This window comes from Poecilia reticulata, chromosome 4, assembly GCF_904066995.2.
Source record: "Poecilia reticulata chromosome 4, P_reticulata-male-v2, whole genome shotgun sequence".
In the NCBI taxonomy this organism is placed as follows: Eukaryota; Metazoa; Chordata; class Actinopteri; order Cyprinodontiformes; family Poeciliidae; genus Poecilia; species Poecilia reticulata.
In genome coordinates this window covers 22,917,738-23,155,699 of record NC_088833.1, presented here as the reverse complement: position 1 = coordinate 23,155,699, position 237,962 = coordinate 22,917,738, and the positions used below count along the sequence as shown (strand labels likewise).

General features: G+C 40.0%; 6 protein-coding genes and 2 long non-coding RNA genes across 11 annotated transcripts; 4 read left to right on the top strand and 4 right to left on the bottom strand.

The window, feature by feature from the left end:
* Positions 1 to 5,399: 5,399 nt before the first annotated feature.
* On the bottom strand, positions 5,400 to 163,905 carry ncanb (neurocan b). Its single transcript, XM_008407242.3, has 16 exons — positions 163,508 to 163,905; positions 124,742 to 124,824; positions 107,502 to 107,731; positions 107,219 to 107,387; positions 98,257 to 98,431; positions 96,565 to 96,692; positions 92,830 to 93,123; positions 90,411 to 91,280; positions 81,588 to 82,742; positions 59,793 to 59,909; positions 38,386 to 38,499; positions 22,480 to 22,638; positions 20,768 to 20,850; positions 19,582 to 19,726; positions 12,644 to 12,826; positions 5,400 to 11,208 (listed from the first exon to the last, which is right to left on the bottom strand). Exons 2-16 carry the CDS (start codon positions 124,812 to 124,814, stop codon positions 11,072 to 11,074), a joined length of 4,032 nt encoding a protein of 1,343 aa, XP_008405464.2. The 5' UTR covers positions 124,815 to 124,824; positions 163,508 to 163,905; the 3' UTR covers positions 5,400 to 11,071.
* A 16,489-nt stretch (positions 163,906 to 180,394) lies between these two features.
* Positions 180,395 to 188,694, bottom strand: LOC145551483 (uncharacterized). The gene is made up of 3 exons (XR_014087333.1): positions 182,906 to 188,694; positions 182,685 to 182,782; positions 180,395 to 180,806 (listed from the first exon to the last, which is right to left on the bottom strand). It is a non-coding gene; the product is annotated as an uncharacterized LOC145551483 (long non-coding RNA).
* A 1,273-nt stretch (positions 188,695 to 189,967) lies between these two features.
* LOC103463706 (uncharacterized) lies at positions 189,968 to 191,661 on the top strand. Its single transcript, XR_014087126.1, has 3 exons — positions 189,968 to 190,487; positions 190,962 to 191,076; positions 191,171 to 191,661. It is a non-coding gene; the product is annotated as an uncharacterized LOC103463706 (long non-coding RNA).
* Positions 191,662 to 196,907: 5,246 nt separating this feature from the next.
* nr2c2ap (nuclear receptor 2C2-associated protein) lies at positions 196,908 to 200,712 on the top strand. The gene is made up of 4 exons (XM_081606486.1): positions 196,908 to 197,742; positions 197,824 to 197,914; positions 199,112 to 199,217; positions 199,328 to 200,712. Exons 1-4 carry the CDS (start codon positions 197,705 to 197,707, stop codon positions 199,417 to 199,419), a joined length of 327 nt encoding a protein of 108 aa, XP_081462612.1. The 5' UTR covers positions 196,908 to 197,704; the 3' UTR covers positions 199,420 to 200,712.
* rfxank (regulatory factor X-associated ankyrin-containing protein) lies at positions 200,564 to 203,842 on the bottom strand. 2 transcript variants are annotated; one of them, XM_081606485.1, is made up of 9 exons: positions 203,704 to 203,842; positions 203,503 to 203,607; positions 203,251 to 203,349; positions 202,312 to 202,377; positions 202,134 to 202,234; positions 201,919 to 202,059; positions 201,739 to 201,805; positions 201,558 to 201,638; positions 200,564 to 200,905 (listed from the first exon to the last, which is right to left on the bottom strand). In XM_081606485.1, exons 2-9 carry the CDS (start codon positions 203,603 to 203,605, stop codon positions 200,856 to 200,858), a joined length of 708 nt encoding a protein of 235 aa, XP_081462611.1. In that variant the 5' UTR covers positions 203,606 to 203,607; positions 203,704 to 203,842; the 3' UTR covers positions 200,564 to 200,855. The 2 variants fall into 2 exon arrangements, with proteins under 2 accessions (XP_081462611.1, XP_008405462.1); XM_008407240.3 differs by having other exon boundaries at positions 201,919 to 202,044.
* A 130-nt stretch (positions 203,843 to 203,972) lies between these two features.
* borcs8 (BLOC-1 related complex subunit 8) lies at positions 203,973 to 210,058 on the top strand. Of its 2 annotated transcripts, XM_008407237.3 has the most exons (6): positions 203,973 to 204,110; positions 204,318 to 204,430; positions 205,488 to 205,552; positions 205,644 to 205,751; positions 207,509 to 207,600; positions 209,385 to 210,058. In XM_008407237.3, exons 1-5 carry the CDS (start codon positions 204,074 to 204,076, stop codon positions 207,576 to 207,578), a joined length of 393 nt encoding a protein of 130 aa, XP_008405459.1. In that variant the 5' UTR covers positions 203,973 to 204,073; the 3' UTR covers positions 207,579 to 207,600; positions 209,385 to 210,058. The 2 variants fall into 2 exon arrangements, with proteins under 2 accessions (XP_008405459.1, XP_008405460.1); XM_008407238.3 differs by lacking the exon at positions 207,509 to 207,600.
* On the bottom strand, positions 207,641 to 212,897 carry tmem221 (transmembrane protein 221). The gene is made up of 3 exons (XM_081606484.1): positions 212,306 to 212,897; positions 209,867 to 209,952; positions 207,641 to 209,221 (listed from the first exon to the last, which is right to left on the bottom strand). Exons 1-3 carry the CDS (start codon positions 212,608 to 212,610, stop codon positions 208,680 to 208,682), a joined length of 933 nt encoding a protein of 310 aa, XP_081462610.1. The 5' UTR covers positions 212,611 to 212,897; the 3' UTR covers positions 207,641 to 208,679.
* Positions 212,438 to 237,644, top strand: mef2b (myocyte enhancer factor 2b). Of its 2 annotated transcripts, none has more exons than XM_081606483.1 (9): positions 212,438 to 212,564; positions 226,209 to 226,278; positions 228,107 to 228,310; positions 228,757 to 228,885; positions 229,033 to 229,216; positions 230,021 to 230,169; positions 230,387 to 230,501; positions 232,415 to 232,511; positions 234,285 to 237,644. In XM_081606483.1, the coding sequence occupies exons 2-9, from the start codon at positions 226,225 to 226,227 to the stop codon at positions 234,595 to 234,597; spliced, it is 1,245 nt and encodes a 414-aa protein (XP_081462609.1). In that variant the 5' UTR covers positions 212,438 to 212,564; positions 226,209 to 226,224; the 3' UTR covers positions 234,598 to 237,644. The 2 variants fall into 2 exon arrangements, with proteins under 2 accessions (XP_081462609.1, XP_008405458.2); XM_008407236.3 differs by lacking the exon at positions 212,438 to 212,564 and adding an exon at positions 213,558 to 220,914.
* Positions 237,645 to 237,962: the final 318 nt, after the last annotated feature.

Here is a 237,962-nt window from a genome sequence, read left to right as displayed (position 1 = left end):
AGTACAAACAAGTAGAAAAACACAAGTGCTTGTTGTGTTTGTCTTCAAAAAGTGATTTGCCTTTTATGAAATAAAACTTGCCTATTGTGGATGTGGAGAAGGTGATTCCACAAGGCATTTTTGCGTTGGGATGATTTAAAGGTGACCCCGTCCTTGTAGCTGTTTGAACCTCTTGACCCCGACTCTGCTGCTGACTTTCACGACCAGGTTTTTGGACCTTCAGCGTGCGCCGGAGTGGTTTACAGCCGAGTGTAGAGCTAAGCAAAGGGAACCAGATTTTGTACAAGCAGAAAACAATGGATGGAGGGAGGGTAGGATGTTGGGAACCCATTGGGAATCACTCTTATTACTCAAACTTGGATGATGTTTTGTAATTTGCCTGACCCCATGATTTACTTACAGACTGCGCACTTTAGATGACAAAAGCTACCAACTCGACATCATTCACATCCGAATCACATAATAATAAGATCGCATTAGGATGCCGGATTGTTGAGACCGAGCGCACGAGTAAACCAAACGCCATTAGCTCATCGTGGGACACAGCTAAAGAAATGACTCTGCCCCCTAAACAATCTCCATTAACGTCTTATGCATTCTGTGTGTAGTTCAGCCGCAGTGAGCTGCTGCTGATGGATATTAAGCATGGGAAGAAGTGGGTTTGTGTGACAGGCAATTAGCCAATTTGTGAGAGGTTTCTCTGGTGTCAGGGGTGCATGAAGCGGGCGTTCGTGTTGAGTTAATTGAAAGTGGTAACCGTCCTAATGGAGTGTGCCGGGCTAAATAATGGGAAGAGTTTTGACCTGATATCCATGGATAAGGAGTGTAGCTTACTTTCATCATAATACGGGCCATCTATTGTTCCTGTGGGTGTACTGTCTTTAGCAGCAAGCTTGTCACGCAGACATTTAGATCAAAAGTGGATTTGGTTTTATTTCCCTGGAAAATGAAGAGGCCAATAAAGAGTTTTAGCGCAGTAAGGGAAATTTATAGCCCAGCGTCTAAAAAGGAAGCAGAGACCCACCGGAGAAGAGGAGGTGTAGAGGAGAGATAGCGCGGACGAAGAGAAAGATTTGTTTGGAAAATATGAGGCAGAACGATAAAAAAAAAAATGGGGGGGAAGGCAAAGAAGTCTCTGAAATTCAGAACCGAGGCAGCCGCAAGAAGACCTGGATATCTAACCACTGCCAGGCCCTAGAAATTGGTTGGTCAGCAAGCTATTGTGGCCCTGTTTAGAAAAGATGAAACTGAATAAATTCAGAAGTGCACAAACCACCAAACTTTAACATCTTCTAGTCACAAGAAACAGTTACATCTTACCACTTGACCTCTGTTCACTTTTCTCTTTCAGGAAACGTGGAGCTGCCTGAGGCCTACGTTTGAGATTAGTTTGTGCTATTTAGACGTGGAAACACTTTGACTCATTCAATTTAAAACAGACCATTAGAACAATGACAAAATATCAGAAAATAATTAATTGATCGATTGATAGATAAATGGATAGACAGGTGGACAGACAGACAGTCTTAACATAGCGAAATGCTTTCATTTATCTTTGTCAAAACACAGATATCTTGTTGATTTCATGCCTCCACATCTCCATCTTTAAATATGCATGTTTATGCTGCTACCTTTACCAATTATGGATGATGAGAGGCACCATGCTGGCTGGGCGTCACTGAAACACAAACTGTGAAATGTAAAATGAATTGGGAATGTTTGAGCTTACTTAAAACCTCAGTGCCTGAGTTGGAACGGTTTCCCATCAACATTTTTTTTAAACAACTTGTATTTGGCATAATATTAAAATCCTCATAATAATCTACTTTTCTGCTTCTAATTATGTAAACTATGTGCTCCGTAGTTTAACATAGTCAGAATCAGAATCAATTTTGTTGGCCAAGTTTGCACAAAAAAACTAAGCATTTGACTTTGGGTACTTAACTTACTGATAATACCTGATTACAAACTTCATTTCATCTGTTCGTCTCATTGTCAATATGCTTCAAAGCCATTTACAGGATCTCAATTATGCTATTTTACTCTGAATTTTAAAATCACCCCTTTGTTTTTTTTTCTTCACTTTTGTGAAATTGCATAATTAATCCTTTTTCTTGGCACCTAAGTCTGCAGTTCTTTTTTTTTTCCACATAAGATAAAAACACATTTATCGGTAATGAATGCACCAACTGTGGCACAGAAAAGAAGCACAATTTACACTAATCACTTCCAGCAGGTTATTTGTTTACTTTTTAATGTTATTTAAAAGTAGTTTTGAGAATTATTGCTGGTGTGATTTTGATAAAGACAGCTTTGTTACTTTTAGTTTTACAGTGCTGAGCTCTACTGTACATCTGTCTGACATTACTTTTACTGCAAATTAAAACACCGTACTGGATGCTTGCCACCAAAAAGTTGCTGCGACGACAATTTCTTTATAACTTGTTAATCTCAAGTCAAAAGACAGACACAAAAAGTGGTCGTTTCTGCCCAAAAAGGAAATAATAGACGTCACACAACTACACGTACAAACAGGACGTGGAGTAAATGAAGTCAGCTACTCATGACAGGCTTGCAAAAACCAACTCAACCAAGCCAAACCTGCAGATCATCAGATGGGGTCGTAAAACGAAACACTGAGCAGTGCACACACAGCTGGGAGAGCAGGATGCTGGACCGGCGGTGTGTGAACGACCTGGCTGAGTGTGAGGCTTTTTTCCGGCTTCGCTCTTTGTCTGATTCCTGCACACAAAGGCACATCACTGTGTAAAAAAAAAAAAAACAAGCCTGTAATGAGATGATGCTCCACCATCTGCAGCGTGGCATCGTAAAGATGGGTGCAAACACAGATTCATGGGTGGAGTTTCAATTCAACAACCTGACTGCAATAAAGATTAGGAAGATAAACGGAAGTAGGAAGCAGATTGTCTTTTAGGATCTGGATATGCAGATTTGTGCAAGTCTATGGGTGTTTTTCCTTCCTTCCTTTCTTTCTTTCTTTCTCTTTCTTTCTTTCTTTCTTTCTCTTTTTTGAGTGCAGCCTTCAAGAGATTAAAAACAGAACTTATTGAGGTGTCGGCAGAGAGTTAGTGACTGTCAGGCGCTAAAGCCAAATGTTGATTATGGTAATCTTCCTGAACTTTGGCAGCGCCATCAGGCAATAATGTAGGATAATACCAGCGAACCACATTGATTCGCCACGCCTGCCAGATGAGCCCGATATTGATCCAAGAACAAGGTTATGAAAAGCAGTCTTTCCAGCTCTCTAAATTCATCTACTTATCCCCGACTTGCACAACAAGAAGCACAGCACGTTTTTTTTTGTATTGCATTGAGTATTGTGAGAACATTCAGCTGGAAAGAGCGATGCTCTGCAGGGGTTTCTGTTGCATGCTGCTCCTAAATGTGATTACAATGCCTCACATGTATGAATACTTCTCATTTCCCACGTTTTGTAATATTACAACCACACGCAGTATAGTTTGTTTGGATTTTATTCAACAGATCAACTCTCAACAATGTAAGACATCTTTCGTATTTGTTTTCTGCATTATGTTAACATGTACAGGCCTGCCTCTGTCAGTTTTGATCTTTTTTTATGTTTGAAGAAAGATATATTTTTGAAACTTTTTAGAAACGATAAATGCTAATATCATTTAAATATATATTTTTTATTTGGACAGGAGCCACGAACCTTAAACTTGATCTTTTTTTCTTTTCTTTTTTTTGGAATTTGCATGACTAGAAGAAAAATCTGTCACTGAGGTAACAAAGTTGGATTCAGTCCAGGGATCCAAAGTCTGTCAATTGCAGCCCTGTCTATCATATAAAAACACCAATAAAAAATAAAAAATTAAAATGTGAAAGTTGTAGCTATATTGTGACAAAATGTGGAAACATTCAAAGTGTAGGCATCATTTTTGCAGCATTACGTGACAAAATCAAATTGGAAAACCTTTTGGTTCTGCAGAGGTAGGTCTGGACTGCATCTCGGTCCTGAACGTGAGTGCTTGTGACGCCTTTCGCAGCTGCAGAGCAGCAGAGGAGAGAGCTGAAGGTCATTTCGAAAAGGGAGAGATCGAGAGAAAATTCCCGTCAAGCAAACGCTAATGAGCGTTGTGCACAGAAACTCGCCATGCCGGGCTGAAATCGCCGCTCAGCCGGCCAGAACCGAGGGGGGAGGGCATTAAAGAGATGAAATAATAAGTGTGATTGATTGTCTGATCCAAACAGAACCCAGTACGGGCGGCGTCTTCAGGTGTTTTCGGAATAATAATGGAATGAGTCAGTCATCTATTAAAGGGCAATGGGTGGAGCGCTGGAACAAAGCAGCGGGGAGAGACAGGAGACACGGCTGTGTGTGAGTGTTTCTCAGGAAACGTTGCTGTGAGGTGATGAAACCATCCATTCACAAGTGAAGGCTCTGTGGCGGACCTTCAGGTTGAGCTGAAGGTTACATAGCTGAACAGTAGATGTATTCACAGACTGTTTGCTGCCAAAATAAACCCCCCCCTCCCAATCCACCCCTCCTATCACCATGTCTTTTATCCCTCCCACTTGTCTGTCTCTGCTGCTCTTCCATCCTACGCGGCTTCTCTTGCGCTGCTGAGGGATTTGCCCTTGGCAAACCCGCTTTGTTTGCTTCAGCCAGAAATTGTTGGAATGTCAAGAAAAGAAGAAGAAGAAAAAAAGAAAAACAGGAGCAAAACTGCATTATTTTTCTTCATACAATATTCTTGGCACAGGAGAGAATGGCTTGGCTCTTCACCCAGATTTGGAAATGGATCTCCTCTGCACATAAGAGTTCGTAAAATGGGTTTTGGAATAAAAAGACTGAAAGTATGTCAGATAAAAATCAATGCCAACACGGAGAGAGAGAAGGCGAAGAGGTCAGCAATATTGTTGTTGCGCCGCTGTATAAGTTAGAAAGCCGCGCTATGGGCTTTGAGAGTTTAATGTTGAAAATTGCTTTAAAAAAAGTCAAACATCCTTCAGAACGACTGTTTTGTTCTTTTAGGATCAGTTCACAAATTCATTTTAAAGGGATTGTTTAGAGCAACAATAATTGTGGCGCTGAAAGACTAAATGTGGTGCAAAGTGATTTAGAGGTCTCTAGACTATAAGAAGCACTCTACAGGCAATTTACCATTTAATTATTCTGCAACCAAAGAACAATTGAAAAAAAAAGTTCACAGTTAAAAAATGTAAGTTGCATTGATTGCAGTTCATTTAGTATAAAACTCTGCTCCAGCAAAAGAAAAAAAAGGAATTTGACTTACTTCTAATATTAATATTTTATTCTTTCTCATTTTTCTGCTTTGTATGAGAAGCGGTTTTGGCCACATAATGGCTTTGGAATAACTTCACAAACTCAAAAACAATGAATCCAGGCAAACAGGTGATGGATCCAAACAAGGGTTTCCTTTAATGACCATTTGTCTTGTAAAGAATATAATACAATAACAGTACTAGAATTAAGAACATATACACTGATAAATATCAATAAATACTGCTGAGCCACATTCACACAGCTTCAGTCTTTTATGTATTGCATTAAGTGTTTCACCGTAGAAACCTGCAAGCCGGGAACAGAGCCGTCAATGAAGTTAGTCTGTGTCGTAAATGCCCAGCTTCGCTTCGGGTTCTCCTGCAGTGCCAGTTGTTGACCGAAGCGCCTCTGTGAATCTATTGCAGCAGTTTCACAACAACAGCAGCAGTGTGTGTGTGTGTGTGTGTGTGAGTGTGTGTGTAGGAAAGAGAATAGAAAAAAAAAATCAGGTGGAGCTGGGATTCGGGGGGCGAGCTTTCACCGGCTGTGTGAATGCAGCCCAGAGAGGCTAAGCAACAAACAAACACACCCAGAGTATAAATGGATCGTAAGGAAAGGAGGAGAGTAACGCGTGAGGAGATATGTAACGGAGGAAAGAGAGGGAAACATCTGTCACCGGCTCCTGCGCTGCGTTAGTCTCAGTCATTCTCACTCAGCTGCAGGGACACGTTTCCTTTCATCCATCCGTCCCGCTTTTTCCTGACAATGATAAATCGTCTCAACTCAGTTTCGGCGGCGTGACGCCGCACAGGCGCGGCTAGGGGAAAGGCCCCGAGAATGAAACGGGAGCGGAAGAGAGTTCGGGAATGAAAACGACCAAAAAAAAAAACGGTGAACGCGCAGAGGAGAACTGTGTCCGTTTTCCTGTCATTTAGAAAACACTCAGCAGTCAGTCGATGCGATTGCGCCGTCGATGCCATTGACGGACTTAATAAGAGCACAAGACAGACTGTCTAATCATGAAATCAATAGTCTGTCTGTGCGCGACGGTAGCCGCTGGAGGAGGACGGCAGCCGCTGCATCGCCGTTATCGTGCTGTCGTTACCGACTCTTGTTTTTACTGCATCACGCGCCTGCTTCAAGCTGCTTCAAGCTGCTTCTTGACAAACAGACAAGGTGGAGGATGTCAGCCCATCTTCCGACTGAAACCGCTGCATCTTTGCTCGATTGATTCAGATGGACCTTTTGTTGAAAATCCCTCCATATTTAGCCACATTTCAAAGAGCTAAATATTGAAAAAAAATAAAAAATAAAATAAAAAATCCGAGCTGATTCTTTGAGATTTCAGGCATGAAGACGCCCTGAACGTTTCACACCTCTCTTCGACTCAACGAGCAAGAAACAGACCCACACCGGGTCCCTCAAAGGAGTCGCTCCCGCCTCTAACCTGAGAGACAGCTGGCCGAAACATCTTAACAAGCTCCCTGTTGTGGTTATGATTTGCAATGATAAGGCTTTGTGGCCGGCCGTGTGTTTGTCTGCCCTCAGGCCTCCGACTGTAGCGCCCGGAGAGGCGAGCCGAGTGGGAGTGAGGAAGATTAAAAGCAGGATTTTGAAAGGAACCAAACGCTGTGTTTGAAGTCAGATTAACTGGTGTGTGTGTGTGTGTGCGTGTGAGCTCATTTAACATGTTTGAGGTGAAACTTTTTGTTTTGTATTCCTGTGAGAAAAGGTTGACGGCTGGATTTAAAAGAGGGCATCTCTGCGTGAGGATAGCACCGTCTGTTTCAGCGTCACATAAAGATCCGCTTTAGTCGGTTTTGGTTTCTCCAACGTGCTCGGCCTCGTGGATTTTAGGCTCAAAGCTCGACTCGGTTTCTTACAACTTTATCACATTATTATTATTTTTTTTCTTTAGGTCTCGTCACGCGGCCGAACCTTTACCCTGCTGTAATTACCCTGTCTCTCAGCATCAAGTCTGCAGCGAGAGGGTCTTCTGTCTGCCCTTTTATTCACCCACCCATGGTCAATCTATTTTACAGGAGCAACGGGAGGTCGGGGGGGGGAGAGAGAAAACAGCCTGACATCTGCAGAGCGACAGGGGTTTGATGGCTGTGACAGCCACCATGTACCCTCCTCTGACTGTCCATCAGCATTACCCTTCCCCTGTCATGGCAGCTCCGTGGTTGGGCTGATAATGCAGCTCATTAATTAGGCATGCAGGAGATTAATTGAACCGATGCAAAGGTGTAAGATTACTGTTGTTGTCCTTAGCCAAGGTGAGAGGAGGCAAACAAAGGCAAAGATATCATCTGCAAATAGCAGGCTTCGCCTTAACGCTGCTCATAACATGGAGCACGTAGAGAAATCATCCGGTGGCCGCCGACTGGTGAACAGGAGTTTGGAAACCGAAAAATCTCGTCTCATTCTGACTGAGGAGCGTGCCGCGCTGAAACGCTCGGGACGCGTCTGAGCAAAGACGACTGAAAGCGAGTTTTAGGTTATTTAACGTGGTTAAAATGATGCAGAAGTGTAAGAAGATGTTAGAGATATATATATTTTTTTCCAAAGACACGTTGAGACAAGTCCGTGGTAGGTCCAGGCTGCAAGAAAGCGAGCGAGAGCAAGACATTCAGCAGAAAGTAGGCAAGCTGTTTTCATCCTTTTGAGTTTCCCACTCCTGTCTCTGCAGAATGACAAAGTTAAACTGCAAATATACCTTCAGACACAGGTGTATGTTTGCAATGATAGCCATTCTAGCTGCCCTTTCTGCTAATATAAAAGATACAAAAGACAAAACACCGCATTACATGGCCTAGTGGTAGAGCACAGGCTCCGTACGCTGAGGCTGCAGTGATCAGTGCAGCTTAGCTTTACCATTTACTGCTTGTCTTCCGCTTCTCTCTGTACAAAAAACCTTAAATCGGCTTAAATCAGGATCTGTAAGTACAAGTTTTACAAAAACCACCGATTAAAAAAAAAAAAAATAAATTAAATTAAATCTGGCACAAAATTCTGATCCATGCAACCTCAGGTAGGAGCTACAGTACTAAAAACGTTAAAGTTTTGTTAAAAATAAAATGGTTAAAAACAAAGAAAAAGAGGATGAGCAAAGATGGATGAATCCTTCAAAAGCACATAGGTACTAAAAGAGTAAGAAAAACGGATCCAGCAAAAGATAAAAGAAACATCCAAGCTAGACATGCCGGAATGAGGGTCATAATCCCACAAGCACAAACCTCGAGGGTCGGCTTTAAAAAGAAGAGCAACGATTTATCTGGACGGTAAAGCTGAGAGAAGACAGAGCAAAGCGTTCGTCTTCTTGTTTTTTTTTTCAGTCCACCTCAATCTCCTCTTTAGAGCGCGACGCGCCACGGCCATCTTCAGGTGGGAGTTTCTGTCTGACCCAGAAACAGCAAGCCTTAACCTCGCCGACCCTTTCCGTCATCAGCCATCGTTCTTCTGTATCGTGAAAAACACATGAACGTCGAGATGCTACACACAACGATACAGCTTCTCATTCACTGTGATAATGTTTAACAACAGTCGGTGCAGCTCTGACAAACGGCTTCACATCAGTCAGTATAAGTCTGAGTCTGTTCAACTCAATCGACTGTCGAGGCGGATCATTTTACTGACAAATAGATAAAAACTAATATTACTAAGCAACCTAATGTGATGTATAACTTGTCTGATAAAAAATGTGTTGGATCTATCTTCACTTTTTAAAAAAAATAATTTTAATTGCTAGAGCAACACTAAATACATGTTAGTAGGAAAGTCAACACAAGAAACAGAAATCCACCATATGTGTTAGCCATAAAAAAGAAGTTATATCATAATGTGTTTCAAGATTGATTATAAAGAAAGAGAAGAAAAAAACCAAAAAACTAATGGGGATTGAATGCATTTACTCTGATGAAACATGAGATGGTTTCTGACACAAAACACTCAGGAAAATCTGATAAGTTGGTTATATCAAAAACAGCTGATTGGGCAAATCATCTGTTTCCTTTATATATATTTAAAAAATGCACAAACATTTCCTGTACAGTGGAGGTATAAAGTACTTTTTCTCCAATTAGAGTTGAATATGTCTAAATTTCTATTTATTCATGTATTTGTACAATAGAGCTGACTTACGAAAGTAAAACGTGATCATGTGGAACGGCTGCGACGGTGGTGGAACTTGTGATAAACAAACCAATAATTCAAAAGCGTCACAGTGTTTCTGCTTTACTTTGCAGCAACCAAACCCAGATAATGAAGATTCTGTTTAGCTGGGGTAAAAAAAATAAAAAAATCACTTCCGTCTTAACAATTATTTCCTCTGAACAACATCTGCAGGGTTTCCAGCAGATTTGTCATTATGGAGAGCTTGAACAAGAGTTGGTTTATCATTTTTCTCTGAACATCCAAACTGATTTTTCCGTCGTCTGAGTGCAACTGTTAAATCGCTGAAGCTCGTTTAGGTGGTCTGGACAAGACAAACGGATGAGCAGACGGATGAATTTGAGAAAATCCACTGGACATTTCAACTTCAAACATATTTTTATACTAAATCCATATTACAATGATACTCCTGGCGCGACGCACGTCTGTAAGCTTTTCACCGGACCTCAGTGCTTCTGTGGTGGGATTTTAGTCACTTAAAATGTTTAAGTTCGGCAGATAAAATCTTAGTGACTCAAGATATCTTTGCATGGAGCCTTGAAAAGCCGTCTTAAATCTTAGGACCCTCGCCGTTCTACCTCCCCTTCGTTATGACGCCAGAAAACAAATGTGGAAGTTTTGAGCTGAGTTGAGACAATCGGTATCAAATGTGCAGGTTAACCCTGGGAGCGACGGGGAGTGGGGTGGGGAGAGGAGGTGTCGGCACACCTTCAACCGTTCCGAGATGGCTCAGATGATTTATTTAGGTGAGCCAGAAATCGGGGCCACTATCCATTTTTCCTCTGGGCTTTCATCATCTGATCTAAAGCAACTGTCTCACACCGACAAGAAAAATACAACGCTAACAATCAAATAACTCAATTACAACCGCCTCTGGTTCAAAAATCAGCGAAACCTGTGTCGGAACGACGCAGCGGCAGCGGCGCTGCGAGTCCGCAACAGTGTCTTACAAAGGGGCAAACCGAAAAGCAGCAGAATCAGGAGATAAACACAGAGCATTTGTAAAAAATAACTGTTCGATAGACAAAAGGCTCAAGTCAATATCACGACGTCTCCCATTGACTCGTCTGACTTTGATACGGCATTTCCAGTGATGTCACCCCTATTTACAGTTCATACTAAAACCACTTCTCGCCAAAGAAAGTCCATACTCAAACTAAAAATGTTTTTTTTTCTTCCTCTTTTCGTTCTCAAAAAAACAATAAAAAAAAAAAACAGGTCAAGGGCTGAGCTCAAAGAAAGGGAGAGTAGCTGGATCATGTGAGAGGGTAGAGGACAAGACAAAAGAGCTGGAGCCCAAAATGAAACAAAGAAGAAGAAGAAGAAGAAGAAGAAGGGATGTCAATGTGGTTGTTAGAGTCCTGGCAACACCTGGCAGCACTTTGGCAGGCATCAGAGAGGACTAATAAGCAGGTTGCCTCTGTGCACCAGGGGGTGAGGAGGTGGGTGGGGGAGTGAGGGCAGAACAGAAAAAACAGGGGCGCGGGGAGTTTATGGGCTGAGAGTTTGAAGTGGTATTTGGGGAAATGAGGACAACGAGGGAGACAGGGGAGCTGCAGGTTGCAGCAGAGAAGAAAAAAAGAAAAAGAAGAAGGGAGCCAATCTTTTTTTCTTGTGTTTTTTTTTGGTTCAGAAGCGGGCGTGGTTGTGGCCTTGGTTGAGCTCCCCTCCGTGGTGCCCCCCCTCTCTGTGGCCATGCCGCTTGTGCTTCCTGCGCTCCCTCCTCGCCTTGTGGTGGTGGCGTCGGTAACGATGGGCCCGCCGAGCTGGCGAAACGAGAGAGAGAGAGAGAGAGAGAGAGAGAGAGAGACAGTGTGATTTATTAAAGTAGAGTTCTAGAGTTAAAAAAACCCACAAAAAAAACCCTGGAAGACAGACATGCATCCCAGGGGGAACATCACAGGCTTTCAGATGGATTGTCGAAAAGTCTGTGACAATCCATCTGATTGTCACAGGCAGGTGGAACCAGGCAGGACGCAAGGGAGAGGGGATCAAAGAGCAGCAAGGTCAGAACGTCCCATTCTCCGTGCAGAGTGTCTGAAACGCCGAGGGGTTTTCTGTTTAATCTCACTGCGTGGACCGGGCGCCTTTAAGCAAGGGGCGTGCCGAGATAGCCACCCACTCCCATCCTCTGTGAGAGCTCGTCCCGGGGCGGCGGTGTCAAATCATATCGGTCCGACGTGTCATCTGCGATGAACGCTTACAAATTTTCTAACTCACGGCGCGTCAAAACAGCCCGCTTCCACAGATTAGGAGTCAGAAGGAGCAACGGCGTCTTTATCAGTTTGAGCAGAAGCTACATTATTTCAGTATTTCATCATTACTGTCACTCTCTGAGCAACGCGAGCCTCGGCTTGTGGAATATTAAAGTGAATCTTGCTCCTTGCGTGTCCTCTTGACTTTCTGCTTCCTGTGTAATCTGAGAGTCAAATCTGATCAGAACAAAATTAACTCTGCAAACGCTAAACAAGGGGAAGGTGTGCGACGGAGGGAGGACACTTTAAATCCAGAGTCAGCCCTCGGGGCCGGAGTCCAGCTTGGCTCAGTTCTCATCCAGGTTGCAGTTGCCACCTCCTCTGCCTGCAAACGAGCTACCATTTGACCGAGGTGTGTTGGACCAGGGGAAGACATGTAACATGCAGGACACCGGGTCAAACATGTATTTCTAAAAATCTATTTGTCTGTCGCATAAAATCCCATGAAAATACATTGAACACAGTGACTGGAACATAACAGAATGTGAAAGAGTTTAAGATCGATGAACGAGTACCTGACTATTTTATTCCTGTGTTTTTTGCATCACGAACATTCAAAATACAGTGAAAAAGGCTGAACATTTTCCCTTTAAGCACACATCTATTCCATTGCATTGAGTCTGAACCTGTTGTAAAACATGTTTTTAAAGGGGACAAAAAAAAACAACAACCTTGAGCATAACGCACTTCAAAGGATACCCAATCACTTCTGAGCAAACCCAGGGGAATTAATTCAGGCCACAGCCACGGTAATGTTTTTTACTTGCAATTATTAATAATGAGAGCAGGGCTGGAGAGCCACAACGCTCACAGCGACAGCCGAGCCTCAGGGCTGCTAATGTAGGTTCGATGTTTGGGACCCGTGGCGGGGAAAGTGCCAAAAATAAGACAAACCAAAGCACGGCTTTAAGTAACGTCTGCGAGCACCGTGGTGCGTAAAACTCACATCTTATGCAGATGATTTTGGGCCGGTCCCACTTGCCGTTGGCGCGACACTTGGCAGTGGGAACATGGCGCTGCAGGAAGCCGTCGCCGCACTGGTAGCGCACTATGGAGTGGATGTCGTAGTGGGAACGCTTCCGGCCAATTAGAAAGGCATTGTCCACGCTGGGAGGGGCGCCGCAGAGCACTGGGGAGACACAAGGGGGCACAAAGAGGGCAAGTTCAGAGCAGAGGAAAACAAGGACGAAAGAAGGCAGCTGGGCCTGAACTGAGCCGAGCACGAAGGTCCTGGATTAATCAGTTTCAAAAACATCGAGCCGGGCTTAAACGACGCAGCTGATTTATGCCAGCATGGGGTACGTGCTCACAGACGCCTCCAAAAGACCATGAGCCAATGCTGATGCGGACAAATGGTCAACAACATATAAGCGTGGATTTTTTATTATGTTTTTGCAGCATTTAAAGCTCAGAAAGATTAGAAGTGAAAAAGTCACTTCACAAACACATTTGAGAAAAAAAACAACTGATAACTATAAACCAAAACAGGTCATATAGCAAGATATTATGCAGATAAATCGTATTGCAAAAACTAACATTTACCTTGCTAACCCCCCTCCCCCCAATATTATTGGAATCTAGTAGTAGTAAAATTCACTAAAATTATTGGTGTGCTGCAATCTTTAAACTTTTGAGTGTCATTTATTGGAAAATGCTCTATTAGCCCATTTGAATATTTATGTAAACAGTACCTTATAGTGCTAATGTTATAACTACCTTATAGGTGTAAAAGCTAAAATCAATGAGCTGAATAACTTGGCTACCAAACATTGTTAAGATGTTGATGTGCAGCAGCTGTAATGCTTTAAACACCCATTACATTTTTGATGAGTCAGCACTTTCTGTCATTTAGAGCAGTAGAAAAACAAGAGAACAAATTTTAACACCTTTAAGATATACAATAATAATCATAATAAAATGCACTTTTATGACAAAGCAATAATTTGAAAGAAATAAACGAATAATGAATAAATAAAAAGATAATGCTTTAATGCATACGTGCCTTATCTAAAACTTAGATGTCACTTCTTTTGCAAAAACAAAATAGAAAAACATCCTGTCTTACTTCCTCTGCTTTAGTTTGGTTATACCACCCTCTTCATTACAGAAGTAGTCTTTAAATTGCGAGGATTATATGGTATGATTATATCATCATCCCTACAAAATCCGAAATTTAAAGGACACATACAGACACATGTTCAGACTTTGGCTCTCGGTTTTCTTAGAGCATTACCGCACTGAAAACATCCTAATCTGGTTTTCATTTCTGCAGGACAGCAAAGTCAGTGTAAGACTGAGTGTGAGTGGGCGCCTGTCAAGGTAAAAAAAATGCAATTTTGACATATGAGGAGAGGAGCGAGGATAAGGAAAATGTTTACAGAAGCTGCAGGGGATATGACTGACACGCTGTGCAGAGACTGACGGGATGGGAGAGCCACAGGGAAGCACTCCAGCGGTCTCCTGCAGTGACGCTGGATGGGCTGAGGCTGTCTGGTTATAGGAGTCACAGAGCTGGCACTCAGCTGTCACCTGCTTCACATTTAATGTGGAATAATCTCTGTTACATATGTGCATCTATTCTGCACTTAAAAAGCTAACCGCTCACAGTTAGGTCTCATCTAAATATTAGTGATGGACATTCGTGACTAATCACAAGGGTACCGTTTTATTTCATAGTAATCCCAAACTGCATGTATTTTTTTAGGCAGAATTGTACTAAAAATCATCCTCATCATCCTCATCATCAACAACACAACTTTATGTAGCGCTGTAACACCAGCTGCACCTGAGACAAAGTGCTGAACATCACTAATAGATAAATAATATAAAGAACATTAAAAACGTGCATTTAGGCAGACAAAATCTATACGAAAACATTTTTTTTTACTAAAAAGTATTGTTAAATCGACTTCTTTTATTCAACAAATGAGAAAAATCAAACATTAAGAACTAATTGTTTTTAACAAAATCGCGTCATCAAAGCTGTTGGTACCTTTGCTGTTAATACTCTGCACAACCAATCCTCAATAGGACAGCATTCGGTTTTCACCAATAACTTTTGTTCAGACTTTTTGGTCCACTTTTGTGTTTGCTTGTTCATACTTTTTGAATCATTAACCTATCGAAGTTTATCAATTAGGCTAATAGGTACTCATGCACATTTTTAGTTTTTTTTTTCTTTTGGTGGAGTTCACCAGATTGTTTTTTTCCCATTAAAAATGTCCTACTATGTAAAAAGTTAATGATGGGTCCGCGTGATTCTTCACGAGATTCGTCGCTGGTCGATCAGCCGCTGACTCATCTAACCAGTATCAGTGAAGCTGAAGAAACGCTACATGTTAACGTTTGTGATGGCGGTATAAATATCACCTTTTTTTTTTTTTTTTTTCCTGGGATCACTCATAACCAACCAATGGCTGTTTTGGAGATTTAAAAAAACTCAATACGTCACCACTGTTTACCTCACCTAGCATCCTGATCACTGGCAAGACAAACACAATACATGTCGTCCACCTCTGTGATCAGCGGTGACGAGAAATGTCCTGAGTCATGTCATATTTACAGTCCAGAGAAACAGAGGGCTACTAATTAGTCGTAAATGAATAAATGAAAGTATGAATGAAAACGCTTGACTTTCATTTCAAATGGATTATCAGAGCAGACGCCGCCAGTGATTCTGCTCAAAACAATTCCTTCCAGAAGACGGGATTTTCCTCCAGTGAAGAAATGTACTCAAATTAAACGTCCCGTTTTATACATTTTTCATGCGCGACTTTGCTGCCGCAATAAAAGATTCATGCATTTTCAGGCGTTCTTCACGTTACGTAACCATTAAATGCGGCATGGTGCCGATAAACGTGGCTCTCACTTCAAATACTGTCTGACAGTCAAACTACCACCGATTTGAACTCTATTTGTGCGTCACAGGAATAACCAAATATGCAATCATAGTATCTTTGTAAGTTTTGGCAATGTGACTGATTCAACAGCCTCTAAAAGGCAAAGCGATATCATTAATTCAGTCGGAAATCCTAATGCCACATTTACAGCTTAATGGGTTGTGAAAGAAGAAGGGAGGGGAAAACCTGACTCTTTCTGACACAGGAAAATCACTGAGTCAACAAAGACGGATGGCTAAAAGGCAGTTTTCTCTTTGCCTACAAGCCTTTTCCCCACGTGGAGTGTTTTTTCTTTTTCTGTTTTTTCTATTTTGCAGCGATGGCAAGACGAGTCAGATATACTGAAAGACGGATGAAAGAAAATGTCACTAAACCCAGAAGAAGCAACCAAAGCAGAGATTTCACGGAGCACTTTTTAAGTCAGAAAAGGTCTTTGCAGCATAAAGCCCTGGATGTCAAACTCTTATAAGTCGGAATGAAAAGATCTACACCAGAAAAGCCACAAAAAAAAAAGAAATGTTGTTCACAAGGCAGCGGCACACCGGAGGCGCAGACGTACACCTGGAAACCGCAGGATTACCTAGACTACTTTATATATTTTCCTCTTGTGTTCAGGAATTTTACACGCATTTAAATAACATAAAAAAAAGTAGACTTCATAAAGCTTACTGAGACACGTTTGTTTATGTTTTCTAAAATTCGCATGTGTTTATTCATGCTGGGAGCAGCTACAGAGGTATTATTTGCGCCTTTATGCCTGTGTAGCGGGTGGTTGTCAGTGTGAGGCGGAGGAACGCGAAGAGCTGCAGACAGCTTGATGCTGGGTCCTCTCAGCGCTGCTTTACGGCCTCAAAGAATCCGCTCACCCACTGACAATCACGACAGGGAAAAACGAGAGAGATGTGAGAGAGATATGCGTGTGCATTTTCGACCCGGAGAGAGAGGGAGAGAGAGAGAAGCTCACGTGGAAGAGCTTCATGTGGACAGATTCACTTTTTTTGTTACTAAAAATGACCAAAATGCAAAATGCTTGTCTTTGTGAATGTTGCAGGTGACGGGCTGCAGGGAGCAACTGAGAGATGATGGTTTCGTTGTGCAGCGCTTTTAAAACACAGAGATACAAAGCGATAAAAAAAACCCCCCCAAAAAAACCCCCCCAAAAAAACGTCCCAAAACCAGAGTAGGTCTGAGCCGTTCTAATATAACGCTCTTATTATCTCTCTGCAGTTTTTTACTTCTCTAGATGAAAGTATGAATCTTAGAGCAAAAACGAACGCAAAATATATACACATTGCAAAAACACAAAACCTTAAAGTATGTTTGGTCTAGAATCTAGCGTAAATATCTTAGTGCGCTTGAAATAAGACAAAACTAAGTTAAAAGTAATTTTTTTGAAAAAATGGAGCTTGTTTCAAGTAAAAAATGTAATATTTCAGTGGCAGATTATTTCACTTATAACTTTTTCATCACCATTAAGAAATTACTAATTTAATGCAATGTCCTATATCTTGCTGAAAAGTTGCCTGTAAGTTAGTTTTGTCTCATTTCAAGTGTACTACGATATTTGCAATAGAAACTGTATTTTTCAAAAATACTGAAAAAACACAAAAATCTTAGCGTGTCCTGCACAAGTTTTCAGACCCTTCAAACCTTTTAAGATATTCTTAGATTCTTGTGTGAGTCCAACACAGAGTGGCTTTTGGCAAACTGAAATAGACTAAACAGATCTTTTTTTTTAACAGTGAATTTCGTCTTGCCACTTTTCCACCAATGTTGCATTTGTTTAATGCACAACATTCTCCCACCTGAGCTGCAGATCTCAGTTACCAATTACTCAGCTTTAAACAGCCATAATCTGGTTTCCCACCTTTAATCCTTCTTTTCCATCATATCCCAGTTGTCACTTGTGCCACTTTGCTTTTCTTGAGACTTTTAGATTATGGAAATTCTCATAAAAGAGGCTAAAAAACAAGAGGAAGGGAAGAACTATGATGGGCTCGCAGCATTAGCACAGGACGCCATGAAAATTCAGCTCCCAACCTTTGGCACACAATAATCCATCAAAAGTGTAATAATTTCAGACTGCTTGTCCTCTGAAGGTGAATCCCCCTCACATTTTTCTTTTCTTTTTTTTTTTTTTGATTTGATGAAAGCGCTCAAAGCAAATGACTGAAATGTCCCGGGCAGGCTTTCCAAATTAAAATGCACAGCCTAACCTGTAACAGGTCTACGTTTCCAAATTTTCCTCAAAATGCTAATTAGTGGTGCATTATTGTCACAATAAAAATGGCAAAAAAAGAACATACTTTTACTAAAATATGTTAACACACTCCATCTCTTCTACGAAAATGCAAAATGTAGCATTTGACATCAAGTCTAGCAACTTAATATTCTGTATTTGTAATGAAAATGTAATCCGAAGGTGAACAATTTTCCCAGTTTCAACAAGTAGATGAGTAATGAGGCTCGGTTTTTGAACAGCATCTCAACAGACTGTTTTGTGAGGAGCCTGTATATATATATATTTATATATAATGTTACTCATTTTAATCTCTTTCCTCTTCTGAGTTAAACAGGAAAAAAAAAAAAAATCATTGCCAGCTGCGTGATGTGCCTCCTTGACTGTCTCCCAGGCGGTCGATCAATGTCTGATAGGTTCATGTGACGAAAAGACAAACAGATCACCTGAGCGGGGGTAATTAGAAATCCGGCGGGGAACTCGCAGCGTGGCGCTGACAAACTCCACTGATCGGACAAGGCGGCGCGCGGGGGGTTACTTGGAGTGAAGAGGGGGCTGACGGCGGGGAGTAGCGGGAAGATGAAAAGATTCTGGTGATTTCAAGTGACTGATTGAGGTCAGAGGTGGGCCGGATGCTGGGGACTTGTGACAGTGTGCTTCAGAGGTGGTGCAACACCTTCCTCGTGAAGGAAATAGCTCTGCGCTTATTCTGAAATGGAAGTAGGACCGCCTCCGGAGGGCTCTCTAACGTTACGTCAGTTTTTTGGAGAGGCAGACTTGATTTGGTTAAATTATCATAATGGCTGTCTAAAAGAGGGCCGAGCTTTCTCCTTTACAGCTCTTTACTGCGATATCCGCGGCGGAACTTTTAATTAGCCGTAGATCCATTTGTGTTTTCGGTTTCTCGTCTCCGTTGGCATTTAAAACAACCAGTTAATTGTTGATTTAAAGATCAGTCAAAGAGATGCGCAGATAGAAATTGGCTGATGACTGAAATTCACTGGTGCAGGCAGGACAAAAGGTCAAAAATCTTTCACCGACGTTTACCTGGCCACGCTGCCAGAAACAACCTGTGGTGTGGAAGTCGTCGCTATGGGAAGAAGGCCCATATGCCTTTGATCATAAATGCGCCCTGTATGCAAATCAGTGGCAGTTTTCTGGCTGTAGCACAGGGAGAAACCTCAACAGGTGACAACAAGTTCACAAAGGGACAAACTAATTAATATGTTTGCTCTGTTGTCTACGAAGACCAAGTTTTATGACAATAATTTATGAGCAGCGTGCTGAGAGCTGTCTAACGTCAGTGAAAGAGGACGATGCCAACGCAGGTAGGGAGACTCTGAAGAGCTGAACGTGTCCTGATTGAAGAGGCTCAGAGGTAATCTCTACCTCCATACGGGAGACGAGTTTAATGTAAAGCATGACACAGACAGAGTGTTCATAATCATCTTAAGGTTTTTTTTTTTTTTTTTTTACATTTTTTTATATCAATCCCCGAGGTTTAACAGCAGAGGGGCTGGAACACTCCTGAACTGATTTACATTTTAAAAAATTCACAGACGAAACTTTTTTTTTTTATACCTCATAATTGCACTCTTAAGTCTCAAACTGAACAGAGGAGCAGAGTTGTTTTCCGCCGTCTCCGTCTTGCTCAGCCCCCTGCTCCTCTGTCTCGCTCTTTGACTCTGATGAATTTCTCTCCCGTCCTGCTGAGTGCCGCTTCGTACTGCAGCCCCAGGCGCTCACCTGTTCCCTTCTTGCAGACGTAGGGTAGATTGTAGTTGCAAGGCACGTCGTTCCATTTGCCGTTCTCGTGGGCGATCATTACCACGCAGTCCTCTCCTCCGGCAAAGAAATTGTCAGGCTGGTTTTCCCGCCAGTTTTCATATTGCTGCAGACATAAAGAAAAGCACACATGCAGAGAGTTGAGAATGACAACAGCTGAATAAAAAGCGTGTTGAATGTTTTTTGATTATACAGTTTTATTCACTACGGGGAGGCAACAAGATCTCATTAAAACGGCATTAGATTTCTTGTCAAAGTGTCATCCATCTCTAAAAGTGATTTCTAGTTGTCTGCTGGAATGAGTTTGTGCTTTCTGTCAGATACTATGTTTGAGATGTTTGTTTTGAACAGAGAAAGGAAGCACTTCTCGTGTCGCCCTGATATGTCAACAGAATCAGCTAATCAAGATTTGTTGAGACTTGCTGCTAAAATTTGGTTACATTAACTTTGGGAAAGTCTTTGTTACCTTAAAATAGCTTTTGTGGGAATACTTTGGGCTATCTGCAGAACAGATAAATGCTGCCAGAATGAGGTACAAATTAGGTAAAAATAATTTGCAGGCAGTGTGAGAAAGCCACAGCTGGCATCTGATATAATCTAGCTTCCTGCTACATTGTAGCTAAAGGGCCATTTCACTGTTCTTAAGGTGTCTGGAATCCACTAGATCATGTTTAATTTATTTTTACACAATTTTTAATTAATAAAACCTCTTCAGATTTTGTGGAGAGAAAAAGACTTTGTATATTTTTTTTTCAAAAATGCAACCAAAATTTCACTTCTTCTCATTCTCATAAAACCAGGATTATTCAGTCTCATGCGCTTCAAGTATCTGTTCACGGTATTTGGATTTTGTAAAGCTCTTTCTGCATTTACTGCTGTGTTTGTTTTCGTGTTGGTGTGGATGATTTTCCAACATTTACCTTTAGTTTTATATTAGTGACAAATTCTGCAACGATGTTGGCAACAAATAAAGGGTTTTAATGTGGAGACAGTTTATGTGTGAAGCAAAAAATAAATGCAAGCACATACGATAAAAATTTATATATGCTAAAGGTAGAGGAGGTTACATTTAAGATAACAGAGTCTCATCACATCCCTCATATGTAGCATTTTAATCTCTGCTGGTCAGAAGTAACTGCGTCCTCACCAGGTCTGTCTTGTCCGTCCACTGAAAGTCGTCCTCCACTGTACGATCGTTCAGTCCGATCCAGGTATTGTCGTGGCTCAGGCCTGTGTCAGATGTAAGACAAACGAATAAATCAAGACTTAGAAATCTTATATTTAACCAACACTTTTGCCAAAATGTAATGATGTTTCTCCAAGTCTGTCTAAAACACAAAGAATGTATAAGAGAGCATATGATTTTTAATGTCCAAATGAAGTTTCCTGGATTAAGACTGAAGGTCTTCTGGCTTCAGCTGAGAGACAATAACAGAAACCAGTAATGTCTGAGACGCACTGATGGTGACTGTTCCCTGGTTTGTTTATTTTTATGAATGAAATTTCCCTAATGGAATTTTGGCTTAAACTCATTTGCATGCGTGGGCCTGCAAAAGTCCCTGCACATACTGTACGTATTAAAATTTCAATCACGTTGATGATTAACATCATTACTGGGTCCATTAATCTTGCTAATGGCTCTGAACCCTTTATTGCAGGGGTGGAGACACACATTTTCAACTGAGCACTTTTTTCTTTGGAAATAAAAAAAAAAAGAAGAAGTGGTAGATGGATGGCACTGCGGCCTCATTGAGACAGACAGCGAGTTGAACATTTCAGGATCATGCTGCTGGTGATCCTGATGTTATAACTCAAGTGACGATAGAGCGTCGCTGGAGGGGGAAACGATGGCGCTGAAGAGACGAGGCGCCAAGAGACAGAACAGAGTGTGTTCACGTTGAAACAAACGGCTGGTCAACAAACATACTGTACAGTGAGCCTGAGACAAGCAGAAATATAAGAATCAGACAGTCGCTTAACTAGGAAACTTGTAATTCTCCATTTACTTGTTATAAAAAACCCCACTAAAAAAGCTCAGGTTATTATTTCTTTGCACAATGTACAGAGACCCAGATGTTGATATCATGGCTTTGTCGTCTTTTACTTTAATGAACTCATCTGAGTTAATCGGAGGCAAACCTGTAGACCTGAAGAATCACCTCAAACACACTACTTCCTCGTGTGGCATCATGAAAGAAGTAATCCGGGGGGAAAAAAATGAACTTTGTCTGATTTGTTCTTGGATCAAAATCTCCAAAACCCTGAAGTTCAGTTTGTTAAAAAAAAAAAAGAAAAATAAATTATCATCAAAAGGACAGTATCTGTCAGGTTTGCACAATACTTTTTAAATCAAAAATAGTGAATTATAAAATCAGTTTACTCTTGCTTTGACCATTTTCTCCCTTATCTAGCTAAATTAAAAGCTATGAATAAACTACATGTCATTATTTTATGCTGATCCAGTTTTGATTCAATCAAATTGTTTTATTCCAAAATTAATCTGTCATTTTTCTTTTGCAAAACTTCGTGGTTACGTCTTGACTACAAAGGCCATTAAGAACTCTGCAGTCATATATGTGTTGAGTTTTGGCTCCTCTGTTGACGATTTGAAGTTTTCTGTAAATAATAATAATAATAATAATAAAAAGATTAAAACACTTTCTCTCTCGAGTTACTTCTGCACCTCCTGTATTTGTGACGATTCATCACAATGTGCTCAGCAAATCCAGTAGCAAAAACAAAAGAAGTAGCATGTAAGCAAACATTTTCAAATAAAGACTGCACGGCTTGGTGAAATTCCCTCCTAGGTCTGATTTCCGTAGGTTTTCTCTCTGTGAATAGATTGTGACCTCCACCCACCTCTGATGAAATTCTGCTCTGCTGCAGTGTGGATGCTGGCCAGGTGACCGCTGTGCTCCCTGCAGTCCTTCTCGGCGTCCTCCCAGGTGTGTCTGCGGCTGAAATACCTGTAGCAGTGGCCGTGAAACTTTCTCCACGAGTGCTCGCAGCCCTCGATGTCTGCGAGAAGGGAGGGAGACAAGAAGCGTTAACTAAAAAAGAGGCTCATCTTAAAATTTATGCAGGCATTTTTTTATTTTTACTAAAATTGGTAAACATCCACACTGTAACAAAACAGAGAGAAGGAGAGTGTAAAGACTATAAGAAGGGAGAGGTTATTAATCTTTTCAGATGTCTTTGTGTGTTCACACGGCCCGTTTCCTGTCTCACGGCGTACGGGATTTTTCTTCTCTCGTGAATCTCCCCCCCTCCCCTCTTGCACCGTTTTGCCTTAAAGTGCCTTTTGTGACACTGCTCTCTGCCTCTGTACCCTTTTCTGCTTTCTGTCTTCGACTCAACTTCTAATCCACCACAGAAGCAAGCCGGCAGTGAGACAGCTTAGTCCAGTGGAAAGGCGTTTTAATCCGTTCAAATGACAACAATCCTTAGAAATTGCTTCCAGCGTGCAGCGCTCGCTTGGTAATTAAGCCCCGTCACAGTCCTGTCAGCGCACTTACTCTCCCTCCACCCATCCTGCTATCTCTTCCTCCTTTTCTCCTTTCATCTTTTACATCTGTTCCCTCCTCTGTCATCTCGGTGAGGGCTGCGTTGTGTCGCTGTGTAAAACGTGATGCGTGCGTGGCGTTCAGCTTAAGCTTTGCACCGTTTGAATGCGTGCTTTATAAGCGGGTTTATGTATAATCGATGGGAAGTCTTCGTTGCCAACGGTATGATAATCAGAAAAAGAGCCCAAACTTCTCCAACAACAAATATGAAGCAATACTGCTGTTCAAGTTGGACCTTATGGGTCCCCCCCCCTTTAGTATGACAAAAGATCTAGATTTAACCACGAAGGACATAAGGAGAGAAAATAGTGAAGTATTACAAAATAGGATGTTTTGAGATGTAATCTGAAGTAAGAGCCTGAAACTCGCTGCAACCTTTTTTGAAGTACAGCGCCACGAAGAGGAATGACATAATTTCATCAAGTGTGTTATTGTGACAAGGCTTGCCTCACGGGGTGAGATAAAGCACATTATTTGCGGCTTCACAGACACGGTGTCTGCAAACTAAACAAAGTGAGTTTGGACGCAGAAATTCGCTGCGAGAAACATGAAACGTGAAGGCACAACCGAGGTCACAGTCTGAGGATCCCCGTAAATGAAATGACGGCTGGTCTGTAAAATGTTTGCACTTGAAATATCTTTTGTGGATTTTCAGTAAGTTTTGTACAGTGTCACTTAATGCTTTGGGCGCTCTTGCACTGTTTGAAAATGCATCTTTACCAGTGAGTCATGCCCATCCTCATCCTTCATCTTTGTTAATTGCAAATTTTGTGGCTCGCTGCAAGATCCTCTTGAATACAAACTTTTAAGATTCACAGTGTTCTTCTGAGTCCAGACCGGATGCGTTACTCCTGCCATATTATCTCAGTTTGAGCTTTTTCTGCATTTAAGGATCAACTGACCATTTGGGATATTAGCTTCGTTGCCTTTTGAGTTTCTGCCAAGTGACCAAGTAATGATGACTGTGGAGGATCCTCCATCTTTTCCTCAGTGTTAGTATTTAAGTGTTTCATATAATATATTTAGAATTTCACTTTTTCTTTGGTGGTGGTTATTGCATTAGGTTGTTTACTAATTTGGGTGCACACAGTTAGTAAACGCCTTATGTTTATTTAAGATCATTAATATTTTGTTTTGCTGAGTTTAAGGACTGGCTGGCAGAAGGGGGTTGGCTCAAAAGAAAACCAGGAAGTGGAACAATCCATCAGGCTGCTGGAAGCAGGGGACTTGATGTGAAACAATCTGCCTCTCTCCACTAATAGCATAGCCTCTCTCCACTAATGGCATAATTGCTAAAACCTTTTTGGTATTAGTTTATTTTGGTTTTTATAGTTGTGATAAAGTTAAAATGTTTAGTTTAAATTAGTCATTTATGTTTATACATTATTTGTCTTTGTCTCCTTCCCTACCCCTCCTCGTTTGTGTAGGCTAGCCTGTTTGTATAAATCCCCCTGTGTGTTCATTGTTAAGTGAGTCTTTTGGTTTGTTATCTTGAGTTATGTTGCCTCAGTTGATTTCTTTTGGGCCCATTTTGTTATATTTTTTAAATTTGTTGTTGAACCTTTTTGTTAAGATATTCTTTGGAAAAAATAAATAGAAAATATTTTTTTATATATGCCTTTGTCCTTTTGTTTTACTGGTCGGACCGTCACAATGACCTTAATCTATGAGAAAGTAGAGCAAGCTGTCGGTTTTGCTGTCAGTTTGAATTACCCTCCTTTTTGCAGGGAGTAAAACCTTCGTCAGCAGAGACAGCGCAACTTCATAGTACTGGATTAACCACGGTTAATCCAAACAATTGCTTTTCTGTTTTGTCTGTTTCATACGCTAATTCACTCTTGAGCTCAGACCAAATGTATTGGAGTGGCTCTTTCTGTCTGCTCCATGATATCCATTAAGCAGGGCTGGAAGTTGCTCGTCGTAATTCCGTTGATAACTTTGATGTGGCGTTTTGTCTCATTAGTTCTCCTCCTCAGATATCTCCCGGTGATGAGAGATTTTTAGTCTCAGGTCCTCAAAATATGCTGAAAACATAAAACTCAATTAGCCGTCCTAACAGGTTTCGCTTGCTCCCGGTACTCAGCGGCCCCTCCGGTCCGGCTCATTAATTCGGGGCAAAACGAAACTGGGTTCAACATGAGCTGAGACGCTCGTTCATTTTGACATTCTGGATGCTAGCATTTAATCTTTCCCTGAAGACGTGGAGCTCAATCTTTTGTTAGACAGAATTAAGAACTCACATTTTTTTCCCCCCCACCGTGTTTTACCAAAAACCTTTTTCTTGCTCAGAGACAAGATGATAATGCGCTTCACTAGAAATGCTTGGGGAAAAAAAAAAGAATCGAAAGAACTTTTACCGCTGTTTTTGGCCTCACTAATGATGCCAACAAGCAAAATAGAGATTTGACGAGTGAAAAACTTGAAGAACTTAAGAGGAATGACACAAGGATTTACTGAAAAGCAATAAAGTTTGCAGAATGACAAAAAAACACATATATAAAACAAAGGTCTGACAGGACACTGCGAATTGTGTGGACGGGAGCGACAAAGATCCGAGGCTTCAGCCGCAATGGGGGAAGAGCATGATGAAACCCTGGACAGAGTAAAGAAGCTGAGCGTGGCTTTCATGAGCTTCAGCTCAGCAGGACACTCAGCGCTGCCTTCACCCGCTGCCCCTGGCAGGTCCCTGCCAGAGCTCACATCTTCCACACAGAGCCTGTCACAGCTATGCAATCACACATGCTGCAACAGAGCCCGGGACCTTAACGCAGCATCACATGTAATGCCCCACTCACCAGGACACTGTGAGCTACCTGAGCCTCACCTGCAGCCCTTTCTGTCTCCAGTAATCAACTGAAAAAAGTGACTGGAGCAGCTGAACCAAGACATGGCTGCATATCCAGTTGGTGTGAGGTGCTGGGCTTTCAAAGCCTGTGCAGTAAGTTGGACTCTGCAGGAAATCTTTATTCTCATTAAGGATCAGGAGAAGGCCACTGCGCCCTGGAAGGCATTGCTGCCATGTTTCAGTAGTTGTTCATCTCCCAACTTTAGCAAAAAGTTTAATCTGTAAAAGGAAAATTGACTTTTTTTTTTTTTTTAAAAGCATCGCTCTGCTAACGTTTCCACGCCAACTATTTTATTGGGATTTAATGATGCAGACCGACAAAAAGTATTTTACGAAGTGGAAGAAAAACGATGCGTGGTTTCTTGCATATAAAAATCTGCAAATTGTCGCATGTTGGCAGCCTACTTTACTCACTTATTTAGTAAACAGAGTGTGCATGTAATGCTAATTCCAGCAGAGGGCTGACTAACATATCACAATGCAAGCATCTTATATCAGTGGATATTGATAATTATTGACTAGTTTTTTGTTTTAAATATCTGAATTACTGGCGGTGTGACCTTTCCCATCCTAACCACAGTTTTCATTCCAGTTATGAATCACAGTGGCAGGACCTGAAACTGCTGCTGCGCAAAGTACGCAAGACATTGTTGCTAGGTAACCAAAGAGCGAGTGAGTTAACTGACGCCACCCATCTTGGCCTACATCCCACACAATGCGGTGCGATTGTAGATCGGAGACGAAGTTCAGTAAAATTACTGGATAATCTATCAGACATATTATCTATTAATATTGATGATGTGTCTACTGCGACATATATATTGTCATTGATTTATTTCCCAGCATTACATCTAAGCAGGGGTCTGAGGTAGGACTAAAAAGGTGATGCTGTGAATCCAATCTGATTGATCTTAAGAAAAGAAACCTTTTCTTGTCTCTAGATGAACAGCAGCTGGTAGAAACAAAAATAAAAACAAACAAAATTTGCATTTTAGCTGCAGCGAAAGGTGGTCCTTTAAAGACTCGAGGGGAATGAATTTAAAATGCATGCTACACTTTTCAGATTTCCATTAGAGAAATCAGTCGACGTGTAATTGTTTCAGGGGTGTGGACGGCAAAGGGCTGAGGAGAATCCACGTTTCGCAGCAATAGTTTCCTCAGCATGCTTGCAAGCGCAAACAACCGCTGAAGTAACAACCAGCCCGATGTTGTCTCAGGTCTTTTGGAACCAGAATCAGGCAGTGCTGCTTGTCATTTTATCTGCTGACAGCTAACTTTGGCTTTTACGCCAGCATCTAACCTGGTTGCCGGCTGCTAAAAGTGTCCACCCACATGGCAGCTGGTACATTGTATTAGCCCTGGGAGTTGGTCCAGTTTGGCTCACGGAGGTAGAGAAAGGTTTGTTATCTACAAGAACAGGGACAGGAGACTCGGGGTAGGTGTGACAGGAGGGGAAAGAGAGAGGAAGCACACAGAAATTCACATTTTTATACACACCCTATGTTGGGAAGTGGGGAAAAAAAAAAAAACATGACCGGTGGCCCAGTGCTGCTCCGATTAGAGCCTTAACCAATGCGTTTGAAATATAAGCTGCAAGCAAAAATGCAAATGCCTCAAGAGGACTTAAAAAAAAAAAGAGCAGCTAACTCCAGAGTGGGTGTAAAGAAAACAAAGAAAAAAGAAAAAGATAAAGAGATGAGAAGAGAAATACAAAAAAAAGAGATCAAAAATAAACAGCCATGTTTTCTCCCCCTCAGATCTTCAGCAAAGTCTCTGCTGATTTCTTCTCCCACTCGCTGACAGCGCGGCTCAAAGCCCGACATCACATCAACCTCTTCAAATATTTAGACATTATTCAACTTGTCTCCTTTTTCTCATTTTTACTCTGTCAGACAGAGAGAGAGAGAGGGAGGGAGGGAGGTGGGGGCCGATTAATATTCCCAGAGACTCCAGCGAACAGCAGTTAGGAAATAAAAGGCCATAAACTTCCAGCGAACTGATTGGGTCGTTTATCCACATCGCCGAGTGATGTGTCGGGTGCCTGGCTCTTTTAGATCCCCCTGAATGATGAAGCGGCTGTTTGCATTTACACACACAGTGTAGGTGAGCGGGTGTGTGTGTGTGCTTTGCTTCGCCTCTTTGAAAGCTGACAGCTCAGTGTGCCGTTCGCGAGAGGGCAGATGACAGTGGTCCGCCGAGGAGAGAAATGAGTGAGAGCGAGAATCTGCTGATAGCCAGTGTCAAAAAAGTGCGAGTGTGTCAGGAATGTGCAAACGGCCGAGGATTTAATAATGGCTATTATGAGAGTGGTGTTGATTAATGGAACATCTTAATAGTGTGATTCTCACAATTAGCACTAATGAATGTTGCCGCGTCGGAGCTGGAGAGCACAACAGGAATGACCGATGCCAGTCCGAGGACTCGTTCTGCATAATTATACCCCAGATGAGTCTTTGCCGATTGATGCCGATGGAGCAGGCTGATATGCAAGCACAAGAAATTGATGCCTTTCTGTCTAGAAGGGGAAAAAAAACCCCAGAATATCATACGTGCGTGTGTGTGTGTGCGTGTGTAGGCCAGGGATTTTAGCTAGCGGCTCACGGGGTTTTTAATCCTTATCTGGAAAAACTCGGCTCCCGATATGTTGTACATGTAGAGTCTGTGATTTCCTTTGAGCACTCCAAGCAAGATGTTTGTCAGGCTTGTTTTCTTTTTTTGCCCCGCCAGTTGTGAATGATTTTCATGTGCACAGCTAAAAATAACAACAACAAAAACAAACTGTACAGTTCTCATCAAAGTCTTGATACAATGGAAGAAATTACAAGTATTCACAGCCTGCGGTGAGGGATCAGAAATCCTGGTTGTAAGCGGAGCCTCAAAATACAAAGTAGAAACAAGAACAAAAGACACAAATTGTAAATTGTTGAATATTAGGTTAAATGTAGTAAGTAGATTTAAAAGGTTGCTTATTTGGCTCATCAAAGGTTTCATTTGCACATACATCTGGCTTTCATGTCATTTCATGTCAGGCTAAAACGCTGCCAGGACTCCTTCATGGGAAAGATGAAAGGCCAGATTGTTGAGATGTACAAACAAGGCATCTGACAATAATAACAATAACAATAAAAATTAATTGCCAAGAAGTTGGTGGGCAAGTAGAAAAAAGAGAAAACTGCAGCCTTCACCACGTGACTTTTGAGTCAAATAGTGTTATTTCACTGTAATTTAAAGATTAAATTTGAGCATGTACAGTCTAATCAGGCTTCAGACTGTAATTCAATTAACACATGGTGACTATCCTTAAGACTCAAAGAGCATTTATGTCACAGAATGGGGAAGAGGTGAGTGGAAATTGAAGGAATTTCACAAAGCCAAACTGTGAAATTTGGCTTTGTGAAATTGGAATATAGGGAAAATTGGAATATAAGGAAAATGTCTAAAGGAAGAAGGGAAATATTTGGACCCATATCACATGCTGTCATCATTATACAATTATACTGGGGAGGGAAAAGACGAGTAGGATCATTTCAGAATAAATGTCATGTCTGATGAAAGATACAAGCGTTGTTCGTCCACAAAAGGACAGCTGAGCTATAGTCACATAAAAAAAAGCTAAACAATCTGCAAGCTGAGAAAATAAGAAACAGAGTCACAGTTAGACAAACATCTAGCTAGCCAATGGTCACTATAAATTACAGCTTTTCAGATGGAAAAACACTAGCGAGCAACCATACAAACTATGTTAATCAGGGGTAATTTCTCAATAAAAATGGCTACTGTGGAAACATTTGGCAGCATGAAATACAGAAAACAAGTTTTTCACAAGATTGTCCCCATTTTAGACCGGCTACTGATCCAATTCTGTTCAACGTAAACAGAAATCTGATTGCAATTACTTTGCTAACCCCAGAGGTGATAGTGATGTCTGGATTTAAGGGGTTAATCAACAGCAAATCAGCTCAGTAACTTAATTGATGTACTTCAGGAAGATTGTGTAAAAACAAACCCAATTGTTGGCTCTCTATTCAATTATATCAAAAGGAGAAACAAACAAAACAAAAAAAACACTTAACCAATGCTTAAATCAAAACACTTGACAGTCAAAATGTTTTGGAGTTTTTTCTTACATTTTGTTGCAGATCTTAAAATAGGACAATCTCTTTGAATAATGTTTGCGACAGAAACTCCAACAACAAATGAAAACCGAGAAAACGAATCTGTTTTAAACTTTGCTCTCCGAGCAGGATCTGATTTATGCGGGATATTAGAACGAGGAGGGAAAGAAACGGATTCGACATGAAGCGTTGCTCAGAGGACTGTTTTACACCTCTCCATCAGACATGTTCATTATTGCACAACGGAGAAAAATAGATACCGCTCTGACTATTGTGCTGCCTCCCCTCCCCCAGTTTTGTGTCTCTTTTCTTTCTTCACAGTTTTGTTCCCCTCTGTCTGAACTTATTTTAACTTAAGGAGCTGTTATTCTCTTTCCTCAAGAAGAAATATGTCTATTTATGCACCTTGAATTAGAATAACTCTCCTGCTTTTCTGCATGACGTGAGATTTGAAAAGAGCTGCATTTAATATAATTTGGGGTGAGAGTGACACCGTTTGAATAACTTCTCTTAGCTTAGACTAAACTCCAGGAATATTATATGTGTGTGCGTGCATGTGTGTGTATTTTTCTCTGCATGCAACTGCTGCAGAAGAGATAACCAAATGGGCTCCAGCTTCTTTTCTTCTTAGACTTAACCGTGTGTCCCTCTTAACACGCATCAGGAGCAGAAATGTTTACTGAAACGACTGGGTTTCAAGAACTGTAGAGATGCGCAACATTTTATTTCTTCTTCCAAGCAGCTTGTTGGTGATAGATTTAAAGAGCTTTTGCAGGATCTGTGACGACGTGGAGAAAATGTGTCTCTTACTCTAATCTAAACTCACTAAATTATATAAAGAATAATAAAACTCAAACACAGACCTCCAGTTTAAAAGAATACAAAAAAAAAAAAATGAAACACTCCAAAAATGTCCAATAGTTGCTTTACAACTGGATAGAGTCACATTTGAGTCAAAAGGTAAATATACTGGCTAGATTGTTAATATTTTTAAGAAAAATATTTTTAAAAATAGGGTTAGGCTCCTCTGTATCAACCAGGTACAGATACAGATGTTTAAAAAAAGTACCTGTTCCAAATACACAGAAATCTTTTTGTCATGCCAATAATCTTTAAAGTCTGAGATGCCAAAGAAAGTGTTTTTCTTTTTCGCCGTACAGTACGAAGCTTTTCATGGAGAGCTTGGCTGAGAGAAACCTGCTACACCAACAAGGAAAAGTGTTTCTGTTCTGAAAAAGCGTTCGGAGATACAACCGCTTGATGATACTGATTCATAAAACTCTTCACATAGATTCTTTACGCTCCAACAACCATTTTTTTTTTCTCACAAGTTCGAACAGAAAAAGGGAAGCTCGGTGCGATGGCTCTTACAGCACAAGCTAAAGACGTTGGATCTTATTTCATTGGACTGTTTTTCTTAAAAACACACGGCATAATTCTATCAATCGGTGTCGTTGCTTTTAAACTACTTTTCCAACTTGTTTTACCTTTGTGTAACCAGGTTGCTGCGTGTTGCAGATTTCTGCCTGAGTCCCTCTTGAAAATGAGATCGGAATCTCAACGAGGTTTGACCTGGTTGAATAAAGGAAATACAGCCACGATGAGCATTTATTCACCCATCTACATAGTTCAACTAATTTAAAAGCAAATATCAGCTTGTTATAGCATTTCTCTGCCAAATAAAGCTATTACCATTAACTTGTAGGTAAAACAGAGACCTGGTCGCTCATACCGAGTCAGATTTTTCTGGATCTGCTTCTTATTGAAAGAAAACTGCTGCTCTCCATCCCCCCCCCACATGCAGTGCTGCAAAGCCAGTGACTCAGTGGAATTGGCTCCAGACAATAAGAAAAGACCCTCATGTTAGGTTAAATGTCCAATTTGAACAGAGTCTGACTTCAAGTGTTAAAAGTGACAACAGGACGAGATCTGCTGCCTTGTGATGCACTCCCTGCCGTTGTTAGTCGCTTCCGTCTTGCTCTGCTCCTCATTAGTTTCAGAGTAAATCATCTGTTGGTTGCTTCCACCTCACTGCACCAGTGTTGCTGCCGGCACAGACACACTCAAAAGTATGTCTGTTTGCCCCAGATTCACCTCTTTAGGAGGTAGGTTGTGCTCCACTTTTGCCTTCGGTTCCCCCCGTCATGCCGTCTAGTTTTTGTTTCCCTGTCGAAAGCAAGTTTAGTTTTCTGTGTCTAAACCAGGTGCAACTTCGTTGTGCTTGAAAAGGAGAGCTGACTTTTCCACAACCAGGGCGTTTGCTTTCCTTTAGTTCTTTCAGAATGCAAAACTGAACTCTTGCTGCAGTAGGATAACGTAGTTGTCAAATGTATATCTAAAAATGCATGTTTTCTGTGTAAATGCTAATGTTGTAACCTTCTTAGCCTGTATTTCCCAGCAGGTTTTGATGAGGCAAGAGTATACATAAAACTAAATGAATTTCTCTTTTATATTGGATAATTAATTTAATTTTATACAATACACATTGTAGTAACCATACCCACTGTTAAATATTTAATCCCATTTGATGAGTTATGAATATCAAAACACTACAAACGAATGAGGCTATCGGTCCAGATTTTGACATATGTCAAACACGCTCACCCATTACCATGGCAACTGACTGACAACAGCTCCACTGACCGATCGAACAGAGATTACGTTCAAGTGTACGTGGAATATCAATACCATCAAAGTAAAGACTTCCCACACAAAGACCAGGACATAATACCCAAAGTTAACATTCGGTCCATTGCAGTGAAGGTTGATTAGCTAATTTAAACATCTACAAAGTTTCCCCCCAGAAAACTTGCTAAGCCCGTTGGCAGGGTGTCAGAACAGTCATTTATCCAGCGGCCTGCCGAGTTTTTGAGTTAAAAATGTTTGAAGTTGACAGGAAATTTGAAAATATTACTTTATAATTATCTGTAATTGAAAGATGAACACCTGGACACCAACTATCAAGTCTTAAAAAAATGCAAACATTTTAAAAAGACTTAAAATAAATAAGCAATGCTTAGCCTGGTGACCCGCCAGACTTATAATATACTCTGGGGGAAACCCTGACCTGCCCTACTCATGATTCGTCACAGTGGGTGTGTGGGTCGCCTTGTTTTCGTGTCAACTGAACCGAAACACACCGAAAAACACAACACATGAACATGTTAAGATTGCATAAGTCAACCACCAGTATCGCTGACTTAATGCAATGCAATGGTGCGAGCGCATTACATATTAATCACAAAATGTTCATTCCAGTAGCATATCGCTGTCATTAAATGTCAATTTAGTTTTAGAGTCCCGGCAGGTTTGAGGTTGCCAAACTCTCTCCATTTTCAGGACGATGCGTTGATAAATGTCTAATTGTTTCTAGTTTTATAACATGAACCCGCTATAAACCTCTGACCTCATTGCTATTTGTCAGCTAACTAATTTTCTGTACCAAATCTCTAAAGGCCTCTGCAGAACAGCTGTATTGATATGAAATCACACACAGGCAGACTACATTGACATCTACAGGTAATTCGTTGCACTGTTTTTTAAATATGTTTGGGTCAATTTTCTAACGTTTATTGTTTTAAATGCCTCAAAAACTGCAGCCGAATAAAACGCCCCCAGGATTGTGGTTGCAACACAAAGAACGTAAAGCGTTGTGTTTGCACACTGACGAGTTGGAGAAAAGATGTTTGCTTTAGCTAAAAGTTCTCCAACCTTCACGCATCCAGACAGTGTTCGACATCTACTAACCTGCGACACAAATCATCATCTTTCAGCCCCACGCGAAACAAAGCGACAAGTTGTTCCCACACGCAACGACGCGCGGGAGTGCAAACATGCGAATGCTAACAGAGTACAACGGCAATTTTATCGGCGCACCAGAAGAAAAGAGACGGAGGAAAGATTCAAGAAATGCAGAAAGCGGAGGGAGAAAGGCGAGGAGGGAAACATCAAACAGCGATAGTAGCGGAATAGCAGAGCAGCAAATCCACGCTCAGAGATGTAAGCATATTGTCTTTTTTTTTCTCTCTAGACAGACAAAGGAAGAATCATAGCAAAAAAAAAAAAACAAAAAAAAAAACAAAAAAAAAAAACCTGAATCACTGAGTTATAGATGTATTAAAAATGAGATTGGAACAAAGCGACTGATGAGGTGTTGTGCTTTCTTTGTCGATTTTTAAAAGAAAATAAAAAATCTGCAGGAGAGACTCTGCTTTAGTTTTTGCATGAGTAAAGACTGAATGAAGGTTTATTTACCCACTCTACTTCCTGTTTGGCAAATTTACCTTCAATAAATTTAACAAAAGCTGCAAGAAAGTAAAGCTTAATAGTATAATTATTTTTACCACAGACAAAAGATGATTAGTCTCAGAGTGGAAAATTGAAAATGGAAACAAACAAATGTTAAAATCCACCAATAAAACCTGTGAATTATCAAATGTTCTTCTTTGCAGCGTACGGTCACTTGAGGACTTGAGCCCTGTCAGCTAACTTTTATTGACTCCAAGATGGCATCTCCATGGTAACAGGCTGGAGGAAGCCTGCAACGGACCGTATCTGGCCTGCATCTGAAGCTCGCAGTCCCTGCCTCTAAACATAATCGAGCACACACACTCGGGAACACTTGCACCGAAGCACACACCGAGGAAAAAAAATAAAAAATAAAGGAGAAACTGGAGCACTTTAGTGGGAAAGGGACCAACAGGATGACATTTAAATGGATGGAGGCTTTGGCGGAACAAATGAGTTCATTTCTGCTGTTCTTGTTGCAGTTCAGACCTCCCTCTGGATATAAAATGGTGATCCCGCTGAAATGACAGAGCGACGCCTGTTGAGAATTGTACTCTTCCCTGCTGAATTCCCCATTTCTGCAGGCCCAGGGCAACGAGAGATAAAAGCAACAGGAAAACAGAGAGTTTAGTTATACACAATCAGCCCTGCTGCTCCCAATCAGTCATGATGGTAGCAACACAGCACGAGGGGGAACAGAGGCAACGCTCAGGCGAATGTAAAAACGCGTGGCACACATAGGTTGTGTTTGCGTGTGTGTGTGGAAGACACAAAAAAGCAGAAGATAAGTGTGCACACAGCTGAAGGTTAAATAGAATGGAATGTAGGAAACCAATCAAGTGTTTGTACTGAAGATGTACATTAACGAGAGCCTCAACATCAATTTAACAAAATCGTCAAGGTGTTTAAACATCTACATCAGATCAAATGAAGATCCTCTGATCAAAACTGAAGTAATAAAAAGGTGCTTTTAAAACATATCAATTTATGGCGCACTTGGACAAAGTCCAGTTGATGTAGCACAGGCACTTAGCACCTATTTTATCCAATCAGAACCTTCTTTAGTAAAGTACAGTAAAAACTGTCAAAAGGACAGCAAGTCAACAAACACACCAGGATCAATATCTGAAGCAGGGGGGGGTTAAAGTTGCTGCTTTATAAATACATTTAGAGCTAAAGACAAACATTTTGAGAGAAATCAACACTTCCTAGTACTGCACTGTTAGTGATTTTAGAAAAACATGCCAGGACGCTGATGCTGTAATACCCGTGCTCTGCCAGAAGGCGGTAGTAGTATTGACATTGACTACATTAAAATTTAGAAGAAGTAGATCTTGAGGACGGCTAACGCAGAGCTAGACTAGAGATTCTCCCAAAACCAAAGCTGGACGTGTAAAATGCGATCCAATGTGTAACTCTCATTTTTTAATTTAAAAAAATTGAGTTTCTAAAAAAAACATCAACATTTTTGCAGATGGATTACAAATACTCCACATGACAAATCACACAACATTAATATGTGCAATACTGCAATTGCAAAGGACTGCTTGAATGCAATTTCTTTGTTGATTTTTAGTTGAATATTTAAACTGCCATGTAAGTATATTCTGCCTGCTTGTAAAATATTTGCAGAGTTGGGTGGATTTCCCATGCCCTCGATACACAAAAGTACTTTTATTACCTGATGTTGACGCTTATTGAGAGTTGTGGGGACAGTGTGATGTAGAAGAAAAAGAGAAAGGAGTCAATAAAACGTGGGCTAAATTTAATCGATATCTTCTTTGCAGTACTGAACAGTAGTGTCACAATGACATGTTTTCCTGATACCGTGCAGCTATAATGTGGATGGCGGATGCACATCGAGGAAAAGAAATGTCTATCTTCATGTGGGGAGAACCTCAATCATTTTTTTTATTGCGTTTCCAAGCAGTTAAAATGGGAAATAGGAAATCCAAGTCCTATGTTTGCCAATGTAGATTCCCACAGAGCACCGTAGAGGGAACAACTCCCTTTAGTATGATCTAGTATTATGGTTGTCTGCCTGCATCATCTTTGTGCTGAAATAAGAAAATAAGTCGACAAATTGCATATCAAATGTCATATTCTTGCTCAGCTGATGCTGTTGACATCTGAGAGTATTAAAATCAGTCGTGATGCGTTTCCAAACGTCACAGTGCAGATGCATACCCAAGCATTTTCAGGGCTGGTAAAAATTCCCACTTTTAAAAAAAACCATGCAACAACAAAGACTAATGTGCAGTTTGAGAACACAAAATATGTAAAAAGCAAACCTTTTTATCTCTTTTAAGACTGGTTGGGATGTAATTCTACACTTACAATGAACCCAAATTAGATTGTTACCCCACAATCCAGCATTTCCTTGTGTCCAAACAACGGATCATTATTGAACAGAGACCAACATAAAACTGGATCAGGAATAGAGAACACATGGATCACTGTTGTTGCAAAGGCAAAATAGAAAAACAAGATAAATTCTGGGCTGATAGGTCAGTTTTAAATCTGCCAAATAAAGCCATTGTTGTTTAGACGGCATTTGTCATTTAATAGTTCATTATTTACTGTGCTTCATTTTCTGCACTCTGTCAGTTTGGCATTGATTGCTCCATCCTGAAAAACTACAGTAAGTCAAAAGTCGAGACGAGCGACGAGTCATAAATCATAGTCTCTGAGCATCTTTCTGCACGTTGATCTCTCACTCGCATACTCAAAATTTATGTTTTTCTTAAAACCTCCTATTTCTTATGTTCTCTCGTGCCGTCGCTGAAAGACAGCAAGGAGTGTTATTTTATTGAAATATGATAGAATGTTACATTAGAGATATTTTCTCTAATATTTCTGCAAATATCCCCACGTTGAAATTCTGCAAAATGCTTCCTATCAGATGAGTTGAACCGAATCACTAGTGCGTTTGGTGTGAATGCTGATTTATCGCCACGCCACAGATGCAAGTATTTAGTAAATGTAAGAGTTTGGAATTGATGTTTTTAATTTTCTACGATGGACCGGTGACCTGTCAGTGTGGCCCCACCCCAAAAACCCCTGAATTTAGCCTCCAGCGCCGCTGGGACCCTGCAAGAATAAACGAGTATTGAAAATAGGTGGAGGACTGGACGGATGTTTTGATTGCAAACTGCTGATAAAATAGGAATAAATATCAAAAAACAGGCAAATTTCAATCAGTTTCTTCTGAATTTCTGCCACTCTGTTCTTCCCCAGCCGTCAGTTTTTTTATTGTTTTTTTTGCTGTTTGTTGGAATGAAACAGGCTATTCTTGTGTTTTTATTGAACAGGAACACACAGCTAGGGTCAAAATCAGATCAGAAGAAATATTAATAAACAAAGCAGTGGCGGGTTTTTCCTCTCCGTAGCATCAGAGTGAACACGTCTGTCATATTTCCATCCAACCTTCTTCCACTGCCCTCTCCTCACGTGGGAATTTTGGCAATTTCCATAAAACAGAAATTCCCCTCGTAGAAAACAAAACCATCTGGACGCAGGTGTTCTGTATTAATCCATCATATTATCTCTCAGGGCTTCCCTGTATTTATTCCTCCTCCCCCTCTTCCCTCCCTCCATCCACACACCCTCATTAAACTTCTATCTCAGTCTCGTTGTCTACACTTTCTTTAGGCATGCTCCTCTCCTCCTGTGCCCATGTCATCAGCATCTCCCCGCATCTTTTCCGGTTCTTCAACCTCTACTCCAACACCTCGCATCCGTAGCCTCTTCATCTCATTTTTTTGTGTGTGTGCTTGACTTTCTTTTTTTAAACTCATTTTCCAAACTTCTTGCTCCGCTCCCAATTATTTCCTTCCCCTCCATCATCTACATCTTTTCATTATCATCTTTCTGCTCTTCTTCTGCTGCCACGCAACACAACAAAAAGAGGAAGGCAGCGCTCGCTCGCTCGCTCGTTCGCTGCCTGCATTGTTACCTTTTTCGCACGTAGCTCCGCCGTAGCTGGGCAGACAGAGGCACACAAAGGAGTTGATCTCGTCGATGCAGGTTCCTCCGTTCTGGCACGGATTAGACTGGCAGTCGTCAATGTCTGGAGGGAAACATTGAAGGGAGAACAGGGGATGGAGTCAAAGTCGTGTTTGTACTCCTTCAACTTTTTCACATTTTGAGACACTACAACCGCATTTTTCATCGGACTTTAATGGGGTTTTCTGTGGCAGAGCAACACAAAGCATAGCACACTTGGAAAGGGGATAGAAAGGCATACAGCTAGCTATTTTATTTCTGACAAATAAGAATCTGAAAATCGGTGCTGCATATTTAGCTACCCCACACTGGTCAATATTTGTATAATCCTCTTTTAATTGCCATCTGTTTAGAGATTTACAGAGAGTAAAACACATAAACATTCGCCTTTGTAAAACACACAAGTCACCGACAAGTTAGATAAGGATGTAATGTTGATACGTGACAATGTGTCACGCTGGAGTCCAATTCGGATTTAGGTCTGGGCTTTGACTGGGCCATAACAATGCATGCCTAAACTCTTCCACAGGATTTGCCCTGCAAGTTTTTTGAGCACATTCATTCAAAGTAGAGGAGGTGAAGACAAAGTGAATGCCAAACTCTCCAGATTGTTTTTTTTTTTTTTTTAAGAAGCCACCATTTTAAACTACTTTGTGGTAATCCGCCACATAAAACGCCAATAAACCGCAATTATATTTGAGGTTGCCATGTCACAAGATGTGTCGAAAATTAGGACAAATCAACATACTCTTTCATACACAAACATCCCTCTTCAGACAGCAGTTTGCGCAGATACCTGCCACAGCTCAACGCCAAGTTTTAGTCAGATTAGAGGTGTTCCTGTGAAAGTTATAATTAGGGCAAATAGATTGAATTCATCAGCGAGCTGTTTGGGGATGCAGTAGAGCACATGAAGCTAATTTGCGATGCGTTTGCAGGACATGGAGCAGCAAAAGCGAGGGAGAGCACACATAGACACACACACCGAACACACACGCACAGAAGATTCAATTTGTACCAGTGTACCCATTTCAAATGCTTCACTCATTGGGAACCACAAAACATACATGCAGATCAATTTCAATTAGGCAAACATTTTTTAATTCTAACTTAAGAATTATGTTGCCTTTATAAACAAATTCAACCACATGTTCCACAAGAGCTCATATTCTGTAGAGAAATGCCTGTTTTTTTTTCTTTTCTTCCTCTTTTTGGCTGATCTCGGCCTGAAGGCACAATCATTAAAGCTGCAGCTGGCAACTTAACAATCCTCAACCATCACAAGCTCTGAGAGTCTCTCTGAGGCTCTGACAAGAGGTCATGGTGGGAGGCAGAGGAACGTCTGAGGGCTGAAGGAAGATATGGAAATGTGAGGATGCTGAAAAGCGACGCAGGGCCGGGTTAGGAGGCTGAGGCGATGGAAACAAGGGTGGAAAGACGGAGCGGAGGTGATACCATTCTGCGAGGAAGTTGGTGATTTTTGGGGTCGGATTACAGCGGCTTTGCAGGCGGCAGCGTTTGGGCGGATCAGCCCGATTGGCGCGAACAGCATGACAGCTTCACTGCTGTTGCTCCGCTTAGGGCCGGCTGATTTCAAAGCTTAAAGTCGATGCAGACGAAAGATATCGAGCCAGAGGAGATGGAATAAGATGCTCAGTTTAGCCGTGTGTGACTGTCTTAATGTATGATCTGGCGTGAGACAAGAAATGACGACAAAACAACAAGAAGCAAAATACTTTATCTACCAGGAAAATTAACTGTACATGCTGCATGCTGTCTTAAATGGCAATTCTTCTCCTTTCATGTTCAAACTGCAGGAATCTGAAATGGTTCCAAACGATGCAGCTGTGAAAATCAAGTTTCACCTTGAAAATGTAGTCATAACCACTAAACCTTTTCATATTTTGTCAAAATTACAAACACAAACTTTGGTCTACAAAAAATAAATATGTTTTGATCAGATATATTCAATTGTAGCTCTGTGTGTTGAGGACTATTATCCAGCTGGATGATTAAACTTAGTCCTAATCTTAATTCATATTTAGTCCAAGCCGTTCTTTTTTTTTGCATTCAAGCCAAAACGTAAAATTTTAGCCTCATTTGACCAGAGCACCTTATTTCACCTGCCGAGTCCGAAACATGTCTTGCAGCAGAACTACAAACAGAACTTTTTATTACTTTCTTTCAAGATTGGGTTCATTTTGCTGCTCCTCTTTTTGAGGTTCTTAAGAAGTTTGAGGTTTTAAAGTGACAGCATAATAAAAAAGCCAATACTTACAGCATGAATACTTTTGAGAAGCACTGCCGGTGCAATCACAAAAAAATAAACTAGTTCAAAGAATACCTGTGGGTTTACAGAAAGGTTGTGTCTAACTACTGATACGTGTGAATAAAACATGATTAAAAAAGTTAAAAGGGACATAAAAAAAAAACAGGAAGGAAAGATCCTTGGGCTCACCTTAACAAATATTTCTACCATTTCTCATTTTGTTGTGTTAATTATCTGTTTATTTCAGATAAACAGAGTTAAAGATCGCCTCTCCCTGACCATCCACATCCTCTCTCCCCGGCAGTCTCTTTTCCTTCCAGCACTCAGATTTATGTCTTCAATTCTCTTGTAAATTACCTGTGAACTCTGAAGCCAAATAAACCCAGACAACTCCTTCTCATTGCCATATAAAAGTGTTTAACAGATATGAACAATTTCACGCTCGTGAACCCTTGAATTTGTCTGGAATCCTCTATAGGGTTTTTTTTTTTTTTTTGCTTTCACTAAGCTTGTAATCCATCTCTACTAAACACCGACTGCATAACATTTTGTATTATCCATTTACTTCAGAATTGGTTCTTTTGTATGGGAGGGTAGGAAAAGTAATTTTAAGTGCGGTTTCTTTACCTGAAATGTAATAGTCAATCATGTCTGCTGTACTTTCCTCCCGTTTCTGAAGAAATGCTTTTACTTTGACTAGTTGGTTGTTTTTGTCTTTGGTTTTAGTGAGGGCCAATTATTGTCTCTCTCTCTTTCCATCCATCCATCCATCCATTTTCTTTACACCTTTGTCCTTATTGGGGTCAGGAGGGTTGCTGGGAGGGGTGCTGGTGCCTATCTCCAGCTGACGTTCCGGGCGAGAGGCGGGGTCACCCTGGACAGGTCGCCAGTCTGTCGCAGCTCTTTCTGACCTGATCACCTTTTATTAACTATTATTTATTAACTATTAGCATAGGCTAACTGGTAAGGCTAACGCAGGAGAATTGCAGGGGCTGGCTGCGTCCAGGAAGCAGACGCTCACTGTGAACTGCTCTTGAGCCAATCAAAAATGCTGTGTCACGTTTGTAAATCTGTAGCCACTGACTGCGGAAAAGCTGCTGACCTCTGTCCGCTATGCACCTCATCATCCGCCGACCCCGTTCACCGCTGCACGGCTCAGTTGCTCTTGTTCCCAACCACTCCGCTTCGAACACGAGAGAGCTACAAATGTTTACAGACCTATTTAGCCACTTAGTTTTCATAAGTGCTCGCGTATGGATGCGCTCACTCATTATCTGCATTTTGTTTTATTTTCTTCTAAATGTGTGACAGTGAGCTGTTTTGCATATGCCCTATTTTCTATTTTCGACAGTAAAAATGATCTGCGGCGACTGATAAAGAGAAATGTCAAAAAGGGGAACATTTGAAGTATTTTTACTCTTTCTGCAACACAAAAATAACTGCAGCTTCCGCTTCTGTTATCCTTGACGTCGCTTTTTAATAAATGCTGGTCCTTTGAAGATGGAGTCAACTGTTTTTTGGGTTTTTTTTCTGAATGCAAAAACTAATCTTTATCTTATCTAATGTTTATGATGACAGCTATTCATTTATCAAACTGATAACTGTTTAAAGATTACAAATTTTGAAAGTCTTTCAAAATGTCTTAAATGTTCCCTCTTTGGTTATCTAAGATTAACTAATAAAACATGGAGTGGGGAAGAAGGAGAACAGCTGGGTAGACAAAATGAAAATGTAACATTCAAACAAATGAAAAAAAAAAAAACACCGCATTCCTGCGTATGTTTACCTTCTGTGCAGATTTATTATGTAAATATGCATCTACAAAGGTTGGAGGGTACGAAAAGATCTCATTACGAGTCGTATTCTTCCACAACCGACCTGAGTAGGTGGCAGCCATGGATAAATGAAACCCTGACAGAGCACGAAGGCGCCTTTTCTCCTGTACGGGACTAAATGCCAGCCGTAGCTACAGATCAAACAGCCGACTGATCAATTACACAGAGAACCTTTGAACCAGTAAATGCCACCCAAAGACTTCACGTCTAACAAGGTTCTACAGAGGTCATGAGGGGATGATATTAATATCAAAGAGGAAGATTTTTTTATTTTGGCAGACACCCAGAGGAAAATGTACACTTATCAGAGCAAACAAGAGCCGCACTCTTGTGCTAAAAGCCTTGGAACGGGATCCAAAGCTAAAAATCGTACTGTACGCCAGAGCAGCCCTCCGCTTCCCTGAAACGCTGACAAATCGGGTCAGGCTTTCTACGTTCTCCTAAATGCTGGCATTGCGTAAAAAAAATAAACCGACATAACGTGCTGTAAAATAACAGCTTTGAAATGGAATTTTTTTTTGTCACACGAAGGTTCTGGTTAAAAGGCTTTTTGTGTTTGTCGTCTTTTATAGCGACGACCCTGGATGATTGACTCCCCTTTGGTTTGCTGAGGGGCATTGACATTTCCAAAGCCTTCTACGAAGATGGATACCTTTCTGTTTAGCTGCTGCTCATCCAGACAGCGTGAACGCTCAATGGGCCATGTTGTGCTTTTCCAGAAAGCAGATTTTCTGCGTGACTATGTCTGAACACACTATAAATGTTGGTTTAGTTGTCCTGGCTGCAAACAACAAGGACAGCAACAGCAAGAAGAGCTTGTGTAAACATTGCAAAACCTCTTCATTTGTTATCTTATTTATTTGCAGACTAAATATTTGCTACTGATTTACACGTTCATAATTCATTATGAAAGACAGTTTGCATTGCTTCTCTGGCATTTTACAACCATCTTTATCAGCAGAAACTCCTTTTTTGTGGAAATTACACAATAGCTATCTTTAAACAATTCTTTCCCTTTACACCATAGCAGAGCATGACTGCTTATTGGCACACAGCTAATTGTTTTGTTGTTTTCGAGCATGCAGCTTTAATATTTCAATTGGTGTCTGAAAATATGCACTCCACTAAAAATGCCACCGGGTAAGAGATGAACGAATCCAGATATTTCCCCCTAAGGCTGCAGATCAGCATAGAAAACAGTGGTGTAATTATTAAACCAAACAGCTCACATCTGTGCATACTTAATCTCTAGTTTGCTTGGAATTTTTTTTTACTGCTTGACGACGTAAAGAAAAAACAAAAAACAAAAAACAAAAAACTTTGGTTTGTTTACTGAGGAGATTGTGAGTATTTAATATTTATCAATCGATAGTTAAGTGTTCGGAGCCGTTATACAGCATGGTACTCCCCAGTACCAACTAAACAGAGTCAGAAAGATTATGTCCATGTTTCTTAAAGTACAGAGAGGTATGTTGTTGTACTGGAAGGAAATTAAATTAACTCATATCATCCGAGTATCTACAGAGATACTTGGATCATATGAGCCAAGTACTTGGATCATATGAGCCAAGTATCAGATCTTGCTGTGGGCAGGAAGGATCTCTGGTAGCAGTCAGTCTTGCAGTTACTCTGATAAGGCCTCTGACTGAAGACCGTTGCTCTATGACAGCCTAGTGACTGTCATAACATGCCAGCAGCTCAATTTCTGGGCAGTAGAGATGATATTCAACATGTGCTGGATGACACCATCAGTTATTGGTAGGTACTGCTATTCCACCTCATTTGCTGTTGTCTCTCCTCTTTTAAAACTCTCTGTCCATATTGTTGGAAACCTGGGCAGAGAGACAAAGTTGGGGATATGATCCTTTCTCATCATGATTGATGGAAGTGATGGTTCTACCTTCCTCCTTCCCTGTCTGCCCTTTCGTTCTGCTCTGCATCCATCAAGTTTGTTTTTCAACTCCTAGATGGATGTAAAATGTGATTTTCGATGATCCCCTTGTTTTGCAAGTTCTTCTTTATTTATTATTCTTCATTAAACGTCCACCATTACTAGTCTCTTCCGCCTGTCTCCATCCACCACCTGAACAACATGACATAATTGCAGATACGTGTGAGTTTGCTTTGCCGATGTTTACATGTGTGATAAGAGAAAAGTTTCTCTGGATGAGGTCGCCGAGATTCGTCCTTAAAAAATCTTGTGCTTTTCAGTCGTTTGATCTCAAAGGAACGTTGTTTAATGTCGCTTAAGTGCAACTTCACTAAATAAGAAACAGCCTTGTTCAGCGAGAAATTTGCAGAAAATCTTAAATGCCACACATGCATATTGGAATGAGTGAAGCAGCACACTGCACTTAGAGGCAATCAAAGAACATTCACACTGAGCTAAGCGATGGCTGATGGAGGAGTAGGTGTGCAAATAATCATAATAGTTCTGTGTATTTGCTTTGGGTTTTATTGCAGCGTCACAGACTGGCTCAGTAGGAAGAAGAGAAAACAACTTCTAGAACATAAATGCAGCGTGATTGAAGCTTCTCAGCTATTCTTCAGGGAAATCTGAGAAACCCTGATCAACCTCTGGCAAAAATAAATAAATAAAAAAATTAATAAATGTATTTCTGGCTGAAGCATTTTCATCATCTGTACTTGGCTAACATGTAAGGATGAACAAAGATGTGTTACTTCCTCATTTCCCTCAGACAGAGTGGTGCAGTACATCATGTGCAAACGCATACGTACCGGCAGTGATCCCAATCATTGTGGTTTACCAGATGTTTCCACACATCAAGGAGACGTCAGGAAAGCGAGCCTAAGAAACTGCCTGGTGGACATTTCTAGAGTATCACACGGGAACATCAAATAAAGAAGGAAGGTATGGCTCCGACTCGCTTCCTGATGGAGCGAGATGGAGATATGGATATGGGAACGTGTGTGTGTGTGTGTTTTTTTTTATGTGTGTGTGTAAAGTTGGGGGGTATTGGGAAGGGGCGGCTCACATTGTGTTTTATACAGGTCTGTGCTTTGGTTGACAGCACTGCTCCAACATTCATAACAACCTAGGAAAATGTAATGAGGTAAAGTGTCACAACATCTCACATCGCCGGGCTGGCCTTCACTTCTGACAGCCTGCCTCTGCTCACCATTGCTGTACGTATGTGTGTGTGTGTGTGTGTGTGTGCACGTGTGTGTGTGTATTTACTGCTTGAGTCTGTTTATATTTTGTGTGGGACAGGGATGCCGGTGGCCAGGAGAAAGAAACGCCAGCTGCCACTGCGTGCCACCAGTATCATTCAACCACACACTATTTCTGTCTCTGCGCAGAAAAGGAGCGGTGAGCAGCAGAAGTATGCAGGACTTCAGGCTGACAGCAAATGCAGAGCAGAACCGGGGAACCATTATTCCAGGCTGTGTGGTGCTAAATCTGATTAGCGGCGACGGCACCCGGTCGTAAAGCCACTCACCTTCTCATTTGGCTCACCCAAGCGTTAAATCTTAAAACAGATGCTTTCACTTTTCTCTGTTATCCATCCTTCATATAACTTCTTTTTTCTTTCTGCGCAAACATCTGTGATTGTCCAAACTTGGAAAAAAAATAAAATAAGATAGAATACAGCAACTTTAAGTGGAACAGTTCCCAGGAGGGGTGAATGACAGGCTATTCTCTGCCTCCTGTCGTTATTTCTGACACACTTAAAGTGGTAATATTAGAGGGAAATTATCTTTTTTTTTTCTCCCCTCAGCCCTGTCAGTATCATTTCATCACTGACAGTGAGTTTATATAGTAACGCTTTGCTGAAGTCTTGCGTCTATTTCTGTAAGGAGAGGCCTCCAGAATCAAAGAAGCGCCCTCTGGTAACTCTTAAGGAAGAATTATTTACCGTTTTTGTAGATTGTTTGGCTCCTGCAGTCAATAAGAACTCCAGCATGTAATTTTAAAAGACTTCCACTAAACTCTCCTTCAGGTTGCACACCTCTGTCTTTTATTCTGTCTTTGACCAAATTCTTCCTCATCTCTAAGCAGCTGCTTTAGAAAGAAGACCAAAAATCAGTTCAATCAAAAATCAAAATGTTCGTCAGCTAAATAAAGATGAAACTGAAGTCTTAGTTTTTGTACCGAAAGACTAAGAATCAGTGCCCACCTTCAGTCTGTCAGTTTAAAAAGCTCAAAGTCGAAAAATCTGAGGGCGATCACGGGTCTGATTTGAGTCTTGACAACCACATGAACTTTATCATAAAGGCAACATATTATTACCAATTGTATTAGTTCATGTGTTTGTTTCCAGCAGACCCGATTATTACAATACCGTTTCAACTTTTTCAAAATGCTGCGGCTAGAGTCTTTACAGACGAAAGAGATCAGCACATCGGTCCGGCTCTGAGCTTTTACCCTTTGTTCAATGAATTGAGTTTAAAAGCAAAGTAATGGTTTACAAAACTGGCTGCGCGACGTATTGCGCCGAAGTCGCACAAGTCTGACAGCGTTGAGACCAAAGTCTGCAGTAGTTGTGTTGATCTTGGAGCAGAAACTTTAGGTGACTGAATCGTTTAGGATTTAAATCTGTGTATACGGCTTTCCTCAACAGATCTTTCCATTTCTATCTCCTGCATGACTTCACCTCACAGTGCACCTACAATCTTCCAAGCTGAGAATATTGTGCCATCGGTTATTTACGAGGGCTACAGTAAATGCAGAACCGCATGCTGCCATCTCTGCATCATTGCTCTGTCAACCATTGGATGATCTTTTTAAACACAGCATAGCAGGAACCAACAGCTGCCATTTCAGGTTGTCACTTCAAACATGTATAAATGTTGGCGCCGATGTTATATTTACGCGGCACACTCGTGTCAGACACGATTAATATTTTCAGAATGAGACTTAATTGTATTTGGCAGTCACTCCGCTCGAGTGCCGTTCCGCCGCATTTTGAGCGAAAATGACAGCCGTTGAGATTACAATCCATCAGAGGCGCCAAGCAATCGAACCATTTCGAAAGAGTGTGAGCAGAAATGAGCTGACGAGGTCAGCTGGAGACAGCGACATCAACATCGGTTTTAACATTTCTACTATAGGTTCTCCTAAGAAGTGGTGGCAACCAACACTGGTGCTTTGATTTCACCTGCTGTTCTTTTTTTTCCTAAGTCTTCAGCATAATGTGGATCAGGATAAATGATCTGATCTATAGCTATATAAATCACAGATGTAACCTGAACTTTGAGTGGACCAGAGCATTTGCAGCACATCTTAACTTAATGAAATGCCATTAGTATCATCTACTGCAGCCATTCCTGCAGTGCAGCAGCAATATTTCCTCAATGATGGCTCCTATGGTTTAGGGGGAAAAAACGCAACAAATCAGAAGCAACAGCGTGCGCTATTTACATCCAATAAAAGGTGTTTTGCCATTACTTTATTATATTTTGTCCTCTGATTTTAGTTGGGGAAAAAAAATGTCCTTGCTATTCTTGCAGCCTGTACAGTATTTATGATGTCATTTCGTACTTACTTTTTAATGTATTATTCTTACTTTTGTTTTTACTATATTTCTATGGGTTTTTTTTTCTTTGCTTGAACCTACAGGCTTCAATTTCTTACATGCACTTTTGCTGCAGTTTCACCTGAATTTCCCATCGGTGTGACAATAAAGATAATTTCTATCCTATTCTATTCTGTGTGTGTAAGTGCTAATAATTTTCCTTGTGTGTTTTGAGGAGGTCTGGAAACTCTGTCTCTACCTTGACAGAGTCAAAACGCCTGTGATCTTGTCAAGGTACAGCTTGTGGATTCCTGCCCTGTGCAATGTGCTCAAATGTCTGTTGTTGTTTTGTTTTTTTTAAATCTATTGAGCAGCATACAAATGAGCATTTTTTTCCCTTTCCCTGACAGCAGACTTCACAGATACTTGTTATTCACTGTGTGAGTGTTTCTGGAACGCTGATAAGGCCCCCCATGTGTAAAAGCCTGTTCCCGGTGTTCATGGGAAATCAATTTGACCCTCTTATATGTGACCAGCCTTTATATCTCTCAGTTCCTCCTACAGCTGTCATCCAGCGGATCAAGATACTTTCCTTCTGACACACACACACACACGCACGCACGCACGCATGCACACACGCATGCGTATTGAGGCACATGCATACAAACCCCCTCAGCTAAATCAAACACATGTAAGCCATATTCGTACATATTCATGCGCTCTAGCTGGCACTGAAGCTGAAGAGTAAATTAGAAAGAAGATGAAGCATTTTTAGGTGGTGGCAGGTGAGAATATTTGTGCTGAAGCACAAGAGAAAAAAAAAGCAACAAAGAAAAAACAAGAAGAAAAGGGTGAATTCTGGCAACTCAGCCAGAAGCTCATTAATCTACAGACGTGTTTGCACAAAAGGAGATACTGGACACACATACTGGACACACATACTGTCCACACGCGCGCGCAACACATCATGCAGCTTATTCTCATTCAGCTCTGCACTCAGTATGTCCTTTACTTCTCATTGTCCTGACAAGTGAGGGGAGCAGTAAGTGTCCACCCTGACTGAAAGCTGAAAATTAAATGTTGCACACAGTCCTTTCTTTAATGAATGCGATGTAACTTTAATCTGGAGGAGATCCAGCTGTGTTTAAGCTGCACTGTGTCACACAGTGCCCAGGTGCATGCATCTCGCGTGTCTTCTTGTGTTAATTTCGTCATCCAGAGAAGGCGAAGCCTCTCAGACAGCTGCAGGTCCAGCAGCTCTAATCAGTACCAAATCTTTTGGCCTTCCAGCTCTGGAGCAGGAGCATACATGATACAAACGATACAAAGGGGTGAAGGGGAATAGCCAGCTCTAATGCTGATTGAAGACTCCACGGGCACGGAGGAATTAATGAGGCATGGGGACGCAGACTGTGCCAGCCAATCATGGCCTGTTAAGAGCCTCTCAGCTGCCGACAAACTGTGACAAACTGCAAGCCATCAATCACACAAAAGACACGTCTTCTGTCATTTGCACACTTACTGTCACATTCAGCCTCGTGCGTGACTCACTGGATTCACCTCGCTGAGTCGATTGTTGTTTTATCCGCCTCACACTGCTGTAGCTGCAAGGCAGACCTAGAACATTTCACCAAAAGTACCGTGGGGGAGAAATGAGAATAGCTCTTAAATTTATGGTGAAACTAAAGTCAGCTTTTAGGTTTTGCACATGCGGCGATGCATCATTTGCCTGGTGCTTGGCAGAAGGGTGAAGGTCAAGAAACTGGGGCCAAAAGAACCCCCAACAGGGTATGAATGCAACCTCTGGAACTTGGAGGATTTGGTGCCAAAAAGGGTAAAACCAAGACATAATGAATGAAAGGCGTTTCATCCGTCTTTCTACATAAACTACTGCAATACACGGTTGGGGGAATTTAGTAAGCAGTGCACTCTCTTCAAGTTTTCCTGTCATTTGTGTTGCCAATGTTTGATTTGCACCCCCCTCCTGCAGCAGGTTTTCAAATCTGATTGAGCTCTTTTCAGCCAACTGACAAATATAAAAAAAGTTTGACATTTTAATATCTTAATTAAGAGAGGACTCCAGGTTCACAGAAAGAGACATTTCTCACAACTTTTAGAACAACATCCAGCAGGATGAATCATGCTAGAATGGCATGCTGATTACACCCCAGAAAATAGACTAAATATAACTAATCATCTGTGGTTGCTATGGCAAATTGATAAGCATTTGGTCAATCAGCATCGCTGAATTTTATGTCTTTGGGGCGCTCAAAATTTGATGAACTATACAAAAATGTTTTGGGTCATTGCTTGATAAAGTTGGGGTTAAACTTGTTAATCTGACTTCTCCACTTTGCACGGCACCAGAGGATTTTCCAGATATTTCCAGTAAGTTACATCTTCTGTTCCTCTGTATGTTTTATTAGTTTTAGCTAACATATTGCTCTGCTTTTTTTTTTGTTGTTTACTTTTTCCATTCCTCAGGTGCTATCGTTTGCCGACAATCAGTCCCGACTGTTGAAGTGGTTTATTTGATGCTTATGTAGCTCTGGTTAGCACAATGCTAATGCTGCTCTGGATAAATGTTGCTAAAATGTTATTATTATTATTTTTATTATTAGTAATCATGATGCTCATGTTGCCTTTAATGACAAACATCCTGGTTGATATAATGTGGTGAAGTCCCGTTTGCTGACTCAGATCTATGAACATTCATGTCTGTAAGGTTTCACTGACGGGAGGATCGCTTGGTGTTTTTGTTCCTCAGAACCTGGTTAAGTTTTTCTTTGTTTCTTGGTAACTTTTTTGTTTGCATCCATGGTCATTTTATCCTATACCAGTGTTATTGGTATAGGATAACCAATAACACTGGTAGGAAGGAACAGAGGCGTAGGAACGCCTCTGCTGCTCGGTGTTATTAGTCGATTCTCTTCAGTCTTAGTAGAATTTAGCTTGTTGTTTGTTCAGAGTTAAACCCGTAGGCATTGGTTTAGTTTTTCACAGTTTTGAATCCGGTTTGGTTTTATCCGTTGACACTTATTTCACAAGTTACTCAACAAATCTTTTACTTTTAGCTAGTTTAACCCTTCGTGTTACTTTGCTGTATGAAGAATGGTATATTATTGTAGAAATGTCATCATTTCTGTCTTGAAACCTTATGCTAGAGTAGGAAAGGAAATCCCTGGGCACATCAGCTCCAACACAACTTTTTTTTTCTCACCAGCCGCCACTGATCTTCAGTAGACCACAATTCGACAGAAACCATGCTCAACTACCTCCTGCCCTTCCCCCGTCTTTGACCTCATTGCACAGATCGGTGGACGGCGCCTTGGCGAGGTCGGTTCCGGGAAACGGTATTAATAGCGTCGAACTCATGAATCTTTCAGGCCGAATCACATGAGCTGATATGAGATGAGACCGTCTCAGAGGATGGATTAGTTAATGCAGAAACGCAGCAGGGGAGATTTCTCATAGCCTCCTAGTACATGAGTTATGTATCAGCTCCATATACGGTCTCTGGTACTTATTGATTTTTTTTTGTATGATAGCCCAAAACAGGTGCCAAGTGTCAGAGGTCAGATCCACGAGAGACAGCAGAATATATTTCTGCTGCAGTACCGCGAGTATATATATAGTAACTGGAATGTGTAGGTCAGTGAGTCGAGGGGCTTCGATGAGTTTACTTTTATGCATAAGTACAGCGATGAATAATTGCGTTGGCCTTTCACAGGAAAATAGTGCGCATGGAGGAAAAAAAAAACAGGGAATGGAGCCAGAAAAAGAGAAGTGTGGAGGGGGAGAGGTTAGAGGTTGGAAGAGAGTCAAGAAACGTGGCAGAAAATGAAATGTGTTACTTTGGAGACGTGCTGAAGTGGCTCCATGCTTGCATTCAGCTCGATGGCCGCTGTGCTGAGCAGTTTCAATATTTACCATAGCTGATGCCAAATAGCACTGGAATGTACTGGAACAGTCACAGGCAGAAGGGATGGGAAAGATGTTTAAAAAGGGTCTTTGGACTAAAATGTACTCCAATTTATCCCCAGTTTGGGCATCGAATGACAACTCTGCTTTGCAAGGCTTTCTGTTTGTTTTTAACAGGAGTGCCAATTAAAATGGATGGTGCTGAAGATGGAATAAAAAACATGAAATAAGGAAAGAAAAACATTTGGGGTGAAATAAAGTGGCAACTCGGATGGAAATATGAAAATTGGATCTGAGAAATCAATTGAGGAATGGAAAATTGACAACTGATAAAATAAAGATATAGAACAGGCAGGGGGAATAGAAGAGAAGTGGGAGATAGAAATCAGATCTAATCAGCAGGATTGGAAGAGAAGCAAGTATATGTGCAAAGTTGCGGGTTAAAATAATAAAAACAAAAGTTTTGTGCCAAGGAAATACCAAACCCGTGGACATGCATGCAGATTGTTGTTGGGAGACGTTGATATGAAATTTATTTTAGCTGAAATTGACGTCAAAATTAATATCTCCTGTGAGTAAAACTTTCAAAGAGTTGAAATTAAGAGAACTGATTTTTATCCTTTAAATTGTCTGTTATTAAATGTTAAGATAAAACTAAACGCCTTTCTGGGATAGATAAACAGAATCCTGTTTGCAAAGACTTAATTCTTTGCAAAAATGAAGTTATCAATGTCTAATTCAGAAAAAAGTGAAGTTAAAACTTATTTGAACAAAAATTATCTTTTTTTTAACATCCACACAGTTGCCTCTATTTCTTTTTACTAAATCAATGTTGAAATGAGGAAATTAAAAAAAAAAAAAATCAGGATGGGATTCCACACATGAGAAAGCTCCATGTGGCGGAAGCAGGAGTTGAATAATGGAAAGCAGGAACAGAGTTACCAAAGTAATTTTCTCTGTGTAGCAGGATCAATTACCATCTTGACCTCACTACACAGACTGAGTTTAAACCCAAAACAAACACTTTCTCTAAAAGCTATTTATTTTGATTCTGGAAAGCCCTGGAAAAAACAAGCAAACAAACAAAAAAAAAACAGCAGCGATTACCTGCTTTTAATATTATTAATGTTGTTGGTCATCCAGCAGAATATAAATGGGTGACGGCGTGAATTTATTCACCCTCCAGCTCTCTGTCTCTCGCTTTAACTTGTGGACAGATGGGCTGATTGAGGTCTTCCAGCAGCTGACCATAAATAATTTGCCCGACTCGTGTTCCATTTAAAATCAAAGCGATTTCCTGACCCACAAAAAGAGATAGATGAGACAGGTTAATACGTTTTTTTTCCTTCCCTCCCACAGAAATCCATGTTTGAACAGAGCAGGAACAGAGCGCTTCTGACCAAGCAAAAACCCAAACGGCGAACACTTAGAAATCCTATCAATTTCTAGGTTCTTGAATCTGAAATATTTTTAAGGTCTTTGGAACTTCATTGCTTTTTTTTTTTTTTTTGTATTGTTCCTAATTCTTGGCCTATGTGAGTTATCTTTGATGTTTTAAAAGATCAAATCTTTAAAGAAACAAATGAAAACCTGCAAAATGCAGTGTGTAACTTTCCTACACATAAAGACCATCTTTGTTTCCATTCATCCACTTTCTATTAATAGAAGCAAATATAAGTGGAATGTATGTACACCTTTCAAGTCTAGAGTCTTAATTTGAAAATGAGTTCCAATGAGGCTCTTCCGTCAGATTAAAAGTACCTTCAGAAAACAAACTTCAAGCTGCTATCAAACATATTTTTCATCAAACCCACATCTCTGCATTATTATTTTTTTAATATTAAAATCTTAAATGTCATGTTAGCCAGCCTTATTAGCCAGAAATAATCACCATTAACAGAAATAAAAGCTTTATTACATCAGTCTATGTTTTATTTGACAGCTGAGTTACTGAAGCATATTAACTTTTCACTAATATTATAATTCATTGAATATAACTGTATATTATTTTTGGTGTTTGTGTCAGAATGAATTAATCTTCTGTCAAAACAGGAAAGGATAAACTGCATGGAAAACCGCCTTTAGTGACAAACTGATAACTATAAACAACGTTGCAATACAAACACAAAAGTCTGAATTTAAGCTGCAATTACATGCAGAACAAAACCGTGACTGGACTTTAGTTTAGACTCTCCTTGGTCAGTCTGCTTTTATACTTCCACAGTAGATGCATTTTCTGGAGAATCGTTTCAAAGCTACAGAATCGTTATTTTCACAAAATAGTAAGCGTGGCTCATTACCGTATTATTTTTTAGACTGACTAAAAATGATGCAGTAACCGTTTCTGAATGAAACATTTAGAATATTCATAAACAGAGGCAAAACATGCAGAAAGATCCAGTGTAATGCACTTGTTTGCATTTCCTTTTTGAAAAATTAAGCAGACAGAAGAAATAAGCCATCGCTGTTGGTGTGGCATGAGAAACGATGGGCAATAACTCCTTTAGTATAAAACTTTTGGTTGTTTTTGTCAGATGTCATGAAAAAAAGACAATTTTATTATATATATTTTTTTTACCTTTTTTTCTTAGTCATTGGGATGAAATCTGCTGTCTGCATGTCATGCAATTCTAAACAAATATTCATGCTAGAGGAACAATAGAATGTATTATTGTCACAATAACACAGAGCCATCAAGCTGCCAAGCTGTGACTTGACTCACTAATCATTTATATTCAGCTGCAGGATCTACAGTTTATCATCAGAGGGATTTAAAAAAAATGCAGAACTTTAGATTAATATTGCTTGTGTCTTGACTGACAGCCACTGGCGGTTCAAGTAAAAAAAAAAAAAAAAAAGGATTTATCAGACAGAAAGATGGTGTATACTACACTTCATGAATTATAACCACCGCAAGCCATAATCTATTTATCTCCATAAAATATTTTTATCTTTCTACACAGAATTAGGACAACCTGATGTCCCACTGCATCTCATTGACAAGTTCAAGTGTCACTGGATTGCAGCAAATTTAGAAAACCTGATTTCAGTGTGAAAGCAATTATGAACATTCAACACTCTGATAGGTACATATTTTTTCTGCTGCTTCCTTGACCATCCTGTTGCTTCCTGTTACTATGTAGTCGCCATGAGAATCATACGTGTGGCTTCTAATAAACTATTTACAGCGAAACCTGCATTTCCCTATACGAGTAAATACAGGTTTCTTTACCTCTGAAACTGATTTCAGCCTCTTTGTAGGAGAAAGCACGGCATTTTAATCCACCTATCAGAGGATGCATGCAAGCTAGTTATTTGTATAAATACAGAGCACAGTGCAACTTGAAAATTTATTTAAAAAATTTTTAGCTTGTTGCACCTGTAATTGTAAAAGACCTTTACAATTACAATCAGAAGGAAATATAAGTGGAAATTTGAAATCTGTTTTTTTTTTTTTTTTTTTTTTTTTTTACTGAACATGATGAGATAATGTTATACCACAATTACCTTAAAATGTGCTACTCTCACTGCTGAAAAGGATGTCCAGGTCTGATCTTTGACAATCTACTAAATAAATTTAGATTTTGAGTTGTAGTCTGAAGAACTGATATCGACAACGTCACTTGGTATCTCAGTAACCTGCCTGTTTATGCAATTTGGAGGTGTGCGTGTCTCCCCAGGTGGGAAATCTGTCAATGAGACCACAGTGGAGAGGGAGTGGGGGTTTGTTGTAAGGAATTTGTTGAGATCCCTTTCATAGCAGCCAGAGATGTGGCAGAACCACCAAGCTGTGCCAAAGTAATGTTACCTGTTATATCAATGTGCAATCTTTGTCCAGTGTTTTGGGGCAAAATCTTCGGTCTTCAAGTGCAATATTAGCTTAAAATGTATTTTCTTTTGCCTACAACAGATGTTATAGTGAATCCTGTATTGGTTTGAATACATTTTGGGTTAGGAGACCCTGAGCGCTACAACGAACACCACCATGCTCAGGGCAGCGTTTCGTTGCACTGGCAAAAGCAAACTGAACCATTTGCTGATTGAGGAAACTGATTAATCAGCATGAAAACACTTTAAAAATACAGTGCAGTTAAACTCTCCAGAGAGAAATATGCCCAAGGAGAAGGACTTGGAAGTAATCAATTAATAGAATATTATAGTATTAATGGACTTTCATATATCTCTACCCTGATATAAATGTCAGCATTTACTTCAGGTTCCTATGGAAAACTGCTGCAATTCTTTTAAACCTAATAAAACATCAAAATAATCTAGACAAAAGCAAGCCATTATAAGCCTGTGTGTGTAAGTAAAACATGCTTTTAACTTTAAAAATGATCAATCCCGTGGCTGATTGATCTCCAAGTGAATAATGAGGGTTTCTTTTGTCAGGCCTTTAAAGGTTACTGGTAATCAGCCTAAGGAAAATATGCCCTTCTTGACCTTATCCATCTAACCTTTGACCTTTTTTGAGTGGTTACTCCCAAAGCCGCAGCTTGCTCACAGTATTGTATCTGTGTGGATCAATGAGGTTTACAGAGCTCCAATAAGCAGTAGTTGAACTCTCAACTCTTAGGGATAATTTAAGAAATGTAAAAGGATAAACTGAGACTGAACTAAGGGCAAAAACATTAAACTGGACTTTCTTCAATATCCATATCTAGCATAGTGTGGTTCCTGTAAGCAATCCATATTTTTAAGCAGTTCAACCCACAGTTATTTCCCCAGGAGCCACAATCGATGTGCCAGATTGAGTGCTGTTTGCAACAACTTTGCATCAATAAAAGCTGGAACAAGGTTGTGCATCAACATCAATATCCTCTGTGGAATGTTAAACCTGAAACTACTGTACGTTTACTGCAAATAATTCTTTGCTTTAGCAATTACTTAATTACTGAAACAAAGGAACGAAACAAAAGTCTGCGAACCTCTGGAAAAACAAGTCTGAGGAAAAAAAACAACACTGCGTCTTGCAAAAACAAAAAAAAAAAAAAGGAATGGATGTGAAACATTTTCCCTGAAGAAATTAATGCTTCACACTCTCATTTTAAAACCCACGGTTTGGAAAAAAAAGTCTCACAAAAGGCATTAAGAGCATCAACGATATGCGGACTTGACGCACCAAATGGATTTAACGATTGCTTCGGCCTGAAATGCTTTTAGTTGCCGGTGAGACTGCTGACCTGTCCAGGGTGTTCTGACCTCTTGCCCATTGATTACTTGAGATAGGTACCAGCCCCCCCAGCAAACCCGAGTGAGAGGACACAACAGATAGACAGACAGACACAGGGTAATGGACTGATCCATGAACAGTTGAGATAATCAAAAGTAGCACTGACACAAACAAAACTCTATAGTAGTGCAGAAAACGATGGGTTAAAATAAAGAAGAAAACTACTGCAAAAGGTTGTGAGGGTGAACTCCTCTGTCCAGGTCACGGGTCAGTCTCAGCCTTGAGCAACGAGCTTAAGACTCTAATTTATGAGCAGCAGGACGGAGCAGGACATGGATGGATGGGGGCCTCATCTACAATGATGGAGTAAATGCTGCAATTTCTTGTGTTTAGGAAAGAGCTGAACCAAAAAGCTGTCAATTTACTGATCTCATACGCTTTGACTCTAACCTATGGCTACGAGATACGGCTAAACAGTGGGCGAAATTAAATTCCTCCATTGAGTGGCTAACATAAGTTAGAGAATTTTAAGGAAAATGTCTTTCTTTCTATGCTCAACAGGGGGAAGCTGCCAACTCCTCTATTTAGACTACAGTAAGTAGATGAACAAAACTTTATATCATGCATTCTTGTTTGCTTTTCTATGGGCTTTAAATACTGTAGGTTTATCAAATGCACCACAGAAGCCAAAGCGTGACCTGACCATCAAGCAAATCATTATGACCCAAACCAAGAAAATTTCAGGAACAAAGATACTTATGTAACAATCACATTAGCTTGGATAAGCTAATATCCAAGTAAATCATTGGGAAATGCACTTGAGCTTGCCTTAAGCTGACTGAGTCCAACATGCCATATAATTTACTGCTCTTTATGTCCAAGCCTTTCAGCATTTTGTTCTCTGACTTTTCCTGAATTGTGTGTGATGAATGAAATGACCTCACAAGTCAAGTCAAGCTCCCGTGTAAGAAGAATCTGGTGTCATATAATATTTGACTGACCCGAGTAAAATATCAATCAATCAATCAATCAAATTTTATTTGTATAGCACATTTCAACCGCAAGGCATTTCAAAGTGCTTTACATAATTAAAGAAAAAATAAAACAGCATGTGAAATTGAATAAACAGTAAGAAAGAGAAAGAGATTTAAAAAGATTAAAACATACTTTTGTTACTTTTGCCTTCATTATCAAAGCTGACTAATGAAGGCTCTCCTCTGACGTGGTTAAGTGTGCCTTCATTGAAATAAAGTGAAATGTCAGTTTTTTTTTCTTTAAGATTTACAGAAGAAATGCTTGACAAAGAGAGTGAGAAAGAGAAAGTGAGAAAAAAAAATCAGCTTGAATCTCTGTTGATGGATTTTTAAAAAAATTATTTGACTTGGGGTAAGAAGTTCCTTCCTTGGAAATATGGAAACTAATATTTCTGTAATGCTAACCACGCTAAATGTAGCAACCAGAAATAATCCCCAATCCCAACAATCATCCGAGGATAAGTGGACAATGGATAGAATACAATACAATTACAAATAAATAATTACTGACTACTTTTAACATGAAGGCTATAAAATAAATGTTTTTGACGATATCGATGAGTTACCAGTTTGAGCTGCCGCTCTGCCCGTCCTCTGGTGATGGTCAGAGGATCCAGTTGCACTGATTGTATGACGGTTTCGCTTCCGTCAGCCGGTCCCAGCTGTGGCAATGTAGCTTACCTAAATCAGTGTTTGAATGTGTATATGAGTGGGTGAAAAACTGACTGCAGCACAACATACTTTGGAGTCCTTCGGAGTCCTATTGTACTCAGTAGTTCTTAAAGAGCAATCAGAAACAGCTGAAAAAGTGCCGGCAGGTCAAAGCTGCTGGTTGGAAATCAGCGACAACGCACCGCGACGTATAAAAGATATTTACACTTCGTCCAAATGCTATAGTGAACTGACTTGTTTAAGAGGCAACTTAATTTCAGCCGAGATGCTGTTGGTGATTTTTCCAAATCCTCTTTCACAGATTTTCTTATTCTTTCTTTTGTTGTTTTCTGTCTTGTCATTACAGCAGTTTGTGCTGCCTGCTGCCACTGCACTTTAATCAGCTATTCCACCCCTCGCCGAGCTCACAGCTCCTCTGTGGACAGTCTGTCCTTGCATGCCTCTGTCACACACACACACACGCGCGCACCCCTACACACACACACACACACACGCGCACACACACACACACACACACGGACAGAAAGGCTCATACACCTAAATCACTGCACCGTCATTTTCTGCCAGCCACACTCTCCCATCTCACAGTTGAGTGGAAAGATGAGCTGCCTACTTCTCACGGGGCAGAAGGTGAAAACATACACATTCGTGCGGAAACAATCGCACACACAGTTGAGCATCTACACCACCAAAAGTCTCTGTCACACGCGACTGACTTCCAGCATATGGATATTCCCTTTTCGCTTTCAATCAGGGAGCCTGGCCCAAAACCCCTGGACCTGCCAGCGTACCAGTCGCCTCTCAGAGATTGGATCCAGAGTTCCAGGCACAGACTGGAAACAAAGCCAGCAGAGAGAAGCTGGCATTTTTCCTCACCAATCCGTTGCACGGCGGAGTACAGATGTTAGCCTCAGCATATGGCAGCCATTGTTTCTACGAGGTGTCTGCACTCTGGCTTCACCTGGCCCAGACTTACCGATCTCGCAGTTCTCTCCAGAGTAGCCCTGAGGGCAGTAGCAGCTGTAGCTGTCGCCTTCCTCCAGGCAGCTCCCACCATGGAGACAGGGGCTGGTCTGACACGGGTTACTCTCCACTGTACAAAGAGATGGACAGAATGTATAGGAAGGTTAACTTCAAGTTATTATTTTTTTTAAAGAAAAATAATTACAAATGTTCCTTAATTAGTTAGAACATGAGCAGCAGCAAGTCATTGTCTGACATACGGCCCACACTGTCTAATAGAGATGGAGCAGCAGAGTGGGCTGAGAGATTGTTGATTTGTCCTCGCCTCTCTTTCTTTGCACAAGGTGAAAGATCATGTCTGTTCGAAAGAGTTCCCCCTCTTTCCTGTTGTTCTTTTCTCTCGCAACTCAAGTATTTCCAGTGAGTCCACGTCCAAATTAATTAGCTGCTCAGAAGTGGCGCAGAAATCCATTTATATTCTATATATATTGCCGTTATGCACCAAGTGCAATACACTCACTTTAGGTTGCTGGCAATTGCTCCGTGCTCTCTTCATGGAAAATGCTTTGGCAGATAAATGCTGGAGATTGAGGGGATTAAGTTATAATCACTGCTCTTAAATTTTAGAAGGGGACTGACTGAGAGAGAGAGAGAGAGAGAGAGAGAGAGAGAGAGAGGAGACCACGACAAGGACAGTTAGAGCAAAGAGTGATTATCACAGAGTTTCCGACTATTATGTGTGCAAAAAGAGACTGTTAGGCACTAGGTAGATTAAGTGTCTTTCTAATTTCTAGTCCTGATAGGATTGGACGTCCCTGACACAATCTGTCAAGCCATCTAATATACAGCGTTCTTTTTCCGTAATAACACCCAGACTCACTTAATGATGTATGAGCATGGGGGACGCAGAGCAGAGCACAGAGTGCAGAATGCAATTCACATGGAAGCACGGAAATGCCCTCTATTAGGTGTGAGTTTGTTTATTCATGCAGACGTGTGCAAAGATAAGCGAGTGTATATCAAGATACGTACATGTCTAACCATAACTAAGGGGCTATAAGACAGAAACAACACATACGTGGTATTCACGATACGTTTTCGCATTTTGCCATATTACAACCAAAACTTTTCTGTGTTTTCTTTTGATTTTATGTGAGGGAAATGATGCATACAGCTTCACACAGTGGCACGTCTTTTCTGACCGACAAAGCAATCCAGAAACGGAGGCTTTTACCCATTCTTCATCGCAAAACAACTTGAAATTCAGTTTCAATGAACAGCTCTTAAAATCTTTAGATTCTGAAGAGGGTTTAGGTTTGGACTTTGACTGGGACATTCTAACATGACTGTGATTTCTTGTCCTAACCCAGGACAAGAACTTTAGATTTAAAGTTCTTGTCCTGTGAACCTTCACCCTGGTGTTAAACTTTATGCAGAAGTCTCCAAACCACTTTTCTTACGGTCATGATCAAAACTTAGCTCCATTCGTCTTCATCCAACAATTCAAGAGCATAGTTCCCACAGCATGCTGCTGCCACTGTCAACACTTCAGGAATGTTGTGTTCTGGGAGGAGTTCAATTATGAAAGGAAAGTAGATCTGGGCATTCTCAACACACTACGATTCATTTGTGTTGAAGTTTATCCTCCCCTCCATGATGACTGTAATTTGGTGAAATGCTACATGCCCAAGAGTCACTTTGAAAAATTTCAGTTCTCATTAGAAACAGAGAAAGAATCAGGTTACTGTAACTGTATTTGCCCGGATACACTAATTATATCAAGATTTATAGCTTTGCCATGTCAAGTTAATTACTAAGTTGGGATGACAACAAAATAAGCTTGTAAGATTATCATTCCAAGATATCACAAAATATAATTTCTAAGAATGTATTTTCTCAATTTCTCTGTTTAAAAATAGCAGCAAAAAAGCACAGAAAACAAATAAAACATTTGTGCAACAAATTAGAATAAAGCTTGTGCAAGTGCCCACTTTTTAATTAGGGGATAATTAGATATAACACAACGCCATGAAGAACACGTAAGCTTAGAAACCTGCTGCATTTTTGCAAATGTACGACCCAAGTGGAAGGAGGAGGCAGGCAGAATCATGGTGCAGTTGAGTAATAAAGATAAAATGACTAAAAAAATAACAAAGTGCATTAATGGGAATGAGAAGACGTAAAGGTCAGCACAGACTGAGGCAACAGGGGGATCTAAATCAAAAGCGAGTGAACGGAGAGGTTTCAATTTTGGGGATGTCGTTACTGGAATGTAAAACAAATGAGTCAAATTGGCGGGTGAGCAACAGCTGAGGCAGAACAGGGAGCCGAGGCAGAGGGGAAGGCATGGGTAAATCCTGGAAACGCAGAAACTGGAGGAAATAAACTGTAAAGTTTTAGAAATATTCACTGAACAGAACATGAATTAACCCCCCCACAAAAAAAAATCCTTTCTCTGTTTAGACTTAAAATAAACAAAAACAGAAAACTTTTGTAAAACATGTTGGATACATTGTCTTCTATGGGATGTTGATATCTGTGGGGAAAAAAAGAACAGTTTCTAACGTAATGAGAAGAATATGTATAAAAATATAATTGGTGCCGTTAGTGTCATTCTGTTAGGAGATTTCATTTCAGGTATTTTATTTAAAAACACCAAAAAAACTGTTTAAAAACATGAAATGATTCTTTGGTATTTTTCACCAAAGTTATAAAGAGCCATTATGGAAGGTCCAAAGAGCCACACGTTGCAGACAACTAAGACTTAATCTTTGGGACTTCTTTGGTTCATCTAAACATTTAGGAAAACTACTTCCTTCAAAATCCTATTTATCCCAATAATCCAAACATCAGCATTATAATTACTGAGATGAAGGTTTTGAATGCTCATCCATCTGAAGTCTGCTAGACTACTATTATGTAAACTACAGTATTCAATAATGCTGGATCATGAAGGATAGTGAGATCTTATGAAATGTACAAACCCTATATAGACCTAAAGAGACATACAAAGGTGTTTGGCAGACATCGATTTGACTTTACTAAGTTCTACAATAACCCCATATTCATTTGATTTGTATTCTTTCACTTAAGATGAAAATATTCAACAAAAACAACAAAAAAGCTCATTTGAAAACAAAGAAGTTGTCAGTTGTCAGGACTTTGTATTTCCTTCTCCTGTTTCATCTGTTTGGACCAAAATAAATAAATAAATAAAAAAATAAAAATCTGCCAACTTTGTCAGGACACAGAATTGAACTGCAAATTCTGCTGCTCACAACGAACAGAACCACATTTGTCTGTGTTTTTTTTTTTTTTTTTTTGTCTTCTCTGTGTGTTTGACACCACATGTTATATAATTGTAGGGCGAAAGTGTCATTTCTTTTAGCTGCGGTGGGACAAACAGTCTGGCTGCGAATGACAAACTCGACAAATTTCAGAGGACCGACTCAGCCGTGTGGGTGGCAGATGTGGACAGCGAGACGATTTTCCATCGAGAACAATAACACCTACACGGCGTCCGGTGTTTGAGAGCATACTCTCCCCCAAGAACTAAAAGATTACAGTAAAAATCACAGTTTCTTTTCATGTTGCTTTTACTGAAATGTAAATCTGCACAGTTCTACAATCTTCACATTCATCGCCCCACATTGCCGGGATTTATTTACATCTATAAAAACCTGGGATTTTCATTTATATTATAAGTTAGGTATATATTAACGTCAACCCAGCATACACAGTTGAAATATACGTTGCATTTTGTATGCAAATAGGAAAAACTGACATATTTTGGCGTAGCTCTGACTGCTACATGGAGGAAAACTTCTTCCAATACAATGAACGGTATGTGTAACGTATGTATGTGCATTGGTGGTATGTATGCATCACTGTTGTTGAGTAGCTTCATAGCTTAAGGCTGATTTGTGACAACAGCGGCAAGGGGTTAAATGACTTTTGATAGTATAGCTGGACAGTTAAAACCTTGCAAAGATATTCACTGTTTCACATTGGAACCATATACCACAATGTATTTCATTTATGCAACACACAGAAAAAAAAAAAGTTTGAGTGCTATGAATAGTCTTGTCTTTGTCCTTCCAAAATGCAAATCTCCTGCAGATTGTTTCGAAGGGTGGTAGGCAGCGTACTGACAATGTTACTCTTTCGTCTGCGAATCCCTGCATGCAGCATTAGTAGAACACCTCAAACGGCAGGAATGTGACCGCAGAGACAGACACATGTGTCCGCCAAGGAAAAAACTGTGGTGGTGGTACACATAGAGTATAGCTGACAGCTGAGCACCAGTTCATCAAGCTGTCATAGTAAGTAAGGTCTCAGGAGCCGCAGACGTGAGCTCCTCACGGCCGTTTCTGCTGTCAGTCACTCCACAGTGGGTGATAAAGTAGCTGCAGCTCCTGCTGCAATCTCCATTAATGCAACACACAGCATTTTTTTTTTTTTTTAAATCGCTGGCGGAAAAAAACAAAACAAAAAAAAATCAGTCATTCAGAAGCTGTTTGGGATTTGAGAACATTTTGATAGTTTGTATTTACTCCTCTGAGGCTGAGCATGTTCTTACGGCTCTGAAAGCGTCCTCCTATTGGTCCAATTTCCTCTTTGAAAGAAACCATTTCTCAGCCTAATTAAATTGGTCCTAGCGAAATTGCCTTAATAATGACTTTAAAAGGACTTGTCCTCTAGCAGCTATCTGCGAGAAGTGAAATATGGCGGTCGCGCTGTCTGTGGTGACACAGTGAGCCGAGCTGCAACAGAACAGGACATTGATCCAATCTGCAGACAATTAGTAACGACTTATTACACCCAAATGGGGCCGTGTTCATCACCATCTGTCCACAAAGAACAGCCTGCAGGCTCCAAGCTCCAGGTATCGACCGTGTGACGAAAGCAACATCTTACCACGAAGAAAATGCTTAGCTTGAATACACAAACTCTTGTGGCTGGTTTTGTGTTCAAATATTTATATTAGTACGTTTTCTTTTTTTTTTTTTAGTTTCCCAATGCCTTTTGCTGTTTAATGAGGGATGATTGAGCAAAACTTTAATATGCAAAAGAAAAACAGATTAAACGAGCATGAAAGAGGGGAAATGGGATAGGGAGACGCCCTGGTCTGCAAAAAAAAAAAAAAAAAAAAATGGGATGAGAGGATTAAAATTTAGCATGAAGAAGAGGCTGAGAGAAAAAAAAACATCATCTGGGGGGATGAGGGAAGCTATCATACATTTTTTCGTGTCTTAATGCTGGCTGCAGCTTATGATTAATTACACACCAGTCTTAAAATAGGTTGCTTCCCCATTCCCTACTTTGTGTCTGTCTTCTGCCACACAGAAAAAGAAACAGAGGAGAGAAGAGTCCAAAGAAGGGCATGGATGTCCTGCGCAGAGCAGGATGAAACAGACGAACGAAGAAGGGCAGAAACAGGAAAAGAGAGATTACGTAAGACTCTCAAGAGATCCAGCTTTGGGAGTCAAGGTCCCAGATTGCCACAAATATCGAACCCGGCAAAGTTTGTGAAATGTAAAACTTTCTGGCAAACTGAAAACCTTGGGATGCACCGAACAGAGGATCACGTGTATGCAACGTTGCACATCCCCCAAAACTTTCAATCTGAGTAGTTTCCAAATTCAACTGGAATGGCGTAATAATGAACTCTGCATGTATAAATGTGTAACACACACACACACGCATAAAAAAAAGGCAAACTTGCACATGCACTGTATATATACACCTGCTCATCCAGCTGCGGTGTGGCTATGCTTAGACTCAGTGAACCTTGTAATAGCTTTGCTGAGACAGAGATCATGCTTCAGCCTGTTCAAGTGTTGCCCCCTCTATGAGAGTGATAAGCCATCACCTGGGCCCGGGAAGAGCTTTAAACTTTAATGCTATACTACGTCGCTAAGAGGTACTGAAGCACAGAATGGTTGGAGCCATATGCGCGGCGGAAATAATCTCCAAAGTAAGGTCTTAAACGGGCGTCGTTGTGATCGTCGCACGAGCTCAATGAGTCCGAGGTGTAAAATATTCATACCGTCACTTGCATGATGGCTGCAAAAACATGTGTTGTACGATTTAAGAAGGCATGAATTATGCATCGGCAAAAGCGGCCTCATAACAGCGAAACTATATTTCACCTTGAAGGTCTGACGACTCGGCTCCGTTTGGAAAGCCCACAGTGAGTCGGGAGCTTTCAGCGTCTGAGCTGAACAAAGATAAGAACATGTGATATTGATTTTAAAACATTGAAATAAAAACTTGAAGTATGTCTTACCAGAAAATGTTGTGACAGCTACATTTATCCATAACAAGATGGAGAATTACAAGAATACAGTCTTAGGGATTGTAACATTGCAAAACATTTAAAGGTTGTTGCTATGTAAAGTAATGTGAAACGACATTCTGTGATTTTCCTGCTCCAAGACAAGCTTTACCTTATCATTTGATTTGTTATAAGTTGAAATAATCAAGTGTTAAATGAGATGGTTGAAGAAACTGAGGAAAAAGAGAATACATGCACCTTCTTGAAACCAAAAAAAACTTTCAAGCCGGAGTCACGAGGCAGCATTCCAAAATCAAGCAACTCATTTGCTCCAGACGAGCTATAATTTCTGCCAAAGCAAGCTAAACAAGTCAGGGATGGAAACAAGAGACCCATATTTTTGAAATATAGACCAAAATGCAGTCTAAGATGGGGACGAAGAACCAAGCGCGTCCTTGGATTTCTTCAAAGCGGTTCATTTACGGAGCTGGCTTGTGAGGAGAAAGAGAGGGCAAGAGGGTGGCAGAGGAGAGGCAAAAAGATGAATCTGCGTGTTGGAGCAAGTGACGTCAGCAGACGCCCCGGCGGTCACCAGAAAAGACAAACGACTGTTATTCTGACTCTAAAATCTGGAACCGGTTTCCCTTGAAGTCATGATCCCAAAAGAGAAGACTTCACGTTACCGAAAACAAGGCTTTTGCTCTTTGGTTGTCATTCTAAATAAATGCCAAACATTAATCAGGGATGAATAATAAACCAGTCAAACCAGTCTACTTCCATTATAAAATGCGTGTTACCTCAGGTATCATGTTTTTCAAATCTTGCCGTGTAACACTGCTTTGCTGCTAATTTGAATATCATTTCAGCAGCAGCAGCAACATTTTGGATAACTCCAACTTGACCAAGCTTGTTCATTCATAAAACTTAATTTGGGAGATAATGAGAACTGTAACCTAAGAATCTTTTAGGGGAAACTCACTTTTTATATAAATAATACAGGTGGGAATTCATTTAAAATGTAAAAGCTTGTGACTGCTGTGCCTGTGTGTGATTATGTATGCGCAGTAGAGGCTTTTACACATGGAAATAAATTAATTTTGGATTATTTTTTTTAATGTTTGCCTCTCCTGTTGCTTTAATTTTAACAATATAAACCAAAAGCAGAGGGCTGCACAGTGGCGCAGTTGGTAGAGCTGTTGCCTTGTAGCACGAAGGTTCTGGGTTCGATTCCCGGCCCCGGTCTTTCTGCATGGAGTTTGCAGAAAACTCCCTGTGCATGCATGGGTTCTCCGGAGTACCCGGAGAAAACCCACAGGGAGTTTTCTCCGGGTACTCCGGTTTCCTCCCACAGTCCAAAAACATGACTGTTAGGTTAATTGGCCTTTCCAAATTGCCCCTAGGTGTGAGTGTGTGTGTGCATGGTTGTGTGTCCTGTGTGTCTCTGTGTTGCCCTGCGACAGACTGGCGACCTGTCTAGGGTGACCCCGCCTCTCGCCCAGAACGTTAGCTGGAGATGGGCACCAGCAACCCTACCGACCCCACTGAGGGACAAGGGTGAAAGAAAATGGATGGATGGATAAACCAAAAGCTAATAGTCAAGCACAATTGATATGATATACTGTGTTGCTTCCATGGATAATGTAGGCAGAGAAGTAAGACCAGCCGGTTAATGTTGCCCCAAAAACATACAAAAAAACAATTAAAAAAAAACCAACTGGTCCATGAAAGCACATCCTCAGTGCATTTCAGCATCTGGACTTGATCAAAACTGATTCGCCAAAGTTCAAACAGAAAATCAAATTGGGGTAAAAAGGGATTATTTGAAATAAACATTGGTTGTTTTATCAATGTGCAATAGAATTTCTTCAAAATAAATATCTCCAAAGGTAAAAACGAGAGACATGTATGCAGTAAAAGAAGGAAGGTCAATCAGTACATGTGGCTGTACAGCTCTGTCATCACTACTTGAAGATCAGGTGAGCGCCCACCAAGTTCCAAAAGTGATTTTTAGTGAAACGATGGAACCTCGACTCCACCTCGACCAGAGTCTCCGGATTCCCCCCAAAGCCTCCTGCACGGTTTGGAAGTGCGTTCATGTTTTAAAGGGAAGGCTGCGCATGGAGGAGGCACAGTACTGTCATGACTGTACCGATCCTGAGCATTGCAGACTCTGACAAACTAGGACTGATGAGCACAGCAGGGGTCAGAGCCGCTATTTCAGTTCTTTGGACCACATGCTGCGCTCTGAGTCCAACTGCACACACACACGCACACCCCCACACACACACACACACACACACACACACGCACACACGCGCACACACACACACTCGTATGTGTCTGCGTAACAGAGTGTCCGGGGATGAAAACATCTCTGGATGCTGAATCTGCTCAGCTATGTCAGGCACAGCATTTCATATCTAAACCGTTCCACGTGTAGTATATTTAGACCAGCTCAGTCATCATTTGTGGGATTATTTGCCAGTTACTTATTAGACCGCTGTTAATTTGGTTCACACTTTACTGCTCCAAGTTAACCCAGTAAGGTGCAGTGCCTTGAAAAGCCTCCATACTTTTCATACTATGTTTCATTACAGCCAACATAAAGAAGTGCGTAATTTCTTCTTCGAAGAGGAAAGGAAATTACATGAGGTTTCCAACATTTCTTACAAATAATCTAAAAAATGTTGAATGCATTTGTCTTCACTGCCTCCACGAGTTAAAACTTTAGAAAACAAACTTTTGCTGCAATTTCAGCTGCATGACCTTTGGGGATGCAACTAATAGCTTTGCATATACATACTGAATGCTTATATATATATATATATATATATATATATAGTAGCTCTGCCTGTATGTTTAGGGTTGTTATCCTGCTGGAAGGGGGGACCGCTTCCTCTGTCTCAAGTCTTTGTCAGCATCCAACAGTTTTGCATTCGCTGACAAAATGTTATCCTGTGAAGAGATTCTCCTACATGAGCAGAAGATATCTACAGCTCCTCCATAGTTATCTTCAGCTGCTGCTCTGATTTACAACCTCCGTTACCATCCTCTCAATTGATTTGGACGGGCTTCAAAGATTTGGAGATATACATTTCTTGTTCAGTTTTGGTATAATGGATCGATATCTTATGAAATATTTAGAAGTCGAGATTTTCTTTTCTAACCCAGCCCCATTTTAAATTTGTGTTTATCCCCGACTCGTCACGTATGTTCTCTGACATTCATGAATATCTCTGAAAGGTCATGTTGTGTTATAAGACACAAAAATTAGAAACACTAAAAAAGGAATTACGGTAAAATAGCTCTGAGAATTACAAGTTGCTCTTTTTATCCCCCCACCCCCGGATACACCCAGTTACTGTAAATTACTTTCTTCGTTGCCTCTTCTCAGCAACATACACTGTTTTCGTCAAACCCGCACAAGCAAAACACACGTGCGTGCCAGTACACAAACTCAGAAAAGAGCGCGGCTCCGGCCCACGCAGCTACACAGCCAAAAGCCTGAGACAGCAGAAAGCAGCAGATGTGCTCGCAGTGAGAACCTTGTAGCTGGAGCATCACAGTGAATCGGCTTGGAAAGGATGAGGGAGGAGTAATGTGTCGGCAGTTCGATCCGCTGGCCTCCACAGTGAGACTGACGCACAAATTGAGAGTCTGTCGTTATAACACCGGCCTGGTAGCATCCCTGCTCATCCTGAACAAAAAGCATTATTGGCAGGGAAATAACCTGCTGTAGTTTCTCATAACATGCAGATTGGATCCTGTGTCTTTTCCTCTGGGTCAGTTAATGTGCATGGAAACCCAAACATACAGGCAGAGACGTGTTAAATGTAAATAATTTGTGCACAATCGAGTATTTTCCGCACTATAAGGCGCACCGGATTATAAGGCGCACCTTCAATGAATGGCATATTTTAAAACTTTTTTCATATATAAGGCGCATAGAATAGACACTTCAGTTTGGGTTGTCAATTTGTTCCGTACTCTATTATTACACATCCACATTTGTAAAGAAGTGATCCCCCAGTACTTTATATAGTAGTTTGCCCCAGTCATTGTTTCAATCACTGTGTTGGTGTTGCGAATATTGTGCCCAACTGCATTCTGGGTAACACAGACCAACCGACATGCTGCCGCCGCAGTCTCTGTCTCTCTTCCCCCGCCCCTCCGCCCCCCTGGCTTTAAATGTATTATCAAACTTTATTAACAAACCAGCGTTCTGACACCTATCCCAGCATGCACCGCGCACTTCTTCTTCTACGGGTGAAAATTAAGTCGGCGGCTGCTTACCGTAGTTGCTAGACCTGTTGTGGCTCAGTATTGGTCCATATATAAGGTGCACCGTCGGCTTTTGAGGAAATTGAAGGTTTTTAGGTGCGCCTTATAGTGCGGAAAATACGGTAATCAGTGTTCAAGTATTTCCATTTGTGATTATGTGAGAAGGGAAATTACATTCAGATCATATTTTAGAGTGGCGTCAAGAATATGTAAAAAATGTACAATGTTTTTTTAACCAGCTTTAACTTACTGAGTGAATTTGGGCTTTTTAGCACCGAAATAGACCCATAAAACAACAGATATCCAGTTAGTATTTTATAAAAACACTAATGTTTTGCTGTCGGTGTGTTTTCTCTCAACTGGAAATTGGAGCAAACACAATTCTTTTAACTAACGTATGCACCAGGTGGGGTGTCAAATGGGCACAATGTGATGAGAGCATAAAATGGAAAGCAGTGATCTGCTCTGATTATAGTTTGTTTCAAACTTCCCTGTAATTTCAGCTGGTCCTGCACTGAGGCCAACATGAATCTGTAAGCAAGGAAAATATAAAACTTTAGCTGTTACTGCAGCACTTTACGTCCATTTGCTGGAATAGCTTATTTCCTCATGCAGCCACTCTACACTTTCCACTTTATTTTCCACAAATATTTGAAGCGATATCTATGTTCTGCTTAAAAATGCCACAATTGGACAGACTGTAAAAGCAGTCCAAACTATGCATGGGAAAAAGAAACAAACTTTGAAATGCTGCTTTAGAGGTTTGTGATGCCTTCCTTTCGCTAGTCGTTCATGTATTTGTCTTTTCTTTGTAGGTTTTTTAAATTAAATTTTAAGCAAAATCTGTGGTCAGTTTGGATGGATACTCCAAAGGCCTTATCTAAACACTTTGATCAAACTCTATACTCTCTTTGGATTATTTGTGTGGGTGAGTAAGTGCGAATGCGTGAGCTTGTTTGCGTGTGTACGTGTGTTTATACAGAGTAGGTGTGTGTGTGTGTGTGTGTGTGTGTGTGTGGATAAGGTTTTTGGTAGTTACACTGGTGAGGATGGTAGATTGAACTGCTAGGCACAAAGAACAGCCATGGGCAGGTAGTCTTGGCTCTTGGAGCTCGCTGCAGCCTCAGGCAGAAAAACACCTGGCGCCTCCACAGAGTAGCCGCACACCCGGCACAGAGGCAGGTCAGCAGTGAAGCGTAGGAGTAGCAGCCCCCAGGCCGAAGAGGCACAGAGACAGATGCAGAGAACAGAACCAACACCAACGCATCGCCACGTCCCCCGGCGAAGGCCGAGCCCAGCGGCCAAGCACCACTCCCCTCCCCCTGGTGTTTGTAAGGTATATTTCAGTCTGTGTTGACGTGAAATGTTGCTATGAAGGCAAGCCTGTGTCCAACATACATTCAAATTGTGTAGAAGACTACGACATTTAGCTCGGTTTACTTTTTGAGTGCAATACCGTTGTTTGTATCAATTGCTGCTAAATGAAGCACACTGGTTTACATCTGGAGCTTGATTTCTTCATTTGCTCATAGAAGATGCTATTCTATTTCGCTTTAATTGTGGGGTTTAAACAAAACAGGTTATGGGGTACAAAAATTTTTCTTTCATAACAACCCATTATTGACCTTGAGACCCTGATTGACTCAAAGCTGGTTAATAAGTCTCTCTTTGGCTGAAAAGATTTTATTAATTTTGCCATCTCCATCGACTTTATAAAGTTCAACAAAAGGACCATAAACAGAAGCATCACAGTTAAACGGTTTAAAGTTTCTGAGCTGCTGAATACCCATTCCCAAGTAAACACACACATCCACACCATTCCAGCTTCGCTGACCTCCTGAGGTATCCTGACAGCAGGGTAGACGGAAAGATTGGCTTTCAATCTATGTCTGAATCCTAACAACGACCCACCTTATACAATGTGAATGAGCTCCTGCCAAGTAGCAGCTCTGAAAAAAGACTTTCCAGCACAGTACAACATTTTTCATAATTCACAACACGCCGTCTATAATCTCTGCATATTTAGAGGCCTTCCTCCCTTTGTTACTCGTCATGTTCTTGCCTTCCCACAAATCTGTGCTGTGAGGACAGATCAGTGGTCGTGTCTGTCATAATCAGCACAGAGAGATCCCCCCCTCCTCCATCACATCCACCTGCTGTGGGGGCTGGCTGCTGCATGATTCGTTTTGACTGATGCCCGGGACCACCAAACGCCTCAGCCGCCGCGGCGCCCTGAGTGGGAGAGAAGTCATCTGGCCGTTTTTGAAACCTGTGAGAAACTCCAGATGGGTGCACTCACTCACGCTCCTCTATAGATTCAAAGCGACCTCAATTTGGACTCATACATTTCAGTGTTAACCTTCATGGCAGCCGACTCCATTTCCGAGGACACGAGCCTCGCCGCGCATTTTTGACTAAACTGTTGATGGATATGCATTTGTCTGACAACAACTTTAAAAATAGACCCAGAATAACAGCACAAGGATCCAGCTCTTCAGAGCCGCTCCATCGCTCACCACGCCTGGATTCTCATATGTCAGATGTAACATTGAACGGTGTCGCTCGGGCTGTTCATGCCGCTTTTTCTTAGATTTTGTCACAGTGGCCTTTTATGTGACATACCAACATGAAGTGGCACATTGTTTTTGTGAAGTGGAAGGAATAAGGGAGTTTGAAACAGTTTTTTTTTTTTGCCTCTACCAGCATTGTGCGCCTTGAAATTGAAAGTTTTGCACTTGCATTTTTAGCAAGACAAGCTTGAACATATACTACCACACTTTGATCATTTATTTGGGCACTTGATTGACTTCATCTGCACATGATGTCCAACGTGCATCTTCAGTGGCTGAGATCATAAAAGTCACAGAGAGAACTATATGTCTTTTTCTCTCCCTTTCACAATTATGCATTATTTTGTGTTGGTCTGACATATAAAGTCACAAAATGTGCGAAAAAGAGGCATGGATACTTTTCAGGGCACCGTACGTGCAATGTGATCTGAAATCTCAGTTTGTTTCCCCGTCTCTGATCTCCTGAGGGACCAGCAGGTGGAAAAGTGAAATATTCTTTCACCTGCAGGAAGGATTTTCTGGTCTTTAATCTGGTTTAGTCTCAATGCTCCATTGTGATGCTTGCATAACCTCACCAGGTTAGACTTTCCCAGTCTGCACACACACACACACACACACACACACAGTGACATCCACACAGAGGATTTTATTCTGTCTGACAGTTTGCTGTCAAGCTATCTGTTTCAATCCATCCCTCCCGTAATCTCCCAATTGGTGGCATACAGAGGTGATGTTGTTCTTTGCTTTATGAAACTCCACGCACCATCGGGGGCCCCAAGGCTGTACCTGACAGTAAACACTGACACGAAGGGATTCATAGTGGGGAAAGAAATAAAAAGGCCTCTCTCACTGAACTGCAGGCTGAGATTTTAATGGGGTGACATAAGGCTCAGCAGAGGTCTTCTTTTATCTGGTTTAAGGAGGTGTTTAAATGAAAATGACTGCGATAAAAAAAGGTGGAGATGAAGCCACCTGGAGATGGCTGATGGCTTCATCTGCCGTGTGGCTGAATGTTTTGTTCTTCCCCCTCAGTGAATCATTTGATCTAAATAGTCCGATACAATTACAAGAAAAAGGAGAAAAATGTTTCATACTTGGCTTGTATGAAACATTCAGTGAGGAAAGTAAAAAAAAAAAAAAAAGAGATAAACTTAGGCTGTGTAATAATAAAAAAAAATACATTGCTTAACAGCATGTTTTTCACTCAAGAAATCCAGGAAGTGAATTTAATTTAGCACATGCCTTGCCCTCCAAAAACATTTTAATAGGGCAACAGAATGAGAAAATATTCAGAACAATATAGCATTTTATTTTTTATTGCACCTGGAGGTTTTCTACGAGGAACAATGATTCAGTCATTCCTCTGCTATAACAGCAGCTTTGGGTCATGCAGTCCAAAATAAATAAATAAATAAATAAAAACAGAGCTTCCTGTGATGAGACTCCTGGAGGCTGAATGATCGCCAGGTTTTGTTGTGGCAGCAAAGATAATAAAGCACTTTATGATGCTATAAGGAAAAGTCGATTCCAAATAGCTTTTGTTTGCCTTTCTGACTATCTGCAGAACGTTAAGTGAAAATCCTGATGGGTCATTAGCTTTACAAACATAACTGGTCTAAATGAACACTTTCATTCAAAATGTCACCGAGCAAAGATAACAGCTACTATCCATCAGAAGACCAGAAATGTTTGTGTTTTTTTTCTCTCTCCTTGAACACCAAAGTCATTTTGTGCAAAATAGATTAAAATCAAAAGTGTTTTGAAAATAGTACAAATGTAGAAAATGTGACACTGCTCATTAATACATGATATTTCATGATAAAGTACTCCATCAGGCCCACACAGAGTCTGAGTGTACTGGCTGCTGCAGCTCCCTCTCTCAATGTAACTGCGTCCCGTTAAAAATGTGAGCAAAACTTTGCTGATATTCTGCCAATGTTGAAAAAAACCCCACAATTTTGTAATTTCGTCGTTTCTATTGAAATTACATCTGAATAAGTTTGTCAAGGCAATAAGTAATTAAAAAACATGCAGCGCCCCCATCCTCCTGCCACTTCCTGTCGTCTTCATTTTTTCTGGCAGTAGTAACATCCGGTTGTTGACCGCATGACTCTTATGTTTTCATTGCAGTTTTTGCCAAATACGCTCTGACATTTACCAGAAATTGTGTGCGCCATGAACATACCATCCGCCACAATACACGCTAATACAGAATACTATCGATCAGCAATGGACCGATTCTTAAGTGTTTCTTTTGGTAAAAGTAGTTCTTTTGGAGTTTACTGAAATTAACTAAAGCTACCAAGATTTAAAAAGTTGTGGTTCCAAAGCTGCTTAAATGTTCACTCCTATGGTTTTTACAAGTTAGAGGCCTTTTAATGAGATGCCACAGAAAGTGCAGGAGTGACTGAAGTCTATCCTGGCTGCATGGAGCAAAGCAATGCCCCTAACCCAAATGTTGTCATGGACTACTGGTTAGCTGGCTAAAAGGAGGCAACTCAACTTTCCCCTTGCTTACAGCAAAGTCCAATTTGTGTGTTTTGGAAATAATTCAGTGCCAAAAACACAAAAACATTTCAATAACTGTGGCTGATAAGATTACATTAATTAAAATGCTGTGTAGTCTTAACAACAGAAAGACAAATCTGGCTTTAATTTGTTTTAAAATGGTAGAAAAAACCCTAGATTTTTGTGAATATACTTTGGCACTGATATTTTTACTCAAGGCAATCAGACAATGAGAATCTCACCGACACTTGGTCATTAACACGTTTGCATAAAAGCATAATTCCACAGTATAATCGGTCACTGCTTTCTACCCTTTCTGCTGTTCAAGGGGATACAGAAAGTCTTTTCTCTCTCTCACCACACAGTGGTGTGTAAATCCATTTCATCACACTCTATGATGGAACCTGGTGTCCCTAAAGGGTACATTGTTACAAATCCCACTCATTTAATAAGGGGCCGCCAAGTGCACCGGATTAGATTCAGCAAGAGTGTTTGATATGGACAAATTGAGGAATTACACCATTAGAAGAAAGAAAAAGAGAAACTTGCTGAGGAGAAGCAGAGCGAACAATGGCAGATTAATCCGCAGATGGATTTACAGGGAGGTGACTGGCGAGGTTCGACGGGTCCAGAGGACATTTACAGTTCGACGGGAATTGACGTCGCCGTGTTGTGGCACGCTGGAGTTCAGGAAGCTATCGAAACATTATGCCAGGGGCTGCCTCAGCAATGACCAGAGGAGCAGTGGTGGGAAGTAACGAAGTACAAGTACTTCGTTACTGTACTTAAGTACAATTTTCGTGTATCTGTACTTTACTTAAGTAGATTTAATAATGGGTACTTTCTACTTTTACTCCACTACATTTTACAGTAAGTATCTGTACTTTCTACTTCACTACATTTCTACAAAGTGTCGCGTTACTCGTTACATCCAAGTCGCGTTGCTCTTTTTTTCCGTTAAAATGTGAAGTTCAAGGATTTAAGGTGGCGCCGTAAAATCCCAGCAATAACGTGACTTAGTGTCTGTTGTCACCCATCGGCTCCACCTTTACTCGCACGCGGAGTTCTAATACATGCGCAGTGGTTTCCTCTGAGCGTCAGTAATATAATAGCGCTGCATAAGTCATAAGATATAGCGACATGTAAAATCAGCAGCGCTTCGCTTTCACAGACGGTGGGACTTCGTCCAATTTTTAACGTCACTTGGAAGGAAAGCTTAAAGAAAGGTAAGATCTGTGGACGTGATGCTAGCAAAGCTAGCTGTATTGACTGAGAGGTGTTGCATCTGCGATGAAAAAAAGTTGTCACTCATGCGCTAAATTATTGTGTGGAGGTGTTGGCTGAGGTGTTGCATATATGGGACAACGCTGTGACCAAAGTGCAATATAGAAATATGACATTCAGGAACGATCCGATTCTTCTGGACGGATCTTGACCAAGTCCTATAGTGCTGAAGCCTCACTGAGAGCCGTTCTTTGTTCTTGTAATGCTCTGTGTACACTGCAGTAGCTATTTTATTTCATTAAAATATCTTTATATTTAATTGGCGAATAAATAAAACAAGAACGTAAGAACACAGAGCATGCTCATTGCTCTTTGTTTTCATCACCTGTCATGGTGGCAGACGTTGCAGCAGGAGGGAGGATGAGAACAGTCACGGTGCTCCTCCTGCTTGGTTACTTGTTGCTTATTGGGCCTTGGACAGTGTTCATAGTTGAGCGTTGTTAATTGCTATGTTTAATGGTGCAATTTCTGACATTGGCAATATGGGCAACCACCCAGGGTGTTATTTTTTTAGGGATGGCAGGAGACCTCTGTGTATTGTGGCACAGAGATGAAAGCAAAACAGAATGAAGAAGAGTTTTAATTGTCACTGGTTAAATTTATTTCAGCTCTAAGTATTTAATATCTAGGTGTTTTTATGGGAAAGTGAATCTTTCAGATCAATTTGAGAGGCAATTTTGATAGGTGCACTTAATTTTATTGTCATGTAGCATGGGGTGCTGGTTTTGATTTGGTCTTTGGTTCGGTGGTCTAGACTACAACTCTGCTACGAGGCTCCTTGGTTCCATGTCCTCCTCTGCCAGTTGAATTTCTTTCAAAATAAATGTGTGGCAAAAAAAGTGAAGTTCATGTTATGTTAGGACAGGAGACACGATGTTTCCATCCCTGAAATGATGATGCATAGAATCACATATCTAAGTCTAAACTATGTTACAGAGTAAACTCAATAAAAACATGCTTTATCTGTGGCTTTGTTCATTAAAATGGCACATTACTGATGTATTAAAATTAAATACGATTGGTACACTTAATGATATTAGTGATTAGGCAATGCATTCAGCAAGTACTTTTACTTTTAATACTTAAGTATTTTTAAAAGCCAGTACTTTTTTACTTTTACTTAAGTAAAATGTTAATGTGGTACTTTGACTTTTACTTAAGTACATTTTTGACTGTGTATTTGTACTTTTACTTAAGTAAATTTTTTGAGTACTTTCTCCACCACTGCAGAGGAGTAATAAAAGGAAAAGTCAAGGATAAGAGAAGCATGGGAGATAAAAAGAAAGTAAGCAGGTGATAGGGAGAGAAAAAGAAGGTTAGTGGGAATAAAGTCGGGAGCAACAGGGAGACAGTAGAAAAATCAATAGACTTCTATATGCAGTTTTGAGAACATGCCCTCGCTCTGCTGCAGACAGCCCATCCAAGGTCCCCAACAGACAGACTGAACATCCATCCACATACCCAATCTGACAATTTGCCACCACAGGGCTGTCCCCGTCACATGCACACACCAGCACACACACTCATCGTACGGGCTCTTCTCCTCCAAATCTAGCGCTCTAATTTGGTTGTGGGCTGGCTGCCATGTTATTGATGTTGCCAGGGGTCTGATCCATCTTTAGTCCGGGACAAGGCTTTAGTCAAGATGACAATAACTCAGAGGCATCCTGTTCCCTGCTTGCCAGAGCATCAGACTGGCATCAGTAATTTAGAGGCTGGATAGATAGCCAATAATACTATATGCCCCAGCGTTGCTTCATCACCCAAGAGGGGCTGGATGTCAGCGCTGCCTAGCCTCCTTGCTGTAAATTTCCATTACAGCTAGCATGTTTTGGACTGGAAATCAATTCTGTAATTTTTTACTAACTGTTACAAAACTTTGTGAAATCTCGGGTTGGGAGTTGAACAGTATGAAAGCAAGAGAGTTATTACAAAAGAAATATAAAACGAAACGTGTACGCTGACTTGCAGGGTATGAAATGAGGAATTAAGACATTTTCTGAGTGTGTTTCTGTGTTTGTTTTTAATGGTGTGACACAAAAGATAAATTATTGAATTTTTCTCCAGCGTGAACTTGCCTCGCTTGTGCTTCTTTGCTTAGATTTAGCTGGATAATATGTGTATGCGTGTGTGTGTGTGTGTGTGTACTACTTTGTGTTGTTTTTAGCTGGAGGCTACCGCATTGGGGAATTGCAAAAGGTTCATGTGGAGTTATGTAGTAGTCCAGTGTCTTATCAAAAGCAATATACTGCCAAACAGAGCACAGAGGGGCCTGAGCCTGGCCTGATAACAATGAATGACATGCGAAACAGAAAAAAAACAAAAAAAAACGAACAAGGCAAAGATGGAGAGAAGCAATAAAGTCTCTGTAGTTGTGTGTGTCAGTGTAATCTCTGATCATTGATTAAAAAGATGTATGTACTCATACAGACAGCATCATTGAGGACGTGCTCACCTCTCGCATTCCTTCTGTCCTCTTACCCTTTCCTTCTTCTCTGTCTGCTGTGACTTCAGCCGCACCAAAAAGCAACAGCTGCAAACAACACCAGCTAGGTGGCGCTGTGCTTCTTATTCCCTGCCAACTGCGAGGCCAGTCGCACCAGTGAAACATGAGTTGGATGGAGAAAAACATTTTCTTGTCCTGACTGATTTCACTAAATGTTATTATGCAAGCCGCAGCGGAATGACATGGCAAGATTTGATGTAATAAATGACAGAAAATGACCTTCAGACATGAAGCTACATGAATCAGCTTGTGTTTGGCGAACAAATCAATCTGACATATTTACACATTCACTAAATTAAATGGCTGCATAATGGGCCACTGTCAGGCTAGACGGCAAGCACAAAGAATATATTAAGTGCACGCACTCAGTCTGGAGCAAACAGTGTTTGGTCTTTTGCTGTGAGGTGATCTGTTGAGACCATGATCTATTCAGAACATCCCCTGGTTGCTATTATTAAATGGATCCAGGCGAGTCCACTGCTTCAAATCACACAGTGAACATGAGCACAATTCTCAATAAAGGCAAAAAAAACAAACTACAATGACATACAGCACTCTGGTCTTTGTAGATAAAACATGAATGACTTATAAATCCCAGCAAATTACTGTCTCTGCGGTAGATCCAATCATGCAAAAACAACTAGGCAACTTTAAAACGACAAACACAGTAGTAGAATAGTAAAACATACTTCTCCTGTAATACATTACAATGAAAACCTTTTGGCTGCACAGTGGCACAGTTGGTAAAGCTGTTGCCTTGCAGCAAGAAGATTCCCAGCCTGGGGTCTTTCTGCATGGAGTTTGCATGTTCTCCCTGTGCATGCATTTGTTCTCTCCGGGTACTCCGGCTTCTTCCCACAGTCCAAAAACATGACTGTCAGGTTAATTGGCCTCTCTAAATTGTCCCTAGGTGTGTGTGTGCATGGTTGTGTGTCCTGTCTGTCTCTGTGTTGCCCTGTGACAGACTGGCGACCTGTCCAGGGTGACCCCGCCTCTCGCCCAAAACGTTAGCTGGAGATGGGCACCAGCACCTCCCGACCCCACTAAGGGACAAGGTGTACAGAAATGGATGGATGGATGGATGGGACTAAGTGGCTATAGAAAGCAATGTTTGTTCATCTACTTTGCGTTACTTTGCCACAGTAGCAAGTTCAATTAAAGAAATAAAAGAGAGAAAATCAATAAAAGCGCACAGAGAAAAAACAACAACTGAATATTCCTGTCATGTGCACAACGAATGCGTGAGAGAAAAAAAAGTTGAGGCCAGCACCCAAAACTGGGACAGAGTGAATGCGAGCAAACTGGAAAATGTGAAGAGACCGCAGTCAATTACAAGTCCCATCTTTGTGTCTGCATTGATTTGTCGGGCACTAGGTTCTCCGTCGCTCCCCAGTTCATCTAATTGCACTCACTCTGACCCACTAATTACTTGCCTAAGACCTAGTTGGTCTCACCTCGCTGCAGTGCCTCGCTGTCTGCAGCTGTCTCTGTAATAGCGTGGGAGTGAGAGAAAGGACAAGAAAAAGAAGGAGAAATCTAAAAAAAAAAAAAAAAAAACGAGTACCAGGGTTGAATAAAAATCCATTTTAGACAAGGAAGCAGAGGGGACAGGCAAAATGAAACAACAGGCGACACAGGGGAGGAAACAGGGGACTGGATGTTTTAAATTTGAGACATTTGATAGAAACTCTGAAGTCAGATGGCATCCATGCAGCAATGATAACATCCTGCTGGCGCTTTAATCCTTTGCTTCTCATCAAGTCCCCTACAGACAGAGTCTTCCGGATATCTTCTGTTATTATTTTATTTATTTTTTTTGCCACAGTTAGATGTTAGACATCTAATTAAAATACATTTTAATATCAAACAAAATTATGGTTTTATTTATTAAGAGACAAAATTTTTTTTTACCCAAAACAACCTGTAGTTTTCACCTTGGAACTTTTTCCATGGATTCAATTTTTGCCTCGTTCTTGTGTTTGAATATTGAACACAAGTAAGACCCACCGTGTTTCTGCGTTCTTTGTGTGTGCATGTATTGTTTGCAGTTATTCTATGATGACCACAAAACTAAAACCTCTAAGATCTTGATTTGTGGGCAGTTTGGTGGATTCTAAAAAGCTTTTATGCAAAAGCTGTTTATATATAATTGAGCGTAATCATATAAAATGTCAACCACAAAATGTGATTTAACGAGGGGTAATTGTTCACAATCGGAGAACATTTAAGAGTGACATAAACACAAAAATAGATTAATTCAGTCAGAGACAAAACATATTTTCACCGCAAGGCACTTAAGGAAATTCCTATTTATAAGAAAAATCACCGATAGATGTGACTTTACCAGAAAATGAATGCATTGATAATGTAAAAGGAACTTACCTGATGGGATGAGGCCAAAAGCCCAGTCAGGTACAAGACCGCCAAACGGGTTGCTTGTGTCCTTGTCCTCTGTGGCCTCTGTGGTTCTGAGCTCCTCCGGTTTTAACTCTGTGGAAGGCGTCCGGACACTTCCCACAACAAAAGATTCAGTAACTGCAGATCTGGATTCCATTCCTGTCAGGCCAATTTCAGAGTTTGTGGCTTTGGTGCTCAATTGAACGACTCCAGTTTGAGCTCCTTCAGTAGGCAACAGAGTCACCAGGAGAGGGTTCTGCTGGTCTGGTATACTAATGTTCTCCTGCTTTTCCTGAACCCATGAAATGGAAATAGATGCTTCCTCTGCAGAAGAGGTGTCTGAAGTATTTTCTGAGATAATGATTGTGGTGGCAGGGTCTGTTATGTTTGGCTCTGTGGCCAAATGCTCCACTGTGGTCACCTCAGAAGATGTCAGTACCTCCAGAAAAGCTGCAGGTGTGGAAGCCATCCCCGTCTCTTTGCTCTCATCTTGTGTTTGCAAAGAAGACGGCAGAGAGAGCATCTCAGTCGGTCTGTGGACATAAAGTATCTCTCCCTTTGCCTCCTCAGCTGTGTCTGACTCCATGGCACCCTGAGGAGAGACGGTGGGTTGATTAACCAACAGCCACTGAGACAGAGTAGTGTGCTCTCCCAGTGTCACAAAACTGCTTGGTTTGGGTGAAGCTTTGGGCGTGGGACTTAGTTTGACACCGATGCTGGCCAGCGTGTTGACTTTCATTTCAAAGCCAGCCGGAAAGCTGCTTCCATTTCCACTTCCCTCCACGTCTTTCTCTTCTCCTGACACAGCTCTGCCTTTGTCAGTCAAAGCGCCTTCTAGATCCTGATCTTTGCCTTCACCCGAGTAGTTCTCCAGGTTCTCCTGATGAAGGGGGTCGGGCAGCGTTATCAACTCCACAGGTCCTGCTTTAGATTCTTTTGGCTCCCAAGATTCTTGCTCATCCAGGTAGGCCACATTCGCAGGACGACCTCGTTTGTGACCGTTTTCTGACTTAATTGGCCAGTGGAAGTGAGTATTGGAGACGGAAGCAAGGAAATGGCCTTGTCTGGGACCCTGAAGACCAGATCTGTTGACATGTTTGTAAGGTGAGGAATTCTCAATGGGATCAGAAGGAAGAAATTCTGCAAGAAAGAAAGAGACACGGAGAAGCGATTAATATGACTCGAACACTTGGTGAGGATGTAAATTTATGGATTTGTAATTGCCAATAAAAACAGATCACAGTTTTACAATCATTAGGAAAATATGCCACTATCTTAGCACAAGCTTGGCTTTATTGAGGCGAGCCATGCCAGGTTTCAGGTTAAACTGCTATTTTAAAATTATAGAAATATAATTTAATGGAGTCTGACTAATACCAAATGAAACGATTTCGTTACAGATGTTTCATGACAATTTTGCACCATTTTGCTATCCATTGGTTTCCTTTCAACACCTCACCACAACTTATTCAAGATGTCTGTTGGAGATGGTTTTTATTAAAATGTTTTGTATTTACTCATTTATTTTAATGTCAGTTCTGTTGTCCACAGCAGGAGACTACCAGTGTCTCCTGCTGCTCCTGTTCCTGTAACTTATAAGTTATGAATCTTCCACTTAAAATTATTTGAAGGCACAGAATCAGCCTAGTAGGTTCACATTCTCAGGTGAGAGACTCACCTGGTGTAAAGTTAATTTTTCGGTACTGGAATTGCACCGAGGATAAATTACTTTAATCAAAGCATGTCATGAATATATGTGCCTATATTCCATCTTAAGTACATAGCATAAGTTTTTTTGTTGCTTTTTCCACCACTAGATGATATAACATAAACAGCACTATTCAGAGATGCAATGAGTTTATAGCAGCGGCCCTGATGCCAACATCTACAGAAAACATATTAAAAATCGTAGCATGTGTTCCACACATCACGGCTGGTGTCGGTGTAACAGATGCTGATTTTCCTGTAAAAAGTCTAGAACAGGTAGGAGTGATGAGGCAAAAACAAATCTGTGCTTCACTAATCCTCCTGGAATCTATTCTGGTTAAATAGTTAACATTTCCAGACAGCACCATATCTGCTCTTTCTTCAAAATAATCATTGTGTCCACGTTATTTTCTTTGTCATTCTAGACAATACTTATTCCTGTAATAAACAGTTTTATATCCTTTAATACAAAGGTACAGCTTATGTCACACACTTAAGTCTCAGATAAACCCCCATCTGCTACTGCATAAAAAATATACAATATATTTGGGGTTTTTTTTCCTGAACACCAACATTTTCACAGAAAGACACAATATAGCTAAACAGATTCGACTCATGTAAAGAAAAAACAATCTAAACATGTCAATAATACTTTCCAACAACTTCCAGAACCATTTTATTTCAAAGCTGATAACTGTATATTAAGCAATCTGTACATATAAACAGATAAGAGGGGCAGACAAAAGTCTACGTCTATTTTGAGTGGCACTGTTTTGTGTCAGACTTTTGTTTTGAGTTTAATTTGCCTCGTTTTGTGTTAATTATGCTGCCACAGTTACTCGAAATGCCAACAAAAGCAATAGCTTCCCTCACGGGATCGAGCCGCACCGTTTTGGTGTATATATTGTGAAGGGGGCACGCAGTGGTACAAGCGGCATTAACGGTACTAGGAAGAGGCAGTTATTTTGAGGTGTCTGAGAACATTCTGAAAAATTATAAAAATTCAAGATTTCCCCTAGAAAACTTCCCAAGCCTGGTAGTTGGACGCTAGGCTCATCCATCCAGTGGCCCGTCATGTTTTGGGGTCAAAAATGTTTAAAGTTGACAGAAAAAGTGCAAAAGTGTGCCCGTCACTTCAGACCCAACGTTCCAGCTACAGATTGCACAGTTGGACTTGCCCAGGAGCACATGTGCAATACTTACGTGCCGATATGGTTCATCACCAAAGTGAAACAACTGAAGCTTTTGCCAGGTCCATCACCATAATGTTATGGCTGACACAGTTCACTAAAGCCGTTTTCGCACTGCAAGGAACGGAACAGAACGGAACGATACGGTTCCAGCCCTGTTGTGTCTGCATATACACCGAGGGCGCCATCGAAGCGGTACCTGATGTCATTATTTTTGAAACTAAACAATGGTTTCGATGTAGCGGCCGAAGCCTTTTCCTCAGAGATGCGGCGGAAAACTTTCTCTCTGGAACCGGTCGCAAGTTCTAATGCAAACACGGTCAAAACCGTTCCATTCTGTACCGTTCCTTGCAGTGCGAAAACACCTTAAAACAACACAATTGCTAAACCCGATGCACAATAAAATTCAGTCCGAGACCGACGACTATAAGCTTCGCACATGTGGTTTTTACTCACGGTCCAAAATAATAAAAAAAATAAAGTCAGCCTTCATACTAAGGATTTTAATTCACACTCAAATATTCAGAAAAATAATAATTTTATGTAAGCAAAATATGACGTCACAGGAAATGTGTATTCTTCCCACAATGCATTGTGAGACCTGTCACTGCGCCTGTTTGTGAGACTACTCACTGCCTCTCTCTGGGCCCCGTTGCTATGGTAATTAATTATCTGGACCTGGGCTGGCTCTCTCTGTCAGACAGTATGCTGGAGTTTCTATACTTGTGAGACACCCAGCGTCGGTCTCAAGGACCCTGACAAAAAACCATAAGCCCTAGCAAAATTTTTAAAATATTTTACGGGAGCAGGCATGTGTATCTATGTCATGACCGACTTTTAGACCAATAGGGCGATATTTGTGCCTGTGAGGGGGAGTTAAAAGAGTTTTGGAGTCAGAAATCCACTGTGCTGTGTGTGCGTTTCAGAGAGAAAGATTACTGATTTTTCGATTTTTCTCGTTTTTATCAATTTATGTCGTCATTTTAACTCAGAATCCCACTAAAAGTAATAGCTCCCTTCTAGGGATCAAGCTGAACGTTTTGATACCACTTTTGTGGGGGTGCACGCAGCGGTACGGGCCGCATGACGTGACGGAAGAAAAATAAATAAACTATAATAATAAAGAGACATTCTATTGGGTGTAGAACAATAGGTGCCTGCCATGCCATGCATGGAGACTATGGCAGGCTATGCATTGCTATGGCAGGCCCCAATTAGGTAAATGCACACACACACGCGCACACCCCCGCACACGCACACACACACCCACACACACACAGCAACTGAGAGCCTATATCTAAACGTAATTTCATTGCTCTCAGTCCCTGTGGAGTGTTTTACTCCAAACAGCCTCTCGCTGATATACAGTTACCTGCAGCGGTGGAGGACGTATGGAAACAAACAGGAGCGTTTGCAACACGATAGTCAAATAATTAGCTCTGTGACCAGCACCATCTGGGGGTCATTTTATTTAGATTAAGTGGTCCACTGTACCATATCAGCTTACAAGCTATAAACCAATAATTCATTCTGTCTGCATGAGTGAGTCATGGCTGGTATGAGGTGGCTTTTTTTTTTTTTAAGGGCAGCGCTGCAGCTGCATCCGCATCCGCGAGGGGGCCGGTGCATGCATGCAGCATTCATCTTCGCTCAGCTCTCTCTCTGGCTTGCCTAACATGTCCTAAAAGTGCGGCGGCACAACAAATTACAGCACGAGCCAGAACATACACAGAGATGTCCATGCATAAAACATTAAACTGGACGTAAATTATTCAGAAGGTGCTCCGTTGCCTTATGCCTAAGTGAGGTTTATGAGTTGCGGGTTCATTACCATAAGAGCCTTGTAGCCAGACATAATTGTCCTATTAATAATCCAAATAGGTAATTACATAGTTTTACTTTGCACGCTGATGGAAGTGGAAATAATTAAACACATTAATCTGGTTTGATCATCTACGTAATGACCCATGTAATAAATAAAATGTGACGATTAGGTGTAAGTTCGGGTGATTTCACGGCAGCGTTTAGAGCACTGCTTAAGTTCGTCAGTGCTGCTGTAAATCTGTCGGCAGCAGACTAAGAAGAAAGAGAAAAAATATCAACCCGGAGCAGAAACGCTGCAAAACAAACTTATAATAAGCCCCTTTCAGGCTGTAATTGCTTGCTTCCAACTGTAAGTGCTTCTGCCTCGGCTGCGTTCACTCCACTTCACCAGGGTAAGCGGGCTGCAAGAATCTCCTGGGTCAGGCAGACATGATATTAAATTGTGAGAGCGGAGCCTGACAAAGGGAAGAAGGAAAAAGGGAGCTGGAAACATTGTAGCATCTACAGATAAGGCGTCTAATAAAATACACTGAGGACTTATTGCAGGGCTCTATGAACCATGTCAGGAGCGTCTACATTACATTTTTCAACCGCACCAGTTCAGGCTCAGGTTGTGACTGGGCGGATGTGAGACGTATAGTCTATATGTGTGTGTGTGTGTGCGTGTGTGTGTTGTTGTTTTTTAAAGGGATAATGTGGAATTAATAGAATCAAAGAATTGTAAAAAAAAAAAAAAAAAAAAAAAACACGTAATTTACAGACTGAAAAAAATTGTTTGTTAGCCTGCAAGATACTGTTTTTCAATTTGAGGGCGCTAAGCATATCTAAATGGAGAATATGTTGAATTAAAAGTAATTTCCAAATCTGCTTTTTGAATAATAAGTCTGGTTTATGACAAAAGAGAGAATTTACCACAAGCTGCTTTCCCTTCATTGTGAATTCATCTGGTTGTCAAAGCTGTCCAAATATAATCAGCGGCTAGTTTCTAGAAAGTCATCCTAACCTAGACATCGCCAATCGAATGTCTCTAGAGGGAGACAGTCATGTGATTGTGAAAGTCTGGAAAGTGCTTTTCAAATGGGTGGCATCATGTATTTTCCAGGCACATAGTGGCATTTTATAGAATAATCAAGTTACTATTTTTTTTTTTAGAAAAATGCAATATATAGCAAACATAACTTAAAAGAAACTTAAGTTGGCAATGTGACATCTCAAATTTGGCCTCTGGCTCCTAGAGATCGAATCGTCTCCCATGATCCCATTGAACTTGTTGAAAATTTGAGCTCCTCCCATCGGGTAAAAGATTCAGGTAAAAAGCATAGACCGCTGGATAGAAATTATGTTTTGTTCAATATCTTTTCTTTTGTTCAATCTGTTGTTTTTATTTATATTGTTTTCAGTTTTGACGTATTATTATACCGCTATTGTAGCAACAACAATAAAAAGTGTATTCGATTTTTTTCTTCTTCTATGAAGATGCTATTTATTTGGCTGAAATGATTCCACTCAGAGGAATGTCAGTTTGTTTTAAATGCAGTTTTTAATATTGCAGCAAATCAAATATCAATACCTATTTTGTGCCAGTCGTTGGCAACAACCTCAATGCTTTAGCGATGAACATTTCACCAGAATGCATCGCATCCACGGCAAAGCAAAGCAAAGCGTTCTCCTTAATCAAAAACTCAACATGTCACTTTTAATTGCAAAGGACTGCTGTGATCCAGCAGACATCCTGCAGTGTGCTGTGGCAGAGTTAGCTCAGCCCTCTGATGAGTCCATAGGAAGGAACCTAAGCCTGGCAGTTTCCCATCACAGCAGCTTCAGAGAGAGAGAGAGAGAGAGAGAAAACTCTTCACCTCACTGTCTTTTCTCCATCTTCCCCCCGCCCGATTCCTTGCTGTGGTCTTGTTTGTTCCCCACCCTCTACTGTGATCATTAGCGTCTACCTTCAGAGGAGCCGGGCCCTTAATTGGCTGAGACGTAGATGGAGATTGGAGCGAGCGGAGGCGCAGGCCTGCCTCCGCGTTAATTGGATAAGGCTGTAAATAATGCATGACGACTAAAGCTTGAGTTTTCGTTAATACCTTGATATGGAGTTGCCAGGGGATTTCAGGTAGCACAGCGGTGAGTATTTATATTAATAAAGCCGGGAACTGTAAGGTGAGAAAAGCAGAGCGCTTATTGAATAATTCTTCTAGCTGTCTGAGAGTGTTTGCCTTACTCTGTCCTCTCCTTTTGCCATGGCTATTAGAAGCAGAGCTGCCTCCCTTCGCCATGAGCTGTGCTGCACCTTCCACTACAGCTTTTGTGCGTCTCCCCAGACTATTACGGCAGACGTATTGCTTGGTTAGTTTTCGGTTTAGGAATCTTCTAGCATGCACGGCGCCTTAGAGAAGTAATTATACCTCTTAATCGTCTTTTTTAACCTAAAATTTCATTAGATTTTTGTTCTCAGCTTTGGGTGTGAAATTATGCATGATTTAGATTTCAGAAATAATGTGTGGTATGCATATTTATTCACCCCCACTTTACTCTAATCCTCATAAATAAAAGCCAGTGCAACCAGGTGTCTCCGGGAGCCATCTGAAAAGTAAACAGAATCCGTTTGTCTGTAATTTAATCCCAGATTGACTGCAGCTGTTTGCTGACGTCCTCAGCAATTCGTTAGAAAACATCATGGAACAGGCAGAGTCATGAAGACCAACGAACATGGCGGACATGCCAGAAACAAAGTTTACAGCAGGAGTAGGATTTAGAGCAACATCTAAAGCTTGGAAGCCCTGTTTCTTTTCTCATCTTCGAAAATGAAAAGAGTGGCACAACCTACCAAGACGTGGCCACCCATTTAGACTTATGGGTCAGAAAAGGAAAACATTAATCAGAGACTCGTGCAGCTGCAGATATCCATTGCTATGGTGGGAAAAGTCTGTTCGAAACACTCCACAACGCGACTTTTGTGGAATAAATGTTACTTTTTGACTCTATATGTGGTAGAAACCCTGAAAAGACCTCAGTCATCATAAAACATGTGGTAGACAGACAGCAACATGCTGTGAGGACTCCTTTCTTCTGCAAGGACAGGGAACCTGGTGAGAGTTTATAGGAAGATGAATGGAGCTTAATGCAGAGCAATTCTGGAAGAAAGCCTATTAAACACTGGGAGAGAAAAAAAAACCCCACTCAGACAGGGTTTCACCTTCCAGCAGGACAACCCTTTACTTTGAGAATTTGTGGCATGACTTGAACCTTAATGATCCCAGACATCCTTCATTCGGTCTGGTTGACTTTGAGCTATTTTTGCAAGAAGAACGGGCAATAATTTCAGTCTCGACGAGAGAAAAGCTGGTAGAGAAGCACCCTAGGAAACTAGCTGCTATATCTGCACCACATTCAATAGATATCCAATCCACAGTGTTCAGGAAATGGGAAAAACCCCTGCATACTTTTTTCCCTCCAACATTAACTCTCATTAAAGCTGCAGTAAGTCTGCTAAAATTAGGGGTTTTTAATAAACTGTTGCCCTTTTCTATCCACACATTCCTCAAAGAAAGGCCTTCTTGTGTTTTTGGTTAACAAAGACCAAAATTCTGTTTTTGTTTTCTTTTCATTTAATTTATTCACCGCATTTAATCTTTTAAGCCCGATGCATCTTTGACTCCTAGGAATAAGCCGCAAGTTTGGATGCAGGTCGGCTTTGCTTTGAGTGAGAGGGATTCGAGCTTGCCAGGCTTGTACGGCAAACAAAGCGCCGCCGATAGCTTTCTATACAGTACATGACGCCTCCCTTTTGTTTGTTTGCAATTACAGTTTAATTAAATTTCACGCGACGCCTCAAATTGCCCTGCGGAGGAATATATTACATGGTCCTCGAGGGGAAAGGATTGAAAGTGTAGCACAGAGGCTGAGGCTGTTTGAAAAGGGGTGACATAAATAGAGCCCGTATTTACCAGCAGCATTTAAATGCACCACGCCTCCATTCAAAGCCAAACAGGTTCTGTTTCGGCTTGAACTGCAAACGAAACAGCATTGCTTTTGGGGTTGCAGTAAGTTCATATCGGACATGTGAAAATCACAGTTGAGGTCTTACCGTTGAACGTGGATTGCAGGTCGTCATTGATCGAGCCGGTTCCTCCGTTCGCAGGGTGAGCGCCGCTGGGCTTTTGCTCGGCATTTTGGATCGAAGGCACCAGGTTAATGAGAGGCATCAGCTCTTTTTCCTGCTCTGACAGCCCCTTTTCTGAATTCTGTAGTTCACTTTTGGGACCCCTGAGGGGGAAAGTGCCACTTCTGTGCTCCAGGATGGCATTGTCCATGCTGCCCTTGTTTCCGCCGGGTTTAGGAATGCTCAGACTTTCGCCGAACGCCTCTCCTTGTGTTTGGTTCTCTGCAGCTTTTTCCTCAGGCAGTGTGGGTTCCCTCTCTGTCTTGTCAGTCCCTTTGCTCCCTGTCCAGAACTTAAAGGGCCTCATGAGAGTGTTAACAAATTCAGTGAGAAGACTGTAACTTGCCTGAGGCTGGGGGGTGGAAGAGGCAATGGGGGGTAACACTGGCGCGTCTGATCCAAGATAACTGTGGTCCGGATTCTCGTGAGCTGAAACCACACGGCTCTCTGCACTTTCGAGGTCCGGGAAGCCGGAAGTGACGTTGCTGCCAGCTCCGTCAGAAGCGTCCGGATCCGTCGGGCCGATCGTGGATCCATTGTGTCTTTCATCCCACTTCTCCTCCGGCTTCAAGTCGATTAAATCATGCTCTTCGGACGTCTCAGACGACTCTTCGTTTTTACTAAATGAGGGGCTTGCGGTTTTGTTTAAGGAAAACCAGTCAGCCCAGACGGATGTTAGGATGGAGGGGCCCCGTCTCTGGGCTTCGGAGTCTAAAGACGAGGCCTCCGATGCCGGCCTCCGAGGCTGGAACGAAGCCTTCGCCTCAGAAGCCTGGATCGCCGCTGGCTGGTGGGCTGCAACACACAACGTTCACATTTCGCTTCACTTGCTTTATCTGCAGCTGCACAACACCTGTCATTACAATCAGCGCTGGAGTGAATGCCAAACATGAAAAATGACAAGTCTGTTCGAGGTTCTGATTTTCCGAAACAAGCTGCTGTCATTTTAAACCAGCAAATATAAATGGGTCTTAATGAGATTCGTGTAAGTAAAAATTGTTATCAAACAGATCACATTACAATTTAACATCTCACTTTAGCAGGCGTGATTTGCGTTGAATATTAATGCAAACGTGCAGAGGGACTCATCCATCATATGTTTGTTTTGACAGATTCTCAGCCGCTCTGTTTCCACGCCCGCTCTTGCTCACTTAAAACGATTTGAGGTAATGCAAATGGTTCACTTTGGCGATGACACTTTGAAAGATGAAACTGACATTTTTCTTCATCTATGGAAATGTCAGTCTCGAAAATGAAGCCGGTACATTTTACAGTCGGCACAAGATGACAAACCGATACGAAGCCATAAAATTAGAAGCAATAAATCAGTGGCCCAGCCGAAGTGCATTCGGATCCACTTGCAACTTTGTCACATCATAACCACAAAAGGCGACTTTGGGCGGATTCTGAGTTTCAGATTACATAAAGTAGCACGTATTTGAAAAGGTGATGGAAAAAAATACATGTTTTAGAAACTTACACTTTTGCCTATTCTTGTTTGCAAAATAACTTAATCTCCATCAGATTGGATGGCAAAGCACAGCTGAACATCATTTTTCAATTATTGCCAAGAACATTCCATTAAATTTAGGTCTGTACTTTGTCTGGTCCATTCTAACACATAAATATGCATTGATCCAAACCATCCTCTTACGTTCTAGCTGCATCTGTTTTATCTCTTCAACTGCTGTCATAGTCTTAAGCCTTTTGCATCATCTTATTAAGTCAGCGTTGCCACGTGTTTAGCTTCATTCACTTTCCCATAACAGCATCATGTTTCAGTGTCTAGATGTTTGTTTAGTGTGAAATGTTAGTCGACTCCCTGCGATGATCAACGCTCAATTTTTTTATTTTTATAATCTAACCTTTCATTCAATTTCAGTTAAAGATTCAGTAGTAAATATAGTAAATATTTAGGAGTAAAGTATTAAAGGTGAAAAGAAACCAAATCACAATTATGTGCTAGAATGTTGCGGTTATAACGTGACAAATTATGGACCAGCTCAAAAGGTGTGGATAGTTTTTTTCTGTAAATCCCTCAACTTTCGTCTGACTCATGATGAAACGACGACGTCGGCCAAATAATCAATGTTCTTTGTTCTCGCCTCTTCCTCTTTTCATCTGCCTCTCCTCTGCACCCGACACACCAGCTCTCAAATCCACCAGGAGGAACACAAATGTCACAGGCTTCCTCCAACTCCTTCATGTGTGACACACACACACTTAGTGCTAATTAAAAATCTGAATGGAAAAGCACGTCCCGAGACCTCGCAGTTGTTGCTATGGCAAATTACCAAAACAATGTTACACTGACTCTTATCAGACACCAGAGAGCTCTCGGTACCTCTGTAGCAGAAGGCGTCGAAGAGGGCGGTGGTGTCCGGGAAGCCGGTGCGGTTCGGGTTGTTGTAGACCGTCCGCACCCCGGGCTCGTCTCCGCCGCAGTTTTTGCGTGGGACGTTGATGGGGTAACGGACGCTGCCGTCGGCCAGCCAGCCGGGATCGCACTGGTCAAGACCGGCCTGCCAAGCCAAGTAGAGCTGCCCGACGGTGGCCAGCTGGGCTCCCAGAGAGTGGCAGTGGGTGGAGGCGGCGGCCAGGCTCAGTTTCTCTGGCACCGTGGAGTGGAACACTTCACCTGGAGGCGGAGACGTTTTCAACAGGCTTCATGGTTGGTTTAGCTTTATAAATACATTTGAGTCTGTAGCTTCTTGTTGTTTTATGATGAAAAACATAAATGCTTTTAAGGCATGAAAGCAGCACCAGCTTCTGCCCTCGTTTCACATTTTTCCAAAATCAAGTATCTTTAAACAGGAAGAAATTTGAGTTAATTTTCCAGATAAGTTTGAATGTATGCAAGCAGATGTGAAGTATGACGGGACATAAAAAAACAGAAAAAAAAAATGTTGTAAAATAATTAATTACTGCAGAAAACCTCAAAATGTTTGAAAAGGATTACACTCTCCATGTGCAAAAGCATGACTGTTCGGTTAATTAGTCTCTCAATCGTGACCTTAGTTTTGAGAGTGAGCATGCATCCACGGTTGGTTGTCTTGTGTGTTGCTCTGTAATGGACTGGGCCGCCTATCCAGGATGCAGTTCGCCTTTTGCCCTTTTACCTCCAGGTTTAAGCACCAGCCTCCAGCAACCCTTCAAAATTCAGTAGATATAATCAAATAGATGGATGCATATTTTTCACAATGTTCCACTGAGTCATTTATTAAAAAAAAAAAAAAAAAAAAAAGATAATTAATTGAATCAGTCAACCTTTGCCTCCTTAGCATCTCGGTGGCATTCTACATATAAATAAAGTGTAAATAGCTTTAGAAAAGTCTGACCTTTCTCCATTACATTTGATGATACCTGCGGCTGGACCGCCTCATAATAAACGACCGAAATAAGCTCACCCACTGAGAAGGTCAGGCTGTGGTTTTAAAAGCCTGCTGCTGTATTAGTTGTTCTCCGGAGTACGAGGGAGGAGGTCATTAAAGTACAGCAAGCATCTAATTTCAGTCTGGTGACTAAAATTAAATAAAATATCAAGGTGGATTATGTGCTGTGTTATTATTTGGTCTGGAGATGCCTTTCAAAATTAGCACTGATGGCTCACTCAAGTCCGTACAGACTGTTATATGGATCAGAAACGGGTTGCAGAGAAAGTACTCAGAGAATATTTTAAAACTCCTCTGCTTATGGTTTAAATTGCTTTTGGCAGAGAACTGGGTGGAGTGGCCAGTTCTCTTTAGAGAAGTGAGAAAGGCAGTAGCCATCCTCCACCTGCTGTGGCGCCCAGCCAGGTAAACTTGAGGTCTACTACAATTTTTTTTTTCCTCTTACAACACGAACAATATTCAAAGTCATGGAAAACAGTTCTGGTGAAAACATTAAAAGAGCAGGACCATTAAACTAAGACTGTTTTAAAAAGTACAGCTGATAAATTATAAGTGTCAGAGGATAAACTGTGGGCTGGTCATCGCAGCAGATTTAACCAATTAATAACACGAACGCCTCATGAAAAATGAGTAATTCTGTGCTTGTTTTGTGCCAAACTTTTTGTGTGCAAACACTGTGATCATTTCCCCTGAGCTTTTCAAAAAATACAAATATTTGCAAAGTCTGAACTCCCGAAGCGTTCAGAGTCTAATATAAGAAAAAATAAATGTAAATCCATCTTGCTTCTCATCATCTTCAGAGTTCATTACACTTAATAGACCCATTTAAAATTTATAACAAATCTGAAACTTTGCAAATACCTGTTTGCGAGAAAAAGAACCTCGTATTTACTGCTGCGAGTGTCGAGCTTCTGGGAATGCAAATGCAGTTTACAGTGACAGGAAGTTTTGTGCGATGTGCAAAATTAATGAATACGTTGGAAAAAGGTTTGCATTATATCTCGTAGAGCAAAACTAAACCTCCAACGCTGGATGGATTTTAGCAGCTAAAGTGCTGTTAACATTTGTAATACACACGGCTAAGTTCGAATTCAATGAAGTCTGAAAATGTTTGAAGGAATTACTTCACAGACGGGTTTGAGCAGAACTATTTCACTGTGTGATTCTGGGGGAAAAATAGTAAAAAAAAATTAAAAAAAACAGTTGAGAAGCTGCTGGTGGAGGAACAGGAAGAGGAAGGAGAATGGGAATGTAAGGCTAACCACAAACCAGAGAATAAGGAGACAAAACAAAACACCTGCAGCAGGAGGATATATTTATTTCGGTGGCGTTTTCCCCTCTGGAACGAACATTACACAAGGGAGGAGTTTAAGCGGCGACTCAGGAAGAAAAATAGTACGCTCTAAGCGGTAGCTGTAACTTTTTACATTTTTTTTTTGTAACTGTAACTACTGACTCGAAAGGGAAATAATGAAGGTGCAGTACAATGAACAGTACAACTCAAATTGTTGTGCAAATATTGATATTTACAGTAGGGAGAATCTGCAATACCATTCTCCATGCCAACCTTAAATTATGTTCAGCAGGAGGATAAGGCAAGAAATGAATCATTTGGCCCAGATTTAACAGTAAAGCCATATGAGAAGAAAATAAATAGAGGGTTACTAAAAACGCTTCTGTGTAATGTTTAGCAAAATATTGTGAAGTTGTTCAGAAATGAACACAAAGGCCTCCAATTGTACTGAAAACCAAACAGTATTTTAGTTCGGCTTTTAGTGTCGTCAATCAGTTAGTCATTTCGAGGGGACATTTTTTTCCCACTCAGTGGATCATTGCTGCAGCTTTCAACATAAACAAAGACACTTTTCCTAATTAGTGAAGGCACTGGACACTAATAGGTTGCATAACAATAACACTGGTAAAATTCATAAAGCAGGGAAGATGTTAGATGTTACAAAACGTGTAAGAAACATTTAAAGAGGAAAATAAATAGCTGTTTATTCAGGCGATACAGAGTTAGACTTCAGTCGGCAATGGTCACTTTTGCTTCGACGTCGTTTTATATTTTTGCAGTTTGGTAGCTTTGTATCCGACCACTTATTAAAACAGTGACACACTGACTTATGAGCAAGAGTGATTTTAATCTGGAGCTGTAACTACATTGTAAAAGTGATACCGTTTAGTAGTTCTGCAAACTGGAGATTGGAAATCTCACAGTGAAAGAAACGCTATACTTCCTTTAGGAGACCACTGTATAGTTAGGAATCAGTAATCCTTTAGTGCATGTTTACATGGACAATTATAAGTACTGAATCTTATATTAACGCAATATTGAGGCGATTCAAATTATTTTTACATGATTAGAAGGAAAACAACATACTTGAGGACAAACCTCATTACATTGCAGAGGCAAGTAAAGGAAAACAATCACACTTAAAAAAAACACACTACACTTTAAGATGCCCCAGTTGTTATTAATCATAGTCAACCCTAAACAGGTGGGTTTTACCCTCGATTTATAATATTTGGCTGTTCTGCAGTTTTCTAGAAGTTTGTTCCAGATTTATGGAGCATAGAAGCTGAATGCTACTTCTACATGCTTGGTTCTGGTTCTGTGGCTGGGAAAGCAGACCAGAACCAAAAGACCTGCTCGAATTAACTCAAATTAATGGCTTCCTGACTCTCACCTTGAAGTTTTTTTGCAAAGCAGTAGACATCAAACAGCTCATCGGGAGCCCTGCTGCCATAGTTACGAACACCGGGCGAGTCCTCCCGATCACCATAGCAGCCGGGCCGAGGCGACTGGATGGGGTACCTGCAGAGGAAACCAAGTGGAAGGAGCAAACATAGAGAGAGTTAAAGAAGAAAGAGCAAGATTTATATGGCTTGGCCATGAAAAAAAGCAGCCGCAGACAGACCGAGTCCCCCAGGGATGGGTCCATGCACCCGAGTAGAAGATGAAAACCCAGCAACACTTTTATCATTTTTCTGCTCTGAATACAGTAAGTTTAAAGACATCTTCCCAAGGAAAAAAGAAACAAAAAAAACTCAAATTCCCAACCCTGACAGTAATACCACAGTGAGAAAAGTAAAAGCTATGTCATGCCAAGAGCAGGACATATGCTGTATATTCCCTTAACTCTTTTTAACTGTTTTGTTTTTAGCTATATTTTACTTTCAAGTTATGCCTAAACCGTTTCTTATGTTGCGACGTTTTCCGTAGGACGGCAGCAGAGAAACGTTGAGAGAAGGAGAGGCGAGAAGCAAAGCAGAGGGTAAAACAATCAGTAATTCCTGCAGCGACTCGGTATGCCTGAACAGCAGAAAGAAACGGCGATCCATACTGGGGCCAAACTTTTACACTTATTCCTCCAGAACATTGATTTCGGTAGCACCGGGACACAACAAAGAAGATGATTAAAAGACTGCAATAGGTATACAGGGACTTGTAAAAAATAAAAAAGCATATAGAGTCAAATATACAGTGTGCACATAAAGTCTTTCCACTTGTGTGTGTGCATATATATATATATATATATATATATATATATATATATATATGGCTTCTGCTGCTCTATTTCTGTTTGTGGCTGAACAAACAACAATGGCTTTCTTTGTGCTTTTCCTCTTGGATTAATTGGACACCTCCCTCGTGGCTGACGTGCCATCAGAAACTCTTGAATCTGGACCAATTAGATGGCCACCTAGTAAAAAACAGCAAGGCTGCAGGACCGAAGGAACAACTGGAAAGAAAGAAGCGTCACTGCAAGGATGCGAAGAAGCTGTCAGGAGGACAACAAACAGCGTGTCTGCCCGCCGAAGCAACAGTGATTTGGAATTAAAATGGAGATACGGGGAATTAGACAAGATCTCATTGGGAGGTATTTTTTTCTTCTTTTTTTTCAGGGGATTTAACAGAAAATGGTAAAATAAAACACATGCGAGCCTCCTTACAGGCAGCTCCAATGGTGCAGATGCAACCAACTCATTTTCCAGTCATCAAACAGGCAATCAGTTTCAATTCTGTTGCACGGTTTTAATTCACATATTTTGACAAGATAAGAAGTGAAGCTATTTGGAAGTTCTTAAAATATTCACTTACTGCAGAAAGCCTTGTAACTAAACTGATAGTCGAATATAGCTGTAGTGTACATGAAGAGCATTCTATTCTGCCACTTGGATTCCAGACAATCATATGTCTGGCTACATTTTCGCCGAAGGAGAAACAACAGAAAAAGACGATGTGCTGCAGAGAGACTCGAGTATTTTTTCCTCCCATACTTATACAAATGTGTACAACACCTAAATCCTCTTTTCCTACTATTCCATTTGCATAGATTTTGAAACTCTGCACAGGAGAGGAAATCTTTTTGCCTCACCTTACAGTCTGGTCTGCCAGCCAGCCGGCGTCACAGTTCTCATAGCCGTCGGCGAAGGTTGATTGCAACTGGCCGGGTGTTGCAATGGTGGCCGAGTTCTCTATGCACACCCTCTTGGCATCAGCGAAGGACAAGGCGTAGCGATCGTGAGGGGCCCGGTAGTGGAACACTACACCTGAGATATAAACAAAGATAATGCATTAAAATCGTTGCATTGGTTCCCTGTGCGTCTCATAATATATTTTACATTTCTTTTTAGTGGCTTTTAAATGGTCTTAATGGTCTTAGGCAATCGTTTACTTGCAGAGCCGCTATCCTCAGGCATTGATCTATTAACAGGCCCAAGAATACTTAAGGAAATATTGCTCTCCAGTATTATGACAGCCATCTGTGGAATAGTACGCTCTCTGAGTGCCACAGAGGATGTGGCACTCAGACATTGTTTTGGCTGCGGTTCCTGAACCGGATAATCCGCGCTCAGTCCATCCACTTTCCACACATTTAAAAAAAGGCACATTTCATTTTGTGGGTTTATTGTTTATAGTTCTGTGTAGCACTTTGACCTGCTTTTAGTAGGAGGGTTGCTTTATAAATAAAAGTGATCCATTGATGGACGAGACACAAGACACCGGAACAAGCAGGGAGGCAGCACCAGAAAACAATGCCAATTTTACGGCCTGCAAATCTCAGCACGTTTTATGAACAGCAACCTGGTGCCATTAAAGCACGAGCACGTTCATCCGCGGAGGTAAACAGTGGAGCCCTCTAGCTCTAGTCATCATGTGTTGACATTGTTCCATCTGTGCAGGACAAACCGGCAGAGCTGGGGTTCAGCAACCTGCGTGTACTGTGCATGTATCTGATTTACATCAGGTCGTCGATTGGCTCAATTAAAAAAAAAGGAAGAAAATAAAAATACATACGTTGCCCTTGGATACAGTGTGTGACAAGCAGTGGGGATATTTATCTTACTGCTTCAGCTCTACACACAGAGTCTCTGTGCTGAATTGTCCCTGCTTCTAAGTTCATGATGGAATGACAAGCAAGGCAAACAAAGAAACGGAGCAACAATGCTTTCAATAGACTGGCACTTCTGCCAGGGTGTAAAATCCCCGTCACTGAGCGGCTGCTGGATGTGGGTACCAACAGCGCTGTCAGGTCTCATATTAAAGGCAGATGCATAAACGGAAAGCTTTCAGCAGGTATGTGTATTGAATTCTTAAAGGCAGTGACACCTTAGCATTTTTACGACAAGTATCACATTAGTGTTGCAGTCTGCTCTCTTAAAGATAAAGGTAATTTTATTTATATAGCACATTTTCAGCAACAAGGCAATACAAAGTGCTTTACTCTTAAAATGAAACTATCAAACTGAAAAGTTTCAGTCAGAAATCTAAATTTCAGGTTGGAAAACCAAAATGGCCGTGTTGCATCTAAAACAAGACGGCCAGTCTGAATAAATAAAATTTATTTATATTTTAGGCACCGTTATATACAACCATATATGTGAATACAAATCAGAGAAATACATATTTAGTCTGGTCACACTGAGCACATCCATGTGAAAATCCCACAAATTTTAACCTTTGAACCAAAGCAGAGTTTCTTATGCTTTGATTGTATTCCTACATCAGCACCAGTTGCCTCTTAATAACAAGGTATGATTTCAAAACAGCTAAAAATGTATGTCATAATTTATACCTCATATATTTGTTGATGTTCACTGATGGTCAGCTGGCTGATACATGGCTTCTATGTTTTTTTTTGTTGTTTTTTTTTATACGAGTATCAAAAAGAGAAGTAGTTTTTTTGGATATGTTTTCAGTAAAAAAAACACAAACATTCAAGGCATGAAAAATGAAGGAGAGCCTCACAACACTTGCTACTGAAGCATAACTGTTTTATTATGACTGTTGCTAAAGTATAAGCTGATTGGCAAACTGTTCTTTAAAAAAGGCAATTACTTTTTCTTAAAACTATGACACCGTTAAATTGCAGTGATGGAGAAAGTACTCAAAAAATTGACTTAAGTAAAAGTACAAATACACAGACAAAAATGTACTCAAGTAAAAGTAAAAACTACCACATTAACATTTGTACTTAAGTAAAAGTAAAAAAGTACTGGCTTTTAAAAATACTTAAGTATTAATATCATTAAGTGTACCGACCATATTTAATTTTAATACTTTAGAAATGTGCCATTTTAATGAACAATGCCACAGATAAAGCATGTTTTTATTGTGTTTACTCTGTAACAGTTTAGATTTAGATATGTGATTCTATGCATCATAATTTCAGGGATGGAAACATCTTGTCTCCTGTCCTAACATAACATGAACTTCACTTTTTTTTGCCACTAGTGGCATTTATTTTTAAAGAAATCCAACAGAAAGGGGATGGAAAGAAGGTGGGTGGGGGCGGACATGCAACCAAGAAGCCAATAGCAGAGTTGTAGTCAAGACCACCTACCCAAGACCAACTCAAGACCAGCACCCCATGCTACGTGACACAAAAGAATTTACTTTTACCTATCAAAATTGCTTCTCAAATTGATCTGAAAGATCCACATTCCCATAAAACACCTAGATAATAAATACTTAGAGCTGAAATAAATTTAATCAGTAAAGATCAGTCCAGAAGAATCAGATCGTTCCTGAATGTCATATCAATGCAGACTTTGGTCACAGAGTTGTCCCATATTTGCGACACCTCAGTGTCGCAAATATGGGACACTGATATTTGTGGCAACGCGTTGTCACGCGTTGTGCGTGAGTTGTCACGCGTTGTGACAACTCACAACGCGTTGTCACTCACGCCTTGTGAGTGACAACGCCTGAGTTGTCACTCACGCGTTGTCACTCAACGCGTGAGTGACAACTTTTTCTCATCGCAGATGCAACATGTGTCTCGGTCAGTACAGCTAGCTTTGCTAGCATCACAGATCTTACCTTTTTTTAAGCTTTCCTTCCAAGTGATGCTAAAAGTTGGACGAAGTCCCCACCGTCTGTGAAAGCGAAGCGCTGCTGATTTTACATGTCGCCATATCAATTTATGCAGGGCTATTATATCCACTGCGCATGTCTTGGAGCTCCGCGTGCCAGTAAAGGTGGAGCCCATGGGTGACAGCAGACACATAAGTCACGTTATTGCTTGGATTTTACGGCGCCACCTTAAGTCCCTGAACTTCACATTTTAACGGAGAAAAAGCGCAACGCGACTTGGATGTAACGAGTAACGCGACACTTTTGTAGAAATGCAGTGAAGTAAAAAGTACAGATACTTACTGTAAAATGTAGTGGAGTAAAAGTAGAAAGTACCCATTATTAAATCTACTTAAGTAAAGTACAGATACACGACAATTGTACTTAAGTACAGTTACTTCCCACCACTGTTAAATTGTAGTAAGAACGATAACAAGCAGTCCAAGTACCATCGTACCGCTTGTACCGCAGCGTGCGAACCGAGGCTTCAGGGTACGCACAAATGCTGAAAAAGGGTGGTGAGAAAATGAAATTGACTAGAAGAAACTAGCTCAGTTGAACTGTGAAAGGTCCACACGTCCATCTACCAATCTCTGCCCGACATTCACACGCCCCCGAGGACCAGCCAGTGTCCTGCAAGCTTGCGTGCTTCTGCCTCCTTTATCCTCTATGACTTTGTCTGGGAAAGTGAGAGATTCCATGTGAGACGGATGCCGAAGAGGCCGTTTAAGTATTAGAATAACACTACAGGCTTTAGTGCAAAAAAAAAAAAAAGCTAGCGCCGGTGTTTTGAACGTAATATGCAAACAGAATTCTCCTCGGTCTCTGCGGACTGTCTGGCTTTTCGGTCATTCTCCTTCTCTCAGCTATATGGAGCATAAACCCTCTGAAATATCTCCTTATTTTTTTCTTGCCCTTATTTTCATCCTTCATCCCCTTGATTTGAGGCTGTGGGACTTTGTCCAAGCAGAGATGCTAGTTTGCTCATTAATATGTACGCAGGAGAGACAAATAACTTTCCTCTCAGTAAGAGGAAACCCTGTCCTGTTCCACAGGAGGGTTGAATGCCCAGCACCTTATGTTTATTTTTACCCTCAGCATCTTTGCACATCCTCACATGGTCTCTAAGGGGAAGAGCAGAGAGGCACCATATGTGACTGAATGATGCCCTCGTTTCAGCATGGTGAGTAGCTGGTACTCTTTGCCCCCCTGGCAGGGTGCAGTGTACTAGGCAAACTCTGTCTGTCATTGTTAGACAAACAAATATATAAAAATAACTGTATTAATTTGTGAAAGCAGACGCAGAATTTCAATTCAAGATGACTCTGAAACAACGGGAATAAAACTTGGATCCAAAACATTAATTTTAGGGCGTAAGTCTATGAAATATGCTCATCTGCTTTCTTGCTAAGAGTTAGGAGGGAAAACTGCTCTTGATTCTTGGAATAAAAACTGGAAATTAGACAGGATCTGCTTAATAACATTTTTTTTTTTAAATGTGGAGCTTTAAAACTCAAATTCTCATAGTAATACTGGTAACTTAGATTTTTTTTCCAGTTCTTAGCTTTATGACTTTATGAGAATGACTAAGACAGTCCAGTTTAAAATTAAAAGAAGAAAATAATGTAATTACCTCAAAAATTGTTCTTAGATATTAAAGTGACTAGACTTTAATTCAATATGTCATGAAACAAATCACAATGAGAGCACATATGAATCTCTAATCACTAAAATAATTTTATTCCAACAAGCAGTAAGTTGTTGTGTTGCTTTTTAACTAAGAATTATTATAGATTGTATTTACTGCTCAACAAATACTAAATAACTATTTAGGTTTAGATATAAATCAATTTAAATGTGCCACATTAGAATAAACAAAATATTATACTAAGTGACTACTAATAAGCTTCTTTAGATTTACAAAGTTATTGATTTTTTTAATACAGACTAACTTTCAAGTCGATCAGTGTCTACTATTTATTCAAAGAGGAGAAAAACAGCATAACATGATATTCAAGTGAGATGTCTGTTTGTCAAAAAGCTCCAAAACAAAATTTCTACTAATAAAGTTGCATTTTTCCACACTGACAACAATTTAATCATTTGGAGGAACGGAAACAGAAACGAGACTGAATGTGAGCCTATTTTCTTACAACCAACAATTTCCTCTTAACATGTTGCACTCATTTTCTCCTTTCACTCCACTCTGTTTTTTTTTAATTATAATTATTATTTTTGTTTTGTAAGCAGTTATGGAAAATAGTGGTGAACAGATTCTCCAGCAGCCCACCAATATCTGATCCAACGGGGACATCGCTGTTTTTAACATCAGTGCAAAATTATTTTTAAACTTCTTTTTTTTAAACACATCTACAAGGACTACTACTCAAAAATAATAGCAAACAAAATTATATATAGTTTAGAGTTGTATTTAAAGCGGCTCAAAGTTTTATGGAGCATAGTACAAATATATTCAGAAAGCATTTCAGAGTTACATAATCTCTGCCTCTTGACTTGTTAGTTTCATGTAGCCACTTACAAATCTAAAATGGATAAGTCTTGTAAGAGAGAGAGAGAGAATATGTGGGACAAGAAAGTGAAGATTAAAAAATGAAACACAGTTCTGAACATGAAATGAGTGGTGTGGAGTATTATGTAACGATACAGTCGAGCAGTATCAGTACTTGCAAATGACCAATTTGATGCCTGAACAGAATTAGCGAGAAGGGTCGAGCGCTGTCACGTCGCAGGACTTGACAATAAAGACCAAACCGCAGAGACGGTTGCTCCTCACCGGCTTCATAAACGGTTTCATTCTGAACAAGAGGCAGTGATTGGCCAGGAGTTGCAGGACACAGGCTCTCAAAAGCATCATATTAGGGTTAATGAAGATGCTGCTATTTAAGAAGGGAGAACTGGGCTCTACATCCCTCAGACAAAACCTAGAAAAATGGAAAACGGATAAGACACAATTGCCTGATTTCCCTGTATTGTAGTTTGCACATATTCCCTTAAGGGTAATTTACGGACAAGGAGAAAATGATATTTGTGTTACTTAAAACAGTGGCTATTGTAGCATGCTGCGCCTCTCCAAAATAATAAGGTCACTGCATTTAGCGCTGATGTTAGCTATATTTATACACGCACAGTTTGCTCCAAGGTGTGCAGTTGCTCTGGTGATTATAGCAGCTTGCCATTAAACATAAACATGAGTGAACTGGACAGAATGTGGCGACAGCTTTAAAACTACAACACCTTAACAAAGTCTTTGAAACTCTCCAAGCTGTTACTAGCTAATTTGTTACCAAAGAACCATACAAGGCTAAAGATGAAGAAGTATCCATCCATCCATTTTCTTGCACCCTTGTCCCTTAGTGGGGTCGGGAGGGTTGCTGGTGCCTATCTCCAGCTAACGTTTCGGGCACCCCGGACAGGTCTCCAGTCTGTCGCAGGGCAACACAGAGACAAACAGGACACACAACCATGCACACACACACTAAGGGGCAATTTGGAAAGGCCAATTAACCTGACAGTCATGTTTTTGGATTGTGGGAGGAAACCGGAGTACCCGGAGAAAACCCACGCATGCACAGGGAGAACATGCAAACTCCATGCAGAAAGACCAGGGCTGGGAATCGAACCCAGAACATTCTTGCTGCGTGGCAACAGCTCTACCAACTGCGCCACTTTGCAGCCGGTGAAGAAGTAGTAGTAGTAGTAGTAGTAGTAGTACTGAAATAGCTTGGTGGGATAATCTTTAATGTTTCCAAGTGCCTTTCACCATTCATCACACGTTCAGCAGGGACAGTAAACAGCTGTAACGATTGTATTAACCTGACATGGAAAACAGAGTTATTAGTATTCATAGCTGCTGCAGACGTGGAAGACAAAGTGTTAACGCAGCCATCGAGTGCAGCAGAGATTTTGATAAGGAATGTTTTCTACAGATGAAATCAAATTTCCGAAGGAAATACTCAGTGGTTTCAAATACTCGTCACAGAGAACCACTGAGAAAAAAAAATGCAGAAAAATGGTACAGGATTACACAGAATGTCAGATGTTTAGATAATCACACACACGATCCAGTGTGCACGTGGTAATTGCATGGTTTAGGAAGCACCGATGCTCGTGAACTGTTAATAGATTATAATAGAAACAGTTCAAATTAATTCCACAGAAAAATCCATGAATTCATGAATACTGAAGTGCAAACAGGCCAGGGTCCACTGTACTCCCACAGGTCTGAACGCCTGACTTTATATATTAATGAACTTTAATAAAATTCCAGTCTTGATACATAGGCTTAAAGAGCTTAAGATTTGAATCCGCCTTGCAGCTGTAAGAGCCGTCTGCATGCCTTTATGTACCTGTGGCCATGGAAGTGATCGCAACAATCAAACTCAATAATTTGGAGGAGGGTCTCTGTACTTTTGGTAATCTAATGTTAGGTGAAGACGCTGTACTTCAAACTGGCATTTTAATAAACCCAACCATGGAGCCAACTCTTTATTTAGTATAGCCATAAATAAAACTAAGGCTCTGTTTACCCAGAGCCGATCTTCAGTGGAACCGTAACCTTTCAGAGATGAGACAACTGATGCTTGTGTTGTCTGGCTGAAAACCACAAAACAACCGAACACTTGGCTCGTAGTAGACAGAAACATGTGTTTTCTAAATGAGGTGGTAGATAAGCCCATGCGTTTCGATAACATGCTAAAATCACAGCGCCATATACTGGCCTGGCATGACAACTACAGCTGACTGAAGGTAGTCTTGTCTAAACATGGACCGTTTCTCCAACCATCATCCAAAAATTCCCACGGTTTCCAGACGGTGATCTTGGGTAAACACCGCCTAAGTCAATGCAAGTGCAGAAATGTTTATTTTGAGCAAAGAAGGTACTTTAAAATGAGGCAGCGTTTTACACAGGAATCTATTGTTATGCGTAGCAAAGTCCTCACTGATCCTCTCTGAGTATCTGGGTTGATGAGTAATTATGAATAATCAATTAAACAATTATAAATATCCAAAGAAATTACAGCGGCCGTAAATCAGCACCGTGTCTCTTGATGAAGGCAGTCTTATCGATCAAGCCGCTGTATGTGAGACATCTAATTAATTTCGAAAGCAAAATCTTATAAAGAGCAGCAAAAAAAGGCTCAGAGCCTTTTAGTCCTTGCAAGATGTCAATCGAACTGCTAGGATACAGAATTGATTATTCTTTTTATTCATAAGAATAAACTCAAGTTTTAGTATATTCTATAATCTAATATTTTTAGTGTTTGATATTCGTACATTCTAGTCATTTTGATATGTGTAGATAGTTATTTTTAGGTAAAGTTATTAGATAGAGAAGAAAATTAAATTAAATACATGAAGGAGAACTTGTTTAATTGATTAAACTGCAATTGAGTGGAAATGACAGTGAAGCTGTTATGAGCCTTAAGACTTAGATTTTTTTCATGACATAGTTTTGTTCTGTACTATAGGTTTTCCAAATCAAAGGAACTAAATACCCCGTCAAATAAAGCGTTACCAAAAACAATTTACACAGTTATACAAGTAAAAGAAAATGGAAATAGTCACAATTATATGCAGTTTCACAAATCTTTGAAAAGTCCTGAACCAGCACCACAGTGTGCTTCCAAGCTTCTCGTTTTTTCTTGTCCCGCTTTTTGAAGTTCTTTCCGTTTATAATTGATTTTGTTCAGTTTATTAAATCGGTGCCAAATTGCAACAATGTCTCTCAAAACACTTTTCGAGAACCACATGTCCAGTTCGAGTCCAGTTTTAAAGGTAAAACAAGAAATTTACTTTTTCGTGTTTTTGTCTTTTTAAATTCCAGCCTTTTGATCCGACCAGTGCGAAAAGAGTAATCTCTTAAAAGTTTGCTCTTGTATCTGAGAGCAGCTTTTTATTTTAACCTCTTGGTCGCAGCAACCTACAAACAACTGTTCAAATATATATAACACTTTGTTTACCTGTGACCTCCAGTGGAACGGTGTCCTGCTCGTCGTTGATGCCCACCACAACTTCACAGCGATAGAGTCCAGAGTCGCTGGACCGCAACCCGGTCAGAGCAAGGCTAGCATTGTAGCGGTCCTTACTGTACCCAGGCAGCGACACGCGACCCTGGAAGGCCTTTTTCACCTGAAAAATGTGGAGAACGAGTGAATAATAAAAAAAGAAGAGATTATAATAACTGTGGAGCAAGACAGTTAATATCCAGTGAAGTGATTCATATTTCATTGGTCACTGCTGTACCTTGACCACGTTGTCTCTGGCCACCAGGACCGACTGCTCCTTCTGCAGGCCATCTGAGCCTCTCTGACCCCAAACCTTGGTCCATTTGATCCTGGGGGGCTCGTGGAAAGAGCTGCCGCCAGGGCGAAGGGTGAAGAGGCAAGGGAGCAGCACCGTCTTGGACAGCTCCTCGGTAATGGTCTGATGAGTGACCTTCCGCATATTCACCATAGTGTCAGCACTGGTTAAACCTGAGGAGAGCCGAGGGGGAAAGGGGAAGAAAGAAGAAGCGAGATTAAAAATCAATCCGCTCTCGTAAATGCGGCCACCGAGCGCTATTTCTCATTACTCTGAAAAGGTTTCGGTTAATTGATTCGCGCGGCCACAACGTGTGCTTTCCTTCCAGTTTCTTTAGTTCCATCACGATCCTCCTGTTTGTGGAGTAAAAGCAAAGTAGTCAGAAACTCATTGGATGTCTTTGATGATTTTCAGTGATCTAGCAGAGGGTTGTTGTTGCAGCTGACAGAACAAGTCGGTGAATAGGGAAAACGTCAAACATGCTTGATAAACCTTACATCACCCCTTGAATATGCAGCGCGAAATCAATACCAAATACCTCTTTGTTATTTAAAGCATTGCCTCCAAGAAGAAGGTGTTAGTCGTAATATTAACAAGATCTCATGTTTGTCTGCATGTACAACATTTATAATACATTATCAAAATGCTCTAATGTCTTGTTTGAAATAAAATAATTGCATCATTTGCATTGCAGAGGCAAACACCTTAGAAAAGAGCTTCTGATCCACATGTGCTTGTTTATATTTAACGCACACAGCAATTTTTTTTTTTCTTTTTCTTCTTGCTCTCTTACCTTTCCCTGTTCTCTTTCCTGTTACGTCTAAGAACAATATATAAAAAAAGGCACATTCTCTAAATGACATCTCCACAAACCCGTGGCGGTGCATGCACGTTGAATCAGCTGACCGAGTTGTTAGCCACGCTGCTAGAGGCAGATCTGTCACTCAGTGGAGCACTTTGGTATAATCCTCACTCCTCAGACTGACCCGCTGCGCAGACGACCCCAGAGTTACAGATTGATTAAAGTGCTGTCCTTTGGTCAACCTCAGGTAGACAATTTAAGTTTTGGTGGATGCATCTCAACATGTACCCGTTTCAACAACTGTCGCAGACTAAACATGTAACAGAACATCAAGTTTTGTTGAGATCTAATAAATGTTATTTTATTAGATCAACGCATTGAAAATATGTTGTATATTTTTGACCTGAAATGTAGTGTTATTTTCAGTTTGACTATTTATTTTGGCTATTTTAAAGATAAGTGCCAAACATGAAAACAAACATTCCAAATACACCAAAACATAAAAAGAAAGAAAAGTAAGAAAATCTCAGAGCAGGTTTCAGACTTTGAAGGAAGACTTCGACATGGTGATGCTTTAATCGAGTCTCTCTAGGACACTCTGGCATTGAAAAAAATTCATTACATGTAAAAAAAAAAATAATTCCCTAAAGGAAATCTGATGTAGACATGGCAGAAACGCTATTCTTCTGTTTGCTTCTGAGAGTGGAATCAGTAATGTGCCGACGAGCGATGAAGCGACGGCATGACACCACGATGCCTCTCTGACCAACTACACACACATCAAACCACGCAGCAAATGGAATTGAACTAAACAAACCTGGATTACAATTTAATCGTGTTGTGTCATTCACTGGAACACACTTTAAACTTTTGGGAAGGCATCTTTGCAGGTTGTTTAAATTTGCTCCAAACATCCAGCAGCCCCTGCAGGCTGAGTTTGCACTCCCCGGGCGGACAGCGTCTGAGTGAGCCACAGCTGGCGGATTCTTTTGGACCTGGAGACACAACGCTGAGAAACCCGACCTTAAGAATGAAGAAACAAGCCGAGATATTCTAAACAGCAGGTCCTGAACAGCTGAATTGAAACAACTAATTTATAGCAGAGATCTGCAGCAATAAACATTGTTTTTTATTATTATTATTATTATTTTAATAAATTACCTTAGGGTTAGATGTTCATTTAAAAACATTCCACTGGTCTCTCATGAAATTATATCGTCACTTTGCATACATATTGGAACAAAACCTGGGTCTGCGTCGCAAAGAGCCTTCAGACATGATTTGTTGAGAATTGGCGCTGGAATTGAATTTCAACGTCCGTCCAGAATGAACAAAATCACACCCTTACATTGTTCTCAGCAGTCAGCTGGCAAATGGTTAAATCTATACTTATAACGCGCTCCACAGAAAAGGGATCCAGCTTTCTGTTGTTGTTCTTCACGGTCAAAATAATTCAAATTCAAACGTGAATCTGTCAAAAAAAAAAAAAAAAGCATCCCAGATACTGTATGCCCACTTGCTGTCATGATCTCCCTGGCTTTGAGCCCCTCATCAGACAGTGTCACTGTGACAGCGGCCCTCACCGTGTTTGCCTCGCTCCGTCTTTTTTACATCCCAGTTAACATCTCTGACAGCTGGGTTATTCTCACAGGAGTGGTGTTGGAGCAGAAGCTGTCTGTCACAACTTCCACCCTTCTAAACAGCAAAGGGGGAACTTTTTTTTTATTTCTTTGTTTTTCTTTTCTTAGTTTTCCAATTTTTCTTTAGAGACAGAGAGATGCTACTCTAATTCTTTTCACCATTTCTTTGATTTTTTTCTGTGTTTCTTAAACTCACTGTGGCCTTCCTGGTTTCATTCTTTGACTATTAGAAATCTTTACCTTGCGTCACGGTATGTCAAGGTGCAACAACAAACACATTTTGATACATTTTGGTTCTATTTCAAAAGGACTCAGTTTTCAAATTTATTTAGCAAATTTGAAAAGTGTTGCACACATTTGTTTTCAGCTGCCTCAACCCTGACTCCCTTGATTGAATTCTAGAGCAAACCATTACCTTTTGGATTAATGATAGTAAATAGACTCCTGCTTTGAGTGATTTAATCTCAGTTTAAGCACAGCTGTTCTGGGAAAGCCTCGGAGGTTTGTCAAAAGTCCGACCATTAAATGTGTACTTCACATATGGAAAGAAGGAAGCAACCAATGAAAGAAAGGCAAAATAAACTGCATTAAAGTTGATTCAGCTTGATGCAAAAAGCTACGATGGAAAACTAACTACGTGAACAAACCATTCCAATGCTGAAACATGATGGTGGTAAAATGATCATGCTTGTTCTCTTCTTCAGCAGAGGCAGGGAAATGTTGGAAATGTGTTAAAACTGTTTGCAAAATGAAGCGAGCTACTAGTGAATAGAGCACAAGGCTGTTGGAGTCATCTAGACCTAACCACAAACAATCCCAGCCACCAGTTTTTGTCCGGATATTGAGTTTTGAAGGAAGCCGATGAACATTCATGAAGTCTGTTGATTACAACACAGATGACGGTGGACAAACATGAAGAAAAAGAGCCCGCTGATTTATTTCCCTTAGTGCTACCGTCCACTGCAAACTATTTATTTGTCCTTCTGCGGACTCACTTGATTGAATGCATGTTAAAGCGCTACACCCTACAGGGTCAGTCTGTCCTGTCTGTAATTAAATGTCAGATTGTTTAAACAGTAAACTTGCAGCAATCACAGACACGACACACTGCTGTTTTGTCATTTTGTCCCCCCCCCCCCGGTGTCCTGCATATTCTCTTCTCTCTATTCATGCCCTACAATTCGGGCTACATGCCAGTTTTAAAACCCATTATTTCAACTCATCTTTTTTTTCTCTCTATTTTCTCTTCATCTTTGTATGACAGATTTACTTTTTCCTTTATCCTTGTTGAAAAAGATGCTGATTTTACACTAGGACTCACATGATGGGAACACTGCGTTCGCGAAAAGATGTTGGAAAGCCACACATCGCCGACATAAATAAATATTTTCTAACGAAAATCTTAAACTCGTTGACCATGCTTCTCCTGTAGCCTTGCAAATATGTATTGCCATTTTTTTATTTATTTTTTTATAATCTTGAAAACTGCAGGGCTGTACAGTGTGACAAATGCTGCATTTCCAATGAAAAAAAACTCAGTTGTGCTGTTGTACATGCCCAACAACTGGATGACCAAAGTCTGCAGTGATTGTGTCCGTCTTAGAGCAATGACTTTAGCTGAATTATTTAAGATTTAAATGTGTTTTTCTGATGAAGCTTTCCTCAACAGATTCCATGGGCTGCATGACTTTACATCACAGATTTTATGTATTACAGGGGAAAAGAAATCAATCCAAACCAACCTACCTCTCTAAGTAGGATGCTTTTAAGCTATTCCAAGGAAAACTTGCTGGCACGCTCCAGATCCTGGTCCTTCTGCATAACCCAAGAGAGATCGAGCTTAAGGATGTTCACCATGAGGGCAAAATTCATGACCCCCTCAGTTGTGGTAAGGAGCACCAAAAGCCCCAGACCATCCCACCTCTACCACCGTGGTATACAGTGAGTACAGGGTTCTTTCTCTGAAATGCTGTTTTCGTTGATGCCACGTGTAACTGAACACACATTTTCCAAAGTGTATGACTTTAGTCTGATTAGTTCACAGAACGTTTTCCAAAAAAGTCTCGGGCTCGTCAAGTTATTTTCTTGCAATGGTGAAAGGGACATTTTTGTTCCCTTTAGTCATTTTATCTCCTGTGAAAGCCGTTTACCCCGCTCTCTTTCTTATTGTACCATAATGAACACTGACCCTAACTTGAGGGAAGTGATGCCCGGCAGCTCAGATGTTGTTCTTGGTGCTTTTGTGAGCTACTGAATAAGATGATTCGCCACTCTTCCGTGTTTTATGTTTTTTTGTGAATAATTGCTCTCACTCTGCCTTGCTAGAGTCCAAAAGTCATAAAAATAAAACTCCGTCACCCTTTTCAGAGAGATGGATGTTAGTGACTTTGTTTCTCATCTGTTCTTGAATCCCTTTCATCGGGACATGATGCGTTTGGAGCCCTGTTAGCCTGCTTCACGTTATGCTACTTTTATTTCAGTCATTTATTGTTTACACAAGCCTGGAAGCATCCATCCATCCATCCATTTTCTTGCACCCTTGTCCCTTAGTGGAGTCGGGAGGGTTGCTGGTGCCCATCTCCAGCTAACGTTTCGGGCAAGAGGCGGGGTACACCCTGGACAGGTCGCCAGTCTGTCGCAGGGCCTGGAAGCAATATCAGTAATATAAACTGAGTACATGTATTTACTCATCAGCTTACATTTGTCTGACATTAAAATTTGGTAGATTTTCTGAAACATTTAAATGCGACACTGGAACAAAAACAGACGAAATCTCACTTTGTGACAAAAATTTGACAAGTTAGGTCCTTAAATATTAGCACCATATTGGAGTCTTTGTTTATATTTTCACATTTGAGAGCATTAGATCGCGTGAACGTACAATAATCATGTGTCATCCCTTGATATTTGGCCAAAGTGCCTTTGAAAACACACACAGACACACACAAAAAGGCACATGAATAATTGTCACTGCTCATTCGTGCAGCCGTTATGCTTTTTCAGTTGTTCACTGTAAGAGGTTGAGTGCTTCTTCCCTGATAGCTTAACATCAGCCCTCCCATCACATTTTCCTCTCCCCACAGGCGCATAAACACACATAAATATCCACTCCTTTGCTTCTCCTAGTGGCATCGCTTAGACAAGCGCTACTTGTCTAACTCCCACCCCAGCTGGTCTATATTACTTTGGCTGGCAATACCAAACAGGATTTGTGCTCTGAAATGGCCTCTGATTCAGCACTCAAGAGAATCTCAGCCCATCAAGTGAGATGACCTGTGAAAAAAAAAAAAAGAGCGAGAGGGTTTTTGAAAGCACAATAAGAGGAGAAAATAAAAGAATCGGGAAGGAAAACATACAATGAATGACTAGGCTGATCACACAAGCAACTTTTCATCTGATGATGGTTTTGGTATTTGCTCTTTGAAAACGAGTTGTGAAAGAGGTGAACTAGAAATAGAACTGTAGCGTAAGAAAATTATTTAATCTCAATAGGAGTTGTACAAAACAGAACTGGAGCTTGAGATGTCGGTAATTTTGTCTCTTTTGGTGAAACCAAAATGTCCTCTCAGGTTACTGCAGAGAAAAGTTTATTAAGGTGAGCGCTTTATTGTCCTCTGTTTATTTGGAGGACAATAAACAGAGGATTACTTCTTTTTTTATTTAACAACAACAAAAATCTATTCATCTTTGTTAATGTTAAAACCTCTTTCACAAAGATGAAACCCAAGGTAAAACTTGAAGCATTCTCTTCATCAGGCCAGATTCCCTGTAATGCACTTCACTTCTGAAAATTGAATTTATGAACATTTTTCTTTTTCAGTGCAGGTAAATATAAAACAATACGGAGCGAAACTTCGCCGTTGTCTAAAATCTGCTTTTACATGGAAACATTGTCAGAGGCGCAACTTTTGTTTGGTTATCTGTACGTGTGTCATATTTGCAAAGCCAGAAAGTAAGATAACAGAACATAATTTCACTGTACAAATATTCTGAAAAAGATGCTTTTTTTTTTTTTATAAAACAAGCACTTACACAGTGGAGAAAATATGTACTGAAAACAACACTTTCATCTGTGAATATATTTCTAATCAGGTAAAAAGCATTAAATCTGTACAAGACATGCATAAGAACCCAAATATGCCACACATAAAAAGCAACACAAATTAGTTGATTTACCTTCAGCAAAAGTGTGCTAACTTTAGATTTTTCATGTAAAGTAATGCAAAAGGACAGAGTAAATACGTGTTCAACATAGTCACTGAAATTTAAAAAAAAAATTGTTCATAGAAAAGTCTTTGTTGGTTCTGATGCCTTCGAGATATTTCCCTGTATGGAGAAACATTTTGAAATTTTCCCACAAAACCAGTTTTTGTAGAGAAATCAGTCTTCATATCTTAACAGAATCTCATGGTGTTATTTATCATTCAAGAAAATGTAAAGAGACAGACCGGATTATATTCCTCCAGTACCGACTTGTTTAAATATTCTCCAGCAAATCTTCAAAACCAAGAATTGAGCAGTTTTCTACAGCAGTGGAGTCTTAGACAGTAAACCTGCCCAGAAGTCATTGCAATAGAGCGCATTACTTCTTTTTTTATTTAACAACAACAAAAATCTATCTGCTAGTGTCAGGTCTTTCTAAAGTTGTTTGTCAAATGGCGCTTTGGCAACTCATTTGATTAATGTCATTTGATTCATTTTTAACTTCTCTGTTTGAAATCTTGCGAGCACCATCTGGTTGCAGTAAGTTTATGGGGGAATTAGATTCTTTCCACTTCCACGCTATAGTCTCAGAGGTGCTGACAGAAACATTCAGAAGTTTAGCTATCTGTACTGGATCGGTTCTATTTCGTTTGGATTATTTCACTTTTTCTGAATTCTCTCAGACTTTTCGATGCGTAGAAGGAAATCACTTGTCCTTTGTGCCTGCGGGCCTCGGCATTGTCTCCTACCAGTGAGGCACAATGCTTCCTGTGTTTCTGTAGATATAGTCTGCGTACGGCACAGCTATTATTTAAGTAGAAGAAATTCGACTTCTGGGAGTTACTGTAGACACCAGAGCGGATTGGTTTTAGCAGATTTAGTGCAATGTCACTGTGATAGGAAAACAACCAGGTGTTGTTATGAGATGTTCAAATTAGTTTTGCTTAAACTTAATCCCCTCAAATTATTAATACCGTCGCCTCAACTCACTGTCAATATTGCCTCGTGGTGTGATCCAGTTTCAGAAGAAATTTTTTTAAATTTTCTTGATTTTCTTTAACTTTATCCAGCTTTTTTTCTCATGTATTGAACTCTATTAATCATTATACAACTTAATTATTTAGTGCACGTAACTTAATACATTTACTAATTTTTGTCGATTTTTCATATGCGTAAATCACTTGGGCTGTTACTGAAACAGAGAGATTATCATGTAAATATTAGAGAATATCTACAACAAAAAAGAACAAAAAACAAAACACAAGCCTGATGAGAGGTCTTTTAGTAACCTCGTCTTTTGAGAGGACAGATATTCCTCCTGCAGCTTGCAGATAGAGAAACCTGATCACCAAGGTGATTGTCAGCATCGCCTCGTCTTCCTTCCCTTTGTAGATGTATGCAAATGACCAAAAAAAGCTGAAAAGGCTTTGGGTGTCTGATGCCGAGCTGCACACAGACACACGGTGGGCGGCGATGGCATTTTCATTTTAATAGGAACACGAATGCAGACAACCGTTCCACATCCCCCCTCTCCGTATTCTTCTTTTCCTCTTCGGTTCTTTTTGAAAATTCCTGTGGAAATGTTTTTGTGAAGATAAAGACAGAGTGTGCAGAGTCGATCGTTCAAACTGAAGAGCAGCAGAAACTGATCGAGGCAAGCCGCCGCCAATCCGCTCCTTTCGCCTGTGTATCAGCTTATTACGTGTGTGTGTGTGTGGGAGTGTGTTAGCGCAGAAGGATTTGCAGGTCATAAGTGTGGACACGTAAGCATCTGACAGAAGTTTGTCGTCATTAGTTGATCACTGTATTAAGAAATGGCAGCTGAAGCAACAAAACAACCGGACTGTGGCTGACAGTTTGCTTAGAAGTGGTGGAAGTTGATCGCGCTGCTCAAATTAATTCGGATTTAATTAAATGATATTTACATGTTTGTCTTTAAAGATGATGCATCTTAGATTACTTTTTAGACGAGTTAATAAATCTCACAGAAATGAGACATGCTAGATGGGATGATATCAAGAAGTACTAAAGTGGTTGCTAAAAATTTAATGTTGAAAAATTCAGAGAAAAAATATCGAAATTCAGAGGAAACATGTCTAAATTTGTAGGAAAAAAGTTAGAATAAAAGCATTTTCTCAGAATTCTGTGGGGGGGGGGGGATCAGAATTCTGAGTATGAATTTAAAAAAAAAAGAAAGAAAATCAAAAGACAAAGAAAGAAGGTGTAAAAAAAATTTATAATATATATGTACTTTAAAAGAATTAAGACACAATGCAGCACACAATCAGTCTCACTAACACTGGATCAGTAAGCATCAATTTTCTGGTTTTTCCACAGTTTAATCAGATTTATCTGTGGATCATCATCTGCAAGCCACATCCTCACTGACTACCTAAGATAACAAAATCTAATATTATTGAGGACATATTTTTTGCACTATTATACAGTGGAAATTAACATTTAGTTCACGTACAGATAACTGGTCTGTGGTGTGCAGACAGGGAGGTAGAATGATGTCAGTCGTTCTAAATAAGCCTTAATTAACACTCCCTAAAAGAAGAAAAAAAAAGGAACATGGAAGGTAGTGAGGCATGTATAGGCTCTAATGGAATCTTACATTTTACACTCTTTAAATAAACAATAGGTTAGGTTAGGTGAGACTTTATTAATCTGGAGAAACTATGAGGTAGACTGTTGCTCACATACAGACAAAACCATCCAAATATTAGATGAAAAACCTTATATAATAAACACAATAAAAAGTTAAACACTATGACAAAAAGAAACATTAATTTCCTTGTTTCCCACCCATCCTCCTCCTACCAGGAGAGGCATTATAGAGTCTAATGGCCCGTGGTAAGCCTCTCAGTTAAACACTGACAGGACTCTGTCCATGAGAGTGGTCCTCTGCTGGGACAAACCAGTGTTCAGGAGGTGGCCGGTATTGTCCAGAACTGCCCTCAAGTTGGATAGGGCCCTTTATAGGATGGGGCCTCTTTTCCACTAAGGCTTCAGGCTCATCCCAACCACAAAGCCACTGCTCCTAATTAGACGGTCCAGATTTATGTACTGAAGAATCTTGAGTTTGGGGTTGCTGTAATGGCGCAAGGGCAAAGCATGACCCACATATTCTGGCCTTAGTCCTTGTGGCGGTGGTTGCAGGTTCGATTCCTGGCCTGGCGACATTTGCAACATGTCTTCCCCCTCTCTGATTACCCTGTTTCCTGTTGAACTACTTTCAAATAAAGGCCACGAGAGCCAAAAAAAAAAAAACTTGAGTTTTCATATATAGCAAGGCAGTCCTACCCAAGTTACAAAAAAAAACATTTGAGTAAATGTCCCAACTTCTGCCTTCAGTTATTGCAAAAGTACTTGATCCCACTCTTTCAGACATGAGCCAGGTGAAAGTTTGTTTCCCAGTACATTCCCCTAAACTGCAAGGCTGTGTTTGTTTTTGTTCTCCTTGTCTATTCCTCGTCACTTGTTTATTTTGAATCCTGTTTCTCCATTTCACCTCATCACAATTTGTAATTAGAACGCGCAACGTTTTGCTTGTGTGCAATTATCCCGGTAAAGTTGTGAACTTCTCTTGTGCACCGTCATTTTTTGATGCATCTTTTGTTCGCCGATCTCTTGAGTGGTTTGCTTTAGTCTAAAATTGTTTCTCTTTATTTTCCATGTTTTCTTTGCTGCCTAGGGTATCCTGTTTTGACTTTTAAATATATGCCTATTCTTTTTTTTGTTTTGTTTTGTTTTGTCTGCAGTTACCTTCTCTATTCTTCACCTGCCTTTGCGTCTTTCATTATTATCAAAAAAGCTTTTCAACAGTATGAACAATGATGTACGCCAACATTTTAATAACAGCAGCAAGGCAGACTAAGCCAAACATAAATTATACACTTTAAATAATTAGTTTTAATTACCGGTTTTTAATTAATTTTTAAGATTTTATAAGCTTTACTCTGGTAAATGAGATTAAAATGCAAAGTTTATGACTGATTTGCACTGGGTGGAGTATAATGCAGTGCAAGTTCATTCATATTTTGAATCGATAGAGTTTCTTCATCACTCTAGTTATTTTATCTCTTTTTAACTTCTTCTACAACTCATATTTCTTGGCAACAAACTACAATAAAGCTTTAAATTGCCAATAACTGCTTTCAGCTGTCTGTGGGGACAGAGGGAGTTAATCTTTCAAATCAACAATTTCAACTGTTTATGTTTCGAGGCACAAATAAAAGCAACTCATAAGCACCCTTTGTAGGGAATTGACAGAAAACATATTCTTGTTTCTCTTTAAAAGCTTGTACTTAGGCCTGTCACGATAACAAATTTTGCTGAGCGATTGTCTAAAAAATTATTGCGATAAACGACAATATTGTTTTTCAAGACCTTTTGACGCTGATTTAATGGAAATGATTAATAAGGCATGCAATTTCCTGCCATAGAGAGATACACTTAATTTTCAAAAGAACAGATAACACTGGAACTAATAAACTAAATAAATAAAACAACCAAAAACAAAAATAAAATGGATTCTCAGTCTCCATTAACAAAAAACGTACTTGAATAAAAACTAAACAACATAAAGCCAAAGTGGAAATAAATACTACATTCAACCAAAAGAGTGCAAATTATGAAGTCTGTATACTATATTGCCCTTCAGTAATCACTAGATTTAGATAGAGAAGATGGGGACATCAGACTACCTAATGCAGTGATTCACACTACACCATTTTTTTGCCCTTATTTTTCCCTTATGACAATCTTAGATCGTTGGCCGATCTAAGATTCTCGCTGGTGATTTCGTAACCGATCATCCTGTAGTGTGATTTAGATCGTCGTGGCCGCTTCGATCTGAATCACGGGTTTTCCCCGACTGGGAGCGTTAACTCTGAATGTGACAGGTAGCCAATCAGAAAGCGCGGATTCTCCTCCGTGCTTTCTGAGGGGAAATGACGGAGAGGAATCCCAAACAGCTGACACGGCGCAACCCGAAGTCCAGCGGACATCGCAGACGATATGTGGAAACAAGATTAATATTTATTCAACATGTCGTGCAAAGAATATAGAAATGACAAGGGGAGGAGTTGGAGTCAAATTGCTACCGCAGTTGATAAACCCGGTAACTTTTCAGCTGTTCTTCGTTGTGACATAAATAGGCTTTAATGATTTTCATTCAGTCAGGACTTTGCTGACTCTAGCCACATGCATCACAGGTAGATTCTAGTAAAGCATTGATTAATGCCTGATTTTAAAATTAGTTAACTGGACACCACACAGCACGATCGAACCCGATTGAACCGTTATACCTAGGATTTCTGTCTGCTAATGTGTGGTCTCAGATTTTGAAAATGGTTCCCACAATCGGCCGACAACTCCTGTAGTGTGCGCTGGACATTACACTAAGGAAATGAGGAATGGATTTGTCAGTGGAGAGCACCGGAGTTGAGCCTTTTTCGTTCAGTGTCATCAACAGAAAGAAAAAAGGCAGGAAGGGACGATAAAACCGATAATTAAAATAAGGTCGATAGGCTTAATTTATCGCGCAATTAATTGATTTATCGTTTATCGAGACAGGCCTACTTGTACTCTAAACATTTAGTTTTTTATTTTTATTTTTCAAAATGTATGCAGTCTGTGAGGTTAAAATTTTCTCCCTGATCATCGTACAGGTAACTGAAACACCAGCAGAGACACTATCTTTGATTTTGACTCCTAGGATTAAACAAAATCTGGATTTTTATCAAAGAAAACCAACCTAGTTGTGCTTTTAAAAGAGGCGATTAGAAACAGTGTCCTGATGGACCTCTTCTCAGTCAATCATTTAGAATGACTTTGGGTTTTGGGTGAATTAGGGCAGGTATTGAAAACTGTAGTTCATGAGTGAAGAGGACCAGACATAATTAAAGTGATGTAAGTATATGAAATAAGTATTTTTACTTATTTCAGAACATATGACCAATAAAATAGAACAAATTCACGTGGGAGATAAAAGTTCACCACCTGAATGCTCTAAACATAAAATAATTCATTTTAATCTGAGTGAAGTTATTGAACCTGAGAGATCTAGCTCTTATTAAGTGTTAACTGACACAGCACTTTACATAAGTGTAATTGTTGTCACAGAATAAGTCATCAATTACAGTTTCAATGTTGAAAATCTTTTCATTCTCAAAACAGGAGCCAGCCCTCTTTCCTCTAACCGAATATGAAGTCAAACTTCAGCAAAACTCTTAGTCTTGGAGGAGCGACTCCGAGTTTATCATCAGACACACACAAAAAAAATTACAGTTTTGCACCCGACTGTGAAAGCACACACAAGAAACACACGTCTGGCAAAGTACAAGGTTCTGAGAAATCAGATGAAATGAATAACCGCACCGTTCTGCTTTGTCTGATCGCCGATCTGCACACGTCAACACAAAGTGAACACAATCCTAAAGGCGCATATAACATTACGATGGATTCCAACCACCAGCTGTAACTGCCGCTGTTTAATGTTGTGTGTTTGGTCGTGCGCTCGTGTTCCCTGGCGGAAAACAAGCCCGTTCAGAAATAAAGTCTGAAAGCTGACATCCTCTCACACGAGATCCGCTCCCTAAATAGTTTCTGTAGCTTCTCGTTTCCTTCACTTGAGATCCAAGGAGTCATCCTCTCGACTTTTCCACGTCTGCGTTTCCCGTTGTATTTTCCACCAACATCTTATGCTGGATTGCGTCACCTCTAGTTTTTCTTTGAGTCATTTCTATCCCCGTGTGTTATCTACTTTAGTTTTTCCGAGCCTGTACTGCTTGTGAAAATCCCGATGCGTTTCCGTCAGATTGCGGTCGATAAAAATATCTCCGATTCAGAATTGGGTTTGACATGTTGCACTCACAAAACACCTTTGTGTTAGTGTGATTTATTGCTACATGTACAAAAAGGGTAGAAATACAGATTTATAAAGTAAATATAAGTTTATTTCCACTGGAAATAAGCAAAAAAAGAAAAGAAATGAGCAAACAGATTTGTTAAGTGCAGTTCATAGGCTTATGTCTGAAGAGACCGTATAGGGTCGGGTCTGAGATTTCTACTTCTCCCCCTAATTGCTTCCTGGAGACTTCTTCAGAGTTTGTTGTTTTTTGTTGTTTTTTTTTGCAACCCTGCCCTGAATAACTTTAAAACATGACTTTATTTCTCTACAACTTAAAAAACAACTCAGTTTCACAACAACAATTTTAAGCTAGTCAAAAAAAAATAATAGAACTTGAACTGTGTCAAAATACAAACTTCTAGAAAATATGGAAAAAAAAATTAATCAAAGCATAAGATAAACAGTTTATAACCAGATGAAAGTAGATCTACGTCTTCACTATTAATCTTACTAACGAAACTTGAAGGCAGGCTTGAAAACGTAAGTTTAATGCAAATCTGTAAAAGCTTGTTTATGTCTGTACAGAGTTTCCTTCGGTCTTTACTGCGACTTTCACAGTTAAAGACAGACCGCACTGGCTGCTGCGTCTTCATGTTTGTGTTATGAGAGCTCTTTAAATGTGTAAAGCTGCAGCACATAACTTTTAGAAAGAATGTTTTTTTTTCTGTTTGTTAACTAATATTTCCTTACAAATCTCTAAGATCTTCAAAGAAGTGAAACCTTTTCAGTACTTAGGTGACTTCTGGAGGAAACGGGTTTATAAACCCTAAAGGGATTATATTTAAGGTCATCAGAATGATGGGGAGCAGAGTGAATATACTTTTCCCACTTCTACTGTAAACTTATGTTATTTCAATATGACCCGTCATATAAAATCCCATATAAAAACGTTAACATTTGTGATAGCAACGTTTTGGATCCTCTTTCTGATCTGACAAACCTTCGCAGCCACATAGGAGCAGATTTCTGAATATCACCAAGGTATATTCCTCAAGTGCTGCTGTCCAATCAGATCCCCTCAAATCCTCTCTGACCCCACCAGCATGCTCCCGTCTCCTCCACCTCTCTCTCTCTCTCTCTCTGACAGATATTAACCCTCTCACAGCAGCTCTCTTCCCAGCTGAGCCGTTTCAGACCAGGCTGCGCTGGGATTTACACAAACTCCCCTTAAGATTCTGCCGTGACTAATTTTGCACCTTCTGTGGCGTTATAGTGCATTTATCTTGTGTGACAAGCTCCCAACATTTTAAAATTTATAAGCACGATACACAGGCAATGGAGTAGTGGTGCTAAAAGTGCAAGCACAGTATTACCAACACATACACACACGCACACACACACACACACACACACACACACACACACACACACACACACACACACACACACACACACACACACACACACACACACACACACACACACACACACACGTACAAAAAGCTTACCACCCTCACCCCCCTCCTTAATCTGCTCTCTGCGTTCACATCCCACCCTTTTTCCAATTCTGCGCCGTCAAGCGAGGTGTCACGGGGTGAGCTTTAATGCCAGCCCTCCCAGTGGTCCTCTTACCTCCCTGTGACTTTTTGCTTAGCTGGAAAAATAAAAGTGCAAAATCCATGAAGGGGGAGGAGGTAATACAAGGTAAATCAGGATATTGTAACACAGTTAGAGTTTCTTGGAGGGTTTTATACATATTCATATAGACACACATGAAAGCTGATTGGATTTTTCACCGTCTCCGCTCCTGCAAACTTGAGGCCCGAGTCAACGCCGAGAAGAACAAAAAAAAAAAAAGCTACGACGTGGAGCGAAGCAGACGGTCGGCGAGGACACCGGGGAGCAGCGCGGGGGCGTGAAGTCTGCCCTACATACGCAGAGACACATATAGATACACACAGATATCCATCAGCAGCGCGCAGGCGGGGTGCAGAAAGGCCAGAGAATGACTGACGGATGTGAATACTTTCCCCACCCTCCATTTCCCCGCAGAGCCCCCTGGAATAGACAGATAAAACTGCCAAACGGACAGATCGGGAGGCAGCTGGGGCAACCAGATCCTGGGCGCAGATTGACAAACGACTCACAGTTTCACACAAATTCTCTGCGAATGCCCCGGCCCTTGTTCCTCTGCCACACTGTCCTTCGCTCATCACCGTCAGCGGTTTCGAAAGGTCACTCAGACAGACAGGCAAACACACGCAAAATGTCTAGACTCTCGCCAAACTTTGGATGACTTGATGATGTATAATTACATAATTAACATTCTAAATTTCAGCTTCTTTTATTTATTTATTTATTTTTTTTTAGACAAATCAAAAGAAAGTTTAATCAGCTTTCCTCACTGGAATTGGATATAATATCTCTGAGGTTTAATCAGGCCTAACATACATTTCAATTTCTTAGACGTGGCTTAAAAGATAAATCTAAGCTCTGTGGATCAGAATACTTCTGCATCTTCACATCTCATGCTTTTAGTCTCTTCTTAGAGCTGCTGGGATAATCACAAGCCAAACTTGGAGAGATGGGCAATATGTTCATGTGGACGTCTGCCAAGTGTTTAGACAGGAGCAGGAGACACAGCAGAAAATGGACATGCCAGTGTGACTGAGGGATCTAAAAAACTCTGCCTGGTTGGGTTTGATTTGCATTTCAAGCTTTATTATTACCTTTATGGTAAATCATCCTTGAATGCTCCAAGTTTTTTTTTATTTATTTTTTTTTTATGCTTGGCTGTTTTGTTTTTACCAGAGTGACCTTTAATTATGCTAATAAACAAACAAGCAATTTGGCAATTTGGTAGAGGAAAAAATTAAGGAGTTGAAAAGCAATTTTCTTCATCAGCTTTGCACGATGAATAATTAAGTTTGAAAGGAAAACAACAGCAAAGTTTAAAGCAAGCTGTGATCCATTTTTAATGATGTCACTTTCACAGGATTTGAAAAAGAAAAAAAATTCAAGCTCATGAATTGCTTAAGCAAATACATCATGTGACAGCTCTTCTTATTAAACCTCGTTCTTGGTTGGAATTAGACCTAAACGTAGAGTTTCCCCAAAACTGGAAGCTCTACCTTATGTGTGATTTTAAAATGTTAAAATTTCAACATGTGGAGGTCTTATTGAAAGCTTTTTTTTTCTGGTCGAATGGTCATTAAGACTTTGGGCAGTCGGCTGATTTCCTAGCACTCATTATTTACACACAACAGCAGCTGGCTGAGCTCTGTGAAGCACAACTAAAACCCCCAATCTCTTACAAGTTAATGAGGATGCCTTGCAGGAGGGTAACTTAGGTATTGTAGGAGAAGGGTTAAACCATTTAGTCCTTTGGTTACCATGGGAAATGTTAAAGCAATGTGGATTTTTTCTTTTCTTTAATGATGACATTGAAGAACACCTTTCATTCCTCTCTACCAGCCTATAAGTCGAACAGAAAATTGAGACAGAGCAGCATTGTCTTGTTGAACTGTTCAGCTCTTTACCTTGAGCATAGAGAAAGTTAACTTTGAGATGCAGTCGATGCGTTCAGACCTCAACAGCTCAGTTGTTGCCAAGCTACAAAACGAAAATCTAAAAGCATGCAAGCCATTTCCTACAAAGCCTACCCTTGGCAATAAGTACTCACCTGAATCGGCTGTGTGAAGCATTATCAGGGCCAGCAAGAGCTTTAGTCCGTACACAGGCTGCACACCCAGCATCTTGCTGCACCTGAAGGCAAAGACGGAAACAAGAAAAGAGGATGTGAATTCACAAACTTTAGATTTTTTTCTTTCTTTTTTAAGCAGTTTTAAGCAGAGAACTCCAACAGGTCATGATGAACTGCTTTTCACGACACGGGCGAGACAGGACCGTCGAAATTACAATTAAGGATTTGTGTCAAATCCGTTTCCTACTTCACATTAAAGTGTTGCTGGAAATAAATTGGTTCACTCAGCAGTGTTCAAAATTACTTTGTATCCAAGGTGATGAAACCAATAGCAACATGCCATGTCGAAGACAGAGAAAACAACCCGTCTTTCATAGATGACAAGGCTTTAAGGATGCTGATGTTAAGTCGCAAACATTCAAATAGACATCATTCATTTTCTTAACAGGAGCTCATAGTTTGTCACAAGTCATCGGTCCATTAAAGGGGGCTACACTGGGGAAAAACTAGACAAAAAGCCTGCAAAGTACAGCACACGTATCGCGTCAACAATCACCAGCCCATTTATTAAGGATGACTTTTGCATTTACATAAGAAGCTGGAATATCTTGTTAAAAAAAACAACATATGCAAGAAAGAAAAGTTGAAAACTTTACACAGGAAGACGGTACCAAGCAAAGTTTGGTACTTCTCTCTTTGAGTCGATACCACCGACGACACAACCTGGTAGAAGTTCGAAACATTCAGAACCTTGTAAAAAGTATCAATCCACAATGAACCCTTTTCACATGCTGATGTTACAAAAATAATGTATTTTATTGGGATATCACTTGAAAGACCAGCACAAATTACTAACAATTAAAAACTGTTGCCTGTGACACGTTTGTACTGGGTAAATCTTTACAGACTAATCTTTTGCTCATGTTGTAGCTGCAGGTATGATTTTGTGTGTCTGCCAGTTTTGCTCATTAAAAATACCTGAGGATCAGTCAGGTTGAAAGGAGTGTCGGTGTACATCAATTTTCAAGCATTGGCAAAGATTGAGGTCATAGATTTTGGACTAGTCCACTTTAATATTTTAATGTGCCTTGCTTTAAACAGTTCCGCTTAATATTTGGAAATATTGGAAACCACTCTCCAGTTTTTTTCTGCCTCCAGGAGGTTTTTAAATCAAGATTCCCCAGTATTTAATTTGATCCATCTTCCTAACTGTGTCCAACTTTCCTGCTGTGCTGGAGTGGGAAAAAAAAGAAAAGAAAAACATATCCACAGCATCACACTGCCACCACCATGTTTTACTGAGGTGATTTCTGAGTGGAAGTATTTTCACTAGACCTTTAGGGCTAGCAGAGTGAAGAGTTGCTAAATAGAAACCAGTTTTTGCTTTACCCATTTAAACTTTTGAAAGCTATGTATCCTTTTCCATCCTCTTCACAGATATGTACTACTATGTTTTGGTCACACAAAAATCCGAATAACAAAAATACTGAAGTTTGTTTTTGTAACATGCCAAAGCTTTTAAGGCACTGTAAAATGTACTTAATAAATAAACCAAACAAAAGCACAAAAAGAAAGTTAGAGCTAAAGCACAGCACAGACAAATAATGATGCATTTCAACAGCAGAATTGAACTGGCTGTTTCCCAGGCTGCAACGTACCGAGCTAAAGCTCAAGTGAGCAGGAGTATCAAAGTTGCATTGATGTTATCACATAAAATAGAGCAACATTCATTTGAGACTTGGGCTGCCAGAAGCTGTGTCTGCTACGTCTACATAGGATTATTTGGGAAAACAATATGTGTATGTTAAAAAAGCCAACAAGGGACTTTGTTGTTTTTATTTTTTATTTTGTTCCCCCCACCAACTCTTAACAAATACACCGCCTTTGATTCTTCAATGAAGATGCCTAGCATAAAATATACACTATGAAGGGACTATCTCTGCTGTCAAGAGTTGCAAAACGCTTCCTGGCACAAATTTCTTCACAACCTCTCAGGTTTGTGCAAGTTGTCTCGGAGAGTAAAGATAGCAGCGAGCAAACAAGAGGTGGAGACAAACAAACCTCAAGTAATTACCATGTCTGCCTGTGTTTATATATCAAATTTGTTTTGTTTGTATGTGACTATCACTTAATGTGCGTCTCACAAGAGGCAGCCGGCGGAGACGAAATTAGTTAAGTCGGCCTCTGAGCTGCGGGCCGCGAGTGTAAATAATGAAGACGGCACCTCAGGAGACGGAACGGGCCGCCGGAGGCCGCAGGGCGGGGAGGAAGGAGGTTTCAACAGATGGCGGTGCAGAAGGTGAACATTACAGCCGGTGTCAGCTGCAGCGGTGCTGAACCCGTTTGACTCTGAACCAAAGATACAGCCAAGGACAAAAACACTGACCCGATACAATATAACTACTGAGTAGCAGCCGGGGGTTTTCAAACTGGATTTCTTGCTTTGAATTCATAAGCTGAATTGTCAATAAGGAAAGCATTGATAATAATAATAAGAGCCAGTAGCTTTCGTAATCCACAGATGGCTGGTATACTTTTACTTTCATCAATGTTTGTGTTACTTATTTATTTTTTTATTGTTTGTTTTCTTACTTCTTACCATCTCGGTTTTTCCCTTGTGTCAGTTCAGTTAGTCATTGCGGTTAGTATTTTGGATTTATTTATTTACATTAATGCTTCTGTTTATCATTTTATTAGGTTGAAGTTTTTTCTTCAGCCCTCCTTTCTCGTTTCTCTTGGTTTTTACTAATTGTTTTCTCCTTACCCTCAACCTTCCTGGTCCCCATCTCAGCTGATACATTTTGCCTCACCTGCCCATCCGTGCTCCGTTCCCCAGCTGCAGCCAATTACCGGTCACTTGCTCCCCTTTCCACTCCCTCCACAGTGAACGTTGTTCTCTACTGGCTCCTTTCATTTCGCTCATCTGCCATCCTGTTTCTTGAATCCTCCGTTGTTTTTGCCCTGCTGCTATCTGCCTGGCTCGATTTTTTTATAAGTTCTCCATTTTGCTAATAAATTCTATATGTCCATTTGAGTCTCCAGTCTGCACTTTGGTCCTCCTCTAAATCCACTCAATATGACAGTAACTTAACAAATTGAAATACAGATTAAATTCAATTTGTTTACATGGCATCAATTCAGAACAAACATTACCTCAAGGCACATTATAAACTTGTCCAACTAATGCCCAGGTTAGTAGAAAAACACAATAAAATTTGTCCAGTGATTTCTACTACAATGAGATACAATTCAATCTAGTTGTTATTATAATGCAACAATTTAGTTGATAATATGCCAATAGCTACAAAGTTATCTGAGCAAGTCCAGCTGTCATTGACTCTGCAGCAATCCCTCATGCTGAGATCCAATTTAACCAGAAGGGAACTAAGCAGAAGCCAAATAATATTTGTTTTGATGGTCATAGCACCAAGTAGAGCAAAAGAAAACGGCAAAAACAGAAGTTTTTTTCCATTTTATTTTCTCATTTCCGTGTGTTCGATTTATCGCTAAACGATTTCCTCAGTGGTGCATTCAGTTTGCCTTTGGAAGTCAGAATTCTTGAGCTACACGTCAGGAATAATTAAAAAACAAAAATAAAAATTCACAGTAAAAAAAAGAAAGAAAAGAAGTTAGTGGAGTTTGAAGGATCTCGTGTTTCAGCCTCTTAGCTCAAAGTGTTGAAAGTCTGAACTTACTCAGAACAATGCACTTCTCCAACTCATCGTCAGCAGTTCGTCACCAACAGTTTGTTGAGATTAAACGCATATCTGAGAAGTCAACACTGCCTTTGTCATCAGCACTTGCTGACCAGCCATGTGGCATAACATGCAGTCTGTTAGGCGAAACAACACGGCGATGTTCTCCCGTCCCGCACCTACGATGAACGCGATGGGACATTTACAGCTGAGATGGTTATATAGAGATCAACAGACAAGAAAGACGCACATACAAACAGAAAAAGCCAAGCTGTCACATCTTGTTTTCAATCCCTGTCAGAAGCCTTTCTAAACCCAACCCTCTCTTTTCATGGTGGATGACTCGTCCAATCCATCTGTCATTCAGTCCCAATCTTCCCTGCAACCTTTTTTTTTTTTTTGTCTATCTATATTTGGACAAAATTGGCTGCCAATCTGCACTTGTTCCTAGCTTTCTTTCCCCCGAAGAAGTCTTTTCATGTTTGTTTTTTTGTAATGTGCTCATCCTCTATTTTCTTTCTTCCCCCTTCAGATTGTCCACACAGCCTTTCCTCACAATAGCGCACCACCAAAAAGGCTCATTAATCACTCAAGCGTCTGTCAGTCTCTCCATCACTCCACATCGCTGCTGTCCACCCCCCATCTCCTCCTCCTCCTTCCCCACACACACACCAGAACTGCTATCACAGGGGGTGTTAGGCCAATCAGTGTCTGTGAATAAGATCCTTTGAATGAAAAATGAGGCAACCCCTTCAGGTGACAAAGGCCTGTTTTTCTGCCACAGAGATATTACCAAGGTTTTAGCATGCAACCTGTCACGCTGAGTCAGACATAAATTGTTTTCTCCCCTCGCAATAGGAAAACGTGTGTGTGTGTGTGTCTGCTTCATGGCATGAGTCTTCATTTGTCACTTTCTTTTGTTGCTTGTGAGCTATAAGTACAAGATTGAAAAAAACTAGATGAGTGGGTGAATTGTTTTAAGACTCAATACATCTTAAAATGATGTCATGTTCATCAGAGGATTCGTATAGGATTCAAATAAGTATACAAAATGCCACGGAGTGAGTGAGTGAGTGAGTGAGTGAGTGAGTGAGTGAGTGAGTGAGTGAGTGAGTGAGTGAGTGAGTGAGTGAGTGAGTGAGTGAGTGAGTGAGTGAGTGAGTGAGTGAGTGGATGGATATGACTTATGAACAAGACAAGACAGAAAACATGGACATAAAAAAAAATGTCAATTGCAATTGAAAATTTGGAAATCTGATATTATACTTTCCCAGAATTTTCCAGACAGAAAGTTCAATAAAGAAACAAAAACTAGAGCAACCTGAGGTAGACTTACTGATATGATAACTTATTTATCTACCCTGTTATTATGAAAATTGGGAGGGATCTTGGAGCGGACAGAAAAAGAAAATGGTAAAAATGGTTGATTTTAAGCCAAATACTGTGAGGGGGCGAAAAAGGACTGAAAACAAATACAGAAACAAAAAGTCTAAAATGTAAAAATGAAGGGAAGGCATGGATATTATTAGTAACCTTATTGTTTTTCTTCTAAAATTTAGGCAAGACTGTTCTAGTGCTGTAGTATAAAAAAATATACGGTGTCTTAAGGACATAATCCAGATCGTGCGAGTTTAATCCAGAAAACTGAACCCTGACACACTCCTTTCCCATAACGCCTTCGCCCAGATTTTGCACACTCAAATAATAGTACCTTATTTACCGAGTTAGAAAAATGTGCATGCTGTGACAGAAAAAAAAAATCTGTTTTTTAAATATGCTGGTTATATTTAGAACACTGAATCTTAAATATAAAAAAACCCCTCACAGATGCAGATATACAAATATAAATATGGCTGAGTAAGAAGGTTGAGGTGTACCAATATGGACAGAGGAAGGACTACTTATTGCACATGTGTAGTTATATATAAGTAAGAGAAATATGTGCCAAATACATGTAGGTGCAGAAATAATCAAAAGTGAAGTTTTACAGGTGATTTATGAAACTGTGTGCATCTCACTCATTTACAACACGGATGAATAGAAGACAGTAAAAAACAAACTCCTTTTAAATGTTGAAGTGACAACATCACTAATAAGCATTAATAATTAGAGACAAACGACACCTGAGGCGTAGATCCTCACACAAATAATGGATCTGCCAATGTTCTTTAAAATCTTATTATTTTAATAGCAGAGGTGTCCATCATCAGTCTTTAACGGTCACACTTTAGAAGCCTTTTGACTAAAGTAGCATGATATTAAGGAAACATGCCGTGTTCAATAATGTTGCTGAAACAATCTGACTTGCGGTAAACAAACAAACAAACAAACGCTTAAACGGTGTTAATGTCCAGCTGACATGTTTTACATCCACCCATCGGTACTGATTGATGAGAGCCATCTTTAAATCTTGCGTCCTCTGTCACCTTCGAAGAGGTCGCGCCGTCCAAAAACTCCAATCCAGACAGCACTTGGTTTCATTTTCTATGATGAAATCAACTTAGTAGCCACTGATTGCTCTGCATTAAAAGAAAAAAAAAATCTATAAAATCCTTCCCTCCGGTGCACAACTACACACAAAACATCCACAGCACTGACATTTTAAATCAGCTTACATGCTTGTGCTCTTTAATGCTCCATGAAAATGGTCAGCAATTAACCAAGTGGCAGTCATAGTCACACAGTCCAGTTTATATTAACATCTGTTTAAGTCGCCATCCTGAGAAATCCCAGGCTTGGTCACAGCTGTCCAAAAACATTTCCTATTTTAGAGCTAAATGTTTTATTTACTTTTTTCTTTTTTCCCATTATGCTCCATTGAGTCAAATAAGCAAGCAAAAAAATGGACCATATTTTCTGCTCTGATCATCCACAAAATGTAGGTTACTGAAATGATCCAATTTTGTGCAGCCCATGAATCACTGTAACAAGATTTAAGCCACAGCAAAGACATAACTTAAAATCCTGCTCTGGTAAACTTTATTTTGCGCTGGTGTAGACTAATCACATCTTCCACATCATGATGTGCTGCAAGTCCACATTTGTGTAAACTTGCTACACAATCTAAGACTTGGTAGGGGATTTTTTTGTATTTTTTTTATACTCTCACGTTCAAATCCATAAATCTGAAAGATCTCTTTTAAAATTACTTCACCTCCATTTTCCTTGATATAGGAATTTACGTGTTCGGCAGCTTTTTGTGATAATTTCACCAGTTTTCTTGTGCCATGCAAATCTAAACCTAGTTTTCACTTGCCTCTTTGATACTTTGCTTACTATAGCTTCATATATGTTGACCATTGAGCATGAATTATGAGCTCCTTCTGCTGACAGGAAATGTTTAGTTTATCTAGGCTTCCGCTGAGAAAGACATCGGGATGAAAGGGCTCTTTGTTGAGAAAAAATTTGAAGGGGGGAAAAATGAGGCTCTGATTGTTGCAGAAATTTCACTACACAAAGTAAAAGTGCTGTCAGTTACAAAGAAGTGCTTCACCACATAATCTCACCTGAACTCGCAAACCGAAACCCACAAAAAATACGTTGTATGCTGTTCGTTAAGGAATGTTGTTGGACTGAAAGTCTCACACTTTGATCCATTTTTGATAAAGTTCTTCTCTTCTGACCTCCATTTTTAATCCACCAGGCAAAAAAACTACAGATTTAGGACGTGTGTCTTATTTAGGATTGCTAGCTGAACTGAACCTGTGAAGCACCCTGGTGGTGAAGAGGGCAGCCCAAAACTATATAGAGAGCTATTACTTACAGCTGAAAGCCACCCGGGTCTTTCTTATTTACAGCCGCCAATGCGGCCAGGCCCCCCTGTAAGGATAGCAGAATATCTTCCATTACTTTGCCTCAAACATATTACCTGGCTCTGCGAAAGCAGAAACAGCAAGCTCATCTTATTTGTGAATAAAGATGGGCTAGATTGGGTAAGGGAAAAAAAAACAAAAAAAACATAGAAAGGCGAGGAAGACGCCGCAATGAGAAAATGAAAAGGGGCAAGGAGAAAGCAGACAGAGGAACAGAGAGATCCTCCAGAAATATGAGGTGACAGAAAGCTTTTTACATCCATGATGGGTGGGGGAATGGCAATTTTCAAATGTCTCAGACTTCTCATTTGCTGGCCTGCAGAGCCACTTTGTAAAGGTGGCAAATGTTAAACTTGTTGTGAGCACATCAAGGTCCACTTGGGCGTCCGAATGCGTCCGCCCTGAATGTAAATGCAGCTCCAGGCGAATGTATGGAAAAGAAGCAATTTCAACATTTTGTTCACAAGCACAGAATAAAGGCAGTGTGGTAAATACCTCTGAGGAAAGAGTCTGTAGGTGTATCAATGAATGAATGAGGATTTTTAGACCAAAGCAAAATAAAGTCAGTGAATGCTGCACAGGTTGGTAATTTTTTTTTTACTAGCTTTCCTATTTGTTTCTACCATTGTGTTGTATTGAGTTAGAGCTGTGTTTGTATTGTAAGCCTATTTATAGACTTTACATTTAATGCTATGCAGTACATCATGTTATTCTGAAATTCTTAATATTATTTTAATCTAAAATTAGCATAAAATTATTGTAACAAAGCCATGGGTGTATTTTTCCTTATACAGTATGATAGCATTAAAGGGAAAGAACAAGTTTTCCAACAGTGAAATATTCATTGTTACGACACAGAAATTGACAATCAAGCACAAACTTTGGTATTTGTTCTCCTAAGTATAGGAATCCTGTATTCGGTTTTTATTTTTTAGTGCACTCTTATGTTTTCTTATGATATTACTGCTGATTTTTACTTTGGTCAAATGTTTTAAAGGTCTTGTAGAAACAAAATACTAAAAATAAATAAGCCGATTAATCTTATTTGTTATCTACAATTAGACTAAAGAGTAATCTGATGGTAAGGCAGCAAAATGTACAAGTATATTACAAAATTCAGTCTAAGACATGAATAAATTAGTAATGAAATGTTATTTACTTGTGCTAATGCCATTGCTTCTCTGTTTTTTGGCTATAATCAAGTGTCTAGTGTTTATCCTATAAGCTAAAATTATTGTATTTAGAATTTCTTTATCTACACAATCCACTGGACTCACAACAAAACATGAAAATGTAACAGTTGTGTGTTTTCATGGTAAGTCATCTTGTCTCAAATGATCTTTGAATTATTTCTTTAAAAGTAAATACTTCTTTCTTGATTTTGAGCACTGAGGTTCAAAAATGCTTCACGTTCACCTGCAGATAGTTGTGGTGAACGGATGTCGTCAATTTATCACAGCAGGGCCGGGAGCGGGACGTAGTTCAGGTCGGGAAGCTGCCAGATTTGTCCCGGCTGCATGTCCTTCACCTTCTCCTTCACTTTTCTCTCTGTTGCTTCTTGTCTCCCCTCTCTTGTGCTCAAGTCTTGGTACTTCGTCTCTCCCACAGCTGAACATCTCTGTTTGTTTTTCTGTCTTTGTGGGATCCCAGTGTGAATAGGATCTAATAAATCCCAGCTGTTGACTGCAGGTTGTGAAGGCTCCCCTGTTAATCAAACTCAGAGGTGCAGAGGTCTGAGTCATCATGCTGGGGTATCAACCCGGCACCGCAGCAACAACCCGTTTTACATTCAGTGACGTTCCTCTGACCAACAGGACGCGATCACAGGTTTATAATGATTGTGTTGATTGCAATGGTTTACAGTCATACTTTTGATTTTTTTTTTTTGTGCAGTCTTGCTACTACATACATATAATCAAGTAAAAGCTACCATTTGAAATATTCAAATCAAATTGCTGCATTAACCCAAAAATATGTTTCAAATAGAAATTTTAAAACTTGCAAATTAATTTTCAAGATTACTGTTGTAAAAATGTTACAAAACAGTTACAGATTTCACATGAAATTAATAAATTATGAGTTCATAAAAATTAAAGGACTGAATTAACTCAGGAACATCAGTTTAGAAAGATAACTAGAATTTTTTTTAAATGCCTTATTTAAAGCTAGCAGAAAAAGTTCTTATTTTGAAACAGGAAGTGGAAGTGGAGTGTTTATGTTGAGCTTTGAGCTAGCAGGAAATGACTTAGTTATTTTTGATTTGATTAAGAGTCACACCTTCTCATTTCTCATTAGAGTCACCTGGTAAAACTGGCATTCATTACGGTTTGATTAATGGAAATTAGGTGCAATATAAAATCCAGAGAAATGATATGCAGAACCCCACATGGCAGTGCTGTACAGGTTATAAACAGATCTTTGTGTATTTTATGTTTTCAATTATCAACAATTGATTGTAGGTCAATGAATGAATTGTTGTCCTTAGAGTAACTAAACTAAAACTGATCAAATTTTATGAATGAACAAAATCACTAATAACCTTTTGGCAGCAGTATAAACTGTCTGACAAATAATGAGTGAAAAATAAAATGGTACAGAGCAAAATAAGCACACTTATACTCAAAATCAAACTACAGTCGGCTCATATTACGTAATACTTGAAGGATTATTTATATTGTGTCTGACAACAATCATATAATATCCACTACCAGCCCATGGAAGCAGGTAAAACATTCCTCAACCTTTAAAATACAGACTTCAGCAGTATCCTCATTCCTTCACTGTCCTCCACCTATCCTGTCATGCTGTGCAGTCACTCTGAGGGACCAGACTAATTAAAAGAGGTATGAGAGCTGCTGGTCGTTCAGGAAGCTCGTATATCCTTGCCTTTTATTTGCCCAAGGAGAAGCTAAGAGGCAGTCAGAGAAAAAGAACACAGATGAAGCGACGGGAGAGTTCAGGAGGTCAGAAATTGTGGGAGAAGAGCAGCAGTAAAAGAAAATCAGTCAGATATAAAGAAAGGAGTACCCATATATGGCACAAATTGTGTGCGCGCAGATAAATTTGTATGTCTGACATGCCCAGTGGCTCCGCTTCGAAAGATCTGAGGTCATTAAATCAACTTTCATCTTGCCAGTATTACTGACATCTAAACCAGGCTAAATCCTGGGAACCATCCAGATCTGTGACCTCTGTCACAAAATCACAATATGCTGCTTTGATAGACGGCTAAAGCAGTATTCAATTTATAACAAGCACAGTATCCGTGTCTGCCAGACAGATACATCAATCTGAAGCACATACACATACACACACACACGCACACGCACGCACACACACGCGCACACATGCACACGCACACACACAACAAGAACCCCACAACAATCTAAGGAAAGGGCTTGCCAACTTTTGAAAGGCGTGTTTGAATAATATTCACAGAGGTGGATATCTGATCCAGCACGACAAATATTTATGAAAAAACCTCTTAGCCAAAAAAGACCAAGAAAGACTTGACCTTAAACTTCAGCTACAGACTAAAAACCTTTAGGCGTAGCATCAATCAATTAGCTGCAGTGCAAAATAAATAGCATTCTTCTTCCACTAGCTGTTTAAGTTGAATCCCCTTTACTAAAATAAGGCAAAATTTGCTTCACACGAATGGAATCCTTTATACATTACATTATATCACTATTTTGCATTAAAATGTGAAGTCCAGAGTCAGTTCTCAAAGTCAAACATCCTGCATGTTCTAAGTTTGTCCCCTGGTTCACACAGAATCAAATTTGTTGGCAAACCCTCTGCAGAGCTTTTGACATGCTGAGGAGATATTTGGATCATATGGCCCTGGTGAATAAGCTGTGGTAGAGCAATAACACATCTGAAACTGGCAGGCAATTTCAGAAATACAATTTCTGCCTCTACAGTTAAACATCATTTCAGTAAAAAGTCAGAAGCAGTGCCACAGCGAGCACTTACTGCTGTTAGTTGAAAATACGTCTAATCAAGCTCTAAACGGTCCATAAAAGTCTGTGACGACGTCTCGGCTTCAATTGGTGTATAATTGCTTTCAAGTAAAACACTTTTTATGTCTGAAGCAGTTGCTTTAGATCAGGAGGTGTCCAAAGTGTGGCCCCCGGGGGACAATTGTGGCCCCTTGATTGATCTTCTGCAATTCCCGACTGCAAATTAAGAACGGTGCATATTTGGCTTGTCAGTACAGCCAGTTGAGGCAAAGGGAGATTTTTTTTTTTCCATTAAGGCAACATTTTTCTGACAAATTAAAATCTTACTTTATGTATAATTGCAGAACCACAAAAATATCCAAAACAAAATGTAGAAAACCATTTGGAAACCACTTTTCTAAAAGTTTGACAACTCTAAAAATAGAACTGCTCTTAAAAATACAAAAAAAAAAACCTTTTCCAAATATTTTTTCACCACACTATCACAACTGAAAACCAGATGAAAAAAAAAAAATTATCCAAATTATTGCCCTGATGATTTTCACTGGTGCACGCAAATATCTCACATAAAATATCTCAGCCAGGCCACATTTATGCCAAGACGGTTGGCTACGTCTAAATTTAGACAAAATGTCTACATCCAAACTGGGGTTTACGCATCAACTCAACGTTGATAAGCCAAGAGAACCGAGTTTAATTGGGACAGTAATGCTAATCAGGTTGCATTCATTTTCACGCTGCACTTTTGAAAGGGGACCAAACCATTTGACAAATTAATGCACTTACATCAGCTCCTCATTCGGGGCGCAATCACAACACGCTACTCGGTAAGAGCAGAGGCAGAAACAGCGGCTACACAGCAGGCCGCTCTTTATGCTTTCAATGGAAGTTGCACTGCTGAGAAAAACAACAGAGAGCAAGAGACTCCATGCAGCCATGGGTATGTAGATGCTTATCGAGTTCTTTCAGATGATATATTGATCATTTCAATCACATGTCAATCCTTTCTGTGTTCCCTCTTCCTCTCTTTGGTTCATGACAGTCTGTTTGTTTTCCTGCGGTAATTGATCTGAAAAAAAAGAAGAGATCCTTTCAAATTAAAGCAAAAGTCACTTTGCTCCCTTGTTTGGTCTGAAGTAGAGTTCAGATGAGCGATTGCAGCTGTCAAACAAAGTGAACTGTCTAAGGGAACTAACTTTGATCTGTTCAAAGTGAGCCAAACGGCAACGGTGTGAAATCAGCCCAGATGAGCTTTCGACATATAAATAAGGTTTATTACTCAACAGAACCGAAAAGTCACACCCACATTTAGCAGGTGTTAATCCTTTGTTTAACTCAATCAGAAGTAGAAATATATTCTTTTTAATACCAGAATAATTCTGGTATGCGTCACCATGACACAATAATGTGTCATGGTGACGGTAACAGAGCATTTAGCTTCGTCCAGGTCTTGGCGATTCAGTCAAATATCAACACAATACCAATGACTCCATATGGGAAACGAAATATAATTTATTGTCGCTCTGGGACAAATTGACAAAGGATATGCTCAACTCTTCTTTGTTTCTAAATGTACTACGATGTAGATTTAGGGGAATGGCACATAAAGCAAAAGGAGATGTTATGCTGGATCTGAGACGAGATCATTTGAGAACCTGAGGGAGGGGGGGGGGGAATCACTCTCAAACTGAGGCCGTAGGGAATAACTGGTTAGAGAATGAAATGGCATTAAGGCAAAAACAGTTAAATTTGGAGACTGTGCAGGCAGAAGGAAAAAAAATCAAGGTACTGGAGTGAAAGAATAAATCAAATGCTGAAAACACTAATAAAAGACACGCCAAGAGGCGAGGAAGGGAGGAAGGAGAGTAAGCATGCTAATTGTGGCAGTGGCTTCAACGTGCGCCTCGCTCATTAAATAATCACATGTTGAGGGGCTAATGAGTCATGAAAGTGTGCAGATGTTTCCAGACTCCTTTTTAAGAGAGGCAAAGCAGCAAGAGAGCTGCTAAAGTGTAAATAAGGAGGGAGAGGAAGGAGGGAGAGGAAGGTGTTAGACGGTGCTCCGGCGTGCAGCAAGGGGAAGATGCAAGAGAAGACAAACAGCTGCGGGGAGGCCTCAGAGCAAGAAGATGAGAGGAGAGACCGAGGAAGGAGAAAAGTGATGGAGCGGGAGGAAGACGGGCAGAGAGGGGTTTCATGGCAACGCATTGCTATTTCCAGCTTTATTGCAAAGGGGAACGGCGACGCCTCAGTGCAAGCACAATTCCTGGGTCTGAGGTGGAGACAGAGCACGATCCCCGAGCCGGATCGATGCTCAAGCGCACTCATTTGAGAGGATCTGAACTGATGAGACCTGCCTTCACTTATTTATCTGACGCTTGCCCTTGCCCCGTTCTTTTCTGTCCGAGGGTAAAGGAGTGCCTGCTGTGGCTTCCAGCGGCTTGCGCTGTCGCAGAGTGACAACTAATGGTAGATGGTGATGCACTGAGCATGCAGTGGGCTGGCGAGGCTTTTGTACATAAATCAAATTGAGATAATAAACAAAAAAAACAAAAAAAGTGATGTCCCCCGGGGAGTGGGCCGGGCGGGGGAGTTTCTTGATTGTTAGTTTTGGGCTGTTTTTGCAATGTCATTACGAGCCTGTCTGCCTGCCTGCTGCCACCGACATCAATTTTTAACCAGCTGTTGCCTTTACACTGCGCTGCAAAGTTTACATGCTGTCATTGTTGTAATTTTCTCTTCTACTGACATTGGCCTGGATATCTTCTCTTTAGACATAGAGCCTGGCATTTTCCATTTTCAGCACTTTTTAACCCCTCCTAATCATCGCCACGGTGAGTGAATTGGTCGTAAAACTGTGAGGCTAATAGGGTGGACTGAGGTCTCAGAAGGAAAATGTGATTGCTACCGTTTTATTGTAAGTTTGCATCCCTGCTAAATCTATAAGCAACAGTTGGCAGCACAAGGTGTCGCAGCCTCCTTACGGTCAAAAGCTGGCAGGGTGGTGGCTAAGTGTCAATTACCTGGGTGTGTGTGTGACCGGGTGTGTGTTGGGCCCACATGCTCCATTGTTTGGTGACTGTGGTAGGTTTGGAGGAAAAACTGTTTTAAATTGATCATTTTACTAATGTAGTATGTGGTGATGTGGTGTTTTTATACAGGGCCACGCTATTACTGATGTTCCGGTAGCAGAATTGCCTGGGTTCAACATATTTGGGCTAAATTAGTACAATGATTTTGCCACCTTAAATAGCCCCCAAAACGGTTTGTTGCATACGTTATATGGCATTTAAGGACTGGGACTGAACACCGATGCAATGTAATTTTTTGTTGTTTTTGTAGAACAACCGATTTCTTCTTTTTACTTGCTATCTTTCTACACAACCCAAATGCTGGACGCTGATTTTGGCCACCCTGGCCGTGTAAACGCCACAGACTGCTTGATAATTGATTTCAACAGACAAAGTTGAGACGCTGGAATAAAGTAATGAGCAGCAACACTCTGAATCAATCTTCGCCGCAGCGATCATTGCTCTGGCTGCGCCGGTCTCTCCGGCAGAGCAGCAGGATAATGGGTGGTATGTTGAACGTATACCGTTTACATATGTAGACGTGCATGTTGGCACACCAGCAGCTATGGGCGCATGTTGGTGTGACGCCACGTGCGCTCGCTTCCTGATCTGGTGGAGAAGTCGTTCGAGTGTGAGCCAGATGCAGCGGAGCATCAACACCCCTGCTTTCCCTCATCTCTCGAGACAGGAACAAAGAAAGCAGGCTACATGAGGCAGGTCTTTGATCATCTCAGCTCTAACATGTTCCTACCAGTAATTGACAGTCCCTCACATCCTGGATGCTTCTTCTTCAACCTGCATCTAAAAAAGGCTATGATGGACCTCGGATGATTCAGAAAGCTTTAATAAGGCGCGTGAAGAACCGGCGGTGAAGTCCTGCAAAAATATCTGTGCCAAACAAAAGTGTAATAATGAGGAATACAGTAATATCTGGTAATGATGTTATAATTATTGGCTGCTGAGTATGCAGTTAAGCTTTCATGTAATCACTTACCATTATTCAGAGTTTCCTCCAGTGTATTATAAGCCTGGCAGTTGTCTGAGTGTCGAGGCCTAACAGCTTTTACTTTCACAAGTGGAGAGTTATGGCTTTTGCATTGATGCTCCACTTGATATATATATATATATATATATATTAAACTTTAATAGATATTGCTTTGGGTTTACTTCAATTGTAATGGACACAGAGATTAAAAAAAGAGACTATTTTTACAACACGTAATTTTTTTTAAGATCTGTTAAGAAAATGGAACCCAACTCTTACTGAAGTCTAATTAGAGACATGCAGAAAGTGCTTAATCACATCCACTGTACCCATCTTCAGGAAAAGAAAATAATGAGCCCCAGTCTGACCTTACAGCAACAAAGTTACCACTGATATTTTGTTGAAGGAGAAACGGCCTGTTTGAACAGCTGACAACAGCGTTAGTGGCTGAAAGGGAATACTTAGCCAGAACAGTTCACTCATCTTATTGATCAGTCCACAGTGTCAGTGTTTTCTCAGGAACTATTTACAGCCCTGGAAACATGGCAAAAGCAGAAACCGAGCAGCTCAAAAAAAAAAAAAGAAAAAGCAAAGCAACTAATTGTAACATAACTGAATGAAACTACTGTTATTTCCTTCGGTTGCTTCTTTATCGAATCAGCTTAATGAAATGTAACTGCAGTTACACTTTCCTCTTCAAACTAAAAAATGCTTATGTTAGGGTGAGGAGGTTTTCTTTTAATCATAAAGACAAGACACTGAACCCGACAATGCCCCCCAAAGTAAGCCGTTTAGATCAGCACTTCTGCTAATTAAATGTATTGTAATAATATAAAAGCCTAACAGTACTTATTGTTGTACGACGCTGCTATTGCTTGAAAGCAGAGCTATTAGTCTGTCATATCAGACCCTCGGTTTCATGCGCAGTGGCTTAGTATGAATCTTCCTGTGACATATTCAGTCACACTGCAAGTAAATCCTGGCAGCTAAGCAAATACTCTGGCAGGCAAGCACCCGTTGACATTTATATATATCTTTATTTATAGAAAATTAATCAGTCCGTTTTTTAATTTCAAACCTCATGTTAGTGCCTTTCCCATGTGGTGCACTACAGAAGAGATTAGGGCGCCCATGCAAGCACACAAACACAGATTTTTGTAACCGATGTTATTAAACAAAGAGCTTCATTTGGGTATCGGTGCCAGAGTGACCTCTTACAGCCTGCGCAAAAGTAGAAACATGCAGTTTGCTAATCACCAGCGAGGCATATCAGCAGAGAGAAGAGCAGGTGAGGGAGCACAGAGAGCATTCAATGAAAAAGAATAATAAAAATGGAATGCAAAGCCAAGCAGACTAAAAACTGGAAGAAATCGTTAACATAAGAAATTATTTAGGAGTTGAGATAGTGTGCAAAGTTAACTTTCTTCCTCCTTATCAGGCCAACTTTGCTTAGACCATCTGTTACGTGGAAACCCACATGTACACAACGGCCACAGATGGAGAGCCTATTTCTGTGGATGACACCCTACTTATTGGGTTGTTTAAAGTGGAGATTTATCTCCCTGCTTCTCTGTATTCCCTCACTGAACTATTTGCTGAAGCACAAAGGTGCTTTTAATCGGAATGAGGAACATTTAAACCAATTCACCAAAAGGCTTTTAAGCCTGCAGGCTGAAATGAACGAAAGGTTTATTGAACCGATATTTTCTGTCTCACCTCAGTCAGGATGTAAACGGACTTTTACGTAGTTTATATTCAAAGTGCGTGCATAAGTGTGTAAGTCTATCAAAGGTTCTGCTTCAAATAATTTCTTTGCTTGCTTGTTGTGTCCTACTCTCATGTTGTTGGAATACATTAATCTAACTCAGGGTCTTTGGCGATTCTGAATATGCAAACCAAACGTATATGATTTCACATGCTTCTAATCTGCTGTCCTCTGAACTTTTCTAATGCATTTTTTTTCTGCTTGTCCTTCATCTGTAGCCTAAAAGTGGGACACTTTTTTTCCGGCTCACTTTAGCGTTAAAAAAAAGTATTTACATCCTTTTTTTAAAACATGCATTTTGATCAAAGCCACTCCATTGTAGTTTTGACTCTTTGTTTAGGTTCACCGTCCCATTAATAAGTGAACCTTGTCAGGTTTCTCAGGTCCTTTACAGCCTCTAATTTTCTTCCAGTATAACCACAATCATCTTTTCATTAACGCTGACCACTCTTACTCCCTGCTGCGAGAAGCGTCCCCACGCTATGTTTCCAGCCAAATTGTATTTCAGGACGGAGATGATGTGTTCATGGTACAGTATTAGTTTTCTAACCCACATACATTTCTTTAGCATTTCAGTCAAAAAGTGCTATGCAACAGAAATCTCAATTTTAATCTAACCCTAGCCCCATGTCATGTATTAGTTAGCTTTCAGTTGTGTTATTTTCTCTCTATTTTCAGATATTTTGATTCTCAAAACTTGCAACATTGGTATGTTACCTAAACCTGCTATAAAATGTTGCATGTTACCTGGTCTGCACGATATCTGAGAGTGTTCTCTTGAGCACACATACAAAATTTAAATGACTCCCTTACAGGCTCTATTTACCAATGGGATAAACTTTGAAAATAAAGGAGTTGCACTAGATTTAAGCAGATAAGAAACAAAAAGGGGACGAGGATGTAGCTGCATTCAACACTTTTCAATTTTTATTCTTAAATTAAAACTATGGATTGTTTTTAATCTACTTCAAAAAATTATAGAATTATGTGTGTTGGTGTGTCACAGGTTATCCAAAGACAATTGTGACAGCACAACAAAAATGGAAAAGTTAATCAGGTAGAATTCTTTCAGAGCATAATGAGAGAAATAATATTTTATCTGACATGCTGAATCAAATAAACATACACGTTTTAAGGGTAGAAACAAAGGTATCAATTAACTAATTTTCGCTGTAATTCATAATTTTATGAAGTGAGACATAATTATCTTCCAGCTGCCTCATATGCTCGAGAGCTCTTCTGTATCTAAATATAACAATCAGTGTTATAAAAACCGTTGACCACTATAAAGAAATTTTAATGAGCATCAAACTATCTTGAAATGAGTCCGTCTCTTATTTGTGCTTCTGCAGACGTTCATTGTCTGTCTTGACTTTGAAGCGTTTCTTCGCCTTCCAGGCTCCTGCCTTGTTCTTCACTCTCTGTGTGATCACCGGTGAGTGTCTTGGCACAAGCAGGGCCCATTGAAGGTCCAAACCCCCAGGAGCTGTAAACACAGTCCACACACACCCCTCCACACACAGCTGCGTATCTCTGACTACAGAGGACACTGCATGGACTTTCTCTTTTTCCTAGAGACGTAGAGGTCAATAATTATAGGGCCAACCCAAACCCCAAGCTTTTAAAACAAGTCTCCAACACAGAATTTATCGACGCTCTTAATGGCAACTTTCTTTTTACTTTTGCAAACAAAAAGTAAGAAAATGTCTGCAAGGAGACAGAAACACAGCAGCTCTGCCTGGAACACAATGAACACAATCACATATGCCTCTGTGAATATGCACAGCTTCACATTATCTAGAGCGGATAAGTTACCAAATGAATTTACATTAATAAATAACTCTCCTAGTATAAATCAAAACCAGTTATCCTCTGGCTAAAAATGCCAGCTTTACCGTCTTGCCACCGCGCTCTGTAACACCACCTTTGGTGGTGCATGTTCGGTTTCCCCATATGGTGGAAACGGGCATCGGTTCTCGACAAAGCACTGAAGTTTGAAGGCGCCCGAATGGGACCATTTCAAAAATTAGAGTTCTTGGCCAATCAGACACTGGAAGACCTCAGATCTGACTAAGTTTGTTTCACCATCTTGATATTTGGCTGCTGTGGATTTAGAACTGTGTAACACACTTAAGGACATTATTACTGACAGCACATGCCCAAGACTTGGAGGAAAAGCAACACAAGCATCTTTTTAAGGAACTCGACGCAACAAATTTACAAACATACCAGTGTAGAAGTGTATGATGCACAAAAATGTAAAATATAGAATATATTAAGTACACAGAAATCCTTCAAGTTGATGTGGCCATTCGTTGACACGATTACGGAAACATCTCGCTGGGTTTTGGTTCTTTTTATGTCTGAATTTGAGCAGTCAGCTTCCTCAGAGGCCAGACTTCCCGTGGTGCAGATTAGCCATTCAGAGAAAGAATTCAGATTGCATTCAGCTTTCTCATGTTACATCATGGAGAAGATGATTCTGTTATTTGTTACGTCAACATAAATCACAGCCGTATCTAAAGTTTGATCTCAAGTCGAGTTCACATTTAGAGTTTAACACATGAAAAACTGATATTTAAAGTTATAACAAACTATGGATCAAAAAATACATACATATACACAGAGATTCTCGAACATCGCCGAGGGATGAGAGGTTAATTTGGTAAAATAAGAATGGTAAGAGCATTTTGAGGTTACCTGAAGAAAAGAAGTTCCCATATGCGAGAGTTCAAGTCTGCGTTCATGTACACCAAAACCTCAATACGAACAAAATCCATATTCTTTTTGTACCGCAACATCACTTACTTCAGGAACAAATTTCATTTCAGTTTCTGCAAGTTTATTTGCTCCTTGGCACTTCGCAGTCATTACTTCCTTTGTTACCACCGTCTCCCCGTGTGTTTCACTCTTTCCCCCCTCTGAGACCCTGCAGGTGCCAGCTCTCAGTTCCAACTCGGCACTTAATGACAAAATTGGAGCAATTAATTACCCTGATTGGTGATGTTAACCTCCACCTCTTCCACCTGGACTCTTAGCAGTGCAAACAAGGTGCCTGATTCATACTGTAGCCTTGTACCCTCGTGTACCATCTATTCACGCTGCGGCGGCGCTATTCATCCGCTCTGAATGAGCAATACGCCGTACGGCGGCACCAGCAGGAGAATGCTGCTTTCGCATATCGACGCTCAGGCAGAAAGGTAAACCAAAGAAATATTGTCAAGTTTTTGCACAAAACTGTCACAACCTTGAATTTGGCACGCTGCGTCACTGACGCATTCCTCTGACCTCTCTTCAGGCTCATTTGCCGCCATCCCTCTTGCACCTGCAGCAGTTTGTCAGCCAGCTTTGGATAATTACACATCTCGCCATGACCACACACAGCCACGGGCTCCCTCGCCCGTCCTCCTGCATTTCCCGCAGTAATGGGACTCTGCAGGCATGATGATGCACGATTCTGATTCTTGTATCAGATTGTAGGTCCCGCTGCTGCAACCGAGTCAAATTGCAAAACACAGTTTGGTAATTATCTCCCAGAAAAAAATAAAAAATCCAACCAAGTTTGATCTTTGCAAGCAATAATGTGATACATCAGCTGAATGCTGATGTGATATTTATGAATAGGCCTGTACCTGTTCACAGTGCTATTACTTTCTTTAGTCTCATAGCTGGTAACCTGCTGTGATCCATCAAGCTTGATAAATGCTGTCCTGTCAGAGCAGCCAACTGTCCCACTAAGGGCTTCATTCCCTCCCCCCTACATTTCCTGTTTTCATCCGGGGGAAAAACGGGGATGTATTTGATTCCAAACGTTGCTTCACATATGCACTTCAATTGATTTCTGAGAGAAATGCACTGATTTTAGTTTCAAGACCAATGTACAAGCTACTTTCTATTAAACTTAAATGTCAGAAGAAGAAGAATATGTTTTTCTCTAGTTTCTGCGTCATGCCTTAAAAATAGGCTTTCCGGGCTTCCGCATCATGCCTGCAAGCTGCAATGAAAGGTATAGGCTCCTGTCAAAACAAATAAGACTATAAAGGGAAATGCATATTGGAAGCACCACTGTGCATCTTGTTAATATACGGCCATTACCTAGTGCCTTAACCATAGGACGCGAGTCTAGACAGAACAGATGACCTTACTTCAGCCTCAATGCTTCAGTGCGGTAAAGTTTTGGAAAAAATATGGCTGGTGGAGATGTTTAGCAGGAAATAACCATTTCTGAGACGCATCAGCATCACTGTAATTATTCTACTGTTATCATGTAAAAAGGCACAGGAGGAAATAAAGTTAAAGGGATATTAAAGTATGTTTTTTTTATCATGACAATGCAACTTAAAGGTTTGGAATTGATTTTTCTTTTTACATTTTATAGGTGTGCAGTTTCATTATTTGTTTCCAGAACAAAAGATCTGAATATGTTGATGATCTGCCATAGAGGACAGATTCTATCACTCCAGCTCTATGTTCTCGTTCACACGCATCAGTTTTGTTTACTCCTTTAGCATCCTTAGTTAGCTTTTATGTAGCAAAAGCGTACTTTAAATAAATATTGTTTAAAATAGATTATTGGGTTAAACTGTCTCAGTATTATCGGTCTTTTCCTTACAATTGTACTTCATGTTAACTAAAGTACATACGTGATTAAAAATCTGTTTTAAAATTTATGAGAATTTCAGTTCAGTCACAACCACACATTTTAGTTTGTATTTTAAGTGTTAAATTAGCTGTCTAATTATGTCACTGGGGGGACTTAGAGTAGAAGATAATGAGAAATATACAGAAAAATATGTAAGAAAAAAAAAACAAGACAAAACTGAACATGATAATCTGAAGGTCAAACTAAAACATAGGTGTCTTTTGCCAATGGCGAGGGCACAAAGCTCTGAGCTCCAATAACAGGAACACTAGTTTTCTGGCAAAATGCTACCAGCTAATAGCTATGCCCCAAAACAAAGACAGCTGGGCCAAGAACTGCCAGAGCTGCCAGCCAAGGGTAAATAAACACTGTGGCTGGAGCCGAATATTTATTTTCAAAAACTAACAGATCGAAAGTGTAAGAGTAAATGTGCTAAAAAAATGAATACAAACATTTTGCAAAATTGTGCTCTCATTACCCAGATTTTATGAATCAAGAGGAACCGAAAGTCAAGCGATCTTACATTATTAGATAAACGTGAGCACAGAAGTGGGAAATAATATTGCCTTGCTAGTTATTTCTTGTGGTTTCATATTTGCCCAAACAGCACATGCAGTATATGTACCCCAAAAGTAACACATACAGTAAGTACGGTAAGTCTTAAGTTCCTAACACAAAGTGCATAAGGAATGTAGACAACTTAAAAGCCTTTTTTAAAAATCTTTCTGTGTTGCCTGTATTAATCTTTTCATAATCAGTGCCTTGGAATAAAAGATGCAAATCATTTGAACTTTTCATATTGTTTGAACTGGAGGAAGTGCAGTTTCGACAACAATATTCTCTGTGTGTAAAATATGGTGGCAGCAGTATCATACTTAGGGGATTTGTACAAGCTAGTTCAAGTTGATAAAAAGATGGACTGAGCTAAAGATAGGACAAACCTGGAAGAAAACATATCAGAGGCATCAAGCAGCTCACCCTACAGCAGGACAAATGGATCTAAACGTATGGTTAGAGTTGCTAAGGAATAGCAACTCTAAGAATATTCAAGTTCTAGAATGGTCCAGTCAAAGGCCAAACCTGACACCAACAATTAGTTTTTATATAAGAAAAGTTGGCATACCTTAAATAAGTTACAGTTAACTGCAGTGAAAGGTGGTTTTGACTCAGAGAGGCTAAATGTAAATTCCCACCACACTTATAGGATTCTTGGTTGTAAAAATTTTCCAAGATCATCTACAATTTCTCTTGCACTTCACAATTGTTGGAATACTTTGTGATGGTCTGTCACATAAAATAAAGATAAAATAAAATAAAGTTTGTCTTTCGGCAACGTTTGGCAGCACGGTTTGGGAATAGAAACTCTGTAAAATTGATAAGAAAAGAATTGTCTGGATACAGACTTGATGTTTTCTACCTAAAGAAATGTGTTACATCTGATCCATTTTGACAGCTACAAGAATCCCTGAAACATCCTGAAGGAATCCAGAAGACAGAATGTGCTGTGCTGCCGGGAGCGGACCAAAGAAACTGTAATCCCAAATCTAAGAAAGGCAACAGATCGAATTGGAAGATTTCTCTCATTCCGCTGGACCATTTCGCTGTACCGTATCTCATTTACGGAAGCTTTGACTAGATACAAAACAGAAAAAATTACAATTCGGTGTTAAGACATGTCCAATTAGGCAACCAAAATGAGCAAAAAACCAAGAGGAGAAACATTACGTCAGGAGTCATAAAAGTTTAGGAAAGCTCAATGTCACTTTATGACTTTAATCAATGCATTTTATGTTCCACCTCTTTGTGTCTTTGCTTATGTAACATTTGACTTATGTGAAAGAGAGGTTAGGCTGAGCTGGCAAAGACAATAATTAGGAGGAAGATGGATGGATGGATGGATGGATGGATGGATGGATGGATGGATGGATGGATGGATGGATGGATGGATGGATGGAAAATACAGTACGCAATATTTTCCATTCAAAAACTCCTTTTGCTGCTAAATTATTTAATAAATATGAGATGATGGCTATTGAAGTTATTCAACACTCAGATTAGTGCGAAGAGCTGTTGTATCTTTACCAACATTTGCTATAAAATCACCTTTCATTAAAATTGAGTGGGTCAAAGCATCACAGAGAGATAGAGGTAGCACATTCTCCACTGAAATCCATAATTGCTACTTCCATCCACACTCTTTAACCACCATCAGATTTATAATATCATTAACCGGTGTTAATAATTCAAATGCTGAGTTTAGCTCCTTTTTCCCTCGTTGCTGGTAGTCAGAGATCAAGTAATTGAGACTGAAACTGTCTCAAACACCTCTTGTGAAAATTGTGGCAGTAAATTCAGCTAATGATTGTAGAGAAACTGTTGAAGATTCTTAAATAAGTAATAGGATATGAGTGTTTTCATAGGCTTTCCTGCGTAATAATCCTCAAAATTTAGAACATACATTTCTAATATTTACTGAATGAGTTGTATATAGTGATGCAATGAGAAGGCACCAAACTGGATCACTTACTGTGAAAAATAAAACTCTTTTATAGAAGGGCTTCTTAGTATTAGCGCTGGTTTAGCATGGAAACCACTTTGGGGAATAAACTTTGTAAGGTTGTACCCCGACTCTCCACCCACTTGACCGCTGTCCACAGAAACCAGCTCCCCTTTGACCCTCCAAATATCGATTAGTTATTTACCGTCAGAAAATCTCCAGCGTTATAGTTTCTTTTTACTGCGAAGGAATAGAAACCAGTTGTTCAGTAAAAAGTAGGAGAACGAAAAGCAATACTAAAAGCTAGGTTTGAGACACAGATGGCAGTCACCTTAGCCGCACATGATTTGTGGTAATAGGCCAACGCTTTGGAGTCGTGGGTATTTCAAAGAGCAGAGCCTGGCCCGATCAGCAGAGCTTCCTATCCCCAGTGAAGCCACCCTGACCTTTTGAAAGGTACTATTCTGCCAAAGAAAAGCAAACAACTCATTTATCTGACAGCCAATGTAAAGAGCAGATGCCACAAGGGGGAAACAGGGCGCTGCCGGTCAGATCCATGACAAGATAAGCCGCCGCAAATTCTTACTTGCCAAAACGGCCGTAGTCGCCTATAGAGTACATGTTGCTGGCAAGTGCTCTGTAAATGCACACAAAACAAGAGTTGTTTAAAAGAAAAAAAAAAGAAAAATAATCACTTCAATTGTGGTCTTGAGAATTACAATGCTAATGCCCGTCTCCATTAGGAGATGGTGCTGTTAAACCTGCAAAAGGTCTTGTGGTCGCAGGAGATGCCGACCCCAATTAAGGCTGTTTGTAGAAACACATAAGAAATCACAAATGCTGTGATTACTGCGGTGTGTGCTGATGAGCTGTTGAACACGCTGTCCTGTCTGAGATCCTGATTAAGAATAAACACTCCAATCAAGAAGCATGATTGCGGGATTGGCCTCTTTCACGGTGCCAAAGTTCAGTTGCTGCCTTGATTCATCGACTTAAATGGAGAACAAAGGGGGGAAAGCTGACATTTCCTTACTCGAGTAATAAATTTAAGGCACCGTGATGGCAAACAATTTTATACACTCGGGCACAAATCACTCAAAGGACAATCTAATGATTCCCTGCGAACTTCTACCTGCCACTTGAAATCCGCTCAAGTATGTGCCCACGGTGTCTATTGCCTTTAGGTATGTAAAGTACTGGCAGGTGGTCTCAGAAATGTTTACCAACTAAATCATGGGGGACCTTTTAAAATCGGTGCATCGAGGCAGCAGGGCGCATTGCCTTTGCCAATTCCCTCTGAGAACACCTGAAGCACACACAGCTCGACTACTAATGGCTCTGGGGTCAATCGTATCATGCTCTGCAGAGCTAATTCATTTCTTTGTGAACTCTCTAGATCCAAGGCTTGCGATTCCACAATCAGGAGATACACAAAATACAGTCTAAAAGAGAGAGAGAGAGAGGGAGAGAGAGAGAGAGAGAAATACACAGCGCTAAAACATCTAGTCCACAACCGCAGACAGCTTTGATCGTTTTGGAAAAACTTAAGGGGAACGGTGAGCTAATGACTGCTCGAACATCCTTTCCTCCCCTGTTAAGGTTCGTGGTTTGACATGAAGAGGACAGTAACAGGAAAGAGGAGCTAACCTCGGCTTCGGGGCGTCTTCCTCCGATTCCCTTTCTGTCAAAGAATGAAGGTCATGCCAAGACAAGGCCCAATTAGAGCTCAGTCTTAAATGCCTGAGGTGACCGCAGCCCTCCAAGCTTGAAAAATACTTATTTTCTATGTGTTTATTGGTTGGTTTTTGTACAAACAACTGGACTTGTACACATCTCAAGGGCTTCCAAAGAAAGAGGAAGGACATCAACAAAAACAGGCACTAAATGTAAAAAAAACACAAAAAAAACATTAAAAAGCAACTCTAAAATAGCGCTACCAAGCAAATAGCTTCTCTTTTTGTTTGTGTAGTTTGCTCACATTCAAATGAAATGGCACACATGCATTTGCATGCATTTGTGAGAAAGCATGGCCATATTTGTGCATATTGGATCAAGAGTGAACAGCGAAACATTCTGTAAGACAATAGCTATTTACGTTGTATTTATTGGATGACAAAAATACAGTCTGCAGAAAGATCATTGGTAGGTCATAGAAGTATTGGTAGGTCACTTGTCCAGCTGTCCAAGTGATGGACAGCTGGACAAATGTTTTTTTAATCTGATGTAACAACAGCTTAGTCCAGTCTATGGGTGTAGCGTCGTAATAGTTTTATAGTCCGATAAAAAAAATATTTATGAATAAATTTGTTAAACATATGTATCATTACACAATCTTTCACAATTTACAGCATTCCCTACTGATTTAGAGATGCCATTCTGACAAGATTCCTCCAGTAAGATGTCTTTAAAGTTTGAATGCCTGAATTTGATATTCTCTGCTAAACGAAGTAACAACAGTAAAATCCTTTCCCCTATCTCGATCACCTTAATCAGGCACGTGCAGAGGGGGCCTGGGGGTGCTTGAGCACCTGCCCTTTTTGCTCCTTGCCCCCAAGTGCCCTTTTGGTCAATTTTTATTTTTATTTTTTTTTTGTATTATTATTTTCTAAGCCCTCTTCTGACACATAACATGTACTAAAAATATTTTTATTATTTTTTGTATAACATAATAAGCCCTCCGGTCACCTTGTTACCTTTGACCTTTTGCCCGTGACGCATGACGCAGTTGCCTCTCGCGCAGTGCGATAAGGCGGCTAACTGGAGCTAAACGTAGCGAACGTTCCAGATTACAGAGCAGTTTTTGGTGAATAAAAAAAACGTTTGTGGTGAATAAAGTGAAGTAGACTTGCTACTTGTCAGATGACAGAAAACGTTGAAGTATCGTTTCTGCTTCAGCTCGGAGTCGCGGTTTAAGCAGAGAGATAATGAAATACAACAGACACTGACAGGCCTCTGCCTTTCTCTGATGAACTACTGAGTGGGAGGAGACAGCCAGGTGAGGAGAAACTGTTCTTATCTACCGATTCAGTGTTTTTATCATACAGACATGCTGTTGTTGGTGTGCTATTAGCTAGCTGCAAGCTAACGACTTTGCTAGCAAAGCAAGATAACTAAAAAGCTTCTTCCCTGTATCATTAATGATATCAGTCATTCTTTAGTATTTATTATGCAATAAGGGCACATCGCCCGTCCAAAACCGATCATCTCCATAATGGAAATATGTCCAATCTTCTAATTTCCTTTGCTACACAATGTACATCTAATTTATTCTGGCGTTAGGTAAATGTATCTTGAAGGAGAATAACACTTAAATAAAAGTCCAACAAGGATATTCATTTAGAATTAAAAATAACTCACCCTGAATTACCATGATAGATATAATGTATGTAATAAAAGTGTCATTAATGAAGAGGAAAAAAACTCAATCCAGACTTTAAGTTTAGGGTCTGGTTCACAGAGTATGAAGTTAAATTTGTTTTCCCAATTATTCAATGGGGGGAAAAAAACTAACCTCAGTTAAGTAAAATAAAATTGTAATCAAAACTTTTGGAATTATAATGATTTGTTTAAAAAACAAAAAGTTTTGTTTAAAAACTTTTTTAAATTAAATAAATTTTTGTCTTGTCAACTTAAAGTTATTTAACATAATCTTATTTGCACACATCAGAAATCTTTTATTGCGATTTTGGGCCCTGCTCAAGACGTTATATGAGAATCACAAGCTAAACTTTGACTCCAACAAAAACTTAGATTAAGAAAAGATTTCTGACATGCAAAATAAGTTTGTTTTGCAAAAAAAAATGCACTTCATGAGACGGATGTGATTTAAATGTTTAAAAACGTTTTTTTTAAGCAAAACATGTCACTATGGTGACATGCATTAACAATTCAATTTTTGCTTTAGTTTTTTTTTTCGTTTTTCTGCAGTTCCACGTTAAAGTTTGATGCAGCTCTGCTTTCCTGAATGGACCATCTTCATCTCACCTGCAGCAAACAGGCAGCTCTTTGTTTTATAGATTATACTAAAAGGTTGCATTGTGCCCTTGTTTATATTTTTAATAGTGTAATTCTGTAAAGACAAAATATGTCTGGTGGTCTAGCTCTGATTTACATATCTTGCTAAATTGCAGGTTTGAATATTGCAATACTTTCCTATAACAAAATAGACCTGCAGAAAGAAATTACTAATAAAATATCTTACATAAGCATAGTGTTATGCTCTCTATATAGAGATGTTCGTTAGCTTTGATTGTATATCTCACATTTTTGTAATTTATCATTGTTTATTAAACTCTGAAAGCTGAGTGGCTTTGTTAATATTCGGTCCTAGAATGCAGTTAGATGTGCCCTTTTTTTTTTGAGCATCTGCCCCTTTAGTGGTCTCTGCACGGGCCTGACCTTAATGCTATCTGCTGTGTTTTTGACTGAAGACAGAACAAGTTCAGAGTACTCCCATCTGCTGGACTCGAGCATATTTGAGTCTGCACATAATTAATGCAATCTGCTTTGTGAATCTGATGCAGGAATAATGCAGACAGCATGTCCAAAGTGGCAAAGATTTGAAAGGACTGTGCAGCTTTTGTAAATTCCCTCTAGAATTTCTTTCAGCTGAGCTCCCCTATAAGAAGACGGTAGACTAATGTAAAAGTGGGAGCGAGTTAGGACTCAGTAGAGAAGTTAGATTTATTTATTAAAGACTAAGCACACCCAGCTCTCCGACGGTCTCCAGAGCAGCTGCTGTAACCCCTGCAGAGACAGACTCGAGTCAGATGGCTCAGCCCACAGTCCAGCAGAGATCCATCACCGACAGCAGCCCCCCCTATCCCATAAATCTCTACACTGAGGTGGTGGACACATGGGGATGTAGCAGCAGAACTCCCACACCAACCACTCTAGCACACACATACAGACGCACTCACCAGCGGCCGCCCAGCAAAGCATCTGAAAGCAGTAGCCAAATTTATCAAAGGAGTCAGGGAGCAATCCAGGGGGCTCCAGCAGGGTATTATTAGGACAGACAGCCTGTTTAATTACAGCTGTTGAAGGGTAGAATCCCTATCGAACGCGGACGGAGCAGATGAAGCCTTCTTCAAGCCGGAAACAGATGTTTGAGTTGCGCATTCACACGCAGACAAGAAGAGACAGACTCACAAACACACAGAGATGATTAGTGTAATTTTTTTGCGGAACTAGCGATTGAGTGACTGTAGCAAAAGGCTCTTCATTTTCATCTCTATTAATTCTGCAGCGTGACAGTTAATTACAATACAGAAGTGGTATGCATCCCAGCAGCTCATTTTGAATTTATTGTAGCAGAACTGAGAAGCTGCACCATTCGCCGAGAGGAACGCGCATGCAGAGGATGCATGCTAATAAGCAAAGTGGTGAAACTTGAACAAGCTCACAGAATCCCGTGTGAGAGTTTTCTAACTCCTTGTTTTTTTGTTTTTTGTCATGTTGCCATCACAAACGTTCATGTATTTTAAACAGTTTTTGTGTGATGACCTAACACAGGCTAGCACATTCGTGTTAAGAAGAATCAAAGTACACATTTTCAACATGTTTCCACATAAACTCTAAAATCTTTGGCTTTTATAAATTTGTTTTCACGCACCTTGAACAACCTTATACTGCAGTCACAGCTGCCCCATTCCCTTCTGTAACAGCTAACGCTCAGACCAGATGAAGAGCTTTTGTGAAAATCCATGGTTTTTTAAGTGTTGCCACTAAATCTCAATAGCATTTAAGTCTTGGTTTTGATGGCACTTTTCCAACAAATAAATAGGATTTAACCTAAAGCAGTGATTTTCAACCTCGTTGTATTCTGCTTTTACATTACGTATCTGTGGATTATAAGTGTCTACAGACAAAAAACAAAAAAACAAAAACAAAACAAAGAATAAATATAAATACAACATATTGACTGATGTTTTATCACCAGCTCATCTCATTTTGCTGAGTATTCATTGGACAATTCAGCTCGTTGCATATCTGCTTAATCCTGAAAGCTTAGCCCTGCACAAAAGTGCAGTGTTATCCAGTAAATTGGAAAATGTGTTCTGATGAAGCTTGTTTGTCAGATTAAACGAATAAGCGTTGTGTGTGTCATAAAAACTAAAAATCCACATTCTATCCACATCTCTCGATAGCTCAGTAGCTTCCCTTTGTTTGGCAACACTCGTGCACTCTTGTGTTTGTGACAAAGTGAGGACCTGCAGCTATTTAAATGTAAATTTCCTTTAACAAATGCAATTTTCTTGTGCGGGATCAAACAAAGCAAATGCCCTGCTTCCACAAAAAAAAACTAAGCTTCACATTAGGGACACTTCTGAAGAGAAAGTTTGAGGCCTTTACTTGTTCCCACACACACACACACACACACACACACACACACACACACACACACACACACACACACACACACACACACACACACACACACACACACACACACCAGCACCGCACTGCCTTCCTCTGCTACCTTTAACTCCAATACCTCAGAGCTTTAGAGGAAGCATGCTTCATGGCTCCACATAAAAGCCACTTTGGTGGAACATTGGCAATCTCATACCAACTCCAGAACCACACCGCAAATTACGCGGACGGGACATCTGACCTGCTACGAGCCTTACAAATTATGAGTTAAATCACATTCGGTCTTGTTTTTTTTATTATTTCTTTGAAGAGTTGCTTTTTTTAATTATTATTATATGTTCACAAAGGATCAAAGAAGGGGCAAGATGTTATCGTTTCACTGCTGTGTATGGCACAGAGAAAACCTGGGAGAACTAATTGCGAACAAATTAGGTGGGAAGATTAGTCAACGTCTAGCAGTGAATGTCAGGGACGTCAGCGCTTGCACATAACTCTCTCACTGGCCTTTTCACCCTTTTTTAATTCCCTTGCTCAGTCTGTTTAGCTCAGCAGATCTGTGGATTTCTCGAACCTATTCACACACACTCAGACACACGCGCACACAGATTGCTTTCACAAAACCACACATAGCGAAAGGGTTGGAGTGACGTTGCTATCAGCAGCAAAACTGGCATGAGCTACAAATCCATTTGAGACCTAAACCAGGAGTTTGTCCAATTCTGACCAAAATCCCTGAAGATGAGGTTTGCTGCTGTTCCTAAATAGTCCTGTGCATCTGGTTTTTTTCCAAATCTCTTGATCTATTGATTGTGACAAGATATTTTTTGTCGATTTGTTGGATATTTGTAGGGTCGCTAACAAGTGAGCCCGTATTTGAGGTCTTTTTAGGGCTGCTAGAACCACAGCTTTCCACTCCAATAGATTTTTCTCTATGCATTTAGGCTCTCATTGAATTCGACAATTCAGTTCTCCAAAATGGGAAAACAACAAATCTACCCACGCTGCATTTCTTCAGAACAAGCTGGACACCTGATTTCTTCTTCTGCTCCTTGTCTGACCCTTTCCTCTTTGTCTGCTTGATTTGACTACACCAGCTGAATTTGATCTCACTGCCACCCTCCACATTTAGTGCAGTTACAAAAATCTGCGTCTCATACGCATCCCGGTGGAGAGTTTTGGCGGACCCTGGTGGACAGGAGCAGATGATGAAATTTAAAAAGCAAAATACGCCAGAAGAGCTTGGCGCGTGTTTAACAAAAATTACAACATATTATTATTGCAATTCAATAATATCTATGCATTTGATTTTTTTTTTTACTTAAATGTAAATGAAAATATAAAAAAGTAACCTCCACTTTTTGATCTTTCAGTTGCAATTCTCTTCATAGAGTAACATTGGTATTATGAGCTGATTAATTTGTTCAACTATCTGGTGATATTTAGCCTTCTGACATGCTGCTTCTATGTTGCCAACTACAGTTTCCAACAAAGGTGTGATATTTAGTATTTTTTGCAACTGTAAATAGTTGAGAACAGCGGACATTTTCCTTACTTGTAAGCAATGGAAAGATGCACTAGCCTTGTTTCAGCCAGCTGACTGCGAGGGAGTATCAATAGGTGCTTCCTTGATTTCAGCCAATGAAAACTCCTGGTCATGACAGCATGTTTTTCAGCATTTTAATATGAGAACATTGAACAATAGGAACGGTACGACAGAAAGGTTTAGAGTTGCTGAGTCAAACATGTTCTGCTTAGTGTTAGCTAAAGAAGATAATCCAGAATTACTCATTTTCCATAACTAGAGACAGCATCAGAGTCTTTCCTTTAGGTTTAAACACCAACCAGCTTTGGCACAATTGTCTTGCAAATTAATCCATTTGTTTGATGTTGAATTATGACACGTTACACACAGCATGTCACCAAAGAGAGACTTTTGCTTCGATTCTGCTGCCCTTCTATGCAGGCACAGTAACTTCATCCAGGTGTTTTAATCTATTTATATCATCATCTATTTATACGTCTGGCTGCCTGTATGTGAATCCACTGAAATGTACAAAGTCACTGGTTCAGAAAATGAAATATCAAATGTGAAAAAAAACAAAACATAAAAGCCGGCATAAACTCCAATCCATTAAGAAAATTTCAATACATAGCATACATAGCTCGAACCCACAGATAAACAAGTGGATTAAAGGAAAAAATGGTGTCTTCAGATGAGACCTTGCTGTACGATTTGTGGTGGAAAACTAATAGAGACCGATAAACTGAACATACAGTAACATGACAACGAAACATGGAAGAACCGTAGGAGGGAAAGGGAAGCTCGTCAGAGAGAAGTCTGCAAGATGTTTTATGCAGAGAAGTCATGGAAGCACAACAACCCTAAAAGTAGAGCCAGAGCCACAGAGAAATGGCTGAGATTGGGTCTTAAGGACATAGGAATGTTGCATTCAAAGTCCAGACCTAAATTCAATTCAATTGTATCAAGAATTGAAAACTGAAGTTCAAACTTGCTCTCCATCCAGTCAGACTGGCTTTGAGCTGATTTACCGAGAAGAATGGAGAAAAGTTTTAAATCTCAAGATGCAGAAAATCATTAAGTACCGACTCAGTGGGGCTCGACTCAAACACACAGAGCACATTTTCGATACTCAATTTTGAAAACCATGTCATTGTTTTCACTCGCTCATGTTTACGCATTACACTGTGTCTGTGTTTCACATTTAACCCCAGTCAAATAAGCACAAGAGACAAATCTTAAACAAAGCAAGTCTGCATGTTCAATCCCCTCGCCTTCAATAAGAAAGACCAACAAACACAGCGGAAGCTGCCAAAGACAACGCACCGGACCTGTGGCAGCATTCTGAATTAAATTAATCACACAACTTTCCTATTCTGCCTCACTTTTCCCTGCGATTGGTTTCGACAACCCCAGAGCGACGTCTCTGATTAGTGAGGGAGACTTTATAAGTGTCGCACGGCTGCCTCGGCTTTATAAATAGACCTGCTGTGTGGAATCTACTCAGGCAGGGTGAGGCGGAGGAAGACAAACAGAAATCACGTTCAGGAACAATAGATTATTCTTCTCCAACTTTAGTCGCGAAGCTCCTGCCTGGATTTGCGCTACGAGATCTGCCGCATCCCTTTTTGTACCGCTTCAAATTAAAGTGGGGGGGGGGGGAAAGCAAGCCTTTCCTTTGGGAATTTAAGCTCACAAGACGGGGAAAACACTGGCCATCTGTGGCCTCTCAAGCACTATGTGTTTACCAGCTCATCAGAGTCTGACAGCTACAGCCTGTACACGGCGATGCTTACATTGTCAGTATGCTTAAGTAATGCATCCCTATGCGTGTGATGCTTAAACCCGACTGAGTTTATGTTAACATGATAGAAAAGGGAATAAGACGGACAAAACAGACAACTCGGTGTCCGGCGCCGAAGCGGCCAGAGGGAGCTTTGTGTTTTCCCAAGTATTATCTCAGCCAGGAAAACACGGAGATAATGGCAAAATAAACAGCTTCGGCATATTTGCTTCTCCTCGGGCGTGCTGTGGAAGGTGACTGATAGAGACAGACACGGTTCCATTCTGATCCACTGACAGGCCGGCTGACATTAACAAAAGAGCCAAGACAAAGAGAACGCACTGAGAGGAGAGGCGGCTGAACAGAAATCCACCTCAACTCCACGTCCGATTGCTACAAAATACACTCGGCTGTCATTAATTCAGCAGACAAAACTGTTACCAGATGTCATTATTTATTAAAAGTATTTAATAGGGAAAATGCTACCTTTGAATAATGCATTCGGTGGGAAGAGGGGTGCAGAGCTGGGGGCCTGGGGGGCGGATGGGAGGTGGGTGATTGATGAATATTAACGAGCAGCGTCTGAAGGGATTGTGGTAAGCTACCTTTTTTTTTTTTTTTTTCTGCCTCTGCGTCTCCTGGGCTTTGTGTGCTCAGCCGCTGACCAACGATGGCCCAGCTGCGCTGCTCATTTGCTTGGCCCTATACGTGCAGTAGCTGGCTCAAAGTGCCAAGCCAGGCTATTTTACTCTCAGTCAAAGCGAACCAAGAAGCAGCCCACTCCTGCTTGGCCCCATCTGCTCAGTGGCACCGGGTTGGAGGACGTGTGGCTGACACTCAAGCTGAGTGACGTGCCCCAGCGAGGACAGGTACGAACTTCATCGAGGTTAACGAAGCAACTACCTGGAGAAACTAAGTCTTGCATCCCGCTTAGCTTCTCCAATGCAACATGGCAGTCGAAATGGCGACGTACCCTCATTTAAACTGCACCTACGTAGCTTTGGCAGACAACTCAAAGCACGTAGTGTCACGATTGTTTATAGAATGCGCATTGAATAGGATGCACGTAGGCTGCTGTGTGGGCTTTCACTGCTTAATTGGATCAGGGTTATCCAAGTCTGAGAATTACCTCTTCTTTGCAGGAGTCTTTTGGCTTTCCCCCTCTGCTCTGTCACCTTGGACTAAAACCGTATATTCATTTTTGTCCACACTAAAACCTGCACTCTGTAAGATTGCTGCGAAAAACACACAAGGAAAAAAAAAAATCACACTTTGATGATATTAAAAGCAATAAACTGCCAGTTCAGAGTAGAATCAATGCATCAGCAGAGTAAGACAGCTTTACACCAAGACTACTTCTGCATCGTTTGCCTGATGTAACTCTGAAAACGCAGCCTGGACTGAAGGTGGTGATCTCCATAAACAACCTCTCTTGCTTTCCTCTGCAGGGCGCTTAGCTTGCCGGTAGGGAGAGGAGCTTGTTCCGGGTTCCCAGTTTTTGCTGGACCTGTTTCAGATCCAAATGGTGTTCTTTGACCCGGTGAGGTCATCAAACACTGTGCTCTGAGGAACCTGATGTTCTTCGTTCTCTCTACGACTGAGGGTTTCACATTCAGGCCCTGATTTCTGAGACTTCGTTACTGTGCCCGCTTTGAGCTTCTTGTGGACTCCTCTCTGTACATTGCACAATGAATCACACATTTTTCTGCTATAAAAGTACAGGAAATATATACAGCTATTAGCACCACAGGACCCCAGCTGACTCATAGCACCACAGCTCTAAAAATTTAATTCCGGGCTGGACTTGACCGGTTTTTCACCAGGTGAACTGCCAAAAATGAAACCGATTGACCTTTCTGGTACTCTGCATTTGCATGGCTGCACTCAACCTTTTTTTTTTTTTGTCACGCTAAGTCAGCTTTTAGTTTAAGTGTAGTACAGGTTTTATGTTAGAATATTAATGTCTTCCATTACCAAAATAATAGCAAAACTTAAAACTTTTTTTCTTGGATGAAATTCAAGGGCTAAATTAAAATTTTACTGAAAGTTGTAAAAGAGAACGTGGTTTCAGACTCTGTTGGTTCTTTTCCTGTTTGCCGCGTCCCACTAATATTGTGCGCAAAATTTTAGCAAACAATCCAGAAGTCTAAATGACAGAGTAGCCATCCAGGGTTGTTGAAGTCCTTCTCACAAGATGCATTTCTAGAAGACAGTAATGAAGAATATAATACACCAGATGTCTGCAAAGGTCTGAGCTGCATATGGCCATTTGAAGGGACAGCAAAATTTACATCCCAAATTGTGGTGTAGTGAAAGTAAAGCAGGCTGGAGAATGTGCATGTGCCATTAGTCAGCAAATCATTGACCCTTTCATGCATTTTCATTTTGGGTGTGCATGTTTTGGGGTTTTGAATTTATAAAAGTCTTATGAGATTCCCAAGGTAGGTTTAAAAAAAAAAAAAAGAAAAAGGATAAACACAAATTGATTTGGATGACTTCAGCAACCAGAATTGAGCCAAACAGATCGTCTTTTTCTGGAACCGATTTGCTCCTCTCACCCCTTTTGTCCCCTCCGTTTCCACGCCAGACTGGCTTTGTTTGGTTTTAAGCATAGCAGAAGGTTCATTGTTGGGATATTAACGTCTTACATTAGCAAAAAAATTGCTGTAAAAATTCACAGTTTACCAAATTTGCTTGGACGCAACTCAAGAGCACAGTTGAATCAGTGCCAAACCCCGCCACCCCCATCTTCAGCTACAAGTGTCTGCACTAAGCCAAGTAAAGCCAGCCAGAAAAGACACGTTATTGAAATATGTGACAAATGCAACCCCATGCAAGGAGCAGATAATGCCGTCAAACTGGCCCCGGGCTCTTTCCGTTTCCCTTTTTTCCTCCCCTCCTTCCATCGCTCGTGAGATGTAATGACAGCATTTCAGCGCCGCTTTTGGCCTTGACCACACTTGGAGCGGAGCCACAAAGAGGCAGCGAGCCTCTCTCAGAAGAAATATTGTTCATCCACTGCGATGCCTCATCGCACACGAAATGTGAAAATAGGAGCAGCGAACTGGCAAAGACATGAGAAGAGAACACCTCTTTTGAGAACAATGACGATACTGCTGAACCATGCCGCAAGAGTGATACGAGGGGGCTGCAAAAAAAGACTAAGATCTTGAGAGAACGGAGGGGACAAGGAGGGAAAATACAAAAGATGATCTGCATGGTATGCATGGAAGCACAAGAAGAGGGTAGTCTTAAATGGCAGCAGGGGGACTTAAACATCGTTCTGTGTGGAACCACTTCCCTATTCATGCGCCAGAAGCGAAGGATGCCCAAACGAATTAGAAACTAGCAGCAGCTGGCACATATCACATACACAAAGATCCACACACGGCTGCTCAATTAAAAACAGTTTGGCTTGTTTGTAGGTTCTGACTTGGCTTTCAGAAGCGGCCGGCCCACTTAAACACGAGCACACAACAATCCGAGGCAAAATATACCTGTAGGAGGTCGGCGTGGATAATGGGTGGTAATGACAAGGAGCACTAGATCAGCTTTTGAGAAGGACACCTTGCCTCAAACTCCTACAAAAGGCAGCCTAGATGATTGTGCACCCATGCGTGAACAAATACCTGAGACATGCCGTGAGCACAAGGCAGACAGACCGAAAAAGAGGCACGAGAAAGGAAGCGGGAGTAGGAAGTGTTTCACAAACTGCTTGGTTGGATCTCTGCTTAATTTCCCATGGGGTCATAAGAAGCTCTCCTCTATCCCTCTATCCCCCCCTCACCCCCTCCACCATCCAAAATCTGAAATACTGCCATACACTCGTTAAAATTAAAACAAAAGGGGAGAGAGGGGAGGGGGGAATGAAGCCACACAGTTTCCCTTTTCACCCTCGGTAACCAACAACACCTTTCACTAGGAGATATCCAAGTAGGAACCGAGCTGCAGAACATAACTGTGGCTCGGACCTCATGTTCTTTGGTGGTTTTTGCAGGCGCTTACTCCTAGAAGACCAAGTTTCCTCCAGCAGAAAGTATTCGCAGACTTTTTTTGGCTGATTGTTAGTGCCACCCAAGATACTGTTTCAGGTTTTTCTTCCCCCTTTGTTTTGCTGTCACCTCTGACTGTGGCATCTTTACACAGGACTACCCATCAACTTTAGTCTCATGCAAAACATATCTGAAGCCTTTCGAGATATCAGAAAGTGGGATTTACAACCAAACGTGGTCTGTGTACAGTTGATGTCTTTTTAAGCTTTAAGCATGCGAAGACAAAAATAAAAGGGGGGGGGGGGGGGGGGTGACTTTCAACATACCTCTGCAATTAACAGATGCTGCATACCAAGACACTTTTTGTCATAAAGCAAAGCTGTTGAAAAGGTTAGCAGCATCTAACTGTCTTAGATATCACGGTCACGCAATTACTGGAAAATGCTAATAAAAATCAAAAGTGCACTTGTTTAGTGTGGGTGCTCCCGAAAGTGGACTCAGCTTCACAGCTCCGTCTTTTCCAAGCTTATCCCTAATTGATCTACAGCCCTTCTTACTTTGCATATGCTACAGGCTCAGTCAGCACCTAAAATGACTTTACTTCCCGTCATGACAAATCCGAAGCAGATAAAACAACTTGCGCTCACCTTTGAAGAATCCGGCTCCGTCCACAGGAATGCAGAGTGATGCTGAGGCTTTCCAACAGGAGCGTCGCCTTGATAAGAGTGCAGGTGGTAGCGCCACAGAGAGTGAACCTGCTAAACCATCCAACGGACGCCGTAGAAAATAATAATAATAATATATATATTTTTTTAATTATATATCAAAGCCTTTGGGTCCGGCTCGGTCGGGTCCAAAGTGCCGCTTCTAGGTGTCACGTCGGCAAACGGAACGACAGAAAAGCTTGTTGTTTTTTGTGAGTGAAAATGCACCTGGAGCTCCAGCCGAGTCCTCTGGAGAGGAGGAGCCGCGACGAGAGGATGAGCGTCAGCCGGAGTGGTGCTCACCTCTCCAGCAGCTGAGCGCTACTGAACAAAAGAGCTCCGAGGGCTCTCTGTTCAAATAGCAGAGAGGGGCGGCGGGGAGGGGGGAGGAGGCGGAAGACGAGGGGGCCCAGCGTGAGAAAGACGGTGGGTGTAGATAATGGGCTGGAGTGGGGGGATGTCTATGGATGGCACAAAGACCAGAAGTTTCTACAAAACACTATGAAAGGAGACTCGAAAACATTTTTTAATGTGTTTATATGTACCTTACAAGTTTTTCTTTTCCTTTAGAGACCACTGTACCATCAAAAGCTTACTTTTTAAGCATTTAATGAAATAAAAATAGTTTATCCTTCTGAGGTGGATGGAAAATATTCCATTTTCTGTTTGGTTTTTATGGTTTTTACGTTCAAGGTTGTCTTTCTGGAAGGTGAACCGTCACTCAAGCCTCAAGCCTTTTGAAGTCTTTATCAAGTTTGCTTCTAGTAACGCCTTGCTTGAGCTCTACTCCTCTTCCCATGGATCCTGACCAGACGCCAGGTCCCTGCTAAAGAGAAGAACCCTTGCAGCGTGATGCTGTCACCGCAGTGTTTCAAAGTGGTCATAGTCTGTTCATGTCGACTAACTTTTCGTTTTCTGCCACACAGAACTTTTCACGGAGGCCAACATGTACAATGCAGATACTTTTGCAAAGCTCTGTGTCCATAAACACCATAATATCATTTATAGTGATTAAATGTTGACATGTTGAATTTTGGTGCCTATTGACAAATAATTTGGCTTCTTTGTGAATGGCACTTCACTGAGTCCTTAAAATTATTTAGAAAATGATAAGGTGCAGTTATGATTTTGATATCCTCAAGCAAAGGTGCTCCACACAGTTCCATCCATCCATCCATTTTCTTTCACCCTTGTCCCTCAGTGGGGTCGGGAGGGTTGCTGGTGCCCATCTCCAGCTAACGTTCCGGGCGAGAGGCGGGGTCACCCTGGACAGGTTGCCAGTCTGTCGCAGGGCAACACAGAGACACACAGGACACACAACCATGCACATACACATTCACACCTAGGGGCAATTTAGACAGACCAATTAACCTGACAGTCATGTTTTTGGATTGTGGGAGGAAACCGGAGTACCCGGAGAAAACCCACGCATGCACAGGGAGAACATGCAAACTCCATGCAGAAAGACCCCAGGCCGGGAATTGAACCCAGAACCTTCTTGCTGCAAGGCAACAGCTCTACCAACTGCGCCACTGTGCAGCCCACACAGTTCCATTTGGTCTATAATAATGACCATAGGGATTAAATTATGTTTTCTGGCTGCGCAGCAATGATCTCAACATAAGATTTTACTTGTAATATCCAATTTAAGGCTATCAAATTAGATTTACATAGAAAATATCCTAGAATTTTGCTTTAAGATTGAACTGGCAAACAATCGGGTTTGGTTTCAAATGCCTTTTTTGCATAATAGAAGTTATTATTAAGTCTAGGGTACATGTGGAGAAAAAAAAAATAGGGTCAGACTAATTTAAAATGGCTTGCAAAAGAGTTGTTTGTATACATTCATAGCAAAGACAGATCCAGCACTTTAGGAGTCACTATGTGAGGGCTAATAATTCCCTGAGGACCTCCATGGCCGTGAGAGGAAGATTAAGGCTTTGTTCACATAGTTCAAGCATGGCTGGGATTGTTTGCATTATTGTTTTTCTTGGTATGAAATATTTATTTTACAGAGCGCATTATTACTATGTGCAGCAAAATGATCCAAAAGGCATTTTGCAGGTGAACCTTTATAGTTTAAAAGCTACATGTCGCCACTAGTCCTTAGACTACAGGAGCTGTCCACGGTTCTGAAGACATGAGAAAATGTCAGAAGTTAAAAGAAATGCTTTGATGCCTTTTATTTTTTTTCTTCAGAATTTTCTGAATTCAACAAAAAAGAGCAAATTTTAACTGACTGTTGGCATCGAGTCAAATAAGAAACAATCCAGCTGCAGGTTTAAAATCATGCAATTAAAAACAAAACAAAAAGAAAAAAGGCATAGAAATTTCTGTTTTTATAATCACGTACATTTTTTTTATTGTTTAAATCACATGACAGTGCATCCCAGAATTTTGTCATTACCGTCATTAATTTTGGGCTTTTGACGATGTTTGAACTATTCTTTCTTCTAGACCGTAACGATGACCCATCACACAGCACCACGCCATGCAGGACATGATCATACAAGAACCAGGGTGGAGGAAACGGAAGAATAGAGAAGTGAGACAGAGAAACAAAGGGGCTGTAATATTGTGGAGATGTAATCGGTGAAATGACGACCAGGTGAGTAAAATCAAAATGCAGAGCAGCTGGTGCAGAACCTGAGTGAAAACACAGCAGCACAGCTATTTAACCTAAGCTAAGGTCTGAAACCAATATACTACACCAAATGTCCAGAAACACAAAGCAAGAAAGAATGAAGAACTCAACACACAGGAATGAACTAATGTAGGGAGACCCTGATAACACTAAAATGATCAAAATGCAAACATAAGTGAGAACCAAAACACAAACAGCTGAGAATTAGGACAGTTTAAATTAGCTTTACTAAATATGAAGACTAGTCAAACATTCAGCCATGATTATTTATGTTGCTTGTTAATGAGAAAAAAAAAAGATTAATGAGGATGTATATGCAGATTTTAGTAGGTGTGCATAATTTTGGCCCTTTTTCATTGGAAATAATCCAGAATTAAATCAAAAAGTGTTTGCTTTTATCAATGTATTGTGTGCTCTTGTGAGTTAATGTGAACTTCAGAGTGCACTTTGGAATAACTCGGGTGATAGAAGTGTAGCTCCTGTCATTATTTCAGTATTTCTTTACGTATGGTGAATGAACCAAAAACCTGGCATACAACAATGGAAACATGAAAATAAATGTTTGGCTCAAATCTTCAAAATGAAAAAAAGAAACTGCTTAAAAGAACCAACGGGCTGTGTTAAAGTGAAGCGAGAAATACTGCAGAGGTCTTTCGAAATACTTTGCCTTGGCCTCGTCTCATCCATGTCATTATGTAAATACTATGCTGACAAAGTATAACTTTAACTCATGAGAAACTGTCAGCAGTTTTATTGACCTTAGCTCATTTGGCCGTCTATTGGTGCTCTGTAGATGAAGAGCGGATTGTAGAAGTCCTGGCCAGGAAAACACCTAAAGGGTCAAATAACGGCGACAGCAGGACTCGGGGTCATGTAGCTAATTCCTTAGCTTTGTAAGACAAACTTAAAAAGCAAATCCGGGGACATAAGGGCTGAAATTGATTTCCTTCCTTTTTTACCACATTCAAAACTCATGGAAAGTTGCATTTTGCTTTGTCTGTGGTTAAATCAAAGCGTTCACAGAGCATAAAAGATAATATTAGTTGCAGCTTGTGGTGTTTTAATAACATGAAATAGTCACTCAGTGCCTGACTGTGAGAGATAGGCTTAGAGCTTATCCCTCTTAGATGATAAAAGGCCTTTTTTAGAACAACAAAGTCATTTTCATAGTTCAAATCAGAGAACTATGATGCCTGCTTATAAACCTCAAACGGTTTATCGTAGAAAGCCGCACACTTGGTTCATGAGCTCTGTGCTGTGCATCAGAGTGAGTTTACTCCCCGTATAATGAGCTTTAAGAATCACTTTAACTTTCTAAAGTCAACCAATCACATACTGAGAGCAAACACGTAAACACAGTGAAATATATTTGTTGTTGTTCTTTATTTATTTCAAACTGGACAATGCACAACACATAATATTTTCCCTGAGTTAACATAAAGGCTAGGGAAATATTGATGTCTAAAAGTCTTGAAGATGTATCACTAAGATTTTTATTTATTTATTTTTTACAAATGACTGATGATACAAGTGGAGCACAGAGAGGACTAATTAAGTTCTCTACCATTTACTTTGCCTAGTAAAAGGTAAAAGTTGTTTTTCACATCAGCACAACCTCAAAACTTTAATACATCATATTGGGATTTGATTTAATAGACCATCACCAGCATGTTATCAGGGAGGTGCAAGAAAAACTTCTTTAAAAAATCTGAAAAATGTACCATTCATATATATTCAGTGTTTCTCAGTCAATATTTTGTAGTACAAGCTTTTGCCACAATTACATCTTATGGAATCACTCCTTGTAGCCTTTTCCTGCTAATCCTCAACTGTGAGACTCGACTCCCCTCGACTCTAACCAACTTGGGTGGTTTTCCATAACAATCGAGTGAGAGGTCCAGTGGGTGGAGTCATTATATTATGAGCAGCCCCAGAGTCCGAAAAGTAGTGGGGCACGATTTGTATGCTATGCAAACACAGTTCTACAGTGAAGTACATGAAAGCTGCGTTGGACAGTCGGTTCTGTCTGTGACTTTTTATCTGATTCAAAAAAAGAAAAAAAGAGTGAGAAATGACTGTGGGCAGAAACACGAGAGTCACTCTTGTGATGCAACCAGCGGCTCCTCAAAAGTACTTAATGTCTCCTGTGGATACAAAAAAATGGATACTTGACGCGAAATATCAACATTGCTTTTGGAGCACATGTCTGTGCAAAGCAAGGAAGTACACTTCTGACCAAACACACAACACGCTGCACTAATAGTTCAACCCACGCCTGGTGTCGAGAAGGGGAGGCGAATGTCTTCCTGCGAACATTGAGTAAGTCAATAAGAGCCACTTTCGACATTTTGGGTGAAGTATGAGAGAACCATTTATTTTAAGGAGTGGCTCCATCAGAATCATTTCGAGTGGGGTGGCTCAGTGTTTGCTCTAAACCTAAAACCCTATGAAAATATTTGGAGGGAGCTACAAAGCCCAAAAGACCTGGAGAAGATCTGTTTGGTGGCGATGGCCAGAATCCCTGCTGCAGTGTGAGCAAACCTGGTCACGAACTACAGGACACGTCTGACACGTACTCAGTGCATCCTTATAGCTGTGCTCTCTTTTGAAGCATCCTCTGGCAAAAGTCTATTGGATTTTGTTAATACCTTAATTATGCTAAGCTAAGAGATAAATAAATCCACGGAGAACACTGTCAAGCAACCCCTGATACCCCGAGGAATAATTAGGCAGAGCAGAGAAATATTTCCCCCCAGCCCCTCCCGAGAGCACTTTGGAGTAAACTTTGCTTCTGCCCCTTCATTTGTGACAGGGGATTTTTTTTTTATTTGCATTTTGGCTTAACTCTGTAAGCTGTAAAAAAACACACACACACACATAGTACAAATGAGCTGGAACAGCAAGCAACCGAAAACTTACAGGGAATGTTTAAAAGCATTGTTGCTGCTGGGGCTGTTTCCAACGAAATCACTGAAGCTGTGTCGTTATTTTTTGATTTTTAGTGACAGACGATTTATTTGTTAACAGCAGACATATTGACACTGAGGAAAATTTGTGCCGTTTTGTTTTCCCATCACTGGAGATCTTAATTTAGCTGCAGTCTCCACTAGAAAGTGTACTTCTGTTTTTAAAACTCTAATATTTGTCTCCTCTTGCACATGTTACGACATTAAATGAAATAAGATGGAATGAGATCATTGCCATAACTTAATATTTAAAATGCGATTCTTTTCTGTGTATTGGACATTTTGAAAAATGTATCAAAGTTTAAATATGAGGAAATGAGGCAGATTTTGTGCAACATAATCTCTGAAATGGTTTTAAATGAGTCTTTAAAGCACCCACGGCTTTGAATAGTTCATGTCTACTGGGATCAAAGGTGTAGGATTTCCCATTGTTCTGCTGCTGTAGAACAGAGTATATTACTCTGTGTTGGCGCAGAGTGTTTGTGTATTGCAAAATAAAGTTAACTAAGGGGTACTATTGTGTTACAGTTACAACACTTTTCTAGCAGATGTAAATGCTTTAGCATGGGCTCACGTCGAATGAGAGAACCTCCTGCTGCCTTCAGAGTTGTTTTGAGAGGTACAAAAAGCTTGTGGCATACTTGGTTAGCTAATGATTACATTTTGTAGACTATAGTGCGAGCTCCATAGGAAGGCAATTATTGAGCGTTATTTACCTTCGGAGAATCACTCTACTTAATTTAAATGCAAAGCAGATATGCAATACTATGAAGGGGGGTTTTATGGGGTCGTATGCTGCACGGTGAACAAACCCTCTCGCTACCACTCAAGTTAATCTGCAAGGCGCAATTTAAGGACGTATTCATTCATTTCTGTGTCGTCCTCCACCGTTGAACAAGTTTTTGTTATTTTTGTGCCTTCTTCTTCTTGTTGTTGCTGATGTGCAGATTACATCTCCAAGCGCCGTCTGTCGTTCCTGTTCTGCATCGTTTTTGTGCGTTTTACGTTTCTCGTGCCTTAAATCATTCTGTGCGCTTTCAAGAGTTTTGCATCCTCTGTATGCATTTCTCTTTGAGGCTCTGGATTGCTTCCTCCATCTTTATTAGTTTTATCTGCCCTTCACCTGTTAACCACGCAGCCCACAGCCATACATACCTTTTTTTATTTTATTTTTATTGTCAACGTGTTCTTGATCTTCGCTGCTGGTATCACCATTGTCATATTATGTCTTATCCACCTAGCACTTTGTTGTTTTGAATTATTTATCCATGACTCCTTTTCCAGTTCTGTGTTTAATTAATGTTTCTTGAGAATCCTCCTTCCACCATTTGTTTTGTTTATTGCCTGAGTTTGTTTCAGGCACTCTGCCAAGTTTCGACATCTTTTAGCAATCGGCTCATTTATTTCTGTCTTCTGCCCGCTTCTGTCTACACGCCAAGTTCAAAGGTCTAAACTCTATATTTAGCATATTATTTATTTTAACAAAATCTTGTCATTTGACATCTTTATGAGTTTCACTTATTACCTTTGTTCAAAAGTACACAAACACAGGCGTCCGAATTACAGCACCATTCTCATTTCAGAGCTCAGATATAGATATGTCACTGCTTAGCTTTTGTTTTGTGCTCATTGACATTGAACATTCAACACTTATTTAAAGAAAAATTAGATCGTGAAGATGTCATTACCAAAGATATTGCAGATTGTTATATTATAAAGCTGAGATGGTTTCAGACAAACATTTTTGCCGACTTTTCTAGTAGCTCTATGTACAGAACTAGAAGTCCCTGCAGGCCTTCGTGAGGAAGTCTGTCATGTTTAAAGGTTTGCTTTCTGACTCAGACGTACTAAAACACCAAAGTACAAACGTAATGTTGCTTTGTTTCCTGTGGTGTTTGTGGGCAAGGGGAGAGAGAAAGACAGAAGAAAGTAGATTAAGGATGTTGGATCTGTAGCGAGCTCTTGAGTGATTTCTTTCCAGGTACGCATTGCAGAGATCGTCTAAACCAGGAAGACGCTTGAAGAGTCAAAAAGATGCTTTGAAAGAGACCCGAGTTTCCGGTTTGAACATTCACAGCACTAATCCAGCCACTTTTTCTTGTGTTTCTGGGGAGTTTTGGAGGGTCAACTCTTCTCCACTAGCACCAACTGGTGAGGTGGAGCAAACCTCGTAATGCAGAGCACTCACTGACACAACCAGGCCTTTACCCTGACCCAGAGCAGATGTTCAACTCCTCCATGAACAGCACATCACCCATTGATAGGTTTTTTTTTAAATTTATTCTAGCGTTTCTTTTTACTCAGGTGGAGTAAAAAGAAACAGAACTTTATGGTTAAAAATGATAATGTTGAACAGTGACTTGGATCATGAATTTAAAACCCAATCATCCAGACTTCAGAATATTAAATGCAGAGCAAGATTCACTTAATTTCTTTGTAATTAACTAAAAGGCATATCAAAATACTGTGCAATGTAAATGTGTCCAAATTAAACCGCATTGCTTTCAGTTCGATCAAGTTTATTCCTACCAATTCACTTCAGTTCATTTCAGTGCTGTTAGCTTCAAATGTATAACCCCATAGTTTTATGAAGCCTTTTTCTATGCTGTCCATTTGTATTAAATCTGACATACCTTTTTATGAAATAAAGTCAAATTGACTATAACAAAATCCCAAACTGTTGTCCTGCTAATGAAGCCAGCATTAAACCTTCACTTCAATTCAAACCCCCGTCCGGAGCACGCACAGAGCAGCAGGCGACACCAGAGCGCAGGACGCTCTTTTAATAGGAAGCAACCTCCTGCAGAAACCAGACAATGAAAGGGAAGCCATCTGCCTCGAACCCACTGGGGGGCCCGGGGGCCGAGAGAAGAAAAAAAAAGAAGGAAAATAGAAGGGAGTCAGACAGTCAGAAAGTGAGCAAGCTAGAGATACCTGAAACAAAAAGAATATAAAGTTAATCACAGCAGCTCCCAGCACTTAACCCCTTCCCTGGAGCCATGCCTTCAGCGCAGTCCCACCTACAAATACATTTATCCCCACAAATACATGCACGTGGTGCATTTGATCAACAAAGCAGGAAGCCTTTGGCACAGATATCGCTTCTGCCCTCCTGCTTCCAATTAGCCTGAGAAATCTTTGCATTTAAATTTTCATGTAGCGGTAGAATATCCTAACAGGTTGCGTAACCACTCCCGACAAACCGGTGCTAATTTGCAGAGAGGTGGAGCACAAACTCCAACAGAGGTCCTCCTCTGAGGGAGCTCATTTAAAGCACCCCCATCCTGAGCTGAAAACACAAAAAGAATAGTAATAGGAGAATGTACGGTGGAACTGGTTGATTTTTTTGTTTTGTTTTGTTTTTATGGGCACTGCAAGTGCATTTAGAGGCAACGTTTAAAGAATAAAAGAAAAAAAAGGTACATGTATCGGGTTAGTTACAACAGAGAGTTGGCCAAACAAGGTAATGGAATATTAATCAAAAGCAACCCCAAGGCCAATCAATAGGGGTACATTTTTATAGGTCAATTAGTCTACGATAAATGGATCCTATAGCTGTACAATGTTTAGGCCTGCTAATGATTATTTTATTGAAGGATTAAAACTCCAAGCCCAGTTCTATCAACATGACAAGGTGATAAAAGAACGCACAACGGAGCACGCATAACAGGAGAAGCTGCCTCAGTGTTTCAAAAATGTTTTTCCCTCATTCCTATTTTTGTGAAGTCGACTAGTTTCCCCTGCAAAACACCCACAGAATATGATGCTGTCATATTGTCCCTCTTCACAGTTGGAATTGTGTTATAAAGGAATGCACACTTCCCCTTTTCTGCCTTAAAGGTAACAATGGTTACCACACTCACACACACATATGTATATAATCAAACCACATGACATGTTTCAACAAATTAACACCTTTGTCCTATTTAGAATCCGTAAAGACACAAAGCATCTCGTTCCTGAAAGGTACGGTGGCTGAACATCCCCACGGTGTTTCGTATCGCTGTTTGAACAGATAAACGTAGCACCCTCAGGCATCTGGAAATTGTAGTCAAGTAAGAGCCCGACATGTGGAGATGTGCAATTCTCTCCCTGCTATCTTGGCTGATTTCTTTTGGTTTTCTTCCATGATGTCATAAAAAAAAGAAGCAATGCGCGTTTGAAGTGTTGCCTATAAATATGCACGGTCTGTAGAAATCGTAATGTATGTAAACCTTAGAATTTAAAGAAGGCGACAAGAAATTCTTTAAGAAAAAATGCTCATTATTCTGGTATTTAGGACATAATTTTGGAAACCCTGGCTAGTCTTTTCTAATTTAATGTCAGACGGTGAAAAAAGGTTTTACGTGCTTTCTATACAGTTTGTGTAAATGTCAGATTCAACTGCAGTCTGAGGGAGAAGATGCCTCCAGTACTGGCTATTTTCTGATTTCTAAGATACCTGACCAGGTGGCGTGACTTTACAATCAGCTTTCGATAGTCACTAGGAAGGAATTCCAAAAATATAAAACAAAGAAGTCATGCCCTAATTAATTCAGTGACAAACTTGAAGAATTGCCTTTTTGTACCAGTATACACCGTCATTGGGCTTAAGAATGTGTGGACCATCTTGCGTCACAGGGGACTTCATTGTGTGTTTTGCCTTTATCTCTCTTTTGTTACCGCTCTCTCTGTTGTATTCATTGATATAACGTTTGTCAGTACTATTGCCGTCTCATCTCCTTTTGTCAAATTATAATGCAGAAGATATACATCAGTGAGAGACAGAAGAGTGTAACTGTGGAAAAGTGTCACTGTTGTTAAAAATAAATAAAAAACAAAGTTTTAATAAACAAAAAGGGGGAAAAAAAGGGGTCTGTTGTCACCTTCAAATTTGGTAAGCATGCTCGCTTACCAAATGTTTTGGAGTCGGAACCCGTGAAAATCCCAGTACCTGGGTCAGTGACCCCGAAAAGACTGACTCCAGCATTAAAAGGCAATCAGTGCACTGCGCTCAGTCATTTATCATCAAGAGGGACCCTGCCTGAATGAGGAGTTAAATTACCTGATGGTAAAAAGTGAAAATGGAGAGCAGTGGACGGATCTAAGGACAGCAAGAGGAGAAAGAAGACAAAGGCAAAGAAAGGAGGGCTGCTGATGGGGGGGTTGAGACAGCAGCACCAGGAGGCCTGTTAGGCTCCAGTGAAAAAAAAAAAAAAACAGGAGTCAGCAAATGAGGGAGAAGAGGAGCTGTAAATGAAGGAGTAATGAAGCCGTGCTGGTGGGGGCAGGCGATCTATAATGAATGAAGCTAGGGGGGAGAAAAGAGGTTGTTATCTGGGCCTTCCTCGGTCTGTAATAAACACTCGTCCAATCACAAGCTTCCTGACTGACCTGGCAGAGGTGCAAGAAGCAAGAAGGCTTTGGTTTGATGTTTAATGATCTTCACAGTCTGGTTACCTGAGAAATACAAAGATTGATGTGTCCTTTGTAGTTAATGGCAGAATCCAAATATGTTCCTGTGATGGAAGAAATTGTATTTTGGGGATTTCTTTGTAAAGTGGAGGAGAAAATCCATCATTTGAGTATCTATAGAAGGTTTTAGTTCAGTAAATTCACATTGGAAAGTGAAAAGAGAATTTGTGAAATAGCTTTATCAAATTGAGAATCTAAAGATACTGTATTTTTCGGACAATAGAGCGCACCTCACTATGAGCCGCACCTACAAATTTTTGGAAAAAAAAAAAACTGGAAGCATACATATAAGCTGGTATCCCCGCCGCTCATCTCCAACGCCAAACCATGGACTTGTTCAGGCCGAGCTTACGTGCAGCGGCTCTATTGTTTGAAGAAATTTCTCCGTCGTGCCTGCTGCTAGCATGGACTTGTTTTAAATGAAAATTAGCGCTTTCTTATTTAAGTTCCAATTTTGATTTCCAATGCTAATTTTGACTTCCTGCTAAAGAGCCCCCTGGTGGTTGAAGAAAAATCCACAGAAAAGCCGCACGGGGCTATAAGCCACATGGTTCAAAGCATGGGAAAAAAGTAGCGGCTTAAAGTCCAAAAAATATGGTATTTAGATACGGTAATGGTGAATATTCCACACAATGAAAATGGTAACATTTTGAAGAAGCTTGATCTCATGCAAAAATGAAATAAAATAAATAAAAATATAAATGGATTGATGTGGAATAAACAAATTTGTGTTTTAGACATGAGTCTACAATGTCTCTAACAAAGAGGAAGTGCACTGATCAGGAAAGGAGTGCTTGGATAAAGCCTTGTGTGCTCTACATTTCTACAACATCTGTATGCATTAGTTTTGTCCATGGGCAAGGCACTTTACTTCCATCAGTCTGACCTAGTGTAGCTTTAGTTACAGTGCAGCTAACCACCATCAGTGTTTGAATGGGTGGATGACTGATTGTAGTGTAATGTGCTATGGGATTCCTCTGATATCAGCAAATGCAATCCATTTACCATTTTACTTTCTGGGGTTTCAGGTTTTCAGGCTTTTACCAACAATTCGACGACAATTGAAAATTCTGTATCATATGTTTTACAAGCATGCGACAGACTGGCGACCTGTCCAGGGTGAACCCCGCCTCTCGCCCAGAACATTAGCTGGAGACAGGCACCAGCACCCCTCCCCACCCCACTGAGGGACAAGGGTGCAAGAAAATGGATGGATGTTTTACAAGCGGAAACTCAATCGGTGAATGCACAATAATGCCACAAGAGCCTCGTTGTTCTAAACGAATCGCCCTCTGATAATTAGACCGTGACACAAAAGAAGGTTGCTGTGACAGATTGCCCGTAATTTCAACTCTCTAAAAGCTGAGTAATATTTATCATTGAGGGAAACATAAAGGCAGAGCGGAGAACAGAAAATCAAAGTTATGGTTCGGAAAACAGACATCAGTAACGCGGAGATCATTTCCAGATAACGGCTGTAATCGCACAAAGCTATATGCTCCTAGTCTCAGAGTAGTGCAGCTTGTAGTGTGAATGATATGGACATATCATCATCAGTCAACAACATAAAGGCTTTTCTGAGCCACCTTGAGCAACACACAAGAGTAATGCTAACGTCATGTCTTTTAATGGAGCACTATTTTTTCCTGCAGTCAACAGCTCTATTGAAGACCTGCTATAAATCAACATAATGAGCCAGGGATCAGCATCAATTAGCATATGGGTTACACGAACACTGTGACTCTGTACATGAAGGCAGATCTCATGCAGTTTTCATTATAAGCCTGGCAAACGGCACATATCAGCGGACGTCTTTTCCTCGTCATTTCTTCACCGGATCCTGTTAATTTGCCATCCGTGTGGCGGGTGCTTTGCGTTTAGGCTGTTCAACAAAGATGGTAGTGACTGATGACGGGAACAATAAAATAAGTGCTTCGCTATGTAAGTATGTCCTGCTCATCAGCCTGGAAAAAATGAGAGCAGCACAGTTGAGTACAAGGAAAAACTCCAAAAAAAACCAAAAAAAAAACTGTGAAATTGGAGGCTGAAGATGTGATATGCTTTCAGCTTTTGTATCTTGTACTTGTTCCCTTTCTGTAATTTATTTATTTGCCTCCCCCTAAAGTGTTTTCTTTCATCCCTTCTCTCTTCCCCTATCCTCTCCAGCTTCCCAACGAGAATCCAAACTAACTAGGGGTGTTTATAGAGCCGGCAGTCGACTGGGAAGCAAACCTCCTGTAAAGGCTCGCCTGCTGGACGGTGAAAGCGCACCCTGTAGAGGCTCAGCGGAGCGATCTGTCAACTGAAGCGTCTGAGAATGCCTCTCTCAGTCTGCTGCTTGGCATAATTAAGCCTGGAGTCGCAGCATGCGGTCCAGACCCCCTTCAGCCCGGCTTTATCCGAGGAGACAGCATGTGCGGATAGACTGGCGCAGAGAACTATTTGTAAAATTGAGGGCCACAAAAAGCCCTGGTATGTTTTAGTCCATATGCCTGGTGTCCAGCTGTAGACCCCCACCCCTCTACGGACTGCGACACGGTGGGCTGTATTCATCTGTTCATGTCAGAATCTTTTTTCGTGCATCGTGCACATCATTTTCTTTCATCTTTTTCACTGTGCCTCTCTGACCTTCAGCGATTTCTGACCTTCAGCGATTTCTGGTGCTATATTAAGCAACGTGAGCCAAGCATTAAAATGTCAACGCTACTGCAAGCTACTTGAGGTAAATCATGAAAAATTAGATGAACCACAGATAAGACTCGGGTGTTGTAAAGTGCTCTGCGGAACGTTTCACACCGTTTTAATTACTTTTATGCTGTTGAGGTGCAACCATAACTTTCGGTATATTTTTCTGGGCGTTTACATGAAGGCAGAAGCAACACGGAGTAAATGTAAAATGATTAATGGCTAGTTTGCTCTAGAAATTAAAATCTGAACAGTGCGCTTAGGCAAGAGGCACATGTGAACTCCGGAGGAGCTGTAGAGATCAATTATTAAATATCTTGAAATAAATTAATGTGTTTATTGGCATGTTTTAAACTCTGAGTTAAAGACAAATGTACCACAAACCAGCAGACAGTCAATGTGGTTTAAGTATAACATGCACATGACAGCAAACCTATTTTGCGTGTGCTATATTTAAATGAGCAATGTGTGCAAAATTAAGAATTTGCCTGACAGCAAAATTTTACAACAGTAAATAAATTGAGGCAATGAGGGGCTGTTACCAGAACAGCTGCTCTATTTGATATTATGAAATGGAAAGTAAATAACCTTTCCTGATTATTCTGCACAGAGAGAGGAAACCACAATAATCCCATCTCGCTAAGGATTGTTCACCGTGAGGAGATAAGCCTAGGGCGATATAAATTTGCCTCCATTTCATGTTGATCCTTCTCTTGTCTTTGTGAGTCAAATGAAATATAAGAGCAGCCGCAATGCTGCCTCATATATCATTATAGTTATATTACACAGACAGGCATCATGCTGTATAAGCATGTATAATGTCAGATATCATAGGAAGCTGTATGAATGTAAAGGCCTGCATAAAGAAGAAAAAAGAATCTCTAACAATGACTCAAACAGAATGTCAAAACCACCAAGCCACTTCAAGTTCAAATTTACAACTTTTTCTGTTTCTTTAGCTCTTGTTATGTCAACTATTTTAAACCACCTTAAAATAAACTAAAATTTGCATCTGTATGCGTTTTTCCATAATGGACACTTTCCTTAGTCGCAGCCATCAATTTACTGCTCTGCCTCCGTTGGGACGTCTGGAAAGATGTGCCTGTCATAAAATGGACTGACCTGGGCAGCAGCTGTGTCTATATTGTTACCTCCAGTTCCCCCCTGATGATCTTGATGAAGAATACATTTCAGGACCCACAAATGTTTGCTGAAGTGTTTGGGGAGGTGGTGGTAAAGATGAAGCTGTGTATCCTTAGTGTGTGTGTTTTTAATCGGTAATGTTTATTCTCCTCTGGTACAAGTTGATGTTACAGATAACCAAAATGGGTGCCGCCCTTTTTAAGATCCGCTCATGTATCGTGCCGTTTGATGGAAACGGCTCTGCTTCGTGATTTCTTGAACTAAAACACAACTGTAAACACACACACACATCATCAAAACACACATTAGTTAAGTAGATGTGGCAAGGCGAGTGAGATTTTGAAGGAGAGGTTGTGTTTATATGTCAAACCCTTTCAATAGCTTGTCCTTATGCCTCACAGATAACCTTTGAAACTTGAGCCAAAGGCTTCTAATATGTAAAACAGTGAGTGTTCTGGGATTTATGATTATGTGTGACTGACAAATAGTGCAATATATGGCCTACCGACATGTATTACGACTGATCTCCAACAGCAGAGGTGTCAAGCTAATTTTCATGTTGGTCCACATCAAGATCATGAATGTCCTCAACGGACTAAAACTTCCCTTTAACAAACTGCTATATTTGCATTTTCGGAATGCAAATGTGTCAAAATTTCTCTTGTGTTAATTTCATGATGTCTTATAACAGAATGAAGATTTCAGGGTCCAATTGCCAAATGTGTGTGTTTTTTTTAAGGTATTAAAATGCTATCAACTGTAAAAGTAATTTATTATACGTTGGCAAAACTTGAATTGTTCTTATGTTTCAACTACTGATTTTTCTTTCTACATTGTTGCATATAATTTTGTATTTTTTAAAGACTAAAGGTAGTCCTTAGTTCTTGGAGCCAGAACCAGCAAGGCAAGCCCGTCTCATTGCTGACAATCTGCTTGACAGATCAGAGCAGAAACCGTGTTGTATTTTCAGCAGATGTTTCCTCCTGCCACAACTTAGCAACTAAGTCCTAAAAATAACAAAAGGTCATAATGCGCAGGTACAGACTAGCGAGCTTACAGCTATTTCAGTAAATAACAGGTTAGCCGTTGCAATTACCAACTAAGCTGTTTGGTCCTTATGTGTACTGTGCAGTTGCTTTAAAATGATACAAATAGCTGATTGTGCTCAGTTGTGAGGACGTGTGCTAACGATACCGTGGACCTACACAGACCGATAACATTTCTGCAGACAGGTGTAGCGACCGACTTATAATTGTGCAAGAAAATGCCAGAAGGGGCAATGACGTGTATGGCACACGACTGAGAAAATGAAACTATATCACTTAAGTTTCAGAAGTAATCAAGCATGATGAACTAATTTAAAAAGGAATTTCCGATAACGTTCTATACAATCGCCACAAATAATCCTTTGACGCAGAAAGATCCAATCACGTATTAGTCCTAGTTACGTTTCAGTTCTAAATGGAACCACAGCTGCGGAAAACAATATTATCTTCCTTGTTGTTGGAAAATATGTAACAAAGTGAGTAATTTACTAAATTCGTGAAGGGAATGCAAAACATGGAAATAGTCTACCTTGCCGTGTAGCTCCATGAGCAAAATGCGTCAGCTGGTTGATTTGTTCTGTGGCATCTTGTCATGGTCTCTGTCTTCGATTCATCGTGAGTCCTGGCATTTTGGCAATTGGAGAGGAAAGTGAGTGACCTTTCTTAAAATTAAAACAATGGACAAACACCTAGCCCCTGGTGTTCAGATGGAAAACCCACAGCTTAGCCATTCTGCAGACTATCAGCAGAACTCCATGTATTAGCTGCTCCTGCTTTCTAGTGATTCCATAGATTGTCTTATATTATGTAGTCAAGATTTAGAGACAGTTTTAATATGCAAAAAAAAAAATTCATTTTGTTTCATAAAAGTTACGTACTGCAGCTTTAAAGTCCAATTAAATTGACTTCACTGTCGGTTCATGACAGCACAAAAAGAAGAAGATAGCACAAGTATGACTTGTTTTTGAAGAGTTGCCAGGAGAAAGCCCATTTTCTGTAAAGAATATGCCAACATGAATTAGGTCCTGAGTGACCCGTGAGACTTGCTTGAGCAGAGCACACAAACGTTAAGATCTTTACTAAAAATGCAAAGCGGCATCTCTTGAAAAAAATCTGACACAGCACATCGGCTCAAACACCTTTCACTAGCCATTATGCAGGGGGGTGGAGAACAGGATCTGAACTTACCGAAGGATGTGGGCACCTTTGAGCAAAACTATTTTATCGACATTTTGATCCCAGCTGTAGATCTATAATACAAATGCAGGAAAAGAAAAGAATCGGCGTCTCCAGATCGCAATGATCTGAAACAATAAGGAGAGGAGTGAATACAAATAACTCTAAAACTCATTCATAAGATTCCACAAAGATTTTAATACTTATTGAAACTCTTGGATGCTTTTTTCTTGCCTTTTGCAGTTTCTAAGATTAAATAAATTTAGAACATGGAGCATACCAGTTTTCTATATTGTGATACATAAATCTTAGATTGAAAAAAAGGAATACTTCTTTTTACAATGACTATTGCATACTTCTTTTTGTTAATGGCCCAAATCTTTGCTCTGAAAAACTTGCCTTGCTGTTTTTCAGCCGTTTATAATCGACAATAAACAGATGTTTATCGTCGATTATTGTTCATCGTCCTCCTTCTTACCGTCTATTTCGCTTCACCTTGAAATAATCCAGATACTTAAAGAGTTTAGCATCAAAGTAAAGCTCATATTCAGAAAAACATTTGCACATGCATGTTGAATGGATCAATACACAATCACAATTCATCTAAAAAGCTATTATTTTACCCATCATGGCTTAGATATGCCATGCTCGTGCTCATATGTACCGTTAGACGGAGACAAGTCAGGCAGAGAAATAAACACAAAAATAAGCAGCAAAAAAAGCTGCCATGAATTTTCTTTCCTGTGCTCGGCTTGACCCCTGCTGCTGTAGAAACAGCCCTTCAGCCCAGTGTTCCTTATAAATGCTGGGAAATCAATAGCAAAAAAGTGACTGGGCTGACAGAATATGATGGTGTGAAGGATTGTTTCAGCTCCATTAGTTAAAGATGCCCTGTGGACTTCTGATAAAAATATTTGTTCAATCTTTTTTTTTTTTTTAGTCCTTCACAAAAAGGTAGCTTCAGTTTTGATATCAGAGCCAGGCGGAGACATTGATCTCAGATTACAAGCACTTGATTAAGAGTTTACCGGTTTTACAAACTGAAATCGCTGGTATGGGGAAAAGGTGTCAAAAAGCTTATACATTAGTTTTGGCATCAATTAATTGAAAGCTTATGCTTATTAATATTTTACCATTCTAATGACTTCTCCAGCTACCGTTTCAAACTTCTTTTTTATCAAGGTCTCTGATAATAAAGAGAATGTGTCGAGTATGGACTTAAGGACGGATGAATATACTGAGAATATTAAACACCACACTGTCAAAACCAATGCAGTTTTTCATCAGTCCCTTTAAAATTCTTACTTACTGGCTATATAATCCAGACCAGCTATCCGCTTGTACATTTATAGGAAAAACAAATATGTTGTTTGGAAGCATGTCCAGTCATGACAAATACAGCCAGTGCTATTCTTTTCTTATTGCTAAAGTGTACCTTTTGCATCACATAATTATTGTTTAGTTATGCTCACCATGTTATGTTGGAGAAATATTTGTTTTTCATTAGGCAAATATTGCAACGAAAGAGTTGAGTGTGAATCATCATAGGCTCCTTATATTTGACTGTAATCTCCGTTTAGATAAATCTGAAGTGCAAAACTGAGAAAGGCTTCACATGACTTTTATGTTTCTTTTTGATTTTGTGAGGGAAAGAAAAAACAATATTCCTGGCAGAAAGTTTTTCCGAAATTCATAACTGAGATCGTTGCCTCTGCTGTCTGACTGACTGTCGATTAAAATCTCCGCACTTCGCCCCTCTTAAGACATCTGAACTACAGCCTTCTGAATCACAGTCTGCACTGCAGCAAGAAATCAAGTATTGGTGTGCTGGGTATATTGTTATAGCACATTCATAAACCCACATCTCTCTGAGCATGAAGCTCAGTAGCTAGATAGAGATGAAAGAGCAAATCAAATTTCTCTCCATAATCTCATTCTTAGCAGAGAGTGTGCAGCCCTGAACTTCCATATCCATCTTTAACGTCTACTTTCTGTGAATGGCGCACCTTCCTATATTCTTTTAGATATTAGGTGTATAGAGTTCATTTCTTCTTTTTCTCTTTCACTTCACCAACCATCCACACCTTCGCATCTGGTAAACAGGCTGTGGAAGGCAAACAGAGCAGTTTGTTTTCATTTTACCAGGGTTGGAAACTTATTTCAGCAGATGCAGAGAAAATCATATTTCACCGCCAGATATCAGTCCCCCTTGATGTTGATGCATTACCTGAGTCAAGACTATTCCCATTCACCCTCCAAGTAATTGCATTTAGATTTCACCACCTGCAGACAAGTTGGGAAAATTCTGAATTGTAAACAAAGCAGAAAAACACAATTATCCTGTTTTGAAAATGCACCGGAGGGGGTTCAGAGAAAATTGTACTATCTGGGACAGTGGCATGTTTGATAGCTGGAGCGCGGCATAGATAAAACCCACATCAGCAGTCCACTCAGTCATAATTATACTGTTGGTCAAAACAGAAATAATTGAAATGACAACATTCATGTTAATCCACATTACTTGCTTATTTTGAGTCAACTTTTTACTGTTATATTCTCAACTGAGTTTAAAAAAAACCCCTGAAACACAGTAATAGTTAAGGGGATTATTTGAACTCTGGCGGAGTTCAAATAAACATTTGAAAATAATTTAAAAGACTTGGCAATCTGCGTTTTGTTCTCTTAGTAACTATAAGACATAGCTCATACTGTGATTATGAAATCTCGTGATGTTTCTCTTTCTGAACATTGATGGTGTATAGAAAGTTGTTCGGTTTCTGATAGATTTCTGCAATTTGCTGAAGATTGGTGCTGCCAGCTGGAGAACGCTGTCACACATTAAATTGTATGCCGCTTTCTTGTTGGAAACCCCATGCATGAAAACTTCTAATCTATATGATGAAGAAAGGTACAAATCTCTGTAGGTATGCAGTGTCTTCAGCCACTAAAAAGTTTCATCTAGAGCAAAGAAAACACCAATGTTTTCTGACACCGTTTCCCAAAGGTGCGCCCACCTTCCATCTTACAGTGGCGATGTGAGATATTCAATCTAAGATTATTTCACCGAGGTGTTTTTTTTTTTTCTTCAAAAGCTGGTTAATCTCCCATCTCTCCTTTTACATTTATGTTAGAGTTGCCAGCTCTTGAATAGCAAAAGGGATGAGACTGGTATGAATGAGGTCAGCATTAAAAAAAAAGAAAAAAAAAAAAAAAGAGTGTTAAATTACTAATACTTCATCATTTTCACAAAACATCTAAAAATATGTTTTGGTCAATAATACTTTGTCATGAATACAACTGAAAAAGATGCACATTAAAAAAAACATCCACTGTGGTTTGCTCAAGACACTAAAAATGCGGAACAAAATACCACTGTGTTCAGAATATTGAGTCACATCAGCAGTGTTTGAAAAATTGCTTTGGCTGCTCATATGAAGCGAGAACTAGTGTAAAAGTGATTGAACCTCATAGAAGAATAAGAGTTGGTAAGGTTGCTATTTGCCAAGATAACTGAATGAAAATGCTTACGGGTAATACATTCTAACCAATTAGCAGATAATGTAACTACAGATAGCTGGATGTGGACATTATGCAACAAGAAAGTTACCCTGATTGGTGTCTTTACCTTCCAGCCATCAGAGCACCGTTTTACCATAGCCAGCCCAGTCCTGCATCCTGTGCAATACAACATGATTAGATGGTCTATCCTATGGTTCTGCAGGAGAACTTGAGATGGATGGATCTCCAAACCTCTTGTTTTGACAGACAACTTCTCTGCTTTTAAATGTTGTAGTTAATGAGGCTTTACCAACTGCTGTCTTTGCTGTTAGCTCTGGCTGCACACTGCCTGACCCCATCAGGAAAAAATGCCACACAAGCTGCTGTGAGTCTGCTGTAATGGAGTTGGAACAGAGAGATCTTTGCTTTATGGTACTTATGTTATATACTTATGCATTTTCAGCCCTTAAGTAGGAGTTGCTTGAATCCCAACAATAATTACATGTTACCATTTGTGCACTGTTGCCTGCTCCCCAGTACATTAACATTTTATTACAACTTTCACAAAATGCATCCCTCCCTCTCTCTCTCTCTCTCCGAGTTGCATAATGTGCTACGCTTTTCTAATTTAAAACATTACCATAAAAGCACAGTCCTCTCCTAACTTTATCATTAAAGGCTCTACAGAAGCAGAAAGAGGGAGGTGGGAGGGAAAAACGTGGGGCTGTTGAGCGTCTACTGATGGACTAACTCAATTTTAGGGAACACAATGGAGCCAGAAACTGATTTCCAAAAGGCAAATTGTCATTCTCAGCAGTATGGCACCTGTCTAGTGAGTTCATCATCCCGTGCTGTGGGTGTGCTTGTGAGAGGAAGCCGAGACCAGAGGAGGTGGCTGCATTATTGTGAGGTCTACGACTGGGAGATTTGAAAGTGAAAGTGTTTGAAATGCATATGAAACGCACTGAAACAAAAATCAGCGATGCTTTTAGAATCCATTCATAGAGGCAATCAATTGGTTTTGGCCAGATTGAGTGGGCGAGCAGGTGGGGATCGAGCAAATCGACCCAGACACTGATGCTGTTGCCTCGGAGACAGACTGAGAGCCCCCTGATCCCCAGGACAACATGTCGCCTTGTCTTTGTACTTCGAACCCCCCACTTCCACACCAACTAACCCATCTGCACCCCTCTAAACACACACATCCAAGCCCATCCTCCACCTCTATTATTTCTTCATCTTTTAGGCTGGGGGTGCACCATCAGATGCGGGTTCCTCCCTTCTCCATTTAGGGCTCCAATTACAAACCTGTCTGCATAGATTAAGGAGGAAGCCCATCTGACAGCTGGAAAACACCTCCACGTGTTAGCACATGCCAACACACGGACCGCGCAGTGCACACAAGAACACAAGCAACCCCTGATCGGCTTGTGCAAACCAACATCACCCTTGTGCTCTTCACTTTGCTGCTTCGCTCTGCAGCATTAACACCTACCAGATCTTCTCGGTGACACATTCGTACCCACACTGTCACCTCGATAAACCTGCACACATAACCCCCTCCCCTTTAGGAACAAAGCAGGGCTTTGCCACCTGTCACATTTACAAAGAAACAACAAGCTTTAATGAGACAGAGAACTCCTAATTGGAGGCGCTATCTTCTTTAATTGTTGAAGAAACAATTCTAGGGGTTAAAACAGATGGCCTCTGTAGTTCAGATGCACAATCACAGCTGTCTGCACATCTCTCCAGCTTTGTTCAGTTTGAAGCATGTTGCTATGTCCGGTGACGGCCTGCAATACTAATTCTCTCTAGCTCCTATAGGCGTACAATGTTTTCTTTCACAAGTTCACACTGGCGAACAGTGGTTCTCCGTCCTTATTGTGAGGTAGGGGGAGGGTGATGCGGTAAGGCTAATTGGCATTTTTTCGAGGGAGTTCCTCAAACAAAGCAGAATGAGCTGTGCTTCCAAAAGCATAAAAAACTGGGGGGAAAAATAAGTGTTTTAAATATTCTATCTGTATTTGTTTTCACATATTTTAATGTGTTTCAGATTGGTACCCGAGTCTCTTTTCTTTAATCATCATAAAACACAAAATTTTTCAATAAAAAATAAGGTAGAGTCAATCATAATGTAGAATACAGACATTTTCCCTGCCATTTTGACACATGCATTCCGGTAATGTCCGTGTTTGTGTATAATGAATATGCAACAATTCATGGCAAAATGGCTTGTTGAAATGATGACCTGATTTTGAGAAAAATTCAAAGCTTCATCTCATGACTTCAAAAGTGAAGAAGTTAGAAACACATAGGTGCAGGGCTAGCACAGTTGGATTCAGACTATTTGTTCTCTCTTTCTAAAACTTGTATTTAACTAATCACTAACTCTCATGTCTATAATACAATTGCCTACTTTACCCATTCCTTGAAAAAGTAGTTTATTCTTTTATTTCTCTATTCCAAGTCACAACTGCATACAGTGCAAAAGTATTCACACCTTTCAAATGTTTTTAGAATGTCAAATGGAAGAGGTAAGATGCATAGTTTTCAAATTTGAAAAGGCTGGTATTTTCTTTATGTATTTATTTATTTAGAGCTGCTTTTAATGCCGCTTCACTTGTTTCCCCCCCCCCCTAAATAAAACTAATAGCTTTTAGAAGTTATGTAATTGGTAAACAGAGTTTTTCATATGAAATTTAAACTGTGTATCCTACAAACCCAGCTGTTCTGTGAAGGCCTCGAAGGTTTGCCAGAGAACATTTATGAACAAACGGCACCATGAAGACCAAGGAACACAGAATGCGACTGGCAAGGAGAGCATTAATTAGAGAATATTAATGGCTTTTCTTCAGCTCAGAGCTGGTTTGAGTTGATGGGATGATGAAGGTAAATACAATCCTTAAAGGAAAGCTGCTAGAGTCTGCAAAATACTCTGGGTTTACTTTTCCACAGGACAATGGGAAAACATACACAGTCGGACCCACAATGGTTTGAATCCATGTATTTTCATGTTAGAATGACTTAGTCGTTTACCAGACCTAAAAGCAAATTGAAAAATCGCTGATCACTGATCCTTTTCATCCAATTTGACTGAGCTTGAGCTATTTTGCATTGACGAATGGGGGGGGGCAAAAAATAAAAGAAACAAATGACTTGCAGCTGAAATTGCAACAAAAGGTAGGTCTGCAAATTGACTCGAGGGGAGTGATTGGAAAAAAACATGCCACAAAAGGTATTCAATATTACTCTGATGTCCTATTTTCTGTTGGTCTAGAACATAAATTCCCATTAAAACACATAGTTTTTAGCTCATTTGTCACATGTGACACCTGTGAAAAATGTTCAAATGAATGAGCACTTTACTGGCCCACTGAATTAAATAGTATACATATAAATAGTGCAGTATGGACATTTATGGTAAAATACTGTTACATTTTACAACAGCGTTTCTGTGCAATAATGCTTGGGCTTTTGCATTGTCATAAGAAGAATGAAATGGCGTCATATTTTTAACTCCAAAAATATATTAACCCCTGCCATGAAGTGAATTATTGCTATATTTACTGCTGAAACAACAACTAGCCTCAGGAGTTTGTAGAAAGTAAAATCTTCTTCTGCGAGTTACAGATACTTGCTTACAACGGAGTATAGGGGCCAGATTAAAAGGCCTTTTCTTGTTTGTTTTTTGCTTGCGTTTTAAATACGATTAAAGTTGTACAAAAATAAAGTCAGAAATGCACGAGAACCCTACACTGTGCTAACATGAGGAGTACTACTGGTACTGCTTTAACAAATAATGAATCAAATAATCTGTCATACTTGCTTTTTACTAACCTCTGGCGCCGTTTATCTTTTCACTGCCCTCTCTATGGTAGTTGACATATTTCAAAGCATCCGCGCTTTGTATCCTCAGCTCGGTTCACACCAGCGACTGTGTAAACTACTTCTTCTACTGGCTTGAACAGGCAGCCTGTTGTTTAGTTTAAGCACTACTGCCACCTAGTGACCGGAGGCTTATTTATCAGTCAAGCATGGGTAAAGACCTGCTTCTCGAACCCTCTCCCCCACTATTTGAGAAATACTGCCCTAAGCTGTGCAGCATATTATTTTCCTTAAAAGAGCAGATGCATTTATATTGTCATTAAACCACACACCGGTGACTATATTTATTAGGTGACATCTGAAGGCGAGCTGATGGCCCTGGATTGAATTTAGTGGCTTGAGAGTACATGAGACATCCTGGTTTCAGCTCATTATTTTGTGTTGCTTCGTCACATAAAATTCCAAATATAGTACATGAAAGTTCTTGGTTGCAACAAATTTTGGGAACATTCAAAATGACTGTCGCTACTCATTTCCACAAGTTCCGGTCCTGAGAAGGAAGGGAGGCAGTGAGAGATTAAGCTGATGAGGGTTTGTGTTGTTAGTGTAGACATTCTCACCCACTGGAAAACATACTATAAGAATTGGCTCTCCTCCAAGACTCGGCAGCTTTTGCCTGAGGGAAGAGAACACAGACAACACTGCAAAAACTGAAATCTTAGTAAGATTAAATATCTTAAATTAAGGAGATTTTTCTTGTTTTCTTTCTAACAAGATAATTTTTCTCACCAAGAGGGATTTATGTTAGAATATTTTTCTTATTTTAAGTGTTTTTGTACTTAATTATCTCAGTAAGATATAAAAGCTTAATATTAAGAAAATATTACTTATTATGAGTAAATATGTGCTAGAATCTAGAATATCAATATTTACCTATCAAACTTCAAGTCTAGAACTTATTTTATATAAGTAAAAATTTCTTATTTCAAGCACAGAAAGCGAAATCACATACTTAATGAAATGTCTTCAGATAATTAAAACAGACTATGTCCAAATGGAATCCTTTGTGTTGTTGTCAATGAAAAATAAAAAACCCCATGAACTTATACTCTTGTATAAGTTGGCAGAGTGTACTGGAAATTATAATTTAATATTTAAACGGTTGACATTTAACACAACAATTTCAGAGACTATATCAGTTTATATATCAAGATAATTCTTGGCATGTTTCCGTCTGCTGTGGACCTTAATCTGATCTTCTTGATGCAAGATGTGGGACCTCTTATTGACATGTCATGAAATTTCTATTGATGTGTGATTTGAAATGGCTGGTATTCCACACAATGAGATTAGAATCAACAATATTGATTAGCTCAATGTCATGATAAATATTTTAACTTTTGGTTTATAAAGTAAGAATTTGAAATATAAGTTACTAATATTAGTTTGAACAATATTTTATTCATCATGTTTGTAACCCCTTTTATGACATCATACAATCCAAATGGGAAAGCGCCCAAAATGGCAGTGAGATAGTATTAATGTTCGATACAACAGATTTTCTTTCCGATCCAATACCGAGTAAAATTTAAGCTGGTATTGGCAATACAGATCCCATACTTTGTGCAAAGACAGTTAGTTTGTTTCTTAATTAAATAAAAAATAAATGTAATCCATATCTTGGCTTCATAAAAAGAACACAATGTACTCTGATGCACTCATTTTAAACTCAGAAGTACATTGAGACAACAATCTCGTTTACTATAAGCTATTTTAACTCAGCAGAAATATACAAAACATGTGAAAATGGAGTTGCAAACTAAAAAAACTAAATTAGTAAAGTAATAACCCTACTAAATAGACTGCTCAAAAAAATAAAGGGAACACTTAAGTGTTCACTTAAGTGTTCCCTTTATTTTTTTTTAGCAGTGTACATCATTGTTTAATTATTAAAACTACTATAAAATGACAGCTGAAATACATCCGTGTCACTTTTATAATCTGTCAACATGTCCATTTCTGAGTGAGTGAGCGTCAGCAGCACGCTGCGCTTGGGCATTACGTCCTTACACATTACATACTTACCAAGCGGAAGAAAAAGTAGTTCCCATTAACAACGTTTCATTTAGGCAAGATCTCAATAATTTTGTTACTTTCTAACTTGCTCTTGTTAATCTACATTATCTCAAATTACTAAAGTGTTGAAAGTATTGATCCTTGGATCTGAAAATAGATTTTAAAGAATTAAGTTCTGGTATCGAAAGAATCGATATTTCAGTATCAATCCGCACATCACTAACGGCAACGCCAGAGATCATTTAACTGCCCTGATTAACGGTTGATTCAGTTGCAACAGCCTAACTAAGCTTTTATCTACTGTACTTTTATAAGATTTTCTTTTGGCAAATTCTCTAATCTCGGTTGGACATGAATGAAGATGGAGGACTTTTTTACGTGTATAGACCCTATAGCTGCTGTACTCAGAGGTAAGTTTAAAGTTGTCTGTCTTTCTAAGATAAGCTAACTGAAGCTAGTTAGCATGTCGTGAAATGCCAATTTTCATCCGCGGTTAAAGAGCCGCTCTTGTAAATATGAGCTTTGAACAGTCATTAACCACAATAGATGTGGCTTAAAAATAATATCGACACGAGTTCTTAGTAGCTTCCGTTTTTTAACACAGCTAAGGTGGCTTCTCATTCGGGAAATGGTTAAAGGGCAATTCCGCCTAGTATTTCACTAACTGAGGGTGTTTTATGTGCTGTAATTAAAAACTTAAATGCAATGAGTTTACAAGGTTAGATATTCCACACTGTTACCAGGATATTTTAAACACTATTTTTAATTAGTGAATTTAAGTAGTCCTTGTTTGATTTAATTAAAATAACTTTCTTGCCATGTTGAATTCATGTAATATTGTAATGGAGCACATGAACTAAAATAAGACTTGTTTTATTTTCAAGTAAACCAAACTGTTGCCATAGTGAAGCCTATGCCAGACACATCGTCAATCACGTATTGCACCATCTACAAGAAACTTTGGGAATTGCAAGTGACGGTGTCCTTCACATTCTCAAGGTAAGAAATTTATGATACTGATTCATCATTACACTGATTAGTCCCTAAAACGTGGTTTGTTTTGTGATTGTTTTTCTGTCTGTGCTCCAATTAGCAGATGACCCAACAACTTCAAACAAGACCACTTTTCAGCTCTGCGGTGATCATGAAACCAACTTTCTACTGGCCATTGGAACCATGCCTTCCCTGATCTTCTGAAAGGAGGACATCATAGCTACTACACTTTTCAGCATCCGTGTGTGGGGCCACTCCTCTCTGTGCTGCTGACAGACGTCTTGAGAACGCCGTCCGTAACTGAGGCAAGACTTCCACATATAAAAGGCTATGGCTTATTGGAAGAAGTTCATTGCGGAGGAAGCTCCTATTGTTGACATCTAATCCCAAGATTTTTTTTGCTTTGGACAATTTGGTTTGCTTGACTCTTAGGGCATCTTATGAGTGCGGCAGATGTGTCAGATCTTCATTGTTCTGTCATTTTACAGGATTGTTTCAGAATCAGATGCCCATCCAGACTTTATTCTGACCAGTAGTCATGTTTTATTGTGCTTATGTGAAACTTAAACGTAATAAATATGTTAAAAGTAATTGAACTCATGTCTTCATTTCAGCAAGCCAATAACATCTCTTGTTCCAGTATTCACAGGATCAATTTTTGGATTTTTGTCTTAGCATAAGAACCTTGAGTAAAGCTGTGACAAAATATATATTTTAATCCTATGCAACAATAAAAATAAATTAGATTTAGGTATATCACTGCAAAAAGTCCCCTTTCAAAAACAAGAAAAAGAAGTACAAAAATAGGGTATAATTTTCTTAAAATAAGAAAATTATCTGCCAACAGAACAAGAAAATTTATCTCGTCAAGATTTTCTAAAACAAGAAAAATATCTGACCAAGATAAACCTACAATATCTTAAAATTAGTGTATTTGTACTTAAAACAAGCCAATTTTACTAATATAAATAGAATATATGAGATTTATTTTCTTAATACATAGAACATTTTTCTTCAAATAAGAAAATTTTACGCTATTTCAAGAAATTCAGTGTCGAGTAACATTTTCTTTACTTGAGATAATTTTTCTTAAAATAAGATAATATATCTTACTCGTATAAGTAAAATTGGCTTGTTTTAAGTAAAAATACACTAATTTTAAGATATTGTAGGTTTATCTTGGTTAGATATTTTTTCTTGTTTTAGAAAATCTTGACAAGATAAATTTTCTTGTTCTGTTGGCAGATAATTTTTCTTATTTTAAGAAAATTGTACCTTATTTTTGTACTTTTTTTTCTTGTTTTTGAAAGGGGACTTTTTGCAGTGAAGTGTTTGACTTCAGAGAAAGGAAAACAAGCACCAGTCTTTTCTCTGTTGCTGGTGTGTAATTGCAAAATGAACCAGCACCTTCAAGAAACAACAGAATGTCACAGCCTTTTCCCTCCACCCAATTTCTCTCCCATTGTTCTGTTCTCCCTCTACAACCAGAACCCGTACATTCAACAATGATTTCTTCAGCCGCAAAATCCCCTGCTATTCCTCAGGACAAATCCACATGACCCAACCATAAAATGACACGCTCGAGCATCTCATCACACCTCGGTCTGCTGTGAGACCTGCCGGCGCTTCACTCATTACTATGGGCTCAGATATCAGAGGCCAGGAGTGTAGTTATGGTTGTGGGATTACGGGCTCGTAAGGGGTGGGGGGGGGGGATCGAAGCTTGTCCTTTGGGCCTTAAACCACATCACGAGCAAGCAAGGATTCTGACTGCTGGTGCATGAAGGAGGAAAAGGCACGTTTCATGAACCATGACCTGTCACTGCACTACACACAGCCTTCAGGAACCGTACCGCTGGTAATTGTAAATCCTGCCTGCAGCTATATGTAGCAGCAAAACACCTGTCTTATAGTCCACTGACAGGCATCAGCTAGTCTGGTCTTGGTAAACAAGTCTCTAGAGAGTGTTTGATTTCTGATTTTTATTTTTTGTGTTCTTTATCTCCTAACTAGCAAAGCAAAGTGTGTCCACGCTCATGCTGTATTCCTGGCTTTGTTTCAGCTATCAGTCTATCTCTCTCTATGGTGCGAAGCTGCAGCGGCATGTTGGTCCACTTCTGAATTTACAGCATCCAGTTGTATTGGTAGAAAATACAACATATCTTGACAACATTGACAAGAGGTTGGGCATCCATCCAGTTACAAACTATACATGTGGTCTGCATGGAGCAAACATCACCCTCTAAAGGTCAACTGATTGTCAAAACCAGCTCAGTATGTGAAAGCATGTTGTGTACACATCCAAATGTGTGAATGAGGAAAAACACATAATACTAAGTTTTTACTAAAGCCGTTTTTTTTTAATTTTTTTTTTTATCTCAGCTATGGTGTGTTTGTTGTGATGTCATCTGCCTTTATTTATTGATGCTTATGAGTGTTTTGATGTAGCTCAGACATTCTGCTGCTTCACTTCTGTTCAGCCTATAAATTTGTTTTTTGTTTTTGAGCCATCTTTGCATGCATACATGGCACACATTTTAGAACATTGTGCTTTGGAAAATGTCTATTATATATTGTATTTTTAGACCACTGGAGAAAGGTGCCAGCTTCGCCCCATGACCCTGAAAAGATAATGGGGTATAGAAAACTGATAATTGGATGTTTTAAAACATATTTTATTTTACTTTTGTTGTTTTTCTATTTTTTTAAACCGTCATCTGCTTTGTCAGTGTGTTTGGACTATGGTATTTCTGGTTCCTAAAATGTGCACATTTTCAAAGACATGCTTACGAATTTGTTGCTTTTTGCAAATCACCATATGCCTCCGTCTTGTTTAGCTTACAGTGTCTTGAGCCTTATTTCCAGCTTTTTACTTTATTTTTTTCTTTTAATGAATTGTTGGGTAAAACCTTTGAAATGTCTGGGTGTTAGGTGAAATATGATTTCCTTGTTTCAATTTTCTACTGTACTTTGTTTCTCTTGTGATTATCATTTTGAGGTGAGAGCATGAGCCCACTTACTAACCAACCAACACTAAGATTAAACTGTAAAATTAAGACAGCAGAACAATGTTCTGTTTTTTTTTAAAATAACGTAATAAGAGATCTTAATTTAAACAGCAGCAGAAAATTTCTACATGGAAATAAACGAGGAACTGCAGCGTCCAAACTCAATATCCTGGTAATTGCTGCAGTTTTTGACAGATGTGCCTCGTGTTTGCGGGAAAGGGGATGCTATTTCCCCTTTCCCGAACTAGCAAGTTCTTTCAGGCTTGCTAGCAAGCCTGAAAGAACACCAAATGTTGTCTTCCTGAATGATTTGCAACCACTGAGGGGCTTCACGTTAGATTAATTCCTGACAACTTATGAAGAATACATCTACAGACTCATTAAGGTTCTTAAATTATGGACTACAGATTTGTTCACTTTAATTTTGTTCTAAACATTCAAACATCTCAATAAGATTTTAAATTATATTTAGATTACTGGCAGCATACACTGCTTGAACAACCCCACCGATGTAATAAGCTCAATTTATCCAGAACTTTCTCAGAAAGATTGTCAGTTTGACATCTGCACCAGCCTCAAAAATGTCCCTCTTAGCAGACTGTAGTCTGAACTTCAAACACCAAAATCTTCAAGGAACCTGACACATTGACCTCCCGTGGTGCATGCTCCACAGCATTTTATCTTCCAAGCACCTTCTGATTTAATGATTCTTATAAAGGAAACGGTTGTAACTTCAAGCAGCAGCTGTAATAGCACACCTAATTGTCAGAGATACTGAATTTTGGGTATCTTGTACCTGTAAGCCATAATCACTAATCATAATTTTCTGAGATGACTAGCAAGAAATATTGCACCATTAAATCATATTCTAATTTTTTGAAGTGTACTAGTGAATGGCCTGTGCTTATGTTGTGTCTTATCTTGTCCAGAGTGCCCCAAAGCCCTTTATACTGCAATGTAGCCATTGATGATAGTGAGCTACATTGTATCCACAGCTAACCTGGGGCAGACTACCATGCATCATGCCACAAGCAGGCCAGGTCTTTCACCCAAGGACACAACTCCAAGAAAATCAGAAAAAATGGTTTTGAAAAGAACAAGTCAGGGGATGGAAACAAAAAATAATCTCCAAGGCACTGAACATCCTCTGGAGTTCAGTTCAATTCATCATCAAGAAATGGAAGAAATATGACACGTGTGTAAATCTGCCTGGATCATGTTGTCCTCACAAACTGAGTGAGTGTGCAAGAAGGAGACCACCAGGACACTTCTGACTTCTAGAAGGAGTTCGAAGCTTCAGCAGCTGAGATGGGAACGCAACACCTGTTGTCTTTATGGGAGAGTGGGAATGAAACACTTGCCTAGAATTTGCCTAAAGGGACTTGGGAAACTCCATGATCAAGTGGAAGAAAGACGTTTTGGTCTGGTGAGGCCAATGGAGCTTTTTGGCCACTAGACAAGATGCTATGTTTGGTGAACACCAACAAACACGCCACCATCCCCACTGTCACACATGGCGGTGTCATGTTGTGGGGAGGCTTTTCTGAAAAAGAAGATAAAACAAACTGATCAAAAATAAAATCCTGGATGGAAATTTGTTTCCATCTGCAAAAGAAGTACGGCTTCAGGGAGCATTTATGTTACAGTAAAACACTGAACCAAAAATGTCCAGCTAAAGCTACACAGAAATGGTTTGGAGACAACAGGGCGGATGTTTTGGAGTGGCCAAGTCAAAGTTCAGACTGGAATTTGACAAACGATTTGTGGTAGGGCTTAATAAGGGCTGTTCACAGCTGATCTCCATGCAACCTAACAGAGCTGGAACAGATTTTCAAGAAAGAAAGTAGTAAAACTGCAGGGTCCGGGTGTGCAAACCCAATTGGGACCTGCCCACACAGACGCCATACTGTGACTCCAGCCAAAGGCCTGTCTACTAAATAATGGTTTGAAGGGGATGAATATTTATACAATCACTTATTTTATACCAAATATTTCAATTCAGTTGCTATTATTTTGTAAAAAACAGTTTTTACTTTAAGATTAAAGGGCTATATATTTTTTTTTTTTTAGAAAAAATGTTTTCGACAAAATAAAAACACCTTTTTTATATTGTAAAATGTAAAACATCCAAGGGGGTGAATACTTTTTATAGGCACTGGACATTAGGTTTCTGAATTTGCTGATACATATATTGAAGTTTCCCAAGTAAAGTTTACAATGTTGTCTTCCAGTTTAGGTTTCGAGCTAACCACCTTAAGACCACTTTGGTTGTCTGGTTCTATCTAGTCTCGTACGCGACACAAAAAGAGCCCATGAGTGTTCTCAGAACAAATGACCCACTTGCAGCCCACCTTGGGATCATTAGAGACCCACATGGGCACCAGTTTATGAGTCAGAACAACAGCTCATCACTCACTCACGAGAGACCCTCGTGGGACTGTTTGCCAGGTGGGCATCGCACACGGCTTCGGTTCAGGACATTATTTTTGTCATGCAGACTAATGAGCACCTGGTAAGTTAATTGTTGAGGCAGCACGTCTGATTAACAGCTTTAAATATACTTAAAGGTGTTTACAAACCAGCCAAACAACTAAAGTGGCTTCCACCAAATGAAATGCTGCGGCGCATTCTTAAGCTCGAAATATTTCCCACATGAAAGTCATGTGGGTGTCCTTGCATCTACCTAATCGCTGTTTGGGAGCAAGCATTTCCTCTAATAGATCACAAAGTCAAAGTGACATTGGGTGCCGATACGGTAAGAATGTGATTGCGTGTGTGTGTGTGTGTGGGGGGGGGGTGCGTGCGTGGGTGCGTGCGTGTGTGTGTGTCTCAGAGGGGGTTCCCGAAGAAGGGGGTTGGGCAGAGTCCAAACCTGACAATACAATCACCTTTCAGTACTCCCCTATGGGCAGTCTTCAAGGAGCCTGGGTTTCATCAGGTTTTGTATTTCAGACCTATTGATTATCTGCACTGAGGGGACTCTGTGACCAAGCCTCAGCAGGACTTCTCCATCAGTAATGAATAGGCTAACCTCTTCACAAATACACACACATAGTCACACACACTTGCTCTTCCGTGTTATTGGTTCCCAGGCTATGAAACAGAGACGTGGGGATATGGTCCCTGGGAAAAGCTGTAAAATCTTGAGCTGACATTATTTTTGATTATTTTCATGGCGTACATGCAGTCACCTGTGAAATGGCAAAAAACCTCAACGTGTGCAACCTTTCCCTTTTGTTAATCTTTTCATCATTTTAAGCTGACTGGTTCAACTTCACTGACCAGGGTCCTCTTTCTTCTTGGTGACCTTTAATCAACAGTGATCATGGCAGGGACAGGCTGGAGAACTGTAATAACACCTGACTAACCAAAGAGAGTTTTTAAAAAAAAATAAATAAATAATACAGTGTGTTATCTATGGAGATCTTGATGAATATGCATTGACTTTTCTTTCCCCTTTCTGTGATATCAGTAACAGACATAAATGTTTTACTTATGACCTCAAGGAGAACGTGAAGACGGATCGAGCGCTCCATCTAGAGGCCGTGGGAGACATGACGCTCCATGATGTCACCGTCGTAAAAATAACACCACGTGGACACAACGCTTGACGGCAAATTGTGAGTATGGCTTCTCAGTTGATCTGTAGCGAAACGCAAAGCAGGTGAATAAAATTGGTATTCATTCAGAAATAATTGCTATGCTCCTTCAGGTACTAAATATCCCCCAATTGTTGTCTTTTCAGGGTGAGTTCAGTGCTAAACAGAGACGTAAAGCAGTTTGGGAAAAAGTTCATGTTCGACTGTAATGAAGAAACCTGCTGGAACTCAGACCAGGTAAAAAAAAAAAAAACTAAAGAAATGACAGCTTTGTTCCAAGTTCATGTGATTATTATATTTTTTTACTTTACAAAAAAAAATCAGTGTTGCATCGTGAAGAAATAAAGCCAATTTAGACATCTAGATGACTTGGGTTTGAAATCAAGCGTCAGAATGAGAAAGAATGCGGATTTAAGTGACTTTGTACCTCTTGTTGTTTTGTGTTATCTATTAGGGTTTTGACTCACAACATCATCTCGGGTTTCCAGAGAATAGTCAAAAAAAAAGTGAAAAAAAAAAAAATTAAAATCCAAGGATTGGTTACTGTGTTAACAAAGACTCCTGGCAAATGTCAGAGTAACCTTCAGATGGTTTGATCAGAATTTGGTGTACACGACATTAAGAGAAAGGTTTGGAGGTGGTATAATGGTGTGGGAACACTTTTCTTTGCACTCTTTAATCCCCGTAGCATACCGACTTTGACCCTAAAATCTGGTTCCTTTGTTTTGATTTTTCAACTTTCTTCTTCTGTTGTGCAAAAAGTGAGTGTAGCAGCCAAAGATGGTTAGTTCAACTCGGATGCTACTTAACTCAAAGTCCTCATACTTACTATAATTTGGGATTTTTTTTTCTCCAACATTTCTTTTTCTTGAAAGTCAGACTTGACTAGAAGAGATTCAAGGCCTAATATTGGTCAGGATGCTTTTTATAAATAAGCGAGACATTAAATGATACCGTTAGCTTTTATCGAGTTAAGAATTGTACTCAAAATAAGTGTGTGCACCAAGCACAGTATTACAAAACATTCAATAGCATTAGCATTCTGTTGGGCATTTAGGATAATTGACCAAGACTTAAGATTTTTTTGCACAGATATGTTGTTCTTGCTTTCTAAAGGTGCAACTGCAGCGCAACATGTCAATAGATCCTAAATCTTTTAACGTCGACAACAATGATTGTCAGCAAAATTAATTACTTCAGCTGAATATGTTGCATGTAAATGTTCTTTTATTTAATCAGAACTAAAGATATCAGAATTTCTTTTATTTGAATTTGGTTGAATGCGTATTTACTCGAAACGATGATAAACGATGAGGGTTTTGTTCCGATGTGCAGCATATTTTCTAGACTTCCAGGAGTTCATGCATTTTTTTTAATGACATATTGTACCGTCCACGTCACAGTGTGGCTCAATCGCTGTCTTCTCTTTGTCAGGGGGACCGTCAGTGGGTGCTGCTGGAGTTTCCCCAATCTGTAAAAGTCTCTGAGGTGAAACTCCAATTCCAGGGAGGCTTCTCGGCTAAAGCATGCAGATTAGAAGGTAAATGCTGCGGTTTCTTGAAAGAAGTAATTGCCATTCTAACTTTAGAGTTTCCTGTAGCAAGCATGACAAAATGATGCACACTATTTTTGTGTTTGTGCTTTCTGCAGGTTGCCGCAAAGACGGAAACTTCACAGGACTGAGCCAGTTTTACCCAGAGGACAATAACTGTCTTCAGATATCCTCACTTATTTTACATTAGGGCTGCAGTCATGCATGTCGCATGTTCACAAGACATGTCTGCAGGTGCTTCTCATTAAATTAAACATTAGGGAAAAGCTTGATAAGTCATTTTTTGCCGAAAATGATTTTTTTTTTTTTACTATTATTCATATTTTGGCAATTAAAAGGAAGTGATTTTTTTTTTTTCTGCCAAAATTACTTTTGGCAAAAAATTACTTGGAGCATAATTTTAGGAAGGTAATGTAGCCAATATTACATTGTTAATATTTTACTTCAAAAAGTGAAACCTGTATGTTTATAATTGTTCCTTGCTACTTGTCTAAAAAAAAAAAAAATGTGTAGACCCATTAATCTTTGTGTGATGAATTTATATAGTTGGATTTTCACTTTTCCAGCTGAAAAAAAAATGCACTGAGAAGCACCTGTACATTAAGATGACTTGATGAAATGAGTATATTAGTAACGGCTTGAAGCCATTTTGAGTGCCATATTTTTTTAACAATCAGAACAAAAACATTTGCATTAATTACCTAATATTTTTTCTTGATGTCCAGCGGTTAATATAAACCAGAAATGAAACTGTTTTACGTATTTGCTCTTCTTACAGAAACATAACTTCAAAAGAACAACAGCACGCTTCCTGTTGCTGTTCTGTTCGGCTCATAATAGTTATTGGACAATATTTTTCTGACCATGTCGTTCATTATCGCCACCCCCCTATTTCGTTCTTAACTCCACACCCACAGCTTTCCCATAAAGGAGGCCCCCACCGTGGACAAAGTAAAAATACTGTTTGAGAACAGCACCGACTTTTTTGGGAGAATCATTGTTTATTCCTTGGACATTATGGGGGAAAAAACCTCATGAGTATTTTTTTTTCTTTTTTTTAAAATGCTCTCATGAGAGAGGAAATGACCCGTGGCCAAAGTACAGGGTGGTGTGGTGACACTTGGAAAACATGTCATCTGGTAGTGCCACCTTGTGAACTGATGCAAACGTGGCCTTTTTTGGTATCGCTGCGTTTAGACGTCTGTGTAGAAGTTTCACTTCACGTCAGTAAAACAAGAAAATGCACACGTTGGACACTTTGATGGTCATAGTGACGTTAAAAAGTTTGCTGCGTTTACAAATGTATATTGTGCCTTTTTGAATTACACAACCGCTTCATTGAAAAATAGCATTTTATTAAAGCTTTTTTTTTCCAATTCCATTCAGAAAAATTCTACAGAACAATTGATATTTCATTCACTCTTTCAAAAATAGTTTTTACATAAATTGTCATTAAAAAAAAAAATCTTTTTTTTTTTAAAAACTAAGTGCATAAATAAATCCATTTGTTTACATTTCTGTCTTCTGTTGTGTTTTGCCGACGTGACGGATGTTTTTACCGTCTAAATGTTGCACGGATGCAAGCAAAGCGTCTTCCGCCTAATGTTCCTACGGGTTTATTTGACGTCATGTTGACTTGTAGAGTTTCAGGATGTGGTCCTCCAACACTTTCTGAACTAGAAGAGAAAGGGGGGGGGGGATGTAAAAGAAATTTTTTACATATCATTTACGACACCCTGTAAAAATGGTTTAAATCGATAAATGTAATCATTGCCTTGTAAAAGTATTTATATTCCATTAACTTTTACACATTTTGGTTAATTACAACTATAATATTTTAATTTCTCTGGGATTTCATGCAAAAAAAAAAAAAAGTAGTGATGGATTCATGGTGTTCCTTTTTTTTTTTATAAACCAAAAATCTGAAAGTGTGGTTGTAATATTTATTCAAGACATTTTAATTTGACATCCCTGAATAACATTTTGTGCAACAGATAACCAGAAGTGGGTAAACAGTTTGACTGTATTTTAATCTCCGTGTAACTACAGCTGCACTTTGAAGGCCTTCAATTTTATTAAAATTTTTTTTAAAGAACACTTGTGAACAATCATGTGGAACAAGATGGCCATGAATACATTTGGGTGGTTTGAAATCGGGTTACGTCAAACAATTAGCCAATCTGATTAAAAATTTGAACTTGTTAACTTGCATTCAAAATGTTTTTTTTTTTCCATCACATAAAATCCTAATAAATTACATTGAAGTTTGTATTTTTAACATGACAAAAAGAGAGCAAATGTAACACCTTAGAGAAAACTAATACATACGTTTTTTGTGCCCAAGTGCAACAGCTAAGGCCATCGGACTGTAGCCAGAGTCTGACTCTATGGTCATATCTGCTCCTTTGGCTGCAAGAGATTACCATTGTTAGAATAAACCTGCTTTAACCGAGTGTTATTATATATATATTCTTTTTTCTTTTTGTATAAAAAAAGACATGCAATGTACCAAGTAGAGCTTCTACACATTTGATGTGGTTCCCTCGTACAGCATAAAGAAGAGGAGTTCCACCATTCTGAGAACAAAAAAAAAACAATTAAAAAACAGTGGTTGTACTGTAACATATAACTTGTTCTGCTGATATATCTTCAACATGTGTGAAGGAAATGTCTAAAGTCCCAGCTGTACCCAGTCGTAGGTGTTGATGTCCACTCCATGTCTGAGGAGAGACTCGACGATGTCCACGTAGCCGCCAGAGCTGGCCAGAGTCAGGGCGCTCTCTCGCTCCCTTGCGATTGTACTGGGATCCGCACCCTTTAACATATATTTCTATGAAATTTTATTCCATTGAAAATGACAACTAGGAGTTTCTATGTAATGCGTGTCTTTTGTTTTTTCCGAACCTTTTCCAAGAGAAAGTCCACCATTGCTTTTTCTCCAAACGCAGCCGCCCACATGAGGGGTGTAAAACCCCGATCATCCTGCGTGGCGAGCACTGAACTGTCTGCAAGACAAAAGCACGAAGCGCTCGGAAATGTAGAATTGTGTACTTTTCAAAACAACAGGACGGGATTTTCTTACCTTTACTTAAATGTGCAGCTACTTGTAAAACGTCACCCTGAGCTGCTAGCTGATGTATGGACAGAGCTGTTAAAAAATAACTGATACAAATAATCCAGAAACGATGATGAAACACCTACAGTTTTGACCAGAGGGTTGCATGCATTCATGGGGGTAGTAATAAAAGTCATAACCAATTTGGGCTTTTAACAATTGACGACTTTTATCTTGTTTTTTTTTTTTATCTGGATGGACTGATATGACAACTTCAGAGATCTAGTAAAACACTGGGCATTTGAATTTATTTCAGATTTTGTCTAATACATAAAATCATCATGACCAATGTTTGGATAAATGTTTCTTTCTTAGCCATAAATACCCCAACGGAATACTTTTCATAGCTATCAACCAGCTTCTGGTTGAATACATGACCACTTTTTTGGGGTCAACCAACCAATTTAAGTGAACTTTTAAATTCAAGCACAATTTTAAGCATTGTCCATGAATTTGTCAATATGGTTGAGGATGGAAGTGAAATACGTAGTGGCGTAATTGTTAAGGTGTTGAAGGATTTGAGCCGCCAGCTGTCCATCATGGTGGACAGTTGGAACTCTGATCTTTGAGAACCATATTTTGACAAGTCCAAACCAAATGTACTTCTTGTCAGTGTGGCCAAACAGCTCAAATAGTTCTCCATAGATCTGCACCCTTACAGTTCACGGCACTGTTAACTATTGTCACTGTGGACAAATTCCAGGTTATATTAAGCTTATCTAAAACATACAATCAATTATAGGTGTACTACTCAATTCTTGTTTTGTTTTTGTTTTTCTTTTAAACACTGCAATTGTGTGCATGGCTAAGATGCGCCATCAAAAGTCCCAAATTAATGTGGACTTTTGTGCCTGGAAATAGTCTCCTGATTTTTGAAACTGCAAGTTTCTAAGTGCGTTTACTTACAGTCCAATGTTGCTGGACGTACTGTTACTTCATTGCCTCGCTGCTTGTTGGTCAAAGTAGTGGAGTGTTTAAAGATGTCGTCCTCCTCCACATCCATCTCTAGAGTACCAATCAGAGAAAACACATCCATGTTAGTGGTGATATTTTATTTACAGTCCAGCCAATCTAAGACTATCTTAATCAGATAACCTCAGATGACTCTGGTAGTGTAAGAGGTGTCAAGAATGTGAGCACATTTGGAAGATATAATACCGTTTGGATTTCCACGTGTTGAACTGGAAGAGTGTTCTGCAGCATTAGACTGCTGAATGTGATGGCCATTTGTAACCTCTTCATCATCTATGCTCTCCATCATAACTACATAAAAACAATTTGATACTAGATTGTGTGTCCGCACAAACAAGGGAGAGTTAACAAACATAGTTTATAAAATCTACGGGGAAAATTCCTTACCTCATCCAGCCACATTCACAGACACCACTTCCTTTTGGGAAAACAGAAAGTGTTAAATTTCCGCTCCAACACCGGATCGTTTCGGTTTCCGAACAGTTTAGAAAGTACACTTCTCACGTTGTTCAGTTTTTTTGCTAGTTAGAAACAATGTTAAGGGAACAGACAAGATGAAATATCGTTTGAATCAGCAGTCCGTTTCGGGTATCAAAGCATCTCTGACTACATTCGCGAAGGAAAAACGTTTGCTAGAGTCAGTGTTTCTGTCCGGAATCTCGTCGTGTTGCACAGAGGGACAATAATACGGAAGCAGGAATCAGCTGACGCCGTTCTTCGCGCTGTTGGCTTCTGAGAGGAGAAACAAGCTTTGGTCATGGATGACCAAGAGATGCAACTGAAAGTTAGGAGAGGTAAACATCAGCAAAAAAAAAAAAATCCGTAGATGACTTTCTATTGTAACCATACATTAACGTTGCAGCGCTAAGAAATGGTTGCTTAAGCTAACGGCCAAGCTACGTCTTACATATAGTACCGTTAAGTGTTTGTTTCGCTGTTGTTATGTTTCATGACACGAATTACACATTTAATGCTGTGTCCTGGTCTGTTTGACTCCACAGTGAGTGACAAATTCACGGAGAGTATGTACGTCCTGGCTAACGAGCCATCAGTGGCTCTGTACAGGCTGCAGGAGCACGTCAGGAGGTCCCTGCCTGAGCTGGTGCAGCACAAGGTATTCCTCCTTCAGCTCGATGTTACATCTTCCAGTTGTCTGCAGCATTAAAAAAGAAAAATAAATAAATCATCTTCCAGCAACACATTGACATTTCAGTGAACAATCATCTTTAGACTATCCAGCTGTGAGTCTGAAACTTAATTACAAACAAATATTGGCTTCTGATCTGCCTAACGCATTAAATGTTGTGCTTTTTAGCTATGAATGCTTTGGATAGTTTCACTAAACCTTATTTAATTTATTGCTCCAGTGTAAGATGCTGACCTCCCCTAGTTGTTCATATTGCTGTTAGAATAATTGAACATATGTATTGTAGTTTTGTTACTGCTTACCTTTATATATTGTTTAGATTTTAAGGCATGTTTAAGACACAGGCTGTCACTCCAACTTTCTTCTTTAAAGTCATTTTCAAGACTTTAAAACGACTTTAAACTATGGGAATTGCTGAACAGAACAATTGCGGGTGGGAGTTGTTGTTCTGTAAAAACAAGCTTAGCTTACCATACGCAGTACACATACGGAGCTGTGTTACCAGCCAGCAGCAGATGATGAATCAGAACAGATCCCTTGGTGTTTTGGAGAAGCTTGTTTTTATTGTTTTTATTTCAATTATGTCATCCTTGTGTTTATTGCTGCACATTAGCAACAAGGATGTGGGAATTTCTTTTTTTCCAAACCAATATATATTTTTAAAACAAGTCATTTAGATGCCTCTAAATGATGTATTGTATTTTAGGGAATTCTGATCAAATTTGTCAAAAGTTCCACTTAATAAACTTATCATCTTTTCCCCATTGTCTCAGTCTAATACTCAGTTGTCTAAAATGACTTGAGTTCAAAATAAAGTGAATCACAGCTAATTTCAAGGAACACACAAACAAACAAAAAAATTAATCAAATCTTTTCACAAAAACTCTTTTTTTGTTTTGTTGAAATCAATTTTTCTGAGAAGCATGCTACGTGATGTCTTTTAATCAAGTTGCACTGTTAACTCTATATTTGGATAAACTCTTTCTCAACATTTGTTTCTTTCTTTGTTCCTTTTTTTCCACAGACAGACATGCAGAGCTGGGAGGAACAGAGTCAGGGAGCCATCTACACGGTAGAGTATGCATGCAGGTGAGAAGTTTCAGAATGCTTCAATTAAGCAGAATCCCATCCAACGTTTTTCCTCAAAGTTAATTCTCGTATTTCTGTCTGTGTTTTGCAGTGCCGTGAAAAGTATGACAAACAGCAGTGTGTATTTCAAGAACATTGACGCCCTTCTTCGACAAGCCATCACCATGAAGGAGCAGATCAGTAACCATAATGGACGCAGGTACAAATATGAGTATAAATTCAACCCGTAGAAAGTTTATGTCCCCATCTATAAGCCTTAAACAAAAAGCACCTTGAACAATACTACACAACATTAAAGTAATTTTGGAGGGTACACTGGAGAACTTTTTTATATATAAAAATAAAAGTAGACAGTATTCCATTTGCTGTGTCAAATCTGAACAAGACATTTTAAATGAGACACTAGAAACATGGAAACATTACTAATAGTCCCTGATGTCTCTAAAACACAGTGGTGGTAGAGTAAAAAAAAATATATAATATGTGATGGACAGCTGAACCTTGAGCCTTATTAGGAAAACATATAACACATTGATCCAGAACACAGTTCAAAAGGACACCTAAAGAAAACCAAAGGAATCAAATTGTTGTTTTGATCTAGTCAAAGTTCAGACCAGCACTTGAATAAAATGCTGTGGTGTTATCTTAAGAGCTGTGTTTAACCCATGTTGAGTGTTTATCCCCTCCCTAAATTTCACAAGGACACAGCTGTGTATGACACATGCTTCAAAATAAACATTGTCTTGTTTCAGTTGAGTTTACTCCATTTTAAAATAAAAAAAATCCTGTACAAATGAAAGGTCATTTGTCTGTTAGGAAGGATATTGTCAGGTTGCCGTTATTTATTACTTTTTTGTATTTTGTAAGTTCATGTGTTCTTCATCACTTCAAACTTTTGAACTCAGCTTGTATGTATCTGAAGATGGCTTTCATATGGTTCTTTCCACAGACCATAAATGGAGAATGTCTGTGGTTACATGCAGTGTAATATTTCAAACTATTGACCTTAGTCTCCAGATTCAGTAATTTCATTTTTAACTAGAATTGACAGTCAGAACTGAGTAAGTCTTGCCCACATCACCTCTACCCTTACAATTAATAAATTGTACCAGCATTCCTGAATTTATCATGCAACATTAGAATTTTTTTAATTCAAATTATATTGTGACCAAAGCAAGTTACCATATTTTTGAAAGTGAGTAAGAACTGGATTTTCAAAAATAAAATGTAAAAAAAAAATCTATATAATGCCAAAAATTGCTCCTAATGTGTGACTGAAATTAAGCAGCAGGTTTGTACAATAAAAGCAATCATGTTAAAATATATATATTTTTAACATATTTGGACATATTATTAGTTGATTGAAATGTTAGCAAATATTGAAAAAAAATATATAAACAATAAAAACTGAAAGCAAGATTTCATAACATGTTCTGTATTTTAAAAATTTCAATTTCTGGATCTACTATTAGAGAGCGATCACCATAGTTGGATAGGAGATCTCAGAGATCTTCAAAAACAAGACTACAGCATTTTATGTATTTGTTTAATGAATGAAACAAGACACTTTTTTACTTGCCACCTCCTGTTGACACAGGAATGAAAAAGTAGGATTTTGTACTGATTTTGTGCTGATTTTCGCTCTGTAAAATGTGAATTTCTCTGGCTGTAAAAAGCCAGTGAAACGTTTGTGTCAAAGTTTGAATCCCATGTAAGTTTGGGCTTTGAGTGTCCATCTTTATACAAATGACTTTACCTTAGTCGTCCAGATTTTCTAATACTGTAAACAAATTGAGAGTTACATGACTTTGTGCTTTCATTTTTTAATTTGCATCAGATTACCTTTTTTTTTGCTGTTATTTTAATGTATGCTTATTTTGAACCCCTTTTCAGTTTTATTGTTTGTTTTTCTGTTTATTTCTTTGCTTATTTTCTCCCATCAACACCTGCATGCAGACAAAATGATGCGACCTCATCTCCTGCTCCCTCCCTACCTGCTCCACAAAACTCACCTGCTTCCTCATGAACATTGGGCACATGTGTCCAAGGTTAGTAGTTCTTCTAGATTTATCTAGAAAAGAAGCAAGGTTTCTTTCTACAGTTTATTTAAGGTTCTACATGAAATATTTTTGAACACGTCAAGAAATACAATCGCTCCACGCACACAATTCCGACATAAAAACACTTTATAAAGTGAAATAATGTATTTACAGTATTATGATAAAGTTTGCACATGTATCTAGTTGGTGTATTATAACTCATTTTTTTGGACTGGTCAACAACATCAAGGTTTTAGAGTTGTTCCTATAATTTAAATTCCACTGTGTACTGCTGGTCAGCTGAATTAATATTTCCCATATTTCTCCATCACTTCAGAGAAAGACAAATAAGGCTCTTTGGGAATACTTGGTTAAATTTGTAGATGGAAAAACATTACCAGTTATTGGTTTGAAATTGAATTCAGTGCCACAATATGAAGTGGTCAATATATGAGCTGCCTGACATTTAAGCAGCAGGTTGGCTACTCGAGCATATTGTCAGAGTAATTATCAGCTTGTTATTTATTCACCTATAAAATGCAAAAGAGGAAATAAATGACAAATTATGCCCAATTTAAAAAAAATCCTGTATTTGACAACTACTGAAAAATTTTTGAATTTCATTTGATTCCTGAGGAGGAACTTATTGATTTGCAGCCCATGTGGGGTCGTGACCCCGGCTTTAGAACTGCTGGTATTTCTAATATCTGTAGCTGTAAATATGTTGCATCTGGTGGCTTTTTTTGTTTTATGTAAAAGCAATTTGATCATGTAATACATTATTGTTTCAATTTGTGGTGTAAATTACACAGTCCTTTAAAACCAGGGGTAGTTTTTGTTAAGGTTATCATACTGTAAGCATCCAACACCAGTCAATACCTGTGTTATTCAGATTGGTGGATCATGTTTAAAGTTGACTGTATAACTTAAACTTGGCCATTTTGAATGCAGCCAGACAAGATAAACTTGCCATTTGTACAGTGAAGAAACGAAGAGCTTTCCCTCTGCAGTGTGGGTTCACTTGCTCCACAAACTTGCAGTCAGATATCAGTTCTCCAATTCCTCACTCCTCTGAAAAGAATGTCGGCTCACACAAGCGTTGAGTCTTTTGCTGAAATCCCTGATTTGCGCGCCAAAACGCTCCTCATCTCGTTGTTGACTCCATTCCAGGGTTTCACCTGGGCCTGCAGTAAGCCAGATTCAGTAGACAAGGTCCGGTGCATTCGAGGGCAGCTCCCTCCTGTGCTGTATCCATCTTTATCGGTAGAGTGGCTCTGGGAGCCTTCGGTGGGGGAGTACTGCTGCTGATAGTGCTCCCTCTGCCTGACGTTGCCACACGTTGGGTAAGAGAGCGGATGCTGCATGTGATGAGACTGGCTGCGGTGAATCCGCGGTTTGTCCACTCCGACTCTAAGCTCACAGGGCCGCGAAATGGGCACGCTGCTGCTTCTGTGGTCGTTTTGGTAGAGGGTGTCGGATAGGTCGCTTTTGTAGCGCTTGGCACTTCGAGAAGCTTTGACCAGGGAGTGTATCACCGTCGCCAGCAAGATCAGGATCCCAGAGGAGAGTACGCAGGCGCTGGCGATGCCGGTTTCCATCTCAAATATCAGGAGCATGAAAATGGACATGGCTGCCGAGAAAAAAGAGAAGGTCGTAGAAAACTTGATTTACCCGTGCAGAAGGTATTTTAATGCACTATCAGCAAACGGTATCAGTCGTTAGAGACCCAGATAACTGTAAACCAAACGCATAATGAACGCTGCTCGTCTCATTGATATCCTGTTTGCCTGCAGGAAACGGACCATAGACCCAGGAATGTTGAAGGAAGGGGCAGAAAGGCACAACTCTGGGATGTAAAAAGACCTCCTGAGTTGGCCTCCACTACCATTGGACTGTGGCTGAAGTGGGGTCAAGGGGAGACAACCAACCATCACAATGAAGTGACCCCTCCACCACCCTACTGCTAAAGTAACTCGCCACTCTGCGGAGCGGGGTGCACCAGCACCGCCAGGTTCAGCATTAGAAACACTTAAGTCATGGCTGCTCAAAGAATGCATTGTTCTCTGGAACTGGACGGCCGGATTAGAGGAAAAGCAGCGGCGCTGGTATGCCTCTGCTGCTGAAAACACAACTAACACAACATTGCTGTGGATGCTTTTTGTGGCTTTCTAGCTACAGAGAGGCGTCAATGAAGTGTCAAATGTAAGAATAAACGCTTTGGTAGTAAGGCAAAATGTGAAAGTGTACTGTTTTGTTTTCTGTCTGTCGTTCCTACCTGCCAAATAGACAGACACCCCCAGGCAGAATAGTCCAATCGCCACATGTCGTACAGCTCTGCTGTCCAGAAGGAACCAGTCTGCTCTGTTGAAAGAGATCCCATGTCAGCACCTCCACAATATATTTGCACTTTCAAGTTGATGCTTCACTTTTTGAAATCAGTGTATTGGTTAATAAAAATAGAACAATATCTTTGTGTTTATGTGTTTGTTTTCCCAGAAAAGTTTGTTTAGTCAATCGAAAATCGTGGGATTACTGGGTATTTGGGTTTATTTGATATGCATATTGTGACACTAGTTATTTCCCCTTTTTCTGGAATGCCCCCTCGTGTCAGCAGGGAGGTCCCAGGCTTTGGTGTTGAATTAGTATACCGACGTGGGAAAGGGCCAGCGCGAGGCCGTGCGCTGGGTGCATAATAAGAGGAAGGCCATTGTTTAGATGGGATTCATAAGGGTTGTGGGGGGTGTTGACCAAAGGCATTGCAGTGCAGGCCTTTGCTCTCTGACACATAAGCTAGCCCCATTTTTTTTAATACTTCTGAAACCATGTTTTCTTTACACAAAACCTAATAGTTAAATTTAGTATCCAGGACAAGGCTGTGGTTAGTAGCATTAACAACGAAAGAAGATTGTGTGGGCACGAGGAGAAACGCAAGCAAACAGCTTTTTTTTTTTTTTTTTCTCACCGGTAGCAACAGTGTTTTGAACAGAAAAGAGGAACCAATGTAGGATGTGAAGCAGCGGCTCAGAAATACTTTCTTTTCTTAAAATTAAAATATGTGATGAATTCCAAGGACTTGCCGTGCTTAGGACGTTATTTTCATTGACTTTAAAGAATTACGAAAGCCATGAGAAAATCTAAGTAGTGATACCTGTAAAACACACAAAAATGTGTTTCATTTATGTACTAGACTAACTAGCAAAATAATAGTAATTAAAAATAATATATCGACTTTGGGAGGAGCTGCATTTATTAGAAAAAGGCTGGCATGTCAGACTTAACCGAGCTTGTGTTAACTTCACTAGACCCTTCAAGGAATGTTTCCCAAGTTTTGACCAGGTATAAACCTCAAAGAGCTTTCAGGAAATGTTGGCCATAGGTCAATGACAAAAGCTTCTGATAACCTTTAGTAAATGTTGCCTAAAGGCATAACTTTCTAAATAAACACGCAAAAGAACCATTTACTGAATGTTCTCTTAAGTTTTTCTACAATTCACAGGTAAACTTTTGGAGGCTACGCTAGCATACCAGACCGTACCGAGCAAATACTAGAACCCAAAGGGGAAAAAAAGAAGAGTCATATTGAGAGAAAATTCAGAAAATTCCCTCTTAAATGGTATTCTAACCTTCAGGGAACCTTTAGAGAATGTTCCTAAAAGGTTAGTTTCCACATTGACAGCGAAAGTTTGTGGTAAAGGGGAATGATGTTCTTGGAGGTTCCTTAAATGTTATCTACAACTTTTATGTTGACGGAACATTCCCGAAAAGTTCCCCGAAGGTTATCTGAGCTTTTTGGTAAATAATCTTGAAAGAATCCTCAGAGAACGTTGACAATTTTTACAATTTAATCTCAGAAAACATTCTTTTTGGAACTGAATGGAACATTAAAGAACAAGATAGACTAGCATTCAAGACCTTTCCAAGCAAAAACTAACCTTACTGACCCTAAATAAATTATGTTTTCATAAGATTATAACAAGTGACCCTCTCAGAAAATTCAGTTAAAGTTACTGATTTTCCATACTAATACACACACACATAAAGTTTCTGGGAACTTATACAGAATATAATAAGCTACAACTTTCAAAATGTAATATTGGAGAACCTAAACATTAGATTCTTAGGGTTAGGGTGCTGGTTCCCCAAATTTTGTCTACAGCTTTCACAACCTCAGGTGTATCTGCATGTCTCATTATGCATTTAGAGAACCTTTAGGGAATGTTACCTGAAGCATTACTACAACTTTCCTCGTGTAATCTTAAAATACCATGTGGAGGACAGAATTCCAAAAGGTTCTAATATCAACCTTTCTGAGAGCTGTTTAAATTCCCAGAAGATTCAGCAACTTTTAATACAGAATAGTAAGTAATTTTTTTTTACATTTCCACCTTATAACACTTTAAAAGGGGAGTTTTTCGTTTTAAAACAACAGCCAAGAAGGTTAAAACTGTATTTTTTCATCAATAACGTTGGACGCTTTTGTAAGTTTTACAGTCTGATAAACTAAGCAGCCTGCATGCCAAAACTGAACAATTTTACTTCTCAGCGACAAAAACTGAAACGTAAATCTCCCATTTTTGAAAGCAGTTCGAATAACCCTCAACAGGTGGAATTAATATTCTAATTAGCTATAAATTATGGTTTAAATCTGCGTCACAACTGGACGGAACTGGCTGCTCCTTGAACCAGTCGGTTCAGCTTGCAGCAGGCCAAATACCTCTCGGTGTCCTGCTCCCCTCTGCAGACCTCCGTGGAAAAGTAGCTGTGGAGGAGACTCACGACCACGGAGCTCAAGTTGAGGGTGAGGGACAGCGCTGAGAGCACCGTGGAGACGGGCAGCAGGACGGGCCAGACGTGAGCGGGTATGACCGAGGAGGAGGCGACGGTGGTGGACTCCTTCACCGCCGCCTGGTGGGACTGCAGCTGGAATATTAAGATCACCGATAAGACGGTCATGATGGCCGACAGCACTCCCAGTAAGGACAGAACAATTAAAGACCTCTGCCTGTACACGAGCGTCATGTTTATCCTGAAATTGGCTCCAGAAGGGCGGAAAGAGAAGCTTCCCGTCGTCCAGTGGGACTCCCCAAGTCCCTACAGTCCTGCGCCGTGGGCAGGCATTGCAGTGTATGTTTCCCGGAGGTCCTGTCCGGAGGAAAACTTTTCTTCCTCGGTATGGATTTCAGCTGAGTGGCAGGGCGCCCCGCTGCTCTGTCTGAGCATGTGATGGGCTTTAAATCCCCCAGATTAAAAAGTTCGCAGCAACAATGGACTTTTTCTCCCGGACCGTCGGAAACAATGGCTTGGCGTATTCACGGGAGAGCGTCCCGAACAAAGTCATCAAACAATGACAGGACTGATCATAATGTCCCACATACGATATGAGTCGATAAAAAGTGCTCACTTTTTTTTATTTATCTTGTGAGAATTACAACTTCAAATAATAGGTATGAGCCCATTACATTAAAAGCGTTTAGTCATTACATAAATGAATACTATTCTGAGTAAAGCAGGATTTGTTCTGCTTTTAAATACATTTATTATTATTTTTGTTGACTTAATCTAACTAAATTATTATTTGTCAGTTTTCATCCACATGTTTTCACTGAAGATGAAACATATCGCACTCTAAACACTTGTTTTCACTCCTGGTAAGTGCTTTATTAATATTATTAATAATAAAACGGTTGTAATGCAATACATTTTTGTCACTGTTTTTAGGGCCAGATTTATGAGGATGACGGTCCCAGGGGCCCTTTTGTAACAAGCTTTTTATAATTACTATTGCAATTGCAGCAACTGTAGTTGTCCTTTCTATAAATGTCCCTTAGGAACTTTTTACAGGTGACTATGCACAGGCTTGCTAGTTGTGACCATTTTCAACAAGTTGGAGATTGTAGACAAGATCCAAAAAAATTAAAGCTCCCTCACAGTGATAGGCTTAAAACTTCTCTTCTTTGGATATGTTTCTCGCCTCTTCCCACCTTCCTCCTCGCTGTGCTTTGTCATGAATGTGTTCTCTACAAGCTTCGTTCGTCAGTTCCAGATGTTTTAAACTTTTCAAGTTCTACTTGAACTAAAGTGAGTAAGTTCAGTCCAGAAGCTATTTTTTTTCTCTTCAGCATTTCCAGCTTTAATAAGATCAACAAAAATTTGTGTAAATTAAGCAACATGTTCTCCTGCCTTTCCCAGTGTTAGGAGGGGCCAAGAGAAATGGGCACCTGTGTCACATTTCTAAACAAAAAAACAGTAAAACGTGGGTTACAACTGAAAGTAAGTGGACCCTCAGATCAACCTAAAATGTAAAGTATTGTTAACAAAAAAAATGCTTTCATTTATTTTACAAGAATTGTTAGGCTGCCATTAGATGTGATTACAGAAAAAATATGTGTATTTTTTTTATGTGCCACAATTCTTCTCAGCTATCAAACATACTCACATTAAAGGCTTTGTGTTTACTAATTGAAGCATCATTAAAAAGATGATGCTTCTATGCTAAACAACAAAGCATCTTACACATTTTTACAATGTGTAAGAAGAGGGAGATGTTTCCTGTTGGACATACTCAACCAAAAGTGGATCTACTTGTTTATTACAGGTCATAAACGACTGTAATAAATATATTTAGGAAAAACTAACAACCTCACATCTGTATTGCAAAATCAGGCTTTCAGATCAGCTTCTGTAACTTCAGATTTGTCATATACAGAGTAGGTTTTGCACAGAAAATATCATAAGTAATAATCTAAAAAAAAAAAAAGTTTAACAAAAACATTTCTAAATCAGTTTTTGTGGACTCCTGAAGCATCATTTAACTCACTCAAATAACACAACATCAATTCGTCCTACTATGCGTACTTCTACATCTTGCAAAAAATAATCTGCACATAATATGATAAAAGGCTGCAGTCTACTTTTAGATTAGCCTACTTCTTATGCTGTTGCATGAACAGCCATCCTCTCTCCTCGTGAAGTGATTAAAGGATTACTGCTGGTCTTTTCAACAGGACACTACATCATCTACTGCAGGTAGAATAAAGCATTTAAACTGAGGAGAGACGAAACAAATAACGCGAATGCTTTGGGCATTCTTAGAATTCCTTGTGTTCAAAATGGGACCTTGTTAGCTGTGAGCTACACTGAAGCTTGAAGACTTTGCAGGCAGCTGAGCTCCTTCTTTTGGCTTATATATTCCCTATTTTTTAAAACATGCTTTTTAATTTTTGATTTGTGTTCAGTTTTTTCGTAAATCCTCTCTCACTTCTCCAGAAAAAGCACGGCTTATCAGATTTATTAAATTTTTTTTCATAAGACAAACTTCTTTTTTTTTTGCCAAATTTTTACAGCAAGTTCCTTACCATTCATTTTAATCCAATTTAAGGAAAATTATTATTATTTTTTACATGCTCTTCATAAACACAGTGATAAACCACAAGCACCTTGACACACTTAAAGCCTGCGACTTTTGTTACAAAGGCCTATCTGTTCTGTTACAAGTTGGGGGTTGGTGGGAAGGTAAAGGTGTAACCCTTATTCTGCTGAGATGCAGATAAGGCTGTAGCTATAAAGACGCACAATGTGAACAATTGCTCTCACACATGTACACTGACCATGCAGGCTATTTCTGAATCCGACAGCTTCACCACATGCTCTAAAAGGGACGTGGCTGATCTTGTCGAAAGCAGAAGTGAGAAGTTTCAGGAAAAAGAAAAAAAAAAAAAGATGAGAAGATCTCAAAAGCACCTTTATCTCTGCACGGCTCTTCTCCTTTACTTGATTTATCACTGATTCCAAGTATGGTATGAATATGGTTGTCATTCGATTACCCCGACGGTCCACTGCACTGCTGAAGGTTTCACCTAAAGTCACAAAAGAAAATAAATACGCGAACAAAATCCCATTTGGAAACATAAAGATTCCTCTCTGCAGCAGGTGATCTGCTTGTTGTATGAGTAGAGGGGGGACCTAGCATTATTCTTCTACAGATGAGTCCTGGAGGTATAGACTGTGGCGGTCTGCAGGGGATGTTGCTAAGTATTGCATCAGATGTACAGTTTGAGACCAAACCTCTCGGGATTTCAAACCGTGTGTGTCTGAACTCGCATTTTCGAGTGTGTCTGCGCCTGCATGCTGTTTGTCTGATGGTGTGTGAGGCAGTGAGATGGAGCTGTTATCCACACTTACGCAAATTATCTCTGCTAATAATTTGTCGCCCTATTATTTTTAGGAGGACCGTTTATTGTTGTGCCTCCCAGAAATAGACAATAATGTGGCTCATGCTGTGATTCATTTATTACCTCTAAATATAATAACTGACCACATGTCTGCTCCCCGTTTTGATTTTGATCATCCTATTTTTCCTTTTTTTTTCTCGTCTTGATACTTGCTATTGGTCACCTGCTTTTTATATTTTACAGCTATATTTAGGTGATCTAATCCATTTTAGCAGCAGATTCTGATGGCTGCATGCTTGTTTGTAATGAAGGATTTGAGTTTTATTTAGAAACGGTTCACAGAAAGTTACAGGCGCATCGCAATTATTTAGAATGTCATAAAAACGTAATTCAGTTAAATAATTGTATTTTTTTTCTTAAAAAGTGAAGCTTTTATACTAGAATTATTACAAAGAGTGATACATTCCAAGCATTTATTATTAGTGATCACAGCTAAAGAAAACCCAAAATTAGGTTTTTCAGAAAATGACAAATGTGACAAATTGTCAAAAAAAAAAAAAAAAAGATTTTAATAGAAAAACGTGAGGCTACTGAAACATACATCTTTGTACTGAACAACAAATGCTTTCAGGGCTGTTACTTATCCGGCCTCTTTTCGCATGAATTACTGCATCAATGCAGCACAGCATGGAGAAAATCAGCCTGTGGTTCTTCTGAAGCGTTCAAGAAGCCCCGGTTGTTTTAATTTTGACCCTCGGCTCGTCCACATGACTCTTTGGTGTCCTGCCTTCCTCCTGACAATCCCCCACTGACTCGACCCCACCCACGTTGCATCGGGGAATCTTGTGCAAGTTAGACGACTGCTTCTTTTATTTACTTTCACCAATTTTAGGCATCACTGCAGAGTTTCTAGCTTAACGTTACGGTGGCATCACGTGGCAGACAAGAGTGTGGCCTGCGCAGGATAGTGAGGGGAGCTGAACGGGTCACTGATCTTTGGGGCCTCCTTCTCTGTGCAGGATCTATTTCGGGGTGGCAGCAAGAACAGGGCTCTGAACATTTTGAGAGACTCCTCAACCTCAATAGTCGGAGTCAGGCAAATGGTGCAGCAAGTGCAGAACCACCAGATAAACAATATGCAGCGTTTTGCGTTCTATTTGCTATGCAGTGACATGAACACAAATTGATTGGATTTGATTCGATTCTTGCTACAGACAGGAATTCAGAAGCTCCGAGGCCTGAGCTCGTCCGATTCTTCTCTTCCTTATCAGTCTGATGCAAATGTGGACCTTAGACAGATCAGTAAAGCACACAAACCGTTATGCTTTTTCTTAGCAGGTGAAGTCCAAATGTCCCCAAGCGCAGCCAAAACACAGAGCAAGGGAAAAGACTGTCTTTCTGCTCATCTGAGGTGAGCTTATACCAACAAAACGTACGAGGCTATAAAACACAAAGCCAACACGTAGAATAGTTTCAGATTGCACTAGACTCTGATTTTCAAATGTTCTTCTAATTCATACACCAGTCACGGAGATGTGAACGATTTCTCTTCAACAGAAGACTTAAATGGTCGAACACTTTGGATTTTTAGTGTTTTCCCCCTCAAACCTCCTAACTCTCTTCATAATATCTTCACTAAATGTTTTTAGAGACATAAGTTGTTTGCTATTTTGCTCTGGCCTATTCTTTCTTGAAAAGATGAAGCTTTTGCTGACCTTTCCTCTTTATGCTAAAGTGTTACACCCTCACGTTTCACTAAATTATGGACAGGACCTTTCACACCTCTGCCTTCTGCATTTGTAAATGCAATGGGTACACATTAAAATAAAAGGCTACAATTTTTCAACTTTTCAAGAAAATATGCATATTAATTTATGACAAGTTTGCCATCTAACTATCATACCAGTTAAAGCTTTTGGACACAGGCGGTACGGCTCACAGCTCAGGGTGTCAGATGTCACGGGGCAACTCAGGAACTCCAGAGAGAAGTTGCGTCTATCGGTATCGTATTGTTTTTTCCTTTTCTTTTTCTTTCTTTTTTTTTTTGCATGTCCAGTCAGTAGGAAGTTGGGGGAGGGGTAAGGTATTGGGCACAAACTAAGCACTCCAAAAGCACATGGAGGCGTATCTTAGCTTGCTAATGATGTTAATTTTTGTTGCTGTTTATAAAGCAGATAAGGGCTTTTTCGCAATTTTATCAGGATACTGGACATTTGATCAGCAAATTCAAAATACTTTGACTGGATAGGATTATTGTACACTGAATAGAGACTCTTTTAAACCATATCATGACAATGTTTTGGAAGACGTGCAATACTCGATAATATTAGTAAACATCGGGGCGATGATATGACTTGGGACAAAAGACAGCAGTAATTTACTGAACCAAATTACTACTTCTTCATCTAAAACTTTTTATGCTGCATTAAATAGGTAAATTTGTGGTATATTGTGCAACCTTTCTTAAAATCCCATTTAAGATAGATGAGCCCTTTGTTATTTTTTGTAAAACACATTAAAAAAAATGCATATTCTTTTTTATTTTTTTTAAATAACAGGCATTGTAAAGATTCTGACAAACTTTAAAACCACACACCGATCTATTGTAGACTGATGTGTTTCTCACTTAATGTAGCCATAATATTTCAAGGAAGGTTAACAAGGCACCTATTTAAATGTTTTCTCTATTTCGTGTACATTTTTTTTAACACAGTGTTTATTTGTCTTTAAAGATTCATTCTTGTTTGGACAAAATCTGCAGTGTGACTCACTATAAAACCTGGTTAGAAATCTGTGGTAAATTCTAAATTAATAGGCGCTCAGTGAAATAAACGTTTATTTTGTTTGGGATTATTTCTAAATAAAAAAATTACTCTTCAAAAGAAATTTAAATGCTCTGTTAAAACTAAGTTAGACAACATTAGAGTGCTGTTTGATTACAGGAATATGAAAACTTTTCTTCTGTTCTTTCACTTATCTTCAAGTAGATATTTCCATTATGTTTATAGAGAGGTCACACCAGTGTCATAGTTTTTACAATATATATATTTTTTGCATCTTTAGGACCAACATTTTGCCTCGAAATACATTTTTTTGGCCTTTCATTCTGCAGCACTTTGAAAGATGTCTTACGATAAGTTGGGCTTCAAAAACACATAAATACATGACCTTCTCTCTAATATCTGCTTCATGATTATGCAGTGGTTGGTATTTTAAACTCGCTTGATATCCAGGTTGCGATCTCTAAAAGGGGAAATGACTCTGAACTGCTCACAAGTTTGCAAATGGTGACGACTTTTCACAAGAAGTCGAGGCTTTATATAGCAGTATTTGCTGCAAGGCTTGGGCAGCGTAAATCAACATTTTTGTTGCCATGGTCTTAAACATACAGAGGAAATGTTCTTTTTAAACATTTTAATCAAAACCAGTCAATACCATTTCTGGCATACGTGACAGATTTAAGTTCGCTATTAATGACATAGGTCAGAAGCAGGTGATGCAGATTTTAAAGCTTTTCCAGGAATCAAATTCTTCTGGTTATGCTCTGAAACTCAGCTGCCTTAAGCCTTTCTGGTGGACTGAAGATGATGTAAATTTCATAACAGAACAAAGCAATGAATTGATGGAAAAATAATGTTTGATAAGCTTTAAAGAGGTCTCCTTTCATAAGCAACAGAGCTTTCATAACAACACCTTTCTGACTGTTAAACGCAGAGGAGGAGTTGTCATGGTTTGGGGTTGTGCTACTGACCTGACCATGATGGGAAATGTTCCTGAGGCGTTATTTCACGATGATGTTTTCTGAGAGCTTCTGAGCAAGTGGGCTTCAAGATCCAGAACTACTCTGCGCTGACCCAAGAAGAGGCTCAGCGTTTATTTATCTCTTTTCCGTATCAGTTCCTTTTAGGCTGAAGCCACTGCAAGATTCATGAACATTTGTAAAGACGTTGCTGTAATAAACATAGATATTTAAAGCAAAAAAAAAAATGCATTGTGGTATGTAATCGCTTTCATACAAAAGAAAACATGTTAAAATAATGCAACATTAATTATTACAGTTGAGACAAAGACTACAGTCAGCTAGTTGAGAGACAGGCTGCTGTTGTAAAATACTTTATAACAGTGATGAATTGATGTGGATGGGTGTGTCTCCTTTAATTCCCATGCCATAAATATCCATGAAAAAAAAGAAGCAAACAATCTGTGGAATTACAGTGTATTTTATGGGTGATAGTGTGCAGCAGCAAGTTGGGGAAGGGCAGTTATATTACAACACTCCTCAAATTGTCGGAATGCTTTTATGGAAAACCTGTGCGGTTTTGAAAATTTTTTAAAACAGATTTTGCTACATCGAAGACGGCACAAGCCTGCTTTAAATCTACTTTTACTGGAATAAATTAACATAGGTGTGTGCTTTTGTAACTATTTGAACAGTTACAAAAGCTGTTCAAATAGCTTTTGTAACTATTTGATTTCAGATGAAAAATGGCTCTATAACTCTATATTTAATATATTTAATTTTTTCAAGGTGGACATTCTCTTTAATTTAGACCTTTGCTGAATTTAAGGTGGTACGTGAAATATATAATCACATAATGCTAAAAGCTGAATTTGAATGGCCAACCCTGCCAGCTTCCCTTGTGAAGACTTTACAGTCACAAAAACAAAATAAAATGTTCAGAAATTGCCCCGTTCTAGACTAGTTCGTCTGCTTTGTCTTTAAAAACTACAATGTAATACATTTTTTTTTTTTCTTTTTGTTCAAAAACTGCGGGTACGTTTTGGAGAGGGGTGCGTTTGAATCTGGATGGGAGGCGGCTGAGGACTGTGTCCAATGGCAGGGGCGGGGAGGCGGTGTGCGGTGGCGGGGAGGCGGGCGGCGCAGCAGCAGCGGCCAGCTGTTGGAAAGCGGCGCGCGGCGCTCCTGAACCTCCCGCTGCGTCCGCATCAGGTGGATATTTGTTCATCAGCCAAGCAGCAGAGTGCACGTCGGGACGACTCCTGCTCGTTTTAATAGATATCTGCTGTTCTTATTGTCAACTTCACGTCTCTTTATTTTCTCGTCTCTCAAACTGGTCAAGTGCGGCGTAACACTTGCTAAACAAATCAAGTAGGAAGAAAAAATAGAGGACATCGACAGAAAAGAAAAAAGGTAAGCTTGTTAACTGCGTGCGTTTAGATATTGTGATTGTAGATTTTTTTTTTGGGAGGGGGGGGTTGTTTAAAGGGAAATGAGCAGCGTTTCCTTGGGTTTCCTGTGCGGCAGATTTCATGACACAGCTGTGAGTTAAGTACCTGTTGCTGTGTTATTACGAGCTGTCTGTAGATGAAGCTATATTAGACAGAGGTGCTTGGCAACTCGGGGACAGGCGGGCTATTCTTAAACGCTCTATTTTGACTGACGTAAACAATACATTGGGTTTAATAATGCACAAACATTTACCCCAGTTTCGTACCTTGGCATTACTTTTATTTCTAAGGTTATAGAGGTCATTGTTTCAATTTATACCTCTCCTTTGTGAGAATTGGCCCATGCCATGATACTTCCTCTTCCAAATTATTTAGATAGATAGATAGATAGATAGATAGATAGATAGATAGATAGATAGATAGATAGATAGATAGATAGATAGATAGATAGATAGATAGATAGATAGATAGATTTTTGCAGGAAATTGAGGTCATGCCATTTTGTGGTAAGCTTTCACTGACGCCCAGTTCCTATTTGCACAAAATAAAAATTCTTTAAATGGCTGCCCACCAAATACATGAAGTCCTGAAATCTTTCGTTCTCTATTTACAGAAAGGTCAAATGTCCTGATTGTGCCCAGAGTATGCACCATTGCTTCTCCGATCAAAAATATCAAGGCAATTGAATTATCTCCAGTTAAAATTAGACAAAAATTTCCTCACCATTACAGTGCTCGGGCCTGTCGTGAGTTTATGAACTGTCTGACCCTCTAGCTGACACAGACACACACATATACACACATAGGCTTTTGTGCTACATGTCGATGTGGATTATTAAGAAGCTATGAATTAACATAAATACATAAAAAATACATATGTTTTTAAGAAGTCCAGCTACATAACCCATAAGTTTTTTTGTTTTTTGTTTTTTTAATGGGAAGTTTGATGCAGTTCAACTTTGGGATCTGAAGTCCTTGCATTTCTTTGCACGGGAATTAAACTCCAGTCACCAGCAGGTTGACTGTGTCTCTGCTTGAACACACCTGATGCTGATTTTTTTGTCGCTCCTTCTCAGTCCATCACTTTAGATAATTTATTATTGGAATCCCTCTTTTTTGTCTTGGATGCCACTTAGGCAAAAAATAAATAAAAAAAATTCTTAAATTGAAAGGAGGAACCGAACCCGTCTGCACAACGTCTATACATGCTACATAATTTTGAAAAATATAATCTTATACAGTATTATAAAGTGGTCTTGTGTTTATGTGAACTTAATGAATTCCTTTAAACTGTCTGTGATTTGTTTGCATTTCTTTTGTTACATCTGCAAAAAAAATAATCCAGAAGCATAGTTTAACACTCCTGCAGTAATTAAATACGGTTAAAAAAGGGGTACAAATAATGCATTATTAAAAAGCTGGTTGTTAAAACATATACCAAGATGCTGTTCAAATCTGACAAATCAGCATTGACTTAGCCACTTTATTATAATTCCTTAACTTTACTCGGTCTCTCCAGTAAAGTTACTTTGCTTTATCCAGTAAAGTGACCACTGGGGAATTTTCCCCAGTGGTCACCTAAATTTATAAAAGCAAAAAAAATCTCAAGATGCAATAAATTGTTAAAAAAAAAATGAGCGGCAAAGACTGAACAACTAACATTGCGGCACTATTTTTAAAAAGACTGCAACTGACCTAAATATACAGAAACGGTTCCCTGGACTTTATTACAGCCCTGTGGAAATATGATTTTTGTTACCAAGCATTACTGAGTGATAAGTATAACGTTATGTCTATGTTAGTGTTGCTGACGTTCATGTGAAGCTACATGTTCGCTACATGCTTGGATTTCTGTAAAGTCAATGACTCAAGGCGGTCCGCTGCTCTTAGATACCCTGCTTTCTACCAATGGGCGTTAAATGATCAGCTGACTTTTATTATATGCTTAGGATCAATAATGCTGTGATCAGGAATATTTTATTGGTTCTGGATGTGACACTCAGACCTTATTAGACTGAATTGGCCTGGTTTGAACTGAATTTGAAAATAAGGTTGTTGTTTTTTTCTGCCAAGTACCTTGAGGCTTTTGTTGTATGTTGGCGCAACACAAATAAACCCAATTGAACTAAACACACATTTTCCCCACAGAACATCTCATGCGCTGCTACAGATCTAACCCTTTAAGGATTAAATATTGTTGTTTTCGAACCTTCCCCTGAAAGTACGCTGCTCTGTCATAAATTTGAAAGGAAATGGATTTTTGTGTCTCTGGCTACATTTGCAGAATTGGAATGAAGAAACTTTATTCAGTTGTAAATATAATTTTATATTGATTATGATGTTATGCAAATTGCTCCTGCTGCTGCGGTTAAACCAGAGGGAAACACCTGTCTGAATTTTCTCAAGTTACTGTCAAGAACATTAATAATATTGTTTTGCAGCAAACTTAATAACACAGTGACTTAGTGTCTCTTTTTGACCACAGGTCGGCTCCTAAAGCCACATTTAACCCGTTAATTCCTGATGGCTCCCTGAACTCTCTTTTGATATCAGATAATCAGCTATGATCTGCCTCAGTTGATGTGCATGCACGTGTTTACCATCTTTCTGAACCGCGCCACCATGCTCTGAATGACTCATGGAAGGAAAACCATCAAAGCAGAACCCTCAATTCTGTGCAAATGCCCTACTTTTTTCCCTTTCTCATTCATGCGTGAAGTTCACTGACTGTTTTACACCGTAAAACAGTCAGTGTGAGTTAATTGAAATCGAACTGATTGAAATGTACCTGTTTGATTTTTTTTCTTTCTTCTTTTTACTTTTCTCTGCATCCTGGTGCAGCTCCCGGTGATCCGTGAGAGGATTCCGGTGTGTTGCAGGGAAAACCTGCCGCACTGGGTGTTGCTGTTTTCTGCTGTCTTTCGGATCTAACAGTCGTTTTCCATCACAGACCCACGAGCAGCTTTCTTCATGTGCAGTCGACACTCTATGACAGTACTTCTGTCTCGTATCCACGAGGTTTTCAAGTACATGCAAACGAGACATGTTTTTTTTTTCCTTTTCCTTTTCATCTTCATCTTTTCTCAGAGACGGCTTGCTCAGGAGTCAACCTGCGAGATGAAAGGTCACAAGGAGCAGGCAGATTCTGGCTGCCTGTTACAGATCTACGCACACGCGCACCTCAAGTAGCCGTTTTAATATGGGAAATCTTGTATTATGAGCCGTGAGGCGCAGCCAGGCTTTTCCTGCCCATCTTGGCCTTTAGGCTCTTGACAAACCTGTGAAACCACAAAGAGCACTGCAGCCAGCTCTGCGCTGCCTGGCTGGATGCGGGGCTATATTTACCCATTTAGTAAAGTGTTTTTCGCAGAGCAGTCTGTGGCGCTTGATAGCTGTAATTTGGTTATTTGGCAGACGAGGGGAACCTTCTGTAAAGACGTGAGATAAAGATCTTTTCGCGCTGCTTAAAACATATGTCCCACTTCCCTGTCTTTCCACCCATAAAATGTCTTGATATGAGGTTAAATTGTCTCACTTCTGGTGTGAAAAAAGCTCAAGAGCTTGCCTGAGGCCTTGTGTGAATTCTTTGTGGTATCAAGGTTGTCAGTCAGATAGACCAACACTGGTTTTTGTGGTCCTATTTGTCCATTACACCCTTTGTTTTGCCAGAGCGAAAACAAAGGGCATCGTAGGTTTAGTGATGACGTGTCACATGTCCGGTGCATTGGATTTCATTTCTCTTTATAAGGTAATTGTCAAAGAAGCGGATTCCACCAGAAGTGACCCAGATGCCTTTGTGCCAAACTTACGTTGAGGGGCAAGCGGGCACTTCAGGGGTCATGGGAACATGGGCGCCATATCCGCTCAAGCAGCATCAGCAGGGGCAAGCGACTAAATTTAGAAAGCTCTGCTACACGTCTAGAATTAAGGGGGAAAACCAAGGAAAATTCCTCAGGGGGTTTGGAGATGCATCGCGCGGTCACCATGAAGTCACCAATAAGAGGTGCAAGTTGGTTGTTTTGCTGCAAAGCGCGGAAGAGTCCAGCAAAAGTAACAGGTTTTTATCTTCTGCAATGCCATGGTCTGCAGCAGAGGAGCGAGAGCAAGGTTTTTGACACCAAGTAAATAAAGAAAACAGTTTCAAAACATTCTCAAGCCAGCCACAATCCATCCATGTCTACGCCCTCTGCCCCTCAGAGTCCCGCTTTTTCTCCGACCTAGCTGTGCATGAGAGAGGAGTGGGTGGCTCACGTCGTCGGGCCATCTTTCAAAAGCGCACATGCAAACACACATGCACACACACACACCGTTTTCCTTCTACTGTTTGGTTTAAGCCATTGCCTGCTGAACCTCTAAAAAGGAGCCGTGGACTGTATTTTTAACCCCGTCTCTTGGGGCCAAGCGGTGTATTCGAGCACCGCGCTGCTAGGCAGGGGGGGTGGGGGGGGGAGTCACACACGCAGACTGAAAGAGTCTGCGTGGACAAATGGTCTGGCAAAAGTGGCTCTGACTTCAGACCACATCGCCTTATGGTGGTAAAAATAAACACTCACCCCCATGAACTGAGAGGAAGGAACCTGAGTCACTTAAACCAAACGGAGGACATTTTCTCATCAGAAATATACGGATGTGAGAGACTTTTTGCTCGAAAAAGTAAATCATTCTGTAAAATATTATGGTATGCATTATTTTATTTCAGTTCTATGTAACCAGAATTAGGTTGAGTTAATTCCATCAGGAGCCAGGATGTAGAAGTGTTGAACTGAAATATCTGCGTTCACGTAAGAATAGAGCATAGAAATATCCTTTATTCTTATATATTTTTTATTTATCAGGATTTTTGCCTAAATGGCACACAAGATACCACCCGAAAAAATCCTGTTTCCAGTTGCCTTCAGGAGTCACCTGCTCAATAAAAAGAGTCCAGGTGTTTTTACTTAAATTTTTTAAATATAAACACTGCTGTCATAAATTTATTAGCGAACATTATTGAACAAAAATCTATTAGTGACAGACCACACATCCAGCTTTTATTTAAAAGTGGCGAGACAAAAGCAGTCGGTGGAAGAAAGCCATCAGAAGTGCCATTTGCAGTTTCCAGAAAAACGTAAATGATGGGACCAACATGGAAACATGGTGGTGGCAGCATCATGGTATGGGGATGCTTTTTAACCTTGAAAGGGAAGCTGGCAGGTTTGTGACAAAAATGCAAAAAAAACGTTAAAAAGTCCCGTAATCAACTATCATTTGTTTTCAGAGTCGTGGGAGAAGACATGGGGAGAAAGAAAATCCAGATTTCTCGAATTCTTGACCAGAGAAACAGACAGGTGAGCCTTCACATACCACGAGTACCACGAGTATAACTGTCTGAGTGAATTTGTGAATTTTTAATATCAGTCTCAAATCAGTTGCTAAGCGATGTTTGATATGGAACTGACTTTTTTTTTCATTCTCTCGATATTCTTTTTTTCTTTTTTTCATTATTACAATTCAAATGTTCAACAAAGCAACATGGAACATGGAACGTCTAACGTGCTTCATCAGGCAAATAAAAGTCATGAAGATCAAAACCCAGTCAAATACGTTCAGTAAAATCAAAGCGTAGGAACGGGCTAAAAGAAGCGGCTAATCCGACATAAAAGATCACATTTATTTAAGTGTTTTCAGCGCAAAGTACCGTAGAGACTGCAGTTTGGATATCAAGAGATTGTTATTTTCAGTGCACATATTTTTATCAGTATTCTTCAGATTTCCATGTTTGGACGCAGCACTACTGAGATGAAGGAAAAAATATCCCGTGGTGTTTTGCATGTCCCAAAACAACCAGAGCGAAGACTGGCCTATCTGACATGTAAATTGCCACCGTATGATGCGATTAAAATGTTCTGCTTCTACGCATTTATGAACTTTTGTTTTCAGTCAGAAAATGACTTTTAAACATTTGATTAGCAGATAGGCAGAAAAGCTCATTGTGCTGCATTTTGACTAGGAGGGGTTTTCTTGTTTTGTCTTGGGTTTATACTTTGCTGCATCCCTGCTAACCTCTGCACACCTCTCATGTTAAAAAAAACAATAACAAAGAAATAGATAAAGTACAATAAAATATATTTGTATCTTCAAAAATATAAAGGAAATACTTTCAGGAGTGATAAGATTTTGAAACTATTATCTAAGTCTTGACAAGACAGAAATAGTTCCATCAAAGTGGGTCGATATGATAGTTTGCTGAATTGTCTGGTAAGAGGATGCAACTTCTTCTGTGATGCAGTGCTCTAAGTCTAATCAGATCTACGTCCTGGTGTCAAAAATGGAACTTTTTCTTACTGCCGATAAAATGGTGTAACCTGCAGAGGTTTTAGAAAATGAATTGAGGACACCAAAAGGCCAAAATGAAAAGAGGAAATCTGCGTCAGGATGAAGAAAATAAATATTTTAGAGTCAAGAAAGTTTACATACAGCAGTATTTTTTTTTCTATTTAGACGCTAGCCTCTGAGGTGTTTGTGCAAACCTGCAGTTTAGGGACGATTATAGTTTAAAAATATGTAGCGAAAGCCAAGATGAAAGAAACTTGAGGTCACAACAGAAGACGACTGATGTTCGCAGCTTGTCCGTGGAGCGCTGTTCTTTGAGTTATTTGAGTCTGAGATATCTTGAGTATGTTACATGTGTGACATACTGATTACTGTATGTACTGTGAAGTCCAGGTAGAAAGTGCCTGTTTGATGACGTGCTCTTTACAGTTAAGACTTGGGGTCGACAACCTTTTCGGTTTAAAGAACTAATTTTACCCCGATGCTCTGAAATAAAGTTTTTCTGGATCTTTTAAATTTGAACAAGCATTTGAAAGCTAATGAAATTAATTTCAACTTGTTAGATTTTAGAACAAAATAAGTAATCTTTTACTAACAAAAAACAAAAGACTTTATTTTTTGAACAAGACCATCTGAGTAAACTCTCTCTCCAGTAATGAAACCCTTTTGTCATCGGTGTCCTTCTGTCATTCTCATTAAAAACATGCAGAAGAACTGATTAAATTAACTAAAAATGACCGTGTTAAGCTCTCAAAAGGACATAACATATTGCATTTATTCACAGCATGCTGATCTGTTTTTTGTTTATTTTTTGTTTGTTTTTTTCCGTCTTCACCGTGGAAGGTGACCTTCACTAAGCGTAAGTTTGGCCTGATGAAGAAGGCGTACGAGCTGAGCGTGCTCTGTGACTGCGAAATCGCCCTCATCATCTTCAACAGCACCAACCGTCTGTTCCAGTACGCCAGCACCGACATGGACAAAGTTCTGCTGAAATACACAGAGTACAGCGAGCCGCATGAGAGTCGCACCAACACCGACATATTGGAGGTACTGTGAGAGCTTTGTAAAAGAAACCCCACGAAATTAGTTTAAAAGAAAATTAAAAAAAATCAAGTCTAGGCAAAATATGTCAATTGTTGCTAAATTAGCATCACAAGAAACTGTTTGGAGTGCAATAATTGGGTGCTTTTGTATTCCACACAAACTTGCAGTTTGCATATACAAATCTAACTGTGCCAAAAATACAAAAGGTCACAGAAAATGTTGGAAACGTTGCAAAAGAGAGAGGAAAATCTGAATATATTCTAACTGATGTCGTTGTGGCCCTGTTAGAGTTTTATTAGCAGAATGTTTTACGTTTTCTGATAAAATGATGCGTCATAAAGCTATAGATGGCAAACTCCGAAACAAATGAACGCGGGAGGATGTGTTTCTAAACCATTTTTCCATGACTGGCACGTTTCAACATGCAACCTTTGTTTTTCCTGCATCAGACGCTGCGCAGGAAAGGCCACGGCCTGGATGTCTCCGAGCTCGACAGCGAGGAGAGTGCGCAGGCGGCAGCCGACAAGTATCCCGGCAGCGACAGCATGGACCTGTCTGTGGCTCGCCAGCGCTTCTGTGTCAGTCCACACACACACACACACACACTTCTGCTTTCACTCGCTCGAGTCGACAGATTTTTTTTCGCAGCGCAGATGCTCAGGTGGTGACAGTTTAGAAGTTGCGCTGTTGTTCTGATCCTCTGCGCCTTTCCTTGTGTCCTTCAGCCTCCCTCTCTGCTGTCACCAGAGACTCAGTTCCTCGTGTCCGCCGGGTGTGAGAACGGCTTCCCCAACTCTTCGGTGTCCGGCGCAGCGTCCCACCGGCCCCCCGGATTTAAAGCTCTGAGCTCTCGTTCGGGTTCTGCGAGTCCAGCAGGACCGCACGCGGCGTTCATGTCCCCACATCCAGGTATGCACACCAGCTCTTGTAAAACACCAAATGAATAAATATATGTTTGTTTTTTTTTTACAAAAGCAAAATTTGTACAATATCTTAAATAATTTACAAAATTTAATTTCATGCTAAGTAAAATTTGAAACATTTATCGTAGAGTTTTCCATTTGAGACAGAGTGATGCGCATAAAAACATCCATCCAGCATTCTTTTATATTCTCACTGAGAGTTCGCAGTGAATTTCATGTGTATGCTGTCACCCCTCTGTGCAGCTGGCTGTGAACTCACAGGAAGTGTGTGTGTGTGTGTGTGTGTGTGTGTGTGTGTGTGTGTGTGTGTGTGTGTGTGTGTGTGTGTGTGTGTGTGTGTGTGTGTGTGTGTGTGTGTGTGTGTGTGTGTACACTAATCCAGACATGCAGTGAACCTTTTTTTGTGAAACTGGCCCTCCACCAGTGTAACAGCAGCTATAACCAGTTTTGTGGTTTTTGCACCGAATGCATCACACCTGCCTGTCGTGTCGGCCTCTTTTACAATTTTCATCTTTAGCTGCCGATCGCTCGTAGCGATTCGCAATGATTTTGGTTTTAAATGACAAAATTTTTACCTCCGTCATCTCGAGACAGATTTTGTCACAGTGCAAAAAAGCTCCTGTGGGTCTTTTTTTTTTTTTTTTTACTTGCATCAAGAAATATATTAGTGTTGAGCTTTTAGTTTGCAAAAGAAGGTGGTGAAGAATGTGGCATTTAATAAATTAGTCGCCGATAGGTGAAGTAAGCTTTGGACTCCATTCACGCCCCTCTGGTCTCTCCCTCTGATTAGGCATCGGCTACTCCGTGTTCTCCCACGGCAACCTGAACCGAGCTCTGGACATGAAAAGCCCTCCCCCTCTGAGCCTGGGCAGCGAAAACCTGCGGGCAGACACTGCTAATCAGGCCATGGGGGCCACAAGAGTAAACCACAACTCTGCTGTGAGTATCTGTTGCGATCAAAAATGAAACAATCTGCCAGTTGCTGGGCTTATAGACCAATGCACGACTCTTTTACCTGCCAGTTGTAACGTAATTTCACAGTTTGCTTTCTCACTCGCCCTCATCTCTCATTACAATAGTGGTTACAAGTCACAAAGGAGTGACATCACTGCATATTTTGTGTTTCACTATTTGTGCTTCTCCTCCTCATCATCAGAGGAGTCTGCTGTACCAGGGCCTGCACAGCAGCAGCTCGATGGTGGCGATGGGTAAAGCAGGTCTCCTGAGTCACAGTTTGGGGGGCTACGGGCTTCCCCCTGCTGGAGCCTCTGGTAAATCTGTTTTCAGTTATTTTTCTCTACAGTAAAAAAAAAAAAAAAAGATATATATATATATATGTGTACCCTTTGTACATTTTTTCTTTTCAAATTTTTATTTTTAAGTTGTATTGTTTTAAGAGATTTGATGTTACGAACAGAAATCAGTGTATAATTTTTTTTTTGCAAAAACAAAATCTGAAAACTGTAGCGTGTGTTTATATTCTGCCTTCCAGACTAAACTTTGTTGAAATACTTCCTGTCAACTTCCTCCTGAGCCGTGGATATCTATAGCTCTTCCAGAGTCACCTTGCTCTCCTAGCCTGGCCTGTTAGTTTAGGTTTGAAACCCTGGTGTGATTTTATCCGGCTCTTTATCTCTGCTGCGTTCCTTGGTCTTCCTGATGCTGTTTGTTCACTAATGTTCTCCAACAAACCTCTGAGTCCTTTACAGATCAGCTGGATTTATACTGAAATTACATGACAAACACGGGGAGTCAGTCTGCTAAATGTGACTTATGAAGGTTGCCCTGGATGTTTTTTGGGGATATCAGAGTAAAGGGGCCTGAGTACAAATCCAAATCATATTTTTAACATATACATACCGAAGTGTGTATAAGTACATGTTTACAATGTTAAGTTTGTTGTTTGTTGTGTCCTAAAAGAAAAAATTTCATATACTGGGGGGGGGACATATACTGTATTTCTTTTTTAGTTTGCTCTGAAAGCAAAAAAAAAAAAAAGAAAATATTCATTATTTTCCTTAACTTCCCAGTTTTTCACTAATTTACTGATTATATGTTGCGATAGCATAATGGACATGCAAAGGATCCAAGGCTGAGGTCTATGCTAAAGGCTCAAAAGCCCTCAGTAAAGCCAGGCCCAAGATAAAAATTATACTCGACTTGTTAGCTGTATGTAGGGCGGACAGATTTCGACGTCACAACAAGACCACAAATGTAAATGCTTGTGCTTGAGGTGCAGTCAACCTGCTGCATTCTTCACAAGTTAAGACTAAAAATGGCAGGTGACACTAATAAGAAAGTGACACCTCTATTGCATTGGGAACTACATCCATTTTAGAGACGAATTTGTCGGTAGTTTCAACTTCCTTCTTCTATTTTCCTCTTAAGCTTTTTCGTGTTTTTGTGATTATTTTTAACTTTCCTGGTTTACCAGCACAGTGAAGCTTGCTCGCAGACTCCTGACTCGAGCGCGCCCATTCCTCAAAGGCAGCTTTCAAACAGCAACTGGCAAGTCAGCGTTCGCTGAATGGTCAGCAGCAGCTGTCCGCGCCGACTGCTATGAAATCCGCAACCGAAACCATAAATGTCATCCTTAACTCCAAAAAACCGATGGAGTTCGATTTTATCGTCTTAATGAAAGACAAATGTTCCAGCGTACTCCTACACCGAAAGCTGTTTGGAGACAGCCAGGGTCATCAGGTGACATGAAGTGACAGTGCGTGAAGTATGCACCATTGTGAAGTGAGGCCTCAAGGTTCCTGCTGCGCAACTACTTTTAGATGTGTCCCTGGTCGCGAACACCTGAGCTGAATTACCAAATAACCTCCTCAGCGTACAGTTGAGCCTCGTTCAAGTTTTGAAGCAGAGACGCATCTTAAAAGTTGCAGTGCACCGACCCACGAAGACTGGAGTTTTACACCCCCTCATATAAAGAGCGAGAAATACTTAAGGGAACCTCAGTTTAGTTTCCTCTACCAATCAGAGAGTAGTTTATTGTTCAGTTTTTCAAGCTTTGCGCACAAATTAAAAACAACAACCCTAAGACAGGAAGCTGGTTTGAGTTATTTCCTAAAAGAATTAGCTGGTGTATTTTTTCATGCAGTGTAGCTGTTTTGTTGTTGTTGTTGTCTCGCGCATCTTGGAGATGATTTTCTTGACGTTCTTGTCTGTCTCTTTGTTTTAGAGTACAGCCAGCCTGGTTTCTTTCACTCTGTCAGCTTACAGCGAGGACCGGTGAATCCCTGGCAGCATGAGTCTCAGAGTCCTCATATCAGCTCAGGGTGAGTCATAAAACTGGTCCTGTGTCTGCAGGAGATAGTCTCTTGTTCAAATGTTCGTTTCCATCTGATTTCAGAAAACTAGGGGAGTAAAATGCAGGAACCTCTGTTAGATTTCTCTGTAACCAACTGTAGACATATATTTTATTTTAAGCCAGAGGAATAATGTTGCAGTTTTTGACTTATCAAAAGGAGACACATCTACAGATACCTTCAACACTGAGAGAGAGAGAGTTCTGTGACGGAAAAGGGGAAATATTGTTTTATCTATCAGGTCGCTGAGAGATGGCAGATTACAGTGTTGGTCAGACTTCTCTGTATTGAAAGTAAAACCAAAATTGACGCCGGCTCTAATGAAACAATAAATCTTGAGAAACCAAAAGAAAACCTTCAGATGAAGTCTAGAAGCGAAGCAAATGAAACATAAAATAGTATTTGTTTCTGTCTTTCTGGTAGCCGACCCCATGACATGCAAAGCGTTTGTGGATCTCAACCTTGAAATAGAAACTGCAGGCGCCTCGGGAGGAAGTTGTCTAAAAGTCTTACAAACCTTGGTTTTCAATCTGCGTTCGCGTCTGAATCACATATGAGGAAATCAAAGAAATAGCTTATTAATTTATTGATAAAAATGCATGTCACGTTGTGAAAGCAGGAAAGACCAAAGTACAAAAGAAAAAAAGAAAAACCTGTTCATGCTTTCATAATACTGACTGACATTTCTTCTTTTGCACATAATATGCAGAAATTATGTGCAAAAGCATTCCTACTCTCTTGAACTGCCCCATGTTGTTTCCCATTGCAAACACAAACATCTTTGTAGTTTTTAGTGAGTTTATGTGAAAGAGTAAAAAAAAAAAAAAATTATTATTACTTAGAGGAAGAAAATTGTGGCTTGCATTCATCTTCAGTCGGTACTGTAGTAACGTCAGCAGTTTGTCGGCTCTTTTTTTTTTTTTTTTCTGCCACAATTACATCAGCAAATGTTTCGAAGCACGTCTCAACTAGCTTTGCATCTTTGTAGAAAAAAAGCACAACCTCTGTCAGATTGGATCAACTTTGACATTAACAAGATATTTTCAAGCCGTACGTGAAATATGATTTGTTCTGAACGGTTTCTTTGTAGCTCTGGGGGTAAGTTTAGAGTCATTGTGCTGCTGGAAGGTTTACCGCTACCCAGGTCTCAAGTCCTCTGTGGTCTCAAGCAGGTTTTCTCTCAGCATCGCCCTTTTTTTAGCCCCGTCTGTCTTCCCATCAACTCCGACCAACTTCTCTATCTCCACTGAAGAAAAAGCGTCACCGAAGCATAATGCCGCCACTACCTTGTATCACTAGGAGGACGGTGTGCTCAATCTTAGTTTTTCCACCACACATAGCGTTACGCATATGGACCAAAGGTTACATTCTGGTCTTATCTAACCAGAGCACCTTCTTTGATAGGTTTGCAGTGTCCCTACATGACTTGTGGCAAACTGCAAATGAACTTTATTCCAAAAATGATTTTCTTCTCTGTACTCTTCTTTGAAGGATTTTTAAAAAACATTTTATTTCATGTTAAAATAATTTTTCTTTGACTTTACACTAATGAGATATTTGGAGTTGGTGTATAAAACATTACAAGCCAAGAGGCTTCCTGCTTTATTGTGATAAATTGCAAAAAAAAAAAAAAGGACAAGGGGAAGGAATACTTCAGCACTGTACTGTATCAGAGATTAAGCAAGATGATGCCCCTTTGGTGTGAATGTGCCGTTAACTGATACTTTAACTTGTTGTTCCCAGGATGTCCAGCGGGGGGTGCTCCTTCCCACCCCAGTCTTGCTCCTCCAACTCCTCTCATCTTGCCTCCTTGAACCTCAGCATCAAATCGGAGCGAAGCTCGCCTGACCACATGTGCTCTCCGTCCTCCCCTCGTCTGCACCACCTCCGGCAGCATTCGCCCACGGGCAACGCCGACGTGGCGCGCCACAGCCCTCCGGAAGCCCACCCGGCCATCAGGACGAAGGAGCTTCCCAAAGCCGGCTACCCGCAGGACGGAGAGGAGCGAGGGCAGCCTGTCAGGCAGCTGGAGATGAGCGACGGCTGGCAGAGATAGCCAGCTGCCACCGCCTCCCGCTCAACGGCTGCCAACAAAACCCGACGGGGTCGAGATGTTTTCTAGAGCGTCCCCCACCGACCCCGTTGGGGACGTCTCGTCTCACAGAGCTGGGCTCTCCAGGGTGGGAAAGAAATCCTCCCTTCAAGTCACTCGCTTGATCCTACGAGGCGATAGATGCATACAGACTTTCTTCTTTTGGTTTAGATTTTTCTGTGCTGAAACAAAATACAGTTTGATTATGTTTTTTTGTTTGTTTGTTTGTTTTGCAGCTTTGGGAAATAGTTAAAGACTAGCTGAGTTTCCCCAGAAGTTTAAAGGTTTCTGAAAATACATTTGGCCTTTAAAGCAGCATCTCTTCCGAGTCCGGGCTGAAACAAGACATGAAGCACCCTTTAAAAAAACTGAATAAACATTGAAATTTATCTTATTTTAGAAAGTGCAAAGTTTGATGAAAATCTACTTTAAAACGCTTAAGCTAATTATTGTATTTTGACTGATCGGTTTTGACTAATTGATCAGTCAAAATCAGACTTCTAAATTATAATTTAAAAAAAGGTTTTGAAATGAGCAAACAAAAGGCTCGATTGGAAACTTAAGAATTCAGTCTGACATATAAACAAATATCTCGTTCAAGAACCAGTCTAAAAATATGCAGTGAAGTTAATTTGTATGCAAAAGCAATCACTTTTACTTTTATTCTGTTCTTCAATCATAAATGTAAACTTGAAAAGTCTCATTTTCCCCCTGTAGGAGCGGCTCTTGTTCACAGATTACCTCCGCGATGCTAGGCTAACCCACTAACATCCAAACCGTTTTCAGACTCCATGTGAACACGCCTGCCTCGTTTAAAGCAGAGTTCTCACAATTGGAACCTGCTGCTTTTTCTTCTTGCTCTCAGGTTTGACACATTTTAAGCTTTAACTCTCTTTTTATATATATATATATATATCTCCAAATGAGGGAGATTTTTTTTCCTTTTTAATGATGCGCAAATGCTATCCCCAAGCTTTATGTTAAATCCTGCGAAACCAAAAGAAATATCCACGTCCCCCATTTGCTTAGATTTTCCTTCTTCACCTCCCTTACCGTTCTGTTCACTGTGTGTTGGCACAAAATACAGGCCTTCCTTCTAACAAGTAGCCAAAAAAAACGGGACTCATTAATAAATTAAAGTTTGCATTTTCCAGTGTAATATTAGGCTACAATAATTAAAAAAAAACAGTGAACTTATTGTATTTATCTTTAATACCAATGATAAATGTGGATGGTGCTGAATTGAACATGGTCAAATAAGGCTTTGTTACCATGGCTGCCGTCTCTCACCTCTTCATGATGTACAGATATGGGACAATCTGCGTGACAAATCTTTGCTTTTCTATTGCTCTGCTCTTTTTTAGCTGCATCTGGTTCATTGATGTGTAGTAAAAATTGCTGGTGGCCGTTCAGAAGACGTTCAGATCATTTCCTCTTCCTGTCCTCCAGGGGGTGGTATTATGTCACACTATCGCACCTCATAAGGCTGAGGCTGTATGCGGTAAGCTTTCTGTCGCTGATTGGTTATCTTAAAAAAAAAAAAAAAAAAAAAAAGGATGTCCATGACCTGATGGAGGTTCAGGTTCATGTTTTACCTCAGTGAAAAGAGGTCGCCACATCGAACCTCTGCGGCGGAGTTATCTTTGTTTTTATGTTATGCGTTTATATATCTAAAAAAAAAAAAAAAAGAGTTTTTATTAGTATTCTTATTTTACTGCAGATTCTTTTTTTTTCTAATGTTTGTTGAGTTCCTCTCCAGCAGAACAGAGACTGATTTTTATTTGACATTTGTCGTGAATCCTTTTAAATAAAAAACATTTTAATTCGTACCTTATGCTCCTGGTTTCTTTCTCTCTCTCGCTTTTGTCTTTTTTTTAACTTTAACATCTAACATTTAGTTAAATATCTCGCTTTGAAGAGAAAATGCGAATCCGTTGCCTGTTTTGCGTTGTCTGAAGGCTGATAAAAATGCCATTTATTTCCCTTTATTTTATTTTTTTCACCTACTTTCTATCTTTTGAACCCACATGCAAACACACTCCCTCATTATCATGTCACGGCCCTGTCATGCTCCTCACCTCGCAGCCAGAATGGGCTGCTTAAAAGCCCGGAGACCTTTATGTCTGTGGAGAGAGAGAGAGAGAAAAAAAAACTACATTTGTTCAGTATAAAAGGGCTCATTTCCACAGCTGGTTGTCTCGCGTTGACTGTGAAGGAGCATTTTACGGAAACCCCACCCACGGAGAATTTGCCTTCCCGCTCACAGCCAAACGGGGAACGAGGAGAGGCTGACACCAGCATGGACCGACTCTTTTTTTTGTTTTTTGTTTTTTTGGAGGGAAGACAACAAAGAATCAGAAAAGAGACTTTCACCGGGGTCATGTCTGGTCTGCTCCCCTGAGGACAGCCTCAACCCAGGCTGGGGTATGTCTGGGTCCCCTGCACAGACATACATAGGAAATCACTATAGCAACCAGAGTAGCGGTCGGCTGAGGAGGCGCAGAGCTGTCCTCACTGACACCGGCGAGGAGATGGAGTCACCTTTCAGTACGACGTCGGACACAAGTTCTTCCCGAGTTCCCATGTCGATTAATCATAGATGTGATATTTTATTTTATTACTCAAATTTCATCTCCTGACTGCTGTCATGGGGCATTTGTGATTTTTTATTTTATTTTTTTTTAAATAAGAACGGAAATAAAGCACAATTATCAGAAAATGATGTCCGATTTAAGACAAGACCATTCTAAGAAAACAGTCAGGGCACTTTTCTCTTTTTCAGATTCCAAAACTTTATAGAAATACAAGTTTCAAAATTGTGGCGTGCATTCGTGTTTAGCCTCCTTTTCTCTGATGACGCTAATTAATTGCCTTCTTTTGCATAAATGAACAGGAAATGTTGGATAATATTACAGATCAAACATCATGAAGACACAGCAGCAGAGCAGTCAGGATGAACGTTGCCGTTAGCCTTTGATGGGGCCTGAGATGCGGAAAACCTACGCCTCACATCACCCTGAACGCATCACCCACCCCACCATAAAACACAAAGCACAAATGTAAATGCATGTCACAATTATTGGATTTTTATTTGCATTTAAACAGGAAAACAAACAGAAAATGCATGATTTTACTTCCACGTTGCATGTACTGCAATTTTAAGTTCGACTAAAGTTTGGTCTATCAGCTGAAATCCTGATGAAAATGTGTTGAAGTTTTACAAACTATTAAAACAGTTGAGGGGTTTGAAACGGCACGTCCCACCGACTTAACAAGGAGTATTTTTGTCACAGTTAAGTTGAGCAGCGGCAAACTTGATTTTTCCGGAC

Coding starts and splice junctions, on each gene's coding strand:
- ncanb (XM_008407242.3), bottom strand. CDS start 124,814: ATGCTGGGTGTGCAGCCTGTGTACGGACTAAAGCTCTTGCTGGCCCTG. Junction 96,693..98,256: donor CTGGCAGACCAGACTGTAAG/GTGAGGCAAAAA, acceptor TTTCCTCTGCAG/GTACCCCATCCAGTCGCCTC. Junction 59,910..81,587: donor TTTTGGCCTCATCCCATCAG/GTAAGTTCCTTT, acceptor CTCTTTGTACAG/TGGAGAGTAACCCGTGTCAG.
- nr2c2ap (XM_081606486.1), top strand. CDS start 197,705: ATGGCTTCTCAGTTGATCTGTAGCGAAACGCAAAGCAG. Junction 197,743..197,823: donor TGTAGCGAAACGCAAAGCAG/GTGAATAAAATT, acceptor TTGTCTTTTCAG/GGTGAGTTCAGTGCTAAACA. Junction 197,915..199,111: donor CCTGCTGGAACTCAGACCAG/GTAAAAAAAAAA, acceptor TCTCTTTGTCAG/GGGGACCGTCAGTGGGTGCT.
- rfxank (XM_081606485.1), bottom strand. CDS start 203,605: ATGATGGAGAGCATAGATGATGAAGAGGTTACAAATGGCCATCACATT. Junction 203,350..203,502: donor AACACGTGGAAATCCAAACG/GTATTATATCTT, acceptor TTGGTACTCTAG/AGATGGATGTGGAGGAGGAC. Junction 202,060..202,133: donor TGGACTTTCTCTTGGAAAAG/GTTCGGAAAAAA, acceptor AAAATTTCATAG/AAATATATGTTAAAGGGTGC.
- borcs8 (XM_008407237.3), top strand. CDS start 204,074: ATGGATGACCAAGAGATGCAACTGAAAGTTAGGAGAG. Junction 204,111..204,317: donor GCAACTGAAAGTTAGGAGAG/GTAAACATCAGC, acceptor TTGACTCCACAG/TGAGTGACAAATTCACGGAG. Junction 204,431..205,487: donor CTGAGCTGGTGCAGCACAAG/GTATTCCTCCTT, acceptor TTTTTTCCACAG/ACAGACATGCAGAGCTGGGA.
- tmem221 (XM_081606484.1), bottom strand. CDS start 212,610: ATGACGCTCGTGTACAGGCAGAGGTCTTTAATTGTTCTGTCCTTACTG. Junction 209,953..212,305: donor GGGGAGCAGGACACCGAGAG/GTATTTGGCCTG, acceptor CTCTTTCAACAG/AGCAGACTGGTTCCTTCTGG. Junction 209,222..209,866: donor GGTGTCTGTCTATTTGGCAG/GTAGGAACGACA, acceptor TTTTCTCGGCAG/CCATGTCCATTTTCATGCTC.
- mef2b (XM_081606483.1), top strand. CDS start 226,225: ATGGGGAGAAAGAAAATCCAGATTTCTCGAATTCTTGACCAGAGAAAC. Junction 230,170..230,386: donor GAGTAAACCACAACTCTGCT/GTGAGTATCTGT, acceptor CCTCATCATCAG/AGGAGTCTGCTGTACCAGGG. Junction 232,512..234,284: donor AGTCCTCATATCAGCTCAGG/GTGAGTCATAAA, acceptor TGTTGTTCCCAG/GATGTCCAGCGGGGGGTGCT.